The 284694-nt window shown below is 38.5% G+C and overlaps 1 protein-coding gene and 6 pseudogenes across 10 annotated transcripts; 3 read left to right on the top strand and 4 right to left on the bottom strand.

The window, feature by feature from the left end:
• Window positions 1-7655: 7655 nt before the first annotated feature.
• Window positions 7656-163269, bottom strand: JAK2 (Janus kinase 2). 10 transcript variants are annotated; one of them, XM_065530593.1, is made up of 25 exons: window positions 162985-163269; window positions 162588-162670; window positions 123758-124008; window positions 106815-106938; window positions 98300-98417; window positions 91515-91660; window positions 87542-87768; window positions 86230-86349; window positions 76406-76563; window positions 74673-74784; window positions 72279-72465; window positions 71430-71557; window positions 68915-69049; window positions 67762-67849; window positions 63917-64044; window positions 63040-63178; window positions 61187-61338; window positions 60884-61034; window positions 60013-60149; window positions 52052-52241; window positions 51327-51451; window positions 50986-51158; window positions 18965-19082; window positions 9268-9381; window positions 7656-9026 (listed from the first exon to the last, which is right to left on the bottom strand). In XM_065530593.1, the coding sequence occupies exons 10-25, from the start codon at window positions 74781-74783 to the stop codon at window positions 8919-8921; spliced, it is 2184 nt and encodes a 727-aa protein (XP_065386665.1). In that variant the 5' UTR covers window position 74784; window positions 76406-76563; window positions 86230-86349; window positions 87542-87768; window positions 91515-91660; window positions 98300-98417; window positions 106815-106938; window positions 123758-124008; window positions 162588-162670; window positions 162985-163269; the 3' UTR covers window positions 7656-8918. The 10 variants fall into 10 exon arrangements, with proteins under 10 accessions (XP_065386665.1, XP_005581849.1, XP_073873638.1 ...); XM_005581792.4 differs by having other exon boundaries at window positions 87447-87768; XM_074017537.1 differs by having other exon boundaries at window positions 162493-162670.
• Window positions 27094-29027, bottom strand: LOC135967577 (immunoglobulin heavy constant epsilon-like; annotated as a pseudogene).
• LOC141408662 (transcription factor E2-alpha pseudogene) lies at window positions 29052-31229 on the bottom strand (annotated as a pseudogene).
• On the top strand, window positions 56013-56932 carry LOC102144347 (all trans-polyprenyl-diphosphate synthase PDSS1 pseudogene; annotated as a pseudogene).
• Window positions 59051-59678, top strand: LOC135967578 (uncharacterized; annotated as a pseudogene).
• On the bottom strand, window positions 100355-101890 carry LOC141408663 (casein kinase I pseudogene; annotated as a pseudogene).
• A 41444-nt stretch (window positions 163270-204713) lies between the features above and the next one.
• Window positions 204714-206122, top strand: LOC107127592 (heterogeneous nuclear ribonucleoprotein A1-like; annotated as a pseudogene).
• The last annotated feature ends 78572 nt before the right edge of the window (window positions 206123-284694 follow it).

The following is a 284694-nucleotide window of genomic DNA, read 5'->3' on the forward strand; positions in this document are numbered from 1 at the left end:
ATTTCTTCTAGATTTTCTAGTTTATTTGCATAGAGGTGTTTATAGTATTCTCTGAAGGTAGTTTGTATTTCTGTGGGGTCGGTGGTGATATCCCCTCTATCATTTTTTATTGAGTCTATTTGATTCTTCTCTCTTTTCTTGTTTATTAATCTGACTATCCGTATATCTATTTTGTTGTTTTTTCAAAATACCAGCTCCTGGATTCATTGATTTTTTTTTTTAAAGGTTTTTTGTGTCTCTGTCTCCTTCAGTTCTGCTCTGATCTTAATTATTTCTCATCTTCTGCTAGCTTTTTAATTTGTTTGCTCTTGCTTCTCTAGTTCTTTCAATTGTGATGTTAGGGTGTCAATGTTAGCTCTTTCCTGCTTTCTCTTGTGGGCATTTAGTGCATAAATTTCCCTCTACACACTGCTTTAAATGTGTTCCAGAGATTCTGGTACATTGTTTCTTTGTTCTCATTGGTTTCAAAGAACATCTTTATTTCTGCCTTCATTTTGTTTTGTACCCAGTAGTCATTCAGGAGCAGGTTGCTCAGTTTCCATGTAGTTGTGTGGTTTTGAGTGAGTTTCTTAATCCTGAGTTCTAATTTGATTGCACTCTGGTCTGACAGACTGTTTTGATTTCTGTTCCTTTGCATTTGCTGAGGAGTGTTTTACTTCCAATTATGTGGTGCAGAGCTCTGTAGATGTCTATTAGGTCTGCTTGGTCCAGAGCTGAATTCAAGTCCTGGATATTAATTTTATGTCTCATTGATCTGTTTAATATTGACAGTGGGGTGTTAAAGTCTCCCACTGTTATTATGTGGGAGTGTAAGTCTCTTTATACATCTCTAAGAACTTGTTTTATGAATCTGGGTGCTCCTGTATTGGGTGCATATATATTTAGGATAGTTAGCTCTTCTTGTTGCATTGATTCTCTTTACCATTATATAGTGCCCTTGTTTGTCTCTTTTGATCTTTGTTGGTTTAAAGTCTGTTTTATCAGAGACTAGGATTGCAACCCCTGATTTTTCTTGCTTTCCATTTGCTTGGTAAATATTCCTCCATTCCTTTGAGCCTATATGTGTCTTTGCATGTGAGATGGGTCTCCTGAATACAGCACACTGATGGTTCTTCACTTATCCAATTTGCCAGTGTGTGTCTTTTAATTGAGGCATTTACCCCATTGACATTTAAGGTTAATATTGTTATGTGTGAATTTGATCCTGTCATTATGATGTTAGCTGATTATTTTGCCCATTAGTTGATGCAGTTTCTTCACAGTGTCGATGGTCTTTACAATTTGATATGTTTTTGCAGTGGCTGGTATCGGTTATTCCTTCCATGTTTAGTGCTTCCTTTAGTAGCTCTTGTAAGGCAGTCATGATGGTGACAAAATCTTTCAACATTTACTTGTTTGTAAAGGATTTTATTTCTCCTTCACTTACGAAGCTTTGACTGGATATGAAATTCTGGGTTGAAAATTCTTTTAAGAATGTTGAATATCGGCCCCCACTCTCTTCTGGCTTGTAGGGTTTCTGCAGAGAGATCTGCTCTTAGTCTGATGGGCTTCCCTTTGTGGGTAACCCGACCTTTCTCTCTGGCTGCCCTTAACATTTTTTTCCTTCATTTCAACCTTGGTGAATCTGACAATTATGTGTCTTGGGGTTGCTCTTCTCGAGGAGTATCTTTGTGATGTTTTCTGTATTTCCTGAATTTGAATGTTGGCCTGTCTTGCTAGGTTGGGGAAGTTCTCCTGGATAATATCCTGAAGAGTGTTTTCCAACTTGGTTCCATTCTCCCTGTCAACTTTCAGGTACACCAAACATAGATTTGGTCTTTTCACATAGTCTCATATTTCTTGGTGGCTTTGTTCATTTCTTTTCACTCTTTTTTCTCTAATCTTGTCTTCTCACTTTATTTCAGTAAGGTGATCTGCAATATCTGGTATCCTTTCTTCTGCCTGATTGGCAGTGTATGCTTCACGAAGTTCTTGTGCTGTTTTTTTCAGCTCCATTATGTCATTCATGTTCTTCTCTAAACTGGTTATTGTAATTAGCAATTTGTCTAACCTTTCTTCAATGTTCTTAGCTTCCTTGCTTTGGGTTAGAACATGCTCCTTTAGCTCAGAGGAGTTTGTTATTACCCACCTTCTGAAGCCTACTTCTGTCAATTCATCAACCTCATTCTCTGTCCAGTTTTGTTCCCTTGCTAGCGAGGAGTTTTGATCCTTTGGAGAAAAGAGGCATTCTGGCTTTTGGAATTTTCAGCCTTTTAGTGCTGGTTTCTCCCCATCTTCATGGATTTATCTACCTTTGGTTCATATTGGTGACTTTTGGGTGGGGTCTCTGAGTGGACATCCTTTTTGTTGATGTTGATACTGTTCCTTTCTGTTTGTTAGTATTCCTTCTAACAGTCAGGCCCCTGTGCTGCAGGTCTGCTGGATTTTGCTGGAGGTCCACTTCAGCGCTGTTTGCCTGGGTATCACCAGCAGAGGCTGCAGAATAGCAAAGACTGCTGCCTGTTCCTTCCTCTGGAAGCTTCATCCCAGAGGGGCACGCACTAGATGCCAGCCAGATCTTTCCTGTATGAGTGAAATTAGGTAACTTTTTAAAAAGATTACATGTAAACTTTTTTTTTTTTTTTTGGCTCAGTAACATTAAGTATTTATTTAAAGATCAAGTACTCTTAGCTTTTCTGACACTGTCATATCTGCCCTATCTTATTGAGGTTATTTCTGAGGTAGTGCTAGTTTGACCTGTGTCCATATGAGCACACTCTAAAGTAGTGTGTCTCAACTTTTTTTTTGCATTAGCCTCCCCCAACTTCCCCACCAGGAACATTTTAGACATCTTTCCCTAATTTCCTCTACCATGACACTCTAATACCACTGCGTATCTGTTTTTGTACTGTATTTCTGTGCTTTATATGATTTTTTTCATCCTCCAACATCAATTTTCACACTCTTGGAGGTATAACACGTCTGCTGAAAAAATCATGCCCTACAGAGAATATATGAAATTCCAACTCTCACTACCCCAGGTCCAAGATAACCTTTCTCTGGGATCTTTATGGATGATGAGATTATTTGAGGCCACACCAAATTAGGCTCCCTGAAAACTATGATTAGGGCTCATATTCCCAGAGCTGCAGTAGAACTGAAAGTTGTAATCTTCTAATTTTGTCTGAATGTTTAACAGGGAATTCTAAATTGATACACCATCAGGATTCACCCTCAAGTAAGATTATCCAGGATTCCTTTGCTACATCCATAATTAGTTTATCTACTCTTCTTTATTATTAATATGTTGAACAAGATTTAGGACTTTATAAATATACTTTGGAGATCATACTTTCACTACTATACCCATTAATATGAGTTATCTGATGCAACCTGAAGTTGTACATAGCTTGCACTGTCAGTATTGATGGGTGAATGCATATGTAGAAAAGTCTGAAGTGGTATGCAATATGGATAGTCTTTTTTTTTAAGAAAGAGAAAAATGTTTTACTAAGAATCTGATTGTTAAATAGCTAAGTTGTTGGAGCAACTATGAGAGAATGGCCTAGACAATTACTAGAACCAAGGTATTTTTGGCATTTGATTGTGTTGTCCATACTCTCACCTTCCACGTTTAGGACAGTAGTTTTAAAATAAGAGAAACTGAAGATGTTGGAAAAAAATTCCCATTAAATGTGAATGATCTTAGATGATAGAAACTGAAATTCTTTTTTCCTAGCACAATGTTCATCATTCTTTAGATTTCAGATTTCCAAACTATGTTTCAGAAAAGGATTGTCCTGTATAGTAAAGTCTCAATTTTTAGAATTTTCTTTCTCTGAAATAACTTTTAAAATGAATGATGCCTTATTAAGGAATAATGGTATGCTCAGTGTTCTAGGATTCAACTTCAACATTTTTCTAAGTCCTTCAATAAGAAGGTAAAACTCAGTTTCAAGTTTGTCAACAACCTTTACTCTTATTATCAAGAGTTTCTATTCAACAAACTGCAAAGCACTGTTATAAAAGTAATAAAGGTAAAAAAGTGGTACCATGAGATTCACACTGTCTTCAAAATTATTGATAGGAGTAAGGATTTATAACAGCTTTTAAAAAAACAATTCTGACAATTTATGGGAAATACTATTTTAATTTTTTTTTTTTTTGAGATGGAGTCTTGCTCTGCCGCCCAGGCTGGAGTGCAGTGACCGGATCTCAGCTCACTGTATTTTAATTTTTAAATGCCTCTTAACTGTAGTCAGTAAGTGCTAACAATCAGCACAATCCAATTATTGTCATTTAGCTGTGGGCTCCCTACAACCTGCACATGATGGCTTATATACCTTGGTTATGCAGATTAAAATTGTTAACTGGGCTGGGTGCAGTGGCTCACACCTGTAATCCCGGCACTTTGGGAGGTCGAGGCAGTTGGATCACCTGAGGCCAGGAGTTCAAGACCAGACTGACCAACATGGTGAAACCCCGTCTCTACTAAAAATACAAAAAATTAGCCAGGCATGGTGGCGGGCACCTGTAATCCCAGCTATTCAGGAGGCTGAGGCAGGAGAATTGCTTGAACCCAGGAGGCGGAGGTTGCAGTGAGCCGAGATCGCACCATTGCCTGGACAACACGAGTAAAACTCTGTCTCAAAAAAAAAAAAATTGTTAACTCGTGGTGTTAGAGAATTCAGTTATTTTTTCTTAAAAATCAAGATGAAGTCTTTGATTCTGTAAATAACTTTTTTCTCTAATCAAAAATGAGGGGTCTTAAATGTTACTAAGGACATAATAATAAATTTTGTTCTAATATACTTAAAATTTAGGATAGCCAATAAAAGCCCATTGTAATAACAACCTTCAACAAAATTATTAAGCAGAGGAAGAAAGTATGATATGTATACTTCAAGTAGTATTCCACTAAGTATTTTCATTATTGAGTGCCTTGTTAGGTTATCTTTCCATTTGCTTTAGTATCTTTGATTTCTTTAACTTCACTGTTTTTCATTTCAGTAAATAAATTCCAACTCACAATCTTATATTACATGCTCCTAGAAAATTCATACCCTGAGTTTCCATAATACATACCTCAAGTATTTGAAGGACCTTAAACTTTTTTATTATTAAATACCATATATTTAATTATCTGTGTATGAAAAGCACCTAAACATTTTCATCTATGTATACAATTGTGCTTGAAAAGATAAATAACTGATCAATAGATATTTCCATTTCACACTTTGGGTTTTTAGTGTTTGACAAGATCTTATCATCTGCAATGGATAATTTGCCTTCTTAGCTTTCTGTTGTCTCTATAATATGCCTGCTCTACCATTTTCCCATACCACCTTGATTTATTTGTTGTTATTTACCAATCATTCAGATCTAAAAGCTATGCTTCTGTCTGTTCACACTGCTCAAAGATGACTTTACCTCAATAAATAGCGTGTATATGCGTGCTTCTACTGCCATTATCTTCCTACTACTGGTATTAAAATTAAAACATTCACAGAAGCTTGTAATGCAAATAACTAGAACAGGGACTCTTAGAGCTCTTTTGAAGGTCTCATTTTAAAAATCTGTTACAGTTATATTAAAAATAAAATGTTAAGCAATTTGTTATATAAATAAAGGCCTTATAATAGATAATGACCATTAACAACTTTTAAAACCATATTAGTAAGACTGGTGTTTCAGTTGGAGGTAAGGCTTTTCCTTAAAAATGTGAAAGAGTATAAAAAAGAATGAAACGTATTGAGAGCCTGCAGCAATTAAGCAATGCCATCTGGCATAAACACAATTGGAATTAATTTTTTAACCTAAGAATAATTTTATTTATATTATAGTAAAATAAAAGGTAAGATTATAAAAGTAAATATTTTAATATTTAGGCATATAATGTGCATTTTACTAAGAATCTGATTAATGTAAAAAGTTAAAGGCTATATGACATACATACATGGATTTGACTAATGTAGTTTTTCCATTCTCTTGGTGTCATTTTGAAATCTAATATCACTGTCAGAATTATGAAACATTTAGCAGCTAGTTATCTTGATATTAAATCCAACCAGCTACAATTTGAGAGTAAACACACAGTATTTCTGATATTCATACTTTAATTGTTTTTTTCTTAAATCAAGCTTATCTCATAAAACCTAGTCTTTTGTTTGGATAATCCTGCTGACTTACTGTTATTATTTATTCTAATATACAGCAAACTGATTCTTAGTAAATTATTCCCCAAAATTAGAGAAACTTTCATTAGAAATATTAGAGAAACTTTCATTAGAAATATTAGAGAAACTTTCATGAGAAATAATTTGAATACAAGAATTAGGGTGGGATACAACAATGTTCATTAAAGACAGTACAGTGGTTGATAGCAGTTGTAGGAAGCATTTCTTAAAAACTGGAAGGTAAACTATCATAACATCCCTAAACCAATGTGTGTGGCCCGTTTCCTTGATTAGGTAAAAATGCAAAAGAAAATCACTTCTGAATATTTACTACATCACTATTTCAATTTAGGGGGAACATGGTAAAGAAATTAACATAGTCTCAATAAATTGAGCACATAATGCCACACCCACCATGGAGACTGGCTCTACAGATATAGAACTGTAGGTATTTTCTAACTATTTTCTAGCTGTTTAAATAAAATTCAAATACTAGAAGTTATAGTTGTAATAAAAATTACACTTGACTGTAAAGTAGCAGTCTTAGGTTAAAAGAATGCTCTTTCACAGCAAATTACAGTGTTACTGGCAGCATGTATAAATAGCATGAAAAAGTGACTATTTTCCAAGCAAGTACCCATGGAAAAAGAAAATCATTTATAGAAAGATTGTATAACTTAATATACTGTAAAGTTACAGAATTACATAATTCTAAGAATACCTTTACCCTTGTTTCTGAAGAATATTAATGTGAAAAAATATTTTGGCATTAACTGCTACGATAATTACTTACCTGTTTCTTGTACAAAACCAACTTAATAGCTACAGGGTTAGCTTATTTTTATGTGTAGTCAGAATCAAAATGGAAAACTTTACGAAACCTCAATGAAAAGAAGTCTCTTGGAAACTTGGAATTTTATAATAAGGTAGTCATCCCATTTTAAAAACAAGAATGTACATGTGGGATTCTTTATATAAAACTAAAAGATGAAGCATTTTTAAAAAACTTTAAGAAAAGTTAGTTCACATCTTGTTTTAAAAAACAGAATGTTAGAGATCCTTGAGAAGAACCTACTTTTAAGTATGTACTTAAGTTTTAGTATGAAAATCTGAAATCAAGCATATTATATGATAGGCTATTTTTCACTTGCAAGGTAGTAAAATGGAAAATCTCTTAACTGTGTTGCATATACAAATCCTTCAGGAGTCTTTACAAATTAAATAAAAATTAAATTTTCAAAAAAATCTAAAATCTTTTTTAAAACCTAATTCACTGTCATTTTAGATTATTTCTGCATCCAGAACTATTAAAATGCTTTAAGTATAATGAATGTAAAAAACATTTCTTCCTTTTCCTTCCCTTCAACCCAAAATGAGAAGTCTTCAGTACAAGTTTTAAAAAAGTAGAACATACCACTAAAAATAAAGTAAGAAACTATTTTCTTTTTAATCAAAATAGCAAGTATTTTAAGTTTTGTATAAATAACCCACACACACACGAAAAACCCACCATATTTTATTTTAGGTATGGTGTCTAAAGTGGAGTAGCAATATAACAAATGACAACAACGAACAACCCCTTATACTTAATTGGAAAGATGTATGCTCTCATTTTTCTTAAAGATACACATTATGAATTTTCTACTGGCATTCTTGAATAAAATTAACAAGCATACTTTTTCACTTACCTCATTTTCCCTCTAAAAAGGAAATAAATCTCTTCTATGACTGCAACGCAAAGTTCTGAAACCCCTCAAATATACAATCTTTAGGAAAAAATTCTTAACCTGCTACACTTCTTAATGTGCTATCCATTTTAAAAACAATATATTTTATGGCTTATGCTTAAATTTAATTCATGAGCATAGATCTCAGAGATTGAAGAATCTTATTGGCAGTCAGCAGCTCAAAGGATGACAATGTTCCTCACATTCTTAATCTCAACATTTTAAAAGAAAACTGTTCACAGTAGTCTTAGAAAAATTTGGAGATAGTTCCATTTAAAAAACACATTCACCACAAATAGATACAAGGGAAACCATAAGAAAATAGATTATATCTTTGTAAGCTTGTTTCATTTCAAAATGTATTCTTTAGGGTCAGGGAAATTTCCTATAGAAATAAAACTAGACATTTGTTCCCTTTACTTGAAAAATATTTACAGTACACAAGCTAAAAGTATACACCTGCTTATAATGCTGGCCAGTGATATAAGTGAACAAGGACACAAAGGTACTTATTCAATTATCTGAACATCTAATTTGTTTGTATAGTGAAGTAGTTATAGATAAACTATGGAAAAATTAGAAAACAGTATTAATGAACACCAGCCCTCATGTGTATAAAACATCACACAAGATGCCAAGGTATTATACATCCACTGTGGTAAAAACTATACATACATATTCTGTGCATCTTTAACATCACAAAATTTACATAATAATTTTTTCACATCTCAAAAAGCTGAGTTGAAAAAGTCTTTTTTTTTTCTTTTGCCAGACATGAGTGATGTTAACTGACAATGTTTAAGAAACTTCTTACAAAACTCCTTGCTAAGGAATTCTCATTAATGTCTTTTACTGGTGACCTCATGAAGAAAAACTTACTAAACTTTGAAAGTTTTGAGCAGATATTTTCACATCTTTGCTGGCTAGCATCATGATTTATATAATAATGATATATGTAATAATAGTCCACAGCAATGTGAAATAGAAAACTTTGTTCTATAAATATACTTTGTTCTCAGAATGAAGGACATTTCTTTCATCCAGCCATGTTATCCCTTATTTGATCCACTCGAAGAGCTAGATCTCTAAAGGAGGGGCGTAGATTTACATTATTGTTCCAGCATTCTGTCATGATCATATAAATCTGTAAAGGAGAAAATAAACCAAAATTACAAGGAACACTAAGGACCATCTTTTAATTGGTGGAAGACATTAATTTTCAATACAGGGTACATGTCATAACTATGCCTTGTTCCACAGTCATCTGATTATGCTGTTTATCTGGAAGCTCCGCAAATTAAATTTCAGAAAGTGAACTGAAGTCTTTGAGTAAAAAGTAAAATAAAATGCATGATTACCATGGATTTAAAAAAAAAAATGTTTACCTCATCTGGGCATCCATCTGGTCTTGGTAATCTTCCATTATTCTTCAAAAGTTCTATCAAATGGAACACGATCATCTGTCCTTGTTTATCATTGCCAATCATACGCATAAATTCCTAAAACAAACCCATTTTCAATATTTTTTGTACATTTAATTTGTAGCAAAATTATTTCTCAGTTTCCTCCAGTCAATGGGAAAAATTTAGTATATGTGTGCTTTTGTATGTTTTCAAACCTTTTCAAAAGAGGCTACTTTTAGGATCAAAAACATAAGGCTGTTAAATATGGAACTTCTATAATTTCCATTTCCATAGCTGTAATAAACACCACAAATCCACTGAGAAGGGCTCAAAACACATGAACTAAAAACATATTTCCTTTGAGTTTTTTGTTGTTAAAAAACTCACATTTTTATATTATATTTCAATTGAAATAAAAACGAATATAAAACAATATAAGAAAAAATGAATAAGTATAAATGCAACAGAAAACTTTCATATGTCAAAGTTTATAAAATTAAAATCTGAATTATAAGCTAGGAAAGGCTGGGCGCGGTGGCTCAAGCCTGTAATCCCAGCACTTTGGGAGGCCAAGACGGGCGGATCACGAGGTCAGGAGATCAAGACCATCCTGGCTAACACGGTGAAACCCCATCTCTACTAAAAAATACAAAAAACTAGGCGGGCGAGGTGGCGGGCGCCTGTAGTCCCAGCTACTTGGGAGGCTGAGACAGGAGAATGGCGTAAACCCGGGAGGCGGAGCTTGCAGTGAGCCCAGATCCGGCCACTGCACTCCAGCCTGGGTGACAGAGCAAGACTCCGTCTCAAAAAAAAAAAAAAAAAAAAAAAAAACTTAATCATTTACTTATTTTCAATATAGAGAGATCTTATAAATTGGTAAAAAAAAAAAAATATATATATATATATAAAGATAGGCAAATCACAGAACACATACTTCACATATATACATACTCGCCCGAAACACCCAACAAATACATAGTCAATCACATTAATAAAAGAAATGGAAATTAAAATATATATAACCTCTCCCCTATCAACTTGGCAAAAGTACATAAAAATATAATGACCAATACTGGCAAATGATGAAATGTACATCCCTATGCATTGCTGCTGAGATATAATCTGGCACAGCTTTTCTAGAAAGCATTTTGGAATTAAAACCTTTAAAATAGTTCATAACTTTTATTTTTATTCTAAGATACTTACCAGAGATAAATATAAATATGCATGAGGATATTCACTATGTTCACTAAAGTGTTACTTAAATGACTGAAGAATGGAAAATGATTGTTCAGACATATATAGCCTTATGATGGAATGCTACTCAGCAATTAGAAAACACATTTGCAGTACATTTTCCTAATATAGTAAATTATCCATGCTGTAATACTTCATGAAACAGCAGGAGAGCAAACTGCACAGTATGACCTTAATTTTATAAAATAATACATATTTATATATAAAAGTGAACTTTTATAAAAGTTATAAAAGTTTCATTTAATTTTTTGTATATACTTTTATACACAAAATAAAAAGAAGCCTGAAAGATAACATACTACAGTATTAAGGTGGTCTTCTCTGAGTAATTGCATTAGAGATGATTTTTATTTTTTCATACTTTTCCATATTAAAAAAATTCTATGATGACCCAGAGAAAAATTACTTTGGAAGGTTTATTTTAACTTATGCAATAATTCCTACAATGAATGAGCTAACTGGATTTAATAAAAATAATATTAAGAGACTATACTAAGTTTCCCAATACTCCCTTTTTAAAAAATTCAAGCTACTTTGTGAATAAGTTTGGGGTTATTTTGTTGGATATTGCCTTAAAAATAAGCAATAAGAGCTCTAAAATAAGTCCTAGGCTTACTGTTCTTTGGATAAATCCTTTCTTATGTTAAAAAACTTCAATGTGGCTGTCTAGGAAACCGCGGCATCGGCGGACAGGGGCTGGCGGCCAGAGCTGGGCAGGGGGCGGAGGTGGGGGCTTGGCTGTCTCCAGGGCTGCCACACAGAGCGCGGGCTTCGTGGCATGGACATACCTGTTTGTTTCTAATGTGGCTGTAGTTGGCATTCTATCCCATACCAAGATACCTTTTGTGATGAAGAAACCGAGGCACAGAGGGATTAAGTAGCCTGCTCAAGATCACACAGCTAACTAAAAGTGAATCAGAAAAATAAAGAACCAGCATCAAATTTGAAGTGGCCACAAATTCTATTAAAGCAGAATAAATAGTGTGAACCATAAAAGAGAACCAGTTTCCTCTTTACTCTGCAATTTAGAAGAAAAATTTTCATCCAAGGACAGATCAGAAGATGGCCGAATAGGAACAGCTCCAGCCTCCAGCTCCCAGCGTGAGCGACACAGAAGATGGGTGATTTCTGCATTTTCCACTGAGGTGTAGACCGACACCTAACACCTCACACGGCTGGGTACACCCCTGAGATGAAGATTCCAGAGCAAGAATCAGACAGCAGCACTCGCTGTTCAGCAATATTCTATCTTCTGCAGCCTCCGCTGCTGATACCCAGGCAAACAGGGTCTGGAGTGGACCTCAAGCAATCTCCAACAGATGTACAGCTGAGGGTCCTGACTGTTAGAAAGAAAACTAACAAACAGAAAGGACACCCACACCAAAACTCCATCAGTACGTCACCAGCATAAAAGACCAAAGGCAGATAAAACCACAAAGATGGGGAAAAAGCAGTGCAGAAAAGCTGGATATTCAAAAAATCAGCGCATCTCCCCCTCCAAAGGAACGCAGCTCATCGCCAGCAACTGATCAAAGCTGGACAGAGAATGACTTCAACGAGTTGACAGAAGGCTTCTGTGGATCAAATTTCGCAGAGCTAAAGGAAGAACTACGTAACCAGCGCAAAGAAACTAAAAATCTTGAAAAAAGAATGGAAGAATGGATAACTAGAATAATCAATGCAGAGAAGGCCATAAACGAACTGAGAGAGATAAAAACCATGACACGGGAAATACGTGACAAATACACAAGCTTCACTAACCGACTCGATCAACTGGAAGAAAGAGTATCAATGATTGAAGATCAAATGAAGGAAATGAAACGAGAAGAGAAGTCTAGAGGAAAAAAAGGAAAAAGAAATTAACAAAGCCTCCAAGAAGTATGGGATTATGTGAAAAGACCAAATCTATGTCTGATTGGTGTGCCTGAAAGTGAGGGGGAATATGGAACCAAGTTGGAAAACACTCTTCAGGATATCATCCAAGAGAACTTCTCCAACCTAGTAAGGCAGGCCAACATTCAAATTGAGGAAATACAAAGAACGCCACAAAGATATTCCTTGAGAAGAGCAACCCCAAGACACATAATTGTCAGATTCACCAAAGTTGAAATGAAGGAAAAAATGTTAAGGGCAGCCAGAGAGAAAGGTCAGGTTACCCACAAAGGGAAGCCCATAAGACTAACAGCAGATCTCTCGGCAGAAACTCTATAAGCCAGAAGAGTGGGGGCCGATATTCAACATTCTTAAAGAAAAGAATTTTAAACCCAGAATTTCATATCCAGCCAAACTAAGTTTCATAAGTGAAGGGGAAATAAAATCCTTTACAGACAAGCAAATGCTTAGAGATTTTGTCACCACCAGGCCTGCCCTACAAGAGACCCTGAAGGAAGCACTAAACATGGAAAGGAACAACCAGTACCAGCCATTGGAAAAACATGCCAAAATGTAAAGACTATTGATGCTAGGAAGAAACTGCATCAACTAATGAGCAAAATAACCAGCTAATATCACAATGACAGGATCAAGATCACACATAACAATATTAACCTTAAATGTAAATGAACCAAATGGTCCAATTGAAAGACACAGATGGGCAAATTGGATAAAGAGTCAAGACCCATCAGTTTGCTGTATTCAGGAGACTCACATGCAGAGACACACATAGGCTCAACATAAAGGGATGGAGGAAGATCTACCAAGCAAATGGAGAACAAAAAAAGCAGGGGTTGCAATCCTAGTCTCTGATAAAACAGACTTTAAACCATCAAAGATCAAAAGAGACAAAGAAGGCCATTACATAATGGTAAAGGGATCAATTCAACAAGAAGAGCTAACTCCTAAATATATATGTGCCCAATACAGGAGCACCCAGATTCATAAACCATGTCCTTAGAGACTTACAAAAAGACTTAGACTCCCATACAATAACAATGGGAGACTTGAACACCCCACTGTCAACATTAGACAGATCAATGAGACAGAAAGTTAACAAGGATATCCAGGAATTGAACTCAACTCTCCACCAAGTGGACCTAATGGACATCTACAGAACTCTCCACCCCAAATCAACAGAATATACATTCTTCTCAGCACCACATCACACTTATTCCAAAATTGACCACATAGTTGGAAGTGAAGCACTCCTCAGCAAATGTAAATGAACACAAATTATAACAAACTGTCTCTCAGACCACAGTGCAATCGAACTAGAACTCAGGAGTAAGAAACTCAATCAAAACCGCTCAACTACATGGAAACTGAACAACCTGCTCCTGAATGACTACCGGGTACATAACGAAATGAAGGCAAAAATAAAGATGTTCTTTGATACCAATGAGAAAAAGATACAACATGCCAGAATCTCTGGGACACATTTAAAACAGTGTGTAGAGGGAAATTTATAGCACTAAGTGCCCACAAGAGAAAGCAGGAAAGATCTAAAATTGACACCCTAACATCACAATTAAAAGAACTAGAGAAGCAAGAGCAAACACATTCAAAAGCTAGCAGAAGGCAAGAAATAACTAAGATCAGAGCAGAACTGAAGGAGATAGAGACACAAAAAAACCCTCCAAAAAATCAATGATTCCAGGAGTTGGTTTTTTGAAAAGGTCAACAAAATTGATAGACCGCTAGCAAGACTAATAAAGAAGAGAGAAGAATCAAATAGACGCAATAAAAAATGATAGAGGGGATATCACCACCGACCCCACAGAAATACAAACTACTATCAGAGAATACTATAAACTCCTCTACGCAAATAAACTAGAAAACCTAGAAGAAATGGATAATTTCCTGGACACTTACACTCTCCCAAGACTAAACCAGGAAGAAGTTGAATCCCTGAATAGAACAATAGCAGGCTCTGAAATTGAGGCAATAATTAATAGCCTACCAACCAAAAAAAGTCCAGGACCAGATGGATTCACAGCCGAATTTTACTGGAGGTACAAGGAGGAGCTGGTACCATTCCTTCTGAAACTATTCCAATCAATAGAAAAAGAGGGAATCCTCCCTAACTCATTTTATGAGGCCAACATCATCCTGATACCAAAGCCTGGCATAGACACAACAAAAAAAGAGAATTTTAGACCAATATCCCTGATGAACATCGATGCAAAAATCCTCAATAAAAATACTGGCAAACTGAATCCAGCAGCACATCAAACAGCTTATCCACCATGATCAAGTGGGCTTCATCCCTGGGATGCAAGGCTGGTTCACCATACGCAAATCAAAAAACGTAATCCAGCATATAAACAGAACCAAAGACAAAACCCACATGATTATCTCAATAGATGCAGAAAAAGCCTTTGACAAAATTCAACAGCCCTTCATGCTAAAAACGCTCAATAAATTTGATATTGATGGAACGTATCTCAAAATAATAAGAGCTATTTATGACAGACTCACAGCCAATATCATACTGAGTGGGCAAAAACTGGAAGCATTCCCTTTGAAAACTGGCACAAGACAGGGATGCCCTCTCTCACCACTCCTATTCAAAATAGTGTTGGAAGTTCTGGCTAGGGCAATCAGGCAAGAGAAAGAAATCAAGGGTATTCAGTTAGGAAAAGAAGTAGTCAAATTGTCCCTGTTTGCAGATGACATGATTGTATATTTAGAAAACCCCATTGTCTCAGCCCAAAATCTCTTTAAGCTGATGAGCAACTTCAGCAAAGTCTCAGGATACAAAATTAATGTGCAAACATCACAAGCATTCTTATACACCAGTAACAGACAAACAGAGAGGCAAATCATGAATGAACTTCCATTCACAATTGCTTCAAAGAGAATAAAATACCTAGGAATCCAACTTACAAGGGATGTCAAGGACCTCTTCAAGGAGAACTACAAACCACTGCTCAGTGAAATAAAAGAGGACACAAACAAATGGAAGAACATACCATGCTCATGGATAGGAAGAATCAACATCGTGAAAATGGCCATACTGCCTAAGGTAATTTATAGATTCAATGCCACTCCCATCAAGCTACCAATGACTTTCTTCACAGAATTGGAAAAAACTGCTTTAAAGTTCATATGGAATCAGAAAAGATCCCGCATTGCCAAGACAATCCTAAGTCAAAAGAACAAAGCTGGAGGCATCATGCTACCTGACTTCAAACTATACTACAAGGCTACAGTAACCAAAACAGCATGGTACTGGTACCAAAACGGAGATATAGTCCAATGGAACAGAAGAGAGCCCTCAGAAATAATACCACACATCTACAGCTATAAAACCTGACAAAAACAAGAAATGGGGAAAGGGTTCCCTATTTAATAAATGGTTCTGGGAAAATTGGCTAGCCATAAGCAGAAAGCTGAAACTGGATCCTTTCCTTACTCCTTATATGAAAATTAATTCAAGATGGATTAGAGACTTAAATGTTAGACCTAAAACCATAAAAACCCTAGAAGAAAACCTAGGTAATATCATTCAGGACATAGGCATGGGCAAGGACTTCATGTCTAAAACACCAAAGGCAATGGCAACAAAAGCCAAAATTGACAAATGAGATCTAATTAAACTAAAGAGCTTCTGCACAGCAAAAGAAACTACCATCAGAGTGAACAGGCAACCTACAGAATGGGAGAACATTTTTGCAATCTACTCATCTGACAAAGGGCTAATAACCAGAATCTACAAAGAACTCAAACAAATTTACAAGAAAAAAACAACCCCATCAAAAAGTGGGCAAAGGATATTAACAGACATTTCTCAAAAGAAGACATGTATACAGCCAACAGGTACATAAAAAAATGCTCATCATCACTGTCCATCAGAGAAATGCAAATCAAAACCACAATGAGATACCATCTCACACCAGTTAGAATGGCAATCATTAAAAAGTCAGGAAACAACAGGTGCTGGAGAGAATGTGGAGAAATAGGAACACTTTTACACTGTTGGTGGGATTGTAAACTGGTTTAACCATTGTGGAAAACAGTATGGCGATTCCTCAAGGATCTAGAACTAGAAATACCATATGACCCAGACATCCCTTTACTGGGTATATACCCAAAGGATTATAAATAATGCTTCTATAAAGACACATGCACACGTATGTTTATTGCGGCACTATTCACAATAGCAAAGACTTGGAATCAACCCAAATGTCCATCAGTGACAGACTGGATTAAGAAAATGTGGCACATATATACCTTGGAATACTATGCAGCCATAAAAAAGGATGAGTTCGTGTCCTTTGTAGGGACATGGATGCAGCTGGAAACCATCATTCTCAGCAAACTATCACAAGAACAGAAAACCAAACACCGCATGTTCTCACTCATAGGTGGGAATTGAACAATGAGATCACTTGGACTCTGGAAGGGGAACATCACACACTGGGGCCTATTATGGGGAGGGGGGAGGGGGGAGGGATGGCATTGGGAGTTATACCTGATGTATATGACGAGTTGATAGGTGCTGACGAGTTGATGGGTGCAGCACACCTACATGGCACAAGTATACATATGAAACAAACCTGCACATTGTGCACATGTACCCTAGAACTTAAAGTATAATAAAAAATAAATAAATAAAATAAATAAATAACGTGAATAGAATTAAAGTTTTAGGCTGAGCACGATGACTCACGCCTGTAATCCCAGCACTTTGGGAGGCCAAGGCTGGCGGATCAAGAGGTCAGGAGTTCAAGACCAGCCTGGCCAACATGGTGAAACTCCATCTGTACAAAAATACAAAAAAACAAAAATTAAAAAAAAAAAATTCAATGTATGTTCTTGTCGATTTTGTCAAAGATCAATTGGCTATAAATATGTGGCTTTATTTCCGGGTTCTCTATTATGTTCCATTGGTTTATGTGTTTGTTTTTTACATGAGTACCATGATGCTTTTGTTACTGTAGCCTTATAATATAATTTGAAGTCAAGTAATGTGATGCTTCCAGCTTTGTTCTTTTTGCTTAGAATCGCTTTTGCTATTAGGGCTCTTTTTGGTTCCATGTGACTTTTAGGATTGTTTTTCCTAATTCTGTGGAAAAATGATATTGGCATTTTGATAGGAACTGCATTGAATCTGCAGATTGCTTTGGGCAGTATGGGAAAGGACACCCTTTTCAATAAATGGTGCTGGTAAATTGGATTGCCATATGCCGAAGAATGAAACTGGACCCATATTTATCACCATATACAAAAATTAACTCAAGATCGATTATAGACTTAACTGTAAGATCTGAAACTATAAAAATACTAGAAAAAAAAACCTAGGGAAAACTTTTATGGAAATGGGTATAAACAAAGAATGGCAAAGACCTCAAAAGCGTAGGCAACAAAACCAAAAACAGACAAATGAGACTTTATCAAACTAAAAAATTTCAGCATAGCAAAATAAATAATCAACAGAATGAACAGAAAGCCTGCAGAATAGGAGAAAATATTTGCAAATTTTGTATCTGATAAGGAACTACCATTCAGAATTTATAAGGAACTCAAGGAATTCAACCAAAACCCCCTAGTAATCGTGTTAAAAACTGGACAAAGGAGATCAGTAGACATTTTTCAAAAGAAGACACCCAAAAGGACAAGAGGCATATGAAAAAATGCTAATCACCAGAGAAATGCAAATTAAAATTACAATGAGATATGCCTTATTCCAGTCAGAATGACAAAAAAAAAAAAGAGAAAAAAATTACCACAGTGAGATATGTCTTACTCCAGTCAGAATGGGAAGAAAAAAAAAAAGAGAGAGAGAGAGAAAATAACAGATGTTGGCAAGAGTGTGGAGAAAAGGGAACTCTTATACACTGTTGCTGGGAATGTACATTTATACAACCTCTATGGAAAACATAAAGATTCCTGAGAGACCCAAAAGTAGAACTACCATTTGATCCAGCATTTCCACTATGGGGTATCTACCTGAAGGAAAAGAAATGACTGTATCAAAAAGATACCTCCACCTGTATGTTTATTGCAGCATTATTCACAAAAGCAAAGACATGGAATCAACCTAAGTGTCCATCAATAGATGACTGGATAAAGAAGATGTGGTATACATACCCAATGGAATACTACTCCGCCATAAAAACAAATGAAATTATGTCTTTGGTAGCAACATGGATGGAGGTAATTATCTTAAGTGAAACAAATCAGCCATAGAAAGACAAATACCACATGTTCTCACTTATAAGTGGGAGCTATATAATGTATACACATGGACGTAGAATGTGGAATGACAGACAATGGAGACTTGGAAGGGTGAGCCATTGGTGGGGTAGATGCTGAGAAATTATTTAAGGGTACAATGTATGTTATTAAGGTGGTAGATACCTTAAAAGCTCTGAGTTCACCACTATGCAATGTATGCATGTAGCAAAATTGTAATTGTACCCCATAATTTATAAAAATCAAACGAACAAACAAAAAACTGAAAGTAAATAAAAAGCACACTGACCGCTGGTGGACTTTTACTCTTCTCAATGTATGTGAAAAGTTCATACAGAACCACTCCAAAGCTCCAAACATCTGAGGCCACAGAAAACTTGCTCTCTGTCAGTGATTCTGGAGCATACCTGTAATATATGAAGAACACGTAAAAGACAGTTAATTTGATATGTGGACTCTTGATTTTACCTGCAAATCATTGTATAAATAAATTTTTAAAAAGTGTAGAGAAAAGAGTTATCACAGCAGGCCTGAGGCTTCTATGATTAAAAGGACCTTTTTGCCTGGCACCTGTGAGCTTAGATTTCAGGAGGGATTCAACAATTCCCTGAATAAGAGTGACTCACTATGCCTAGATTATTTGTGCAAATAATACGGTTTATACTAACATCTACTTTTCTTCTGGGAGTCTGTAAGTTTAGTATGTGCCAGGCAGAGAGTGCCTAATTTTGCTTTGTGTTATTTTCCTATAATGAATCATAACCATGAATATGGATATATGCTGAGTCCTGTGAGTCTTCCTAGCAAATCGTCAACCTGGGGGTGGTCTTGGGAACCTCTGACATAGGAAGATAAGTAAAATCCAAAGAAATTTATTTTTGTCTCTATAGACAGCACCAAGGTTAACTACAGGGTACCTTCTAAGAAGTGAAAATAAGCTGCCCTTTGCAAGTTAAGCTTTAAATGAATCCATATAAGTATCCTGCAGAAAAAAAAAAAAAAAAAAAGGTTCCAAGGCAAGACTTAAAGCTGTAAAAGAAAAAACCTGTTAATCAGAAGAGGGGGTGACTATGAGAAGGAATACAGAAAGTGAAAAGTCACAGAAATGGTGCCATTGTTCACTCAAGCATTAACACTATCCAAGGGAAAGTTTTGGCCCAGTGGACTGGGAGTATCATGGTTCCATTGCTAAGTTTATCTTTATTATAGACACAGCTACAGAGATGTGTTTTGGACTGATGAGATTAAAAATGTGAATTACATAGGTTTAATCTCTCCTTCAAAATACCATTTAAGTTTCCTTATTTCCACAAATCCTTCCCTCCCTACTCCAGGTCTTATTGCCCTCAGGCCATAGGTTTCCTATAGTACTGGCTGTCCACACTACATAATTAAACACCCTAATGCTATATTCTTTTTATATTTAGTCTTTACAAATTTTACATATCTAGTTATGTTAGTATCAAATGTATGTTAATTTTATCCGACAAGGGGAAAGTAATGTTCTTGAAGACAGCACTATTCCCTCACTCCTTGTAAAATACGCTTTTCCTCTGGTTTTCATATAGCACTCATTGTAATTTCCCGCACATTTCCACAGCTGTTTTTTTCTGTCTGTTCTATCACATATGTAAGGGTAAATACAAATTTAAAAAGAAACAAAATTAATTCCCCCTGTTGAAAATAAGAAAAGAAAGACTCTTCCTTCTTTGTTCTTAGAGCATTCAGAAAACTTGCAAATTCTTTATCTTTTTGAAATGTATGAAAATCTTTTAAAAATCTCTTGCTTCAAAGCCTCTTGCCAGCTTTATGGCATGAATGACCCATGAATGTCTTTCTCAAGAACCTGTAACCATCTCTTGGGAATACAGTCATCAAGGAAGATAGCGCCCTTAATCCCAGTTTCTGTGGGAGCGTAGAAGCCTCACTTCAGCAGGGGCCTCCTTCCAAGCTGCAAAACTATCTCCTGTCATGAAGATATGAAAAGTGTTTTTCTACCTTTATATAAAACCAATTAGCAAAGTCACTCCAATTAGCAAGTGAATTTAGAATAAACTACGTATGCGACAAATAGTGCTGTCAAGTCTTACTTGAGGACTAGTTAATGTTTATCCTAAGAACTTCAATGAAAGGGATTGTTATATCAGGTTGGCTATATAAAAGGGTAAGATTTCCTTCTGTCTTTGCAATCTCTTAGGGGACTACTTGTGATACACATCACATCCTGCTCTAATGCTTACTCAATCATAAAATTGTTTTCCTTCTCTTCTATCTTTGTGGAAAGGTTTCCTGGGTTGGGAGATTTTGTTTTCCATTATACTTTTCCAACACTACTCTTTTCTGCCTCTTCTAATTTGAAGATTTCCCAAGGTCTCATCATCAGATTTATTCCTCTCTTGGTTAAAAGCTTTCCCTTAGATAGTATCATCCACCTATATACTAAAGTCTCCCAAATTTATAACCATATCTTTGAACTTTCTTTAGTGCTCCAGACTTTCAGAACATTTCCACATTAAAGATCTATAGGCAAACAGAATTCCAACCTCTTTCCAAAACTTGATTACTTTATGTTTCTTATGCAGTAAATAGCATCACAATCTATTTAACTGCTCAAGCTGAAAATCTTAATTATTTTTGACTCATCTTTCACTCCAGTGTCTAATGACCCACCAAGTCCCTTTAGAGTATAGCTTAGAAATATCTCAAATCAGTCTCCTAACCCATCGTTACAGTTTAGGTCACATCCTTATCTCATGACTAGTACAGAGGTCATCAAACAAGGTGAAGAATAATGTACGAAGATCATCCGATGGGTACTTCTGTAGTAAAAAGAGTATAAGGATCCTCTAGGAGTCCAAAATCCTGTTTCACCAATGTTTTAAAACATTTAAGTAGAGGCACTGTTTTCCCCTAGTTATTAGCATCAACCCCTAGGACATGCCATAACATATTGTTAGCTTAAAACAAAAGAGCATTTTTGAACAAGAAAAACAATATAGATAACAAAGTTTCTTTTAAATGAAATTGAGTTTTTAAAAAAATGATATGATGGGCCAAATCCTGTGAATAAAAATTATGTGAGTTCTTTCAGACTTCAGATTTAGTGTTTGCTATGTGTCTCCTCCAAAATTCAGGGTGTCAATGTGATGGTATTAACAGGTGGGGCCTTTAAGAGATGATTAGGCCATGAGGGCTTCTCCCTCATGAATAAGATGAAGGCCCTTTTGAGAGGCTTCATGCAGCATTTGGCCCCTCTTGCCCTTCCACTTTTGTCCATGTGAGGACGTGGCGTTCCTCCTCTCTGAAGGATGCAGCAGCAAGGCTCAATCTTGGAAAGCAGAGAGCAGCTCTCACCAGACGCCTGAACCTGCCAGCACCTTTTTCATGGACTCCTAACCTCTAGAAGTGTGAGAAATAAATTTCTGTTCTTTATAAATTATCCATTGTCAGGTATTCTGTTATAGCAGCATAAAAGCACTAAGACAGTGTTTATTATTCACTAAGTTAGCTAAAACCTATTTTATTAACTCATATTCCAAAATATTTACACAAAATTTAATGAACTTCATTGCATTGTATAAAATATTTATTCTACTTGCAAATATAAAAATAAAACTATATGCTAATTGCCTGATTTGATTTTAGCAGTATATATTTTTAGGAAAATTTTGATCATGATGAAAAATAAGTTATTTCTGATTTTCATATAAGTTGCTTCTAATTATTCCCCAAAGTCATACATCAGTATTCACTTCCTACCTTCCCCTAACACATTTACTGAAGGAATAACCATGTCTTTTACCATATACCCTACACTTCATAAGTTATAATCTTAGTCATATTTTACTCTGTATTATTTATTGCAAATTAAGTAATGAGAAATTATGTTTTCATAATATGAAATTAATTATGCCAGATATGTATCATCTTAAGCTTATCCTGACTGCCCTCATGATTTTTTCACATGTATAGGCAGAGATACAGGTCCCAGGCTTTCATTATGACAAATAATACAAAATTATACATGAAAGTACATAATTTTCTATGTAAAATTAGAAAGGAACCTTGGAAGGAAGGAGCTCTGGATATGCTTCACTGGCTTCATAATAAACATACCTCCATGCATTTGTTCTGTCATTTATTTCTCAGGTTTTAAATCACATATTACTAATATAGTCAGTGACTTGAAAAATGAAGTCCGAGTTTTCCTGCCAGAAATTAAGTGTCATTTGTTTGATGCCTGGCATTACCAAATGGGTTGTATGAAGGACATTCTTCACAAAATCTACTCAACCTTTGAGGTAGCTCAGAGGTTTGCTATGTTTAAATCATATATTTAAAACATAAAATGTTAATAATAATGTATTAATAATATTCTATTTTTCCAAACTTTTCTGAATGTATTAGTTTAAACAAGATACCTCCACGTGAAAGTGTAACATATAGTTGGAATTAATTTTAAAAACTTTTTGGTACACTTTTCATAAATTGAGAAAACAGATGAACCTGATGACTGGTTAGTAAACTCATTTTTGAAAGTCAAGTGGTTTTAATTCTCTGCTTTTAATAAAATTGAAAAATAATGGATCTTATTGAATGAAACTGCCAAATAACATAATTTTAATGGTATATTACTGTACTTTTTTCCTACATATCTCAGAAGGAGTCATAGAAATGAATGATACTGTTAAAACTCCTTCCATTCATGTCCACTTATTTACACAAACAAGTTTTCTCAGTGTTGACATCTGTAAAGTGCAAAATGAACGCAGATTTATGCTTAATCTTGTCCCATTATAGAAATAAATAATATTCACCCAAGGATATACAAACCAATTGGAGGGGAGGGATTGCTCTATTCACCAATAAAATTTTTAAAGCAATTATCCAAATGTGTTATTTACATTGCTTTGGAAAACTGTATCCTAGTAACTTCAATGATAACCCAGAAGAAAAATGTGAATAGTTACAAGTTTGTTGGTCACAGGAAAATTTTTAATTAATTTCAACTTATATACCTATTTTGGTTACAAAGAAAATAGGTGATCATAAGATTATCCAAATACAAAATGTAACACATTATGCAAAATTTGGAATGAGAAGGGAAATGGAAATACAATTTTAAAGAGAAAAAGGAATGATACAAAGTTTGTAAAAAAAAGAAAAAAGTCTGTTCATATATATTTTTAAGTGGGTGATAAGTGGGTATCAAATTGATGCACAATTTATTTTGAGATGGAGTCTTGCTCTATCGCCCAGGCTAGAGGTGCAGTGGCGAGGTCTCGGCTCACTGTGAGCACCATTTAGATTCAGTTGGACACATTTAAAAGATTGACATAGCTGCTATTTAAATGTCAATATTTAAAATACATTATAACTACTTAAACTTAAAAAAAATTAGCTATCAATTTAAAAATGTATGAGGATGTGGTTTTTCAAAATTCTTTTAGTGAGTATATATACTTAAAAGGTTTGAAAACCAATGACCTAGATCCTTGTAAAATCTGTCTAATTAGCTGTTTCTCTACTATTAGCCTCTCCTTAATACAATGTCCCCTCTTCGTCGGTAGTTCTCAAAGCTTTTGATCTCAGGCTTCCCTGTACACTCTTAAAAATTACTGGGGTTGCCAAAAAACTTTTGTTTCTGTGAGTTAGATCTACCAGTATTTACCATATTAAATATTAAAGCTAATAAAATATAAAAGTGTTTATTAATTTATCTAAAAACCATTACCTGTTAACATAAATAATGTATTTTATGAAAAATAACTATTTCCAAAATAAACTTTGATAAGAGTCACATTGTTTTATATTTTTGCAAGTTTCTTTAATGTTTGGTTAAATAGAAAACATATCTTGTTGCCTCTGGAAGACTATACTTATGAAAAAATGAGTGAAAAGAGCAAATAACATCCATTATTATGAAAATACTTTTTACTTCACAGACATCCTAAAAGGGAGTCCCAGAGGTCCCCACACTTTCAGAACTGCTGTTCTATAATAAAAGTAGAGCTATCTTTCTAAAATGTGAATCTCACCATGTTATTCCACTGGATAAAGCCTCTGATTTCCCACCTTACACACTGTCTACTAAAGAACGTCTGAACTCATTAACGTGGTCTACTGGGTTTGTGGTAGTCCATGTACACTGCTATAACAGAGTACCTGACAATGGATAATTTATAAACAAATTTATTTCTCACACTTCTGGAGGTTGGGAGTCCATGATAAAGGTGCTGGCAGGTTCAGGTGTGTGGTGAGGGCTGCTCTCTGCTTCCAAGGGGAGCCTTGTTGCCGCATCTTTCAGAGGAGAGGAACGCCGTGTCCTCACATGGACGAAAGTAGAGGTCAAGAGGGGCCAAATGCTGCATGAAGCCTCTTATAAGGGCCTTAATCCCATTCATGAGGGAGAGGCCAACTCAACCAATCATTGAAATGTCATCTTAGTTATCTTACATAAACCTTCAGCTGAATTACTTGTACTGTTATGTTTTCCCATTACCTTAATTATTGTACTTACACACTACATTGCAATGATTTGATTATACATTTGATTTTTCCTAATTATGAGCTCTTAAAGGGAAGGGGCTATGGGTAGTGGACCTGTCAGTTGAATTTGCCTATCACATCAAACTTTTCTTTTTAGTTCAGCCTTCCAACTAAGGGACAGTCCTTCTTTTCTGATGCGAATCCTATCTTCATATCCCTAGCTCCCTGTATAGTATTTGGAGCACAGTAGAGTCTTAATATGTATTAGCTTGTATTCGTTAAGTATACCCAAATCTCTGGTTCTTCATATACAAATATTTCTTGATTGTCAGCTAATTTTAACCTCTTTAATTTTTCATTCTGAAAACAATAAAAAGAATTAAATTCATGTATCACTGGAGATATGGCCAAAAGAGATGATTATTTTTAGATGAGTCTTACTTTTTAGTTTCACTCATACTCTAAAAATAATTAGATGAAGGCAGTTCTAATGATTATGAGGACATTCCTCCAGAAGTATTTTTAATATTATGAAAAAATCTCAAACCTACACAAATTAGAGAACAATTAATGCCAGATTAAAGCATTATCATGGTTAGGAAGGCTTACAAGCATGAACTCTGGGATCAGACTTTTTGGGTTTGAATCCCAGTCCAATGATTTATTAGTCATGCCACCTTGGGTAAGCTATTCAGTTCTCCATGCTTAAAATAGAGATAATAATCATACATGTTCTCCAAGGGTTGTTATGAGGATTAAATGAGATTATCCATAAAATACATTGAGCCCAATGTAAGCCTACAATACATGTTCAGTGTTTTTTTTGTTTTTTTTTTTTTTTAAATTATACTTTAAGTTCTGGGATACATGTGCAGAATGTGCACGTTTGTTAACATAGGTATACACATGCCATGGTGGTTTGCTGCACCCATCAACCACATTAGGTATTTCTCTTAATGCTATCCCTCCCCTAGACCCCCACCCCTGGACAGGCCCTGGTGTGTGATATTCCCCTCCCTGTGTCCATGTGTTCTCACTGTTCAACTCCCACTTATGAGAACAAGAGGTGTATGGTTTTCTGTTCCTGTGTTAGTTTGCTGAGAATGATGGTTTCCAGCGTCATCCATGTCCCTGCAAAGGACATGAACTCATCCTTTTTTATGGCTGTATAGTATTCCATGGTGTATATGTGCCACAATTTTCTTTATCCAGTCTATCATTGATAGGCATTTGGGTTGGTTCCAAGTCTTTGCTATTGTGAGTAGTGCCACAATAAACATACATATGCATGTATCTTTATAGTAGAATGATTTATAATCCTTTGGGTATATACCCAGTAATGGAATTGCTGGGTCAAATGGTATTTCTAACTCTTGATCCTTGAGGAATTGCCACACTATCTTCCACAATGGTTGAACTAATTTACACTCCCATCAACAATGTAAAAGCATTCCTATTTTTCCACATCCTCTCGAGCATCTGTTGTTTCCTGTTTAATGATCACCATTCTAACTGGCATGAGATGGTAACTCATTGTGGTTTTGATTTGCATTTCTCTGATGACCAGTGATGATGAGCTTTTTTTCATGTTTGTTGGCCACATAAATGTCTTCTTTTGAGAAGTGTCTGTTCATATCCTTCACCCATTTTTTGATGGGGTTGTTTTTTTCTTGTAAATTTGTTTGAGTTCTTTGTAGATTCTGGGTATTAGCCCTTTGTCAGATGGATAGATTGCAAAAATTTTCTCCCATTCTGTAGGTAGCCTGTTCACTCTGATCATAGTTTCTTTTACTATGTAGAAGCTCTTTAGTTTAATTAGATCCCATCTGTCTATTTTGGCTTTTGTTGCCATTGCCTTTGGTGTTTTAGTCATGAAGTATTTGTCCATGCCTATGTCCTGAATGGTATTGCTTAGGTTTTCTTCTAGGGTTTTTATGTTTGTTTGTTTGTTTGTTTCTGAGCAGGCACTGTTTATTGGGGGTGGCCTCCTGGGGTCGTTGCAACAGTGGACAGAAGGTCAGCTCTTCCTACCAACAATGGCCAGCTCTTCCTACCACACAGCTGGACAAAGCCCTAGTGGGGAGGAAGGCAGGAGGACATTTAATGGGATTTACAGACACCAGCTTCTTGACGGTCTGTGAGCCAGTCACCATCTCATGGACCACAGGGCAGATGAACTCATTTTTCTGTTCCCATTCGGCCCTGGTCACCTCCAGGCAGCTGAAGACTAAGAAGCCAGAGCCCTTGGTTTTGCAGGGCTGCGTCATGCTGTGCCAGGCGTCTGGGAGCTGCACCTTGTTGTGCAGCAACTGCACCAAGATGTCCTTGGCCTAGAAGTTCTGGATCAGGCAGGTGAGGGTGCGCTTGTCTGGGTTCCTCGGCTCTTCTAGCATTGCAAACCTGTAGACCTCTGGGGGAGCACAACGGTCGCTGATCTTGGTCATGGACTGCACAAGGGCCCTGGGCAGGTGGAGGTGGGTCACCCTGCACTGGTAGGTCTCCCCCTCGATCCAGTCTCTGGTGCCCACCAGCAGAGTGGACGTGATGATGAACGTGCCACTGCACTGCTTCTCTTGCCTTAGGAGGACCTGGGCCACGGACTTCCCACTGGCCCGGGACCAGGTCAGCTTCACGGTCCCCTTGCTAGGTGCCAGGTCCACCACCAGACAGGTGATTGTGGGCAACTTGCGGATGAACAGGTAGAAGGGGCTGGGCTAGCTCAGGTAGGCACTCACCCCTTGCGGGTTGGAATCTGCATGCTTCTTGGCACTGTCCTCAAAGGCATTACCTTGATAGGTGACCTGGCAGGTGTAGGTGTGGTCGGGCAGCCAAAGCTTCTGGGTGAGGGTGAGCTTGCTTTGTGTGGAGGCCAGCTCGCCCTCCAGCATGGGAGAGGCAATAGAGCAGTTCACATCCATGACCTGCCCATCCTCCAGCCAGGTGATGGCACCTGGGGTGTACCCGGAAATGAGGCACAGGAACTGGATGGTCGGGGGGAAGTGTCCACTGCCATCACAGGACTGTAAGATCTTCATGGTGGGCAGGGCGAAGTCCCTAGAGTAGACGCTGAAGGTACTGACCTGGTCTGCAGACCACAGAGTGTGTACCACGCTACAGGTGAACATTTGCTTGGTCCATGCACCTGAGGTGGTCAGATGGCTGGTGGTGGCGTAGTGGCCAGAGGGTGTGAGGGTGGTGGCTGGGAAGGTCACAGCACTCCTGTTGAGGTAGCCTGTGTCCCAGGTCACAGTCACCGGCTTCAGGAACTAGCCTGTGGCCAGGCAGCCCAGGGTCATGGAGGTGGCATCGGAGGCAATGTCTTTGCAGGAGGGGAACAAGGGGAAGACAGATGGGCCCTGTCTGGAGGCAGGACAGTGAAGGTCAGCTGAGACTGGCCTACCAGGGGAGTAGCCCTCTGAAGTCCTCTAGGCCAATCTGGTCCAGCCTGGCCCAGGTCAGTCCAGCTTTTTTTTTTTTTTTCTTGATAACTAATGTTCTTTTCATTTTCCTTAAATTATGCCTAGGCACAATTTGCTGCTGGCTTTTGAAGAATAAGCCAAGTTTTCACAGCATCTCCCTCAAGTGATATGTTATGATGTCTCCACATTTTATAGTTAAGGCATTTTTTTTCTTTTCTGACAAACTGTATGTTCTGTTATTTGCTTTCAGATTTTGTTTACTGAAAAAAAAAAAAGCTCCTGTCAGCCCAGACAACAGGGCTAAGACGCAGTTTCAGGATCCATGGGGCAGGTCACAGGGTGACATGGTGACTGAGATTTGGGGGCAAGGGGAGCAAGGCCAGTGGGAGGTGAGCCAGGGTCCCAGGGAGCTCCTGGACCCAGAGTCACCTTCCTTGCCCCCATCACTCCGAGCCTAATCAGGTCGATGTTGGCTCAATGCTGAGAACAGTTGTGTGAGGTGGGGATGTGGATGAAGCCCAGGGCCTCCAGTAGGCGTTCTGGGCCCAGCCCACCGGGCTGAGGGCCAGTGGCTTGTCCCACAGAGGCGTACCTTTCACATGTGCCCGGTGGGGTTGTGGGCTTTGCTCAGGCCCAGGTGCGCAGCTGAAAGCACCATCTGGGGGTCTCCAAACACGCCCGACACCTCACCATTTCAAACAGGCTGTTTTGGATTCACGTTCTGCTCTCGCACTTGCTGCTCCAAGTTCAGCATGACCGAGAGGGCCTCGTGCAGGATAAGCAGTTTGGTCTGGGGCTTCTCGCTGTTGAGTCCAGTTGCTACATGTGCCCCCAGCTCCTTAAGAGGCCTCTCAAGGGACCCGCAGCTGCTCCCTGGCGTTATTGGCCACCTGGCGCTCCTTCTCGTGCTCGGCCTTCTGCTCTCGGGGGAGAAGGTCATCTTTGTCCTCGTCCTCGTCTGGGCTGGTCCGGACCTGGGGGTCCTTCAGCTCCTTCTCCTCGAGTGGTCAGCCGCCGATGTATTCTCCTCATCCTCCTCCTCTGGCTTGATTTCGCCAGTGGCCTGCTTGCCCTAGCCCACTGTAGGAGTCGGGAGGCCAAGAGAGGTTGGGGAGGGCACCTGGCTAGCTGGAGAGGGCCACGTGGATGTGCATGAGGCTGGCGCTGCCCACAGGGCCGTCCTCAGGGTGTCAGCCTCTGACCAGGCTTGCGTGCTGCCCCCACTAGCAGCATAGGGCCGGCGAAGCCTAAGCCAGCGCCCTGTGGCCGGGCAGCAGCGTGGGCCCGTTGCCGGCCGTGCCCACGGTGTGGCTGCAGAGCACGTGGATGGCCTTGTTCAGGTGGTCTTCTGTCTTACTCTGCACGCCATGGAAATCCCCGTCGTAGCTGGGTGATAAGGCACCGAGGACTCCTGTTCCGGGCCAGTGCGACGTCCCTCCCAGACCCTGGGGGTAGCCCACAGCAGTGGAGGAGCTGGACGAGAAGCTATTGCTTGAGTGATCCGGGGAGTAGATTGAGGACATGCCTGCCTGAGGGCGTCCCCGGAGCTGCCAGCTGTGGTCCCTCGCGAGCCCAGGAATATGTTGGCCCCGCTGACAGGTGGCCTGTGGCTGGAGACGCTCCAGCTCCAGGGGGCCAAGGAGAAGGTGGATGCAGCTGGGAGACCGCCGTTCACCTCTGCTCTGTGCAGCTGGTAGCCCATGCGCTCGTGCTGGTGCAGGCCACCAAATGTGCTGCTGCCTCTGCCACTGCCCACAGGGCAGCTGCTGGGCGGGAGAGGCGGGGGGGATGAGCCCCCACCCAGCATGGGGCCAAAGCTCGCCTGACCCGGGCAACTCCAGATCTCGGCTGATGGGCTGAGGGGTGTATGCTGCCTGCCATCTGCCATGTAGAAGGGGGCGGGATAGGCCCTGCTGGGGGTCTTGGCGGACAGGTAGGCGGCGGCATCCCTACCGTAGTCCTCACCTGAGCTGGGCAGGTACGCCGAGGATGGAAGACAGGCAGGACCTTCTGGACCTTTGTGGACTGCGTGTCCAGGCCGCCGTCAGCCTCTCTCCGCCGGAGCTGCCGGCGTAGGAGGGGTAGTACTGGGAGGTCGCCTTCATGCCCGAAGGGAACAGGGGTCCGGGGCTGCTGAGGGCCAGCTCGCCCGGCAGGAAGCCAGCCTGAGTCAGGCCGCCCACGCCTGCGTCTCTCCCAAAGGAGGCTTAGCCGTCCGGCAAGAGAGTCACAGTCTCAGGAATGTGGATGAAGAGAGGCTGCTATGCGACTCAGCAAGGTGAGCGCCTTCGCTGAAGGTCCAGCTGGGGTCAAAGGAGGAGCTGTTCTGGTCGCCACTGCCCCAGGAGCCTGAGCTGGGCCGGTCCTCAAGACCTGAACCTCTGAATTGCGACCCGGCCAGGGAGGCGGGCCGGCCCTTCCCGTTGGCGACGGGCAGCGGGAACATCATGCTGAAGTCCAGGAGGTTACTGAGCTTCTTGTCCGTGTCCACGGACGCCATCCTCTGCGGCTGGTTCATTCTCTTGGGGCCAGGGCGGGCACCTCAGACCTGGAAACCCTGCTGGGCAGGGCGGCATGAAGCGTCTCCCCCTGCCCCCAGAAAAAGGGGCTTTGCAGCAGGGCCCCCAAGCGTCGCGCGTGGGCGGCGGCGGCGGCCCGGGCGTGGCCCAGGCCCTTCCCACCCCCGCGTGGCCAGTCCTCGGAGCAAAAAAAATAACACGGGTACTATAGTCAGCTGTTAAGGAGGTGGCAGTAAGAGTAATAGAAGGGGCTCAGGCGTTGGTTGGTATATGACCGTATTTGCAGTTTCGATAATAAGGTCTTTGAAAGCCTGTGAGGAAAGGCATACCTGTAAGTGCAAGGCTATCAATAATAACGGAAGAGGAAGTGAAGGGTAAAGTCTTGAATAGTCCTATTTTTTTAATATCTTGTTCATCATTGAGATTGTGGATGATGGAGCCTGAGCATATAAATAATATAGCTTTAAAAAAGGCATGGGTGCAGATGTGAAGGAATGCTAGGTGTGGCTGATTAATGCCAGTTGTGACTATCATAAGGCCCAGCTGACTTGAGGTGGAGAATGCTATGGCTTTTTAAATATCACTTTGTGTTAGAGCACAGATTGCTGTAAATAAGGTGGTAATAGCCCCTAGAGATAATGTAAAGGTTTGGGTTCAGAGGTTATTTTCTATTAAAGGGTAGAAGCGGATGAGTAGGAAAATTCCTGCTACAACTATAGTGCTGGAGTGGAGCAGGGCTGAGACTGGGGCTGGGCCTTTTATGGCGGATGGAAGTCAGGGATGGAGGCCGAATTTAGCTGACTTTCCTGCTTCTGCTAAAAGAAGGCGAATTAATGGAAGGGTAGATTAGAGGTAGGGTTTAGAATGAATGCTTGTTGAATCTCTCATGTGTGGGAGGAAAAGAGGAATCATACTATAGCTAAATAAAGCCAGTATCACCCATGCGATTGTGCAGGACTGCTTGGAGAGCTGCTGTATTAGCATCTGCTCGGCCGTATAATCAGCCAGTTAATAAGAAAGACATGATTCCTACACCTTCTCATCCAATAAGAGTTGAAAGAAGTTGTTGGCGGTAACCAGAATATTGTAATGAGGAAAATATCTAAAAAACTGATTAATGTTAGGGTCTGAGTTTATATATCATATTGAGAATTCTACAATAGATCAGGTAACAAATAGTGCTACTGGGATAAATATTATGGAGAAGTAGTCTAAAGCTTAGTGAGACTTTGGATTGTCATTCAATGTCAGTCTGAGATAATGACTTCTTCGTCTGTATATATAAACGTTGTTGGGATGAGGCTAATAGTGAAGGCGCATGTGATGGCTATTTTTACGTAATTTGGGTATGAATCTTTTTTGCAGGGGCTAAGGTAATAATAATTGGTGTGTTTAAGGGGATTAGGGCAATTATAGTAATGGAAAAATACATATTTGTTACTTTTATTTGGAATTGCACCAATGTTTTTGGTTCCTAAGACCAATGGATGACTCCAATCCTTTAAAAGTTAAGAAAGCCATCTTGTTAGGCATGGGAGCATGAGTTAGCAGTTCTTGCATACTTTCTCAGTAGATAAGAAGTTGCAGGCTTCTATTATTAGATCCACAATTTAATGGTTTGGTTAAACTATAGCTACAGCATGTAAAGCCCATAATAATTTTAGGATTTAGGATAATAGAAGAATAGGTGTAACATGTATAAATATTAATGTATTTTCTCATGTAAAGGAAGATTTAATACTGTTAATGTAATATGTAAGTGTCCCTTGTTGTGTCGTGATTGGTATACATAGGGAGTAGAGGGCTGTAATTAGCATATTAAGTCCTGTAAGCATAATAGTGATGTTTGATCAGGAGAATGAAGCCATGATCACAGACTTCCTCTGCTAGATTTAATGGTAGTGGTAAGGCAAGGTTAGTGAGATTTGCCAGAAGTCATCATGAGGCTATCAGTGGAAGTAGTATTTGAAGGCCTCGGGTAAGTAATATGATTCCACTGTGGACTGGCTCATAGTTGGAATTTGCTAGGCAGAATAACAGGGATGAAGTGACTCCATGGGTAATCATAAGGGTGACTGCACCTGTAAAACTTCAAGGGGTTTGGATGAGGAGAGCTATGATGACAAGTGGTATATGGCTTATGGAGGAGTAGGCAATAAGTGATTTTAGATCGGTTTGTTGTAGACAAATGGAGCTTGTCATAACTATCCCTCATAGGGACAGTATGAGGAAGGGGTAGGCTATATATTCTGTTAGGGGGCTGAGGATAAGGGTAAGCCGTGTTATACCGCAACCGCCTAGTTTTAGGAGTACTGCTGCAAGTACTATTGAGCCGGCAATAGGGGCTTCTACATGGGCTTTAGGAAGTCACAGGTGAAGTCTGTATAGAGTTACTTTGACTATAAAGGCCATAATACATGCTAGTCATATAAGATTATTGGATCAGGAGGTCAATAGTTCTTGGTCAGTAAATATCATTACTAGCATATTTAGTGAACCTGAAGTATTTAAAGTGGTAGACAAGTGTAACAAGTAGAGGAAGGGAACCTACCAGTGTGTAAAATAGGAAATATGAGCTTGCATTGAGGCGTTCTGGTTGGTTCCCTCAGCAGGTAATAATAATTAGGGTAGCAATTAGTGTGGCTTCGAAGAAAATATAAAATATAATTAGTTCTGTGACTGTGAATGCTATAATTTAAAAAAATCTGCAGGGAAATCAATATAGAAATACAGAGCTTTTTTCGTGGGGGTAATTCACTGAACAGATAATATTGGTTTGCTAGGATTCTAAGAGCTGTTAGAATTAGGAGGGGTAACATCAGCAGATCAGAAGAGAAAACTAGTGAGAAGTTGGATGAGTAATTGTTGAATTGGTTACAAACAATAGGGTGATGAGGCTGATGAGTAGGCTGTGGATGGTCATGTTAATTCAGATTTTATAATTTTTAGAGAATCATATTAGTGGTAACAGTATAATTGTTGGAATAATTTTTAGCATTAAGGTAAATACAGATTTTGTGCATAATCTAGGCCGTATGTGTTGGACACTGACACTAATAAGGCAAGGCCCACTGCGGTTTCACAGGCAGCAAATACTAGGAGGATAATGGGTATTATAGATGCTAGAGTAAAATGCATATTTAAAGTTATAAGGGTAATTATGATAAATATTGACAGTATTATGCCTTCTAGGCATATAGGGATGATATTAGGTGGGATTCATAGATTAATATTCCCAGTAGTGATATGGTATATGCTAATATTGATGTAAATAGAGGGCATTTGGCAAATATGGTTTATCATAATCTAATGAGTCGAAATCATTTGTTTTGACTTAAACTATTTACCAATTCAATCTAACCCTTTTTGAGTTCATTTGTAATTAAGCCTAGGATTAAAATGATAACTAGTATAAGGCCTGTGGTGATTATTAGTATTAGGTAATTTGTTTGAACAGCTCATGGCAGGGGTAGTAGTAGAACGATTTCTAAGTCGAAGAGGAGAAATATGATGGCTACCAGGAAGAATTTTATGGAAAAGGGGAGGCGGTTGGAGGTTATTGGGTCAAATCTGCCTTCATAGGGACTAGATTTATCTATATAAATATTAAGTTGTGGAAGTCAAAATGTAATTATTATTACTAGTAGGGTCAGTAAGGTGTTGGTTACTAAGGCTAGTGTCAGGTTAATCTGTTTCAGATATTATCGAAACTAGTTGATTGAAAGTCAGTGGTGCTGTTTATACTAAAAGAGTAGGATCCTCATCAGTAGATAGAGACGTATAAGAATAGTCACACTACATCATCAGGCAGTGGCTTCAAAGCCAAAGTGGTGGTTGGATGTAAAGTTTATTTATATATATATATTAAATAAAATACTGTAAGTTCTAGGGTACATGTGCACAATGTGCAGGTTTGTTACATAGATATACATGTGCCGTGTTGATTTGCTGCACCCATTAACTCATTTACATTATGTATTTCTCCTAATGCTATACCTCCCCCTGGCCCCATTCCACGACAGGCCCCTTTGTGTGATATTCCCTGCCATGTGTCCAAGTATTCTCATTGTTCAATTCCCACCTATGCGTGAGAACATGAAGTGTTTGGTTTTCTGTCCTTATGATAGTTTGCTGAGAATGATGGTTTCCAGCTTCATCAATGTCCCTGCAAAGGACATGAACTCACCCTTTTTATGGCTGCATAGTATTCCATGGTATTTTTGTTCCACATTTTCTTATCCAGTCTATCACTGATGGATATTTGGGTTGGTTCCAAGTTTCTGCTATTGTGAATAGTGCTGCAATAAACATACATGTCCATATGTCTTTATAGCAGCATGATTTATAATCCTTCGGGTGTATACACAATAATGGGATCGCTGGGTCAGATGGTATTTCTAGTTCTAGATCCTTGAGGAATCACCACACTGTCTTCCACAATGGTTGAACTAGTTTACACTCCCACCAACAGTGTAACGTGTTCCTATTTCTCCATATCCTCTCCAGCATCTGTTGTTTCCTGCCTTTTTAATGATCACCATTCTAACTGGTGTGAGATGGTATCTCACTGTGGTTTTGATTTCCATTTCTCTGATAACCAGTGGTGATGAGCATTTTTTTCATGTGTCTGTTGGCTGCATAAATGTCTTCTTCTGAGAAGTATCTGTTCATATCCTTTGCTCACTTTTTGATGGGGTTTTTCTCTTGTAAATTTGTTTAAGTTCTTTGTAGATTTTGGATATTAGCCCTTTGTCTGATGGGTAGATTGCAAACATTTTCTCCCATTCTGTAGGTTGCCTATTCACTCTGATGGTAGTTTCTTTTGCTGTGCAGATGCTCTTTAGTTTAATTAGATCCCATCTGTCTATTTTGGCTTTCGTTGCCATTGTTTTTGGTGTTTTAGTCATGAAATCCTTGCCTATACCTATGTCCTGAATGGTATTGCCTAGGTTTTCTTCTGGGGTTTTTATGGTTTTAGGTCTAACATTTAAGTCTTTAATCCATCTTGAATTAATTTTTGTATAAGGAGTAAGGAAGGGATCCAGTTTCAGCTTTCTACATATGGCTAGCCAGTTTTCCCAGCATCGTTTATTAAATAGGGAATCCTTTCCCCATTGCCTGTTTTCGTCAGGTTTGTCAAAGATCAGATGGTTGTAGATGTGTGGTGTTATTCCTGAGGCCTCTGTTCCGTTCCATTGGTCTATCTCTCTGCTTGGGTAGCAGTACCACGCTGTTTTGGTTACTGTAACCTTGTAGTATAGTTTGCCTCCAGCTCTGTTCTTTTGGCTTAGGATTGTCTTGGCAATGTGGGCTCTTTTTTGGTTCCATATGAACTTTAAAGTAGTGTTTTTCAAATTCTGTGAAGAAAGTCATTGGTAGTTTGATAGGGATGGCACTGAATCTATAAATTACATTGGGCAGTATGGCTATTTTGACGATATTGATTATTCCTATCCATGAGCATCGAATGTTCTTCCATTTGTTTGTGCCCTCTTTTATTTCATTGAGCAGTGGTTTTTAGTTCTCCTTGAAGAGGTCCTTCACATCCCTTGTAAGTTGGATTCGTAGGTATTTTATTCTCTTTGTAGCAATTGTTAATGGAAGTTCACTCGTGATTTGGCTCTCTGTTTGTCTGTTATTGGTGTATAGGAATGCCTGTGACTTTTGCACATTGATTTTGTATCCTGAGACTTTGCTGAAGTTGCTTATTAGCTTAAGGAGATTTTGGACTGAGGTGATGGAGTTTTCTAAATACACAGTCATGTCATCTGCAAACAGGGACAATTTTACTTCCTCTTTTCCTAATTGAATACCCTTTATTTCTTTCTCTTGCCTGCTTGCCCTGGACAGAACTTCCAACACTACATTGAATAGGAGTGGTGAGAGAGGACATCCCTGTCTTGTGCCAGTTTTCAAAGGGAATGCTTCCAGTTTTTGCCCATTCAGTATGATATTGGTTGTGAGTTTGTCATAAACAGTTCTCATTATTTTGAGATACGTTGCATCAGTACCTAGTTTATTGAGAGTTTTTAGCATGAAGGGCTGTAGAATTTTGTCAAAGGCCTTTTGTGCATCTGTTGAGATAATCATGTTGTTTTTGTCATTGGTTCTGTTTATGTGATGGATTACATTCATTGATTTGCGAATGATCAACCAGCCTTGTATCCTAGGGATGAAGCCAACTTGATCGTGGTTGATAAGCTTTCGGATATGCTGCTGGATTTGGTTTGCCAGTATTTTATTGAGGATTTTTGCATCGATGCTCATCAGGGATATTGGTCTAAAATTCTCTCTTTTTGTTGTGTGTCTGCCAGGCTTTGGTATCAGGATGATGCTGGCCTCATAAAATGAGTTAGGGAGGAATTTCTCTTTTTCCATTGATTGGAATAGTTTCAGAGGGAATGGTACCAGCTCCTCTTTGTACCTCTAGTAGAATTCGGCTGTGAATCCATCTGGTCCTGGACTTTTTTTGGGTGGCAGGCTATTAATTACTGCATCAATTTCAGAAGTTGTTACTGGTCTAGTCAGGGATTTGACTTCTTCCTGGTTTAGTCTTGGAAGGGTGTATGTGTCCAGGAATTTATCCATTTATTCTGGATTTTCTAGTTTATTTGCATAGAGGTGTTTATAGTATTCTCTGATGGTAGTTTGTATTTCTGTGGAATCAGTGGTGATATCCCCGTTACCATTTTTTATTTAGTCTATTTGATTCTTCTCTCTTTTCTTCTTTATTAGTCTTGCTAGCAGTGTATTATTTTGTTGATCTTTTCCAAAAACCAGCTCCTGGATTCACTGATTTTTTGAAGGGTTTTTGTGCCTCTATCTCCTTCAGTTCTGCTTTGATCTTAGTTATTTCTTGCCTTCTGCTAGGTTTTGAATGTGTTTGCTCTTGCTTCTCTAGTTCTTTTAATTGTGATGTTAGGATGTCAATTTTAGATCTTTCCTGCTTTCTCTTGTGGGCATTTAGTGCTATAAATTTCCCTCTACACACTGCTTTAAATGTGTCCCAGAGATTCTGGTGTGTTGTGTCTTTGCTCTCATTGATTTCAAAGAACATCTTTATATCTGCCTTCATTTCTTATTTACCCAGTAGTCATTCAGGAGCAGGTTGTTCAATTTCCATGAAGTTGTGCAGTTTTGAGTGAGTTTCTTAGTCCTGAGTTCTAATTTGATTGCACTGTGGTCTGAGGGACAGTTTGTTGTGATTTCTGTTCTTTTACATTTGGTGAGAAGTGCTTTACTTCCAATTATGTGGTCGATTTTGGAATAAGTGCAATGTGGTGCTGAGAAGAATGTATATTCTGTTGATTTGGGGTGGAGGGTTCTGTAGATGTCTATTAGGTTCACTTGGTGCAGAGCTGAGTTCAAGTCCTGGATATCCTTGTTAACCTTCTGTCTCATTGATCTGTCTAATATTGACAGAGAGGTGTTAAAGTCTCCCATTATTATTGTGTGGGAGTCTAAGTCTCTTTGTAGGTCTTTAAGGACTTGCTTTATGAATCTGGGTGCTCCTGTATTGGAAGCATATACATTTAGGATAGTTAGCTCTTCTTGCTCAACTGATCCTTTTACCATTATGTAATGGCCTTGTCTCTTTTGATCTTTGTTGGTTTAAAGTCTGTTTTATCAGAGACTAGGATTGCAACCTTTGCTTTTTTTGCTTTCCATATGTTTGGTAGATCTTCCTCCATCCCTTTATTTTGAGCCTGTGTGTGTCTCTGCACATGAGATGTGTCTCCTGAATACAGCACACTGGTGGGTCTTGACTCTTTATCCAATTTGCCTGTCTGTGTCTTTCAATTTGGGCAGTCAGTCCATTTACATTTAAGGTTAATATTGTTATGTGTGAAGTTGATCCTGTCTTTATGATGTTATCTGTTTATTTTGCCCATTAATTGATGCAGTTTCTTCCTAGCATCGATGGTCTTTACAATTTGGCATGTTTTTGCAGTGGCTGGTACTGGCTGGTCCTTTCCATGTTTAATGCTTCCTTCAGGAGCTCCTGTAAGGCAGGCCTGGTAGTGACAAAATATCTCAGCATTTGCTTGTCTGTAAAGGATTTTGTTTCTCCTTCACTTATGAAGTTTAGCTTGGCTGGATATGAGATTCTGATTATTGAAAATTCTATTTGATGGTTGGAAATTCTTTAAGAATGTTGAATATTGGCCCTCCCTCTCTTCTGACTTGTAGAGTTTCTGCTGAGAGATCCGCTGTTAGTCTGACGGGCTTTCCTTTGTGGGTAACCCGACCTTTCTCACTGGCTGCCCTTAACATTTTTTCCTTCATTTCAACCTTGGTGAATCTGACAATTATATGTCTTGGGGTTGCTCTTCTCGAGGAGTATCTTTGTGGTGGTCTCTGTATTTCCTGAATTTGAATATTGACCTGCCTTGCTAGGTTGGGGAAGTTCTCCTGGATAATATCCTGCAGTGTTTTCCAACTTGGTTCCATTCTCCCCATCACTTTCAGGTACACCAGTCAAATGTAGATTTGGTCTTTTCACATAGTCCCATATTTCTTGTAGGCTTTGTTCATTTCTTTATACTCTTTTTTCTCTAAACTTCTCCTCTCACTTTATTTCATTAATTTGATCTTCAATTACAGATACCCTTTCTTCCACTTGATCAAGTCAGCTATTGAAGTTTGTGCATGTGTCACGTAGTTCTCGTGCCATGGTTTTCAGCTCCATCAGGCCATTTAAGGTCTTCTCTACACTGTTTATTCTAGCTAGCCATTCGTCTAATCATTTTTCAAGGTTTTTAGCTTCCTTGCGATGGGTTTGAACATCCTCCTTTAGCTTGGAGAAGTTTGTTATTACCGACCTTCTGAAGCCTATTTTTGTCAGCTCGTCAAAGTCATTCCCTGTCCAGCTTTGTTCTGTTGCTGGCAAGGAGCTGCGATCATTTGGAGGACAAAAGGCCCTCTGGTTTTTAGAATTTTCAGCTTTTCTGCTCTGGTTTTTCCCCATCTTTGTGGTTTTATCTACTTTTGGTCGTTGGTGCTGGCAACCTACAGATGGGGTTTTGGTGTGGATGTCCTTTTTGTTGATGTTGATGCTATTCCTTTCTGTTAGTTTTCCTTCTAACAGTCAGGTCCCTCAGCTGCAGGTCTGTTGGAGTTTGCTGGAGGTCCACTCCAGATCCTGTTTGCCTGGGTAACAGCAGTGGAGGCTGCAGAACAGCAAATATTGCAGAACAGCCAATATTGCTGGCTGATCCTTCCTCTGAAAGCTTCATCCCAGAGAGGCACACACCTGTATGAGGTGTCAGTCGGCCCCTACCAGGAAGTGTCTCCCAGTTAGGCTATACAAGCATCAGGGACCCACTTTAGGAGGCAGTCTGTCCATTCTCAGAGATCAAACACCATGCTGGGAGAACCACTGCTCTCTTCAGAGCTGTCAGACAGGGACATTTAAGTCTGCAGAAGTTTCTGCTGCCTTTTTTTCAGCTATGCCCTGTCCCCAGAGGTGGGGTCTACAAAGGCAGCAGGCCTTGCAGAGCTGTGGTGGGCTCCACCCAGTTCGAACTTCCCTGGCCACTTTGTTTACCTACTCAAGCCTCAGCAATGGCAGATGCCCCTCCCCCTGCCAGGCTGCTGCCTCGAGGGTCAATCTCAGACTGCTGCACTAGCAGTGAGCAAGGCTCCATGGGCATAGGACCTGCGAAGCCAGGCATGGGATATAATCTCCTGGTGTGCCGTTTGCTAAGACCGTTGGAAAAGCACAGTATTTGGGCGAGAGTGTCCCGATTTTCCAGGTACAGTCTGTCATGGCTTCTCTTGGCTAGGAAAGGGAAATCCCCCAGCCCCTTGTGCTTCCCAGATGAGGTGATGTCCTGCCCTGCTTCAGCTCGCCCTCCGTGGGCTGCACCCACTGTCCAACCAGTCCCAATGAGATGAACCAGGTACCTCAGTTGGAAATGCAGAAATCACTGTCTTCTGTATCGATCATGCTGGGAGCTGTAGACCGGAGCTCTTCCTCGGCCATCTCATAAAGTGATATTTTAATTGGTGGAGGAAGCAGATAGTGAGAAATGTTGATCCAGTAATAACATGAAATCCATGAAAGCCTGTGGCTAAAAAGATTGTTGAGCCGTAGATCCCATCAGAGATAGTAAAAGCGGCCTCAAAGTATTCTGAGATTTGTAGGAGGGTGAAGTAAATACCTAAGGTAATTCTGATGGATAGTGCTAGAATTATTTGCTTTCGATTACCTTCTATCAGGCTGTGATGAGCCCAAGTAACTGAAACTCCTGATGCAAGTAATACAGATGTATTCAAGAGGGGTACTTCTAAGGGGTTGAGGGGAAAAATGCCTGTTGGGGGTCACTGTCCTCCTAATTCTGGCATTAGGGCTAGACCAGAGTGATAGAATGCCCAGAAGAAACCAGCAAAGAAGAAACTTCTGAGATAATAAATAGAATTATTCCATATTGGAGGCCTTTTTGGACAACTGTTATATGGTGGCCTTGAAATTTACTTTCTCGGATAATATTACATCATCACTGGTATACAGTTAGTGTGTTGATTAATAAGCCTAGGGTTAAAAGAGTAGTAGAATTAAAATGAAATCACATGGCCAGGCCAGATGTTGTTAGTAGAGCTGAGAGAGCTTCTGTTAGTGGTCAGGGGCTGGGTTTGACCATATGGCAAGCATGTGTTTGGTAGGTCATTATGTGTTGTCATATAGATAAAGGCTTACTAGTAGTGTGAAGACATAAGCCTAAATAAGGTCTACGGCGAATTCGAGAATAGTCAGTAGGATTAGAATAATGAAAGCAACTGAAGCTGTGAGAAAACTACTAGTTAATAGTACTAGTGTGGCTTCTGCAATTAAATGTGTTGCTAGATGACCAGCTGTAATGTTGGCTATTAATCGCACAGCTAATGCTATTGGTTGAATAAATAGGCTAATGGTTTCAATGATTACTAATATAGTGATAAGTGGCATAGGTGTGCCTTGTGGTAAAAAGTGAGCCAAGGAGGTTTTCATTTTAAAGCGGAAGCCTGTAATTACTGCGCCTGCTCACAAGGGGATTGCTAAACCTAGGTTTATTGATAATTGGATACTTGGTGTAAATGAATGGGGTAGAAGTCCAAGGAGGTTCGTTGAGGCAGTGAAGATAATTAGGGATATTATTATAAGGGATCAGGTTCGTCCTTTAATGTTATAGGTAATTATTAATCTGTTTTAGTGCAGGTTGGATTAATTATTGTTGAATAGAAAATAATCGGTTACTAATTTGATGACTGGAGGTTGGAAATAGTGGGAAATAGAATGATTAATACTACTGCGAGTAGGCCTAGAATTGTAGGGGTAGCAAAAGAGGTGAATAGATTTTGTTCATTTTAATTCTCAGGGAGCCTTGTGTTTTTGTTTTGATTATTTTTGGTGTAGGGATAATATAAGTGTAATTTAATTTTAACTGAATAATGGAGAATAAAGTTATGATTATTGACAGGATAATAATGGATCATGTGGAAGTATCTAGTTGAGGCATTCACTGCAGAAAGGTGTAGACCCCCTCAATCTTTAACTTAAAAGGTTAATATTGAATAGCTTTACAGTGATATTACAATGTGGATGTGGATCAGGTGTTGAAATATTTTAAGGGGATTAGTTCTACGACATTAATATAAAACTGGTTAGATTCACAAATTTCTGAGCACTGTCCATAGTAAAGACCTGGTCATGTAGTGGTTAAGGTAGTTTGATTTAAGCATCTGGGGATTGCATCTGTTTTGAGGCCTAATGAGGGGATACGAGTGTAGGATGTTTTCAGACAGGATTAACGTATGGATGGGTATTTCTGCTGGGAGAATTGTTCGGTTATCAACTTCGACTCCTCAAAGTTCTCCTGGCTTTAAGTCTGGTGTTGGGGTTATATAAGAACTGAAGCTTAGGCCAGGTGCCGTGGCTCATGCCTGTAATCCCAGCACTTTGGGAGGCCGAGGCAGTCGGATCACGAGGTCAGGAGATGGAGACCATCCTGGCTAACACGGTGAAATCCCGTCTCTACTAAAAATACAAAAAAATTAGCCAGGCGTGGTGGTGGGTGCCTGTAGTCCCAGCTACTCAGAGGGCTGAGGCAGGAGAATGGTGTGAACCCGGGAGGCAGAGCTTGCAGTGAACCGAAATCACGCCACTGCACTCCAGCCTGGGTGACAGAGCAAGACTCCATCTCAAAAAAAGAAATAAAAAGAATTGAAGCTTAATTCTTCACAGTCTATATATTCATAGCTTCAATATCATTGATGACCAATGGCTTTGACGGTAAGAGAAGGATTATTAACTTCATCTGTTTTATATAGAATACGTAGGGATGGAAGGGTTTAAAATTAAGACAATGGCAGGTAAAATAGTTCCGACAGTCTCGATTTCTTGGGCATCTGTGGTGCTAATATGAGTTAATTTTGTTGTATTAGAGAAATAATGTATAGAACCAGGGAACTAATTAGGAAAATAATTATAAGAACATGGTCATGGAAAGTGAGTGGTTCTTTTATGATAGGGGATGTAGCATCTTGAAGGCCTAATTGAACTGGATGAGCCATTAAGACATATAGGATTTAGCCTATAACTTAACTTTGACAAAGTTATGTGATGAGTTTACTAATATCTTATCGAGAAAGTCATAGAGGTTATTGATTGGCTTGAAACCAGTTTCTGAAGGTTCAATTCCTTCCTTTTTCATTTAAAGATTTAATGTAGGTTGGCTCTTCGAATGTGTGGTAAGATGGTGGACAGCCGTAAAGTCACTCTAAATTAGTAGATGGTTGTTCAGTTGTTATAGTTTTTCTTTTAGAAACAAAGGCTTCTCAGATTATAAAAATTGTTAGCATAACTGCTGTTAATGAGATAAATGAGCCTAAGAATGAGATAGTATTTCATGCAGTATACGCATCAGGATGATGGGAATAACGTTGAGGCATACTGGATAGGCCAAGGAAGTGCTGTGGGAAAAAGGTTAAATTAACACCTATGAATATAATGGTGAACTGAATTTTAGTGTAGGTCTGATTAAGCGTATAACCTGAGAATAGGGGGAACCAGTGGTTAAAGCCTCCTATGATGGCGAACACCGCTCCTGTTGATAGGATGTAGTGGAAATGAGCTACAACATAGTGTGTATCGTGTAAAATAATATCTAGTGATGAATTAGCTAGTACAATGCCAGTGAGACCTCCTACTGTGAAAAGGAAGATGAATCCTAGGGTTCAGAACATCGCAGGAGATCATTTGATGCTACTGCTGTGCAGTGTAGCTAATCAGCTAAAGACCTTGACACCAGTAGGGATAGCAATAATTATGGTAGCAGAGGTCAAGTATGCTCATGTGTCTACGTCTGATCCTACTGTAAATATATGGTGTGCTCATACGATAAACCCTAAGAAGCCAATAGATATTATGGCTCATACTATGCCCATATACCCAAATGGCTCCTTTTATCCAGAGCAATACATCACAATATGGGAGATCATCCCAAATACTGATAGAATAAGGAAACAAACTTCAGGGTGACTAAAGAATCAGAATAAATGTTGATACACGATAGGATCACCCCCACCAGCAGGGTCAAAAAGTAGTGTTGAGGTTACGGTCAGTTAATAGTATGGTAATGCCAGCGGCTAGGACTGGGAGAGAAAGGAGTAGAAGTACTGCTGTAATGAGGACTGGTCGGACGAAAAGGGGTGTTTGATATTGGGATATGGCTGGGGCTTTATGTTAATAATTGTAGTAATAAAGTTAATGGCTCCTAAAATAGAATACTTGCCAAGTGAAGTGAGAAGATGGTAAGATCCACAAAGGATCTTGCATGTGTTAGGTTTCCTGCTAAAGGGGGATAAACTGTTCAGCTGGTTCCAGTGCCGGCTTCTACTATTGAGGATGCAACAGGAGTAGGAAAGAGTGGGGGAAAAGTCAGAAGCTCATATTATTTATCCGTGGAAATGCCATATCGGGGGCACCAATTATCAGAGGGACTAGTCAGTTGCCCAAACCCCCAATTATAATTGGTATGACCATAAAGAAGATTATGATGAATGCATGGGCAGTAACAATAACATTATAGATCTGGCATCTCCTAGCAGAGTTCCTGGCTGACCTAATTCTGCTTGAATTAGAAGGCTTAAGGTGGTACCTACTATCCCTGCTCATGCACCAAATAGTGTTCTGGTATCTTTGTGGTTCGTTGAAAACAATCAACAATTGATGAACTTAAGTGGAAAAAAGGGTAAAATGGCTAAGTAAGCATTAGACTGTAAATCTAAAGACAGAGGTCAAGACCTCTTCTTAGCAGCCTTGAGATAATTTTTTATGTTGAATTGCAAATTCAAAGGAGCAGCTTCAATCCTGCCGGGGCTTCTCCCGCCTACCACCCTCCCCCCACTTGGAGGGAGAAGTAGATTGAAGCTAGCTGATTAGGGTATTTAGCTGTTAACTAAATTTTTGTAGGTTTGAATTCCACCAATCTAGCAAGGGCTTAGCTTAATTAAAGTGGTTGATTTGCGTTCAACTGATGCAGAATAGAGTTTTGCAATCCTTGAGTTTGTTACAGAAATTAAGTATAATTCACTTACTAAGGGCTTTGAAGGTCCCTGGTCTTATTTAACCTAAACTTCTAAGTTATAACTAGAATCAGTGGAGAGATGGGTAAGAGGAAGGTAGAAGAAATAAGTGGAGGGAGGCGTAATATGGGTTTTGTGTTTTTGAATTGACATTTTATTTTCGTATTACTGGATGTGGGGAATACTGTCACTGAGATGGAGTAAATTAGGCGTATATAAAAGTACAGGTTGAGTCGTGTTATGATAGCTATAATGGTTGGCGTATTAAGACTATTGTTTTTTGAAAATTCTTGAATGATGACTCATTTAGGCAGAAATCCTGTTAATGGAGGTAAACCTCCTAGGGATAGTAGAATTAGTGAAACTATAGGTGTTAATCATGTTAATTTGTTTCAAGTGTGAGACAGTGACAGGGTTGTAGTGCTTATACTTAGGCTAAGTGCTAGAAATGTGGTAATTGTTAAAATAAGGTAAATAAATCAGATTTATAATGGTAATGTTTGGATTATAAGTTAGTACTGGGGTCATTCAACCTATATGAGTACTTGAGGAGTAGGCCAAGATTTTGCAGAATTGTGTTTGATTAACTCCTCAACCACTTACTATAATGGATAGTATTGTAATAGATAGGAGACTGGCTGTGTTTATTGATGGGAAAATTTGAAATATAATCAAGATAGGGGCTAGTTTTTGTCATGTGAGGAGAAGTGTGCCAGACATTAGAGAAGTTCCTTGGGTTACTTCTGGGACTCAGAAGCGAAAGAGGGCTTTTCCTAGTTTTATTACTAGGGCTGTTATTATTAAGGATGAAAACTGATTAATAGTGTTTATTATTGTCCATTGCCCGGAGGACAGGTTATTGAAATGGATACCTATAATGAGAATTATAGATGCAGTTGCTTGTGTAAGAAAATATTTGGTGGCTGCTTCTGTAGAGGGGAGATTTATTTTTTTAGTCAAGATTGGGGTAAGAACTAGTATATTTATTCCTAGGCCTGTTCAGGTAAGAAATCATTAGCATTGTGATAAGGGTTCCTGTGAAAACAGTAAGGGAGATAATAAGTTGAGCTAATGGATTAATTAGTATGGGAAGGGTATAACCAACATTTTCAGGGGTATGGGCCCAATAGCTTATTTAGCTGAACTTACTTTAGGATATGGTTTAATACATAGTACGGAGAATTTTGGAGTCTCAGGGATGGGTTCAATTCCTATAGTTCTAGAAATAAGAGGATTTTAACCTCTATTGTTTACTCTATCAAAGTAATTCTTTTGTCAGACTTATTTCCTATGTTTGGGGTGGAATGCTGGAAATTAGGACAGGCATTGAGACATATCATATGCAGAATGCTAATGTAAGTGGTTGGAAATTTTTTCATAAAAGGTATACAAGTTGATTGTAGCGGAATTGGAGGTATGCTGTTCGGATTCATAAAAACTGGGCAATTAAAAGGAGGGTCTTGTAATGAAATTTATGGTATCTAGTTCTGGTGAATACATAGTGTGTAGTGCTCCTAGAAAAATAGTAGTAGGGCATTTATTACGATAATATTCATATATTCTGCTATAAAGAAGAGGGCAAATGAACTTGCAGCATATTCGACACTGAAGCCTGAAACTAGTTCTAATTCTCTCTCTGTCAAATCAAAAGGGGTTCGGTTAGTTTTTGCTTGTGTGGAAATAAATCATATTATGGCTAAGGGTCATGATGGTAGGAGCAGTCAGAATAATTCTTGTGTTGTGATGAGTGCATATAAGTTGAATGAGCCACTTATTAGTAGTACTGATAGCAGGATAATGGCTAGGATGACTTCATATGAAATTGTCTGGGCCACATTGTAATGTACCAATTAGTATGTAATTTGAATTGGATGCTCATCCTGATCATAGACTGGAATAGACGGCTAGGCTTGATGTGGCTAGAATAAATAGGAGGCCTATATTAAAATTAATTAGGGGATCGGGTATAGGTAGGGGAGTCCAGAAGAGGAGGGCGATAGAAAGGGCCAGGTTTAGGGCAATGATATAAAGCGTAATAGAAAACGTTGAGGGTCGTAAGGGTTCACTGAAAAGTTTTACTGGGTCAGCAAATGGTTGAAGCAGTCCATAGGGGCCTACAGTATTAGGTCCTTTGCATAACTGTATATAGCCTAAGATTTTTCACTCAGTGAGAGGAATGCTATAGCGATTAGAGTGGGAATAATAAATAGGAGAAGGTTAATTACAGGCATATTGTTAAGAAGAGGAGTTGAACCTCTGATTGTAAAGTTTAACGTTTTATGCTATTGCCAGGCTTTGCCATCTTAAGAAACCCTGTTCTTGGGTGGGGTATGTGGTGATTTCCTAGATTGAGATAGCATCATTTATGGGGGGAGGGTGCTTTATGAAGTTGGCCCTGTTTCTCTTGTCCTTTCATACTAGGAGAAATGTTAAATAGATAGAAACCGACCTGGATTACTCTGGTCTGAAATAGATCATGTAGGACTTCAATCGTTGAATAAACAAACCTTTAATAGTGGCTACACCATTAGGGTTTACGACCTCAATGTTGGATCAGGACATCCTATTATCGATATGATAGAATAGGATTGCACTGTTATCCCTAGGGTAACTTGTGCTGTTGATCAAATTATTAGGTCAATGTGTATTAACTCGCTTAGACTAGTGCGGTCTTAGTTTAGGTTGTTCAGAGGTTGAATATGCTATGAGGTCACCCCAACCAAAATTTTTAATGCAGAGATAGTAGGTTAAGGCCTGTAGGCTCTTTGAGTTTTTATTTGCATTAATTAATTAAAGCTCCATGGGGTCTTCTCGTCTTATTTGCTTGTAACTGCCTCTTCACCAATAGGTCAATTTCACTGATTAAAAGTAAGAGATAGCTGAACCCTCATGTGGCCATTTGGTAAGTCCCTATTTAGGGAACAAGTGATTATGCTACCTTTGCATGGTCAAGGTACCGTTAAACATATGTCACTGGGCAAGCAGTGCCTCTAATACTGATAATGCTAGAGGTGATGTTTTTGGTAAACAGGCAGGGTTAGATTTGCTGAGTTCCTTTTACTTATTGTAATCTTTCCTTAGAGCATGCCTGTGTGGGATTAACAGTATAAATAATAGGGTGCTTATTGTAAAATATTTGGCTGTTAACTGTCAGTGGGTTATTCCGGTCTGATGTAAGCTTATGCAGTGGAGAATATTTTCATGTTATTTATATTAACATTATTGCTTCTATTAAATAACGGATGTTGAGTTTGAACGCTTTCTTAATTGTTGGCTGCTTTTGGGCCAACTATGGAGATATTATTTTGTACTCTCTGTAGGAAGGTTGATTCCTAGGACCTAAAGAGCTGTCCCTCTTTAGATTAACAGTTAAACTTACAGGGAGATTAAGTAATTCTGTGGGTAAATTTAAAGTTGAACTAAGATTCTCTCTGGACAACCAGCTATCACCAGGCTGGGTAGGCTTAGCACTGCTACTCATGAATCTTCCCACTATTTTGCCACATAGGTGAGTATGCTCTTTCAGCCATTCTTGTGTAGCTCGTTTAGTTTCGGGGGACTTGGCTGTGGTTCTCTGTGTAAAGTTATTTCTACTTAATACTTTATGCAGAAGGTATAAGGGCTTGTCTTTGCTTTTTAATGCTTGGCTCAGTTCTTTCATCTTTCCCTTACGGTACTGTATCTATTGTGCCAAGATAAGAATTTCTATTGCCTATACTTTTGTCTAAGGTTAATGGTTTAGGATGGTTTGATAATATTTTTAGTGGGGCTAGGGTTGGCTCAAAGTGATCAGGTTGTGATGAAATCTTCCAGGTGTAAGCTGGATGCTTTAGGTTAAACAAGACTTTGGTTTGTCCAAGTGCACTTTCCAGTACACTTACCATATTATGACTTATCTCCTCTATTCATGCGTAGAGAATTTAAATATTTCTAGAATGATATTTGAGGAGGGTGACGGGTGGTGTGTGCGTGCTTCATGGCCTTATTCAACCAAGCACTCTACTCTTGGTTTACTGCTAAATCCTCCTTGAGCTCTTAGATTTCATAAAGGTTGTCATGAAATTTTCTGGGGTAGAAAATGTAGCCCATTTCTTGCCACCTCAGGAGCTACACCTTGACCTAACGTTTTTATGTATTTACTTGTGCTTACTTTATAACCTTGGGGGATTATTATCATTAATAACAATCAGAGTTGTAAAACAAGGTTATCCTATTACAGCACCTAATTAACTCAATTAAGCACCTAGCAATCGGCAGTATCTTCACCAGATTCCTCATCACTAACAGTATTATTCCTACTTCATCCCCCAAACAGATATACCACTCCACCTAAAGCTCACAGCCCTAGGTGTAACCACCCTAGGTCTTTTACTAGCAATGGAGCTTAATTTCATAACTAATAACCTTAAAGTACCCATTATAGACATTTAATTTCTCCAATATACTAGGTTTTTATTCAGCTACAATTCACCATTCAACCTTCAGAAGCCAAAATCTAGCTTTACTTCTAGACCCAGTTTGACTAGAAAAGTCTATACCAAAAACCATTTCACGAACCCAAACTTCAGCCTCTGTTACTGTATCTGCCCAAAAAGGCCTAACCTCTACTATTAATTATCTAATCTATTACCCTGAGTAATTTCAATTGCAACAAAAATACTCACAATGATCAACCAGCAACCACCACTAACCAACACCCATAACTATACAAGGCAGCCGCACCTACAAAATCCTCATGAATCAACCCCTCCCCCTCAAAAATTAATCAACTCCCTACACTATTAAAATCAACTGTGATCACCACCCCATCATATTCAACTATTCACCAAACCAACATCAACTCTATTAATAATCCTAATAATAAAGCCTCTCAAATATCAGTACTTGACCTTCATGTTTCAGGATACTCCTCAATAGCTATCACCAGAGAATAACCAAAAACAACCATTATACCACCCAAGTAAATCAAAAAGACTATTAACCCCATGAAAGCCCCACCAAAATTCAACACATACCACAACCCACAGCACCACTAATAATTAGCCCTAAGCCTCCATAAATAGGAGACGGTTTTGAAGAAAAACCTACAATCCCTATAAACAAGAAAATACTTAATAAAAATAAAGCACATGCCATTATTCCCATGTGGACTATAACCATGACTATAAGACCTAAAACAAAAAGGTTAAATGTAAGACTTAAAAGACCTAAATGTTCACTGTTACTGTAAATACAGAAATGGCAAACTATTAAATAACAACAATAAAGTTTGAAGTCTGTGCTGTAAAATTTCATTTATCATACTGAAATATACTCACCAGAATATGGGACTTTCACCAGGTTCTTTTACTTTATAGTATTCTTTGTCTTGTGGCAAGACTTTGGTTAACCCAAAATCTCCAATTTTAACTCTGTTCTCATTCTCCACCAATATATTTCTTGTTGCCAGATCCCTGTGGATATACCTTTTTGTACCAAGATACTCCATACCCTATGGATAAAACATGTTTCTTTCAGCTAGTTTTATAAACATAAACAATTTAAATGGTCTTAACCCTATATATTCCCTTTATTATCTATGAAAAAGTCTAGATGATTTCCTAACATTTACTTCAATATGGTTGCTTCATCTACAGCAAATAATCAGGATATTAGGTACCTTGCATATCTGAGATGTGTACTGCAGAAGTTTTTTGTGATCTATCCGTTCTTTATGTTTTTGAAGATAGTCTCGTAAACTTCCATATGGTAAATATTCCATAATTAATTTTAGATTACGCCGACCTTTTAACATAAAGGTGGAAACAATATTTTACTCTGCCATATTATACTGATTAAATATTAGAAAACTATCATACATAAATGACTTAAACATATATAAAATCTAAGATGACAAAACTTTATTATACATTAAAGGTGATATAGTTGTTAAGAACATAGTCTTTTTGAATCAAAAACTTGAATAAATAACAAAAATAAATTTTGAATAAAAGCTTTGAAACTACTTGCGTTTCAGTTTTCTATAACTCTAGGCAAACCAAAATAAACTGATGAGAAAACTTCCTTTCTCCTCATTTATATCAAACAAAAAACATAAAATTCAAAAATATTTTTATAGAAAATGTAAGCAAAAACCATTTCTCTAAAAATGATGCTCTCTTGGTAAACTTAAGCAAGAGGTGAAAAGAATGTTTAAACAACTAGCCAAATACTTCCTATAGTTATAGTTTATAATCACCAAACACAATCTCCAGTCATTATAGACTAATGCCTGTCCCTCTGGGCATTGGCATAAGTCCAGATCATTAGACACCGTACGTTTCTATTACACAGGATGCCAAAGACATATCTTGAATTTCAAATAGGTTTCAATGGGCAGCTTACCAGCACTGTAGCACACTCCCTTGTACTTTACAATGTTGTCATGCTGTAGGGATTTCAGGATTTCAATTTCCCTTTCAAAGTCTCTCAGGTGCTCTTCAGTACTATGCTGAAGCTTTTTTACAGCCACCACCTCCCCAGTGTTGTCCTGTAGAGGGTCATACCGGCACATCTCCACACTCCCAAAGTTACCCTAAATGACACATCACATTAGGATGGAAATACCAAGTTTTCAAGGCAAATTACAAATAAATTATATAGAAAATTCTAGTAGCTGGAATTAGCAGACATATCTTTAAGCTTAGATTAAGGAACTCTTAGAACAAGAAAAGGAAATACTATCTCAACAGGTGCATAGTAAACCTATAAATTTAATTTCTTCAAAAGGAATTACAGGCTGAAATATAAATTACTTCAAAAAAGCATTTAAATAAATGATAAGCATTAATTATCAAGATAAGCCAAGGGACATGCTGAGGAATTCCTAAACTCTTGTCACTAACTTCCAGGAAGAATTTTCCTTTTTTACAAAATACCTTTTGATATCACTGTCAGTGATCTGGATGGAATGTGTCTGTTATGGGCTAAATGTCTGTGACCCCCACCCAAAATGTATATAATAAGCCTTAACCCCATTATGACTGTATTTGGAGATAGCGCCTTGTTAGGAGGTGATAAAAGTTAAATTAGGTTATAAGGGTGGAACCCTCATGTGACAAGGCTAGTGCCCTTATAAGAGGAAGAGACATTACAGCAATCTCTCCCATGTGAGGACACAGCAAGAAGATGGCCATGTGCAAGCCAAGAAGAAACCTCACCAGAAACCAACCCCTGCCAGAACTTTGAACTCAGACTTTCCAGGCCCTAGAATTGAGAGAAATAAATGTCTGATGTTTAAGCTACCCACTCTATGGTATTTTGTTATAGCAGCCGAAACAAATTAAGAAGTAAGAAACTTTTAGCCTATGGGATGACTCTACTCTTTTTTTTTTTTTTTGAAGATGTCTTTAAAGAAATCCACTCTTTTACCTAAGACTCATTAACTACATAGAATTGGTAAGTTGCTATAACATTTAAATAAATTATAGGTTTTTGATATTAATCAAATTAGTGTATTTTGGATATTATTGCATTCTTACAGGATAAAACAATGTAGTTCTTGAGTTACAAGATTCTAAGTGACTATATTTTCACTTATATACTTGAAGTCAATTTTTAAAAAAACCTAGACCACGTAGGCTCAGAGTTAAATCTATAATTACAAAGTTTAGAAGGCCACACAACAAGGTGGATAGACCCAGGACTCTCAAGTCAGATTGGAACTAGAATATTGATCCACAACTTGCTCTCTCTGTGACCATAGACAATTCACATCTCCCTAAAATGAGGCTTTTCTTCCTTAAAGTAGAGAATTATAAAATGTCTATCTCATGAGGCTGTTGTGAGAAATTATTCCAAAACATATTTTAGAAAACAAAAGTAGGAAATGAGTTTTATCTTCTTTCCCTCTACTTAACAATGTGTTCATAAAATTTATTTTCCAGTGCCACTATATATTCCTTGAAATTAATGATTTTTAATTATTGTATATTGTCACATGAATGCACTAATTTTTAACATTGTAAACATAAATGTACACTAAGAAAATTTTTTAAATACAGTCATGTCATTGCAATAATATTCTTATAAATAAATATTTGTGTATATCTCTATTAAGGATAAATAGCTGTTCAAAAGATAACATTTCAAAGGGCCTTGATACACACTGCATTAGAAGCTCTCTGGCAGTGGTTACCATTTGATGTTCCAATAAGCAGTGGGAAAATGTGTATTTCATCACATCTCTGCCAACGATGGTCATTATACTTTTTATAAATCTTTATCACTTTGATAGGCAAAAATCAGTCTCACTTTTAACTTGGAATGCCTCTATTTTTCTTATGGAAGAAGGAGATGAAGAAAAATTCAGTGAAAAGAAAGATTTAAGATAGAAAACCAGAAGAGTTTGAGATAGGACCAGAAAAGAAATCAAATAAGGGAGAGTAAAAGAACTACCAGTGATATGGTTTGGCACTGTCCTCACCAATATCTCATTTTGAATTGTAAACCCCATAATCCCCACATGTCATTGGAGGGACCGGTGGCAGGCAACTGAATCATGGGGGTGGTTTCCTCCATGCTGTTCTGGTGATAGTGAGTGAGTTCTCATGAGATCTGATGGTTTTGTAAGTGTCTAGCATTTCCCCTGCTGGCACTCATTCTCTCTCCTGCTGCCCTGTGAAGAGGTGCCTTCTGCCATGATTGTAAGTCTCCTGAGGCCTCCCCAGCCATGGGTAACTGTGAGTCAATTAAACCTCTTTCCTTTATAAATTACCCAGTCTCGGGTACGTCTTTATTAGCAGCATGAGAACAGACTAATACAACCAGTAAGAGTTTTAAGTGCCTAACCAATGTTGGAAATCAGTTTTCAATGAAAACAATCAAGATTTATATTTGATTTTTTTCTTACAGTGTTTGAGGGATGGAAGCACAATTTTAAAAATGCTAAGTTGTATTGTTCCCGTACTAGGAAAAGTGAAGCAGATAATCAAGGGAAGGGGGGGGTAATATAATTGTAGATACCAGTGAAAGTAGTTTAAAAGATATGAACATTTAAAGGCCCTTGATACAAACTGCTCTATGAGAAGCTCTCCAGAAAGGGTCACCAATTTACGTTCCAATAAGAAGAAAGCGTGAAAGACACTAGCAATACCAAAGATATCAAAAATAAGGCATTTATGTTGAAAAAAGCCAAAGGCTATAAAGTTATAGTCAGACAGGGAGATTTCAGGATAGGAAATTTCCTAAGGTTATTACAGGGGATTATAGAATTCAAAATGAACTCATTTAATGTAATCATAAGTTTGGGGTAGAGAAGCCAAGGAATCTTTTTTTTTTTTAAGTATTGGAAGGGCATCCAAAATAACGGCAGGAAGTAAGGTGACCAGAAAACAATGAGTACTGAAAGTATTCAAGGAATGTGGGCCAAGATGTTAGCTAATGATGGGAAGAGAGGAAAATAAAAATCATATTCAGAGAAGATTAAGAGTGATGCTGATAATTTCAAAGTAGTCACACTAAGATCCTGATTTCTGAATCCCAGATCTGCACCATGGAGGAAAAAGGAATAAAGAGGATTTCAAAACAGCTGGGAGTGAAGTGAGAAGGTAAAGGATATAAAGAACATAAGAGGTTTCAGGCTCCAGGTCCCAGGAGGAGGATCACAGGCCAGAGGTGGAGCCGCCGTCTTGCCACGACTTTCAGACCATGGCCTGGCGCTGGTGGCGTGGCAGCGCGGGGCTGTTCCTGGGACCAGCGGCGCGGAGACCTGGGCCCGGCTCCCCGAGCCTGGCGGGGCCGCCGCTGCCGATGCCTAGTACAGGCTCATAGGCGGAAGGGACTTGACTTGTCCTATTTTAATCTTGTGACGCATTTAACACCGGCCTGTCCAAATGTATATAGTATATCACGGTTTCATCACACAACCCCGTACACTAAAACACACAGTGGTGAGAAATACTGATCCTTTCAAACTCGGTTGGGGAGACTTGAAAGGTCTGTACGAGGACATTAGAAAGGAACTGCTCACAGGGCCGGGCGCCGTGGCTCACGCCTGTAATTCCAGCACTTTGGGAGGCCAAGGCGGGAGGATCAGGAGGTCAGGAGATCGAGACCATCCTGGCTAACACGGTGAAACCCCATCCCTACTAAAAATACAAAAAATTAGCCGGGCGTGGTGGCCGGCGCCTGTAGTCCCAGCTACTCAGGAGGCTGAGGCAGGAGAATGACGTGAACCCAGGAGGCGGAGCTTGCAGTGAGCTGAGATCTGACCAGTGCACTCCAGCCTGGGCGACAGAGCGAGACTCCCTCTCAAAAAAAAAAAAAAAAAAAGGAACTGCCTGTATCAACAACAGAACTTAAGGAAATGTCTGAGTACTACTCTGATGTAAAAGGAAAAGCCTTTCGACCAATTATTATGGTGCTAATGGCCCAAGCATGTAATAGTCATCATAATAACTTCTGACATATGCTAGCTAGCCAGCGCGCCACAGCCTTAATTGCAGAAATGATCCACACTGCTAGTCTGGTTCACGATGACGTTATTGATGATGCAAGTTCTCGAATAGAAAAACACACAGTAAGATCTGAGGTGAAAAGAAGGCTGTTCTTGCTGGAGATTTAATTCTTTCTGTAGTATCTATAGCTCTGGCACAAATTGGAAATACAACTGTTATATCTATTTTAACCCAAGTTATTGAAGATTTGGTGTGTGGTGAATTTCTTCAGCTTGAGTCAAAAGAAAATGAGAATGAAAGATTTGCACACTACCTTGAAAAGACCTTCAAGACGACTGCAAGCCTGATAGCCAACAGTTGTAAAGCAGTCTCTGTTCTAGGATGCCCGGACCCAGTGGCGCATGAGATCTCCTATCAGTACCGAAGAAAATGTAGGAATAGCTTTTCAGCTAATAGATGATGTACTGGACTTCACCTCATGTTCTAACATGGGTAAACCAACATCAGCTGATCTGAATCTCGGGTTAGCCACTGGTCCTGTCGGGTTTGCCTGTCAGCAGTTCCCAGAAATGAATGCTATGATCATGAGATGGTTCAGTTTGCCGGGAGATACAGACAGAGCTCCACAGTATGTATTACAGAGTGATGGTGTGCAACAAACAACCTACCTCACCCAGCAGTACTGCCGTGAAGCAGTAAGAGAGATCAGTAAACTTTGACCATCCCCAGAAAGAGATACCCTCATTCACCTTTCAGAAATTGTCCTCACAAGAGATAAATGACAACTCTTTCTGTTCTTTCTGGCAGCTATCTCACCAGACTGTGCCTAAAAAATCTGGAGAATACACTTTGTTTGCTTCATCTGCAGATAACCAAAAATCATTTTAACAGATATCAAACTTATTGATGGGCAATTTATTTTTTTATTGCAAAAGTTTTTTCAGAAAACTTTTAAAATGTAATTAAACCATCTGAATCTGTCATTCTAGTCCTATAAATTCTAATTGAGGTATCTTGATGGTTATATGTGGTACTGTTTACACTGTTAACATCCACATGTAAGGCTATTACACAAATAAATAATCCATGTTAAAATTAAAAAAAATAGAATATAAGCATGAAGAGAAAGGAAGAAAGCAAAAACAATCCAGATTTCAAGTAGCAAAAGAAAAGATTTCACAATAGTTTCTTGGCTCCTTTTACAAACAGTATGAAAATATTTTTTTAAAAATAAAAAATATATACCATTATTTCTCTTGGCTTAAAAAATATGAAAATAATTTTAAATATACATCCCTCTTTGGAATATTTTCACCATACCACTAATTGAAAAGGATAACTTAAAGGGATACAGTAGCTAATTTTTATAAAATGAAAAGGTGACATGCAATCATTTTTGTAGGAATGGCTTCAATAAGGCAATACAAATAGCTAGACAAACCATGGAACACATCAATTATTTCAAACAAACAAAAGATGAAAGTAAAATTATGATGTTAAATGCAGATAGGAAATATCCACATTAAAATATCTATGACTGACTAATGATTACACCATTTTCCTTTCATTTCCTACAAACTAAATTACTAAGAAATATATTTCATTGTACATATATTTTGAAAATCCCTTCTTAGACTCTCTTCAATTTACTTATGTTTAAAAGAATTTTAAGCTCACAGAAAAATTTTAAAAAGCAAAAGAAAATTAACTCAAAATTACAATAATGGGGAATGTTGTAAATAAATTATGGTGTATTCACTTTTAAAATTATGTCTCAAAAGAATATTAATGGGAAAATCTTGATATATGAAAAATAGCAAGTATAGAATTGTATATATAGAATGGTTTCACTATTGAAAGAAATTGTGTAGTTGTTCAGAGACTACAACAAATGGAATGTATCTTCATCGTAATATCTTCCAATTTCTCTAAAAGCAGTATCTATATCACTTTCATAACTAGAAAAAAATACTTGAAAAGATAACTTTATAATTTAGTCTGCTGTTTCCCTTTTGTTAATCTAAATTAGTGATCTTTTGATGTATTCTTTGTTATGTCTACTTCTTAAATACCAGTATGTATTCCATTGTTTTGACAATATATGACAAAATTGTGTGCCTAGTAATCTGTTGGGATCTAAAGGAACTTTTTTTAAGTCAAGGAAAAAAAAGGCATGCAAACAAAAACCAAGATCTAATAAACAACAAAAGACTATGTGATTAAGTTGTATAGAAGAAACAATAAATGCTGTAAGTTCCCAGAAAAGAGGAAAATCAATGACATCTGGAGATATGTCAGGAAAATATGAATTTAGGAATAGCTGATAATAACAGACAACATTAATATGGTACTTACTAGTGAGAACCTTATCCTAGCAAGCTTATGTGAAAAAGAGAGAGCTTACCGCTATGGTTGGACCTACTAAGAACTGAGCATTCCCTGGTATCTTACTTACAATATGTAGGTTATACATGACTGTATGACCTTTTAATAGACAGAGCCTCTGCTAGTGAATAGGGCACAGTCAAAATCCTAGACCCTAAGCAATAAGATTAATTCTCCCTGAGATGACTAAAGGCAGAAAGGCAGGTAGAAAAGCTTATGTATTCCTTTCTCTATTTCACTGAATCACTTACAATGAACTCCTGCTACCAAGAAACAGTCTCTTGGTCAAGTCAATTTGAGTAATACTGCCTAATTCATCATCCTCTTGAAGATGTTCCATGCACATTACATGTTAAAGCCTCTGAAAAGTTCTTCAGTTGTAGGGAAAAGAGAGATCAGAGTGTTACTGTCTATGTAGAAAAGGAAGACATAAGAAACTCCATTTTGACCTGTACCCTGAACAATTGCTTTGCCCTGAGATGCTGTTAATCTGTAACTTTGCCCCAACCTTAAGCTCACAAAAACACATGTTGTATGGAATCAAGGTTTAAGGCTAGGGCTGTGCAGGATGTGCCTTGTTAACAAAATGTTTACAGGCAGCATGCTTGGTAAAAGTCATCGCTATTCTCCAGTCTCGATAAACCAGGGGCACAATGCACTGCGGAAAGCCGCAGGGACCTCTGCCCTGGAAAGCCGGGTATTGTCCAAGGTTTCTCCCCATGTGACAGTCTGAAATATGGCCTCATGGGATGGGAAAGACCTGACCATTCCCCAGCCTGACACCCCTGAAGGGTCTGTGCTGAGGAGGATTAGTAAAAGAGGAAGTCCTCTTGCAGTTAGACAGAGGAAGGCCACTGTCTCCTGCCTGCCCCTGGGAACTGAATGTATAAAACCCGATTGTACATTTGTTCAATTCTGAGATAGGAGAAAAACCACCCTGTGGCGGGAGGCAAGACGTGTTGGCAGCAATACTGCTTTATTATTCTTTACTCCACTGAGATGTCTGGGTGGAGAGAAGCATAAATCTGGCCTACGTGCACATCCAGGCATAGTACCTTCCCTTGAACTTACTTGTGACACAGATTCCTTTGCTCACATGTTTTCTTGCTGACCTTCTCCCCACTATCACCCTGCTCTCCTGCCACATTCCTCTTGCTGAGATAGTGAAAATAGTAATTAATAAATACTGAGGAAACTCAGAGACCGCTGCCGGTGTGGGTCTTCCATATGCTGAGTGGTGGTCCCCCCGGCCCACTTTTCTTTCTGTATAATTTGTCTCATTTCTTTTCTCAGTCTCTCATCCCACCTGATGAGAATTACTCACAGGTGTGGAGGGGCTGGCCCCCTTCATTCAGTAAAGATAGCTGTTTATTTAACACAGCATTTCTCCAACATCTGACAACCAAACCTTTTTTTTTCTACAAGCACTCTTTAAAATGTTGTAGAAAGTGAACTTTAGAAACACTCTAAGTTTTTCCTAAATGAAAGGATTATACTCTATTTGAAAAACTTCTGACAATTTACCTTGCCAAGTTGCTGTAGAAATTTCAAATGTCTCTCTTCAAACTGTGTAGGATCCCTGTCTTCAAAGGCACCAGAAAACCCTAGGGCACCTATCCTCATATTTGGTAACATGTCATTTTCTGTTAATAGTTCATAATCTGGAGAAATAAAGAATATTACCACCTTAAGTTAGCAAATAAAATTCTCTGGACTCAACTGATATACATTCAAGTTGGCCAAAATAATCATGAGTTACAAATACTAAATGATACAGGGAAACTCAAATAATTTAGATTATATTAATGGGAGCCTTTAATCATTACCCATAATCTGAAAGGCTTTCAAGAGAGACTTTGCAAAGGATAAATATTTGTTTTCCAAAATAAGTAGTTTTCATATTCATAAAGTAAGGTAATATACTGATATTTATTGTGAGAAAGGTGAGTAGTACTAGGGTAGAAAGCACCTATAGGTCAAACACATGCATTTCAGCTCAGTATTTTGAAAAACGAGAGAACAAACCAAAACAAATACAGCTCATGTTTAGAAAATCAATCATTTATAAAATATGAGAAACGTTAAAAAGAATTGATTTTTTTAAAGTCAATTTAAGCAGAAAAAAAAAAACACTATAATTTACAACTCATTAAATGGAAAACTAAAATTAGGTTACTGAAAGAGAAAAGGTCTTTTTTTAAAAAAGGAAATAATTCTCACTCAAGGAGATTAGAATATGTATAAAGCATGAAAAGCCATATGAACATAAGAAATTAAGAGGGCCTAAATGACATCAAGGAAATGTTTTAAAGGAATTAAAAATTAGTAATGATTCATTAAATACAATAAAGATAGAAAGCTGGAAAATCAATAAGATCACTCCATAAATACATACCTGGAGTAAACAAACTGTTAAGATCTCGTATGACGGCTCTGAAAGAAGGCCTGAAATCGGGTTCATAATCCATACAATTATTTATAAGGTTTGCTAATTCTGCCCACTTTGGTGCAGGAAGCTGGTGCCTATCTTCATAAAATTGCAGCTTCTATAATTAAAGAACCACAAAGAGAATAAATTGTGTAATGCCACACCAACCTTCTTTTAAAAATTAGATGGGCTAAAAAATACAAATCATGTGAAAGTAATATGAAAGTTCAGAGATAGAGTAATTCTAACTTAGTCTATATATAAACTTACTCTTTGAGAATCCAGGGCACTTAGAGGTTTATCTCCTCCACTGCAGATTTCCCACAAAGTGGTACCAAAACTCCATTTGTCTGTTGCCAAATTTAAATTTTTAGGATTTTCAATGCATTCAGGTGGTACCCATGGTATTCTCTCCTGAAGAACTTTTAAATGATAAGAACAGAGTAGGGTTAAATAATTCACAAGTAAACCAATCTTTTATATGTAAATAGCTTTAAAGTTCAAATCATTTGAATAATCAGGTCTATTTTCTGTATTTTGGAGGGGGTGGATGTGTAAGTGCACATGACTGCATAAGCTTAAGAGCCAGAAGGGACCTTCAAGGTCATCTAGTTCAATATCTCATCTTCAACGATGACAACATGGAGACACATGATTAAGTAATCTGCCCGAAGCCACACAATTTGTTAGCAGCAGAGACAGAATTAGAATCCTGTACAGTGAGTTCTGAATCAATTAATCTTTCCATTAAACCATAGTGTCTCAACTGGCATTTTTCATTAGTTTTACCTTCAAAAAAAAAAATTTTTTTTTTGAGACAGGGTGACACTCTGTCACCCAGGCTGGAGTGCAGTGGCACAATTGCAGCTCACTATGCTTTGACCTCTTGGGCTTAAGTGATAAAGCAATCAGTCTCCCAAAGGGTTGGAATTACAGGCATGAGCCACTGCGCCTGGCCAAATCTTTTTTTTTTTAATATAGTTTATCCTAAAATTGTCCCATGATACTTTTTGGTATTTCTTCATAAGGTAATGTTACATCATTCAGAGATGTTCTACTGATTTAATAGCCTTGGCAATTCTCACTTGCAGATGATAAAAAAAACCAAGGACCAACAAGCGTTTATAGCTGAGGCATGGCTAAATTGCACCAAAATATTCTAGGTATATGGAATTGATACAGGTGGGCTCTGCTCAAATCGTGGAATTTCTCAAGCAAAGTTTCTGTGGTCTTTGATTCCACCAGAAGGACTGTATTCAAGAAAGGAAGCAGCAATATAACCCTACTTTCTAGTATTCTGACATAGACAGACAAATTGATTGATTGAAAACTACGTTCACCATATGAATACATTTTTTTCCATCTTCACTTCTGATTCCAAAGGATAAAATTTCCCAGAATACCAGATGTAAGACCCTGTAAGAATTTTGTGCCATACTCTTGTACTACTGCCCAATTATCACTGTCTTCACTGTCAGATAAGTCATTATGTACTATTGGCTTAAATTGATCAATTTAGAATCTAAATTTGGAACATCCAATTAGACAAATTAGCTAAGATAACAAAATTCATTTATAATTATCTAGACCCCCCAAAAAACCCCTCTCAACTATCTGACTGAAATTTGTATTTTTAACCCACTGTGTTAAGTAGTAAAGATTAACAAACACAAATGAAAGTTTTTTAAGGTTTTAAAAAGTCAGAATTAGCTGGATAATTAAACTAATTTCTTCACAGAGGGTAGAAAAAAATCCTAAGATCTCAGGCTAGATAAATTTTTATTTAGTGATGAGAAGAAAAAAATATTTAGAAAATGTACTTGTGGCTCAAGGAATATTAGAAAACCTCATATTAAAAATAGATAAAATCCTATCCTTCATATATAGAGATTAAAACTGTTTTTAAAAAATCACCTCACAGTCCATAGTTATATGCTTATAAGAAAGAAAAATAGAGACTAAGATTTAACTAACAATTTAAATGGCTAAAAGTGATAGATACTTTTATTATTAATCAGGAACATATGAATTAAATGGAGTTCAAGGAAAATTAACAACATGGTCTTTACACCACTGCCCAAGTAAAGTTTAGTAACATTATATATAATCCCTCTAGAACTTACTGTCCTTTGGCAAAACTGTAATACTAATGCCAGGATCACTAAGTTTGATGAAAGGAGGATTTCCTGTCTTCCTGTCTTCTTCTCTGATAAGTAGAATATTTTTGGCGCACACATTCCCATGAATAAGGGTGTTTTCTTCCTATTAGAGTTAAACGCACATATATTCAAATATCAATCCACAAATATTTGAGCATTTAGTAGTTCAAGCCCCCAAAACAGATTTAAAGAAGAAAAATATATAAGATAGTATAATAAATATTAATTTGGAGGCATGCATTGAGAAAAAAGGAAATTTATGACTCCTAACTATGCTTCCTGTTTTACATTTTAAATAACACAATAATCTATGCTTGTGATGAAATGAATAAATTAAAACTACCCAATGCCACTTAATGTGAGTTCTAAGGCTGAGATGGTTTGTGTTTCTGGATGGGAGCTGACATTAAGAAACACTACTTCAGTTCTGCAGCAGAACATAGGTGGCACCCTGAGGGGTCTGATCACTGGCAGGCCCTCTGGTACTCTTCTCTGTCAACGCTGCTTTCTCATGGACCATAATGTACAATGGCCCAAAAATAGAGAAGCACATGTTGCTGCATAATTTTTGGTTGAATTTTCTAAATCCAAAAGACACAAAATACAGACTGTCTATTAGTAGTTCTAAGATATTGATGGGATGACAAAACTTTTTTTCAAAAGTGATTTTACATACATAAACATATGCCTAAAGTAATCTCTTTTATCACCTAACATAGACTGTTTTACATGAATTGGCATCCAATTACAGATTTATTTTTTGTTTCCAGGTAAAGATAATTTGTATATTGTTTTATAAAATAAAACAGTGTCTTTTTGATAAAATGGATATACTACTTACTAGAAAATGCATGGCCCATGCCAACTGTTTCGCAACTTCAAGTTTCCATAATATATTTATACAATTTTTATTCTTTTTCAGGTATGTATCTAGTGATCCAAATTTTACAAACTCCTGAACCAGAATATCTGCATTAAAATATAAGTAATAATAAGGCTTAAGTATAAATTTAATTAAATATATGTAATTTAAATCTTCATATACTTACATGTGACTATTATAGGTAAAGAAAGTAAATTAGGCAAAACTCAAAACTTCAAAGAAAACTTAGTGGATACACAGCATTATATTTTTGGTTTTTAGTTTACTTACAACAGCAAGAGTAGGAGTCTAAACAATTATATGTTATTTTTTATGTATATATAACATAAATGTATAATATATAATATACCAGCACACCTTTATATATTAGTACTGAATTATGGCTGTTTTTTTTTAAAAAATGAAAATTTCTCACTTAATTTATCATCCACATAACATTTTAGACATTCAAACCTTCCTGAAGTTCTTCTACACACAAAAATTACTAACAATGTCTATAGTATTATAGACATAAAGGAGAATTTGAGTTCTAGCTCCATTTAATCTTTTAATTTATTCTGCAAAAAATACAAAAATGTTTTGTGCTGCTTTATCTTTAAAACTTAAAAAAATATATATATAAAACATATTTTTCCAGAAAAACAAGTGTTGGCTTCCAAAAACAATCCTGGACTCCTTCGTGGTCCACAGGAGCCTCTCAGATACCTCCATATAACAGGTTCCAAACCACTGCTTTTGAAAATACTATCAATTTTCAAAGATATGAAAAAATGTTATACAAGTGTAGATGTGGATTTAATCTGCATTACTAGTGGAAAATAGGGAATTATATAAACAATTTTCTTGAATGTAAACTTTGTGAGGCACTAAAATACAGGCATACCTCGAAGATATTACCAGTTTGGTTTTAGACTACCATAATAAAGCAAGTCATTAATTTCTTGGTATCCCAATACATATAAAACTTGTATTTACACTATAATGGAGTCTATTTAGTGTGCAACAGCATTATATCTTTAAAAAAAAAAAAAAACAAAGAATATACTTTTAAAAAATACTTCATTGCCAAAAAAGGTGCTAATGATAATCTGAGCCTTCAGAAAGTTGTAATCTTTTTGCTTGCGGAGGATCTTGCCTTTTGATGTTAATGGCTGCTGACTGATCATGGTGGTGGCTGCTTAAAGTTCAGGTGGCTGCAGCAGTTTCTTAAAATAAGACAACAATGATATTCACTGCAGACTCTTCCTTTCATGAAAGACTTCTCTGTAGCATGCAATGCTGTTTCATAGCATTCTACCCACAGTAGAACTTTACAGGGTCAGTCCTCTCAAACCCTGCCACTGCTTTATCAACCAAGTTTATGTAATATTCTAAGCCTTTTGTTGTCATTTCACCATTTTCACAGCATCATCACTAGGAGTAGATTCCATCTTAAGAAACCACTTTCTTTGCTTATCCATAAGAAGCAACGCCTCATTCTTTCAGGGTTTAATCATGAGATTGTAGCAATTGAGTCACATCTTCAAGCTCCACTTCTTAGTTCTCTTACTGTTTCCACCACCTCTGCAGTGACCTCCTTCATTAAAGTACCATATCCCTCAAAGTCATCCAGGAGGGTTAGAATGAACTTTTCCAAATTCCTATTAATGTTACCATTTTGATTTCCTTCCATGAACCATGAATGCTATTCCTGGCATCTAGAATGGTGAATCCTTTCCATAAGTTTTTCTACTTACTTTACCCAGATCCACCAGAGGAATCACTATCTATGGCAGCTTAGCCTTACAAAATGTATTTCTTAGATAATAAGACTTGAAAGTTGAAATTCCTCCTTGATCCATGGGCTATAGAATGGATGTTATGTCACCAAGCATGAAAATAACATGAATATCCTTGTACATCTCCATCAGAGTGCTTGGGTGACCAGGTACATTGTCAATGAGCAGTAATACTTTGAAAGCAATCTTTTTTTCTGAGCAGATCTCAACAATGGGCTTAAAATAGTCAGTAAACCATGCTATAAACAGACGTGCTGTCATCCAGGCTTTATTGTTCCATTTATAGAGCACAGGCAGAGTAGACTTAGCATAATTTGTAGAGCCCTGGGATTTTTGGAATGGTAAATGAGCACTGGTTTGAATTTCAAGTCACCAGTGGCATTAGCCCTTAGCAAGAGGGTCAGCCTGTCCTTTGAAGCTTTGAAGGCAAGCACTGACTTCTCCTCACTAGCTGTGGAAGTCCTAGATGGCATATTCTTCCAACAGAAGGCTGTTTTGTTTACATTTGAAAATCTGTTTGTTAGTGTCACCATCTTCATCAATGGTCCTTGCTAGATCTTCTGGATAACTATCTGTAGCTTCCACATCAGCATTTTCTGCTTCATCTTGCACTTATGCTGTGGACATGGCTTCTTTTCTTAAACCTCATGAACCAACCTCTTGTAGCTTCCAGCTTTTCTTCTGCAGCTTCCTCACCTCTCTCAGCCTTCATAGAACTGAAGATCAGTAAGGTCTTGCTCTAGATTGGGCTTTGGCTTAAGGGAATGTTGTGGCTGGTTTGATCTTCTATCTAGAACTTTCTCTGTATCATCAATAAGGCTGTTCACTTTCTTGTAATTTATGTGCTCACAGTAGTAGCACTTTCAATTTCCTTCAAGGACTTTTCCTTTGGATTCATAACTTGCCTTTTTTAGTGCAAGAGGCCTAGCTTTCAGCCTGTCTTGGCTTTCAGCATGCCTTCCTCACTAAGCCATCTTCATCAGTGGTCTTTGCTACATCTTCTGGATAACTTGGGGCAGCTTCCACATCAACATTTGCTGCTTCATTTCTAGCTTTCGATTTAAAGTGAGAGATGGGTGAATATTCCTTTCACTTGAACATTTAAAGACCATTATGGGATTACTAAATGGCCTAATTTCAATATTGTTGTCTTGGGGAATAGGGAGGCCCCAGGAGAGGGAGAGAGACAGAGGAATGGCTCATTGATGTAGCAGTCAGAGCACTCACTGCATTTATCTATGAAGTTTGCCTTCTTATATTCTCTCTGTTTGAAACACCCCAGAATAATTACAATACTAGCATTAAAGATTACTGATCACAGATCACCATATGGTTTTTTTTAAAGTTTGAAATGTTGCCAGAATTACCAAAATGTGACACAGAGACATGAAATGAGCACATGCTGTTGGAAAACTGTTGCCGACAGAGTTGCTAGACACTGGGTTGCCAAAAACCTTCAATATGTAAAAAATACAATATCTAAGAAGCACAATAAAGCAAGGTGCAATAAAATGAGGCATGCCTGTATACTATTAAAGCTTGGGGTATGATTTATACTTTTAGTAGTTTCTATGAACAACCTAAATTTAACCAAAAAATATATCTAGTGTCATATCAACACAATATTTTCAGTCAGTTCCATTAAAAATTAAGTGTATCATTTATATGCTTTGTCTTCATAATTCCAGAGAAGTTTGTAATGAAAAGGCCAGTTATTCCAATGCTATGTTGAACCTGCCATAATCTCTTTTGCTGTCATGAACACAAAATGTTATAGACATTTGTTTCCTATAATACTCTATTGTTTGGGCATTGTAACCTTCTACTTTTAACTTTATTCATTGGTTTCCTTTTTCACAAGATATAACTGAACAGTCCTACAGTGTTTTCAGTTTCAAAAATATTTAATTCCTGTTAAATTATGGGTTACACTGACACCTAGCTGTGATCCTGAAACTGAATTTTCTATATAAACAAAAATAGATGATCTGAGAAAGGCATTAGAAAGCCTGTAGTTTTACTTACTCTCCTCTCCACAGACACATACTCCATAATTTAAAACCAAATGCTTGTGAGAAAGCTTGCTCATCATGCTTGCTGCTTCAAAGAAAGACTAAGGAAAAGAAAAACAAAAAGTACAAAGAATTGTTGTTTGACTGTTGTCCATAAGTACTCAGTTCAGAAAATTCTCTCTGCCATAATAAAGATGCACTTTCTCCTACTCTCAGCATGACTATAGATAAGGATACAATGTGCTTTGGTCCCTTTATATGGACCTGCAACGACCATCAACGTTCTGAGGAAACCCCTGTGTAAGTCTGGAATATGGAGATCAAAGTGAGAGACAGCAAGAGTGGTACAGGAATCATGAATGATGCCAGTCAAACAGGCTTGATGCTTAACACCTGAAATAGAGGACAGATGTACAACCAGAGGTAGACATCAGAGATAGATATAGGGAACTGAGTTAGATGGATGTAGCCTTTAAATAATACTTCCTAAAGAATTAAAAATGTGCAGATAAAATATCATGACATCTGTGTTAGGACACTAGCATAGTTTTAACATCACTCCAATTCCACTAGACATTGACTAGAACCACTGGGTATGACTGTTTAGTGAATCATGATCACCAATACTGTGGTGTTCTGGATTAGAACAACTCTTTGGCTTGAACTTTTCACATCATCTTCCACTAACACCCTTTAAGATATTGTAAGTATCATATCTTGCTGTGTTCGGAGCTCTGGCAACTGGCCACAGGGTCTGCCAGCTAGCATCTCTGGATGATGCCCAGAGGCATCCAGATTTCACTAAGTATGTTCCTTAGTACAGTGCCTTTGAAACTTTTTTTTTTTTAAATAAATGAAATTGTAGAAGAACCTCTGTGTAACCCATAAAGCTCTGGGGAGCCAAGTTTGAAAATCATGGCCACAGTATATGCAGAAATGTAATAACACTCCTAACATGCTAAACATAATTAGTTTGGAATTAATTTTTTGTAATCCTGTAATTTTCAAACCCTGTAATTCTATAGCCCCACAAGAATATATTGTCAGAGAAGTCCTTGATACATTTAAAACTTACAATTTTGAAAAGCTGCACACGAGTATGTTGTATGAATATGAGAGTACATCTTTAAACAGCATAAACTACATGAACTAAAGAACATACACACCTCTGAATAGTTTCTATGTGCTTTATCCAGAACTTTTAAAAGAACTTCTGTTTCATGAAGTTGACCATAGTCTCCTACTTCTCTTCGTATGCCTTTAAAAATCTTTGTGAAAGTGCCTTGGCCAAGGCTTTCATTCTTCAAGAGAAAAAGGTAAAAGTAAAGAATGAGTAAAGATGGAGAACAAAGTAGGAACAAGAAAATACATTCAATGAGGAAGAATTTTTTTTTTAATCCATAAGCAAGTATTTTCCTTAGAGTCTAAATCCAGATTTGAGACTCCAAATTAATTCTTTTATTCTGCTTCCTTAAATATTAATGAGAGACAGAAAACAAGGATTAATGAATTAAGTGTATTTTGGCTCTACTTGGTTTTGAAATCTCCTGAATGGGCTATAATTATCACTTTTTAAAAACAGAGTCAGTGTTTACCTACATTTGCTTACATGAGAATCATTTTGTTTGCCTTTCCTACTAGTACAATAGAGAATGTGGTCTGCAGAGGCAGAATATCTGACTTTTTCTTATTACCACTTTTATGACCTTGTACAGGCTATTTAATCTCTGTGCTGCAGCTGTCTTGGTTTCTTCATCTGAAAAATGAGAAAAGTAACTATTTTCCCATAGGATTGTTATAAACAGTAAGTGAATAAATACAAAAAGCCCTTAGTACAGTCCATGACACATAGTAAATGTGCATTAAGTATTAGCTATTACTACTAATACTAGTATTTCTTGCATATCTTTACAAAGTAATTGTTGAAAGCCTGCACTCTGAAGTAAGGCTGCTTGTGTTCAAATCCAAGGTCTACTATTTATTAGTTTTGTAATGTTAGTCAAGTTACCTGGCCACTCTGTTTCCTATTATTCACATGAGGACTTGTCTCCTTAAAGAGCTCAGATATCAGTTGTTCTTTCTCATTCTGCCTAACGCCCCTTAATCCCTCTTTCATATAACCCATTTCTTTCTCCCTAACCCCTACATTCTTAATAATTTCTTCAGATCTAGCTTGCAGTTCACATCTCTCTTCAGCTATAAGTAATTTCCTTTTCATCCTGTATATTCTGTTTTAATGTCAGTGACGATATTTATCATTTCTATGTTTTCCTGAAATCTTTTTTGTTTGTTAAAACAATGTCTTATTTCTCCATGGTTTCAATTCCTTTTCTATCTTTAAACATGTATATGTATTTTATAGTCTGTATCTGAAAATTCTGTGATAGGAAGTTCCTGGAGTTCTAATTTTGATGTTTGTTGGTCTACTGACTCTTACTTAATCCTGCATTATTTCCTTGTATGCTTCTAAATTTTCTATTAAAAGCTCATGTATGGAATGGTTTTATCTGTGGGAATCATGGGTTGCCTAGGTTAAGAGTATTTTTTTGTTTCTTCTAAGCACCACACAATATTAGGAGAGGACCACATTTAATTTAGAGTTTCTCAGTCTATGTAGGTAGTATAATGAAACCCAAATTCAAAAGCTTGTGATGACAAATTCTTAGGAGAGACTGTTTCCTCACTAGAAACCCAATTAAAAATGACAAAATTCCTTTTCTTCTCTGCTTGCCAGTGGGTGAATTTTTCACATTCTATATATTGTTTTACTGAGGATGTATTTACTTAAGGGTCCTAGTTTTATTCAGGGATAGTCTCACTTTTAACTCCTTGCCTTGTGCAGGTCTGAGACCTGGCCCTTTTAAATTGCTTTTAAGTCTTAACCCCCTTGATAAATGTGGCTGATCACCAGTCTCACCACCTGGCAGCCAAATTATCAGATCTTATGGATTACAGTTGACTCTTGAACAGCATGGGTTTGGACTGCACAGGTCCATTTATGTGTGGATATTTTTTCAATAAATCCAGTGGGCCCTCTGTACTGGCAAAGCAGGTTCTGCATCTGCAAGGAAACTCAGATGGAAAATATAGTATTTCTGCACTCCAGCCTGGGCGACAGAGCAAGTCCTCCTCTAAAAAATAAATAATTTTTAAAAATAATTACTAGTTACTTTTTAAAAGAAATACAGTGTTCATAGGATGTAAAACCCGTGTATATGGAGGGCCAACTTTTCATACCCACAGGTTCCACTTAAGTATCCTCACATTTTGGTATCCATGGGTAGTCCTGGAACCAATCCCTCATGGACACTGAGAGATGGCTGGATTTTTGTCTCAGTTTCTTCTTTATTTTTAACCCCTTGAATTTCCCTTATTTTCTTGATAACTTGAGAGTAACAATATAGGTCTTTGTATATTTTTAATTTTTAATTTTTGTGAAGAATCATTTTTAAATTTCCAAAAAGAAAATTAAGATTCCATTCTTAGGATAATTAAGATAATTAATTTTGCTAACATCTAACACAAGGTTGGTATATCTTTCAAAGGAAAAATACTTAAATCACAACTAAATTTGTATATGTTAAAACAAAATAATTCTAAATGACACATGAATGTAAATCAAGAAAACAGATGTTGTTTTAAAAGGACAAAAAAGACAGTAATCAGTATCTAATGACTTACAAATATCAAATCTTCATTTCTGATTTTGTGAAACACCATTTGGTTCATATGAGTAGGCCTCTGTAATGTTGGTGAGGTTGGTACATCAGAAACACCATTCGTTCTGAAGACTAGAAGGTTTGATTTATCTGAAAAAATAAAATACATATATATCACATCAAAATACACTGAAAATATGAATTGTGCCAAGGAGGAGTAAAATGAAATGTGTTCTATATATAAGAAATGCTTAATAACTCCTCATTGTTCTTTTTTATAATAGAAAATTATTTTAGGGGTTAACTCATTGAACTTTGATGTATTATTCTTAGTTACTTCATATATTCAAAATTATAATCACTTTCTTAACTAATGTAATTTGAATTTTGATGTATTCCTGCCAGTTATTTCATTAATTCAAAATTATAGTAACTTCCTTAACTCATACAATTTTTCAGAAATTTTAATAATTTTTAATAGTAAGCCTCATTATTTCAAGGAATTTCCAACTTTACTATCTTTATTTTTAAAATACAGCAATTAAAATCCTCAAAGTATATGAAAATTTTTACTTAAAACAACATGAGAATTTAGTAGTGAGATCTTACTAGTTCAATAAATGACATCATACCACAAAATTATTATGTTTAAAATCTCATTTTAGAATAATTGAACTTCAAGTCACTTCTAGACCACCAAAACCAAAGTAAACAATCTTATTTGATGATGCTTGTACAACAGAATAAGATAAAATTAACTTTTAGAGCTGCTTCTTTCATATATCCTTTGAAATCAATGTACTAAAGATACTTCACACCACATACACAATCCATGACCAGTAATTTAAAAATAACTAGAAAATTATCTTACCTTTTGGCTTTGGGGGACAGCACTTAGTAAACTGGAAAATTATATTGTCTGAGCGAACGGTTTCCATCTGGTAACAATTCAAAAGATCTTTAAGACTGCTGAAGTTCTTCTTTGTCCCACTGAGGTTGTACTCTTCATTCTCATTTTTTGTAATCAAACAGTGTTTATATTCAATGACATTTTCTCGCTGTATAAGTTTAATTATAAAGAAAGGGAGGGATACTCACAATGGACATCATAGTGATTATTCTGACAAAATGATATCACAAGAACAAGCAACGGAATAAACATTTGAACCAAGAATCCAATGTAGTGCCAGTATAGTAATAGAAGTACTTAGTTCCTCAAAAGGGCAATTTACAATTTCTCAGCCTATAAAAGTGGTTTAAAAGTTGATTTTATGAAAACGTATGGAAGAAGGCAATGATAATTAATAGCAATAGTAATACCATCCTTAATAGCTTCCCATCATTTGTAAGATAAAGCCTAAAACAAATGTAGCATATAGAGCCTTCCATGAGCTGGTTTCTGCCTCCATCTCCAATCTCAGCTCCTGCCACTGCCAACATACAACCTATGTTCCAGCCATATTAAATGACTTAAATCACTTCAAGCAAATGCCATGCTGCTTCATGCCTTGATAACTCTTCATGCTATCTCTCTACCTAAGAATGTATACCCACTTCTTCTGAGCAGTGAACCTTTCTTTATTCATTCATCAAAACTCAGTTCAAGTACCACTTTTTCTAAGAGGTCCTCTCTCATGCTCACCTCATTGCACAAGCAAAGGTGAACATTCAGACATTCTACTGCACCACCATTGTATTTGTATAATTATCTTTAATATGACATTTTTAATATTTTGCAGTTTTTAAATATTTGTCTTATGCACTATATTATGAACTTGTTCATCTATTTTTTTAAGGTGCATTTTATAAACATATTCATTCTACTCAGAAACATTTATATAAAATCTACCAATACCTCAAGGTCAATCAAGTTCTTCCTATGCCAAATGACCTTTCTTGTTTTTTTTTTTTTTTTTTCTGAGACAGTGTCTCACTCTGTTGCCAGGCTGGAATGCAGTGGGACAATTTTGGCTCACTGCAACCTCTGCCTCCCAGGTTCAAGCGATTCTCCTGCCTCAGCCTCCCAAGTAGCTGGGACTACAGGTGTGCACCACCATGCCCAGCTAATTTTTATAATTTTAGTAGAGACAGGGTTTCACCATTTCACCACGTTGGCCAGGATGGTCTCGATCTCTTGACCTCGTGATCCACCCGCCTTGGCCTCCCAAAGTGCTGGGATTACAGGCGTGAGCCAACACACCCAGCCAACCTTTCTTAATAATTGTAAACCTGTCTGTTACTGTCTATATTTGCCTATGCTAGATAATTACATGTTCGATTTAGAATTTTTTGTATACTTGAAAATTTTTGTTTGTCCAGTAGATAAGTTTCTTGAAGATAGGGCTGTAGCATAAACTCTCTAATATATAGCTCTCATATTAGGATTGGCACATACAGTGAACATAAAATATATATATATAGTTTTTGAATTGATACTTGAATATAATGTACTATTATCTGTTATAGTAAGAGGATACTTTGAAATTAGGATAGATTACCAGTTTTACACAAAGGTGAAGTGATGGTGTAACCTACTTTCTGTAATCTACCCTCTACATATGCCAAATATAAGTTGCATTTTATAAAAATTAAAATAATTGAATAACAAAATTCTTATTTTCTCTATTTTTAAAAATCAAGATAAATTTGGAAGCTTCTATAAATGTTCTTAGGATTTATACTATGAAATTGCCTCATAAGTGATAGTAAATAATCACAGATGAGATCCAAGATGATCTGTATTAACAGTGGGGTTTTACCTTTAAAACATGCATTGTAGACCACTATTCTTAATATTAGAAAATCACCAGTTAAAAGTGCTTCAATGTGTCTGTTTCTTTGTTATTGCCCTATTTTTCTCTAATTCTGTTTCCTGTAATTCTGTAACCACTGTTAATAAACAGAAAATTTGCTTCCAATTTATTTTGTTCTACATCATGTGCAGGGATTTCCAGTTTTGCAAAAAAAAAAGAAACATCAAGACACTTGATGAAATACCTTTTGACACACTGGTAACACCAAAACATCAGAAAATAAAATAAATGCAAAATAAAAAGATAGACATAAATTATTTTATATTTTTATATAAACCCTGGGAATTGTATCTTATTTATTTGTACAGAATCTCTGAGAAAATTAAGCATTATACTAGTTATATCCTATATATAGCTATAATTCTGAGTATTAAAAAGGAAATATGGTAAATAATATGCAGAGGAAATTAAATGAACTAAAGTGTTACTATTAATAAGTGTGACATACTAACCTCGACAGCAAAAGTCAGAAAATATTTATTAAAGTCCTTAGGACTGCATCGAAGTACATACAGTCCAGTCTGATTACCTGCTTTCTTCAGTTTACTAATGGCAAAATCCATCCTAAAGGTAAAGAAGAAGCAATTTGAATGATAATATAGCAAGCACCATAACATTATGACCAAGTGTCATCTAAAAAAATCAAAAGTCAAATCTAAAACTGTCAGAACTGTCTCCTCTACTTTATATGTTTAGCAATAATCCTTCAAAGGAAAAAATCAAAGTACCAAGCTATTTTGCATAAGTTCAAACCATTTCAAGGGACAATTATATAGCTTTAAAAAACAATAAAAATAAGACAAAATCACAAAGAACAATTTGTTCATTTGATTTTTCTGCCTGCTGATTACAAAGTTAGTATTTTTAAAATCATATTCTCTGAAAACTTCATTTAACCATAAAGATAATATGTCAGAAAATATTTATATCTCTTCTACAATAGCAGTTACTGACACAGAAATCTGAATGCATGATTTTATTATTTAGTATGATAACAAAGTCTAAGAGAAGAACCATGGCAACTGACAAAGACAACTGATTTTTAAAATTTTCTGTTTTCTGAAGCTGCACACCTTGAAAGAAAAGCAAAATCTAATCTATACAAAAGCAAGAATCATTCTGTTTCACTTATCACCATATTTCTAATATATAAACCAATGCTTGCACATAGTAGTTACTCAGTAAATATAAATAAAAGAATGTTTGAATGAATTTATGGATACATGAATAAAGGCAAGGAGTTTTAAAAATATTTAACATGTAAATTACAGACGAAGTTCAAGTAGTACAACTTTTTCATAGCAACCATATTCATTACTAAAAAAATATTAAGCATAGACTAAATCAAGTCTTTATATTACCCAAGATGTATTTTCTCAAATACTTAGGGGTAGGTTAAATGCAAAGAACATAGTATGCTCACGATCCCAGATTTTCCCTTTGCTCAAGTTATTCAAATCTGCTGTCAATATAAACCACATCCCACCTAAGAGATCATTAGGACTTAAGCTAAATAGATGTTATGCATGTTATACATGATAGCTGGCTTTACCCAGTATTAAAATAAGGATCTACAACCATGTGAGCCAATATGATAGTTACTAGCCACATGTTGCTATTTAAATGTAAAGAAATTAAAATTCAGTTCCTCGGTTGCACTAGCCACATCTCAAATGCTAAACAGCCACATGTAGCTAGTGGCTACTGTGTTACACAGCACAGATACAGAATATTTTCATCACTGCAGAAAGTTCTACATAGCACTAGTCTAGAAATGTGGACATCATATACATCTTGTGTTTGAACCTTTCAGTAGGAGATGGACTATCCAAAAATAAAGCATTTTCAAATTTTGCACTGTGGCTTCCTTACAGTATTTTAAAATTAATAACACATAAATTGGAGGTCTTTTTTACTAACATTCAGGAGCGAATCACACATAGGCATGATTAACAAATGTTAAATTTGTACAAGTTATAAATATTATAGATTGGGATACAGATGGTAAATTATATACTAAATAATTCTAATTATTATGTAATCTGATTGCAAATAGCCTTTTGTTTAAAAAAACTTGTCAAATTAATGTTTTTTCCTAAACATACATGTATCACTCTGTTAAATCTTCTTTGTAAATATATCATTTACTTTTCTAAAAATTTACTTTTAAGTCTGTATTACTCACGAAATTGGGCCATGACAGTTGCTTTGTATATTTTCAAGCACTGTTGGAGGTGCTACTTCTTTACAGAGGTAATGATGTGCATCTGCAGTTAATCTATAATATCCATCAATTAATGACACGAAAGACAAAGCTTCCCTTAATGAGCTAAGTTCAATTTCCTAAGCAGAGAAAAGAAAAAGAAACAGCACGTTTTAGAAAGTCAACTCCATGTTAAATATTGAAAAATTTTTTCATTCCACGTTTTTAGAGTAATTCACCTAAATACATTTTCTTCTAAATTGCTCACATGTCTTTTATGGCTCAGTACTCAATATGAATTACAAATTCTTATGTCTGATATTTAAGATCCTCCTAAATACAGATTATCATACCTTCCCAGTTATAGTTCATTCTATATCCATCGTTTTACTTTATTTTCCAATGTCCTTCTTAAACTAATATACCAGTTATCTCAGCTAGAAATCTATTTAATACAATATAAAAGTTGAGATTAGAAATCATGAGCATTTCTTTTCTTTCTTTTTTTTTTCATTATACTTTAAGTTCTAGGGTACATGTGCACAACGTGCAGGTTTGTTACATATGTACACGTGCCATGTTGGTGTGCTGCACCCATTAACTCGTCATTTACATTAGGTATATCTCCTAATGCTATCCCTCCCCTACCACACACAATAGGACCCAGTGTGTGATGATTCCCTTCCTGTGTCCAAGTGTTCAATTCCCACCGATGTTCAATTGCTCATTGTTCAATTCCCACCGATGAGTGAGAACATGCGGTATTTTTGAGGGTCTTGCTCCATCGCCCAGGCTGAAGTGCACTGGCACAATCTTGGCTTACTGCAACCTCCACCTCCCAGGCTCAAGCAATCCTCCCACCTAACCCTCATGAGTAGCTGGGATTACAGGCGTGTGCCACCATGCCCAGCTAATTTTTGTATTTCTAGTAAACACAGGTTCTCGCCATGTTGGCCAGGCTGGTCTCCCAACTCTTGACCTCAAGTGATCCACCCACCTCGGTCTCCCAAAGTGTTGGGATTACAGGCGTGAGCCACAGACTACATACCAATTATATACTACTAAAGTTAAAGTATTCATGCTACAAACTAAAATGTTAAGAAATGTAGCTATGCTATGATTTTTTTTGTCCCCCCGCCCCCCGCCTCCCCATCAGAGTCTTGCTCCGTCGCCCAGGCTGGCGTGCAATGGCGCGATCTCGGCTCACTGCAACTTCTGCCTCCAGGGTTCAAGCAATTCTCCTGTCTCAGCCCCCCAAGATGCTGGGATTACAGGCACAAGCCAAGACGCCCAGCTAATTTTTGTATTTTTAGCAGAGACAGGGTTCCAACATGTTGTCCAGGCTAGTCTCAAACTCCTGACCTCATGATCCACCCGCCTTGGCCTCCCAAAGTGCTGGGATTACAGGCGTGAGTCACCATGCCCGGCCTGATTGTATCTTAATACATATGTGAACATATAATCAGCCTAAAATGCAGCATGTTACTTAAATGCGAAAATATATGTACATATATAAAAATATTTATATTTTTACATGCAAAAAGTCAGTTATATAAAGAAAAAAGCCCCATTTGTAACAAAAAGGATGCAATATCAATAATTAACAAAAACTTCGAAACACTCTTATACAACTTTTTATTTAAATATACAGAAGATTAACCATGTTCTTGGTAGGAAAATCCAATATGAGAAAAATGTAAAATTCCTCTCTAAATTAATTTTCTAATTTGTCTCAATCACATTAAAAATACCAACAGATACCAGAAGCTGTACCTAGAAAAACAGGGCAAACATGAGATTCAGAAAATCAGATCCAATATAAGATAGATGAAAACACAGTTACCAGGATGAGAAAGGAATGACCAAAAATTACAGCTGTACTAAATAACAGCTGTACCTAGAGAGCTTCCAGTCCACACTATAAAGTAAGACACTGTGATCGAAGAGGTACTTCTCCAGAAAAGAAGTAAAAACACTATCATATGTGACAGGTTTGATGACGTGAAATTTTGTATTGAGAAGTCTACTACTTTACAGAGTTCTTGTAGAAAATGAAAATAAAGCTAGATACAAAGGAAAAATCATAAAGCAATAATTAACCCCTGGAAAAAGTTATATAAGAATGAAAATGTGATTACAGCATATTTCTTGGCCCAGCCATGAACAATATTTACATAATTTAAAAAAATACAGAATAGAGTCCTAAATCAAAAATTATAATAAAGAGAAAAGCGTATGACATGTTTGAACGATAAAAGGTATTTAGTGGCCAGGCGTGGTGCCTCACACCTATAATCCCAGCACTTTGGGAGGCCAAGGCGGGTGGATCATGAGGTCAGGAGATCGAGACCATCCTGGCTAACATGGTGAAACCCCGTCTCTACTAAAAATACAAAAAATTAGCCAGGCATGGTGGCGGGCACCTGTAGTCCCAGCTACTCGGGAGGCTGAGGCAGGAGAATGACGTGAACCCGGGAGGGGGAGCTTGCAGTGAGCCAAGATCACACCACAGCACTCCAGCCTGGATGACAGAGCGAGACTTCATCTCAAAAAAAAAAAAAAAAAAAAAAAAAAAAAAAACAGGTATTATAAAAGATATTCTAAACAAAATTAAAAGACTTGGAGGTTACAAACATGTACAACAAAGGAATATACCTAACATACATTGTGGGAATAAAACCTATAAAACAATTAAAAATAAAAAAAGAAAACTAGTCAAAGGATGTGAAAAGGCAGTCCACAGAAGAATAAATATTAAAGCTGACCTATAAACACAAGGTATTGCTCAATCTCAGGTTCTAATTAAGGAAATGAAATATAACAGGAGAGCATTATTTACCCATTGATTTGGCAGAAAAATTAAAAGATTGATAACATCCAATGTTGGCAAAGGGTACAAGAAAAGAGGCGTACAGATACATTGGAAACACCTTTTGAGAAGTATTTTAATAATCTATCAAAGTTGTAAATAGTCATACCCTTTGAACTAGCAGTTCACTAACTGGTATCCCTCTTATTGATATACAGGCACATTTTGTTTACTACACTTCCCTTTATTGCTCCTTGCAGATATGACTTTTTTTTTTTTTTTACAAATTGAAGGTTTCTGACAAACTTATGTGGAGCAAGTACAAGTCTATCAGTGCAATTTTTCCAATAGCATATGCTTACTTCCTGTCTATGTGTCACGTTTTGGTAATTTTCACAAAATTTAAACTTTGTTATTATTATACCTGTTATGGTTATTTGTGATCAATGACCTTTGATGTAACTATTGTACAGTTGTCCCTCAGAATACAAGGGGAATTAGTTACAGGACCCCTGCACATACCAAAATCTGAACATATTCAAGTCCTGAAATCAGCCCTGCAGAACTCATATATGCAAAATGTCAGCCCTACATATATGCAAGTTTCGCATCCTGTGAATACTATATTTTCCATCAATGTTTGGCTGAAAAAATTGCATATAAGTAGACCCACACAGTTCAAACCTGTGATGTCCAAAGGTCAACTGTAATTGTTTTGGGGCACCACACACTGGGCCTATATAAGATGATGAACTTAAGTGATAAATTTCTATATGTTCTGATTGCTCCATCGAATAGCTATTTCCCTTTCTTTTTCCCTCTCCTCAGGCCTCCCTATTCCCTCAGATACAACAATAATGAAATTAGGCCAATTAATAATCCTATAGTGACCTCTAAGTATTCAAGTGAAAGGAAGATTCACCCATTTCTCACTTTAAATCAAAAGCTAGAAATGATTAAGCTTAGTGAGGAAGGCATGCTGAAAGCCAAGACAGGCTGAAAGCTAGGCCTCTTGCACTAAAAAGGCAAGTTATGAATCCAAAGGAAAAGTCCTTGAAGGAAATTGAAAGTGCTACTACTGTGAGCACATAAATTACAAGAAAGTGAACAGCCTTATTGATGATACAGAGAAAGTTCTAGATAGAAGATCAAACCAGCCACAACATTCCCTTAAGCCAAAGCCCAATCTAGAGCAAGACCTTACTGATCTTCAGTTCTATGAAGGCTGAGAGAGGTGAGGAAGCTGCAGAAGAAAAGCTGGAAGCTACAAGAGGTTGGTTCATGAGGTTTAAGAAAAGAAGCCATGTCCACAGCATAAGTGCAAGATGAAGCAGAAAATGCTGATGTGGAAGCTACAGATAGTTATCCAGAAGATCTAGCAAGGACCATTGATGAAGATGGTGACACTAACAAACAGATTTTCAAATGTAAACAAAACAGCCTTCTGTTGGAAGAATATGCCATCTAGGACTTCCACAGCTAGTGAGGAGAAGTCAGTGCTTGCCTTCAAAGCTTCAAAGGACAGGCTGACCCTCTTGCTAAGGGCTAATGCCACTGGTGACTTGAAATTCAAACCAGTGCTCATTTACCATTCCAAAAATCCCAGGGCTCTACAAATTATGCTAAGTCTACTCTGCCTGTGCTCTATAAATGGAACAATAAAGCCTGGATGACAGCACGTCTGTTTATAGCATGGTTTACTGACTATTTTAAGCCCATTGTTGAGATCTGCTCAGAAAAAAAGATTGCTTTCAAAGTATTACTGCTCATTGACAATGCACCTGGTCACCCAAGCACTCTGATGGAGATGTACAAGGATATTCATATTATTTTCATGCCTGGTGACACAACATCCGTTCTGCAGCCCATGGATCAAGGAGTAATTTCAACTTTCAAGTCTTATTATCTAAGAAATACGTTTTGTAAGGCTAAGCTGCCATACATAGTGATTCCTCTGATGGAGCTGGGTAAATAGAAAAACTTATGGAAAAGATTCACCATTCTTGATGCCAGAAAGAATGCTAGTGATTCATGGAAGAAGGTCAAAGTGTTAACATTATCAGGAATGTGGAAGAAGTTGATTCCAACCCTCATGGATGACTTTGAGGGGTTCAAGACTTCAATGGAGGAAGTCACTAGGATGTGGTAGAAATAGCAAGAGAACTAGAATTAGAAGTAGAGCTGAAGATGTGACTGAATTGCTACAATCTTATGATAAAATTTGGACAGATAAGTTGCTTCTTATGCATGAGCATTAAAAGAATGGTTTCTTGAGATGGATCTAGTCCTGGTGAAGATGCCGTGAATGTTGTTGAAAATACAGCAAAGGATTTAGAATAAAGTTTAGTAGATAAAGCAGTGGCAGGGTTTGAGAGGACTGACTCATTTTGAAAGAAATTCTACAGTGGGTGAAATGTTACCAAACAATGTCACATGCAACAGAGACATCTTTAACGAAATGGAGGGTCTATTGATGCAGTAAATGTTGTCGTTATCTTAAGAAATTGCTTCAGCCAACCCAACCTTAAGCAACCACCACCCTGATCGTTCAGCGCCATCAACATCAAAGTAATACCCTCACAAGCAGAAAGATTATAACTCTCTGGAGGCTCAGATTATCATTAGGATTTTTTAGCAATCAAGTGTTTTAAATTAATTTTTAAGACATAATGCAGTTGCACACTTAGTAGACTTGATTATAGTGTAAACATAACTTTTATATGACTGAGAAACCAAAAAATTTATGCAACTCACTTCATTGCAATATTTGCTTTATGGCAATGGTCCAGAACTGAACTAGCAATATCTGACATATGCCTATATACATTTTGCAAACATCCTACAAAAGACTTAGAATCTATAGAGACTCTACAAATTGATCAGAAAGGGACAAGCCAATGAAAAATGTGCAAAAGACTGTCACAGGCACTTTGTAAGAAGGATATTCAGATGAACAATAAGTAAGTGAAAAAGTACTCAACATCATTACTCATCAGGGCAATGAAAATAAAAACTACAATGAGCTACCAGTACACATCCACCAGACACACAAGACATTTTTAGACTGACAAAATTAAGAGTTGATGGGGATATGAGACAACTGTAATTATCATGCATTATTGAAGGAAGAGTGAACTGACAGAAGTACAAAAAATTGTTTGGCAGTATACTAAAGCTATCACTATGACTCAATAATCCCATCTCTAGGTATATATAAACAAAAAAATGAGTGCATGAGTCCACCAAAAAATATGTAAAAGAATGTTCATAGTAAATTTATCCCTAAAAGCCCCAAACTGAAAGCAACCCAAATATCCATCAACAGAATAAATTTAAAATTTGAGATATAGTCAAACAATTCAGTACTACCCAGCAATAAAAAGGAGTGAACTGACACATGTAACAACATAAATGAATCTTCAAACATTATACTAAGTAAAAGAATCTAGAGTTTAAAAGAAAACATACAGTATCATTCCATTTATACAACCTTTGTTAATAGATAAAACTAAGTGATGGTAGATGATAGGTACCTTAAGTTAGGGGTGGAGGTGAATAAGTGGGAAGATGCATGTGGAAACCTTCTGGAAGTAAGAGAAGTATTCTGTTCTTTGAGGTGGGTATGGCTACAAAGATGTACAAATATGTAAAAATTCATTGAGCTATACACGTAAGATTAGTGTGCTTTACTGTGTTCATGTTATAGCTCAATAAAAAGTAAAAAGAAAAACAGGCAACAAAAGTTGAACTAGCTAAAACTACAAAACTACTGTGCATCAAAGGACACAAGCAACATAGTGAAAAGCAATCTATGGAATGGGAGAAAATATTTGCAAATCATATATTTGAAAAGGGATTAATATCCAGAATACACAAATAATTTCCATAATTCGGCCAAAAAACCTGATTTAAAAAATGAGCAAAGGACTTGAATATATATTTCTTCAAAGAAGATACACAAATGGCAATACATATATTAAAAGATGCTCAGTAACACTAATCATTAGGGAAATGTGAATCAAAATCGCAATGAGATACTACTTCACACCCATCAGACGGCTACTATCAGAAAACAGAAGATAACAAGTTTTGATGAGCATGGGGAGAATGTACTCCTGGTAGGAATGTAAAATGGTGCAGCTACTGTGGAAAACAGCATGATGGTTCCCTAAAAAATTACAAGTAGAATTACCATATGATCCAGCAATTCTACTTCTAAGTATGACATGGTTTGGTTCTGCATCCCCACCCATCTCTCATCTCGAATTGTAATCCCCATGCGGCAAGGGAGGGACATGGTGGGAGGTGATTGAATCATGGGGATGGTTTCCCCCATGCTGTTCTCATGATAGTGAGGGAGTTCTCATGAGATCTGCTGATTTAAAAGTGGCACTTTCCCCTGCGCACTCTCTCTCTTCTGCTGCCATGTAAGACATGCCTTCCTTCCCCTTCACCTTCTGCCATGATTTTAAGTTTCCTGGGCCAGCTATGCAGAACTGACTCAATTAAACCCTCTTTTTAAATAAATTATCCAGTCTCAGGTAGTATCTTTATAGCAGTATGAGAACGGACTAGTAGAAGGTATATATCCAAAGGAATTGAATGCAAAGTCTTGAAGAGATATTTGTACACCCATGTTCACAGCGGCATTACTCACAATTGTCAAAAAGTAAAAAAGCGACCTGAATATTCACTGATGGATGAATGAATAAACAAGTGTGGTATATACATGACACAGAATACATGTATATATTAAAAATGAAGGAAATTCTGATACATGCTGTAATACAAATGAACCTTGAATATATTATACTAAGTGAAATAAGCCTGTCACAAAAAGACAGTATTGTTTGATCCTGCTTTTATGAGGTATCTAGAGTCGTCAAATACATAGAATAAGAAAGTAGAGGGCCTGGGCACAGTGGCTCACGCCTGTAATTCCAGCACTTTGGGAGGCTGAGGTGGGCAGATCACGAGGTCAGGAGTTCAAGACCAGCCTGGCCAACATGGTGAAACCCCGTCTCTACTAAAGATAAAAAAAAATTAGCCAGGCATGGTGGCATGCACCTGTAATCCCAACTACCCGGGAGGCTGAGGCAGGAGAATTGCCTGAACCCAGGAGGTGCAGGATGCAGTGAGCCAAGATCGCAATGTTCCAGCCTGGATGACAGGGTGAGACTCCACCTCAAAAAAAATAAAGAAAGTAGAATGGTGGTTGCAAGGACTGGGAAGAGGGGGAAATGGTGAGTTTTTATTTAATGGGTATAGACTTCAATTTTGCAAGATAAAAGAGTTCTGGAAATTGGATGCACAACAATGTGAAAATACTTAACACTACTAAACTGTACACTTAAAAATAGTTAAGATGCTAAATTTTATATTATGTATATTTTACCAAAAATTATAAAAAGAAATAAATGCTAGAATGAAGAGGAAAACGATAGTAAAAACAAAATGTTACTAACACATAATACACTGGGAAAATGCAATAATAAGCAAAAATTATTTTCCTATATCCAAAAATAATTTGGTAGGAAAATACACAGAGAAAAAGTATTAATCTTAATAAACAACAGAAAAAGCAAGACATATCATGAATAAAATAAAAAGAAACATGATGTGTCAATATGAATAAAATGATCAAGAATTACTGAAAAACATAAAACAATACTTGGGTATAAGGAGAAATACAATATATCCCTAAAACAGAAAATTTAATATGAGACAGAAATGTCAGCTCTTCCCAATTTGTTGCACAATTCCAAAAAAATGTCAGTGTAATATTTTTAAGGAGCTTTACAGATACTCAGCAAAGAAGTTAGTGTCACACTTAAGAGCTTAGGTTTTCAAATCATGCATTTGAGTTTAAATAGCCCTACCACTTAACCAACACCGTGCCCTTGGAAAGTTACTTAACTTCTCTGTATTGCAGACTTAAAATTAAGCCAAGTCCAAATACAGTCCCATAGAGAAGTTCTTTAGGTTACTACAGTTTGTTCACATTAAGATCAATAAACTCTCCCAGAAACATTTATTATAGATCCACATTGAGGTTGAAAATTAATCATCCTTTCATGCATCCATAAAATATTTATCAAGCTTTTTCTAAACTAGGCCCTGAGTACACTGTGCAAGGTATAGGGGGTACAAACACACATAAAAATATGATCCTTACCTTCAAAAGGCTCACAGTCTACTACGCACTAGGTGTACTATCATATTTTTCTCTAAGAACAGAAAACTATGCTGAATTAAGTGAGTTGCAAATTAGTTATAATTTTGGTAATATAACCCTGGAACAGCCAGACAGGTAAGCCATATAAATACTTAAGATAAATGGATAAATAACATTAATAGGACTAGTTTAAGCCAGGAAGTGTCAAGAAGCATCTGAGTTAAAAAGAAGACAGAGCAGATAAATGAGAAACTTAAGAGCAAAGTATAAAATAATTCATTTCTTCCATTTATATTAAAATAAATTCGATTTCTGAAGCTATTTAAAAAAGAGAAAGGGTTAATCTTTTAGAATCAACTATGTCTTATAGCTTGGGTGGGGCTGACCTGGGACTGATTTACATTTTGTTATATAAGTTCCAGACATCATTGTTTTATTTTTCTCCTTTAATTAGGCAGTATAACTGGCACATATACATCCCTATTGATAAAATATTTTAGTCAGGGGTGAGCATTACATCAGAGAACTAGTATAATCTAGAGTAGAGATAGGGGAGAAAGTAACTGGTGCTTTGCTAATCATAAAAATGAGTAAAAAAAGTACGGTAATGTACAAGAAACTCTGTAGGAAGATGGTGTTGATAGTAATACAAAAAGCTAGATGTTATCAAAAAGTTTACTGAACTGATGTTTATGTTTAGAGTTATATTTAAAACTACAATCAAAATTCCTACCAGAAAATAATTTTGGTACTAAGATTCTAAAATACATATTTCTGAGAATTATAAAATGAAACCATTATTCAACCATAAAGCAAACTTACCAGATTTTTACCATCTTGCTTATGGATAGTTACAACTCGGCTTTCATCTGAACCCTCTTGGTTTGCTTGCTTAATACTGACATCAATAATATTAGGAAAATCGCAATATAACTGTAAATCCTATAATTTAAAAGCATGTAAAATTAAAAACGTAGAATTTATGGAGCCATTTTAAAACAAGACTTATGAAGAAGACAACATTCATTCCAAATTCTTTAAAATAAAAAAGGTATTGATAACAACAGATAAGCATTAAATATGATTTCCTCTATCAATCTAACCCTAAGACTATGCTGTATCTTGTTTGACTTAAAAATGAGAGCATTAAATGATGCCAGGAATCTAAAATGTGCTATGGCACTCTTCAATTCAATTAACATTAGTAGAAACCACTGCCAGAAGACTGGAAATGAGACTACCAAAGATGAAAAATTTAAAAATCATCCCTCTAAATCTCTAGTAACAATCTGTGAACAACATGGATACTAATAAATTTAAAACTTGCAATGCAAACCTAAAAAAAAATAATTAATTATTTAGCAGGCATATATTATCATAAAATCAATTAATATTAATCTTTTCTAGTTAATGAGTTTTTTTTTTTTTTTTTTTTTTTGAGACGGAGTCTCGCTCTGTCGCCCAGGCTGGAGTGCAGTGGCGCGATCTCGGCTCACTGCAAGCTCCGCCTCCTGGGTTTACGCCATTCTCCTGCCTCAGCCTCCTGAGTAGCTGGGACTACAGGCGCCCGCCACCGCACCCGGCTAATTTTTTGTATTTTTAGTAGAGACAGGGTTTCACCGTGGTCTCGATCTCCTGACCTTGTGATCCGCCCGCCTCGGCCTCCCAAAGTGCTGGGATTACAGGCGTGAGCCACCGCGCCCGGCTAGTTAACGAGTTTTATAATTATGCCTTCTGTTATCACTAATAGTGAAAGAAAGGCAAAACTCCTTTAAAATCACTATTAGAATTGGATACCTTTCTGAAACTGTAATATAATCATTGCTAATTATTTTGTCATAAAAAATTAAATGAAAAAACCATTTAAGAATAGCAGGCAAAGAATTATATGACCTTAATAGCTTCACACTATTAAAAACTTCCACTTCTATCAAATGGGAGAAGTGCAAGACCATGTTGCAAATGATTAAAATTACTTTGTTTTTATTTCCATTCTACTTAAAATAACAAAAGAACAAGAACATATCATTAAGGATTACCTGTTCTGTCAGTGTCTCACTTTCTTTATGTTTCCCTCTTGACCACTGAATTCCACCGTTTCCAGTTATTATAATGGTTGCAAAAATCTCCTCACCTGAAGGACCACTTCCAGGTTCTTTTACTTCAAATTTCTCTGTGTAGAAGGCAGACTGCAGGGTTTCCAGATTTATAAGATACTTAAGTTTCAAGTTTCTGGCAGTGGCTTTGCATTGGCTGAACTGCTGAATAAATCTGCGAAATCTGTACCTTATTCGCTTCCTTGTCAAAATATGATAGTCTTGGATCTTTGCTCTAATACATTCTGGTAAGAATGTCTTGTAGCTGCAGATAAAAAAGCACATACAGAAAAACAAAACAAAAATTAGAAGATAAATCTAAAAATTGAAAAAGAAGTTACCACCTTTTTCCATGGTTAAGTAGGCATTACAACACAGTGGCCAAGTGGAGTAAGTTGCCATAACCCCCATCCATACAGTATAAAACTTTAAGATTTTGTTTGATGATACAAATATATCCACACACTGAAGTTATCATCAATGTTTACAAAAGAAGATGTTAATCTTCTTGCCCTAATGAAATGAATCCTCAGTCTAGTTAGTAAGAGTCTCTAAAAATTCCTGTTCTTTATTTCACATACCAGAGTTAATGGTTGATAAGATAATATTTTGGCACATATTGAACTGTGCTACGAATATTTCCTATGATGCTGTGCTCCAAAATTTACCTGAATTTTGGAAATTGTTACATTCTGTTGGAAGCTATTTTCATTACGGAAACATACTTCTGTATATTATTTTGTTAGGCCAGCTTCAACTCCTAATAATTCCCTTGTGATCAAAACAATTCCATTTAGAAATGTTCTGACTTTTCTGTACATTCATCTCTGTGCAATATTCTAAAGAAGGTTATTTCTCTGCTTCTAAGGAACATTTTATTTCTAAAGTACCAATAAATAATTTTCCATGCCTTAATATATGCTAATCTTTCTTCCAATCATCCATCTCCTATCTAGTTACCCATTCTACAAGGCTCAGCTCAAGCATCATCAAATCCAGGAAACCTTTCTGGACCTCATTCTATGACATATTAGATGTGGAATCCACAGATACAAAGGACTTGCTAAATTAATGTCCTTCCCATCTAAAATGTAAAACCTCTTAATCCCACATTTCCCTCTAGCCACAGCCTATCTGGCCTCTTTTTGAAAGAATGTACATAGCCATTTCCATTTTCTTGCCTTCCATTTATCCCTCAACTCATTCCAATTTGGCTCTGTTCCATTATTTCAAGAGAAACTGCTCTTGCTAAAACCAAGAAAGATACCCATGTTGCTAAAACCACATTTCCACATGGCACAAGACACAAAAGAAAAATCTGGCAAATTAGACTGCTTCAAAATTAAAACTTTTGTGCTACAAATGATACCTTCAGGAAAGTAAAACAACAATATACAGAATGGGAGGAAATAGTGGCAAATCATAAATATGATTATATGTGGACACTTGTATTCAGAATATAAAAAGAATTTTTTAAACTCAACAATTAAAAGACAACTAACCCAATTAAAAAATGAGCAAGGAATTCAAATAGACGCTTCGCTAATGAAGGCATACAAATGGCCAAAAAGTGCATGAAAAGATGCCAAACATCAGTAGTCATCAGAGAAATGAACATCAAAACTAGAATGAGACAGCTCTTCCACCCACTAGGATGGATAAAATAAAGACAGACAGAAACAAGTGCTGAAAAAGTTGGAACTCTTCATGTACTGCTAGTGTGAATGTAATGTGGCACAGCTGCTTTTGAAAAGTTAAGCAGTTCCTCAAAAAGTTAGAGTTACCATATGTTCCAGGAATTCCACTCCTAAATGTATGCACAAGAAAAAATGAAAAAATACATCCACAAAATTACTCATATACAGCTGTTCATAGCCGCATTAGTCACAATAGCCAAAACATGGAAGCAGCCCACATTTTCATAAAGTGAAGAACAAATAAGCAAAATGTGGTATATCTATATAATGAAATATGATTCAGCAATAAAAAGAAATGAAGTACTGATACATTCTACAACATGAATGAACCTTGGAAACATCATACTAAGTGAAAGAAGTCAGACAAAAAAATGCCACACCACATTTTGCATGATTCTATTTATATGAAATGTTTGAGACAGGAAAATCCACACAAACATAAAGTGATTTCCAGAGGCTAGGGGAAAGTGGGATGAGGACTGAATGCTAATGGGCATGGGGTTTCTTTCAGAAAGAATGAAAATGTTCTAAAATTAGATTGTGGAAATCTTTATACAACCCTGTGAATATAATACAAAATATTAAATTGTACACTTTAAATGGGTGAGATTTATGATTTGTAAATTATCTCAATAAACTCTTAAAATATCACAGAATCTTATATAAGTGTTTAATATCTACACTATTTTTAAAGTAAAGCAGTAAAAAAGAATGATGCAGCATTTTACATGGCTAAGAGCATGAGTTAAAAGAATCAGATAAATACAGTTACTAAATAGTCATCAGGTTTAGAACACTAGACTAAATAATGTAGGGAGAAGAGTAATAGATGACATGATTCTCGACCTGGAAGAAACTACAATCTACATAGAAAGATTGTGCCAAGACTTTGGATGACATCATGGTTTCCAAAGCAGAAATATTCCACGATAGCATAAGTCTAGAGATGGCTTCATATTTATAACATTCATCTTCAATGGGTCAAAGCTTCTGTTCTTCAACTGTGTTCCCCTCAATTCCTTTGGTTTCTATGTAACGACATCTAAGATACTCTTCCTGCGACTATGTTCTACTATAACCTGGCATACAGCAAGTATTCAATAAATAGCTACCAAATGAATGAATGAATGTGTTTTTTTTTTCCTTTGGGCTTTGGAATCTTTTAGATTCCTGAGTTCCTAAAATTATACCCTATGGCTTACACCGTGGAGTTAAGGCCAAATAGACATCTGAAAGTAAAACAAGAATATTTAAAACCAAAGAGAGAAATACAGAAATTGATACTCTGCAAATTGGGTATGTAACTGTTTTGATGACAGGGCAAAGAAATGACTAAAGCCAGTTATTGGGAGAACAATTTCAAAAAAGGAAGCTTTAAGCACATTCATGACATACTCAAATTTTTAATCTGGTAAAGTATGTAATATATAAAATACATATTTAGCCTTCAAACTTAAAAGTCAAACCATTCTTATATATAACTTTTTAAAAAGTAGTTTTATAGCCTGTAGAGTTTCAGAAAACTGTTATTAGCCATGATTGTCAAGTTCAATATGCAGAAGAATAATTTGAAGAATGCAGAGTTTGGATCACTTGTATAAGAATACCCTAGAGCACCTGTAAAAATTCACATTTGTGGGCTTCAACTTGGATTTACTGAATCCAAATCTCTTGGATTAGGACCCAGAAATCTTTGATTTTAACAGACACCCCCATGTGATTCTAATGCAAATAAAATAATACACCACCATTTGGGAAATACTTATTCAGGTCATTTATATAGCCAGCTAGAGGATCTACTATCAAAAAGTATGCCTCCAGGTGTTTCTTCCATTCCTCTGAACTTACCTAGCCTTCTCAGAATAAATGAAATCAAATAATAGATATTTAATACCTATGATATTTCCTGTAATACAACTCTTTCAATAATTTCACCTTACAAAGTGTGTGTTACTCCCAAGATATAAAACTTACCCGTATGATTTTTTATTACAGGTTGACTATCCCTCTTGCAAATATCTGAAATCTGAAATGTTCCAAAACCCAGAACTTTTTGAATGTCAACATGATGTTCAAAGGAAATGCTCATTAGAGCATTTGGGATTAGGGTTGCTCAACTGTTAAGTTCAATGCCAATATTCCAAAATCTGGAAATATCCAAAATCTGAAACATTTCTGATTCCAAGCATTTTAGATAAGGGGTACTTAACCAGTATTACAAAATCAAAAGGCATGGGTAAACACAGAAAATATATAGGAATTATATAAAATCTCTACTCACACTTATGTGTAAGGATTTGCAAAAGAAAATTACCTGATAGAATTATAGATGGCCAGTGGGGTTTGATCATTTTCTTTGGCTATTCTCATCATATCTAACACTGCCATCCCAAGACATTCTTCCTGTGTTTCATGAGTCACAGGTACTTTTATCCATCCATGCACAAAATCATGCCGCCACTGAAACCAGAAATTTAGAAGGAAATATCTCATCATAAGTTTCATTAACATGTTTTAATCTATGATTGTATTTTAATCATAATTTTCAGAACATGTGCATTTACAAGCTACAAATTGGCCAGGCTCAGCAGCTCATGCCTATAATCCCAGAACTTTGGGAGGCCAAGGCATGAAGATCACTTGAGTCCAGGAGATTGAGACCAGCCTGGGCAACATAACAAGATCTCGTCTCTACAAAAAATTTAAAAATTAGTCAGGCATGGTGGCACAAACCTGCAGTCCCAGCTACTCAGGGGGCTGAGGTAGGAAGATCTCTTGAGCTATGATCACACCACTGCACCCCAGTCTGGGTGACAGACCAAGACCCAGTCTCTAAAATAATAAATAAATAAATTCCTCCTTTAATTTTCATTCATTTTGCAATACAATTTTAATAAAAGTTCATTTGCAAATGAAAACTGATTTACACTGGGTTCCCAATTACAAAGTACATACAACATTGGCCTATTTCATTGCATATATCTTCAATTTATATGTTCTACATAAAAATTACCTAAATTAAAATAGATATTACTGAATTAAATATATACTGAACTCCAATTATGTTGGAAGCATCATACTACAAATGGTGTTGGATACAAAGAAATAGCCATGTGCCCCATAACAATGTTTTGGTCAATGGCAGACCACATATATAATGATGGTTCCATAAGATTGTAATTCTGCATTTTTACTGTACCTTTTTTATGTTTGTATATGTTTAACTACACAAATACTTACCATTGTGTTACAATTCCCTACAATATTCAGTATAGCAACATGCTGTATAGGTTTGTAGCCTAGAGCAATAATAGGCTATACCATATAGACTAGGCATATACTAGGCTATACCATATAGGTTTGTGTAAGTACAATACATGATAATCACAGAATAATAAAACTGCCTAATGACTTATTTCTCAGAATATATCCCCATAAGTAAGTGACACATGACTGTATAAGATGTGGTCTCAGTCATCAAGGGGACCAAAATTTAGCTTAGAAGCTAAACGGAAGCAAATAATTAAAATGCCAGACATGATATAGGAAGCACCACACAAAAGCTCCTTCAGGAACTTGGAGACGGTTAAGATTATATTCAGTTGGAGTAATCAAGGAGGGTTTCATGGAAGATTTGAAACTTCACAGTGTGTTTAAAAATAAAGAAATGTATGATGGACACAAAACAGGGTAAAGAAATAGAAGGAACAAGACACACAAAAAAGCACAAGGTATGTTCAGATGCATAAACTAATTTGATTAGGGACTGAAGTTTATGTGAAGAAATAATGTGGATTAAAACCTAGAAAAGTAAGTTGGGGTCAGACTGCAGGTGCCCTTGAATGACCTAATCCTAGAAACTATGGAGATCTATTTTCATCATGTCTCTTCCATTGGTAGAGTAGTAGCAATGACAGAAGTGCTTGAAGAAAATAAAGTGTATGCAGAGAGGCTCTTTAAGAGGCTGGTGTATGGCTCAGATATGAAATAATAAGGATCTGATCCAGGAAACATAAGATACTAAAAGATTCTGAAAAAGGCTGATACTTTATTAACTATATATTGTATAAAGAATGAAGAAGAGAGAAACACAGAGGTTCTAAGATTTTGACCTGAAGGATTTAGGAATGCAGATAAATCAGACTGAACATGTAATGGGAGAAAGAAAAAGAAAGCAAAAGTACAAATATTCTAAACATAATACCAATTTTCTTTGTAGAAAAAAGGTAAGAGCCGTATCACCTAAAATAACAATGTGAATCAAGGTTTTAAACTGGACAAGAGAAATATAGGTCCTTCTATATTCTACATCTGTATTTCCCTTCTTTTGATGTTGATAACTTGTCTCACGAACTTAAAGCTTTACTGGAACCTTTTTAAACTAATTTTATTAAAAGAAACATATATTCAAAAGTATATTTGCTTTTTTATTAATAAAATATAGAAGATATTTTCATATAAGAAAATAAACTATTAAGAAGCACACCATCATATAATCAGTATTAACCAAAACAAAGGCCTAAATGTTGCTAATACAAAATTAATTCAGGGTAGGAGACAGATTTTTGCTCAGTTTTAAACACTTATTTCACCACACTTTTGAGAACAGGCAAGTAAGTTATACTGTTTAAGTAGAAGATGATCAATGACTTGGTAGATTCTTTTTAATAGCTTGCCTTGGTTCCATATAGAACTAGTAGAGAGTCTGGACATGGTGGCTCACGCCTGTAATCCCAGCACTTTGGGAAGCCAAGGTGGGCAGATGACAAGGTCAGGAGTTCGAGACCAGCCTGGCCAACATAGTGAAACCCCGTCTCTACTAAAAATACAAAAAATTAGCTGGGTGTAGTGGCAGGCACCTGTAATCCCAGCTACTAGGGAGGCTGAGTCAGGAGAATCACTTGAACCCAGGAGGCAGAGGTTGCAGTGAGCCAAGATCACGCTATTGCCCTCCAGCCCGGGCAACAGTGGGAGACTCTCTTGTTGCGGGAAGTCAGAGACCCCAAACGGAGGGACCAGCTGAAGCCGCGGCAGAAGAACATAAATTGTGAAGATTTCATAGACATTTATTAGTTCCCCAAATTAATACTTTTATAATTTCTTATGCCTGTCTTTACTCTAATCTCTGAACATAAATTGTGAAGATTTCATGGACACTTATCACTTCCCCAGTCAATACCCTTGTGATTTCCTATGCCTGTCTTTACTTTAATGTCTTAATCCTGTCATCTTCATAATCTGAGGAGGATATATGTCACCTCAGGACCCTGTGATGATTGCGTCAACTGCACAAATTGTTTGTAGAGCATGTGTGTTTGAACAATATGAAATCTGGGCATCTTGAAAAAAGAACAGGATAACAGCAATGCTCAGGGAACACCAGAGATAAGACTTCTGGCCGCAAGTGAGCAGGACGGAACAGAGCCATATTTCTCCTCTTTCAAAAGCAAATAGGAGAAATATCGCTGAATTCTTTTTCTCTGCAAGGAACATCCCTGAGAAAGAGAATGTGCCCTGAGGGTAGGTTTGTAGACGGCCCCCTTAAGGTGTGCCGTCTTTTATGGTCCAAGCTGAAGGGATGAAAAAAGCCTCGGTCTCCTGTAGCGCTCCCAGACTTATTAGGACGAGGAAAATTCCCGCCTAATAAATTTTGGTCAGACAGTTTGTCTGCTCTCAAACCCTGTTTCCTGATAAGATGTTCTCAATGACAAATGTGTGCACGAAACTTCATTAGCAATTTTAATTTCGCCCCATCCTGTGGTCCTGTGATCTCACCCTGCCTCCACTTTCTTTGTGATATTTTATTACCTTGTAAAGTATGTGATTTCTGTGACCCACACCCTATTTGTGCACTCCCTCCCCTTTTGAAAATCGCTAATAAAAATTTGCTGGTTTTACGGCTCTGGGAACATCACGGATCCTGCCAACATGTGATGTCTCCCCCGGACACCAAGCTTTAAATTTCTCTCTCTTATACTCTTTCCCTTTATTTCTCAAACCAGCCAAGACACCCAGGAAATAGAAAAGAACCCACGTAACCATCGGGAGCAGGTTCTCCTGATACTCTGTCTCAAAAAAAAGAAAGAAAAGAACTGGTAGATAACAAATTCTGCTCATGTGGATATTCTGTGGAACTCATGACCAAAAGACAATAAATATATGAAAAATTAGTGATAGCAATACTAAAAACATAATCAACTATTCACTAGAGAAAAGTTACAAATAGAAGAGTCTCAAATGCCGAAACATAATACTATTCCTTAAATATTATAGTATGTACCATCAAAATTTTCATTTAATTAAAACTACTGAAAATTTCAGGCCAGGTGTGGTGGCTCACACCTGTAATCCCAGCACTTTGGGAGGCTGAGGTAGGAGGATCATTTGAAGCCAGGAGTTTAAAACCAGCCTGGACAATAGAGCGAGACCCCATCTCTACAAAAACAAAACTAAAAAAATTAGCCAGGCATAGTGGCACACACCTGTACCTAGCTACTCGGGAAGCTGTGAGGCTAAAGCAAGACAATCACTTGAGCCCAGGAATTCAAGGCTGCAGTGAGCTATCATCCTGCCAGCCTGGGCATCAAAGACCTCCATCTCTACAAAAAAAATAAGAAAGAAAACCTTCTCATCTGAGTAGCAGACAAAATTTGAGCTTAAGAAATTTACATTGCAGTATTAATGTTAGGCTAAAGTAGCTGAATGAATAGTTTGGGAAAACTTGGCTTATAAATGGGACTTAACTAGCCTGCCCCCAAGATAAACTAGCTCTGCAGGACAGGTGAATAATATACCCGTAAAAGCAACAGAAAGTTGTAACCTCATCATATCCTATTTTCAAAAGGCTATTCTCAGAAGCCTCTCTCCATCCCCCTCTCTTTTTATAATGGCTATAAAGATAAAGGAGCTGTATAAAAAAGTAAGTTGGTGGTCAAATGATTTTCAACAAAGGTGTCAAGACCATTCAATGGAGAAAAGACAGTCTTTCAACAAATGGTGCTAGGAAAACTGGATATTCACAAGCAAAAGAAGTTGGACCCTTACCTTACACGATAGACAAAAATTAACTCAAAATGGACCCAAGGCCTAAATGTAAGAGCTAAAACGATAAAACTCTTGCAAGAAAACAGAAAGAAAGCTTCATAACATTGGATTTGGCAATGATTTCTTGGATACGACACCAAAAACATAAGAAACAAAAAAGAATAGATAAATTAGAATACAGCCAAATTTAAAACTTTTGTCCACCAAAAGACAAGTAACAGAATGAAAAGACAACCTAGAGAATGGGAAAAACTATGTACAAATCATATATCTTATAAGGAGTTAAGATCCAGAATAATAATTTCTACAATACAACAACAACAAACAAACAACCTGATTTAAAAATGGACCAAGGACTTGAATAGACATCTCTGCAAAGAAGATAAACAAATGGCCAACAAGAGACATCTCTGCAAAGAAGACAAACAGATGGCCAACAAGCATATGAAAAGATGCTCATGATCACTAGTTGTTAGAGAAGTAATGCATCAAAATCACAATGATACCACCTCATACCCATAGGGATGGCTATTATCAAACAAAGCAAAGCATTGTTGAGGATGTTAAGAAATTGGAACACTTGTGCACTGCTGGTAGGACTGAAAAATAGTACAGCCACTACAGAAGACAATGTAGCAGTTCCTCAAAAAAATTATAAATTTACCATATGATCCAGCAATTCCACTTCTGGGTATGTATCCAAAAGAACTGAAAACGGACTCAAGGAAATATTTGTTTACCCATGTTCACAGCAGCAACCCACGTATCCATCGACAGATGAATAAGTACACATATGCAATGAAATATTGTTCAGCCTTAAAAAGGAAAGAAATTCTGGCACATGCTACAACATGGATGAACCTAGCAGACATTATGCTAAGTGAAATAAGCCAGTCAAAAAAGGACAAATGCTATATAATTCCATTTGTATGAGGAACCTAGAAAAGGCAGATTTATAGTCAAAAGTAGAATAGTGACTGCGAAAGGCCATTGGGAGTGGGAAATAGAGAGTTATTATTTAATGGGTATGAAATTTCCATTTGGGAATATGAAAAATGTTCTGGAGATGGATGGTGGTGATGGTTGTACAACAATGTGTTTGTATTTAATACAACTGAACTGCACACTTAAAATGGTCATTTTTATTATATATTTCTTAACAAAATAAAAATAAAGTTTGTTGGTCTCATACCCCAATAGAGAAATATTTTTCCTTTTGTTGTTCATAAACTGAACTAGCCTTACTAGGCTTCTTCTCGGAAATGCGAGCCATGAGGATTTGTGGGCTTATGTCCTACAATATTAGCAAATCGGATTTAGAACTCCTGATACCTTGGGGATACCAAGTGCATATTTCTACGCAAGAGCACTAATATATTTTCTTCCTTTAGTTTCTATTCATACTAGTCTAGCAGCACATAAAAACAAGTTATTTAATGACAAAATATTTTAATTACTGTTTAAATCAAGGTACTAGAGAAGAAAGCATTATGAAATACTAACACAATACCAAAATTTGACATAACTGTATTAGTGAACAAATAACTTGAATATAGCTCTTAGACTAAGTATCAACATCCAGTCACCTTCCTATAAACAGCTACACAAACTATCATAGCTTATTTTTTATGTAGCCTACTTCCTCTACAGTTCATTGTCCATTGTGTAAGCCTGAAATTATCCAAAAATTTTTTTTAAACCCTAAAGAAATGTTACTAATATTTTAGCCACATATGCCTATATGAATCATTCTGTAAATAAACCTCAGTCTATACCTTGTGAAACCCTTAAAATGATCTAAAGTCCTAAAAAAAAAAAAAAGAAATTCAAAAGGATCAATCCAAAAAAAACTTTATAAAAGAGATTCTATTATCCATAAACCATGGGATTAAAAACTAGTGATAAAAAGACTCAATTTTGTTACTTCTCTGCACCTGCTGTGCAAGACAGAACTGCAATTTTCCCATATGTGAAGTTTTTCCTGATTAAGTGACTTACTAAACAGCAAAATATTTATCATTTAATACATGTACAAGTAAGATAGTATAATCATACCTGAGCAAAGAGGTAAGACATGACAAAGTCATCAAGAAGAGGAGCTTCAGCACCTCGAGATATTCCATGCCGATAGGCTCTGTTGCTGCCGCTGCAATACCAACGAGGAAAGTAAAATCTACAAGACAATAAAAACATTTGGTCAGCTTCCAAACAGTTAATATACAAACACACTATCTATATATAGTCACCTACAGCATACTGAAAGGTATTATCCCATACTTAGAAAACACAGCTAACAGTATCAAATATAAATTCGAGACAAAAGGATATGTGGATAACACTAATATAGGCAGAAAGTACAAGAAATGTAAGTGTAAAATCAATATACAACCTCCTTCAGTGCACAAAATGTAGAAGCAATAAGAAACAAAAAATGTAGAAATAAAACCTTAACAAAAAGTAAAAACATAATTTAATCCAGTAACACCATTAGAGAATCTGAAAATGCTAATTTGGCATAAAAACAAATAATTGCTTCTTTGGAGAAATAGAAGTTAAAAACTTGTCCTTCAAAGAAACAAAGAATACTCTATATTGAGTCTTTTAGTAACACCTTTATTGAGATATAATTCACATGCCATAAAGTCCACCCACTTAAAGTGTAAAATTCAATGTTTTTAGTTTATTCATAGCATTATACAAATATCACCACACTCTAATTTTAGAACATGTGGCCTGTCTACCTTCTTTCACTCAGCATAATGTTTTCAGGGTTCATCCACATTAGAGCATGTATCATTACTTGATTCCCTTTTATTGCCAAATTAATATTTCATTGTATGAATATACCACTTTTTCCGTATCCATCGCCGGACAGACATTTGGGACTGTTTCTATTATTTTGCTATTGTGAATAATGCTGGTATGAAGAGTCATGTACAAGTTTTTGTGGATATATGTTTTCATTTCTATTGCATATATATCTAGAAGTAGAATTGCTGGGTCATATGGTAACTCTGTGTTTATCCTTTTGAGGAATGGCCAAACTGTTTTCCAAAGTAGCAGCACCACTTTACATTCCCAACAGCAATATATGGCTTCCAAACTAGTCCAAATCCTCTAACACTTGTTATTTTTGTCTTTCTGATTTTTGCCATCCTTGTAGATCTATGATTATCCCGTTGTGGTTTTGATTGGCTTTTCTCTAATGACCAATGATGTTGGGCATCTTTTTTTGGGGGGGGGGTTCATTTTTCTTTTCTTTTCTTTTTAAAAAGCCCCTAAGTTGTATGGCTTCAAAAGAGCATCAGAGAAACGTAAATGCCATTTCTGTACACTTGGTAAAGCAAAAACCAGATTCACGGCCACCGCCCTGGGCACGGCCTCAAGCTGACCCGCTGGGGGACCGCCAGCCAGTCCTGAGCCGCCCCCAGGCCCCTGCACATACACCTACGGGGCTGAGCCGGGGGCTTTAAGGCATTTTGTCTGCGGCTGCTTGCCGGGTGGCAGAGCACAGAGACAGGAAGCCCCCTGCCCGCGCGCCCCCATGCAGCAGAGCCCAGGGGCCGAGCAGGGAGACGCCAGCCGGCCCACCCACCTCAGGTTCTGAGGGTCGGAGCACAGCCTCCGGGAACAGGTGCCTCGAGAAGCACCCTCCTAGCAGGGCCCACCTGCCCCTCGCCGGGACGAGGCTGGGAAAGGCTGCAGTGGCCGTGACTGCGGCGCTTGAGCTTTGGTGCAGCATTTTGGGTGCGGAGCTGGCTTCAGCCGCGGCCCCACCCCTCCCTTCCCGTTTAGTTCTGGGGGAGCCTGGGGCACAGCCTCACCCCTGGCAGCAATGCCTGTGTACCTCCCAGGTGGGCCTGGGCAAGATGGCCCCACAGCACCACTCCAGGCCAGGCCTGCCCTCCCCTCCAGAAAACGGCCTTTGGATCGAGGGAGAGAAGCTAGACTTTATGAAGCTAACAGGGGAGGATGGCGGGGCCGGGGCCGGGGCCAGAGCCAGGCCTCAGCCCTGAGGGCCTCCAGGATCGCACTACTCACTTCAGCAAAGAAATGGAGGGGCAGGGTTGGGGGTAGAAGGGGTCTTCCCCCCCAACTTTTTTCCTGGTTTTAAATAGTTAATGCTCTTGGAGGGGCGGACTAGACACAGGTATAGAAATTTTGGCCAGTTTTATGTTAAGGAAGTGACCCCTCGTCTACGGGATGGGGCCACCGGCCAAGACAGGCGCAGGCCCTTAAGTCTGCGTCCCGGCTTCCAGCCAGAGTCTGGCCCTGGGCTGCTGTGGGTGGGCCCCAAGGGCCTCACACAAGCTCACGCCCCAAGGGGCTGCACGGAGAAGATTCAAGGGGAAGAAACAGCAGCATTTGGTTTCATCGCCCACCTCCATCTCTGCAGGCGCCGTAATAAGCGCGGGACTGGCCGGCCATGGGGTCGTCCACATTCAGCTCCCCATTGGTGGAGGTCAGCACCTGGTTTTTGCTGTGTGGCTGATCTTTGTCCCAAAGCTGAGGCTGGGAGAGTTGGTTGGTGTGGACGGTGCCGATGGGGGTCGCCAAGGGCTTCCTGGGCCAGTGGTACTCAAAGTCGAACACAAAGCCGCTTCGGTCAAAGAGGTCGGTGGAGAGGTCCACAGGTAGTCACAGTCGGGTTTCTCGAAGTCCAGGCGCCGCACGTAGTGCAGGTATGTGGCCATCTCCTCTGGAAAGTTCTAGCAGAGCACTTCGATGGGCGTGGTGCGCTTGGTGTTCCCGATATTCTGTACCGCTCATGATCGTGTCGGCCTTGAGCCCCTGCCAGGGGAGGCTGCAGCACAGGAAGTACATGAACATGTGGCCCAGCACCTCCAGGTCACTGCAGTGGCTCTGCTCCTTGCCCAGCTGCATGTTGATGTTCATGTAGCGCGCCCTGCCTGTCAAGCTCTTGTGCTCACGGTACGGGATGTGCTTCTTGGTCTCAAGGCCAATGTACCCCTTGGCCAGCCCGAAGTTGATAATGTGGATGGCGAGCTGCCGCTTGGTCCCCGGGCGCCACACCACGAAGTTCTCGGACTTCACGTCCTGGTAAATGAGGCTCTTGGTGTGCACATACTCCATGCGTGCGATCAGCTGGATGGCAATCGGGAGCACTGTCTTCAGCGTGAAGGTTGAACAGGTCCTTCAGGCTGGGCCCCAGCAGCTCCAGCACCATAGTGTTGTACTTCCAGCACAGGCCGAAGTAGTAGGTAGTAGACCTGAGGGGCGCCCTCAGTGGCACTGAGCCGCCTGTAGAACCAGTACCCCAGGTGCAGCTGTGGGGCCCGGGACTTCATCAGCTCCAATTTGACAGCACGTATTTGTTTGTATAGAGATCCTTTCCTTGGCTCTGCCATGGCCGGGCCGCAGGCAGTGTCTGGGCGGCCGGCCAGGCTTCAGCAGCGCGGCGCGGATCCCCGCTCCAGCCCTTCTCCCACTTCCGCTTGGGCTCGGACGCCCACTGGGGCCCTGCTCCAGCTCCTGTGCCGCCTGGGCCAGCCTCCGTATGTTCCGGGCGGGAGGCGCCTGGCATGCCACACTCCCCTGAGCCCGCTCTGGGGCCCGCCTGTTGGGCATCTTTTTACATGCTTATTGGCCATTTGTATGTCTTATTTGGAAAAATGTCTATTCAAGTCCCTTGCCTACTTTTTAGATTAAGTTGTATTGTTGAGCTGTAAGAATTCTTTTATATTCTGGAGATAAGACAGTTAACAGAATGTATGATTCCCAAACATTTTCTTCCATTTTGTGGGTTGTCTTTTCACATTTTTGATAGTGTTCTTTGACGCACAAATGTTTTTAACTTTGATAAAGTCTAACTTAACTATTTTTCTTGTCACTTGAGCTTTTGGTGTCATATCTAAGAAACCACTGCCTAATCTAAGTACACAAAGACTTGTGTTTCTTCTTGGAGTTTTAATAAGTTTAGCTCTTATATATAGGCCTATGATCCACTTTAAGCTTTTTTTTTTTTTTTTTTTTTTTGTATATAGTGTGAAGTAGATGTCTTACTTCATTATTTTACATGTGGATATCCAGTTGTCCCAGCACTATTATTTAAAAAGACTATTCTTTGCCCATGAATTGTCTTGGCACCCTGATCAAAAATCAGTTACCATCAATGTGAGAAATTATATTGAGACTGTCAATTCCTTTCCATTAATCTGTATATTCATCCTTAAGTTAGTACTACATTGTCTTGATTACTGTAGTTTTGTAATAAATTTTGAAATTAGGAAGTAAAGTCTTCAAACTTTGTTCTTTTTCAAGACTGTTTTAGCTATGCTAAGTCCCTTTGCTTTTATATAAATTTATGATTAACTTGTCAATTTCTGCAATAAAGAAAGCTAGGATTTCAGTAGGAATTGCACTGAACATACAGATCAATTAAGGAGTATTGCCATATTAAAAATATGAAGTCCTCTATAAGATATCTTTCCATTTATTTAGGTGTTTCCTTAATTTCATTCAATAATGTTTTATATTTCTCAGTGTATACATTTTACACTTTTTGTTAAGTTTATTCCTAAAAATTTGTTATGCTATTGTTAATGAAATTTTTTAAATTTCATTTTTGGATTGTTCGTCTGTGTATAGAAATACAACTGATTTTTATATATTGATCTTCTATTCTGCAACTGACCTGAGCTCATTTATTAGTTCTAATAGTTTTTTATTAATTCCTTGGGATTTTTAATATGCAAGGTCATGTAATCTGTGACTACACAATCATCCTTTGGTATCTATGCAGTACTAGTTCCAGAACTTCCCACACATACCAAAATCTGCAAATACTCATGTTCCTGATATACTATTTGCATACAACCTGTGCACATACTTCAGTATACTTTAAAATCTCTAGACTACTTATAATATCTAATACAATGTAAATGTTATGTAAATAATTTATACTGTATTCTTTAAGGAATAATGACAAGAAAAAGTCTGTACATGTTCAGTACAAGCACAACTTTTTTTCCATATATTTTCAATCTGCAGTTGGTTTAATCCATGGATGTGAAACCCATGGATACAGCGGGATGACTACAGTTTTACTTCTTATTTTCCAATATAAATCCCTTTTATTTCTTTTTCTTATTTCCCTACCCTGAATCTACAGTATAGTGTTAAATCAAAGTGGTAAGAGTAGCTATCCTCATCTCATTCCTGATCATAGAGAGAAGGCATTCAGTCTTTCACCATTAAGTACGACATTACTTTTGGATTTTTTTATAGATGCCCTTGAACAAATTGAGGAAGTTCCTTGCCATTCCTGTTGTGTTGAGATTTTTTATAATGATGGGATGCTGGATTTTATCAAATACTTTTTCTGTGTCTATTGGGATGATCATGTGGTTCTGGTCATTTATTCTATTGATGTGGTATAGTACACTGATTGATTTTTGGAAGTTGCACTAACCTTGTATTTCCTGGGATAAATCCCACCTGGTCATGGTATTTAATATTTTTGTAAACACACTGAGCATTCCTAATCTGAAAATCTGAAACCTGAAATGCTCCAAAATCCAAAACCTTTAGAGCACTAACCTGATGTGCAAAAGAAATATTCATTAGAGCATTTCAGACTTTAGATTTTTAAATTAGGTATGTTCAACCAGTGTATACTCTGCAAATATTATGAAAATCTGAAAAAAAATCCAAAATCCAAAACATTTCTGGTCGCAAGCATTTCAGATAAGACATATTCAAGCTGTATTGCTGGATTCAATTTGCGAGTATTTTGTTGATTTTCTACCTACAACATTGGTCTGTAGTTTTCTTTTCTTCTAGACATCTTCGTCTGAATTTGTTATCAGGGTAATACTGAACTCACAGAAATAGTTGGGAAATCCTCCTTCCTTTGCTATTTTTTGTGAATAACTGGTAATAATTCTTTTAATGTGTGACAGAATTCACAAGTGAAGCCACTTGGGCCTGGGCTTTTATAAAAATTACTAATTTGATATCTTTACTTGTCATAGACCTATTCAAACTTTCTGTTCTTTCTTTTAGCAGTTCCCATAACTTGTGTCTTTCTAGGAATTTGTCCATTTCATCTTGATCCTCTAATTTGTTGGCATTAAAAACACTATCCATTAAACAATTACTTAACGTACATGAAGAAATATTCAACAAAAGAAGAACAAATCATTAATGGCGTTTTCAAAAAATTCTCAGCATCACTAGTTATGAGACCAACAAATAGTTGTAACTATGTGCATTATTCTCATAACTAGTGACACTATTTCTTCATGTACATTAAGTAATTGTTTAATGGATACTGTGTTTTTAATTTTATACTTATAAGAATACTAACCTTTTATCTGATTTGTTGAAACAATCTTTACAGTTTGCCTTTTCATTTTAAGAGGAAACCTTCAGACATCTGAAAATTTTTATAGTCGACAATTGCAATCATTCCCATAAGATTTCTTCTGTTGTTTTGCAGCTTAAATGGTATTTTCCCAAGGACCTGAATTCAGTTCCAATTCAGACTTTTATAGTTTGATTTTCTTTACATTTCTATTTACATATCAATCTGATCTTTAATCAATCTATAATTTATCTGATATACATTATAAAAAAGAAGCTAAAATTTTTCAAACAGCTAATCAACTATCCCATCCCCATTTATTGACTAATCTCTCCCTTTCACATTAACGTGAAAAGATTTCTTCATATATTATGTTTCTATATGTATGAAGGAGTACTTTCAAGATATACTGGCCCCAACATTCTCATTATTTAGGTTATGATTCTGAATTTAATTATGTGGCTTTAATAATAGATACCAGGCCGGGCGTGGTGGCTCAAGCCTGTAATCCCAGCACTTTGGGAGGCCGAGACGGGCGGATCACGAGGTCAGGAGATCGAGACCATCCTGGCTGACACGGTGAAACCCCGTCTCTACTAAAAAATACAAAAAACTAGCCGGGCGCGGTGGTGGGCGCCTGTAGTCCCAACTACTCGGGAGGCTGAGGCAGGAGAATGGCGTGAACCCGGGAGGCGGAGCTTGCAGTGAGCTGAGATCCGGCCATTGCACTCCAGCCTGGGCGGCAGAGCGAGACTCCGTCTCAAAAAAATAAAAAATAAAAAAAATAAAATAATAGATACCATTTTGTAGTTTCATATAATGTGAAAATATCTCCTGGGACAAAATATTTTACAATTCCCAGATAAGTCTTCTTTCTCATGGCTATCTTAATAATTCTAAATTAACATAGTAATGTGTCCAATTCCCTAAAATGCCTTTTTTAGGATTTTAATTGGCTTAGAGCTAAGCACATAGTGTAAGAGAAATTGATCTTTGTCATATTCCATCTGCCCATTCCAGTATTATGTCCTAATTCTTCATATTCTTCAAATAAGTTTCTAATTTTCCTATACCGTCTTGTGTTTTCTCTTATTAAAACCATTCCTGGTTAGTTAAGGGTTTTTGTAACTATATTGAATAGGATCTTCTTTATCTATTATATAAGTGGTTGCTTGCATATAATAATGCTATTGATTTTTGTACATCTATTATTTATTTGAACATTTATTGATTTTTTCACTGTCTTTTCAATAACTATTTCAAAAATAATTTTTTGAACTCAGTGCAAATTATACATTAGATATCAGTAAATGCAAACACATCCAATTGCATATTTGTATATAGAATAGAGGAAGGGAAAGAAGCAAAACAATACTAAAATTTACTGAGAGAGCACGAAGTGATAGGCACAATAATAAATACTATATATACATTATCTCTTTAATGAAGTACACATGAGGTGGTTAAGAGGCAAGCTTATGAAGCAAACTAGGCTTGGATTTGAACCTCACTCCCAATTCCTAGCTGTGTGACCATGAATAAATTTGAGTAATATTGTTTCTCAGTGCTCTAAATTCTTTATCTTTAATGTGGAAATCTTAATACCTCCTTAAGTTATGATGAATTTTATGTGTGTGTGTGTGTGTGTGTGTGTGTGTGTGTGTGTGTGTGTGTATATATATATAAATGCTTAGAAAAATCACAGGTATTTATGAGACACAAATCAAACATATCTTTGTTTCATCCTTTCGAGTAAAAAAATACTATTAGATTTCTCTAAATAGGCATTACACATTACCATAAATTATATAAATTAACTTACAATTTGAAGCTGCAAATACACACTGGGAAAAGTCTCTTTTCTTCACAACAACTTTTTAAAAAGTTCTTTATAAAGATAAGATGTGAAATTGAATTTTATTGCACAAACCAGCAATATCCCAAACATTTAGGATTTTGTTAATAAAGCCCATTCTGATTTTTTTTTTTACTTATTTAATTATAATCATAAGGAGTTAAGTGGCATCCCACCAAAACAGCTTTATTCTCAGACTATTCTACTTAAACAACATGTATGAACAGTTTCTCTGATGGAGAAACAGAATCTTAAATGAAATCTTAAAATGAGTGCTAACTAATTCGTTCAGGTCTCTGGTATTAACTACCTTGCAATTTAAAAATATTTGATAATTTCTCCCATTTTGCCTTTCAGCACTAAGTAAGTTACTTTACTGAAGAAAGTACCTTATTCTGTAGAGTACATTATGCCTGGTTGACTCATCTATATGGAAGACATGGTTGGGTGGATACCAGATCCTTTCTGTTTCACTCATTAAAGCAAACATATTATGATACACAGGTGTGATACCTAGAAAAGAAGCAGAGAAAGGAATTATTAAAGATACACAACAGAACATTTACATAGCACCTATAATTTGTAATGAGGCTAAAGTAACAACTCTTAAAATCAGAATGAAATGCAGTAGCAGTCGAAATCTTTTGATATTCCACTCCCTACAACTGAATTATTAATCACAATCTTTTTTTATACAAACATACTTCGTTTTAGTGCACTCTGCATTATTGTACTTTGCAGATATTGTGGGGTTTTTTTCTTTACAAAATAAGGATTTACAGCAACTGTGAATCTGGTAGGTCTGTCAGCACCATTTTTCCAACAGCGTGTGCTCACTTTGTGTCTCTATGACACATTTTGCTAATTCTTGCAATATTTCAAACTTTTTCATTATTATTATATCAGTTATGATGATCTGTGATCGGTGATCTTCGACATTACAATTGTAATCGTTTGGGGCCGCCATGAACCGTGCCCATATAAGATGACAAACATAAGCAATAAATGCTGTGTGTGTTCTGACTGCTCCAGCAATAGCCACTCCTGTCTCTCTCCCTCTCCTTAGGCCTCTCTATTCCCTGAGATACAACTGTATGGAAAATAGGCCAATTAATAATCCTACAATGGCCTCTAGGCATTCAAGTGAAAGGAGGAGTTTCATATATTGAAGAGTTTCATATCTCTCACTCTAAATCAAAAGCTACAAATGATTAAACTAAGTGAGGAAGGTATATCAAATGCCAAGATAGACTAAAAGCCAGGCCTCCTGCAACAGTCAATTAAGTTCTGAATGCAAAGAAAAGGTTTCTGAATGAAATTAAAAGTGCTACTGCAGTAAATACATAAATGATGAGAGCAAAACAGCCTTATTGATGATGTGACAAAAGTTTGAGTGGTCTAGATAGAAGATCAAACCAGCCACAATATTCCCTGAAGTCAAACCCTAAACCAGAGCAAGGCCCTAATTGTCTTCAAATCTGTGAAGGCTGAGAGGGGTGAGGAAACTGCAGAAGAAAAGTAGGAAGGTAGCAGAGGTTGGTTCATGAAGTTTAAGAAAAAAAAACCGAGGGGGCGCACCCAAGATGGCCGAATAGAAACAGCTCCAGCCTCCAGCTCCCAGCATGAGCGACACAGAAGATGGGTGATTTCTGCATTTTCAACTGAAGTACCAGGTTTATCTCACTGGGGCGGGTCGGACAGTTGGTGCTGATCCGCTGGTTGGAGTGCAGCCCAACCAGCAAGAGCTGAAGCAGGGCGAGGCATCGCCTCACCTGGGAAGCGCAAGAGGGAAGGAAATTCCTTTTCCTAGCCAAAGGAAATTGAGACACACAACACCTGGAAAATCGGGTAACGCTCACCTAATATTGCGCTTTACCAAGGGTCTTAGCAAACGGCATACTAGGAGATTATATCCCGCACCTGGCCCAGAGGGTCCCAAGCCCACGGAGCCTCCCTCATTGCTACCACAGCAGTCTGAGATCTAACTGCAAGGTGGCAGCGAAGCTGGGGGAGGGGCGCCCGCCATTGCTGAGGCTTAAGTAGGTAAACAAAGCCACTGGGAAGCTCGAATTCGGTGGAGCCCACCACAGCTCAAGGAGGCCTGCCTGCCTCTGTAGACTCCACCTCTGGGGACAGGGCATAGCTAAACAAAAAGCAGCAGAAACCTCGGCAGAGGTAAATGTCCCTGTCTGACAGCTTTGAAGAGAGCAGTGGTTCTCCCAGCACAGAGGTTGAGATCTGAGAATGGACAGACTGCCTGCTCAAGTGGGTCCCTGACCCCTGAGTAGCCTAACTGGGTGACATCCCCCACTAGGTGCAGACCGACACCTCACACATCACACGGCTGGGTACACCCCTGAGACGAAACTTCCAGAGCAATAATCAGACAGCAACACTCGTTGTTCAGCAATATTCTATCTTCTGCAGCCTCCGCTGCTGAAACCCAGGAACACAGGGTCGGGAGTGGACCTCAAGCAAACTCCAGCAGACCTGCAGCTGAGAGTCCTGACTGTTAGAAGGAAAACTAACAAACAGAAAGGACACCCATACCAAAACCCCATCAGTACATCACCATCATCAAAGACCAAAGGCAGAGAAAACCATAAAGATGGGGAAAAAGCAGTGCAGAAAAGCTGGAAATTCAAAAAATCAGAGCACATCTCCCCCTCCAAAGGAACGCAGCTCATTGCCAGCAATGGAACAAAGCTGCACGAAGAATGACTTTGACGAGTTGAGAGAAGAAGGCTTCAGTCGATCAAACTTCTCAGAGCTAAAGGAGGAACTACATAACCAGCGCAAAGAAACTAAAAACCTTGAAAAAGGATTTCACGAATGGCTAACTAAAATAACCAATGTAGAAAAGTCCTTAAAAGAGCTGACAGAGATGAAAATCATAACATGAGAACTATGTGACAAATGCACAAGCTTCAGTAACTGGCTCGATCAACTAGAAGAAAGAGTATCAGCGATTGAAGATCAAATGAATGAAATGAAGCAAGAAGTCAAGAGAAAAAAGAGTAAAAAGAAATGAACAAAGCCTCCAAGAAATATGGGATTATGTGAAAAGACCAAATCTACATCTGATTGGTGTGCCTGAAAGTGACAGGGAAAATGGAAACAAGTTGGAAAACACTCTGCAGGATATCGTCCATGAGAACGTCCCCAACCTAGTAAGGCAGGCTAACATTCAAATTCAGGAAATACAGAGAACGCCAAAAAGATACTCCTCAAGAAGAGCAACTCCAAGACACATAATTGTCAGATTCACCAAAGTTGAAATGAAGGAAAAAAATCTTAAGGGCAGCCAGAGAGAAAGGTCGAAGTACCCACAAAGGGAAGCTCATTAGACTAACAGCACATCTCTCGGCAGAAACTCTACAAGCCAGAAAAGAGTGGGGGCCGATATTCAACATTCTTAAAGAAAAGAATTTTCAACCCAGAATTTCATATCCAGCCAAACTAAGTTTCATAAGTGAAGGAGAAATAAGACAAGCAAACGCTTAGAGAGGCCTGCCCTACAAGAGGTCCTGAAGGAAGCAATAAACATGGAAAGGAACAACAGGTACCAGTCATTGGTACCTGCCAAAGTGTAAAGTCCATCGATGCTAGGAAGAAACTGCATCAACTAACAAGCAAAATAACCAGCTAATATCATAATGACAGGATCAAGTTCACACATAACAATATTAACCTTAAATGTAAATGGACTAAATGGTCCAGTTAAAAAACAGACTGGCAAAATGGATAAAGTCAAGACCCATCAGTTTGCTGTATTCAGGAGACCCATCTCACATGCAGAGGCACACATAGGCTCAAAATAAAAGGATGGAGGAAGATCTACCAAGCAAATGGAAAACAAAAAAAGCAAGGGTTGCAATAGTAGTGTCTAATAAAACAGACTTTAAACCATCAAAGATCAAAACAGACAACGAAGGCCATCATATAATGATAAAGGGATCAATTCATCAGGAAGAGCTAACTATCCTAAATATATATGCACCCAATACAGGAGCACCCAGATTCATAAAGCAAGTCCTTAGAGACTTACAAAGAGACTTAGACTCCCATACAATAATAATGGGAGACTTTAACACCCTACTGTCAACATTAGACGATCAACGAGACAGAAAGTTAACAAGGATATCCAGGAATTGAACTCAACTCTCCACCAAGCAGACCTAATAGACATCTACAGAACTCTCCACCCCAAATCAACAGAATATATATTCTTCTCAGTACCACATCACACTTATTCCAAAATTGACCACATAGTTGGAAGTGAAGCACTCCTCAGCAAATGTAAATAAACACAAATTATAACAAAATGTCTCTCAGACCATAGTGCAATCAAACTAGAACTCAGGACTAAGAAACTCAATCAAAACCGCTCAACTACATGGAAACTGAACAACCTGCTCCTGAATGACTACTGGGTACATAATGAAATGAAGGCAGAAATAAAGATGTTCTTTGAAACCAATGAGAACAAAGATACAACATACCAGAATCTCTGGGACACATTTAAAGCAGTGTGTAGAGGGAAATTTATAGCACTAAATGCCCACAAGAGAAAGCAGGAAAGATCTAAAATTGACACCCTAGCATCACAATTAAAAAAACTAGAGAAGAAAGAGCAAACACATTCAAAGGCTAGCAGAAGGCAACAAATAACTAAGATCAGAGCAGAATTGAAGGAGACAGAGACACAAAAAACCCTCCAAAAAAATCAATGAATCCAGCAGCTGGTTTTTTGAAAAGATCAGCAAAATTGATAGACCATTAGCATGACTAATAAAGAAGAAAAGAGAAGAATCAAATAGACACAATAAAAAATGATAAAAGGGGATATCACCAACAACCCCACAGAAATACAAACTACCATCAGAGAATACTATAAACACCTCTATGCAAATAAACTAGAAAACCCAGAAGAAATGGATAATTTCCTGGACACTTACACTCTCCCAAGACTGAACCAGGAAGAAGTTGAATCCCTGAATAGACCAATAGCAGACTCTGAAATTGAGGCAATAATTAATAGCCTACCAACCAAAAAAAAACTCTAGGACCAGACAGATACACAGCTGAATTCTACCAGAGGTACAAGGAGGAGTTGGTGCCATTCCTTCTGAAACTATTCCAATCAATAGAAAAAGAGGGAATCCTCCCTAACTAATTTTACGAGGCCAACATCATCCTGATACCAAAGCCTGGCAGAGATACAACAAAAAAAGAGAATTTTAGACCAATATCCCTGATGAACATCGATGCAAAAATCCTCAATAAAATACTGGCAAACCGAATCCAGCAGCACATCAAAAAGTTTATCCACCATGATCAAGTGGGCTTCATCCCTGGGATGCAAGGCTGGTTCAACATATGCAAATCAATAAACGTAATCCAACACATAAACAGAACCAAAGACAAGAACCACATGATTATCTCAATAGATGAAGAAAAGGCCTTTGACAAAATTCAACAGCCCTTCATGCTAAAAACTCTCAATAAATTCGGTATTGATGGAACGTATCTCAAAATAATAAGAGCTATTTATGACAGACCCACAGCCAATATCATACTGAATGGGCAAAAACTGGAAGCATTCCCTTTGAAAACTGGCACAAGACATGGATGCCCTCTCTCACCATTCCCATTCAACATAGTGTTGGAAGTTCTGGCTAGGGCAGTCAGGCAAGAGAAATAAAGGGTATTCAGTTAGGAAAAGAAGAAGTCGAATTGTCCCTGTTTGCAGATGACATGATTGTATATTTAGAAAACCCCATTGTCTCAGCCCAAAATCTCCTTAAGCTGATAAGAAACTTCAGCAAAGTCTCAGGATACAAAATCAGTGTACAAAAATCACAAGCATTCTTATATACCAGTAACAGATAAACAGAGAGCCAAATCATGAGTAAACTCCCATTCACAATAGCTTCAAATAGAATAAAATATCTAGGAATCCACCTTACAAGGGATGTAAAGGACCTCTTCAAGGAGAACTACAAACCACTGCTCAGTGAAATAAAAGAGGACACAAACAAATGGAAGAACATACCATGCTCATGGATAGGAAGAATCAATATTGTGAAAATGGCCATACTGCCCAAGGTAATTTATAGATTCAATACCATCCCCATTAAGCTACCAATGACTTTTTTCACAGAATTGGAAAAAACTGCTTTAAAGTTCATATGGAACCAAAAAGACCCCACATTGCCAAGACGATCCTAAGCCAAAAGAACAAAGCTGGAGGCATCACACTACCTGACTTCAAACTATACTAACAAGGCTACAGTAACCAAAACAGCAGGGTACTGGTACCAAAACAGAGACATAGACCAATGGAACAGAACAGAACCCTCAAAAATAATACCACACATCTACAGCCACCTGATCTTTGACAAACCTGACAAAAACAAGAAATAGGGGAAGGATTCCCTATTTAATAAATGGTGCAGGGAGAATTGGCTAGCCAGAAGTAGAAAGCTGAAATGGATCCTTTCCTTACTCCTTATACGAAAATTAAACAAGATGGATTAGAGACTTAAATGTTAGACCTAAAACCATAAAAACCCTAGAAGAAAACCTAGGTAATACCATTCAGGACATAGGCATGGGCAAGCACTTCATGTCTGAAACACCAAAAGCAACGGCAACAAAAACCAAAATTGACAAATGGGATCTAATTAAACTAAAGAGCTTCTGCACAGCAAAAGAAACTACCATCAGAGTGAACAGGCAACCTACAGAATGGGAGAACATTTTTGCAATCTACTTATCTGACAAAGGGCTAATATCCAGAATCTACAAAGAACTCAAACAAATTTACAAGAAAAAAACAAACAACCCCATCAAAAAGTGGGCAAAGGATATGAACAGACACTTCTCAAAAGAAGACATTCATACAGCCAACAGACACATGAAAAAATGCTCATCATCACTCGCCATCAGAGAAATACAAATCAAAACCACAATGAGATACCATCTCACACCAGTTAGAATGGCAATCATTAAAAAAATCTGGAAACAACAGGTGCTGGAGAGGATGTGGAGAAACAGGAACACTTTTACACTATTGGTGGGACTGTAAACTAGTTCAACCATTGTGGAAAGCAGTGTGGTAATTCCTCAAGGATCTAGAACTAGAAATACCATTTGACCTGGCCATCCCATTACTGGGTATATACCCAAAGGATTATAAGTCATGCTGCTACAAAGACACATGCACACGTATGCTTATTGCGACGCTATTCACAATAGCAAAGACTTGGAATCAACCGAAATGTCCATCCGTGACAGACTGTATTAAGAAAATGTGGCACATATACACCATGGAATACTATGCAGCCATAAAAAAGGATGAGTTCGTGTCCTTTGTAGGGACATGGATGCAGCTGGAAACCATCATTCTCAGCAAACTATTGCAGGGACAGAAAACCAAACACCACATGTTCTCACTCATAGGTGGGAACTGAACAATGAGATCACTTGGACACAGGAAGGGGAACATCACACACCGGGTCCTATTGTGGGGAGGGGGTAGGAGGGAGGGATAGAATTAGAAGATATACCTAATGTAAATGACGAGTTAATGGGTGCAGCACACCAACATGGCACATGTATACATAGGTAACAAACCTGCACGTTGTGCACATGTACCCTAGAACTTAAAGTATAATTTAAAAAAAAAAGAAAAAGAAACCATGTCCCTAACATAAAAGTGAGAGGTAAAGCAGCAAGTGTTGATGGAGAGGATGCAGCAAGTTATCCAAAGATCTAAGAACGATCACTGATAAACAATAGATTTTCAGTGCAGACAAAACAGCCTTCTGTTGGAAGAAGATGCCATCTAGGAGTAGTTTCATAGTTAGAGAGAAGTCAATGCTTGCCTTCAAAGTTTCAAAGAACTGAATGACTCTCTGCTGAGGAGCTAATGCAGCAAGTGACTTTTAGTTGAAGCCAATGCTTATTGACCATTCTGAAAATCTATGGGCGTTAAGAACTATGCTCAATTACCCTGCCTGTGCTCTATAAATGGAATGACAAAATCTAGAAGACAGCACATCTGTATACAGCATGGTTTACTGAATATTTTAAGCCACCGTTGAGACCTAAAGCTCAGAAAAAAAGATTCCTGTCAAAGTACTATTACTCCTTGACAATACACCTGGTCACCCAAGAGCTCTGATGAAGATGTACATTGAATTTCATGTTGTTTTCATGCCTGCTAACATAACATCCATTCTGCAGCCCATGAATCAAGGAGCAATTTGACTTTCAAATCTTAGTATTTGGGAAACACATTTTGTAAGGTTATGGCTGTCACAGTGTTTCCTCTCACGGATCTAAGCAAAGTAAATAAAAAAACTTATGGAACGAATTCACCATTCTAGACGTCATGAAAAACATTTGTAGTTCATGAGAAGAGGTCAAAATGTCAGCATTAACAGGAGTTTGAAAGAAGCTGATTCTGACTCTCGTGGATCTCTGACGGATTTAATCTTCAGTGGAGGAAGTCACTGCAGATGTGGTAGAAGTAGCAAGAGAACTAAAATTAGAAGTGGAGCTTGAAGACGTGACTGAATTGCTGTAATCTCGTGATAAAACTTGGACAGATAAGGAATTGCTTTTTATGGATGAGCAAATAAAGTGGTTTCTTGAGATGGAATCTATTCCTGGTGAAGATGCTGTGAATATTGTTGAAATGACAACAAAAGATTTATAATATTATATCAGCTTAGTCAAAGCAGTGGCAGGGTTTGAGTGAATCAATTTCCCATTTTCAAAGAAGTTCTATTGCAGGTAAAATGCTATCAAATAGCATTGCATACTACAGAGACATCTTTCATGAAAGGAAGAGTCCATTGATGCAGCAACCTTCATTGTCTCATTTTAAGAAATTGCCATAGCCACCCAACCTCTAGCAGTCACCATCCTGGTCAGTCAGTAGCCATCAACATCAAGGCAAGACTCTCCACCAACAAAAAGATTACGACTCACTGAAGGCTCGGATGATTGTGAGTGCTTTATGACAATAAAGTATTTTTCAATTAAGGTATGTACTTTTTTGGACATAATGTTATTGCATACTTAACAGACTACAGAATAATTTAAACATAACTTTTATTTGCACTGGGAAACCTAAAACTTCATGTGATTTGCTTTATTGCAATATTTGCTTTACTGCGATAGTCTGGAACCAAACCCACAATGTCTCTGAGGTATGTCAATATTTTAAAATATAACTGCTGAGACTCTTTCAAGCAGATATTTTTTTTTTAATTTCATCTGTTTTTTCAGTTGTCCTCTGCAGAAAGGTTGGTTCAAATTTTCAAGTTTCCCTGAACTGGAGGTATAATAAAAATCCATGCTTGTATGTGGTTGTGGGGAGGGAGTTGTTTTAATTAATAGGTATCAAATTACAAAAATATTTAGAAGTCATGAATACTCTTAAAAGAACAATGTGTCAAGTTTTACACAATACACTAATAATTATATCCTTTGCGCTATTTTAATTTACAATGAAAGATTTTTAATGTCAACTTAAAATGTGAGTGCATACATAATTTCTTAAAAGATATTTTTAGAAGGTACATTCACAAATGGTTGAAAGCCACTGAACTAAAAAACCAAGAGAATACCTATACCACACAAGTAAATAATACAAGCTATTTTCAAGCATATATAGAACATTCACACATATGCATACATGTACAGACACAAGCACAAACACAACAATCATGTGAGCTCAAGTCTTTAGAAGTTCCACAGAATAACCATACATACCAAGTTCTCTGACCATACTTCAATTAAATCAAAAATGAATATGTAAAAAAAAAAATTTTAATCCTATATATTCAAAACATAATGCTCACAGAACACAGAAGTATTTTATCCTAGCTACGTTTTCACTATTTTCCACTGTAGACAGAAATGACACAAATAACAAACTGACAACAAAGACTTAAATTCTGAATTTAAATTATTAACACGACCGTCTACTTACAGATGGGTAATATTTCAACAAGTTATTTATAATAACATTATTTAGTGGCAACTTTTAAACAGTATACTTGTATTCATTCTTTTATTTACAAATAACTTCCAAATAACTCAGAAGTCAAAGGAAAATACATTAAGAAGCATTTATAATGAATAATGATTACCAATATCATGTATTAAAAATCATGGAATACAACTAAAGTGAAACTCAAGAGGAAACATTGTAGCTTTTAGAAAATAAGAGCAAATGATCTAAGTATCTACTCAATATAGTAGAAGACAATAGAGTAATCCCAAAGAAAGGTTACAGATGGACATGATGAAAATCCAATAGGGAGAAGTGACAAAATAAAAGATGATTATTTGCAAAATAGATCTTTGTCAAGGATAATAAGAAAAAAACAGGCACAGATAAACACTAAGAACTTTAAAAAAACATAATTATAAGTTATGAAGACAAAGAGTGCTAGAACAACATTATGCCAATAAACTTGAAAATACAGACAGATGGACAATTTTTGTAAAAATATAACTTTAAAAAGATTAATAAATTTAAAACTTCAATAGAACTATAACCATTAAAGAAACAGATTCTGGTTGGGTGCAGTGGCTCACGCACTTTGAGAGGCCGGGGCAGGTAGATCACCTGAAGTCAGGGGTTTGCGACCAGCTTGGCCAACATGGCAAAACACTGTCTCTACCAAAAATACAAAAATTAGCTGGGTGTGGTGGCGGGTGCCTGTAGTGCAGCTAGTCAGGAGGCTGAGGTAGATGAATCACTTGAACCCTGAAGGCGGAGGTTGCAGTGAGCCATGATCATGCCACTGCACTCCAGCCTGGGAAACAGAGCAAGACTCAGTCTCAGCACCACATCACACTTATTCCAAAATTGATCACATAGTTGGAAGTAAAGCACTCCTCAGCAAATGTAAAAGAACAGAAATTATAACAAACTGTCTCTCAGACCACAGTGCATCAAACTAGAACTCAGGATTAAGAAACTCAATGAAAATCGCCCAACTACAAGGAAACTGAACAACCTGCTCCTGAATGACTACTGGGTACATAACGAAATGAAGGCAGAAATAAAGATGTTCTTTGAAACCAATGAGACAAACACACAACATACCAGAATCTCTGGGACACATTTAAAGCAGTGTATAGAGGGAAATGTGTAGCACTAAGTGCCCACAAGAGAAAGCAGGAAAGATCTAAAATTGAAACACTACATCACAATTAAAAGAACTAGAGAAGCAAGAGCAAACACATTCAAAAGCTAGCAGAAGGCAAGAAATAAGATCCGAGCAGAACTGAAGGAGACAGAGACACAAAAAACCCTTCAAAAAATTAATGAATCCAGGAGCTGGTTTTTTGAAAAGATCAACAAATATGATAGGCCGCTAGCAAGACTAATAAAAAAGAAAAGAGAGACGAGTCAAATAGACGCAATAAAAAATGATAAAGGGGATATCACCACCGATTCCACAGAAAAGCAAACTACCATCACAGAATACTATAAACACCTCTACGCAAATAAACTAGAAAATCTAGAGGAAATAGATAAATTCCTGAACACAAACACCCTCCCAAGACTAAACCAGGAAGAAGTCAAATCCCTGAATAGACCAGTAACAACTTCTGAAATTGATGCAGTAATTAAAAGCCTACCAATCAGAAAAAGTTCAGGACCAGAGGGATTCACAGCCCAATTCTACCAGAGGTACAAGGAGGAGATGGTACCATTCCTTTGGAAACTATTCCGATCAATAGAAAAAGAGGGATTCCTCCCTAACTCATTTTACGAGGCCAACATCATCCTGATACCAAAGCCTGGCAGAGATACAACAAAAAAAGAGAATTTTAGACCAATATCCCTGATGAACATCGATGCAAAAATCCCCAATAAAATACTGGCAAAACGAATCCAGCAGCACATCAAAAAGTTTATCCACCATGATCAAGTGGGCTTCATCCCTGGGATGCAAGGCTGGTTCAACATATGCAAATCAATAAACGTAATCCAACACATAAACAGAACCAAAGACAAGAACCACATGATTATCTCAATAGATGAAGAAAAGGCCTTTGACAAAATTCAACAGCCCTTCATGCTAAAAACGCTCAATCAATTAGGTATTGATGGGATGTATCTCAAAATAATAAGAGTTATTTATGACAAACCCACAGCTAATATCATACTGAATGGACAAAAACTGGAAGCATTCCCTTTGAAAACTGACACAAGAGAGGGATGCCCTCTCTCACCACTGCTATTCAACATAGTGTTGGAAGTTCTGGGCAGGGCAATCATGCAGGAGAAAGAAATAAGGGGTGTTCAATTAGGAAAAGACGAAGTCAAATTGTCCCTGTTTGTAGATAACATGATTGTATATTTAGAAAACCCCATCATCTCAGCCCAAAATCTCCTTAAGCTGGTAAGCAACTTCAGCAAAGTCTCAGGATACAAAATCAATGTGCAAAAATCACAAGCATTCTTATATACCAATAACAGACAGCCGAATCATGAGTGAACTCCCACTCACAATTGTTTTGAAGATAATAAATACCTAGGAATCCACCTTACAAGGGATGTGAAGGACCTCTTCAAGGAGAACTACAAACCACTGCTCAACGGAATAAAAGAAGACACAAAATAATGGAAGAACACTCCATGCTGATGGATAGAAAGAATCAATATCGTGAAAATAGCCATAATGCCCAAGGTAATTTATAGATTCAGTGCCATTCCCATCAAGCAACCAATGACTTATCTTCACAGTACTGGAAAAAACTACTTTAAAGTTCATATGGAACCAAAAAAGAGCTCGCATTGCCATGACAATCCTAAGCCAAAGAACAAAGCTGGAGGCATCACGCTACCTTACTTCAAATTATGCTAAAGCCTACAGTAACCACAACAGCATGGTACTGGTACCAAACAGAGATATAGACCAATGGAACAGAACAGAGCCCTCAGAATTAATACCACACATCTACAACCATCTGATCTTTGATAAATCTGACAAAAACAAGAAATGGGGAAAGGATTCCCTATTTAATAAATGGTGCAGGGAAAATTGGCTAGCCATAAGTAGAAAGCTGAAACTGGATCCCTTCCTTACACCTTATACAAAAATTAATTCAAGACAGATTACACACTTAAATGTTAGACTTAAAACCATAAAAACCCTAGAAGAAAACCTAGGTAATACCATTCAGGACATAGGCATGGGCAAGGACTTCATGTCTAAAACACCAAAAGCAACGGCAACAAAAGCCAAAATTGACAAATGGGATCTAATTAAAGAGCTTCTGCACAGCAAAAGAAACTACCCATCAGAGTGAACAGGCAACCTACAGAATGGGAGAACATTTTTGCAATCTACTTATCTGACAAAGGGCTAATATTCAGAATCTACAAAGAACTTAAACAAATTTACAAGAAAAAAACAAACGACCCCATCAAAAAGTGGGCAAAGGATATGAACAGACACTTCTCAAAAGAAGACATTTGTGCAGCCAACAGACACATGAAAAAATGATCATCATCTCTGGCCATCAGAGAAATGCAAATCAAAACCACAATGAGATACCATCTCACACCAGTTAGAATGGCAATCATTAAAAAGTCAGGAAACAACAGGTGCTGGAGAGAATGTGGAGAAATAGGAACACTTTTATACTGTTGGTGGGACTGTAAGCTAGTTCAACCATTGTGGAAGACAGTGTGGTGATTCCTCAAGGATCTAGAACTAGAAATACCATTTGACCCAGCCATTCCATTACTGGGTATATACCCAACGGATTATAAATCATGCTGCTATAAAGACACATGCACACATATGTTTATTGTGGCACTATTCACAATAGCAAAGATTTGGAACCAACCCAAATGTCCGTCAATGATAGACTGGATTAAGAAAATGTGGCACATATACACCATGGAATACTATGCAGCCACATAAAAGGATGAGTTCGTTTCCTTTGTAGGGACATGGATGCAGCTGGAAACCATCATTCTCAGCAAACTGTCGCAAGGACAAAAAACCAAACACCACATGTTCTCACTTATAGGTGGGAACTGAACAATGAGAACACTTGGACACAGGAAGGGGAACATCACACACTGGGGCCTGTCGTGGGGTGGGAGGAAGGGGGAGGGATAGCATTAGGAGATATACCTAATGTAAATGACAAGTTAATAGGTGCAGCACACCAACAGGGCTCATGTATACATAGGTAACAAACCTGCACGTTGAGCACATGTAGCCTATAACTTAAAGTATAATAATAATTTTTAAAAATACCCATTAAAAAAAGGGAACAGACTCTATCCACTTAAACAAAAGAAGAAAAGAAAGAAGGAGCAGGAAAGAGACAGAAGAAGGGAAGGAAGAAGCATAACAAAGAAGAAAGAAAAACCACCATCAGGCCCAGACAAGATTTATATTTGAGTTCAATCAAACATGAAAGACAATTCCATCTTAAGTATACTATCACAGAGAATAGACCAAGAAGGAACAGAGAAATTGACACATTTTGTAAATTTAGTTTGACGACGATACCAAGGGTAATCTCAACAATATAGATAGAAAAATCTTAAACTTTACTTCCATGATTATAGAAGTAAAAGAGTAACATCAGTGAAAATGGTGGAGTAGGTAGTTCCAAGGGCCTATCCTTCTCCACAGCAATAGGGGGGAAAAATGAGTAAAAACCGTCAGAATGAACTTCATATAAACTATAGAAAATAGGCAAAGATATGCAGCAATCAGATAAATGCTGAATCAAGAAAACAGCAACTAAAAATGGCAGGAAAGTTGTGCAGCATTTTTACTTTCCCTTAACCACCCACTACCCCCACATCCTGCCTAGCAACCCCTGCTTCACTCCCCCTAGTTAACCCTAGTTAAGCAAAGTCTTGAAGATGGCAATTGGTGTTCCCAGTGTGAAACTCTGGTCCCTGGCTCTGGAGTGAACAGAGCTGACCTTAATCTCAAAAAACCGTTTTTCTCTCTTTTGACCTGACTGGGGACTGACTGAAGAAATGATGCAAAGAGCACACCTATGTTCCACTTAATTCAGGACTTTCTCGGGGCAGAAAAGCAGCTACACAGAAGACATTCATTGAAAACATTGCAAATGAACAACCTGGGACAGAGGCCTAAAGTTGAGGCAAACAATAAACACACTGAAAACCAAAAAAGACACAAGAGAGGAGAGTTTCTTTGGGAAATGACGGCACTGAAAAGCATCACTATGTATTGGAGAGTAGAAAAGCCACATGCATGCCCAAGGAATGGCACTTAGAAGAAAAGACCCTAAGCTTTCACCTCAAGCTGTTCTTTAGAGTCAGCACAAGCAGGAAGGGAAGGCTAAGGCAGAGTTGTAAATGGACTAGGTAAGCACTGAATGAGTGCCCCAACATAGAGCCAATCTGCAAAGACTGAAAGAGTTGTTCTTTTCTATTATTTTCTTTTGGCTCTAGGAATTCAATAAAATCTGTCAAAAAAAAAAATCTTACAAGCTAAAAATCAGTCTTACAAGCTAAAAATCTTACAAACTAAAATCTCACAAGCTAAAATCTGACTAGCTAAAAAAAATCTTACAAGCTGAAAAATCTTACAAGCTAAAAAAATCTTACAAGCTAAAATCTTACTACAAGCTAAAGGATCAGAGATTTCAGAGACTACACACAACAAAAAATACAGACTTTACAATATAGTCAAGATCACTAACTAGAGGTCTCTCATATCCACTTCCCCCACTAAAAACTAAAACCATGAGTATATAATCACACTTTGAGTAGATTATCCAAGAGGAACACTGGTATTCAATAGAAAAGCAAGGAAGGAGACAGAACAAGACAGCCTGCTCTGCCGGGAGTGGCAAGAAGCTGGAAGAGACTCCACATACGGAAAGGGTGAGAGATGCCCAATGGTCCACATTGCTACTGTGAACCCCTGCAATTTTAGTCACAGGAAAGACCCTAGACCCTTGCAGGACAAAAAATTAACATAGAGGGCTGCCCAGAGACAGCACAAAAGCATTTCCTATTCCAGTGAGGAAGTTCACTCTGGGTCCCACACTCCCCCTGAGTCCTAAGCAGCTACAGCAAGGTGATATTTTGGAAGCCCAGCTCACAACAGAATGCGTACTCCCCTGGGGCCCAATGGCACCATAAAAAAGAATGTAATCATGTCATTCACAGCAACATGGATGGAACTGAAGGTCATTATGTCAAGTGAAATAACCCAGGAACTGAAAGACAAATATCACAAGTTCTCATTCATGTGTGGGAGCTTAAAAAGTTGATCACATGAAGGTAGAGTGGATTGGTAGCAGGGACTGGCAAGGTTATATAGGTGGGAAGGGGGAAATGAAGAGACGTTGGTTAATGGGCACAAAAATACAGACAGAAGGAACAAGTTCAAATGTTTGACAGAAGAGTAGGGTGACTATAGTTAACAACAATGTATTGTATTTTTCAAAATAGCTACAAAGAACTTGAAATGTACCTAGCTTCCTCCAACTTACAGTTAATGGCTATTCTGACCTATACTGATCTTAAATTAAACAGAATAAATTGATGTCATCATACATTCTTATAAATACTATATTAGACATTTAATTTACCTCTACAAATAAAATCATATTACAATTCTTCAAAACAAAGCTTATGCGTCAACTAGTCTTTCTATTAAAAGAACATTTAAAAATGAGATACCATGATAATAGGCTCTATAGTAACCTCAGTGGTCTAGTAAAATGTGTTAGCTCTACAGAAAAAGTTCTCTGGTTCATAGTTTTGGTCCACAGATAATACAATCAGGTCTCAAGAGTAAAAATGATTTCAAGATACACCAAAGATGTGAGAAATATATATATATATGAGGAAAGACTGGCAAAGGTCTTCAGAAGCTAACTAGAAGAAAATGATGGTTTGTCAACCATTTAATCAAGATTTTAAATCAAATACATATTTCAAAACATTAATTCTTTGCTTTCATGTTACTCTCAGGATCTAGCTTTAATATTAACTTATGTCATGAGATAGCCCATGACAGGATGTAATTATATATGTAATTATAAAGAATACTCAGCAAACATTTATGGCCATCAAGTTTGTTTTGACACCTAGCCCAAAGCAGATTCACCATAAGTTGTACTCCAGTAACACTTTCATTGTCTATGCATGTGAAAACACACATGCCAGACATACAAGCATTAAAAAATATATATATATTATGAATGTACCTAGTATTAGCATAGCATAATTAATACAATAATACATGGATTAAAAAGGAAAAGGCTGTTTTTTAATACTTACCACAAGCTTTAGAAGCAGCAATACAGATTTCTTCTGCAACATACTCCCCAGATGGAAAGGTCAGATAATCTGCCTCAGATTTCCCAAGCGAATGGTAAAGATACACCTGAAGGACTGGATCTATTTGCTTCATAGAATTGGCATTTCCAGAAATATCACCATTCTGATATATAGAAGATGTGGATGTTCCCTCCATTTCTGTCATAGTAAGGCAGGCCATTCCCATGCAGAGTCTTTTTCAGAATATTTGCCTGTAAGAGAAAACAATAAAGTTACAAATGGGCTGGGCGCAGTGTCTTACACCTGTAATCCTAGCACTTTGCGGGGCGGAGGTGGGCAGATAGCTTAAGCCCGTATGTTGGAGACAAGCCTCAGCAACATGGTGAAACCTCATCTCTACAAAAAAAATACAAAAAAAAAAAAAAAATTAGCTGGGCGTGGCAGCACGCACTTGTAGTCCTAGCTACTCTCCGAGCGGAGCAGAAGAATCACTTGAGCCTGGGAGGTTGAGGCTGCGGTGAGCCTCCACACTCCATCACACTCCAGTCTGGGTGACACAGCGAGACTCTGTCTCAAAAATGAATGAATGAATGAATGAATGAATGAATGAATGAATAAATAAATAAATAAAGTTACAAATGTAAATAATATTGATAAGGCATCCTTCATATACAAAGAAGGACTGCTCCTTGACAGCAATGGCTGTCAAATCCATTAGCTGGATAAATAGCGTGTACTACTACATACAAAGCACAATGCAAGAAATCACACATTTTAAACTTCCTGTGGACAAAGATTATAAAATTCCAGTTAACAACCTAATTGAGGAAGATGATATAAATTCCTAACATGAACAAACAAGCATTAAACTTAGTTACAGACAACAGAAGAAGAGATCTCAAATTGAGGGAAGAGGGGTCCAGAAGGCTGACTAGAAGTATCTGGTACTAGCCTCCTCCACAAAGAAGAACCGAAGTAGCGAGCAGATAATCACACTTCGAATAGGTCGTCTAAGAGAGAACCTCCTCCACAAAGAAGAACCGAAGTAGCGAGCAGATAATCACACTTCGAATAGGTCGTCTAAGAGAGAACACTGAAATTCAACAGAGAAGTGATAGAAAACACCTAAAGCAAGGAAGGAGAGAGAAGTGGGGCAGCCTGCTCGGCCAGGATCAGCCGGAAGCCTAGAGAGCCTGCACAGTGTGGGGAAAGAGTAAGTGAGAGACTCCCAGTGGCACACATTTTCACCACAAATTCCTGCAATCCCAGACACAAGAGAGTCCTTCAACTTTCATGGGCCCTGGGAGTAACATAGGAGCTGCCTGGAGACTGCACAATGACAATGCCTTAGAGAGGGATCTTACGCTGATCCAACATACCCCCGATTCCTAAGCAGCTACAGCACAGTGACATTTTTAAAGCCCAACCCCCACCAGAATGCATCCTACCCTGGAGTTCAATAGCCCCCACATATCCACACCCCTAGAGCCCCACTGACATCCTCCACCCACAGTTACCTCCACTGCTGGCTGCTGCCTATGGGACCAAAGCACAAGCCATTGGCAGTAACCCCACTGCTCCCAGCAGAAGGGCTGCCATACATTTGTATGTGCCCTGAGGACAAGCTCTACCACCTACAGCTGCCACCATTGCAGGCTGCTGCCGCTAGTGTCAAAATACATGCACCCTGAGTATAGCTTCATCACATCTGCAGACTCCACCTGCAGCTGCAATGCACACTCCCCAGCCAGCTCCCTACAACTGCTCCCACTGAGAGCAACCCCACCCCTCCCCAGCATCAGGGCACAGCACAGCCACTGCCGCCCCCACCTGTACATTCCACCAGGAAATTGGAAATCATCCTGCTCCTGCCCACCATAAACAGCACCTGCTCCCAATACTGGAGGACCTGAGGATACTCTCATCCTGCTCAGTTCAGCACCCCACTGCCAAGTACCCAAGCATGTTATCTGGGGGCCTTGGGATCGCACCAGTTTGTCCACATCCAGTGTCAACTGAGCATTCCACCTGGGGGTCTGAGGATGTGACCCACCCAACCTGCCACTACCACTACAGCTGGTTCCCACTCACACTTGCCACCTGCAGGTTTTGGGACTTGCCTACCCAGCCTATCGCTGTCACCGCCAACATAAGCACAGACAATTGGAGAGCCAGAGGTTGTCCTACCATTGCTACTGACATGGCCTATGCCATGCTCACTGCCCAGGGGCCTGTGGACCCACTCAGCTGCCCAGCCCATCACTGCCACTGCTGGTACCCAAACAAGTTACCTGGAGACCCAAAAATTGGACTGCCTGGACCCACTAATACCATTACTAATGTAAGCCACCCTGGGGCTAATGTACATGGCTGTCCAACTGCTGCCACCACTGAGGACTGAGGATCGGTCCAGCTGGTGTCACCATCCCCAGCAAAAGTTCACCACAGCCTTCACAACCACACACTATGCCACTGAGGAAATCACAGACACCACTGATGCTGTTTACAGAGGAAAAAAAATCTTACAGAGACTACATTACTGCATGCACTCAGATTCAAACCCAAAGTGCCCTGGCCAACCAACACCCCAAACAAATCTTCAGGAAAAAGTCCTACCCTATGAAAGCAAATACAAAAAAATGGAAGTGACTATTACACCAGATGTGTAAGGTCACAAGAAACATGGAAACAAGAGGAAATATGACATCTCCAAAGGATCACAATAATTTTCTACCAAAAGATTCCAATCCAAAAGAAATTCATGAGATGCCAGAAAAAGAATTTAAAAAATGATATTAAAGCAGCTCAGGGAGATACAAAAGCATACAGATAAACAATACGAAGAAACCAGAAAAAAAACTCAGGATATGAATGAGAAATTTACCAGAGAGAGATATCATTTAAAAAGAAAACAAGAAACCCTGAAACTGAAGAATTCATTTAATGAAATAAAAAATACATTCTAGAGCATCTATAATAGACTAAATTGAGCAGAAGAAAATTTCTGAACTTGAAGACAGGTCTCCTGAAATAACACAGACAAAACTAAAAAAAAAAGAATGAACAAAGCCTGCATGACGTATGGGATACCATAAAGCAACCTAATATTAGAATTTTCAGTATTCTGGAAGACAATGAAAATACAAAAGGAATAGAAAACCTGGTAAATGAAATAATAGCTGAAAACTACCCAAGTATAGCAAGAGATTTAGACATCCAGATACAGAAGGTCAGAGAGCCCCAAAAAGAAAATTCCAACAGGTTCTCCACAACACATTAGAGTCAAACTGTCAACAGTCTAAGACAAAGAGAGAATTCTAAAAACAGCAAGAAAAAAGTGTCTAGTCACTTCTAAGGCAAGCTCCATCAGACTAACAGCAGATTTCTCAGCAGAATCATTACAGGCCAGGAGAGAATGGAACAACAAACCTGACAAAAACAAGAAATGGGGAAAGGATTCCCTATTTAATAAATGGTACAGGGAAAATTGGCTAGCCATAAGCAGAAAGCTGAAACTGGGTCCTTTCCTTACTCCTTATACGAAAATTAATTCAAGAAGGATTAGAGACTTAAATGTTAGACCGAAAACCATAAAAACCCTAGAAGAAAAACTAGGCAATATCATTCAGGACATAGGCATGGACAAGGACTTCATGTCTAAAAACACCAAAAGCAACGGCAACAAAAGCCAAAATTGACAAATGGGATCTAATTAAACTAAAGAGCTTCTGCACAGCAAAAGAAACTACCATCAGAGTGAACAGGCAACCTACAGAATGGGAGAACATTTTTGCGATATACTCATCTAACAAAGGGCTAATATCCAGAACCTACAAAGAACTCAAACAAATTTACAAGAAAAAAAAAAAAAAAAAAAAACAACCCATCAAAAAGTGGGCAAAGGATATGAACAGACACTTCTCAAAAGAAGACATTTATGCAGCCAACAGACACATGAAAAAATGCTCATCATCACTGGCCATCAGAGAAATGCAAATCAAAACCACAATGAGATACCATCTCACACCAGTTAGAATGGCAATCATTAAAAAGTCAGGAAACAACAGGTGCTGGAGAGAATGTGGAGAAACAGGAACACTTTTACACTATTGGTGGGACTGTAAACTAGTTCAACCATTGTGGAAGACAGTGTGGTGATTCCTCAAGGATCTAGAACTAGAAATACCATTTGACCCAGCCATTCCATTACTGGGTATATACCCAAAGGATTATAAGTCATGCTGCTATAAAGACACATGCACACATATGTTTATTGTGGCACTATTCACAATAGCAAAGATTTGGAATCAACCCAAATGTCCATCAGTGACAGACTGGATTAAGAAAATGTGGCACATATACACCATGGAATAGTATGCAGTCATAAAACAGGATGAGTTCATGTCCTTTGTAGGGACATGGATGCAGCTGGAAACCATCATTCTCAGCAAACTATCGCAAGGACAAAAAACCAAACACCACATGTTCTCACTCCTAGGTGGGAATTGAACAATGAAATCACCTGGACACAGGAAGGGGAACATCACACACCAGGTCCTATTGTGGGGAGGGGGTAGCAGGGAGGGATAGAATTAGGAGATATACCTAATGTAAATGACGAGTTAATGGGTGCAGCACACCAACATGGCACATGTATACATATGTAACAAACCTGCATGTTGTGCACATGTACCCTAGAACTTAAAGTATAATAAAATAAAGAAATCAAAAAAAAAAAAAGTGCTGAAAGAAAAAAAACCTGCAAGTCAAGGATACTATACCCAGCAAAATTATCCTTCATTAAGCAAAGGAGAAAGTTTTTCTGAAGCAAGCAAAAGCTGAGGGAATTCACCACTACTAGATCAGACCTACAAGAAATGCTTGAGGGAGTTCTACATTTGGAAGTCAAAGAACAATGTCAGGGCCAGGCACAGTGGCTCCGGCCTATAATCCTAGCACTTTGGAAGGCTGAGCCAGGCAGACTGCTTGAGCCCAGGAGTTCAAGACTAGCCTGGACAACATGGTAAAACCACATCTCTACAAAAAAAATACAAAAGAATTAGCCAGGCATGGTGGCAGGCTTCTGTAGTCCCAGCTACCTGAGAGGCTGAGGCAGGAGGATCACGTGAGACCATGGAGGTCAAGGCTGCAATGAACCATGATCACACCACTGCACTCCAGCCTGGAGGACAGAACGAGAGCAAAACCCTGTCTCAAAAAAGAAACAAACAAACAAACAAAAAAGGACAATTACTACCATTATGAAAAACAGATGACGAAAGTATCAAACCCACTGGTAAAGCAAACACACACAGACAAGGATTCAAATGTTATCACTATAGAAAACCAACAAACCACAATGCTAAACAATATGAGAGAAAGAAAAGAACAAAGGACCTACAAAACAACCAGAAATCAATTAATAAAATGACACTAATAAGCCTTCACATATCAAGAATAAACTTGAATGTAAACAGATTAAACTTTCCACTTAAAAGATAGAGAATGGCTGACTGTATTAAAAAACATGACCCAACTATATGCTACTTATAAAACCTTGTCTCACCTTTAAAGATACACATAGACTGAAAGTAAAGGGAGAGAAAAAGATATTCCATGCAAAGGTATATCAGATACAACAGACTTTAAGTCACAAACAGTAAAGAGACAAAGAAGGTGATTCTATAATGATAAAGGGATTAATTCATCAAGAGGATATAACAATTCTAGAACTTCTAATATATCAAAACAACAAAACCTTGCAATTACTGTAACAGATATAAAACTACAAGAGTTTTGAAGTTCATCTGCGATTGGATATGCAACTTTAAAGAATTAATTTGTTCAAAAATACATAATTCCTTGAAATCTATTACATCATATCTTATAATAGTCAATATTAAATGCAGCAAAAGCAGTTATAAGAGGGAAGTTTATAGCAATAAATACCTACATCAAAAAGGAGGAAAGATGTCAAACAACATAACATTACACCTCAAGGAACTAGAAAAAGAAGAACAAAGCCGAAAGTTAACAGAAGGAAGGAAATAATGAAGTTCAGAGCAGAAATAAACGAAATAGAGACTGTAAAAATGATGGAAAAGATCAACAAATCTAAGAATTGGTTTTCTGAAAAGATAGAAAGTTAATTAAAATGAAGTTCTTAGCAGTAAGGAGTAAATTTGCTAGAATTTTATCAATTTGTGCTCACCATTGACTTTGGATTGTTTTGTGCTCACCATCGTTTTTGGTCTTCCTTCTGGACTCACTTTTTCCTGCTGAAATGTATCTTTTAGTAGAAATTTCAGTGAGGCTCTGTGGGTTTTTAAGTTGTAGTCTTTGAAAAAAAATTTGTTGCCCTCACTCTCAATATCCTCTTTATAATTTTCTTACCCCAGAACTTTAAAGATATTTCTGCATTGTTTTGTGGTATCTATTAACATAAATATTGAAGTCTGCTATCACTCCATGTCATGGCTTTACCTCAAGTAGTTTAAAACTTGTTTGCATTAGCAGCAATGTTCTGCAATATTTTTGGAAAGGTGTTGATGTTGATTTTTCTTGATCAAAAGTGACAATATACTTTTAATCTAAAGATTCATGTCTTTTTTTTATTCTAGGAAATTCTCAGCTACTATGAAGTCAAATGCTACTTCTTTGTTATTTCCTCTAAATTATTTTACCTGAACTGTTCACTGACCATGGAAGCCTCTCAAGCTCACTTCCATATCCCTCCATTTCTTTCTCATGGTGAAAAAGTTAGGATAATGGTTAGCTTGGCAGGGTTGGGATAGTGGGAGGGCATGGAGAATAACTGGCATGAGGCACAGGGAGACCTCTGGGGTGCCTTCTGCCAGTAATTCTGGTGATATTCTATTTCTTGATCTAAGTAGTGGTTAACAAAGGTGTGTTCACTTTATGAAAATTTGTTAAGCTGTGCATTTATGAGTAGCATACTTTCCTGTTTGTGTGTTACATTTCAATTAGGGGTTTACTTACATTTTTAAATTCTATCAGGAAAAAATTCATTTTTCAATTTTTAATTTTGTTGACTATCTTTCTTAGCACTGCGTTTCTTCATATATTTTGCAATTTGGTTTGCAGGCTTACTGCACCATTCCTCACCTTACCCTCAACACACACACATACACAGTCTGTGGTCACCCTACTCATCTAACAATTTGTGGCTGCCACAACTTAGCCTGCCTGGGCTATCTATATATATAGAACCAGGTCTTATAACAGCAGGTTAAAATTCCTGCCTCGAAGAGGTATCCGATACGATGCAGATCCAGTCAGTCACAAGGCAGGAGATACTTCGCTTTATCCTGGAGTTCCTAAATCATGTCATTTCATCTTCCTAAGCTTGCAACTTATCCAAAGCTATAGCAATAGGCAGCATTTGGCGGGAGGTTCCCCTTCCAATAGTCTATTTGGAGGGAAGCAATGGCTGGCAGTAAAAGTAACATCCTGGACCTGCCTCTAGTCGTCCATGTTGTACCACAAGAGTAAAACTGTCTCCAGTGCCTACTTCTGTACAGGAAAGCCAGCAAGCATGGCATAGGCTTTAACCACACTCATTATTTTGCACTTATAATCTATATGTATGTACAGCTTGATCTATTTTTATTCAGGATACTTTTTTCTCTTTTTATATTTTAATACGATGCAATCATGTGTTTAGAACAGAAAGGATGTTAACTGGAAATCACACTGCCTTAAACATACACACATACCCCAGAATTCCATAGGCACTCAGTAAATGTTTCCTGAATTTTAATGAATTTAGTCATTTAGAAAATGCACTGATGCTTTTCTACGAAAAAGAATCAAAAGAATTAAGTGACTCAAATTGGCTTTTTTCTTTTCCTGGAAGTACATGACAAGAAAGAAAACAACAGGATCACTTGAGCCCAGGAGGTCGAGGCTGCAGTAAGCAGTGATTGTGCTCATGCCACCGCACTGCACTCCAACCTGAGTAACAAAGTCAGAACTTGTCTCAAAAAAAAAAAAAAAAAGAATACAATGATCACAACTACAGCCAGCATTACTGCTTTGATTTGTGCTAAGGTGCCAGCAGTTTCACTCACTATTACTTCTATACCATTTGTGTATATGTCAACTCAATGAAAAAGACATTTAACATCTTGGCATTATGATGAAAATCATTTTAATTTCATTAAACCCTGAATAGGTTTTTAGGATACCCAGGTATCCTCTAGAGACCATGTTCTGAGAACTGCTACAATTCTTCATCTAGTCACAAACCTCATGCATATTTACACCAAGAAACACATTACAAGAATATTCATTGCACCTCAGCTTCCAATGGCAAAAACTGCAAACAACCCAAACTATCAGGAAAATAGGTAAATACTTTTGTGAATTTATACTATAGAATCTGTTCATTAAAATAAATGAACTATAGCTTTATGCAACATGGGTAAATCTTAAAAATACAATGTTGTAAAAGCAGTAAGTTACAGAAAACTGCAAGCTGTAAAATACCGTTTTTCTAAATTTCAAAAACAAGCAAAACTGAATAGTACATTGTTTAGGCATATACATGTGTTAAACCTACCCCCAGCAAAAAAAAAAAAAAAAAAATCAAGGAAATGTTAATCCCAAAATACTCCTGCAAGATAGACAGGAGGATAGCTAGGGAGAAACATGTATGTAGGTGCAAATTGCTGGCAATGTTCTAGTTCCTGGGGTGGGTGGTAGTTTCATGGATGTTTAACATATTGTCCTTTATAACTCTCATATAAGTTACATCTATTCTAGTTTTACAGGATTTTTCCCTCCTAAATACAATCAAATGCACAAATCTTAGGTGTACCAATCAATAGGTTTGGACACTGCATATACCTATGTAACCCAAAGCCCTAAGAAATTATCAGCATCCCAAAAAGTTCTTTCGTGCCCCTTCTCCATCAGTTCCTGCTCCGACCACTCAAGTGGCCACAGCTGTTCTGATGTTTTCCCACCATAGATTAGATTATGATTGTGCTCACTGTCTCATACCACTAGAATGAAAGTTTCCTGAAGGTAAGAACCTTAATGTATTATTTACTACTGCATTCAGTGCCCAGGATACTCTCTGACACATGCAAGTTGTTGAATAAATGAAGAGTATATAAAAGCTATAATTAAGTTTCATCAACATGTGTTGATAAGTAAATCTGTTGAATAAAGAGTAAATAAGAGGCTGGGTACAGTGGCTCACACCTGTAATCCCAGCACTCTGGGAAGCCAAGGTGAGAGGATCACTTGAGCCCAGGAGTTCAAGTCCAGCCTGGGCAACATAGTGAGAGCCTGTCTCTACCAAAAAAAAAAAAAAAAGAAAAAGAAAGAGTAAATACAAGTTATAATAAATTTCAGTCAATCTGTACACATACACTCAAAAACCAGTACCTCAAATATCACATTTTAAAAGTTCTTATTTTCAAACTTTACTCATATACTACATAATTCTAAGAGACACAGCTTTTCAGATCAATAAATATACATGAAGAAGTAATGCAGTAGATTAGAAAAATTACTAACCTGGGAGCCAACAGACCCAAAAATAAGTTTCACCCTTTCTTATTGCAAACTAGTTACATGACAAATGAATCTCATCTTCCTCACTTGTATAATAAAATTAATTAAATTTCCACTGTTCTTCCTAACTCTTAAAAATCTATGATTTATAGTAAATTATATGTTATCTAAGTACAAAATAAATTTTAAAAATTAAGTGCTACAAAACGACAAGAAGAAAATGATCATAATTACTAAAAACAAAGAAAGGTTTTAGAAGTTTCACACAATAATTAAAACATAGGCTGAACCTTAAAAGAAAAATAGAATTTTGACAAGTAATGAAAAACAGGGCATTATTGGCAGGGAGAAAAGCATGCAAAACATGGAAAGAGGAATGTACACAGCATGTTCCTGGAACAAAGTAGAGACAAGTTTGGCTGGATTGGAAGGTTCAGATAGGTCAGTGCTTCTCAACTTTTCCACAGAAATGTCCCAAAAGGCAATGGAGTGGTCTGAAGAAGAAGCCAAGAATATAAAATACATTTGAAGTATGTTTACCTTTAATATCCGTGTGATTCTGCATTCTATTGCAAGATATAACCATTTTGATTTACTTTTTTTTAGTATACCAAAATTTTATAGTCTAAGTAGATAAACTATGTTTTTCCTACAATTATTCTTATACTACTTTGGTAAAAGTAAATATGGTGAGGTAAAATGTAAAAGAATTTTGTATTGTACCCTAAAGACCACTCATATGTTTTTATTATAAAAGAAGAAGATACGAGTTATTAGAAAAAAGTGCTTTGGGTTGTTTTCTTACTGAGCAAGAAAGAAAATACAAACAGAAAAGAGGTCTTAACAAGCTTTCATACTTTGAGACAAAAAAGAATTTGGTCAACCTTTATTCTTCTCTTTCTTTCACCCCTATATCCAATCCATCAATATGTACTGATAGTTTTACTTCCAAACTATATTTCAAATCCATCCATTGGCTTTTTTCTCCACAACTACCATCATACACTAAACAGCTATTATTTATTTCCTGAACTATTGCAATGTCCTCCTAACTATTTTCTCTAAGTCTGCTTTGCCTCCCAGTAACCTAATCTCCACACAGGAGCCACCCACATATTTTACGAATGTTTAGACTAAAATTTCATTATCTGTTTGCTGCCTACCTCTCCAACCTCATCATACAACTCTTGCTATGTGCTCTTTCCACTACTAAATTATAGGCTTCAATACCTTATAATAACTCAACAAAGAACCTCATCTGCCTTGTTGAACAATATAGTCTTAGCAGGTAGAAAAGTCCTGAGATACAAATCTTACTAAATATTTAATTTATTAATGCTATGCTCATACAAATAACAAAATAATTATTTTATTACACATACAATATAACTTCAGGATCTCCAGACCAAGGCTGGGTTGCCTCCCTTAATGAGAAGTTCAGAAAAATCATGTGCATTCTCTTCTGCCCCAAACACCAAGGAAATGATAAATAATAACAATTTTAAGTAATTTTTAACATATAGATTTTTGATAATGAGAGAGTAGTTTATACTAATGTTCCTGATGATAACAATGATAAACTTTTTAAAAATATATATTTATAAAAACACCATTTGAAGGCATTGTCAAGGAAACAAAAGCAGATACAAATCAGGGGGGATATGACCCTTGAAAGAAGGGGAATATACTGAATGAAGCCCACACTTACTCTTCTTCCATCCTGAGACAACTACACACACATTCTGTTGTGTACAGGCAGGGGCCAGAGGAGGGGACAGAGCTCTTGTAAAAAGCTGCAGTCTTACTGGGTGAAAGTATCAGAGAATGCAGTTTGAAGCTGCTAGAAAAGCTAAAAATTGAGGGCAGAAATCTCAGGAAAATAGGAGTCAGTGGGGCCTGACTTCTGAATCCCCATCCATAGGACGAAAATCCAAGCCCAGGGAGAGGTAATAGCTAGAAATCTGAAAGAACTGGGAAGAGATTTCAACAGCTATCTGGTCCTGGAGAGTCAGGGTTTAGTGTTAGAGGGAACTGGTAAATATCTCAGGCTTTCCACTGAAACTCCAGAAAAGCCACACTGGAAGAATAACAGCCACTTACCAGAACTAATGGCAAAACTGAAATAGACCTGTCCCAACAAAGCCTAAAACCAAGCCTCCCCAGGATCAAGTTGATCTGCTAGTAATTTAACTGCCTGCTAGAACAAAACTCATTACTTCAGAGAAAGATTGAAATCCACACCATCTGGAGTTTCTACACTATCACCCACAATGTACAATAGTCAGTTGAAACGTATTAAACATGAAAAGAAAAATGGAAGAGTTAAAAGAAAAATATATATATAATAGAAATGGACCCACAGCAGACCCAAATGTTAGAATTTAAAGACTTTGTTTACTATGATACATATGTAATAGAATTTACAGTAAAAAATTAATATAATGCATGAAGGTAAAGAAGCCATATATAAACTCTACAATATCAAGAAATCTAAGCCAGGAGTCATGGCTCATGCCTTTAATCCCAACATTTTGGGAGGCCAAGGCAGGAGGATTGCTTGAGTCCAGGAGTTCAAGACTAGCCCTGGCAACATAGCAAGACCCCTTCTCTATGAAAAAAAAATTTTTTTTTAATTAGCTGGGCATGGTGCTGTGTGCCCATAGTCCCAGCTACTTGGGAGGCTGAGGTAGGAGGATTACTTGCACTCAGGAGTTTGAGGCTGCAGAAAGCCATGACCACACCACTGAACAACAACAAGAGCAAGAAAGTCTGATACATATAAGTGGAACAGAGGACATACTTGAAAAAATACTGGCTAAATGTTTTCCAAGTTTGTTTTAAAAAAATCAAACCACCAATCCAAAAAGTTCATCTGAATCCAATCTATATAAATCCATACTTACTCACATTATAGCCAAACTGCTAAAAACCAAAGACAAAAAGAAAATCTTAAAAGCAGTCACATACATACAGGAGAACCAAGACAAGAAACAGAACTGACATCTCTTCAGAACTAATGGAGGCCAGAAGACAAAGTACTCATAGGGAGTGGGGGAAAGCTGTCAACCTAGAATTCTATAATCCTGAAAAATAATTCTCATACTACTGGATCTGTTGTATTATAAAAAATAAGAATTTTCAAAATTCAAGGCAAAACAAATATGTTTTCAGATAAATGGATGCTAAGAGAATCACCAACAAACTCACATTACAAGAACTGGTAAAGAAAATCATTTGGATTAAAGGAAATATTACATGTAAACTCAGGTTTACAGAAAGGAATGAAGAGCTCAAAAATAGTAAATATGTGAGGAATTAAAATATTATTATTCTTCCATTTCTTAAATGTATTAAAAGACAATTGACAGTCAGGCATGGTGGCCCACATATGTAATCCCAGTATTTGGGAGGCTGATGCAGGTGGATCACCTGAGGTCAGGAGTTCGAGACCAGCCTGGCCAACATGGTGAAACCCGGTCTGTACTAAAAATACAAAACTTAGCCGGGCATGGTGGTACACGCCTGTAATCCCAGCTACTCAGGAGGCTGAGGCAGAATTGCCAACCCTGGAGGCAGAGGTTGCAACGGAGGTCATGCCACTGCACTCCAGCCTGGGTGACAGAGCGAGACTCCGTCTAAAAAAAAAAAAAAAGACAATTGACAATTGTTTAAAGCATGAATAATAACAGTGTATGGTAGGGCTTAAAATAAATATAAAAGTAAAACAGGTAACAACAATAGGTAAAAGGAGTAAAATTAACAGTTTATATAAACAAATTCATGACAGCTCTGACAAATAAGAAAAGGTGCTATCAGCAAATCAGAAATTTAAAGGGAAGATCAAAAGTAGATAGGATTAGAATGACAGAGTAGAGGAAACAGACTCTATTTAAAACATACATAGGCTAGGTGCTGTGGCTTACACCTCCAATCCCAGCAATTTGGAAGTCCAAGGCAAGAGGATCGCCTGAGCCTGGAGTTCAAGACTAGCCCCAGCAACATTACGAGATCCTGCCTCTACAAAAAAGAAATCTAAAAATTAGCCAGCATGTAGTGTGCACCTGTAGTACTAGCTACTTGGGAGGCTGAAGTGGGAGGATGGCTTAAGCCCACGAGTTTGTGCCTGCAGTGAGCTAGGATGGTGCCACTTCACTGCAGCCTGGGCAACAGGGCGACTATGACTGTAAAAAAATTCTTTTAACTGAAGAAAAAAAATGTACAGAAGAAGGCATCTATAAGCATAAAAACAGTTGTCTGCACACACATAAAAAGCATAAATATGCAATGATAATCAAAGATTATTATACAGTTAGGATGGAGATGGGGCAGGGGTGGTAGGCATAAAAGAGTAAGACCAAAAGGGACCAGAAAACAACTGACCCCAGAAGAAACAGATAATGCAGGGAAGAGAACTTGGTTTAAAATCTTTCTTGGTATTCTCAGAGAGATTTAAGAATATTTTAAAAACATAAAGCATCACTAGATTATGAAAAAGGAGCAGAGAATAAAAAAAGTTTACAAAATTTTTTTTAAAGTCCTGACTAGTAATGAAGAGAGCCTGGGCATTTCATAGTGTTCCTGTGCTGCTCTATCCTGGTTCTGTTTCCATTCTATATCAGATGTACCCACTATACACAATTTTGTGGATATTCTTTATGGCTTAATTCTTTATCATGAAGCAGTATTTTTCTTAATTTTGCCTCTTTTGCACTTCCTATAGAAAAAAATAAATGGATCGTTCTCTCTTTCCTTTCCCACAGGTGTTTAACACCTGCTGATGTCTGAGCCTTGGGCCACCCAATTTGCTCATTCATTCCAGTTATTTTAAGATTTGTGTTGTTCCAACTTATGTGCTACTGTTATAGAAAATGCTGCTCTAATCATGCTTGTTAAAGTTTGCAAGTGGCTATGCATAATACATTCTCTATACATTAAAGAAAAAAAGAGGCCGGGCACGGTGGCTCAAGCCTGTAATCCCAGCACTTTGGGAGGCCGAGACAGGCGGATCACGAGGTCAGGAGATCGAGACCATCCTGGCTAACACGGTGAAACCCCGTTTCTACTAAAAAATACAAAAAAAACTAGCCGGGCGAGGTGGCGGGCGCCTGTAGTCCCAGCTACTCGGGAGGCTGAGGCAGGAGAAGGGCATAAACCTGGGAGGCGGAGTTTGCAGTAAGCTGAGATCCGGCCACTGCACTCCAGCCTGGGTGACAGAGCAAGACTCCGTCTCAAAAAAAAAAAAAAAAGAAAACAGAAAAAAAGATAGATGACAATTCAGTGAAAGAGTTGAATAATACAACTCAAAGGACTAAATTAGTAATTTGGAAGACAGTCAAGACAAACTCCCAGTTCCTAGACTCAGAAAGAGACAAAGACAGAAAGAAAAAAATATGATGAGCATAAAAGTAAGAAATATGAGGATCAATCCAGGGAGTACAATTCTAAAGAGAAGCTCTAGATGCAGGAAGAATGAGAACACAGGGAAGAAAAATAATAGGAGAAATTTTATTGGTGTTAAAGATGCCTGGGTTCATACTAAAAAGATCTGCTGAGAGAAGGTAACATTTAATTTTTTAAAAATTACTGACACAAATCAAAGCTAAGGGTCCAAACACCAAAGATAGCAAAGAAACTCTAAAAGAGTTCAATTTATCTCTGTCTACTCAGAGCTTCACCCACACATATAAAACTCACTGATGAAAACACATGCATTCAGATTGGTCCCTCTTTAGATTCATACCCAAATGGGCCCTTAGTGCTGCTCAACTATCATTTTATATTTCTTTAGATCATTTACTCTCCCACTATCCGTGACAACTATCTCATACTTTCTCCTCCTTGATCACCAAAACTGCCAGCCCTTTTCTTAAGCTCCACTTCCTACATTTGACTGAGAAATACAAGCAATCAAAAGCAAATACCAAACAACTGAAGAATGCATAACCTTTTCAAATGAAGCTGGAATATTTTAGAAAGTAGACCACATGTTAGGCCATAGAATTATCAACCAATTCTTAATGAAATCATACAAAATATAATTTGTACTCAAAACATAAACAATGGAACAAGCAAACATTTTATATATTTGGGACCCATAATATTGACTCAATGTTGCATAGACCATAAAAAATTTATATAATTCTTAAAAGTATTGAACAAATAGGAACACTGAAGAATATTGCATAAAAATGTGAAACTCAGCTTCACCATTACCCATTCATTTTATTCTGTGTAAACAGTTTGATAAGAATTCTCATTATTAGGGCCAAGCATGGTGGCTCATGCCTGTAATCCCAGCACTTTGGGAGGCTGAGGCGAGCGGATCATTTGAAGTTAGGAATTCCAGGCCAGCCAGGCCAATGTGGTGAGACCCTGTTCTCTACTGAAAATATAAAAATTAGCCGGGCTTGGTGGCGCACGCCTGTAATCCCAGCTACTTGGGAGGCTGAGGTAGGAGAACTGCTTGAACCTGGGAGGCAGAAGTTGCAAGAGCCAATACCACACCACTGCAGTTCGGCCTGAGCTACAGAGTGAGACTCCACTTCAAAAAAAAAAAAAAGGCAATATAATAATAATAATAATTCTCATTATTAGGCTGGTGCAAAAGTAATTGTGGTTTTTGCCATTAAAGTATGAGCAAAAATGCAATTACTTTACTTCCAACCTAATAAAAAGTATATTAAGTTGCAAAATAGGACATATTTTGCATTCAATGATTACTTAATATTTTATAAATTTATGCTATTATTAATACCGCCAACAACAAAAAAAAACTCATGTATGCATTGAAAAATGTGAAGTTCTGCATCTGAGTTAATGGAAATTTGCCAATGGCACCTAAATTAAAAATCTCTCATGGAAAATATAACCACTAACAAAAGTATCACAGCATATACAGAAAAAAAAAAAACTAGAAACCCCGATATATTTGTAAATTAATCAATATACTTTCATAGAACCCATGGTACAAAGAATAACTTAAAAAATATTTTGAATCAATAATGAAAATGAGTAAAATGCAGTAAAAGTGTATACTAAGATATTCATAATCTTAAATTCATACACAAGAAGAGAAGAAAGGCTGAACAATGTTATTAAATAAATTTTCATTTCAAGAAGTTGTGAATGGAACAACAAATTAAGTCAAAAATCATAAAAATGAAAATACTTAAGAGCAGAAATCAGAGAAAAATAAAAAGAAAATAAAAGCAAAGTAAAAAGTTGGCTTTTTAAAAGCATTAAAATTGATAAAACACTAGCACTGATCAAGAAAAAAAGAAGATAAAACATAAATTAACAATATCGGGAATTAAAAAGTAGATATTACCAGAGCTTACAATATTGAAACATATAAAAGACAATAGGAATATTCTCCAATTTAAAAACAAATGAAGTTTCTTTTAAAACAATTTACTAAAACTAGCACAAGAAGAAATATAAAATTTCAAAAATTTTATATATAATTGATATGGTTTGGCTCTGTGTCCCCACCCAAATCTCACATTGAATTATGATCTTCAGTGTTAGAGGAGTGGCCCGGTGAGAGGTGACTGGGTCATGGGGTAGATTTCCCCTTTACTAGTCTCATGATAGTGAGTGAGTTCGCATGAGATCTGTTTATTTAAATTTTTGCAGCATGTCATCCTTTGCTGTCTCTTTCCTGTTGCTATATGAAGATGTACTTGCTTCCCCTTCACCTTCTACCATGATTGTAAATTTCCTGAGGCCTTCACAGCCACGCCTTTTATACAGCCTGTGGAACTGTGAGTCAATTAAACATCTTTTCTTTAAAAACTATCCAGTCTCAGATAGTTCTTTAGAGCAATATGAGAACAAACGAATACAGTAATTTAAAAATTGAATATACCATTTAAAACTTTTCCACAAAGAAAATTTAATGCCCAGTGACTTTGCTGGTAAATTTTTCCAAATGTCTGAGGAAGAAACATTGTGCTTATACAAACTCTCTCAGAAAATAGAAAATAAAAAACACTTCCCCACATTCTTAAGAGGAGAGTACAAACATGATACCAAAATATTTAAGGACATGAAAAAGGAAAAAAATTACACTGGAATCTCTCTCATAAACATATTTGGGGGAAAAATGCTAAACAAAATACTAGCAAATTAAATCCAATAATATTTTAAAAGAATAAGTCTTGACCAAATGAATTTACCCCCAGAAGTGCAAAGTTAACATTTAAAAATCCATCATTATACCAGATTTTAAAACATGTGCACAGCAAGGGAAACAACACAGTAAAGGGACAACCTATGAAACAGGAGAAAATATTTTCAAGCCATCCATATGATAAGGATATGATAAGGATAAATAGATAAGAAATGCAAACAACTCAAAAGCAAGAAAACAAGTAACTGATTAAAAAATGGACCTGAACAGATATTCCTCGAAGGAGAATACAGGCCGGGTGCAGTGGCTTAACCCTGTAATCCCAAAACTTTGGGAGGCCAAGGTGGGAGGATCACTTGAGCCCAGGAGTTCAAGACCAGCCTGGGCAACATAGTGAGACCCTGTATCTAAAAAAAAAAAAAAAATTAGCCAGGCATGCTGGCACATGCCTGTAGTCCCAACTACCCAGGAGGCTGAAGGAGGAGGATCACTTGAGCTTGGGAGGTCAAGGCTTCAGTGAGCTATGATCACACCACTACACTCCAGCCTGGGCAACAGAGCAAGACTCTGTCTCCAAAAAAAAAAAAAAAAAAAAGACAATATGTAAATGGACAACATGTTCATGAAAAAATGTTCAACATCACTGAAAGCAAATTAAAACCACAATGAGGTCTCACCTCATGCCTGTTAGAATGATAGTTATCAAAAAGATGTAAGGATAACAAGCATTGGTGAGTATGTGGAGGAAAAGAAACCCCTGTATACTCTTGGTGGGAAAATGTAAATTTTTACAGTCACTATGGAAAATGAATGGAGGTTCCTCAAAAAATTAAAAATGGAGGACTACCATATGATTTAGCAATCCCACTTCTGGGTATTGGAACTAAAAATAATGTCAAAGCAATATCTACACTCACATGCTCTTTGCAGCATTATTCATAATAGCCAAGATAAAGAACCTAAGTGTCCATCAACAGATGAACTGATAAATAAAATACAGTATATGTACACAATGGAATATAATTCAGCCTTAAAAAAAAGAAGAAAATCCTGTCTTTGGAACAACATGGATGAACCTGGAGGACATTATATTAAGTGAAATAAGCTAGGCACAGAAAGACAAAACTGTATGATCTAACTGATCCACAGAATCTAAAAAAGTAGAACTCATAGAAGCAGAGAGCAAGTAGAATAGCAGTCAGCAGAGGCTGAGGGTCCCATTAGGAAGAGCGGGAGATGTTGGTCAAAGGATATGAAATTTCTGCTAGATAGGAGGAGTAAACTGAAGAGATCTATTGTACATCATGGTCATTACTGCTAATAACAATATATCATTATCCTTGAAAATTGCTAAGAGTAGATTTTAAGTGTTCTCACCACAAAAAAATAAGTATGTGAGGTGATACATATGTTAGACTGATTTTGCCATTCTGCAATGTACACATATAACGAAATGTCATGTTGTACACCACATATACAATTTCTATGTAATTTAGAAAAAATTTTTTTTTTTTTTTTTTAAGACAGAGTCTCGCTCTGTCGCCCAGGTTGGAGTGCAGTGGCGTGATCTCGGTTCACTGCAAGCTCCGCCTCCTGGGTTCACGCCATTCTCCTGCCTCAGCCTCCTGAGTAGCTGGGACTACAGGCGCCCGCCACCATGTCCAGCTAATTTTTTGTATTTTTAGTAGAGGGGGTTTCACTGTGTTAGCCAGGATGGTCTCGATCTCCGGACCTCGTGATCCGCCCACCTTGGCCTCCCAAAGTGTTGGGATTACAGGCGTGAGCCACCGCACCCAACCACAAGAAAAAAATTTTTAATAGTCAATATATTTTACATTAGAACTATGAGAAAACACAACATATGATCATTTCAATAGATGCAGAAACTACCTCTAATAAAATTTAACCAATGTTCATGTTTTTAAAATCTCAACAAACTAGGAATTCAAGCAAACTTCCTCACTCTGATAAAGGGTAAGAGTAAAAAAACTTAATATACTTAATGGTAAAATATTGATCTTGTTCGTCTAGAGTTCAAAAACTTAACAAGCATGTCCAAAATCATGATTTCTATTCAACACCATAGTGGAAATTGTGGCTAGTGCAATAAGGCAAGAAAACTAAATCAAAGGTATAATGATTAGAAAGGATAAGTAAAATTGTCAGTATTCATAGATGACATGTCTGTCTATGTAGGAAATTTACAAGAATCTACCAATCAGTAAGTGAATTTAGCAAAGTCACAAGATACAAGACCAATATATAAAAATCAACTGTATTTCAGTATATCAGAAGCAAGCAATTTTTTAAATGAACATTTAAAAAGAGTATCATTTATAATAATAACAAAACATCGAATACCTAGGAATACATCTATTGAAATATCTGTAAAAACTCTGCAATAAAAACTATAAAACATTTCTTCAAAAAATAAATGCTAGCTAAATAAGAGAGGGATAGACCATGCTGATATAAGAATATAGAAAAACTCAGTACGGTTCAGATGTCAATTCTTTTCCAAATTAATCTATAGATTCAACCTACTTCCAATTAAAATCCTAGCAGTTTTTGTGGAAATTTACAAGTTGATCCTAAGTCTGAAAAACAAAGGATTTATAATAGCCAAAACAATCTTGAAGAGTAAACTAAGGATTTATATTATCAGACATCAAGATTTATATTAAAGATAGAACAAGTAGATTGGTATTAGCACAAAAATGAACAAATAGACAGATGGAACAGAATAGAGTTCAAAAAAATATACTCACATACAGTTAGCTAATTTGGAATAGATGTGCCATTGCATTTCAGTGAAGAAATATTGGTCACTTCAAAACATGTTGCTTAGTCAATTGGCTATTCATATGGGGCAAAAAAATAACCTTAACCTCTACTTCATACCATACACAAATATTAATTTAAGATGGAAAACAGACCAATGTGACCGCTCTTAAGCAGGATATAAAAACACTAACCATCAAAGATTTATTTATAAATTAGACTTCTTAAATATATATGCACACAATAATAGTTTCCAATTACATGAATCAAAAATGTAAAGAGGGAAATAAAACAACTATTACACTAAAAATTTTTTTTTTTTTTTTTTTTTTGAGACGGAGTCTCGCTCTGTCGCCCGGGCTGGAGTGCAGTGGCCGGATCTCAGCTCACTGCAAGCTCCGCCTCCCAGGTTTACGCCATTCTCCTGCCTCAGCCTCCCGAGTAGCTGGGACTACAGGCGCCCGCCACCTCGCCCGGCTAGTTTTTTGTATTTTTTAGTAGAGACGGGGTTTCACGGTGTTAGCCAGGATGGTCTCGATCTCCTGACCTCGTGATCCGCCCATCTCGGCCTCCCAAAGTGCTGGGATTACAGGCTTGAGCCACCGCGCCCGGCCTACACTAAAAATTTTAATACTCATTTCTCAGCAATTAACAAAAAATTTTTTTTAAATCAGTAAAAATAATGAAGACCTAAACATCAACCAACCAAACATAAATGACATTCGCAGAACACAGTGCCCAACAACTGCAGAATATACACCCTTTTCAAGTGTTCACAGAACATTCACTAAGTTATACCATAGGTTAGTCCATAAACCAAGTCTCAATAAATTTGAGAAGATTGAATTCATATGAATTATATTCTTGGCCATAGCAAAACTGAATTAGAAATAAATATTTTAAAAAATCTAGAAAATCTCCCAGTATTGCAAAATTAACATAGTTCTAAATAATCCCAGATTCAAAGAAGAAATTAAATGGGAAATCAGAAATTATTTTCACCTGAATGATAATGAAGAAACAATAAAATTTGGGGGAATACAGCTAAAATAGTGGTTAGAGAGAATGTACAGCTATAAATGCTTATGTTGGAAAAGAAGAAAGATATGAAATTAATTATGTAAGCTTTCTAGGTAGCTAGAAAACAAAACCAGAGAATGAAGAAATAATAAAGAACAAAAATTACTAATACATAAAACAATAAAGAAAAATCAAAAAAACCACAACTTTGTTTTTAGAAAAGATTAAGAAAATTGATAAACCTCTAAGATGATGAATTTACAAACAGAAAAGAACACATATTACCAATAACAGAAATAAAAGCAGGACATCAGTACAGATTTTATAAACAGTAAGTGGATATAAAAGGATAGGAGCAACTTCATGCCAATGACTTTAACAAGTTAGATTTGATGAACAAATTCCTTGAAAGACAGAAATTACCAAAACTGACATAGGAAGAAACAGAAACCTTGAATAGTATCATATCTCTTCAATAAATGGAATTCTTCATTAAAAACATACTCACAAAGAAAATTCTTGGCCAAAGTGACATCCCTGGGAAAGTCTGTCAACTATTTAAGGAAAAAACAGTACTGATTCTGTATAAACTCTTACAGAAAACAGGGGCAGAAATAATTTCCAAATCATTTTGTGTGGCCACAATTATCCTAATACCAAAACCTGGCAAAAGCATATCACACACACACACACACACACACACACACACACACACACACACACACAAATTACAGGCAAATGTTTCTCATGAACATAACAAAATAATAGAACATAGAACCAGCAGCATATAAAAAGGTCAGAACTCCATCACCAAGTGGGGTTTATTCCAGTAGTACTGGTTGCTTTGACATTTAAAAATGAATCAATGTAATTTACCTTATTAACAGAATAATGGAGCAAAACCATAAGATCGTCTCAATTGTTGCATGAAAAGCATTTGACAAAAGTCAACACCAATTCATGATAAAATTTCTGGAAATGAATTAGAAAAAGAAGGGAATTTCCTCAATAAAATAAAGATCATCTACAGACAACCTTCCATTACTTAATGATTACATATTGAATGCTTTCTCCATAAAATCAAGAACAAGGAAAGGACACTCACCACCACCATTTCTATTCAGCACTGGAGATTCCACCCAATGCAATTGGGTAAGAAAATTAAATAAAAGACATAGAGATTGAAAAGAAAGAAATAAAACTTTTTATTTGCAGACATGATTGTATGTATTGAAAATGCTGATGATTCTACCAAAAAATTACTGGAACTTATAAGTGAATTTACCAGTATCACAAGATGCATCACAAAATAAACAAAACCAATTGTATTTCTACATACTGTACTAAGCATGTCTTTTTATTCTGTATTTTTGATGCTTTGACATCTTGGGAATTTGCTGACCAATTCCTAGAAACAGGAAAGAACCTGACAGTGAGGGCATCTTTTCATATGCAAACCAACCAATACCTTATCAAGTTCTTACCTGATATTTATACATATCCCAACCACCTCCTTTATCCAGTTCTTACTTAATACCTATATAAATATATCAAACAAGATGGTCTCTCCAATACACAAAGAGCTCCACTAACTAATTTTTTTAAAGCCACTGGAGAAATTACAGACATATTAAAACCTTCCACTAAAAAAATGTTTTGAACATATATGGAAAATTTATAAAAATTGGCCATGATGAAACATAAGCTCAAAAATTTTAAAAAGAAAACTCCTAAAAGTTGGCATAACAGAGCCTAAAAATAATTTCAAAGTTGGTATAACTGTTACTAGAAAACCATCTCCACGATGACACTATATATGTCTTTATTTCATTTTTATGTTATGCTTCTCTTTATATTTGAATCAGTCCTTTAAACTACATAAACATTTTCAAGTGTTTGTAAATACCCTTTTAAAAATTACTGCTGTTAGCTGTTCTTTATGCTTTTCTTACTGGTCCCCTTACACATTTGAAATTGGACATTTCTGACTATTTCTTTGGTATATTTTATATCTAACTATGTCAGTTATTTCTATACCAGAAACTCTGTCAGATTGTGTACCTCCTTTCTAAACCCAATATCTAAGTGAAAAATGACAGAGGAAATAAAAGATGCATAAATTTGACTGCATATTATAAACACTATAATCAAAACTAAAAAAAAAAAAAAGAAAAATATATACTACAAAGGTTTAATATATTTATACAAGTAACTCTTACAAATTAATATGACAATGAACATAAATAGGTATTTCAAAAAAGAAATGAAAACATGGTCAACATAATGACGAATCAGAGAAGAGTATATAAAAATGAGATATTGTTTCCTCCTTAGCTGACTGGTAAACAAGAAGAATGCCAATACCCAGTGTTGGCAAAGATATGAGAAAAACAAGAATATCTAATAATTGTCCTTTCAAAAATACAAAAATTAGCCAGGTGTGGTGGCGGGTGCCTATAATCCCAGCTACTTGGGAGGCTGAGGCAGGAGAATCGCTTGAACCGGGGGAGGGGGCAAAGGTTGCAGTGAACCAAGATCGCACCACTTCACTCCAGCCTGGGTGGAAGAGCGAAACTCTTTCTTAAAAAACAATAAATGTTTTTAAAAAATGATGTATGTTGGCTTACATTATACCCTTAGTACTATATTCTCTGCATAGCACAATATGGACACTGAATATTTGTTGAATAATTGATAATTAATAATTTATTTAATGAAAGATTGATTAAAGACTGATCTGTTGAGTAAGTGGGTGAGTGATTCACTGGGAGAGAGTGTGACTGACTGATAGACCAACCAACCAAAATGCTGAGTGAGCAAGTGACCAATTAAGAGAGCAACCAACCAAATGAGTTGTGACCCTCTGAGAGAGTCACAGAATAAATAACTCTTCAAATGACTGAGTGACTAACAAAATAAATGAGCTGATGAGTAATCATGTTATGAGTCAGTGAGTGATCGATGACTGAGTGCTTGACGAATGAAAAAAAGGAATGAATGAATTTTTATCAATGAATTGGAAAGATCTCCACAATACACTGTTGAGTTAAAATGGCTCAATTTAGAATGAACAGGATGATGCTAGTGTTATAAAACCGTATCTCAATTTGTCACTATGCAGACATTCCGAATGATACTAAAACTTGTTAAGTGGCCAGGCGCAGTGGTTCACACCTGAAATCCCAACACTTTGGGAGGCCAAGGTGGGCAGATCACTTGAACTCAGGAGTTCAAGACCAACCTGGACAACATGGCGAAACCCCATCTCTACTAAAACTACAAAAATTAGCCAGGTGTGGTGGCTTGCGCCTGTGGTCCCAACTACTCAGGAGGCTGAGGGTTGAGCCCAGGAGGCAGAGATTGCAGTGAGCGAAGATTATGCCACTGCACGCCAGCCTGGGTGACAGAGTGGGACCCTGTCTCAAAAAAAGAAAAACTTGTTAAGCATGATGGTTAATACTGAGTGTCAACTTGATTGGATTGAAGAATACAAAGTACTGATCCTGGGAGTATCTGTGAGGGTGTTGCCAAAGGAGATTAACATTTGATTTAGCGGGCTGGGAAAGGCAGACCATTGAGTGGGCACAATCTAATCAGCTGCCAGCAAATATAAAGCAGGCAGAAAAAACATGAGAAGGAGAGACTGGCCTAGCCTCCCAGCCTACATCTTTCTCCCGTGCTGGACGCTTCCTGCCCTTGAACATCAGACTCCAAGTTCTTCGGTTTTGAGATGCAGCCTGGCTCTCCTTGCTCCTCAAGCTTGCCAACAGCCTATTGTGGGACCTTGTGATCATTTAAGCTTATACTTAATAAACTCATATATATATCCTATTAGTTCTGTCCTTCTAGAGAACCCTAATACATTAAGCAAGTTCTGTCAATCACAAGAAGCATTTGTAATCTTTTTTGCCCCTTTGATTAACGTCATTTTTAAATAACTTTTTATTCACTTGAATTTTTTATATGAAGAGACATTTGGCCAAAGCTTGTATAGTACTATTGCCTATTAAAATGGCATATAAAATGCATGCAAATAAGATATTTTAACACAATGTCATGATTCTTTCACTTAAGAAACAAGAAATCTAAGATGAATACTAATTCAACTTTTAGACTTTAGAAGAGAAAAGATTAAGAACAGCCATACATTTAAGGGCTACCGAAGTCAAATGTAATCATTTTACCTTAGGCCAGTGTCAGAAGTACATACATGACAGGCAAAAGCTTAAAAGACCTCCTGAGGAGCGGGGGTTGGCTCACGCCTGTAATCCCAGCACTTTGGGAGGCCGAGGCGGGCGGATCACGAGGTCAGGAGATCGAAACCATCCTGGCTAACACAGTGAAACCCCGTCTCTACTAAAAATACAAAAAAATTAGCCAGGCGTGATGGCGGGTGCCTTGTAGTCCCAGCTACTCGGGAGGCTGAGGCAGGAGAATGGCATGAACCCGGGAGGCAGAGCTTGCAGATCACGCCACTGCACTACAGCCTATATGACAGAGGGAGACTCCATCTCAAAAAAAAAAAAAAACCTCCTGAGAAAACTGATGCCAAGAATAGAAGAAAATATAAATTATTCTGCAAAATGTATCCCTTTTCTGGTTTTGGTTTTTGGGGTTTTTTGTTTTGTTTTTTGTGGGTTTTGGTCTTAGGAGTAGATTTTGAGCTACTTCTTAGAATCATGCTTAATGATGACTACATAGGAAAAGCCAGATTTATAATTCATAACACACATAAAGAAAAAGTGTGAACAAAGATGGGAGAGGTGCTTTAAATAGGCTTTAAAAGTTGGGAGTTTCTGGCCGGGCATGGTGGCTCATGCCTGTAATCCCAGCACTTTGGGAGGCCAAGGTGGGCAGATCGCGAGGTCAGGAGTTTGAGACCAGCCTGACCAACATGGTGAAACCCCGTCTCTACTAAAAATACAAAAATTAGTTGGGTGTGGTGGTGCACGCCTGTAATCCCAGTTACTCGGGAGGCTGAAGGAGGAGAATCACTTGAATCTGGAGGCGGAAGTTGCAGTGAGCTGAGATCATGCCACTGCAGTCCAGCCTGGGTGACAGAGCAAGACTCCGTCTCAAAAAAAAAAAGTTGGAGTTTTTTTTCCCTTAAGATCTCATTTCAAAATCATCATATTCCAAGCCTGTATTACCAAGACATTTTTTAAAGATTTTAAGCAGTGATGAGTTTGTCTATAAAAAATAAAATTGCACAGGAAATTTAATTAATTCTGCTGGTGAAATATTTAACACTACCCTCTATTGATATTCAAAAAAATCTAGAAGTTGTTTAAATCAGTATGAATTAAAGTTCATAATGATTTTTAAAATACTGCCATGCTAGAAGAACACTGAATATTTCAGATATTCTGAAATAATTAAAGATTATCATAATGCATTCAGATAAAAAATAAAATTAGGCATCTATGGATAAACCAGGAAAGAATAAGGAATACATAAATATGGAAATGAAACAATTCTGCAGACACTGAGGCATTATGTTTGGAAGGTTTTCCAGTTACTCATCAATCAGATAGACTTATACTATCATGCACTATTTTCTTCTCTGAGTCATTCCCCAAGTCCTAAAATCCACTCCTGATGAATCCTTCCATATCAAACCTTTATAAAACCAATATATTCAATTCTTGCCTATAAAATGAGGCTGAGGGATACAGCAAGGTTGATACAGTTTGGATGCTGTCCCCTTTAAATTTCATGTGTTGCACTGTAATCCCCAGTGTTGGAGGTGAGGCCTGGTGGGAGGTGACTGGATCATGGGGGTGGATTTCTCATGAATGGTTTAGCAACATCCCCCTTGGTGCTGTCCTGAAGATACTGAGTTCTTGCAAGATCTGGCTATTTAAATGTGTGTGGCATCTTCCCCCACATTCTCTTTTGCTCCAGCTCTTGAAATGTGATATTCCTGCTCCCTCTTAGCTTTCGCCAAGAGTAAAAGCTCCCGGAGGACTCCCCAGAAGCTGAGTAAATGTCAGCCCCATGCTTGTAGGCCTGCAGAACCATGAGCCAATTAAACTTCTTTTCTTTATAAATTACTCAGCCTCAGGTATTTCTTTACAGCAATGCAAGAACAGACTAACAGGCCATGTGCAGTGGCTCCAGAACCATAATCCCAGCACTTTGGGAGGATGATGCGGAAAGATCACTAGAGCTCAGGAGTTCAAGACCAGACTGAGCAACACGGTGAAACCCCATCTCTACAAAAAAAAATACAAAAATTAGCCAGGCATAGTGGCACTCGCCTGCAGTGCCAGCTACTCGGAAGGCTGAGGTTAGGAGGATCGCTGGACCCCAGGGAAGGCAAGGCTGCAGTGAGCCATGATTGGGCCACTGTCCTCCAGTCTGAGGACAGAGTGAAACCGTCTCAGAAAAAAATAATCAACAAACTAACAGAAGAGTAAAAGGACAGAACTCCCATCATGAAGACTGTTCCTAATACAGTGTTACTTTTACAGACCACCATAACCAGAGGCACTGTGAATCAAACTTACTACAATGAAGGTGTATGTCATTCTACTTCTAATAATTTTAAAATTTCATAATTGTAAATATAATCCAATTATTGCAGAATACTTACCTTTAAAAGTCTGTGGCAGGGAGGGGTAGGGGCAAAAGCAAGGATAATGTTTTTTTAACAAGACAAGGTCCTAAATGTAGGATTCCAGCAATATCATTACAACTGAAGATCTGATGCAATGAAAACTGTATTTCCCATCACCTCTGCCCCTCCTCAAAATAAACCAAAAAATATACAATACCTCATGTATTTAAAAAAATAAATTATGCATATAAATAAGTATAAATAAAATAATCAGAATAGTATTTCTATATATTTATTTATTTATCTATTTTATTTATTTATTTTTTTGAGACAGAGCTTCGCTCTTGTCGCCCAGGCTGGAGTGCAATGACACGATCTCAGCTCACCGCAACCTCCGCCTCCCAGGTACAAGCAATTCTCCTGTCTCAGCCTCCCAAGTAGCTCATATTACAGGCATGCGCCACCACACTTATTTTTTTTTTGTATTTAGTAGAAACAGGGTTTCACCATGTTAGTCAGGCTGGTCGTGAACTCCTGACCTCAGGTGATATGCATGCTTCTACTTAAAAAGCTTAAAAATATTATTCTAAATTTGACCTTCTAAAATAATAAGTTGTAAAATCCAGACTTACCTGTAATTCTGTCTTCTCTAAACTGGCCAATTAACTACAGATCTAATAATTCCATGTTGAATGAACTTATCCTTAATGGTTCCAATCTCAAATGACCTGACCTAGCCTATGGATTGCCATTATGAAATGACAAGCTTCCCTCAGTATGCAAATTTGATACAAATAAAACTATATTGTGAATTTTTAACAATTTAAGGCCAAAAATAGATTAATAAGAGCAGACTCATAAGTCAGCAAATGCCCAGTAAGTACAAAAAATAACTTAATACTTCAAAATAAAGTTTTAAAAAAGGTAACATTAAAATGGAAAACCAAGGTTAAATTCAAGTTTAAAATCAGAAATAAACAGAGAAATTAAATAGAAGTAATAACTAAATTGAAAAACTGGCAAAAAGAACTGCTTCTATTCCTAAACGCTTGATTTATTCATTTTATTTTCAAGTACTTGAATGCCTCCCATATGCTAATAAATATTATACAGGACTTGGAAACAAATAAATTAATGGAAATGTTCACTATCCAATAACTCACAATATAGTTTCACAGGAGCCATTGTTAGAATGAAACAAAGTCCAGAAATAGATCCAACTACATACACAATTTAAAACACCAGCATTTCATAGTAGCAGAGAAAAGGATTATCTGACAAATAGTATTGAAACTGGACAACCATCTAGGGGAAAAAAGTTGCATTCCATCTTATATCTTGCATCAGTATAAATTCCAGATGGATCAAGAAAACAAGGGAGAGTCTCAAAATACAATTTCAGGGTTGAGAAGCGACCTACCTAGATGCACAACAACAACAACAAAATCACACTATCTACAGAATCAAAAAGATAAAAAGACAACCTAGGGAAAACAACTCATTTCACAAACACAAAGCTATCTTCCTTAGTATAAGAGCTCCCACAAAGCAAAGTGAAAGGACCACAAATCCAATAGAAAGTGGGCCGAGATATGAGTGAAGAGTTCCCCAAAAAAGGAGAATAAAAAGCAAATTAAAATTATAATGAGATTCTATTTTTCATGTCTCAAGTTGGCAAAGATCAAGTCATCTGAAACCACAATGTTAGTAAAGGTGTAGAAAAGCATAAATTGGTATTTCTATGTCAATTTGGCAATATTTGTTGAACTTAGTAACATATACCACTTTTGAATCAGCAATTCCTCATCTACTTAATCTTTAGTTATGGTCACACACACACACGCCCTGACAAATGTACAAAGATATTTACTACTTTTTGAATTCTAAGACATTTAAATGTGTTCAAAAAATAGATAATTTTTTTAAAGAAAGAATAAAGAGACAAATACAGACAACTCTCAAAGAGTTTTGTTCCAAAGAGGAGTGAAAAATGGGGCGATAGCTTGAAGAGATGTGGAGTCAAGTAATGATTTAAATTGGGAATTGGCAGAGCACAGTTCACACATACCATATTTAGCCAGTTGCCTGTTTTGTAAATAAAGCTTTATGAGAACACAGCCATGAGCCATGTCTGTTCATTTATGTATTGTCTATAACTGCTTTTGCACTACAAAGGTGGAGTTGAGTATGTGCAAGAGAAACAATCTTGCCCACAAAGTCTAAAATATTTTCTTTATGATCCTTAATAGAAAAATCTTGCCAATCCCTGGTTTAAATCAGTAATTCTCACAATCTAGGCCCCAGATCAACATTATCAGATCACCTGGGAACTCACAGATGCAAATCTTCAAGTCTCACTCCAAAGCTAATGAAACAAACTCTGGGGTGGGGCCCAGCAATTTGTGTTTCAACAAGCCCTTTAGGTAATTCTAATAAGAACCACTGAGTTAGGAAACAGTTCTAGTACAGTTAATCCTCACTGTCTTCAACAGGTTCTTGGAAACTGTGATTTTAAGTCAAACAATGTGTAACAAAATCCATTTTTCCATAGGCTAATTGAGATAAGCAAGTTCCTATGGCATATTTATGGCCACAAAAACATCATCAAACTTCTAAATAAAGACCCCAAACACTTTGATTATTAAACACTAAAATAAATGTGAGCTATACACACATTTAGGAAAGACTAACAAAAACAAGTAAGATAATTATTTACCCAATTCAGTTCAGTCACAAGTGGCTACAGCCTATTCTAGCAGCTCAAGGCACAAGGTGGGAACCAACCCTGGACAGGACACCATCCACTGCAAGACACACTCATACATACATGATCACTCAGACTGAGAACATTTAGACACACCGATCCGCCAACATACACATCTTTAGGATGTGGGAGGGAATTGGGGCACCCAGAAAAACCCACACAGACATGGGGAGAATGTTCAAACTCCACACAAACAGTGGCCCCAGCCAGGAATCAATTTTTTTTTCTTATCAACATTACGAACAAACAACAGTTATTCAAGGACCTGCTGTATAGCCAGGAACAGATAAGGACGCTTTATGTTCACACATTTAAAGGGTCTTGAGGAAACTTCATGGGAGCCTAAGAGCCCTCAAGCAGACTGTCAGTGAGAACTTCAAGGAAAGTGACAGAAATGATAGTGAAAGCTGAATAAGAGGAGACCCTTGTTACATACTAGGGCAAAGTTTAACAAAACTATCACCTACATTAACATGTTAAATAAAATACATACCTGACCTAATGAATTAAGGACATTCTCCACAAGAACTTAAAGCAATTTGGCTTCTTCTAGCTGCCCTTATAATTGAGAGAACAGAGAGATGAACTAAAGAATGAGCTATTCACTTTTTGAGTAGAATTTCAAGGAGAGGTAATGGACTCAGAACAATCTTTTCGGCCAGCAGAGTGTCAAATAAAAAGGGCCTCAGAGCAAAGATCCAATCTAGAGTGTGACTATAAGATCCTTTCTCAAGGTCTAAATCAGTACCTCATAGATCCTTTCAGACGAAATATTATCTAAGGATCTTAAGGGTGTTGTTCCACAGCAGCCTCACACAGAGCTTAGGGGAGGAAAGAGTTCCTCTCAAGAGACTTGTGGGTATGGCGGTACAGATTATAAACTTATACACAGGAAGTCCACAAAGTTTTTAAAGGAGTTGTATTAGCTTGGAATGAAAGGGACACGTGCTATATTTTAAAAGAGGGCCTTTGGACCCTGAAGCACTACAGGCAGGAAGCAAGCTCAGGAAGTTACTCTTACAAATACAAAGCACTTTATATGGGTGGGATGTGGGGGTAGGGGAGATAAATAATTCAGAAGATAAACCCAAAAAAAGAAGAAGCCTATGTCCCATTTAGAACAACTTCAAGGAAGCAGGACTGAGACCTAATCAAGGAACTGGTAACATGTGCCCAGTGGGGTTGCAGAATTGCTATAGATTGTGCCTACCTTGTGCGCTTCTTGAGGAGGAATGTCTACTGCAAATAACCCGTGCCTTTTCAATCTTGTAAAGTATGTGGGGGACATATAAACTGTCTCTTCATGGGTCCTCAGTTCAAGAAGAACCATATCCAATTAACCATACCCAAGAAAATTATTCTGTACCTGGACCGGATTTATATGATGAGATGCTGGACTCTGAGTTACTGTCATGATGGGATGTGAATTAGGGACCTTTGAGGAGAAGCTTAGTGTATTTTGCATGTATTTCAGATACAGGAGGGATATGAAGTTTGGCAAAATGGCAAGCTGTGGCAATAGTATTAATAATTGTCCAGAGATGGCCATTACAATATTTCCCATCTCACATGTTTTTCTTCTACAGTGTGAACTTGCCACTCCCCCATCAAATCTGGACAGACTTCTGACACTTACAACCAGTAGAACATGGCAGAAGTTATACTGTGCAACTACCAAGGCTAAATCATAAAGATTTATGCTGAGACACACTGACACACTCACTTTCAATTCTCTACTCACCACTATGAAAGGTGACCACCCTGAAGCCACCATATTGTGAGGAAATCCAGGCCACATGTACATGCTCCAGTTAACAGCCCAGCTAACATCCCAGTCAAGAACGAGCATCAACTACCCATCAGGTGAGTGAAGACACCTCCAGATGATTCCAGTCCTTTGCCTTCAAGTCACCCCTGGCTGGCAATTCTTCCCAACTCATGTCCTAGTAGCCACTGTGGAGCAAAAACAAAGTCATCCCTGGGTGTGCCCTGTCTCAATTATTGATCCATGGTATCTGTGAGCCTAATAAAGTAGTTGTTTAAAATCACTAAGTTTTGGGGAGTTTCTGTTACACAGCAATAGCAATCACTGATGGAAATAATCCAGTAGAGGGAAGAACTGAGAAGGCAAGAAAAAGAGGAAAGAAATATAATGGTAAAGCCTTTGAAGGCAAAGGGGATGAGCTCTTCTACACAACTGAATGGAGAGGCTTTAGAAGGGATGCTAAAACATTCATTGTAGAGGGGAAAAGGGCAATGTACAGAGGACAGGTGGTTGCCTGGTGAACAGGAATCAGAGACTAGAAAAGGAGATGTGGGGGGGTGGTAGGAAAGAGTTTGCTGGTTTTTGTCATAAACATTGGTAAACCATTTCTTTTTTAAACTTTATACACATTTTACCATGTGATCCCATCTTTTTAAATTCTCTAAAAAAGATTTAGTCCATTCCCTCAATAGACAAGACTCACTGATGATGTGAGTTGCTTGAAATCATATACCATGTTGACAGCAGGGTCAGTCCTTTATCCCCTGATTTCCAAAACAGTGCACTTACTCACATCACATGGCCCTTTATATTATAAAAATATTACCTAATAGCATTATATTTCATAATCATAATTTATTAAACTAAAATCACTTAGTAAGAACTAATGAGTACTCTGTTTCCAGTAACATACCAACAAGATGAGCAGAAGAATGTTCTTGGGAAGATCAAAATAAACATGCAAGCAAAGTAAACGGCCCATGGACCATTCTAACCTAGTTAACCCCTTGTAGCTATACAGAAAGGCTTCAAAATAGATAATGCTTCTCTTTGTTCTTTCCAGTACCCCTAATTTCATCAATCATTCAACCCTCAGAGTTATAAGTTACCTACCAAGAATTTATCCTTCCTTTTAGAAATAAATATTTTATCACTTTATTCAAATTTTACCAGCACAGAAGCACCCAGAGATGGCTTGTCTAACCTCCTATCATTCAGATAAAACACAGAACCAATGCACATAGAAAGAATAGTACCTAGATAGTGTGATATGTAAGAGGATACAAACAAATGACAATCTGTTGAAAAATACCTCCCAGGTTTTATTATGCCTAAAATTCTCATCCTTAGTCCTAGTGATGGAGAGCTTTGGAAAAGTCTTCACTGATATCCAACTGTCAAATCCAAAGGTCTTTGGTTAAACCAAAGAGAACAAAATATTAACAGTGCTTATTTCCACATAGGGAAAGTATAAGCAATTTTCTTCTGTTTTTATAGATTTCATATTAGCAAAAACACTAGTACAAATTTTTAAGACCATTTATTGGATCTGATTCTTCTCATTTCTTGCCAATGACCAACAGGTTGATCATTCCACCTCCTAACCTATCCACTAATTTGCCTCTCTCATACTAACTGTTTTTTCTTTGTCTCCTTTACCCATTTCTCTCCTTTCACCCACCTGCTAATTATGCACAATCCCCAAGGCTCAATCTCAGGTCCACTACTCTTTTCTCTTAAGTACCACAGCACCAGCCTTAATTTCGCTAACAAATTCTAGTCATATATCCCACTGTAGGCTATCAATTTTCACTTGCCCATCCCACGGCCACCGCAAACTCAACATATCCACAATATAGGCTCAACTGTCTACATCCCCTCTACCAGCTACTAATACTGCCATAACTATTTTTGTTACTAACTGCCATTAATCAAATGGCAGTTTCTTTGTCATTAACTGAGTAACTTTGGACACATTTTAAGTCTCTCTGGTCTGAGTCCTAATATACAAAGTATATAGACTGACTTAGATGTTCTAAGCTGTCTTGGAGTTCCAACACTCTTTGATTTCCTCTGTCACTGAAGAGCAAACCTTCAAGGTAAGGTAATCTTTAATCACTCTTCTCCCGTCCATTCTCCCTTTTTATTCAATCCATAATAATGTCTTGTGACATCTCTGCAATCTGACTTATTTCTACTAAGTCCAAGTCCTCATTACTTCAGGGCTCGATTATTTTCCTACCTCTCTCTACCACTTCTCTTTCCAATTCATGTGAGATCTAGCACTGGTGCTGCTTTGATTTTCCTAAAATATTTATTTCAGCAAACTCTTTCTCAATTCAAAACTTTTAAAGCTTCTCCGTATCTACAGGTCAAAGTACATTCTTCTCATCCTAGCATTTAAAGACATCCATAATCAAATTCCAACTACATTTTTAACACAATTTCTTACTACTCTTTCACACAAACCTTCATTTCAGTCAAGTTGTTTATGTACTGCTCTCTGAACATATCATACATATATACATATTTTGCCTTTGCTTACCCCCTCTACCAGTTCCTTCCTATTATACAAAATCTCTGCTCAACTCGAAGTGGTCTCAAATATCTGTAACTTTTATTATTTAGCTTATCTGCCCAATTATACTGTAAGTCCTTAGGGAAAGGAACCTCTTTTGTATTTCTTTGTTTCTCTTTTGGATACAGCCAAGTACCTTTTACATTGCAAATATTAACAAATATTTGTTTGGTGACTACAGTTCCTTATCACACAATCAACATGTATTATTTCTTGAATGCTGCCCACGTGCTCTCCATTGTGTGTGTGTGTGTTTTTTTTTTTAATCTAAGGTACTGTTCCTCAAAGAATACACAATCAACTTGAAAAGATATGGCTAACACTAGGGAAATAACTATCATAAACAACTAAAGCATGGCATATAATTAAACCATGTGAAGATGTTCTAAGACTAAAGAGCTACAGAAATAGAGGAAAAAAAGAGGGATGGAGAACATAAGCAAAAATTAAAGGATAGAAGAAACATATAGCTTGTTACTAGAAAGTGTGGAAATCAGCTTATAAGCTGAAGGATTAGAGATCCTTAGACAAAAGACTAAATAAATAGGGCAGGGATTGATAATAGACTATCTTAAAAGACAGGAAAATTTAATAAGTAGAAAATGGTAAGCCACTGAAGATTCTGGGGCAAGGGAATACTATAATAAGGAGTATTAGAGTGGAATCTCTATTGAGGATAAACGAAAGAGACACTGAATTCTCATAAGTTCAAATGACTTTCAATATTCGAGGCTCAGGAAATGTGTCCTGGGATTCACACAGTAAAGGAGGGAAAGCAGAGATACGAGAAAGAAAGGAAATATGGACATTTTGAATGGGAATAAGACGTAAATGAAAAAAGTAGTTTAAAGATGATGCCTAATTTAAAGCCTACATGATTAGAAGAAAATTAAGAGGTAGAAAATGGTAACTTTCACTTTGGGCATTCTGAGTTTAAGGAGATGAACAGAAATAGAAGCAGAAGACCAGTACAGGAAAAATCAGGAAGTGACTAGTACAACAAGTTAGCAATAGGATTAGTTTTAAAATCAAAGAACCGGGCAGAAGTTATAAACATATTACACAGGAGATGAAATATATTAAGCCATGATCAGCTGATACTAGCTTTATATCAATAATTTTATCAGAAAAGCAAACTAAAAGCTAAGGCAGAGGTTTCCAAACCCATTCAGGGAGCCCTGAGTCTTAGCAAATTTTTCATGACACCTCTAGGCCAAAAGAAATAGGTTCGAACAACTTACTTAGTAGTTATGTCCTTACAATTTAGTGTCTCTTGAGCACTGTAGAACTTATCAAACCTTAGAATCAAATTGGACAATACCACACAGTCATTTCCTGTTCTACATTCATTTTCATGTACTAGTTGCTTTTTATCAGAGCAACCTCTGAAAATACATCTTTACAAAGACATGACACTGTGGAAACGGATGTAGGTAGCTAATGTTGAAACCATGAACTACCTCAAAACAAAAGTTCAAGCCTAAGGCGCTCTGGGCACCTTGGCACACAGTTTGGGAAACTGGTAGCTAAGAGGAGGGGTCTAAAAGGGAGTGGGGAAGGGTGAGAAATGTAATGGGGGAGGAGCAAAAGAAAGTTCTTAGCACAGTTAACCACAAGGGGGCAGCACAATAATTGCTAGGGGCAACACAATGGGGGTTTAAGCAGAGAGACAAAAGTCAAACCTTTCCATACAAAGGCTACAATACCCCCTCACCAGCTTAAGACCTTAAAGTCCTTTATCTCTTTATACTAGAAAGGAAGAAACAAGAAACACTAGTTACTGGCAGATCACCTTATGCAGTCATTCTGGCCTTCTCTGAATCTCCTTTGCCTCCCAGCCACGATAGTAGCCAAGACTTTTATGAGAGCCAAGCAATTTACCACTTGGCATGTGTCTTACCCAGTTCTCACAACAATCTGATAAGAAAGTGCAGCTAAAAGAGTAATACAACTCTTTTTTTCTTTCTTTCTTTTTCTTTTAGACAGAGTCTCACTCTGTTGCCCAGGCTGGAGTGCAGTGGTGCCATCTCGGCTCACTGCAACCACCAACTCTCAGGTTCAAGCAATTCTCCTGTCTCAGCCCCCCGAGCAGCTGGGATTACAGGTGTGCACCATCACGCCTGGCTAATTTTTGTATTTTTAGTAGAGATGGGCTTTCACCATGTTGGCCAGGCTGGTCTCGAGCTCCCGACCTCAAGTGATCCTCCTTCCTCAGCCTCCCAAAGTGCTGGGATTACAGGCGTGAGCCACCATGCCCGGCCGCAAATAATACAACTCTTAAGTGGCAAGAACACCAGGATTCAAATCCAGATCTCACTCCAAAGCCAATGCACTTTTCTATTCTGCCTCAAAAGCATCCCACCTTTCAGCAATAGCCAGGTGAAGCAAAGAAACAATGTCATATTCTTTTCCCGTATCTGAGACACCTGTCTCAAATCACCAAAGGCACACACACACAAAAAACCCTAATGAGTCCCTAAAACATGCTATAAATTGCAAATACAGGATATTCAGTCAGAGCAAAAACAAGCATGGTGTGCTCTTCCAGCCAGCAAGTACTGCAGTTTTCCTATTCAGGTAAATATATGTACTATTAAGGCAAGTGCCGGATACATCCAATCTGTACATACATTACACACCAACAGACAAATGCATGTACAAGCAAATAATTCTCACACTTAAAGTGGTAGGCGGTGAGGCGGATGGGGGAAGGGAGGCCAAAAATTGATTATTCATCTTCAAATGTTCTGGGTGTTATATCAAAATACAGGTTGAACATCCCTAATCTGAAAAGCTCCAAAATCTGAAACATTTTGAGCACCAACATGATGCCACAAGGGGAAAATTCCCTGCATAAGTACTTAATACAAACTTTGTTTCATGCACAGATGTAAAAATATTGCAAATGACTTAGTGGCTGTGTGAATAAGGTGTATATGAAACATGAATTTCGTATTTACAGTTGGGTCCCATCCTTGACATAGCTCATTTTGTATATGCAAACATTCCAAAATTTAAAAAAAAAAAAAATCCAAAACACTTCTGGTCCCAAGCATTCTGGAGAAGGGATACAAAATATTTATTTGCAGTAGCCCAACTCACTGTAAAAACTTATTATGAAACCAAGAGCAATCATCTCCCTTATTCCCACTTCTAGTTTCCTTCTCCATACTAAGCCGCTACTATCCTTTCATTCAGAGAAATGGAGTTTCTCCTGACAGATTAGTATTTACCGGAAAACAAACTGGGTAAATTCAACCGACACAACAAGCTTAGGCAGATAAAACCATCACGAAGCATTCAGTGTGGTAGCAGAAACCCCAGCAAGAATAGCTAACGTGTTCTCACAAAAGCTATCTCTTATTGGTTGGAAATATTCCTCTTTGAAGGATTAAGAACCTCTGGCTGTTTAAGAAGAAAGGGTAATGGACAACGTTTTACATTTCTCTGCAAAGTCACGTTATGTGTAAAGCCAACAAAAAAAAATGTTTCTTAAAGGATCCAAGACGAACAAAACACCCCAAAATTACTCTCGCATATCAACATTAAAAGTTTAGCACTGACATTTTCAGAGTAAGCAAAAATGAGCCCTGCCTGTCTTCACACGCTTCCAGCCTTCCTACGCACGCACTCCCAGCTCGCGACACCTTCTTCGCCTTTACTGCAGCGATAAAGGACAGCACACCCACCGTCGCGGGAGGAGGAGGAAGAGCCTCTTTTTCTGCAGAAGAGAAACAGCTCACATCTTGTTCCTGTTGCCTTCTTCTGAAACCTAAAAAAAACAAAAAAGCAGCAGTTACTACTACCACATAAGTCCAGGAGAAACAGATGCTTTCTCTAGGCTGTTTAAGTGTCTAGAAAATTTTAAAAAGGAATAAGGAGGTGGGGGGTGCGGGAATTAAAAGACACAAATGGAAGCAAATATCACTAGCAAGACTCGTTCTAGGTGTCGTCTTAAAGAGGAAGATTTTTCTGGCTCAGAAGTTTGCTGCCACTAGCAGGGGGGAGGCGGGATCAGAAGGTAAGAAGGGGGTGGAGAGACAACTGCTGCCCCCCACCCAGAAGCCAGGCAGAGATAACACCCACCGGTTACACAGACGGGGCGACCAGAGTGCGCCCTTGAGCCCGCAGGGGCGGCTCCTACCCGGCGGGCCAAGGTCTGCGAAGCCCCGAGGCGGGCACGGCTCTGAGCGACCTCCAGGCTGGGCCCTCGGGGGCCCTCCAGGGTGGGCTCAGCTCCCACTCACATCCCTCCGCGGCGAGGACCAGGCCTCTCCCTGAGCCGCGGCAGCCCTCAGCCCCGACGCGCGCCGCAAGCCCGGGCCGAGGGGCCCGAGCGGCCGAGAGGCCGAAGTGACGACGAGAACACCCGAGCGAGCCGAGAGCCGGCCCAGCCTGTCAGCGCCGAGGGAGGCCGTTAGAGGCGTCCGCTGCTGCCCCCTTCTGCTCCTCTTCCTCTCTCCTTCCTGCAGCCCCACACCACTCCCACTTCGGGCAGCCGGGAAGCCCGTCACAGTTGTCTCCACCCTCTCCTGGGCCAAACCGTCTTCTCAACGCCGCGGGCGACACTGACTTGGTCGCCCTATTAGCTTCGAACTCAGCCTCCAGGTTGGCCTGCAGTCTCCCCGACTGGCAGGAGACTGGGCCGGATAGACGCTGGGGGAGAGCCGGACGCGTGTTCGCAGTGCGCGTGCGCCCCTCGGTGCTGGCCGCGGAACCTGCGGGCGCGGGCCACGCAGGGCGGCGGCTTCTCGGGAAGATTCCTGGGACTGCCCCTGGGCGTGAGCGCGCAACGAAGTTAAGGCGGCGGCGCCGCCTCGCAAAACACTGGTGCCTGGCTGGAGCTAGGTGCCAGCGCTGGGCCCGGGCTTCACTAGATGGGCGGGTGTGTGTGTGTGGCCGCCGCCCGCCAGGGAAGCGGCCGGGAGTGAGTCAGCCTGACTGGCGCCCGCCCCTCCAGAACACAGCCCGCACCGGAGGAGGCCGGGCTGCCTCCGCACGGAGACTCCCCTCCCGCACACTTGTCCGCTTTCTGCTTTTCCTTCCACTTCCCGGGTACAGCAGACCTGTACTTCCCCAGTCCAGGCTGCTAGGCGGAGGGGAAGTGGCGCCGGGGGCCGGGGACAACAAGCTTACACGCGCTGTTTCGTGGCAATGCGACCTCCAGCGCCTGACTCCGATCAGGCACCTGGCTGGAAAGGGGTGAAGGTGGGATGAAGCGCCCAGCTGTCTGCGGGTTGGCGACAAGGCCTAGCGAATGTTTCTCCTAGAGGAGAAATAACTTTACCGGCGCAGCCTGGTGTAGCCCAGGAGAGGGTGGAGACAATGGCTGTGACGGGCTTCCCGGCTGCCAAAGGACCTTATTCATTTATTCAGATATTTACCGAGTGTCTACTAGGTGCCAGGCTGTAAGTCCCCAAAGATACTAAGTGAACACTACCCCACACACTCCTTGCCCTACTGGATTGTATTCTGATGGAAGCGACAAAATAACAAACAACGCTTTAAATGCATAATGTGCGGGGTGTGTGTAATTGCCACTAAGAAAATGCGTAATTTTCTGCTGCCATATACATAATAACAAAGAAAAGGAGTAGAAAGTGAAGCGGGGCTGTGCTGTTTCATGGTGGCCAGGAATGATTTCCTAGAATAAATGACATTTGAGCAGAGATCTAAAGGATGAGAATGAACCAGTCCCATGACTATCTGCGAAAACAATTTCAGGCAGAGGGACTCCTGAAAGCAAAGACCTTGAGAAGGGAATGTGTTTGGCAGGTTCAAGGATCAGGAAAGAGATCACTGGCTGGAGGACACTGAAGGAGGGGGCAGTGGTAAGAAGTGAGGCCAAAGAAGTAGCCTGGCAACAGATCGTGTAGGGCTTTTTTCAAGTATTAGCCCTCTTTCTGTCAACCTAAATGAAGTGACGCATTCATAGCTCCTGTTTCCCCATACACAAGTGATGCTGCTATTCAGGTCTGTCTTGTACTTACTGGTTTCTTTAAACCTCACCAAAGCAACTCCTGCATTTCTTCTTACATAAGACCCATTGCAAAAGGTCTTTAAGCAAATGATAGCAGCATAGGAAATGACTTGAATTCACCCTGACTCTTTTAAAGTAAATAATGAACTAGAGCTGTGTAAGAGGGAGGGATTTACAGGAAAATTGCATTCCTACGGCAACTGCTTCATAGGCAATATATGGGCAAAGTTAATTAGAATTTCTAATTATTAATTGTGACTCAGTGGCTTAGAATATCAAGGCTGCAATTACAAACAAAGACTACCAAAAGAGTTCTTTTTATTTTCCTGCAAACAAAAACTGTTACTGGGGTAAAAGCTAGAACACAGACCCACACAAGGAAGGAGAGCTGAAGATGACCTTAATGTCATGGTTAAATGAAAAGCATCAGAACTGTAGAAATGGAAATGTGATCTTTTGTGAGGGGAAAAAAATGCTTGTTTTAGAACTCTGAAACAGTATTATTTCCATTATAAGTGATGTTTCTATATTTTGCAGTGATATGCTTATGTAACTAGGCATGGTATCTGTTACTATCCACAGCCTGTTTGCAGGGAGAAGCCATTTAGAATTGGTGAATATTGAGGATATTTTTGTGGGGGAGCAGAGTATTTTCTTAATATTACAGATGTGGGTATGGAAGACAAGGTGGACAAGGGGTATATTATTCATAAGCCTATAGAATTGAGAAATCTTCTGTCTACCCACAGAGAAAGATGAAGCAACTTGCCTTCTGTCATTCAGAAAGTGAAAGCCTCCCTCATCACTAAGACATGATTTTAAGTCAATGCTACCCTGGAATGTTGAGCTTTTTTCACTCTGGGTATTAACAGAACTTTTGAGCTCTTTATGTGATTCCTGGTAGTGGCATCACTAGAAATTTGCTCCTCAAGGCAAACATTTCAGGAAATTTCCCCTATTCTTTGATAATGATGGAAAGAATTCCAAGGAATTTGACCAAGTCTTTCAGAACATTCACACAATATGAAGAAACAAGAAATATGAGCTGTAAGGTAACACATTTAGATTCAAAACTTTGTGGCAAGATCCAATGGGAAAAATTAACAGCTAGCTGTTGACTATGGGGCTGTGTGTAGTGTCTTGAGCTTTTGTCTTTCCAGTGTTGGCCAGCATGGCAGCGGTGATTCTTGACTGCTATGCCCAAACCCGCCCCCAACCACAACGAGACTGCCTCAGTAAGTGTGAGATGGCACATTGGCTTCTATATCTTTTTAACATTTTTAGGTGGTTTGACATAAAGCCACAGTTGAAAATCCATGGCCAAGAGTTTAAGAACTTACGCTTTAGAGTCCAGACCACCCAGGTTTCTTTCAATCACAGCTTTTGCCAGGAAAGTTTATTTAGATTTTCTAAGCCTCTGTTTCCTCATCAGTAAAATGAGGATAATAATCTCCCCTTTGGAGAGATTTTGAAGATTAGGTGAAAAAGTATTTTAAAACCAAAACAGTTTTCCCTTTGTAAGCCAGGAATTAATAACCTCTTTCAAGTGAGGATAATTATTTGGCAAAATATGTAAAATGTCAATTATAACTATGCCCTACTTTAAAAAAATAAAACCAGTAGACATATAGTTGCCTATTCACTAAAAACATTTTTTGTGTGTGTGAAAGGATACCACATTCACTCTTAAAAACAAAATTTCGGCCAGGCGCAGTGGCTCACGCCTGTAATCCCAGCACTTTGGGAGGCTGAGGTAGGCGGATCACAAGGTCAGGAGATCGAGACCGTCCTGGCTAACATGGTGAAACCCTGTCTCTACTAAAAATACAAAAAAATTAGCCAGGCATGGTGGCATGTGCCTGTAGTCCCAGATACTCAGGAGGCTGCAGCAGGAGATTCACTTGAACCTGGGAGGCGGAGGTTGCAGTGAGCTGAGATCACGCTACTGCACTCCAGCCTGGGCAACAGAGCAAGACTCCATCTCCAAAAAAATTAAAAAAAAAAAAAAAAACCCTAGCATAATTGTTAGTTTACAGAGACTCAGAGACTTAATTCCTGAGTCCTAATTTAGATTAAGGATTCTGTCCTCTTTGCTGAGAACGGTCCTCTTCACCCAGAGTAGCCAGCCTCTGGCACCTATGTTCTAGTTTGTGACCCTGCTTCCCACACCCCTTGACTGGACCAAGCTGAGCCATCAGAGTCTCGCTCCTGGGGAATTTGGAGTTGGGATTCAAAAACAGCAAATCAGACTTTTCTGTTCACTTGAAATGAGGTTACCCATGCTGTAAAGTTAATGCTGCCACTATGAGGTTACCATCTTCATTCTTGCACAGAAAGCTAATTTGCTGTAGGAGAAAAGAATGCCACAGAAGAAAAGAGAGAGAGTGTGTGCAAACTATGGGTCCCCATAGCTTTTCAGTTCCCTCTTCCTTATAAGGCCCAGCAAAACTTCCTGCATTTGCTATCTTGAAAATACTTCCTTATGACAAATTTCTCCTTTTGACTTAAGCTAGATCTAGTAGCGTCAGCATACTGGCAAATGAAATAACCAGCAGTAAGAGAGACATCATAGAAAGCTGATGAGAAGATAAAAACACTCTGTCAAATTACAACAGGGAAAATGTATGTTGTTTTTTTTTAAAAAAAAAAAAAAAAAAGTATGATTCACCCACAAAGTGTGGAAGTCTATTTTCAATCATAAAGCCAAGCAGAACTATACAAGTCTGAGTCACAATCTGAGATATTATATATAACCCATAGGTTAGCAGAAGATAAGCTCTCTTTGATTATGATGGATATTTACTACAGTGAAATTTTTCCCACCCACACCTCCTTCTCCCAACCAGCACACTTTTCACCCCTGTTCTGTTTTCTTTTCTCACTTGCTTCACTCTAATTTCCCTGTAACTTAACACTTTTGTCAATTTTCTGGGCTGTGGCTATAGGAATTGCTGTGTTCATTCCACTCTAGCTATGCTATTAACCAAAGGAAAATCTGATTTGATATTAAAGTATTATACTGATGTGGTGGAATATTGTGTATTTCCATTTCAACTACAAAATACACAACTGGACCAGAGAATCTGCAAGAAACAGTTTTCCATTTTAACTTCTACTCCTGCTTGGCCATATACCTCCAAATGTCCATAATTTGTCCTTAACTAGACATTTCTCTTCTCCTTCCCCCTTTTTTTCCCCTTAATGCCTTATCTTTCTGAGGTTTGAGGCTGTACCTCTTTATCTCTATATCATGAGAGTTGGTCAGAGGGAAAGCAGGTGTTTTCCTCCTAGAAAAGGCAGCTGGTATTAAGGGAGCATCCTTATTAGGGTGGTCTTACTTTATCCACATAGTTTTAGGTTTCCCATCCACATCTAATAGTGTCTCCCACTGAACACTGATATAACTGTCCTTTTGGAGGGGAAAAACAGTTCTTTGCTTTCTCCTTTTGTGTAATGGTGCTTTGTTTGTCTACTGTCACCTCCACCTGTTATAGATCAAGCATAAAATGATGTCACAGTGCTAAGGCAAGCTCTTTTGGCTGAGCAGTCTAATGCTACAAGAATTTTAGTATCATGTGCTTTCCACTCAGATGCTAATTTAGCTCTTTTACTACTCATAGGAAATATTCTGGGAATCAACAGCACTACAAGTAATAAAATTTTAGTAATGATGACTTTGGAGGTTTCTGAAAACAAGTGCTTATTACCAGAATAGATATGTTTCAATGCTCATGAAAACTTACTGTTGTACATATTAACATCTATTATACTTATTAAAGGGCTTTTAAGTATATTTGCTGAGCAAACTACTTTTTTTCATTTTTAATTTCACAAGTAAACATAAATACATAGTAATTGTGGAAAATCCAAACAATATAGAAAATAAAATGTACAAAGTAGAAATTTCTCTTGACCATCTTTCCCAGCCCTCTTCAATTTCCAGAGGCTACCATTAATAACTGTCCGAGATTTACTCTTTCAAACTTTTTCCAATGCATTTTCTTATATATTTCCTATATAGTTTTGAGCTTAGTAAATAAATAAAATGGATTATTCTACACGTTTTTCTGTTACCATTTTTTTCACTAAGAATATTTTCGAGATACTTCATGTCAATATATATTGCTTTCTCGTTCATTTTAACTCTTATACTGTGTCAGTAAAATAGGTGCTAATAATTTATTAAATTATTTATGAACATTTAGGTTTCTAATTTTTCCCAATTACACAGTGTTAAATTTGAACAGCATCGAACCTGCATTTCATGGGCAAAAATGTATTTCCTGGGATAGACACTTAGACTCTCTGTACCAAAGGAAATACAAATTTAAAATTTGTTGACTACTATCAAATCAACTTCCAAAAGTTCCATAGTAGTATATCAATGCTCATTTCTCTATAATCTCACTAACTCAATATTATGAATCTTTAAGTTTAAGTAATTTGAGTTCCAAAAGATATTCATCCCAATTGTTTGACTAGTATTTATTAAACATCTATTATGTAATGGTACTCTGTAAATGCTAGATACTCATTGGTGTGTTACACAACCACTCTTTTACCCATCCTTGCCTCCATTATTTGCCTTCATTACATTTTAAAGTAGACATAATAATATTGACTATAAAATTCATCAACCATACTGATCAAGTAATTATCTAATTACCTCCAAATATACTTTTGAATTGTACAGATTTCCTGAACCATTTTTCTTACAGGAGGAAATGATTCCTTTGGGAAAATGCTGGTAAAATACAAAGACCAGAGATTGTTACTAGCTGGGAGATTTTAATCTGTTATTCAATTTTTCTAAACTTCTGTTTCCTAGTCTCTACAATGAGAATAATAGGGGCACTTGCATTTAGGATTGATTTGAGGTTATAATGAGATAACATGTAGAAAACACTCAACAAACTCCTGATAACAATAATAGGTAACATCGGAGTTCATACAACGTATCAGGCATCTTCAAGAGTTTTATACGTATCAAATCATTTGAGCCTCACCACAAGGCTATGAGGTGGTTACTTGCATTGTCCTCATCTCAAAAGAAAGTGAGGAACAAAAGGCTAAATGTCTTTCAAGTGTCTCTCAGAAATCCTGCTGGGCTAAGACTGAACCCAAAAGGGCCTGGCTGCACAACTAACTCCTCTAACAATCACACTCTACTATCTCCTAAACAGACAAGCAAGCAATAAATATTATTTCCTTTACTCTTCTTGCTTTTAGCTGAGGCTATCCAAGTATACACCCCAACCCACAGAATTTTAAACATGGTGATGGAAGATGATTCATTAAATTCATAAACTTCATATTAACATATAGGCAATCAGATAACAATATTTATGCATAATATATAGCAAAGGCTTCTATCCATGGATAGATTTCTTATTTGTTGGAATGTCTCCCAGATGCTATACTGTAGAGCAGTTGGTCTCAAAATGTGGTCCATGGACAGGCAGCATCAGCATTACATGTTAGAAATGTACATTTTTGAGCCCCAACCCAGACTTCCTATATCAGAAACTCTGGAAGTAGGGTCCAGCCGTTTGTGTTTTAACAGGCCTTCCAGACAATTCTGAGGCATACTAAAGTTCAAGAACCACTGTTGTAGAGAATCCTTGAAATGGGTAAAGTAAAAGAAAATAAATAAGCCAAAGAACTTAGGTTGTCTTTCATAACAGGTGATATGGTGGGGAGGGGGTGGGGAATAAAATATAAGTGAGGCACAGATGCAGCACCTTGACTTGAAGAATGAACAAAAAGAAGAGATCTTTTTTTCAAGTTGCTGTAGTATGTAGATGGGACTAAGAAGTGGATAGCAATAGAAAATTGAAACATTTTGCTTTAAGTTATAAAGTGGACCTACTTTCATGCCCTTTATATAAAACCTTAAATTTTTACTTCAAGTATTCTTGACTATAACGCTTGTGTTTTTAATGCAGTTACTGTATATGCCAGACCACATGGGACCCAGTTTTATCAGGTCTACATTAAGTTGCAATGCAACAAATTTAAGTCAACTAGCATTGAGTACACTTATTACAAATCAATCAAATTCTAAAATCACAAATGTTGCTGCTGAAAGACCTTACAAATCATAGAGATAATTGATTAGATACAATCATCAGACATAAATACATGTACAACAAGTTATGGAGTGTGCAAAGATGAGGCAGCCCAAGAAATATACCTATTTGTTATCTGGTAGGGTAGGCGGAAGAAGAGTGTATTTTATAAGAGTCCAAAGAAACCCTTGTAGACCATGAGGGTAGAACTATATTTGTTTTATTCCCTATTGTATACCCAGTGTCAATCCAAGTTTGACACATAGTATGTGCTAATTAAGTGCCATTGTATAAATGAATTAATGAATAAGAACAATGACAGGACAAAATGAGGATCAGTGGCCAAATCATCTGTATTAATAATCTCTCTAAGCTATCAGGAAACAGGTTACCACTTAACTCCCTGGGCAGAGGTCTGGCTATAGAAAAAATTCACCTTAAGGGAGGAATTTGAGGTGCAGAACTTAGCCTGGATAAAATGACTGGGTATTAGGAGGTATGATGAGTGATAACTGAGTTCAACATAAGATGGTATTGCTCAAGATTGCCTTCTAGCCTAGCCATCCACTACCTTCCAGCAGCCAGAAGGGGAATGGGGAGAGAGGGCTATAATTAAGAGCATACCAAATAAAATACAGATATATCTAGAACCTTTATAAGAAAATAAGAGCTCAAGACAGGGCTCTTCGTGTCTCAGTTATAGAATGCAAAGAGGAAGGCACTCGACTGGGACACCTTGGTCTGAAATTGTAGAAGGACACAGTTGGTGTTTCAGGGAAGCCGACATGCATAATTACAAGAGATATGGCAGTAATCACAGCTGCAGCCAGGAATCAGAACAGTGACTCTCCCTGGCCCCTCTCCCACATCCCACATCCCCATGGCTCACTTCATCACCTCCTTAGGTGAGATGCAATTGTAATTGAAATTTCAATGCCTCTCCATCCTCAACACTCCCTACACCAAACACTTAATTTGTTTATTTCCATTGCACTTATTACCACTTCACATACAATATATTTCATTTATTCATTTGTCTGATTCTTTCAAGGAGAGGGTGAGTTCCAGCTCTATTTTATTCATTCCCATATACCTAACACTTAGGGCAGTGCCTAGTACAATAAATATTGAAATGACTGAAATTTTTATTATTTGGTTTTATACCCTATTAGATAAGTTTTATTATCTCTATTTTACAGAAAATAAAGTACAGAAATTGCCTGAATTTCATTTCAAACCCAAACTGACATAACCTCTAATATTAAAGTTGCTATTTGAATCTAGATCTGTCTCCCCACAAAGTATGTTCGCTTAAAGTAGATGTCATTTGAGTTTTAAAAATGAATAGTGCCAGGCACAGTGGCTCACACCTGTAATCCTAGCACTTTGGGAGGCCAAGGTGGGTGGATCACTTGAGGCCGGGAGTTTGAGACCAGCCTGGCCAACATGGTGAAACCCCGTCTCTACTAAAATACAAAAAACTAGCCAGGTGTGGTGCATGCTTGTAGTCCCAGCTACCTGGGAGGCTGAGGCACAAGAATTGCTTGAACCCAGGAGGCGGAGATTGCAGTGAGCAGAGATCATGTGTCACTGCACTCCAGCCTGGGTGACAGAGTAAGACTCTGCCTCAAAAAAATACAAATAAATAAGTATAAACAGAATAATATTGGGGCTACTTTTGTAATTTACATCATTTCTAAAAACTTGCATTCTGTTCTGTAGCTATAATCTCCACATTTATTTTATTCTTAGTCCTGTAAGATAAGACATTCAACATTCATAAGTCATTTTGCTATAGTTTCTCTGTTCATCTTTCAGTTCATCCTTTAATAGTTTATTCAAGAAGGGTTCAGGAGAACTAATCTCTAATTGGTGCATGCATGTTTGGAAATGTTTTTCTGTTTCCTTTCTACTTAAGTTTAGCTACATGTAAATTTCTTGATTATGCTTCTTCTCCTTGAGAACTTTGAAGGTACAGTAGTCCCCACCTTATCCGCAGGGGATATATTCCAAGAACCACAGTGGATACCTGAAACCTTGAATAGTACTGAATCCCATATATACTATGTTTTTTCCTATACATATGTACTTATGATAAAGTTTAATTTATAAATTAGGCACAGTAAGAGATTAGTAATAACTAAAAATAAAAGAGAACAATTATAAAAATATGCCAGCATCACTCCTCTTGAGCTTTAGGGCCATTACTAAATAAAACAAAGGTTACTTGAACACACACACTGTGATATTACAACACTCTGATAACCAAAACAGCTATTAAGGGACTAACAGGCAGGTAGCATGTACAGCATGGATATGCTGGACAAAGGGATAATTCACTTCCTGCACAGGTCAAGGTGGGACAGTGGGGGGGACTGAGTAGAGATTTCATCATGCTACTCAGAACAGCACACAATGTAAAATTTAATAACTGTTTATTTCTGGAATTTTTAATTTAATATTTTCAGACCAAGGTAACTGAAATCATAGAAAGTGAAACTGCAGGTAAGGGGGGACTACTGTATTTCCCTAATCTCTTCTATTATCAATAATAGTATTAAGCCCTCCTCAACCTATCATTCACCTTCATAGCTATCAACATTTTGCCAATCTTGTTTATTATGCTTCCACAAAAATTTTTGCAGACCCCTGATATCGTGATTTTTTTCCTATAAATGCTTTAGTATGTATGTCTAACTACATGCATTTAAAACTAATAAGCACTTATTAAAAACATAATTACCATAAATTATCACAGCCCCCAAAATTAACAATAATTTCTTTTTATCTATAGGGACCAAGACTATAGGGACAAAGAGTAGCAACAAGACCAATGCGGGGCCTGTTGAAATAGCTAGTTGGAAAATACTTTGGATTGGACCTGGGTGATGTCCTTGGATGCAGTGAGAAGTAACAGGATTTAGAGTATATTCCAAAGATGGTCAGCAGTATTTGCTAATGGATTGGATCTAGGGTGTGAGGGAACTAAAATAGTCAAAGATGACTCAACTCTGAGGTTTTGACCCAAGCTACTGTAAAGATAAAGTTGTCTTTAACTGAGATAAAGAAGACTGGATAAGAAGCAAGTTTAAGAGCTTAGTTTGGACAAAATAAGTATAAGAAGCTTATTAGGTATGCAAGAGGAGAAATCAGATAAGCAGTCAAATATATGAGACTGGAGTTCAAGAGAGATGACTGAGTTAGAGATATAAAACTGGCAGTCATCAGCATAAAAATAGATACTTAAAACCATGGAATGGGGTGAAGTCACCAAGAGACTGAGTGTAGATATAGATAGAAAGAGAAGAGATCCAATGACAAAAACCTGCGATAGTCCAATGTTCAGAGTTTGGAGGCGTTAGAAGGAATCAGCAAATGAGATTGATGAGGAGCCAGTATGCTAGGGAAAAAAATCAATAATATTGTCATCTGAAGGCCAAGTTTTTTATTTTATTTTATTTTATTTTTAGCCAACACGCAGAAGGCGAAATATTTTAAAGAGGAGGGGAATTGACTGCATCAAATATTGCTGTGTCAAATAAGATAAGAATCGTCTATTGTGTTGAACCGTTGACAAAAGCAATTATAAACTAGTGGGTCAAGATATTGAGTAAATACAGAGTGTAGATAACTATTAGGGAGAAGTTTTTATTAAAGGAGAAGAGAGAAATGTGGAAAGTGCTGGAAAAGGAAGTGGAGCCAAGAGAAAAATTGTTCAATGAATTAAACAATTCTGAGAAATAACATGTAAGTTATATAATGATCCACTGGAAAAGTAACAATTAATGATGAGGCAAGGAGAAGAGGAATTGCTGGAGCAATTCCTGAGTAGGAAAAGGTGATCTAGGCCTTAGATGGGAGCACAGAGTATTCATCCAGGATGTGTAAGTGTGGGTGCTATGAGAAGCAGATGTCAGGATGGAATTACATGTGCAAGAGATTTTGGGAGAAACACCTGTGAAGAATAAATAGAAAAGAGAGCAGGTGTAGGTTGGGGAGATCCTTCACACTATGATGTATGTCTGAGACTTGTAAATGAAGAAAGGGAATAAAGAGGACTGGGTAGCACTTCCAAATGTTAAACATACAGTTGTCATGTGAACCAACAATTCCACCCCTCAGTATACACCCAAAGAAATGAAAACAAATATCCACACAAAAACCGGTACACAAATGTTCACTGCAGTATTATTCATAATAGCCCCAAAGTAGAAACAATCCAAATGTCCATCAACTGACAAATGCATAAATAAAATGTGATATAGCCATACAATGGAATATTATTCATCAATAAAAGGCACAAAGTACAGATATATTCTGCAACATGGATGAACCTTGAAAACATCACGCTAACTGAAAGAAGCCACTCACAAAAGACCACCTATTGTATGATACCTTTATATGAATTATCCAGAAGGAACAGATTTATAAAGACAGAAAGTAGATTAGTGGATGTCTGGGGCCATAAGGGTTTAGAGCATGGAAAGAGGGGAATTGGTTAGTGACAGCTAAAGAGTATGGGTTTCTTTTTTGGGTGATAAAAATATTCTGAGATTGATTGTGGTGATGGTTGCATAACTCTGATTATAGTAAAAACTAGTATTGTACACTGTAAATAGGTGAATTGTGTGATATGTGAATTAAATCTCAATAAGGCTTAAAGAATGAAAATGGAGAAGAAAGGCTGGATAGGAAGAGACTTAGACCATAGTGCCACTGTGGGAAAGTCTTTATCAAATCAATAAGAAACAGCAGAACAGAGGTTGCCTGTTAGGAGAATCACATGTGAGGCAAAAATTACCCAGCTCTAGTATTCTGACTGGGAGGGGCTTGAGAGTAATGTGGGAAGAGGAAGAAAGAGCTTTGAGTATAAACCCTGAAAAGAGCTTTGAGTGTAAAACCACAGGTTCATCAGCGGGAGGCTGTCAGCCAGCTACACACCTCATAGCACATTCTCTGAAGCAGAGCACCTCCGTGGCTGCCAAAGAGTAAGAGAAGATAGGTCACAAGGTACAAGACTGACATCTCATTCTTCCACTTGTTGATAGATTCTCTTTTTCTATATATAGGAAGCAAGTTCATCAACTGACAGTAAATTTTGGGGGGCTTGAGGACAATAGGTAGAGTCGTTGGAGTGTAAAGGTAAAAGTGAAAACCTGAAGTCATTAGAAGAGCAGGAGGTGAAAGGACCAAGAATATGTACTCTGATTACCAAGCAGCATTCAGAGCCCACCAGATGCCTCAGCAGCACGGTTGAGACACAGCAGCACGGTTGTGGGGTTTTCTCCACCCACATTCACCTGCACAAGTCAAAGCTCAGAATCTAAGATAAAGCAGGGTTGGAATTTTCCCTGGTGAGTAAGAAGAAGTGAAAAAAGGGTAAGGAAATTAAGAATGTATGCAAATAACTGATAAAATAATTGATCAAGAAATTTAAACTGGGTAAACCAGAAAGGTGATATGAGGTGGGTGAGGGCAACCAGAAGAGAATGAATGGTTTGTTCCAGAAGGGGGTGGTTAGAAGGATTCTTGGAGTTAGGGTACTTAAGAGAGTGACCTAGAAATAGTGGAGATAAAACTGCAGAAGACAGGGAGGTTGTAGAAAAGTTTCTCTTGCCAGCTTGCCCACCATATTTCTATCATTCCAAACACGTTGTTGCCTCTCAAATCGAGGTGTGCCTCCTACTTTGGAGAACTATACTCTGCTGGCTTAATCTAGACTCTGCAGCCGTGAGGATTCTTCTCTCCCATAGTCCCTCCTTGTATTTTGTGGTTCATAATTATAGTTATCTCCTAGATTTATCAAAAATGGCATTTACTTTTTTTTTTTTTCCAGACAGAGTCTTGCTCTGTCACCCAGGCTGGAATGCAGTGGCACAATCTTGACTCACAGAAACCGCTGCTTCCCAGGTTCAAGTGATTCTCATGCCTCAGCCTCCCAAGTAGCTGTGATTACCGGTGTGCACCACTACACTCAGCTAATTTTTTGCCTTTTTTAGCAGAAACAGGGTTTTACCATGTTGGCCAGGCTGGTCTCAAATCCCTAGCCTCAAGTGATCTGCCTGCCTTGGCCTCCCAAGGTGCTGGTATTACAGGCATGAGCCACCAGTGGAGCCAGAATTTGCATTTTTTGTTTCTCATTTTCCTTGTTGTGTTTGAATGATTATCAAGGACAAGGGTGGACTTTGGTCTTTCTTCCACCACCTTTTTTAAATGGAAGGTAGTATTTCAATATGTATTCTCTTTACACTGTAATATTCCTTTAAGATTTAAGAAAGCAGCTTCTTGTATGGATGTTATTGTCTGGAATGTTTAGTCTTGTCTGAAGGATGTTGATGGGAGAGAGGCCAGGAAAAAAGAAGCCTAATTCATCCCCATTTTCTTGTGAGCTTTGACAATGAATGTACTAAAAGGAGTGGAGTTGGTCAATCTAAGTGGATTGGAAGGAAAATCACTTTTAGTTATTAGTATGTGTGAAAAGAATGACGATAAAAAACCTCAAGAGAATAATGGAGGTGTGAGAAACAGTAAAACAAAGTTTTTGATTGTTTGCCCAATCTCACACAGGTTAGTCAAATATATCCTTCCAGACTGGCAGTGATGGCTCATGGAAGGGGTCTAAAAGCGACAATCTAGTTGGAAGGGCAGTGCCAGTCCCACAAGGAAATTTATACTGAAGCAACATTGTTTAGCAAGCACTCTGTTTTTACTTGAACGAAGTATTTATTGGGGTACCTTTTACTTGAACAAAATATTTATTGGGATGCCTGATACAGTTTACTGGGAGGCTAAAGCCGCCACCACCACCTCTAAGCTACCATGTAGCAATGCACTAGGATCAGGCTAATCTAAAATTTGAGGTCTACGACATATGATTGAGTAAAAGCAGCAGGTTGCAGAGCAACACACATGGTATCATCTCACTTAAAAAAAAGAGAAATGAAAGAAGAAAAAATGAAAGGAAAAAATGTGTACGTATATATGAAGAAAATCTAGAAGTATATTTCTATTAAAAGATGTTAACAGTGGTTATTTCTGAGGGATTACATTATAGGTAACTTAGTTTCTACATTGTGCATTTTGTGTAATTTTCTGAATTTTTCCATAATTAGCATAAAATTCAATTTAAGGATAAAAAAGTTATTTCTTCTGTCAATTTTGAATAGATCTTCCCATTGTTATTTTCATTTCCTAGAACTATGACTGACTTATAATAAGTCAACAATGAAAGTTTTTTAATGAATTATGAATGACTACATTAACCTTTTGACCACAAGCCATATCATGTAAACGAAGATTTCATATTTAAACTTAACGTAAGCCTAATTGAATTCTCAGGATAGATTTCTTATATTCTCCATACATTGAATCACAGGGTTGCAGCCCATTCTCTGAGGGACAAGAGGTTGTGTAGAAATAGTTCAGGGTTTCCAGAAACAAGGACATATTCTCCCATCAAACAGATACATATATACATATATACACATACATATGGAAAAATATGTGCCTGTTTTGTAAGTAAAATGGGATGGATCTGATAATTAAATTTGTTTTAATAAAAAGAGGTCCGATATTGCCAAAAATTTAAAAACACTGCTCTAGTACATGGAACTAGTCAATGCTTCAATCTTTTTAAATTCTTTCTGACACATGGTTCTATCTGATACATTGCAGGATTATCTGGGACTACACAATCTCCTTAATTGTCTTATTAAATTACCTAAATAAAATATGATCTCTTGGGCTGGGCATGGTGGATCATGCCTATAATCCCAGTATTTGGGGAGGCCAAGGCAGGTGGATCATTTGAGGTCAGGAATTTGAGACCAGCCTGACTAACATGGTGAAACCCTGTCTCTATTAAAAATACGAAAAATTATCCAGGCATGGTGGTATTCGCCTGTAATCCAGTTACTCGGGAAGCTGAGGGAAGAGAATAGCTTGAACCCAGGAGACAGAGGTTGCAGTGAAAACAAGATTGCATCACTGCAATCCAGCCTGGGCGACAGAGAAAGACTCTATCTCAAAAAAATAAAAATAAAATAAAATAAGATCTCTTACCAGAAATCTAAGTGCAGGCTAATCCAATATAATTAACTATTTTTAACTGTGGGTCTCTATATGAACTCCTATATTCCATTTTTTAAAAATTATTAATTTTTTTAAAAGGTTCATTCAGATGCCATTTTTCAGTGGCAAAACTCATTGCTAATCAAAGTGTGGTCACTTAGCCAGCAGCATCGGCATCACCTGGGAACTTGTTAGAAATGCAGACTCTCAGTGACATCCCTCTTGAATCAGAATCTGCATTGAAACAAGATCCCAAAGTAATCATATGAACATTTATGTTTGAGAAGCACTGACATAATTCACTCGTGGCCAGGGGCATATTTGTATTAGGTGTGAACTATTACATGGAGCGAAAGGATGCTCACCAATGGTTCTCAAACGTGTCCCCATATTGTGATTGTCTGGGGGGTGTTAAAAATTACTGATTTAGTTGAAAAAAATGCTCCGCCACAAAAAAAAAAAAAGAAGGAAAAAAGCCTGATGTCTGAGCCTCAACCCCCATAGATTCTGATTCTTAATTGGACTGGGGCACAGCCTGGGTATCAGGATATTTTTAAATTCCCAAGTGGGTCTAATGTGCAGCTGAGTTTGAGAACCACTGCTCTACATTAAAGGTTCCTAGTCTGTGGTTGTGTATGAGAATCACTTGAGGAACTTTTTAAAAATCTCAGCACTTTAGCCTTACCCCTAGGGACTGTGATTCAATTGACCTGGGGAGGAGGCAAAGCGTTGTTTTATAAAAAGTTTCCGAGTTGATTCCAGTGTACAGATATATTGAAAGACACAAATCTACGTGATGCTGACAAACCTACCATCAAATGAAGGAGAAATTCATAAGATTGGACTGGAATTGATAAACTATCCTCATCAGCCCTTGCCCTGTAAGGTATAGGCATCCAGCAGGCATAAAAAGACACTTATGAACACTCATGTTTAATCTCGGGGGCCCTGCATAAACAGAAATGTCTGCTGTATAGAGGTCTGTAACGGTGGCATATATTTAGTGTGGAGACTGGTTCATTCACCAGTTTTTGAAAGACTTGAGATTCACACGGAGTCCACCTGGTTTGTTTAAAAAGAGCCACACAGCTCAGAAAATTATTCACCAGAACTTACTCTGATGAAGCCTCCACCCTTTTCCTTAACAATTCTCAGCACCTTGCCTGCCTCACTACAGGAGTCCCCGGCACCCCTCACTGTGAAGGTCCAGGTCTACAAGGCAAAAATCAGGGGTTCTTGGAAGAGCATTCAGAGTAAATAAAGGTATATAAAGGCAGGAAGAAGAAACTAAAACCTTCTGTAGAATGATTGACTGAATAAAAAGAAATAGAGCAAAAACATTCTCACCTCCATTTATCTTGCAAGTATTAAGGATAAATTGTACTAAATGAAACTTGAAGCCACCAATGCCTATACCAGCAAATTAAACTACTTTTAGGGTATGACTCTTAATATTGACATGACTCTTCAAATTAGGCCTAGATGAAGTTATTTAGAATTACTCACATGTTTAAAATACTTGATATTAAAACTTAACACTGGGTGGCTGTGTGTTTGTATGTGTGTGTCAATTTTATGTTTATTAAAAAGGGCCATAATTAACCGAGCACTAGTGGCGCACACCTGTAATCTCAGGAGACTGAGACAGAAGAATCACTTGAACCCAAGGGGGTGGAGGTTGCAGTGGGCAGAGATCACGCTGTTGCACACTGCCCTCCAGCCTGGGCGACAGAGCAAGACTCCATCTCAAAAAAAAAAAAAAGAAGGACCATAAGTTACCGGCTGAGAAACGTCACTCGAGAATCTGTCCTCACCATTTCAACATAGTGGTAAGTCACTTATAAAAACATTGAGCATCTGAAGATAGCTCTAAATAAAAAATTTGACATTTGTTTGTGTAATCAATAAAAATTGGCCTGAAAATGGTGGCATTCAATTTTTTTCACTTTACGATGTCTAATGCTTCCTATAAGCCTCAACCTAAAACAACTTGCAGAACCCCAAAAGGTGGACTATCACAACTATTTGTGTGCCACATTTCCCTCTGAAAAAGATTATGTGGTAATTATTTCACAGTTAAAATAATTTGGAAACAACTGAATGGTAAGGACTTTTTATCTTATAGTTGTAGTTATCAAAATGCCTAGAACAAAAAAATGCTCCCTCAATAGATACTTATGAATTGACTTGAGACATAGACCAAATGGTGTGTCCAGGTCTTCCATAGGGAAAGAGAGAGTTCTTTCATGCCACTCTTCTAGAATTCCTGTCATAGATAACAATAAAGGTAGTCCCTCTATTATATTAATGATGATAATGTATAAATAAATTATAGTATCCAATGATATAAACTTAAAATAATTCTTATAGTATTTTATCCTTTGTTTTCCAGGACACAAAATAGATGACTAAATTTGCTACTTACCTTGATTAGATATCAACCAAATATCAAGAAATTTGAATTTGCTTAGAATAACAGTAATATTTAAAATTGGCCTAATGAAAAATAAAGGTATCGGTGAACATCTGTTTAACATAAAAAAGACATTTTTAGACATATTTGTATACTATGTAATATTTCTACAGAGAAATTCATGATACCAAAGACACTTATGCATTTGAATGAAAAAACTGAATATGTTGCCTGCCTAGATAAAAGATTGTCATTAACACTAATTTTAATATCAAAGTTCAAGCTTCAATACACTTCTTAGAGAGAGGAACTCTCTACACTGGGTATTTTAGTCAAAAGCCCAGGCAGTATCTCTAGTTTTTCTTTCTCTTTTAGCCTCCATTCATAACAATAACAAGCTTGTGTTCTTTTCTTGATCTTTGATCTAATTAGACAACTGTGGGAGATTACTTTATTTGGAAAAAAAAAATTAATGAGGTTTTTCAAACTTGCTTTCTTTAAAACTCAGGAAGGGTTTTCCTACTTCATTCTTTGCTGCAGTTTAAACCTCAAACCTTGCCACTCACAGTGTGATCTACAGACCAGCAGTATCAGAATGCCTTGGGAGCTTATTAGCAATATAGTGTTTTAGGCTCTACCCGAGATGCTCTGAATTGGGTTCTACTTTACAACAAGATCCTGAGATAATCGTTATGCACATGGCAGTTTGAGAAGCATTTCTTTAAAACATTAAAAGGAAGTTAAAATATGTATCACTTCTCACAGACTTTTGCCAGTGACAAAACTATTTCAGAAAAATTCTAAGTTTAAGATTACTCATGAGGCTGAAATAAAAATCAGTACAATCTTTTTGACAATTTGATCATAATATCAGGAATTTTAAAATGATCATATTCTCAGACCTAGTAACTATATTTCTGGGAATGCATCCTAAAGAATCTGGTGAAATGGTAAAAGCTATATATAGAAAGATTTTCATTGTAGCCTTATCTAAAAAAGCAAAAAATTGGGGGCGGAGCAAGATGGCCAAATAGGAACAGCTCCAGTCTCCAACTCCCAGCGTGAGCAACACAGAAGACAGCCTCTGCTGCTGATACCCAGGAAAACAGGGTCTGGAGTGGACCTCAGGCAATCTCCAACAGACCTACAGCTGAGGGTCCTGACTGTTAGAAGGAAAACTAACAAACAGGAAGGACACCCACACCAAAACCCCATCAGTACGTCACCATCATCAAAGACCAGAGGCAGATAAAACCACAAAGATGGGGAAAAAGCAGGGCAGAAAAGTTGGAAATTCAAAAAATAAGAGTGCATCACCCCCTGCAAAGGAATGCAGCTCATCGCCAGCAACGGATCAAAGCTGGACGGAGAATGACTTTGACGAGATGAGAGAAGAAGGCTTCAGTCCATCAAACTTCGCAGAGCTAAAGGAGGAATTACGTACCCAGCGCAAAGAAACTAAAAATCTTGAAAAAAAAAAAGTGGAAGAATTGATAACTAGAATAATTAATGCAGAGAAGGCCATGAACGAATGGACAGAGATGAAAACCATGACACAAGAAATACATGACAAATGCACAAGCTTCAGTAACCGACTTGATCAACTGGAAGAAAGAGTATCAGCGATTGAGGATCAAATGAATGAAATGAAGCGAGAAGAGAAACCTAAAGAAAAAAGAAGAAAAAGAAATGAACAAAGCCTGCAAGAAGTATGGGATTATGTAAAAAGGCCAAATCTACGTCTGATTGGGGTGCCTGAAAGTGAGGGGGAAAATGGAACCAAGTTGGAAAACACTCTTCAGGATATATTCCAGGAGAACCTCCCCAACCTAGTAGGGCAGGCCAACATTCAAATTCAGGAAATATGGAGAACGCCACAAAGATACTCCTCGAGAAGAGCAACTCCAAGACACATAATTGCCAGATTCACCAAAGTTGAAATGAAGGAAAAAATCTTAAGGGCAGCCAGAGAGAAAGGTCGGGTTACCCACAAAGGGAAGCCCATTGGACTAACAGCAGATCTCTCGGCAGAAACTCTACAAGCCAGAAGAGAATGGGGGCCAATATTCAACATTCTTAAAGAAAAGAATTTTCAAACCAGAATTTCATATCCAGCCAAACTAAGTCTCATAAGTGAAGGAGAAATAAAATCCTTTACAGATAAGCAAATGCTTAGAGATTTTGTCACCACCAGGCCTGCCTTACAAGAGACCCTGAAGGAAGCACTAAACATGGAAAGGAACAAACGGTACCAGCCATTGCAAAAATAGGCCAAAATGTAAAGACCATCAAGGCTAGGAAGAAACTGCATCAACTAACGAGCAAAATAATCAGTTAATACCATAATGGCAGGATCAAGTTCACACATAACAATATTAACCTTAAATGTAAATGGACTAAATGCTCCAATTAAAAGACACAGACTGGAAAACTGGATAAAGAGTCAAGACCCATCAGTTTGCTGCATTCAGGAGACCCATCTCACATGCAGAGACATACATAGACTCAAAATAAAAGGATGGAAGAAGATCTACCAAGCAAATGGAGAACAAAAGAAAGCAGGGGTTGCAATCCTAGTCTCTGATAAAACAGACTTTAAACCATCAAAGATCAAAAGAGACAAAGAAGGCCATTACATAATGGTAAAGGGATCAATTCATCAGGAAGGGCTAACTATCCTAAATATATATGCACCAATACAGGAGCACCCAGATTCATAAAGCAAGTCCTTAAAGACTTACAAAGAGACTTAGACTCCCATACAATAATAATAGGAGACTTGAACACCCCACTGTCAACATTAGACAGATCAACGGGACAGAAAGTTAACAAGGATATCCAGGAATTGAACTCATCTCTGCAGCAAGCAGACCTAATAGACATCTATAGAACTCTCCACCCCAAATCAACAGAATATACATTCTACTCAGCACCACATCACACTTATTCCAAAATTGACCACATAATTGGAAGTAAAGCACTCCTCAGCAAATGTACAAGAACAGAAATTATAACAAACTGTCTCTCAGACCACAGCACAATCAAACTAGAACTCAGGACTAAGAAACTCAATCAAAACCACTCAACTACATGGAAACTGAATAACCTGCTCCTGAATGCCTACTGGGTACATAACGAAATGAAGGCAGAAATAAAGATGTTCTTTGAAACCAATGAGAACAAAGATACAACATACCAGAATCTCTGGGACGCATTTAAAGCAGTGAAATTTATAGCAGGGAAATTTATAGCACTAAATGCACACAAGAGAAAGCTGGAAAGATCTAAAATTGACACTCTAACATCACAATTAAAAGAACTAGAGAAGCAAGAACAAACACATTCAAAAGCTAGCAGAAGGCAAGAAATAACTAAGATCAGAGCAGAATGGAAGGAGATAGAGACACAGAAAACCCTCCAAAAAATCAATGAATCCAGGAGTTGGTTTTTTGAAAAGATCACCAAAATTGATAGACCGCTAGCAAGACTAATAAAGAAGAAAAGAGAGAAGAATCAAGAGATGCAATAAAAAATGATAAAGCGGATATCACCACCGACCCCACAGAAATACAAACTACCATCAGAGAATACTATAAACACCTCTATGCAAATAAACTAGAAAATCTAGAAGAAATGGATAATTTCCTGGACACTTACACTCTCCCAGGACTAAACCAGGAAGAAGCTGAATTCCTAAATAGACCAACAGCAGGCTCTGAAATTGAGGCAATAATTAGTAGCTTACCAATGAAAAAAAGTCCAGGACCAGATGGATTCACAGCTGAATTCTACCAGAGGTACAAGGAGGAGCTGGTACCATTCCTTCTGAAACTATTCCAATCAATAAAAAAAGAGGGAATCCTCCCTAACTCATTTTATGAGGCCAACATCATCCTGATACCAAAGCCTGGCAGAGACATAACAAAAAAAGAGAATTTTAGACCAATATCCCTGATGAACATTGATGCAAAAATCCTCAATAAAATACTGGAAAACCAGATCCAGCAGCACATCAAAAAGCTTATCCACCATGATCAAGTGGGCTTCATCCCTGGGATGCAAGGCTGGTTCAACATACGCAAGTCAATAAACGTAATCCAGCATATAAACAGAACCAAAGACAAAAACCACATGATTATCTCAATAGATGCAGAAAAGGCCTTTTACAAAATTCAACAGCCCTTCATGCTAAAAACACTCAATAAATTCGGTATTGATGGAACATATCTCAAAATAATAAGAGCTATTTATGACACACCCACAGCCAATATCATACTGAATGGGCAAAAACTGGAAAAATTCCCTTTGAAAACTGGCACAAGACAGGGATGCCCTCTCTCACAACTCCTGTTCAACATAGTGTTGGAAGTTCTGGCTAGGGCAATCAGGCAAGAGAAAGAAATAAAGGGTATTTAGTTAGGAAAAGAAGAAGTCAGATTGTCCCTCTTTGCAGATGACATGATTGTATATTTAGAAAACCCCATTGTCTCAGCCCAAAATCTCCTTAAGGTGATAAGAAACTTCAGCAAAGTCTCAGGATACAAAATTAATGTGCAAAAATCACAAGCATTCTTATACACCAGTAACAGACAAACAGAGAGCCAAATCATGAATGAACTTCCATTCACAATTGCTTCAAAGAGAATGAAATACCTAGGAATCCAACTCACTAGGGATGTAAAGGACCTCTTCAAGGAGAACTACAAACCACTGCTCAGTGAAATAAAAGAGGACACAAACAAATGGAAGAACATACCATGCTCATGGATAGGAAGAATCGATATCGTGAAAATGGCCATACTGCCCAAGGTTATTTATATATTCAATGCCATCCCCATCAAGCTACCAATGAATTTCTTCACAGAATTGGAAGAAACTGCTTTAAAGTTCATATGGAACCAAAAAAGAGCCCGCATTGCCAAGACAATCCTAAGTCAAAGGAACAAAGCTGGAGGCATCACGCTACCTGACTTCAAACTATACTACAAGGCTACAGTAACCAAAACAGCATGGTACTGGTACCAAAACAGAGATATAAACCAATGGAACAGAACAGAGTCCTCAGAAATAATACCACACATCTACAGTCATCTGATCTTTGACAAACCTCAGAAAAACAAGAAATGGGGAAAGGATTCCCTATTTAATAAATGGTGCTGGGAAAATTGGCTAGCCATAAGTAGAAAGCTGAAACTGGATCCTTTCCTTACTCCTTATACGAACATTAATTCAAGATGGATTAGAGACTTAAATGTTAGACCTAAAACCATAAAAACCCTAGAAGAAAACCTAGGTAATACCATTCAGGACATAGGCATGGGCAAGCACTTCATGTCTAAAACACCAAAAGCAACGGCAACAAAAGCCAAAATTGACAAATGGGATCTCATTAAACTAAAGAGCTTCTGCACAGCAAAAGAAACTACCATCAGAGTGAACAGGCAACCTACAGAATGGGAGAACATTTTTGCAATCTACTTATCTGACAAAGGGCTAATATCCAGAACCTACAAAGAGCTCAAACAAATTTACAAGAAAAAAACAAGCAACCCCATCAAAAAGTGGGCAAAGGATATGAACAGACACCTCTCAAAAGTAGACATTCATACAGCCAACAGACACATGAAAAAATGCTCATCATCACTGGTTATCAGAGAAATGCAAATCAAAACCACAATGATATACCATCTCACACCAGTTAGAATGGCAATCATTAAAAAGTCAGGAAACAACAGGTGCTGGAGAGGATGTGGAGAAATAGGAACACTTTTACACTGTTGGTGGGATTGTAAACTAGTTCAACCATTATGGAAAAGAGTATGGCGATTCCTCAAGGATCTAGAACTAGAAGTACCATATGACCCAGCCATCCCATTACTGGGTATATACCCAAAGGATTATAAATCATGCTGCTATAAAGACACATGCACATGTATGTTTATTGCAGCACTATTCACAATAGCAAAGACTTGGAATCAACCCAAATGTCCATCAGTGACACACTGGATTGAGAAAATGTGGCACATATACACCATGGAATACTATGCAGCCATAAAAAAGGATGAGTTTGTGTCCTTTGTAGGGATATGGATGCAGCTGGAAACCATCATTCTCAGCAAACTATCGCAAGAACAGAAAACTAAACACTGCATGTTCTCACTCATAGGTGGAAACTGAACAATGAGATCACTTGGACTTGGGAAGGGGAACATCACACACTGGGGCCTATCATGGGGAGAGGGGAGGGAGGAGGGATTGCGTTGGGAGTTACACCTGATGTAAATGACAAGTTGATGGGTGCTGACGAGTTGATGGGTGCAGCACACCAACATGGCACAGGTATACATATGTAACAAACCTGCACGTTATCCACATGTACCCTAGAACTTAAAGTATAATAAAAAAATAATAATAATAAAAAATAAAAATTTAAAAAATTTTTTGAAAAAAGCAAAAAATTAGAAACAAACTGAATGTTCAACATTAGAAAAATGATAAATAAATTATGGTATCTCTACTAGTTAGAATGTTATTCAACAACAAAAATTATTTCCACTACAATGCATAACATGGGCTGAAAATAGCAAAGTAGAGAACTCCAGGGTTCTGTCTATCTGCAAAAGCAGCTAATGAACTAGCTAAAACTGTTTTGTCTGACTCACAGTGTTCTCAGGGCTGGAGCAGCACCCCAGGAGGCTTTTGTTGATACAATTTAAAGACACATGTATTGGACACAGCAACCTGGGACAAGGGACAATACTTTGAACAAGAAATAGAGAAACCTGGAAAGAAACACATTGGGAAAGAGATATGTGGAAGAATATAAATTTTAAAATACAGAGAAATCAGAAGGCCATGACCATATCCAGGGCAAGAAACATGCTTTAAGAAGGCCTGGGAAGACCCTAAGCATCTGCATGCAATTGGTCTGCAGACTCTGCACAGCAAAAGTTAAGGCTAAGACAGAGTTGGCAATGGCCTGACATGGCACACAGAACCAATCTACAAAGACTAGTAGAGGATTTTGGCCCTCCTTTTTGACTTTCTTGGCTCCAGGTACTTAAGGCAACTCTGTTAAAACACCACTAACAGATAGCTAACTGAACGTAGACTTCAGAGGCCACACATTAAAAAAAAACAACAAAAAAAAAACACTGTAGAAAAATAGTTCAGAAAAGTCACTAAACAAGCAAACAACAACCTTGTAACAAAGAACAAGAAACCATGGAGAGGGGGCAGAATCATATTTTCAGAGTTGCTACATTGTAATATTTAAATGTCCAGCTTACATGAGGCATGTAAGAAACAAATAAGTATGGCCCACCCAAGAAAAAAAAATTAACAGACAGAAAATGTCCATCAGGAAACTCAGGCATTGGACTTACTAGAAAAAGACTTTAAAACAACAGTCATAATGTGTTCAAACAACTAAGGAAAACCAAAAGAATAATTTCTCACCAGAGACTATCAAGAAAAATATAGAAACTACAAAAAGGAACTAAATAAAAATAAGTATTCCAGAGCTGAAAACTAGAATAACTGAAGTAAAAAATTCACTGAAGGGGCCAACAGCATATTTGAGCTGGTAGAAGAATTATTAGTGAATTTAAATATAAATCAACTGAAATTATCCATTCTGAGGAGCAGAAAGAGAAGAGAATGAAGAAAAATGAACAGAGACTAAGAGACTTCTTAGACATCATCAAGCATAACAACATGCATATAATGTGAGTCCCAGAGGGAGAAGAGAAGAGGGGTCAGAAACAATGTTTGAAAAAAATGATGGCCAAAAACATCCCAAATTGATTCAAGAAATGAATCTACACATCCAAAAAACTCAGTGACTCAAAGAAAGATAAAGTAAAAGACATCCACATGAAGACATATTATAGTCAAATTGTCAAAGGCCAAAAGCAGAGAATCTTGAAAGTAGCAAGAAAGAAGCAACTCATCACATACAAGGGATCCAAAATAAGATTATAATCTAAAATCCATCCACAAACAATGAAACCATAACATGGTAGGATGACATATGGAAAGTGCTGAGAGAAAAACTGTCAACTAAAAATTCGATATGTGGCAAACTGATTCTTAACAAAAATGAAGAAAAACTTTCCATTTCTGGAACATGAAGTTGTCACTTCATCCTAACAATAAGTTAAAAGCTGGGCAAAATTAATAATTCTACTTAGATGTATAAGAGAAGTGAGATTATAAGGTAAATCACTGCCCTAAAAATTAAAGACAGAAAGAGAAAGAGACAGAAGGAGAGAGAGAGAGGGAGAGAAAGGCAAATACAGAGAATAATGACTTCCTGGAGTGGAAACACATGAGCAGAAACCTCCACCAGGATCAGTGCTAAGGTAGGAAAATCTAAACTGTAACTGACAAATTGCTGGAGGCTCAGTGTGAACAAGGCTGAGATATAAAAACTTCAAAGGGACTCAGTCATTATGTTGGGAGGAGTACACTTTTGTGAGTTTTAACTCTAGGAGCTCAACCAGGTTCCATAGTGAAAATTTGTGAGAAATCATTGAATGCTGCTGGCAGAGGAGAGGAAAAGTAATCTTTTAGAAATATGCCAGAACATCCTGTTCTAAACAAGGCCTGACCTTGAGAGAAAATAGTCTACCATAACCTAAATTACTGAGGTTTTATCAGAGTGTAACCCACCTAAGAGAAAGGAAATACCCAATTCAAGCCACCTCTAGTCTTCTATGTAGGAGAAAGAAAATACCAGACTCTAGCTACCTGTAGCGATTCTGTGTGACCTAACAAAGGAGATAGGAGGAAAATTGAAAAATGTTTATGAAGTTCGTAGTCCAGAGGAAAAAACTCACTAAAAGATTGAGAACTAATTATAGGACTATAGAATGCTTCCCCTGCCCCAACAGCTTGTCACTTCAAAAACAGAGGTCTATTTTTGGAGATTCTTTTACTCAGTATATCATGTTTAGCTTTTAATTAAAAATCACAAGACATATTAAAAAGAAAAAAAAAACCAACCAAACAAACAAAAAATGTAATTTGAAGAGACAGAGCAAGCATCAAAACCAAACTCAGATATGGCAGGAATGTTGAAATTATCAGACTAGGAATGCAAAACAACTATGATTAATATGCCAAGGGGTCTAATGGATAAAGTACACAATATGCCAGAACAAGTAGGCAATGTAAACAGAGAGATGGAAATTCTAAGAAATAATAAAAAAAATAAATGCTAGTGATCAAAAATTCTGTAACAGAAATGAAGAATGCTCATTACTAGACTGGACATGGCTGAAAAAACGCTTGCTTGAGGATATGCCAAAAGAAATTTTCAAAATGGAAAAAGCAAAGAGAAAAAAGCCTGAAAAAAACAGAACAGAATATCCACAATCTGTGGGACAACTACAAAAAGTGAAACATATATGTAATGAAAATATCAAATAGAGAAGAGAGAAATGAACAGAAGAAATATTTGAAGCAACAACGACTGATAATTTCCCCAAGTTAATATCTAATATTAAACTACAGATCCAAAAAACTCAGAGACACCAAGCAAAATGAACTTTAAAAAAGGTATACCTAGACATATCATATTCTAACTGCAGAAAATAAAGGATAAAGAAAAAAAAAACTTTAAAGGAAAAAAAAACCCTTCCAAGATGCCAGAGGAAAAAATATCTTATTTATAGAGGAAGAAAAATGGGAATTGCATCTGACTTGTTGTCGGAAACCAAGCAAGCTGGAAAAGAAAAAAGTAAAATCTTTGGTGTTGAGAGGAAAAAACAAAAAACAAACAAACAAAAAACAAACACCAACTTAGAATTCTGTACCCTACAAAATTATCCTTCAAAAGTGAAGGAGAAATAAAGACTTTCTCAGACACAAAAACTAAGGGGATTTGTTGCCAGTAGACCTGCCTTGAAGAAATTTTAAAAGAAGTTCTTCAGAATAAAGGAAAATTATATAGGTCAGAAATTCAGATCTACACAAAGAAAGGAAGAGCATCAGAAAAGGAATAAGTCAAGGTAAAATTTAAAAATTTATTTTTCAGGCTGGGTGTGGTGGCTCACTCCTGTAATCCCAGCTTGACCTTTGAGGTCAAAATAGCAACAAAGTATTTAATTATGCATGTTTATATACATATAGATATATTCTATGTATACTTATGTAAAAGTGAAATGAATGACTGTATAGATGCAAGGTATTGGAGGGAGAAATTAGAATTATTCTGTTGTTATACAGTACTGGTACTATCCATGAAGCAGTATAACATTATTTGAGATTTGGATTAGCTATAAATGTATATTGCAAATGCTAAGGGAACCACTGGAAAAAAAGCATTTAAAAAAGTATAATAGTATGCTAAGAAAGGAGAGAAAATGAAATGATGTAAAATGTTCAATTAATACCATAAAAGGTAGAGAAAGAATGGCAGACAAAAATAGGAACAAAACAAATGCAAAAAATGGGTAACAGTAGCAAATACAATAGAAATTGATCCAACTATATTAATAATCACTAATCAATGGTCTAAATACACCAACTAAAAGCCAACTAAATTACCAGCGTGGATTAAAAGATCCTAGGCTGTGCACAGTAGCTCATGCCTATAATCCTAATGCTTAGGAAGGCCAGGATGGGAGGATTGCTTTAGACCAGAAGTTCAAGACCAGCCTAGGTAACATAGCGAGCTCCCATCTCTACACAAAATTTAGAAATTAGCTGTGTGTGGTGGCACTTGCCTGTAGTCCTAGCAACTTGGGAGACTGAGGCAGGAGGTCGCTTGAGCCCAGGAGTTGGAGGCTGCAGTGAGGTATGATCACACCACTACACTCCAGTCTAGAAAACAGAGTGAGACCTTGTCCCCCATCAAAAGAAAGGAAAAAGGGAAGGGAAGGGAAGGGGAGGGGAGGGGAGGGGAGGGGAGGGAAAAGGAAAGGAAAGGAAGGGAAAGGAAGGGAAAGGAGAGAGAAAGAGCCCAAATATATGTTGTCTACAAAATTAAAAAAGCACTTTAAATACAAAGATTCAGTAGGAATTGCAAATTAAAACAGTAAGATACTACTACCTACCTATAAGAATGACCAAACTCCAAAACACTCACAGCACCAAATGCTGGGAAGGATGTAGAGTAACAGGAACTCATTGATTGGTGGTAGGAATGCAAAATGGTCACTACTAGTATTAAAAACAAAGCCTTTTTTTGGGGGGGGTGGCGGGGGGATGCAGTCTCTCGTTCTGTTGCCCAGACTGGAGTGCAGTGGCAGAATCTTGGCTCACTGCAACCTATGCCTCCCAGGTTCAAGGCATTCTCGTGCCTCAGCCACCAGAGTAGAAAACAAAGCCCATTTTTAATGGAGAAATAAAATATATTCATAATATAAAATAAAAATTGAGAGAGTTTGTCACTAGTCGAACTGCCCTACAATAAATGTTAAAGGGACTCCTCCAGGATGAAAGGGAGGGACACTAAGAACAAGGGTAAAGGTAGCTACATAAGTAAACATAAAGGACAATAGTATCGCCTATATGGTTTATAACTCTTTTCTATATGATTTAAATGACAAATGAATAAAACAATTATTAAAATGCTATGTTAATGTGCATTCAGTGCATAACGATATAATTGTGACAGTAACAACAGAAAAGGGAAAAGGATGGGGCTGGAAAGGAGTACAGTATTTACATCCTATTGAAAATAGGGTATTGGTATTAATTTAAACTTTATTGATATAAAGTTAAGATATTAATTGTAATCTCCAGATAACCACTAAGGAAAAAACTTTAAAATATACAGAAAAAGAAATGAGAAGGAAATCAAAACAAGAAAGTTTGATCTAAGAGCAAGTTATCAGAATAGAAGATCTCTGGCTCCAGTCTACCTCACAGAAATCCAACTAGCAACTATCCCCGGACAAGAATTCCTTTGTGAATACCTCAAAACTTGAAAGTGAGACTGAGACACCCTCTGGGGCAGGAGAATGGAAAAAAGCTGCATTCAAATGGTAAGAGGAATGGCTTCAATTTGACTGCAAAGTATTCTTCCCCCAAGCCTGCACAGCACCACACAGAGAGGATTCTCCTAAGTCCACAGTTTCCACTGGGGGAAAAGAGAGTTGGGGGCAAACATTCAGCTTCCTCACCAGTCTGGAGCCCTTTGAAGACAGATCACTCTTGTCTTGCCCCATGGGGAACATGGGGCAGGGGTGGTGGTGGTATAAACAGGGATAGGCCACCTGGGTTGGGGCTCGTAGTGGCTGACACGCACATTTTGGTGGTGGCTCTGCATTCTGGCCAACAGAAGCACTTCAGAGATATCGGCCAACAGAATTGCTCCTAACACAAAGAAATAATAAATGCTTGAGGTGATGGATACCCCAATTACACTGATCAAAACATTATATGCCCATATCAAAACATCACTTGTACCCTGTAAATATGCACAGCTATTTTGTAACCATAATAATTAAAAATTAAAACATTTTTTAAAAGAATTGCTCTTGAAGTACAGTCAAAACGTCTGCCAGGCTTAGGTATCTAGCAGGCTTCCCCACTTAGTACCAGCGCTGTGCTTTAATGTTCCCTGGGCAAGGAGGAAAGTGCAGGTTCATGAATATCTGCAGATGGGAGCATCTGCCTCCCCACCCCACCCACCCCACCAACCACAGAGTCTTAAAGGTGACCCCACAAAGCCTTACTGCTCTGCTTAAGATTTCCTCAGACTGGAAATCAAGCCCACATCCACACGTATTTCTGGGGCATGGTTTCTGGTTCTGCCCCTCAGGAGTGGATGAGCAGCAACTCCAGAAACTTTGCCCAACCTCAGAGCCCAGAACAAGATTCTGCCCAACCTCAGATTTCAAACAGCAGTACTTCCCTGTAAAGAAAGTCAGTATGCAACCCTGCCTGATCAGAGGTCACTGGAGAGCCCATTCAACAGCTCTAGCTAATCATGGAATCCAGCCAGTGATGTCACTGGACAACAGAGAATAGCCAGCAGTTCCACTCAACCTCAGAGCACAGGTAATGGCCCAGCCCAACTATAATATGACAGCACAGTCTGCCTGTCTGGGGTTGTTATCAGCTGCCTCATTCAGAATCCAGAGTTAGATTAATATTGAAAGCTTATCACTTCCAAGGGATATCTTCAATGGCCGGAAGAAATAGTTGCTTCCTCAAAAGGTACAGACATCAGTACAAGGACAAAAGGATAATGAAGAATCATGAAGATATGACACCACAAAAAGAAACTAATAAAGCTTCAATAATGGACCATGAAACAAATGGAGATCAATGAATTATGGACAAGAAATTCAAAATAATCCACTTAAATAAGTTCAAGGAACTACAAGAACATACATACAGAAAATTAAATGAAATTTAGATCTGGCCCGGCACACTGGCTTATACCTGTAATCCCAGCACTTTGGGGGCCAAGGTGGGCAGATCACTTGAGGTCAGGAATTTGAAACCAGCCTGGCCAAAATGGTAAAACCCTGTCTCTACAAAAATACAAAAATTAGCCAGGCATGATGGTAGGCACCTATAGTCCCAGCTACTCAGGAGGCTGAGGCAGGAGGATTGATTGAACCTGGGAGGCAGAGGTTGCAGTGAGCCAAGATCATGCCACTGCACTCCAGCCTGGGCAACAGAGAGAGACTCTGTCAAAAAAGAAAAGAAAATTTAGCTCTTCTACAGGGGGCTACCAAAAACAAAAAGTAGAAAAAAAAATGAGTAAAATGAAAAGCTTTAGAAAGAAATAGAAACAACTTTTTAAAAACAAACAGAAGTCCTAGAGATAAAGACTATAATAACTGAACTAAAAATGTTAATAGAATGCTTCAACAGCATACTTGCTCAAACAGAAGAAAATATTAATAAGCTCGAAGACAAGATATTTGAAATTGCACAGTCAGAGCAGGAAAAAAAAAATAGAAAAGACAAAGAAGGACTACAGGAATTACAGGACACCATCCAGAGATCTAATCTTCACATAATAGGAGTTCAAGATAATGAATATAGAGAAAAAACCCAGAAATCATATTTAAGAAAATAACAGCTGAAAATTTCTCAAATCTAGGGAGAGATAACATGCAGGTACAGGAATCTCAGAGGTTTCCACGCAAATTCAGCCCAAAGATGAATTCACCAAGATATATCCTAAAGAAACTATCAAAACTGAAAGACAAAAGAATGAATTCTGAAAGCAGCAAAAGATAAGAAACATCACATTCAAGTGAATCCCAATATGGCTATCAGCAGATTTCTCAGCAGAAACCCTGCAAGCAACGAGAGAGTGGGACTGTATATTCAAAGTGCTAAAGGGGGAAAAAAACTGCTAACAAAGAATACTTTACTATAACCAGCTAAGCTGTTCTTCAGGAATAAGGGATAAACGAAAACTTTCCCAGACAAACAAATGCTAAAGGAGTCCACCACCACTAGGTTTGCCTTACAAGAACTGCTACAGAAATTCGCTAAGCTGAAATAAAAAGCTGCTAGTTAATAATATTAAACATATGAAAGATAAAAAACTCAAGGGTATAAATAAAATATAGTCATACTCAGAATACTCTAATATTGTAAGTGTGGTGTATAGAGCAATTTTATTTCTATATGAGGGTTTCTATATTAAAAGCAACTATAGCTACAATGTTAGGGGACACAAATTGTTAGGGGATGTAAAATTTGACATCAGTATCACAAGAGATGAAAGGAAGGGAGTGAAATTATAGTTTTTATATGCAATTTAAGTTATCAGCTTAAAGTAGCCTATTATAAGTATAAAATATTTTACAGAAGGCTCATGATAACCACAAAGAAAAATCTATAGTAGTTGCACAAAATGTAAAAAGAAAAGATTCAAAGCACACCACCACAGAAAACCATCAACCACAAATGAAACAGCAAGAGAAGGAAGAAACAAAGGATCTACGAAACAGTCAGGGGGAAAACAAAAACAAAAACAAAAAAAACCACTTTTAATGGCAAGTCCTTACCTATCAATCATTACCTAACATGTAAGTGGATTAAATTTCCCAGTCAAAAGACAGAGTGGCAGAATGATGTCAGCAAGAAGACTGACTAGAAGCCCTTAGCACTCACCCCCAACAAAGACAGCCAGAACAATGAACCAACAACTACATTTTGATGAAAATAATTAAAAGAGTGCGCTGGAGTATATCAAAGGAGTAGCAGGAACCCTGTAGAGTGCAGAAATCCAGCACAGTCACATGGAGAATAAAAATAAATGTATCATCTCTGCCATACTTTCCTACAGTTGAGATCAACTTTGAATCAGGAAGAACTCCTCCCTGCAGAGAAAAGGTAAGCAAGAGGATCCCAGAAACCCTCTTGACCCCTTGGAAACCTACAGTCCTCACTACTAGTAACTCCTAACATATTCACAGGCACTAAGCCTAGATAAGAAAGCTGCCTAAAGTCCATACAGCTATGTTTCCCCAAGAGAAGCAGCTGACACTGTGCCCCACCTTCCATAGGCTGCATCACTGCTGTGCTATGCCATCTTGGAACTAGAATCACTGCCGGAGTGTGTCCTCCTCTGGGGGCAAGTAGCCATAGCATCCTTCTGATACTGAGGCTTTGTCACTACTAAACCACTCCTGCCTAATGACCTGCCATCCTTAAGTGAAGAAATTGCTATGCTTTGCCCTGTGGGACCAAGCTGCCATAGACCTGTTCCAGCTACCCCTCCCAGTCACTGCTGCACACTATCCTCCTGTGCCTGAGTTGAGGAAGTGACTTGCCTCCCAAGAAAATAGTGCCTTGGCTGCCAAAGCAGTCATATTTCATGGTGCTAGAGCTAAAGTGGCACCCTGCTTTTCAAGGCCAGTGCCTTGGCCACCCAGAACAGCCACACACCTTGGGCATAACCTGAAGCAGTGCATTGCCTCCCAGTGTCTTGCACAAGCCAAGCAGCCATGCCTCCTAGAACAGAGCTGATGTAGTACATTCTTTCCAAGGGACGTAGGGCTGAGACACTCCAATCTCAGCTGAATAACTATAGTACCTTACATCCCTAGAACTGACTTGTCCCCTAAAGACTGATTTGTTGATCAGTCTTCAAGGAGTGGAGTCATTGTTGTGCTTATCTCTGAACCCTGAAGTCCAAGCAACAGCTGTGCTTAGCCATACTGGTGTCCTTGTTGCAACTACACTTGACCTCACGGAGTCTGGGATACTGCTGTGTTTCACCATCCTGGTGTCCAGAGTTACCACTATCGGTATCTCATCCCTCAGGGACTAGTTGGCATTATGCCCTGTTGGCTCTGGTGACTGAATTGTAGCTGTACCTTGCTCTCCAGGCAAAGGCAACCCTTCTTGCCAGCAGCCAGGACAGCGCTGTGCCCAGCCTCCCAGGGTCAGGGTCACAGCTAAAACTCGGGGTTCTGGGCCAAGGCTACTCGGGGTGGGAGGGGGTGCTTTAGAGTCACAAACTACAGTTCTGTGGGAAATCTCCATCCAACTCTACCTGAGAGAATGAACCTGTACCCCAAGACCCAGGTGCCACAATATGTTAGTGAGTCCCTGATGCCAGGACCCTAGCTTCATAGCCACTCTCAACACCAGAATCCTGGAACCCAGAGCTACTACAGCTGCTTGTGATCCATGTCAGACCTGACACCAAGGGAATACACTTGGCTGAGTCTCCCCATTTTGGGGAAAATGTAAAATGGAGGACCACAGAAGCTTTATCAATGAGTACCCTTACAACTTATGTTACCATTGCTGATGCCACAAACTGTTATAGCCTAGGTCACCAAAATACATACAATCTCGGCTGATGTTTATCATAGCTGAAGAATCTACACAGAGCCTATAATATTGAATTGACTCAGAATCAGAGCCAGCACGACCTTCCTTCATATCACACTAAGACCCATCTTCAGGTGAAAATATTTCTCTACAAAACCTACTCTAAAGTGCTTGGAAGAAGTAACTATTCCACCAGATGCAATGACATCAATGCAGGGACACAAGAAACATGAAAACTAAGGAAGCATGACACCAGCAAAGGAGCACAATAATTCTTCACTAAATGATCCCAAAGGAAAGGATATTTATAAATCACCCAAAAAGAAATAAGATATAATAATTTTAAGGAAAGCAAGTGACATAAAAGACAAAATAAACAAATCAACAAAATAAGGAAAATAATTTATGATCTGAATGAGAAAAATCATTCAGAGAAAATGGTTTATTATAAAGATCAAAACAGAAATCTTGGAGCTAAATAATTCAATGAATGAAATTAAAAATACAACAAAGAGCCTCAATAGCAGAGTAGATCAAGAAGAACAAATCTCAGAACTTGAAGATAAGTCATTTGAAATTAGTCAGAAGTAAAAAGAATGAAAAAGACTAAAGACAACCTATGAGATTTAAGAGACACCATTAAGAGAATAAACTTGAATTGGCTGGGTGCAGTGGCTCAAGCCCATAATCCCACCACTTTGAGAGGCTGAGGCAGATGGATCACGAGGTCAGGAGTTCAAGACCAGCCTGGCCAACATGGTGAAACTGCGTCTCTACTAATAATACAAAAATTAGCTGGGCATGGTGGTGCACGCCTGTAGTCCCAGCTACTTGGGAGACTGATGCAGGAGAATCACTTGAACTCGGGAGGCAGAGGTTGCAGTGAGCCGAGATAGCACCACTGCACTCCAGCCTGGGTGACAGAGCAAGGCTCCATCAAAAAAGAAAGAAAGAAAGAAAAGAGAATAAACTTGAATTATGTGAATTTTAGAAAGAGAAGAGACAAAAGACATGGACAGAAAGCCTATTTAATGATATGCTGAAAACATTTGAAGTTTTGAAAGGCATATAAACAACCATATCCATGAAGCTCAAAAGTCCCCAAATTCAACCTAAAGAAATCTTCTTTAACTAATATTGTAATTAACTGTCAAAAGTCAAAGACAAAGAGAATTTGAAAAGCAGCAAGAGAAAAGCATCAAGTCAAATATAAGGGAATCTTCATTAGGCTCTCAGCAGATTTCTTAGCAAAAGCTCTGTTGGTCAGGAGAGAATAGAATGGTATATTCAAAGTGGTAAAAGAGAAAGAAAACTACCATCCAAGAATACCTTACCCAGTAAATCTACCCTTCAGAAATGAAGGAGAAATAAAGTATTTCCCAGACAAGCAAAGTTGAGGGAATTCATCACCACTAGACCTGCCTTACAAGAAATGCTTAAGAAAGTTCCTCAAAATGAAACAAAGGGATGCTAGTTACTAATATGAAAATGAATGAAAGTATGAAATTCATTTGTAAAGGTAAATACATATTTAAAACCAGGATACTCCAATACTGTTATGGTGGTCTGTTAATCATATATACCTTTAGTATAAAGGGTAAAAGTCAAAGCAGTCAGAAATAATGATAGCTCAAATAAGTTGATAGGACATGCATAATATTAAAAGATGTAAATTGCAACATGAAAAATATAAATCCTGAGGGAGAAGGGAAAAATTCTAGGGTTTTGTATGTGACTGAGGTTAAGCTGGTATCCATATAAAATAGTCTATTGTAACTATAAAATGCCTTGTGGTAACCACAAAGCAAAAAACTATAGCAGATACATTAATGATAAGGAGAAATGAATCAGAAGGCACTACAGAAAATCACCAAATAACAACTATAAACAAGAATAAAAGAAACGAACAAAGAATCTACCTAACAACCAGAAAACAATTAATAAAATGGCAAGTCAATTCTTACCTATCAATTACTATCTTGAATATAAATGCATTAAATTCTACAATCTAAAGACATAATGCACCTGAATGAGTTTAAAAAAAAAAAAAAGCATATCCAACTATATGCAGCCTACAAGGGACCCACTTTAACCTTAAGGACACAAATAGGCTGAAAGTGAAGAAGTCGAAGAAGATATCCCATGTAAATGGTAAGCAAAAAACAGTAGGGGTGGCTATATGATATCAGAGAAAATAGACTGTAAGTCAAAAACTGTCACAAGAGACTTTGAAGGTACTTATTTAATGATAAAAATCATCAAAAGGGTTTAACAATTATAAATATATATGCACTAAACATTGAAGCACCTAAACATATAAATAAAATATTATTGGATATAAAGGGAGAAATAGGTAGCAATACAGTAACAGCAGGAGACTTTATAATATCCCACTTTGACTAATACACAGATCAACAGACAGAAAATAAATAAGGAAATACTAGAATTGAACTGCACGTTGGACAAAATGAACCTAACAGATATATACAGAACCTTCCATCCAATAGCAGCAGAATATACATTCTTCTCCAGTGCACATGGAACATTCTCCAGGATAGATCATACGGTAGAACACATAAAAAAACTTAACATATTTAAAAAAGTCAAAAGCATATCAAGTATTGTTTCTAACTACAATGGTATGGAAACTATAAATCAATAATAGGAGCAATTTTGAAAAATTCACAAATATATGGATATTAAACAAATGTTCCTGAACAACCAATGATTCGAAGGAGAAATCACAAGGGAAATTCAAAAATATCTTGAGACAAATGACAACTAAAACACAATACCAAAACCTACAGGTGCAGCAAAAGCAGTTTTAAAAGGGAAATTTATAGCAATAAGTGACTACATTAAAAAGAAAAAAGCAAATAAATAGCCTAACATTATACCTCCAGGAACTAGAAAAAAAAAGGCCAAAGTTAACAGAAGGAAAGAAATCATAAAGAACAAAACAGAAATAAATCTGATGGATAGAAAAAGCATAGAAAAGTCAATAAAACTAAGAGTTGGGTTTTTTTTTTTTTTTTGAGTTAGGGGTCTCACTGTGTTGACTAGGCTGGTTGTCAAACTCCCAGCCTCAAGCATTCCCCCTACCTCAGACACCCAAGTAGCTGGGATTACAGGTGTGAGCCACAGCACTTGGACAGAGTTGGGTTTTTGAACAAATAAAATAGACAAAACCTTTAGCTAGACTAAGAAAAAAAGAGAAGAGACTCAAATACATAAATCTGAGATGAAAGTGGAGACATTACAACAGATGCCTCAAAATGAAAAGAATAATAAAGGACTATTATGAATAATTATATGCTGACAAATTTGGTAACCTAAAGAAAATGCATACATGCCTAAAAAAAGAAAAACAAAAAACAAACAAAACAAAACAAAACAAAACAAAACCCCTACCAAGCACAAGGTTTAATAAGGAAGAAACAGAAATCCTAAACAGACCAATAACAAAAATATTCTAGTTAAAAACCTCCTAACAAAGAAAATCACAGGACCAGATGGCTTTACAACTGAATTTTACCGAATGTTCACAAAACTAATATCCATGTCATTTTTAATTGACAACTAATAACTGTACATATTTATAGAGTATTGCGTTTCCATATATGTATACAATGAGTAGTGATCAAATCAGGATAATTAGCATTTCCATCACCTCAAACATCCATCATTTCTTTGTGTCGAGAAAATTAAAAATCTGCTGTTCTAGCTCTTTGGAAATAAACAATAAGTTGTTGTTTGTTATAGTCACCCTATAACAAACAAATGGGAGGCATATGTTCTACTGTTCTATAGTCTAAGTGCTATAGAATAGTATTCTAAATATGTTCTAAATAAGTGCTATAGAACAGTAGAACATATTCCTCCCACTAGCTGTACTTTGTATCCATTGACCAAGCTCTGGTTCTTCCCCTTTTTCCTCTACCCTTCCCAGTATCTAGTAACCACTAGATGCTCTGATATCAACATTTTTAATCTTCCATATATGAGTGAGAACATGTAATATTTATCTTTCTGTGCCTGGCTTATTTCATTTAACATAATATCCTCCAAGCTAATCCATATTGCTGCAAATGACAGAATTTCATTCTATTTTATTGCATATACACCATATTTTCTTTATCCATTCATCGTTTATGGAAAATTAAGTTGATTCCACATCTTAGCTGTTGTGAATAATGCTGCAATAAACATGAGAGTGCAGTAAAAAACAGGGGTGGGGGGGAAATATACTGATTTCCTTTCTTCTGGCTATATACCCAGTAGTGAGATTGCTGGATGGTATGGTAGTTCTATTTTCAGTTTTATGAGAAACTACCAGTCTGTAAGCACTCCCCTTCCTCCACATCCTCACCAACATGTGTTACTTTTGTCTTTTTGGTAATAGCCATTCTAACTGGGGGAAAATGATATTTCACTGTAGTTTTGATTTGCATTTCCCTGATGATTAGTAATATTAAGCTTTTTAAAAATATATTCAGCCATTTATATGTCTCACTGCAGCCCAGACCTCTCTGGCTCAAGCAACCCTCCTGCCTTGGCCTCCTAAAGTGCTGGGATTACAGGCATGAGCCATAGCACCTGACCAGAATTTTGGGACACATGTCTGCCAGCACAAGCTTGATAACCTTTCAATACATAAGACTTTTCTGATGAGATTGGTGGTGCTATTAATGAATGTTGTTTTAATTTTGTATAATGAAATGTGTCAATACTTGAAAGATTTGCATAACTGGATAAGCCAATATTCTGCACCAAAAGACAGTGCTAAGAAAGTAAATGGGTAAGCCACAGGCTGGGAAAAAGGTGCAAATATATATATTTGAGAAAGGACTATTATCCAAAATAAAAATACGACTCAATAATAAAAAGACATCAGGGTGCAGTGGCTCACACCAGTAATCTCAGGACCTGGGAGTCTAGGGCGGGATGATAGTGTGAGCCCAGCAGTTTGAGCTGCAGTGAGCTATGATGGTGCCACTGCACACTAACCTGGGTGGCAAAATAATATCCCAACTCAAAAATAGAGGAAAGAAAAAAAGACAACACAGTTTAAAATGGGCAAAAGATTTAAACCAATATTTCATAAAGATATGAGAATGCTATGAACACACAAATAAATGCTCAAAATCATTAGTCAAAGATATATTACTATAAATATATCAGAATGTCTAAAATAAAAAGATTGGCAACACCAATGTCAGTGAGGTGATGGAACACTGAAACTCTTACACACTGTACTATACTAAGCCATGTTGAAAAATGTGAGAGTAGTGGTTGCCTTTTGAGGGATGGATAGGTGGAGACTTTCTGGGAAGGAATGAGAGTGAACTTTCTGGGAAAATATAAATATTCTGTATCTTGACAGGAGTTTGGATTATATAAGTTTATGCATTTGTCAAAATTCACTGAATGGTATACTTAAGATTGTGCCTCGAGGCTGGGCATGGTGGCTCATGCCAGTAATCTAAGCTACTTGGGAGGCTAAGGTGGGAGGATAACTTGAGGCCAGGAGTTTGAGACCAGCCTGGGCAAAACTGTGAGACCCTGTCTCTACAAAAAATTTTTTAAGAATTAGCCAGGCCTAGTGGCCTGCACCTATAGACACAGCTACTTGGGAGGCTGAGGTGGGAAGATTACTTCAGCCTGGGAAGTTGAGGCTTCATTGAGCCATGATAGCACCACTGCACTCTAGCCTGGGTGACAGAGATCTGTCTCCAAAAATAAATAAATAAATAAATAAATAAATAGATAAATAAATAAACAAATAAATGAAATAGAGATTGTGCATCTACTATATGTAAAATCTTACCAAGAAAAACTCATATACATGACATTAAACTCTAAAAAATGATATGCATGCTGAAGTATTGAATGAAGTATGTTGATGTCTACAACTTGCCTTGAAATGCTTCAAAAAAAAAAGATGGATTAATGGATGGACAGAGGGATCAAAAAACAGGTGGCTGAATAAATGTATAATAAAGCAAATTAATTGCTGATTTTAGAATCTAGATGGTGGTGGCTGGGTGTGGTGGCTCACGCCTGTAATCCCAGCACTTTGAGAGGCCAAGGTGGGCAGATCACATGACGCCAGGAGTTCAAGATTAGCCTGGCCAACATGGTGAAACTCCATCTCTACTAAAAATACAAAAATTAGCTGGATGTGGTGGTGCACTGTGCACATAATCTCAGTTAGGCGGGAGGCTGAAGCATGAGAATCGGTTGAACCCAAGAGACAGAGGTTTACAGTGAGCTGAGATCCCCCCATTGCTCTCCAGCCTGGGCAGCAGAGGGAAACTCTGTCTCAAAAAAAAAAAACCAATAAGACAGTGGATATATGCAAATGTGTTGTTTCTGATTATTTCAATTATTCAGTATATTTAATAATATTTATAATAAAATGTTGGGAAAACTATTCACCAAAAAACTAAACTAAAGAAACCTACCTGCCCGTGGACGCCACAAAGGAAGCATCCTCAAAGTCTCTCTTCTCCCTGCCTTTATGTCTAAGTTAGAGTCTCCTAAAGAGCTCAAACAACTGAGGAAGATCTTCATTGGAGGGTTGAGCTTTGAAACAACCAGTGAGAGCCTGAGGAGCCATTTTGAGCAATGGGGAACGCTCACCGACTGGGTGGTAATGAGAGATCCAAACACCAAGCGCTACAGGGCCTGTGGGTTTGTCATGTATGCCACTCTGGAGGTGGATGCAGCCATGAATGCAAGGCCACACAACGTAGATGGAAGAGTTGTAGAACCTCAGGCCTGTAATCTCAGCACTTTGGGAGGCCGAGGCAGGCGGACCGCGAGGTCAGGAGATGGAGACCATCCTGGCTAACACGGTGAAACCCCGTCTCTATGAAAAATACAAAAAATTAGCTGGGCGTGGTGGCAGGCGCCTGTACTTGCAGCTACTCGGGAGGCTGAGGCAGGAGAATGGTGTGAACCCGGGAGGCGGAGTTTGCAGTGAGCTAAGATTGCACCACTGCACTCCAGCCTGGGGAACAGAGTGAGATTCCATCTCAAAAAAAAAAAGAGTTGTAGAGCCAAAGAGAGTTGCCTCAAGAGAAGATTCTCAAAGACCAGGTGCCCACTTAACTGTGAAAAATATATTTGTTGGTGGCATTAAAGAAGATACTAAAGAACATCACCTAAGAGATCATTTTGAACAGTATGGAAAAAATTGAAGTGATTGAAATCATGACTGACAGAGGCATTGGCAAAGAAGGGGGCTTTGCCTTTGTAACCTTTGACAACCATGACTCTGTGGATAAGATTGTCATTCAGAAATAGCATACTGTGAATGGCCACAACTGTGAAGCTAGGAAAACCCTGTCAAAGCAAGAGTGATTCTGGAAACTTTGGTGGTGGTCTTGGAGGTGGTTTCAGCGGGCATGACAACTTTGGTCATGGAGGAAACGTCCACGGTCGTGGTGACTTTGGTGGCAGTCATGGTGGTGGTGAATACGGTGGCAGTGGGGATGACTACAGTGGATTTAGTAATGATGGAAGCAATTTTGGAGGTGGTGGAAGCTACAGTGATTTTGACAATTACAACAATTAGTCTCCAAATTTTGGACCCCTGAAGGGAGGAAACTTTGGAGGCAGAAGCTCTGTCCCCTATGGTGGTGGAGGCCAGTACTTTGCCAAACCACAAAACCAAGGTAGCTATGGTGGTTCCAGTTGCAGCAGTAGCTATGGCAGTGGCAGAAGATTTTAATTAGGAAACAAAGCTTAGCAGAAGAGGAGAGCCACAGAAGTGACAGGAAAGCTACAGGTTACAACAGATTTGTGAACTCAGCCAAGCACAGCTGGCCAAGCAGCCCAGCTGCTACAAAGCAGACATGTTTTAGACAAACACTCATGTATATGGGCAAAAAACTCGAGGACTGCATTTGTGACTAATTGTGTAACAGGTTATTTTAGTTTCTGTTCTGTGGAAAGTGTAAACCATTCCAACAAAGGGTTTTAATGTAGATTTTTTTTTCACCCATGCTGTTGATTGCTAAATATAATAGCCTGATTGGGATGCTGAATAAATGTCTTTTTTTTTTTTTTTTTTTTTTTAATGTGCTGTGTAAAGTTGGTCTGCTCTGAAACCATCTTGGTAAATTTCTCCAACAGTGTGAAGTTAGAGTTCCTTCAGGGTCATGCCAGGTTCTGTTTGGAATTTATATACAACCTGCTTGGGTGGAGAAACCATTGTCTTTAGAAACCCTGGTGTGGTTGAACTGATAGTTACTGTTGTGACCTGAAGTTCACCATTAAAAGGGATTACCAAAGCAAAATCATGGAATTGTTGGTTATTAAAATGATTGTTGGCACATCCTATGCAATACATCTAAATTGAATAATGGTACCAGATAAAATTACAGATGGGAATGAAGCTTGTGTGTCATCCATTATCATGTGTAATCAATAAATGATGTAATACCTGAAAAGAAACATACAATTGACTTCAGGTGTTGACAATTTGGAAGATTTTTCAAGTTACTTATAGTGACAGATACTAATGTTATGAAGAAAAATGCACTTTTTATTTTAAAACTCTACCATTTCTATGAAGAAGAAACAAACAGGATTTTTTAAAATCTTATCGGTAGAGTATAGCTTTCCAACTAAACAATGAAATCATCTTAAATGGTAAATTTTATATTAAAGATATGAAGAAATGAACATGATTGTCCCGTAGTTAAATCATTTTACTGCAGATAAATTGCCTGAAGCACATTTTCTTTGAGTGTTCGTCGGGATTTATATTTTTAAACAGGTTGAAGTTTAGATGCCCTCAAGAGTGTCACGGTCTAATTATATCATAGGTACGAAGTAGTTGTGTGACTGTATTTAGAAAGCATAACCTTTCTGTTAGTGATATCTCTAAAATGTCTGACACTTTATAGAATACTATGAAATCAAATACCAACTCTGCTGAGATGGTATTGAAACATTTTGCTGTTAGTCCATGGTGAATACTGGCCTTTAGAAAAGCATAAATACTACTTTATGCATCTACCAAAGAATTAATTGGATCTGTTGCAGTCTTTTTGATTGTAAAAAAATGATTGCTACAACTTGTTTAATTATCCTAATTATTTTTTTTCTTAACTAGAAAAAAAATAATTGGATATAGGAACCTTGTGGATATAGGAACCTTGCCTTGCTTGATTGCATACAGAGTGTCAGGTAGTGATACTACTGAAAACTTGTGCTTCCATTCCTTAATTAGAGATAATTGCTGGTTAATCAGAATGAGCAATTTTCTTTCTCTTTGGTGAAAGGATCTAGATACTGTACTTCAAACTGATTGTTCTGTTCCAAGCAGAAGTCCTCTAAGCTGGGACATGAAATGCCAAACTCTTATGCTTCAAATGTCTCCATTTATCCATTTAGGCAAAGTTAGATAAATTTTCTGAAATGGAAATTACCTCAGCATCTTTCTCTGATATTGTCTAATTCCCACATCTCCTGTATCTATCCAAATTTAACCTGCATCTTAAAAACAAACATTTTGGAGAGAGGCCACTACTAATTTAAAAATTAAACAAACAAAATTCCCCAACCAACTTTACTGGAACCCATTACTTGCTTTATCTTCTGAGCTATCAGCACTTCTTTCCTGGAGTTTAAAACTGTTGTTCCAATGTAAACAAATATATCTAGCTTGAACTTAGACTTTAGTTATCCCTTACTTTTGCTTTCTACACTAAAACAAAGAAATACAAAATTTTGCTGAGAAGTGTTCTCGTTTTGAAAAATTTAAAGCAGTAATATTAAGCTAAAAGCTTTTGCCTTACATCAGAGAAGAAGAAGAGGAGGAGGAGGAGAAGGAGGAAGAAGGAGACAAGCATATTTTTGTAGGGACCCATAGCATAATAAAGTTTAAAACCACAAGGAACTTCTTTTCTTGAGTCACCTCTTCTTACCAAATAGTGGTTCCTATCAAGTGATTTCCTTTCAGAGTACATTTTACTCCCTACTTACAAACTCCTATAAACAAATGTGTGTGTGTAACCCAAAGCCAGAAATCCACCTACAGGCCAGAAGCAGTGGCTCATGCCTGTAATCCCAGCACTTTGAGAGGCCAAGGCAGGTGGATCACTTGGAGTCAGGAATTCAAGACCAACCTGGCCAACATGGTGAAACCCCATCTCTACTAAAAACACACACACAAAAAAATAAAAAAATAGTTGGGTGTGGTGGCACACACCTGTAGTCCCAGCGACTGGGAAGGCTGAGGCACAAGAATCTCTTCAACCCCAGAGGCAGAAGTTGCAGTGAGTCAAGATCGCACCACTGCACTCCAGCCTGGGTGACCAAGCGAGACTCTGTCCCCAAGAAAAAACAACAACAAAAAAATCCACTTACAACTGGACCAGTTTCTACTTGGCTAAACACCCAGAATACTCAAAACCAGTAACTGTCCTGAAAATATGTTGATATTGCGTATTCTTTAAAAGAAGTATATGGTAACAACTATTTTATTAAGTTTTCATTAGTCTAATTGAAAAATAGGATATTTTTCATACATGAAGATAATGCTACCTATTCTGCAAGTCAGTAGGTATTTCTTTTGAATTATTTAAATTAATCTGTTTGTACATTGTCCCTGTGGAAGACTAGATCATTACTCTCAATTCTTTACCCCTTCCTTCTGTCAGGTGAACTTCTAATGGGGGTTATTTCCCTCTCTCATTGATGTTGGGCATGATTACATATGTGACTTGCTTTGGTCAATTAAATGATAGCACTCATGAGCATAGACCTTAAGTAGTTTGACTTGGCCTCTTTTTTTTTTTTTCTTTGTCTACACAGGGTCTCACTCTGTCACCCAGGCTGGAGTGCAGTGGCACAATCTCGGCTTACTGCAGTCTCTGCCTCCTGGGTTCAAGCAATTCTCCTGACTTGGCCTCTTGCCTTTCATAATCCACCAGGAGAAGAATGTGCCTGAGATAGCTAATGGGATTTGGGAACATGTGAAGCAGGCCTGATCCCAGCTTGAGGCTTTGATATAAGCCCAGCTATCCTGCAAAAGAAGCAGAGCATCCCAGATCATCCACAGGCCCACGAACAAGGAAAATAAAGGCTTGTTTTTAAGAGCCACTGAGCTTTGGAGCTGTTTATTACTCAGCATTGTAACAATAGCTGACTAATATATCCCATATTTCATGTTTAGTGATATACATATGTGTGAAAATTGATTGATAGAATCATATCCTTATATTAACACTCAGTCCTGCAATATCCAATGACGAGGAGGTTTGAAGACTCAAATAATCAAGCACAACCCAATGACCAGTGTTTCTTGCTAATATCAATGGGGACCCCAGACAAATTATACACACTAAATAATATTCCATAATGAAGTTGGAGGAGAAGAAAATAAGAGTACAAGAATCAACAAAAATGTAAGAAAATATAAAACCGTAAGAGCCTTGTAAAAATAGCCGGAGTGGGCAAGAATGTGTGAGTTTAACCAAGCCATCTGCCTTCTGCTTCACTGCCAAACAATTCAGTTATACAGTCCAGCTCTTGATTAAATATAAAAACACTTCTCCCACCCTATTAATGTCATAAGAATAATTTTGGTACATTTCTTGGTATACATTTTTTGTATATACTGCAAGAATTTTTCATGTGGCTAAAAACTACTGTCTTAACATTTTTCTGATTCACTACCATTGGCTTACTCCACTAGGGCAATACACATAACATATAGTGTTTTTTTCATAATCATTATTTGAAATGGCTGTATAATCTTCCATTGAGTGGATACAGCATAATCTAGTTAACCATTTCCTGTTGTTAGATTTTAGGCTGTGACTAATTTTTCACTATTATGAATAATTTCCCTGTAAGAAGTACAAACCTTAGGCATATATTTTTTTAATCTCTGGATTATTTCCTTAGTACAAATATCCAGGAGATTCTACTAGGTGAAAGGATGTGAATATTTTAAAATCTCCTGATAGCCAGGTGCAGTGGCTTACACCTGTCATTCCAGCTACTAGGGAGACTGAAGCAAAAGGATCGCTTAAGCTCAGGAGTTCAAGAACAGCTTGGGCAACATAGCAAGACCCTGCCTCTAAAAATTACTAATAAATGAAACTAAAAGATCTCAATGCATACAATTAAATCGATTTCTAAAAGACATTTCTAATTCTACTGGTAATGTATAATAGTACTAACAAATATTAAATATTATTATAAATGTTGCTATGCTTAGTAGCCAAATGAATGGAATGGGTATCTTGTTATCATTTTACTTTTTACTTTTTAAAATTAAAAGTGAGGTAGAACATTTTTCCATGTCTGTTAACTAGATGATCTCCTCGTCTCAATATCTATTTACTTTATTATACCACGAAGGACTTGAAGAGCTTTCAAGTAGTGTTGATCAATAAGAAAACATACACTTTTTGATTCTTTTTTATGTAGGTGTTTTATGTGGGTCATTCCATGGATTCGTATGTGAACCTACTCCCACAAAATGAATCTACTGGGAACATTCTTTAAAAAAACAAACAAAAGCAACAGAGGAATAGCAAAATCTTTCTTAAAAAGAAATTGCTGGCACATTTTACCAGCATTTACCTTGATCCAAAAGCATTGAATTTAGAGAGATATCTAATCAATTTAGCAAATCAGCCAAAAACAACAACACATGACAGATGAAATTCCACTGGAACAAATACCACACAGACTGGGCAATTCCAGAGGGCAGATATAAGACAAATGAGGGGAAGTTGAAGGGAGATAAGATAGTTGGCTGATAGAAAGGAATTTCTAACAATTAATTCAAACCCCAAATAGACATGGGCTGTCCTGTGAAGGAGCAACGAAGATGCAAAGATGGTCAGGAGGAGTTTGGAGGATTCATGCAGGAGGGTGTGGGAGGCCTTGCGGTGAGTAGAGTGGATAGGACCTCTAAAGTCTCTTCCAACCCTGTTTTCCCAAGAGTGGCCCTTGGACCTGAACTTCCTGGTCCAGGGAATAGGAGACTGCTTTGTACAGGAGAGAAAAAGAGGAAGAACCTGTCCCTCTCTTCTTGAGGGTGGGGCTGACCATAGTCAGAATTTTGAAATAGAGTTTATCTTTGGCATCTTCTCACTTCCCTTTCTGTACTTTTGCTTACCAGCTGCCCAGTATTCCGATGGGGGTGTTAGCCTCCAAGCAGTGCCACTCCTGCATTACTTCTTTCTCTTTAACCACTTCAAAACTCCCATTGTTTTAACACGGCTAACCTCAGCTAGCTATTGAGAGGAAAGAAATCTGTTTGAACCATTTCACTCTAAAGCATGACCGACTGACAGGATCATGATCTTCCCAAACAGATATGAATTTTCAAAACAAGATGTTTCTAAAGCCAATGGCATCTTTAACAACATGTGGTAAATTAAAGTCCACTTAATAGCCCTTCTGAAGTTCAAGTTCCAGCTACATTAATTACTGTCCCTCAATATTGAGGAAATTGCTTGGCCATCCTGTGTTTCAATATTATCAGAAAATGAGGAAGAAATACAACTAAACCATATAATTTATATAAGCTGCCTGGCATAATGCTTGACACATGGGTCTTACTGTTAGTTATTACTGTCCTCTCTGCAGTTCTCTATGCGAGGTGTAATCACGTATTTCTTACTCTCATAACGCATATTCCTTGGGCTGGGAGGTGAGTCTCCAAGTCAGAGTCTGGGCAGCTGACATCCTTGTTGTGTAAAAAGAGGATTTCCTCAAGTTCAGCAGCCTCTATTATCCTTTTCTATCACATTATTTCCTGCCATTACATTTTTTCCCTTCTCTTTACTTTCTGTTTTATTTATTTGTTTTACTTTTTTGTTTAATTGATTATTGAATTGGGAAGTTAAATTTTGATTTGAAAGTTTGGTTAATTTATTTTCCATGTCTCTTCTTTTCTGACATGAAACTGAAAGCTATAGGTTTCCCTCCAAATAACATGTTGACTATACCCCACAGATTTTGTAGAGTAATGCTTCTGTGCCCATTCATCTTTATGTGATTTATAACTTCCATTTGATTTTGTCCTTAGCCCAAGAGTTATTTTATTATTAATTTGTGATTCATAAAGTCTTATTATCTCTATATTCTTATAATAAATAAATATAGCACTTTAGATATTAGAGGGCCAGCAAGCATTTGGGGGCTACAGAACCTCTTCTCTTCATCTTTATAAATGATCACTCTCAAAAATTTCCATTAAGTACAGGTACACTTTAAATGAAAATATGCTTCATTAAACATATTTTTAAAATAATACAGTTTTGTACTTTCAGTAAACCACAGCAATAGGTATCCATTTAAATGATATTCTTCAACAACAAACCAACTTTGTTCTGTTAACATGGTGAAAAACGATAAAACCTATAATTAAAATAGGAGTATGCAAAGCCAGAAAAATTAAAATTGTGTTGTGTGTGTGTCTGTGTGTGCATGTGTGTGTGTAAGAGAGACAGAGAATGGGTGAGAGAGATTTATCTTCAACAATAAGCTAAAATTTGGCAATGTCTTATTAGTGGTTTCAGCCAAGGAAATTTAATTATGTAACTGTTGTTATTTTTATAGCCACATTTGAGAGTTCTCTACTGATTTTAAGATTGCCTTATCTTAATGAGAAAGAAGAACTGACACCCTCCCAAGCTGGGCTAGTTGTTTACTTATTTGAAGATTTATCTTTTCCCTACAAGTACTGGAATCCAAGTTATCAGCATATTAATGTGACAGTTAAGAGGCCATACTCCACTGTATATTTGGATTATATAGGGTGACCAGATGCTCTGCTTTGCGCAGGACTGGGGGTTTCTCAAGATATGGAACTTTCCATGCTAACATGGGAACGGTCCCAGACAAACAGAGACTGTTGTTCACTCTACTTATTTCCCAACAAGTCAGAGCATTGTCCACGGCCCATCTTAACAAGCTGGTACACCAAGCTAACTATCATTGACTTTGTATGATTCAAGGACTACCAGGAAGACCATTCTGGCCCCCAAATTACCCACAGACTCTAACAACACTATCCTCTTTTCCAACCGGAAACTTCTACCATTAGAGTCATTCCTTCAGTTTTCTTTTTATCTAAAATTACACATCAAAGACCTGGGCATTATCTCCAAAAGGCATTTGTTACAAAGCCCAAATCTGGAAAATAAGACAGTTTCGGACTCTGACACTTACTACATGCCAGGTACATTGGACTACTAAGACAAATAAGACATTTTTCTACTCATAGGATCTTCTGGTACTGGTGGGAGAGAGACGTGTGGTAAGTGCTGTACAGAAGCAGATATAAAGTGTTCTAGCAATGGGAAGGGGGATCCCTGAGTGATGGTAGCAGAGGAGAAGTCAGGGGTTTCAGGAGAGATGTGGTTAATACAGAACTTAGGCCCACAGGACCTCATGCTCCAAAAATAGGCTGAGGGAGAAAGCCATGTCCAAAAAGCAAAATTTCCCTACTTTATCAAACTCTACTTTAAAAGTGAGTTTTGAACTCAGAAATATCTTCTTTGACCATTAAAAAACCCTAATGTAAATGTTGGAAGAAAAATGTGTGTGTGTTTAAATATATATTACATATTAACTAAATATATATATTTAAAGAATTAAAATTAAACTTAATAGTGTAAATCACTTATGAAATTCAAAGGGAACTGCAAACTCAATCAAAAACCATTGTTTCTGGGGAGAGTAGTAATTCAAAGACCCAAATACAAGAAAAACTTGTAGCTTTTGTGGGTAATGGGCTTGGCTTTGTTGTTGCTGTTGCTGTAGTTCTTGTTACTTGTATTTCTTTCTGTTTCATTTCCCAGAAATTAAAACTCTTTCTCTTTCATTATTTCCACTTTCCAAATTACATTACACACTAACTGAATCAGCTTTCATTCTCTGCTCACAATAAAAGCTTCCAACCCACATTTCCCTTCTCCTGATTTTTACATGTCAGAAACCTAACTGTACAATTGGTGCCAGCTTCCTAGTTTCCTCCTACTCTTTTTAACAGCACAACTTGGCACTTTCTTCAGGAAGCACTATAACTGTTCAAGGAGATAATGGAAATTGATATATTTTACATTACCTACCTCCAAGTTATGAGTGGGAAAACCAAGGCATACCAAAGTTCAGAAGTGAAATGAATTCTTAGGTAGCAAAAAGAATCATGCGAGGGAATTGTGGATCCTTCTGTGAATCTCTTGGCCAGACACTCTCTTGATGTTTATTTAGAAGAGGTAACCCTAGGGACAAGAACAGGGGCTGAATTGTGGAGAGGAATCACACATAGGGTAGAGGTTGTAGGTGATGTCTAAAGTCCCTTCCAAGTCTAAGATTCTGTACAATTGCTTTCTTGGGGCTTCTTCGAACCTTGACTTAATGGGCCTTTCCTTATACCAGGTATATTCTGAGCTGGGTGCCTTCCTCTAGCTGCTTTTCTATAAGGAAACAACTGACTGACCCAACTCCTAAATCTGGACTTCCTGCTACTGCTGCTCTCCCAAGCCAGAAATCAAACAAAAATTAACAAACATTAAAAGATAAAAACAAAAACAAAAATTAACAAACAACGAATGAGCATATTTTGTGTACTAGCTGCTAAACTAGGTCTGGGCAGTTTTAATAGCTGGCAACATGACAAGAACAATGAAACTATTAAAACACCATGAATTTTTTTTTTTAATAAGGATAATTAAAGATGTCAGTAGGAAGTATTGTACAGTGATAGGGGGGTGAGTAGATTGGGATTCTGTGACCGTCAGCAAATTATTCAAGATCACTAATCCTTTACCACATCCGTAAAAGGGAACAATAATGGTGCATTCCTCATAGGACTGTCATGAGGTTCAAACGAGGTGACTATGTAAAATGCTTATTGAGTCTGAAAGCACAGAGTACATATTCAGACTTGATTCATCCATTGGCTTCTCCACATGCTCTCTGTCCTTCTCCAGGCTCCCTTGCCCTGGGAGGCTAGCCTATATGACTTCTGCCTGGGTATGCTTGCCTGAGAGGCCCAGTAGGAGCATGGGGGAAGGAAAGAGGGGGAACGTGAGGTATGTATTCTCCAGCTCCCTCCCTGGAGGGTTGCCATGGGACTGTCAAGGTTCCTTGACAGATGGACACAAGGCCTGCAAAGTGGCCCTTTCCACACAGCCTTCAAGCCTAGATGAGGTGATAGTACCTTGCTGTGGGTCATTGTGCTCTCCCTGGCGGTTCCTTACATACTCCCTGAACCACTGTAAATAGTCCTTCTATTAAACTCTTCTGAGATTACCCAATTGGAGTGCACCGTTTGATAGAGTAGCCAGTAACAGCCCTAGCAGAGCAGTAGCAGTTGCAGTTATTTTGAGTATGAGATTAAGCATTAAATGAATTGTAAGATATGCAAAATACATAATTAAGTAGGAATAAATTCTCCCACCTGCAGAAGGCAGCTGAAATACTTCAGCTACAGACCATCCCACATGTCTTAGACCTTTTTATAACATCCCTGAGGAATAGCTCTCTCTTTGAAGAATATTCTCTTATTAGGGTTGCCACATTTAGAAAACAATGACAAAAACAAACAGGAAGCCCAGTTAAATTTGAATTTCAGATAAACAAGAAATAGTTGGTTTTTTTCTTTTTTCTTTTTTTGAGACGGGGTCTCACTCTTATTGCCCAGGCTGGAGTGCAAAGGTGTGATCTCAGCTCACCGCAGCCTCCACCTCCCATGTTCAAGCAATTCTCCTGCCTCAGCCTCCCAGGTAGCTGGGACGACAGGCACACGCCACCACACCCGGCTGATTTTTTGTATTTTTAGTAGAGATGGGGTTTCACTGTGTTAGCCAGGATGGTATCAATCTCCTGACCTCTTGATCCGCCCACCTCAGCCTCCTAAAGTGCTGGGATTGCAGGCGTGAGCCACTGTGCCCAGCAATAAATTGCTTTTTAAATGCATGTCACAAATATCAATGCTGTTTATCTGAAGTGTGTTCATTGTTTATCTGAAATTCAAGTTTAACTAAGTATCCTGTGATTTATTTGGCAACCCTACCTGTCATAGGAAGATTTGGACCCTTTCATTAGTTATTTCTTAAATACATACTTAAGAACACACTTGCCTTTACACTGGATGGGAAAGTCAGGCTTCATGATTGACCAGTATTTCCCCATGGAAAAATATGTTCCATATCAACCTGAGTTCATAAGTGATGAGTATGGAGAAGCCAACCTCTGGGTCACATTCTATTCAAGACACATTGGCCAGGAGTGGTGGCTCATGCCTATAATGCCAGCACTTTGGAAGGGCAAGACAGGAGGACTACTTGAGGGCAGGAATTCAAGAGCAGCCTGGGCAACATAACAAGACTCCATGTCTAAAAAAAATGTTTTTTAATTAGTTGGGTGTGGTGCCACATGCCTGTAGTTCTAGCTACTAGGAAGGCTGAAGCAGGAGGATTGCTTAAGCCCAAAAATTCAAGGCTGCAGTGAGCCATGACAGAGTCACTGCACTCCAGCCTGGGCAACAGAGCCAGACACTGTCTCTATTAAAAAAAAAAAAACAAAAAAAAAAACAAAAAAAACAAGAGTCAGGCGTGGTGGCTAACACCTATAATCCCAGCACTTTGGGAGACCAAGGCAGGCAGATCGTTTGAGCCCCGGAGAACCAGACCATCATGGGCAACATTGTGAAATCCCAACTCTACAAAAAGTACTAAAATTATCTGGGTGTTGTGGTATGTGCGTGTAGTCCCAGGTACTTGGGAAGCTGAGGTGGGAGGATGGCTTGAGCCTGGGAGGCAGATGTTGCAGTGAGTCAAGATCGTGCCACTGAAGTCAAGCCTGGGCGATGGAAAAGAAACCCTGTCTCAAAAAGAGGAAAAAGACACATAAGTGGTGTCTGCCCTTCCCTTCAGCCCGTCCAATTACAACTCTCCTACACATGTCCCCTGACCAAGGAGACTATGTTAGACCACAGTTGATTGGAACAGGTAGAAGGACTACTGCCTGACAGTGACCCACGTCGTCTGGTATAGAAAGTAGAACTGGACCAACCAGATTTCCGGTATCTCTAAGGAATTTTGGCTAAAAGAATGAGTCAGTTAGTTTTGGCAGCTGCAGGAGTTGGATGAGCCTTGTGCAAACTGAATTTAAAACAGCAGAAGTTGAAGCAGAGGAAAGAAAATAATCAAAGAGAGAAGAAATACCTCTGCATGACAGGAAAAGCAAACATGGGACAGTACCTAGGATCCATTAATGATGGAAAACCAAAGAAAACTCCATTCACTCATGAGAGAGGTATTCAGAGCCTCCCAGAAGACAGAACCAATGTCTGGCTCCTGTCTCCCCAAAGCTCAGTTGTTTTGCTTTTTCTCACATGGTTAGGGATATAACCTCCCTTGTATCCTTAAAATACCCTCCTCCTTACTTGCAGTAATTAGTCTCCTTGTGAACAAAAATCCGAACAACTATCCTGTACCTGCACCATGGGCTGCTGGATGCCAACCAGGTGAGGCAATTGAAGAAATTCACATGCAGCCTCAGCCCTGTGGAAGTTCTGGATAGCTAGGTATTAGGAAAGAGGGAAAGTGGCCTGGGAAAAAGAGAGTAATTCATTTACTTGGGACTCTAACTTCTAGGGGATCTCTAATTGGAATCCCTCAGTAAGAGAGACACAACACTGCTCTTCTTGTCTCTCCCCTATTCCCATTTCTCCCAATCCCTTGCATGGGTGCTAGTGCTGCAGTTGGTGCTATGCCCTACCCAGAGCAGAAACTACTGCAGCAACATAACCTAGTTCTTCAGAGAGTCTACCATCAATGTGTCACCATGGAAGTGTTTTATTAGTGTGGCAATATATGCCCATGTGATGAGAACCTTCATGCGTTGCTGCTGGAAGTGTAAAATGGTGCAACAACCATGGAAAACAATTTGATGGTTCCTCAAAAAGTTAAACATAAAATTACCATCTGATTCCACAATTCCAGTCCCGGGTACATGCCCATGAGAACTGAAAGCAGAGAAGCAAACAGATAGTTGTACACCAACGTTCAATGCAGCATTATTCACAATAGCTAAAAGGTAAAAACAATCCAAATGTCCATCAACAGATGACAGATGAAAGGATAAATAAACAAAATGTGTTATATCCATACAATGCAGTGGTAAAAAGGAATGAAATTCTGAGGTATGCCACAATGTGGATTAACATTGACAACATTACGCTAAGTGAAAGAAGCCAGACACAAATGTTCACATATTTTATTATTCCATTTATATGGAACATCCAGAATAGGTAAACATGTAAAGACAGAAAGCAGACTAATTAATGGTTGTCATAGAGTGGGATTAGGGGGGAATGGATAGCAACTAGTTAATGAGTGTGGAATTTCTTTTTGGAATGATGGAAAGAATTCTGGAAATAGTCCTGATAGTTACACAACATTGTGAATGTAACTAATGCCAATGAATGGTACATTTAAAAATGGTTACAATGGTTAACTTTTATGTTATATTTTTTTCACCACAATTAAGATATACTTTTGTTATGTGTATTTTACCACTATTAAAAATAATAATAATAAACAAAAACACAATTCTCAGGATGTCTGAGCTCAGGGCTTCTGTAAGCCAAAACTTCCAGCCAGTTCTAAGGCAATGGAAAATGCTGCACATTAGAATTATCTGAGGAGCTTCAAAAAATCCCAACATGAGGACCACATCTTGAACCTACTCAGTCAGAATCTCTGGAGGTGGGCACCAATTTTTTTTTTTTTTTTTTTTTTTTTTTTTTTGAGACAGAGTCTCACTCTGTCACACAGACTGGAGTGCAATGGCACAGTCTTGGCTCACTGCAACCTCTGCCTCCCAGATTCAAGCAATTCTCCTGCCTCAGTCTCCCAAGTAGCTGGGACTACAGGCACATGCCACCACACCCAGTTAATTTTTGTATTTTTAGTAGAGACAGGGTTTCACCATGTTGGCCAGGCTGGTCTTGAACTCCCGACTTCATGATCCACCCACCTCGGCCTCCCAAAGTGCAAGGATTACAGGTGTGAAGCAGCACACCTAGACAGGCATCAATATTTTTAATGTTCCCCACTTTATCTCATATGCAGTCAAGTTTGAGAACACTGTTCCAAGCCTGTTTGCTTCTCAAACTTTAGCATGCCTACAAATAACTTGGGCATCTTGTTAAACCGCAGATTCTAATTGGTAGCTCTGTGGTGGTGTCCAGGCAGTTCTAACAAGCTCCCAGGTGACACTAATGTTGCTGATCTTTGGACTATGCTTTGAATAGTAAAGCCCTAAGCCACCGGCCAGCTATCTATTCTCTTAAAACAGAAAATTCCATCAGCACTTAAGAAGTGATTCTAAGACTTAACAACTTTTTATATTGGGAAGGTCTTCATAGCCAACTACATTTTTATTATCCACATTTCTTCAGCCTCATAAAACATTCCTCACGGCCTTCTCCCAAAGGCCCAGATATTATCATTGGCTAGATGAATTACTGAATATAATCTTACCATCACTTCTGCTTTTGTCTGATTTCACATATTTCTATAGGTCCAAGTATAGATCCAGAAATATCCATTTTGTAAGCTAAAGTTATTTCCATATCTTGGTTGCAGTACATAAAATATAACTATGAACTTTTCAGTGAGACTTCGTGCCAGATAATTCAGGAATAAATCAGCCAAGATCTTGACAACTTTGCCACTGATGTCAAAACCATTCTTTCCTCCAATAACAAACAGTAATAAAATTGAGAAGTATAAGTTGAAAGTAGATGAGGATAGAGAGCTATGCTCCTCTCATATCTATACACACACACATGCACAATCAAGCACCTTCTGAACTACAGAGCCATCAGTCCAAATACCATTTACAATTATTCCTTGACCTCTGGAAGATTCAGATTGTGCAAATATTTGATGACTCATGAGTTACCCTTTCCTGGGAAATTTATGGAGTAGCTCTGTGTAGACTATCAGATCTTGCACAGGCTTCATCATGTATCTGTGGAATAGTAAGGACTAGTCCTGTGTGGATGTGACCTCTCAGTGTCCAGGGCAAGTCACAGGTGCACTCTGACCTAGATTTGGCATAAGGGAAGTAGAGTAATGGCCTTTTGGGTTCTGACAAGTGTGTCCTCTTCAAGTTTTTCCTAGCACTTCCCTTAATATCTAGTGAACAAACACAGAAAGAGAGTCCTTTCAAGCTGAACTTCCAGAGAGACTCTTTAGATAATCACTTTTCCAATGGCAAGTGCCCTTTGCCACCTTCCCCTAGGAGAAAATTATCATCCATTTCAAGGAGGCATAAAAGATACCCCTCTTCGAAGGAATAGTGGCTCTTCAAGACACCTGGGTTGAGGGATGGAGTGGCGGGAGGGAATCTTCAAAGTAAGTCTGGACTCAGACTTAGAAATAAGAACTTCATTTTTCCAGAGATCAATCTTTCTCATCTAAATGTCTGCAACCGTGGCCTGACTTGAAGTCCCCTATAGTTGTACTACACAGTAGCCCTGGGTGAATATTGTTGCTGTGATTGAGAATAAAATCTAACTTTAAGCTTCGCAGAAGCCAATGTAAACAGGGAAGTTTGATTATAATTGTGTGTAGTTTGTTTTTTGTTTGTTTTGCTTTGTTTGAGACAGATTCTCCTGCCTCAGCCTCCCAAGTAGCTGGGATTACAGACACATGCCACCATGCCCGGCTAGTCATCCAAGCTAGAGTGCAGTGGTGTGATCATAGCTCACTGCAACCTCGAATTCCTAGGCTCAAGCAATCTTCCCACTTCAGCCTCCCAAGCAGCTAGGACTACAAGCATGCACCACTGTGCACTTTTTTATTTTGTAAAAATACAAAAAGTAATTTTAGTAGTGACAGGGTTTCACCATTTTGGCCAAGCTGGTCTTGAACTCCTGACCTCCAGAGATCTACCCGCCTCAGCCTCCCAAAGTGCTGGGATTACAGGCACGAGCCACAGCACATAGACAATTGTGTGTAGTCAACTGCAAGAAAGAACTATGAAAGTGTCTGAAAGGAGGCAGAGGTTTTCTTAGACAGAAGATATGCAGATGCAGAGGGCCAGCTAAGGGACTTGAGCATCCTTGGATTTTGGTATCCTCACAGGGTTTCCCCATGTATACTGAAGGATTAGTATACTGAATTCTAAGAGAAATTCTAAGAGAAAGTCACCCCATCCAGGCACAGTAAGTGATTTACTGGAACATGAAAACAACAAAAGTTGTTTTTGCAAGTAAAAAACTTGAAATTAAATTGTTTTATCTTGAGATAGAACATTGATAAAAACACAAAACATAATATTAAAATTTAGGCCAGGCACAATGGCTCATGCCTGTAATCCCAGTGTTTTGGGAAGCCAAGATAGAAGGATCGCTTGAGGCCAGGAGTTCTAGACCAGCCTGCACAACACAGCAAGATTCCATCTCCAACAACAACAGCAACAAAAATAGCCAGACACAGTGGTGCATGCTTGTAGTCCTAGCTGCTTGGGAGGCTGAAGTGGGAAGATTGCTTGAACCTAGAAATTCGAGGTTGCCGTGAGCTATGATCACACCACTGCACTCTAGCTTGGATGACAGAGCAAGACTCTTATCTCTAAAAATAAATACATAAATAAAAATTTAATTTAACTCAGTGAGGGAGACTGTTCAGAGTTGAGTTGAGTTGGTCCAAGTTAACAGTCATCCAGTGGTTTAACTTGATCCAAAGATAGAGGATAAAATTAACAGAGGGGGGTATAGATGTATAGTCAGTATGTCCTTTGAATTATATCTCCTAAATTCACTTCTCTTGAAGGGGTTTTTAATAGAAACTGTAAAGGTTCAGATTATTCATGCCAGCAAGGGTCTGGAGTGCTAACAGTATATACCAGTGGTCAGTAGACTATATCCTGTAGGCCAAATCTGGCCTACCATCTGTTTTTGTGTGGCCCATGAGGTAAGAATATTTTCTTTCACTTTTTTTTAAATGTTGTCCAGGCTGTCCTTGAACTCCAGGCCTCAAGCAATTCTCCCATCTCAGCCTCCCAAGTTGCTGGAATTACGGGCACACACCACCATACCTGGCTTCTTTTGTATTTGTTTAAGTGGCTGAAAAAAAATCAAAAGAAGACTATTTTGTGACATGTGAAAATGACATGAAATTCAAACTTCAGTGTCTATAAATAAAACTGTATTGGAACACAGTCACACCTATTCATTTATATGTTGTCTCTAAATGCTTTCCTACTACAACAGCAGAGTAAATAAAGTAGTTGCAACAGAAATTGTATGACTGGCAAAGTTTAAACCATTTGCTATGTGACCCATTACAGAAAACGTTTGTCAATATCTGGAATATACTGCTAATTAGCAACAGATCTCTGAACGCTTGAAATCAGAAATGTAAATGACAGAATTCCCTAATGGAACTCCTTCTTAGATTCCTAAGCCAAAAATAATTTAGTGGGATTTCTTCAGAAAGTCTCATTTAATTTTTTACCACTTCATGAGAGGCTTCACTCCTATTTTTATAGATGAGAAAAGTGACCTCAAATATTAAGTGGTGGTGCAAATATACTTCCCGGTAAAGAACAAAGCAGAACTGCAGAATCTCCACTCTTAATATTATTGAAACAAACAAACAACAAAAAAAAAAGTAAAAATTTACCAAATATGTAACCGAACATAAGAAAGAAGATCAATCTTATGCCATAAACTCCAAAACTTGGTTGCTAACAAGGAAAAACCAGAAGCATGACACTGAAGAAAACAAAGTCGAAAATAATTCTCATTAATTATCCTCAATTTGTAAATGAGGGGAGAGATGAGTTAGCAGCCTGAGAAAAGTTGAAGTCAGGATTTGCAGAGACCAGAAGGGTTTCCCATGGCTTCCCTTGGTTTCCTGGGAAGAGTTTCCAGGGCATTGTGTTGAGTTGAAGGAATGAATTAAGAGCTCTTGGAAGTGGGATATACCAACCACTGGCTGAAAGGCATGAGCTCCTTGATCTCACTCTTCTGAGGTTCAACAAAACTCTGCAGACACAGAAACTAAATAAAGACTTCACTCAGCCCAGCCTAGCTCTCCTCCTCCCCTACACCCATATCTGTACTGTTGATTTGCAGAAAAGGGGATTGATAACAGTACTTTGCTCTTAAAAGGAGTAGAATGGGGATAGACAATCTAGTCTCAGTGAAGGTGAAACAACGACATTTTGAATTCCTGGCATGAAGGAAAATGCAGGAGATAATGAGAGTTAATGCAGAGGGAGAAAATAAAGAAGTTCAGGCAGTTAGGAAAGATAATAGAAAAATGAAGACAGTCCTACATGAAAATGATCGGTACTGTTGGAAAAGTTGACAGAATATAAATAAATACTGAGAAATTTAATAAAAGAAATTTTCCCTGAAGTGATGAAAGAACAGATTAAAAGTACTCATGGTATATTTGTTAAATGAAAATTTGACATAAAAAACACTTCATTCATATTTTAATTAAGTTATTAAGCCTCCAGTGTAAATAAATACTATTTCAGGCATACGGACAAAAAAGCAAGACACTTAAAAGGAGGAATAATCAAGTTAGACTTTAAAAACTCCTTAGCAACATTTAATGCTACAACATAAGAGAGCACTACTTACAATGTTCTGGAAAAAAAAAAAAAAAAAAAAAAACTGTATCTCAGAAATACTACAGACTGCAAAATTGTTATTTAAAGGCAACAGGCAGACACCAAACCTTGAAATTTTAGAGAACTCAGGTCTTACAGCACCGACGAAAACCCTTCTTGGAAACACTATCCAACTATGTAATCCAGCCAAACAAAGTTGAACCAAAATAAACTCAGGAATGGAAAAGTCATGGTAAAAGGGTAATGGTTATCACTGAAGTATTTTAAATATTGAATTAAGGCGTAACAACTAAGAGAATTATAACTGCAACCCAGGATGCAAATGTTATACTTCCTGACAAAGTTAAAATACATGAGCACTGACAGAAGCCGAGTACAAGAGTGGCGGAGAAAAATGTAAGAGTTCATATTGCTTCCTTATTTCCAACAGGGAGTCAATTTGTCCTGTCTAAAGGTAAGCACGTTTTATTTTAAAAGTTACCAACTCTTAATAATTTTCATAATTTCTTTTCTTAACTTTATTCTAGAAAATATCCTTTATGAAAAAATATTATTTAAAGTTCATCAGTCCCTTCAGTTTCTATTTCTTTTGTTAAATTTAAATATAGGTTGAGTATCCCTTACCCAAAATGTTTGGGACCAGAAGTGTTTCAGATTTCAGATTTTCCCCAGTTTTATAACATTTACATTACACTGGTTGAGCATCCCTAATCTGGATATCTGACATCCTAAATGTCCCAGTGAGCATTTATTTTAAGCAGTATTTTGGCTCTCAAAAAGTTTCAGATACTGGAGCATTTCATCTTCCAGATTATAAATAACAGTATTTATTATTTATTACATATTATTTATATGACATTTATAACATATTATTTATAACATATTGTTATAAATAGGATTATAACATAATCCTATAACATAATCCTATTTATAATTAAACTCTAAAGTATGATTTTTATTTATTTTTATCCATCCATTTTTTTTTTATTTGTATGCACAAAGGGATACCTAGAAGTATGTTAACCAAATATCACACTTCTTATTTTGAGATATGGAACCTTGGGTGGTTTGTTGCTTTTTTTTTTTTTTAATGTTTCTTGAGTCTTTGTGTATTATTTTAGTCACTTGTAAAATTTATACAGTAAAATTCATTCTTTTTATTATACAGTTCTTTGAGTTTAGACAAATGCATAGCCATATAACTACCACCAAAATCAAGACAAGAATAGTTTCATCACCCCACAGCCTTCCCTCATGTTACTTCTTTGTACTCAACCCTCTACCCACTACCAACCCCTGAAACCACTCATCCATTTCTCTATCATTTTGCCTTTTCCATTTACCTTTGAAATTTTCCAGAATTTCATATAAATAGAATAATACAGTATGTAGCTTTTCGAGTCTGGCTTCTTGTTCTTAGCATAATCCATTTGAGATTTGTTTGTGCCAAACGATGATTACAGATCATAGTTTGTTCACTTTTATTGTGGACTAGTGTTGCCTTATTTGGAGGTTCCACAGTTTGTTAATCCATTCACTACTTCAAGGACATTTAAGTTGTTCTCATTTTTGTGATTACAAATTAAGACACTATAAACATTTGTGTACAGGTTTTCATGTGAATATGTTTTTATTTCTCTTGAAAAAATACCCAGAAATGAGACTGCTGGTTCACGTGGTAAGGGTATGGTTAATTTTATAAGAAACTGCCAAATTGTCTTCCAAAGGGGCTGTACTATTTTGCACTCCCATTAGCAATGTGTAAGATTTCCACTTGCTCTGCATCCTCATCATCGCTTAATATTCTCAGTTATTATTTTTATTTAGTTATACTAACAAGTGTGTAGTAATATCTTGTGGTTTTAATTTGCATTTCCCTAAGCTTGAATTTTTAGCAGGTGTCATTTTTTAGAAAAAAAAATTATTGAAAATATTATTTAAAGAAAGAATAGAACATTAAAAAAAAGCTTTAGAGTTTTTATCAAAAAGTCGTATCAGATATCTTCACAGTTCTTGCTTTGGAAGTGTGGTATACAGTCAAGCAAGGGCCACGTATCTTCTTTTCTCCAAGAGACCATATACTAGTTCCAGCTCCGCCACTCTGTAGCTGTGAGCCATATTCCCCAGAACCTCATTCCTCATCCAAAAAATGAGGGTTGAACTACATCAATTTTTCTCAGCTTTGGCTGAATCTTGAATTCACCTGGGCAGATTTAAAAATCCTGATGGCCAGGCCACACCTCAAGCCAGAAATTAAATTAAATCAAACTCTCCAGAGATCGGACCCAAGCATCACAATGTTAAAGCTTTCCAGGTCATCTCATGGGCAACCAAAGTTGAGAAGCCCTCAACTAATCTTTAATTGCTTCAAACCTCAAAACTTTTTTTTTCTCTCCTGAGACAAGGTCTCACTCTGTCACCAAGGCTGGAATGCAGTGGCACAACCAATGCTCCCTGCAGCCTCAAACTCCCAGCCTTAAGTGATCCTCCTGCCTCAGCCTCCCATGAGGTACATAGCCACTGTGCCTGACCAAACCCCAAAATTACATTAGTCTACTTTCAGCTTTCTCTGGCCTATTTAAGTCAGGACCACTCTAATGGAGTCAGATGTTTCTTTATTGGGGGTGGGAAATCCCTTATGCATTGTAGGACGTTGGGCAGCATCATTCGCCTCTACCCACCAGATGCTAATGGCACCACCCCTGCCTCCCAGTTACCAGCTGTAACAACCAAAAATGTCTCCAGACATTGCCAAATGTTCTCTGGGATGGAAAAATCTCCCTTGATGGAGAACCACTGCTTTACTGCATGCCACAGTAAACCAAACAGAATTCAGTGGAATGTAAAAGCTTTTATGATAGCAACATTTTCTTTTGTGTTTTATCCTATCTGCTAGTGCCTCCACCCCATCTTTCTATTAAACAAACTGAAACTCTCTGTCTAGGCTTTAATTTTTCAGTTGAGTTGTCAACAACCAGCAGAGGGCACTTCTAAAAATGGATTGATGCTTCTAAGTTCCGAGCCCCAGCAGATGGTAGTAAGATAAAGGCACCAGCCCACAGCTCGGCCCCACGACCCCTGAGTGTGGGATGAGGGGCCTGCAGGAGGAAAACAAGACTGAGGGCTGACGAAGGGATTTGAGGAGAGAAAAGATAGTAGAGCAGGGGAGTTGTCAGCCCAAGTAGTCAAAGATGTGGCTCAGTGAACCAGAAATTGGTTCTAGGAACTAAAAAGGATTCCAGTTAGGTGGAGAGCTGAGGTCACATCTAGTTTCCTACAGGGACCTAGACTTCTTTCTCCTTTTGCCTGACCTAACCCAACTGCCTCTAAAAGGGAGTGTGTGACAAAGCTGTAAACAACCCCACTCCACTTGTGACCCTGTGAGGGAGCCCAAAATATCACATTGTAACTGCCACACTGCATCACATTACAACTGCTACAATGTATTATGCTCAGGGTCTGCCATCTGGTTTTCTGGAGGGTCTGAAAGTTCCAGCAGTCTTCTCTCCACGTTCCTGTCATGCTGGTTTTGTTATTATTCTCAGTAAAATGTCACCATTCACTCCGTTTTCTTGAGAGCTGTGAGGTCTTCTAAAAATAGGTCTTTCTAACATCATCTTTCATTACACACCTCTTCTTATTTACCACCAGGCTTCATTTTCCCTCTGTTTTCTTTCTTCCAGCAACAAGATACTCCAAAGTCCTTTCAGAGGCGGCTTGGCCTGGTGGTTCAAACAGTTCTTTTTTGACACCTCTTCAGTCTTCTGGCAAAATCAGAGCAGTGCCTGGCTTACAAGAAGAATGGCCACCTACGACAGTGTAATTTTTTTTCCAAAAATATATTCATCACATATTTCCCCATTTTAAAATGATATATAGATAGTAGATAAATTTTGCAAAGGACAGAACAGTAGAAAAAATTAGATAATCCCAGCCAGGGCCATTCTAGATGAGCCAATGGCCAGCGGAATCTGTGTCCACTGTGTGAGCAAGCCCAGCCAAGATCACCTAAGCTCAACCTGAATCAGAGAAGCTACATAGACTCTTGAATTAAACAAATGTTTGTTTTGCATGCTACTGAGATTTGTGTCATTCTGTTTTGAAACATGATTGTGTCAATAGATAATTGATACCAAAAAGTGTGGTACCACTGTAACACAACCTAAAACTTGTGACATTTAATTTTGAGACGAGGCAGTAGATGGAGGCTAAAAAAATGGTGAGGGAATTTTTAGAAGTGGCCTGAGAAATGGTGACAGCATTGTGTAGTCGCGAAATATTTAGCAATAGGATAGCCTGGGGTAACTCAGAAGACAGAAAGCACAAGTAGCCACCAGCCAAAACTCAAAGGGACAGAGATTGTTCAAAACGTATGAAGTCCTCAAGTACCTCACCTTTCTCTGGACAAGAAGCAGACAGAGAAAGTTGTTCAAAGAGCATACCTTGTAATGCCCTCTTCCGAAGAGGTCAAGTAGGGCAATGGAAAGTATGGGGGGCTATCAGAGGGCAGAACCAACAGCTGTGATGAATAGGCTGGCAAGCCTTTCCCAAGTAGCAGAGCTGGGCCCTAATTTAAAAACATTTCACTCCCTTAGAGTAGAGAGACCCAGCAATATTTGCTCCATAGGATTTCAGAACTACTGTGAACCTATGATATGTGCCTCTCATTCTTCCTTGGGAACTGGACTTCCCAACTGGAATTCCCAATGCAATGAAGTTCTCATTTATCTTGTCCCTGTTTTATCATTGCATATTGGGTGTCGAAACCACACAACTTATCTTTCTAGTTTACAAGTCTCTGTGTCAAGAGAAGTAATATCTTGGCTTGATGTAGCTCACAAGAACCTGAATTTCAAACCTGCTTCCATGATTGGATGACACTTTTGAGGGGTCTGGGATGGGCTTTAGTATATTCTACATATGGGAAATATGTGAATAATTTTATCAAAAGGGAAGACTGTGATCAATTGTTTAAAAAATGAGCTTAATTATTCATCCCTCCTGTGATGATTAATTTTATGTATCAACTTAACTGGGCTAAGTGATACCCAGGTAGCAGGTAAAATATTTTTCCTGGGTGTGTCCATGAGGATGTTTCCAAGAGAGATTAGCATTTGGATCGGTAGACTGAGTAAATATCACCCTCACCAGTGTGAGTGGGCATTCAATCCATCGAGGGCCTGAATAGAGCAAAAAGGCAGAGGAAAGGTGAATTTGCTCACACTTGAACTGAGACATCCATCTTCTCCTGCCCTCAGACATTAGCATACCTAGTTCCTAGGCCTTTGGGTTTGGGCTGGAATTACCCCACTGACTTTCCCGGCCTCCAGCTTGCAGATGGCAGATTATGGGACTTCTCAACCTACATAATCATATGGGCCAATTGCTCAGAATAAATCTCTTCCTATATATCTATCTATATCAAGATTTAGATCTACATATCTACATATATCCTATTGATTCTGTTTCTCTAAAGAATCCTAATATGTCTCTCTTATTCACATCTTTGCCTTGCACCTTTGAACTTTGTAATGCTCTCACACAATGACTGGAAGATCAGTCACGTAACTTGGCCTATGTCATATTAGCAAATGTGACATAAGTAAAGACTAAAATATGCTTGCATGTTCAGACTTGCTCCTTCTCTTGCACCTTAGCTACCCTAAGCCACCCCAGTAATCCCAATCACTCCAACTGAGACATCATAGATCATAAACAGCCAGCCAACCCCTGGAAGTGTAAACATACCTTGCTAAGATCAGCAGAGCCACCTGGTTGCCTCGCAGTTCATCACAGACACATAAGCAAGCCCAGGTGAACTCAGTCTAGGTCAGCTGAATCCCATAGACTCATGAGCTAAATAAAAATCTATTGTTAGCCAGGCGCGGTGGTTCACGCCTGTAATCCCACCACTTCGGGAGGCTGAGGCGGGTGGATCACTTGAGGTGAGGAGTTGGAGACCAGCCTTGCCAACATGGTGAAACCCTGTCCCTACTAAAAATACAAAAAATTAGCCGGGTGTGATGGCAGGCACCTGTAATCCCGGCTACTTGGAAGGCTGAAGCAGGAGAATCGCTTGAACCTGGGAGGCGGAGGTTGGAGTGAACTGAGATCGTGCCATTGCACTCCAGTCTGGGCAACAAGAGTGAAACTCCGTCTCTAAATAAATAATAAATAATACACATCTATTGTTGTATTAAGCCATTTGAAGTGTTGGGATAGCATCCAGGTATTGGTTTTCAATGCTGTTCTCCAATAAAAGGGAAGTATGGCTGCTTTAAAGTGACTGATTCTTGGACTGTAATAAGAAATATACAAGTTGAACCTGAAGCATCTTCTCATGCCAGAAAGGAAGTGCTCAAAACAAAAAGAAAAGAGGTCTACAATGACAGAGGCTATGTCAAAGGGTCGTAGGAAACAGCAGAAAGAGCTTCAGATGGACAAAACTAGAATAAATTAAGCAACAAATATATGCAGGAGTATTGGATTATAACCCAAAGTGCCCAAAGTAGAAAATAAATATCCATAAATTCACAATGATAAAGCACTGAATAAATAAATGAATGAGAAGGGACAGATATCCCTCACGAAAGTCCAGATAAATTACATGGAAATTCTGCTCTCAAGAAGGTGGATCGTAATTCTCCACTCCTTAAATATGGGCTGTGCAGAGTGACTTCCTTCCAAAGACTACAATATGGGCTGGGCATGGTGGCTCATGCCTGTACCCAGCACTTTGGGAGGCAAGAGGATCACCTGAGGCCAGGAGATTGAGACCGGCCTGAGCAACATAGTGAGACCCCATCTCTACAAAAGAGAAAGCTTTTTAAAGTTAGGCGTGGTGGTGCACACCTATAGGCCCAGCTACTTGAGAGGCTGAGGTGGGAGGATCCCTTGAGCCCAGGAGTTCCAGGCTGAGGTGAGCTATGAACAAACTGCTGTACTCCAGCCTGGGTAAGACAGCAAGACTCTGTATCTAAGAAACAACAACAAACAAACAGAAAATCACAGAGAGTACAGTATGAAAAGGAGAGAAAAAAGACTAACTTTATAGTGAAGACATTTGACACATTACCTCAGTCAGGTGGCCAAGATTCATATGAACAGTGATAAGTTGTGTTAATAGTACACATCCTTGATACGATGTGATGAGAATGGCACTTCGCCGCTATCCCAAAAACCCACTCTCCCAAAAAACCCAATTGTAACCAGTGTACCATAGTAATGTAAGATGCTTATAAGAAAAACTAGGTGTAGGCTATATCGGCTCTCTGTACTATCATTGTAATTTTTCTGTATATCTAAAATGGTTCTAAAAATAAAATTATTCAAAAAATATTTAAATGTTTTAAATCTATACAGTTAGACATCCTAAAATATCCTTCTAAATAACTTTTGGGTTAAAAGGGAAAATGCAAAGAGAAATTACAAATAATTTAGAAATAAATAACATAAATAATATAAGAGCATTATACCTTAGAAGTTCTGCAATATGGATAAGGAAGAATGCAGAGGAACATTAAAACTTATAGCCTTGAATGTTTTAGAAAATAATAAATTTTGAAATAAACTAAACACAGAATTTTTAAAAATACTTATCTATAAAGTAATATAAAAATAAAAATGGAGGCCAGGCACAGTGGCTCAAGCCTGTAATTCTAGCACTTTGGGAAGCTGAGGCAGGCGGATTGCCTGAGCTTAGGAATTTGAGGCCAGCCTGGGCAACACGGTGAAACCCTGTCTCTACTAAAATACCAAAAATTAACTAGGCGTGGTGGCAGGTGCCTGTAGTCCCAGTTACTCTGGAGGCTGAGGCAGAAGAATTGCTTGAACCCAGGAGGCAGAGGTTGCAGTGAGCCGAGATGGCGCCACTACACTCCAGCCTTGGTGACAGTGCGAGACTCCGTCTCCAAAAATAAAATAAAAATGGTTAAACTATGTGAAATTGAAAAGTCATATAAAAATAGATGGAAGGAAAAGGAAAACCAAATTAAGAAAACAAAATACCTACAAAATCACTGAAGTCTTGATTAACAAATCCAAACCAAAAATGATGGCTAACTATGATCAAGCAAAAAAGAAAGAGAATAAGAGAGAAATCTCGAGAAATCTCCTCTCTTATTCCTAATATAGTATTATTTTCCCAAATAATACTACGTTCAAATGTTTTCCCAAATAATCCTATATTAGGAACAAGAGAGGAGATTTAACTGCAATTACAGAAGATGTTTTTTAAATTGTAAGAGAGTTTTCTATATTACTTCTACACATAAATTGGAAAACTTAAGAAATTTATTAGTACTGATTTGGATGCAAATAACAGGTACTCAATTCAAATTAGATGAAGCAAAAAAAAAAAAAAAAAAATGACATACTGACTCAAAAACCTGAGAAGCCCAGAGGGCTGTGCTCACTCCATACCTGGCTGGGTCCAGGGGATCAATGTCTTAAGAATTCTCTCACTCTTTCCCACTACATCTCTCAGTTCAGCTCAGACAGGTCTTCTACACGTATCCAGGAAACACAGCCATCTACAGCCACAAGCTCACATCTTACTAGCTTAAGAACCAAAATAGAAAAATAAAACATTTCCCCTCTGATGTCTATATATCAATCCAAGAAAAGACTCTGATTGTCCCTCCTCAGATCTTGTCTTCTCTATCCCTATAATTAAGTAGGCAGCAGATCACCTCAGGTGGCAGCCATTATGGGATCATTGTGAATGTAGGGGCAGTTTCCTAAAGGACATGATGTTGTTACACAGGCAAAAATGACTGATGTCTACGACAACAAAAATGTGATTTATCAAAACTGATTAAAGAAGAGTTCGAAAATCTGAATATGCCACTAATTACAAATTAAATTGAAAATGCTATATATCTACCGCCCCTAAAAGGTACCAGTTTCAAACTGTTCTATCAAACTAACAAAGGGCAGATCATTCCTGAGTTATTTAAATTGTTCCAGTTCACAGAAAAAGAGAAAGAGCGTGCTATTTAACAAAACTAGCGTTGCTCTCTTTCCAGAGCTAGATTAAACAATAATGGGGCATTCGGGAGAGGAAATTGTAGACAAATCTCACCTATGAATATAGACATAAAAATCCTTAATAAGATATTAGGAAATTGAATTCAATAAAGTATTAAAAGAATAATACAACATAACCAAGTAAAATACATCCTAACATATTATTAGTGTATTTTACCATAATTCACCACATTAACCGATTAATGAAGAAAAACCATATCATCACTTCAACAGTTTCCAGCATATTTTTATAAAACTCAACAGCCATACATATATATATATATATATATATATATATATATATATATATATATATATATAAAATTTTTTTTTTTTTTTTTGAGACAGAGTCTAACTTTGTCACCCAGGCTGGAGTGCAGTGATGTGATCTTGGTTCACTGCAACCTCCACCTCCCAGGTTCAAGCAATTCTCCTGCCTCCTGAGTAGCTGGGATTACAGGTGCCTGCCACCACGCCTGGATAATTTTTGTATTTTAGTAGAGACAGGGTTTCACCATGTTGGCCAGGCTGGTCTCGAACTCCTGACCTCAGGTGATCCACCTGCCTAGGCCTCCCAAAGTGCTGGGATTACAGGCTTTAGCCACCGCACCCAGCCCCATACATAATTTTTTTTTAGTGTCCTCAGTAAACTCTAAAGAAAATGACACTTTCTTAATTTGGTAAAAAGAATCAGAAAACTAAAACAACCATCCGTTTAATGGTGAATCATTGGAAGCATTTCTGTTAGAGAAAGAAAAGAAATATGTGTATTCTCTCACCACTATCTTTCAACATTGTACACGGTCAATGTAAGACAAGAAAAGTAAAGATAAATATCCCAGAAGAAAAATCTGTAAACGTTATTATTTGCAAAAATCTAATTTTTAAAAATCTTACAAAAATTAACTAAAAACCCGTTTGCACAGATAATTTAATGACATGATAAGATGCAAGACAGACAATGCAGAAATCAATAGTTTCCCTATATGAGCAATAACCAATAAGAATATAAAGTGACATCAGGCCAGGCGTGGTGGCTCACACCTGTAACCCAACATTTTGGAAGGCCGAGGCGGGCAGATCACTTGAGGTCAGGAGTTCAAGACAGACCAGCCTGACCAACACGGTGAAACCCCATCTCTACTAAAAACACGCAAAACAATTTAGCTGGGCGTGGTGGCTCGTGCCTGCAATCCCAGCTACTCAGGAGGCTGAGGCACAAGTATCGTTTGCACCTGGGAGTCAGAGGTTTCAGTGAGCCAAGATTGCATCACTGCACTCCAGCCTGGGAAACAGAGTGAGACTGTCTCAAAATAAAATAAAATGACATCAATTATCAGGACTCATGAATGCCCACAATAACAAATAATACAGAAATATGTGTTTTATGAAAATTAATATTTGAAATGGAGGCATAAAAACCTCTATTTACCTCACCATCACCACCAATGTATCATTCCCACCTGCATACTTGGTCAGTAGAAACTCATTGTAAATTAGCTTCTCAGATTTTTACTCTCTTTGATGGGGAGTGATACCTGACAATAATCAATTGTACCATTATTCTTTGTATCAGAATTATTTGTGTATCTTATTTTCCCTATGAGATAAGAAACTTCCTCTTTGTATTCCATCCCTACAACAACTTGGGTGCAGTAGGTACACAGTGATTATCAATTTGAATATTGCATGAAGGTAAGGGACAGAGAGAAAGAAGAGTTAAAGCAGAGGGAAGAGTCGGGTCAGAAAGGCTAAAGGAGATAAGTCATATGAGTCTTTCTTACTCATTTCCTTCCATGGATAAATTCTCATTATCTGAACACCTTACATTTAAAAGTGGTAAGAATTTTAGAGTAGAGTATTCAGCATTTGAGGAATTTATCAGGAAAAGACTAGGAAATATCCCCCATATCATGCAGCTAAAGTGTGGAGGCCATTCCTGATTTTTTGTAGGACTTGAATTTAATTTTTTCTTTCCCATTCCCCATAAATTCTCCCAAATACCTCTTTCTTTTTCCTTGGCCTCGTTTCTATTTGGCTTTTCTTTTCTTCTGTTTTCCTCCCCTTCTTCCTTCCTTCTCTCCTAAAACTAGGAGATCCTCCTCCTTTCTCTTCCATTAAACCTAGGCACGAAGCCAGAGGGGATTGAAGAGGCTGTGATTTTGTGTCTAACGTGACCCTCTGCTCTGTGGTGTGGGAATGAAAAAGTCAGAACTGATCAGATGTTTACTGAGTGCATCCCATGTGTGGAAAGAATGAACATTTGAGAATTAAACAGAGCTGAGTTGAAATCAAGACCCCTGCTTATAAACTGTGCCTCAGGGTTCTCATCAGGAAAATGAGGACAATAACAGCAGCTCCCAGAGAGTTACTGTGTGGGTGAAATAAGATTCTGTTGGTACAATGCCTAGGTACTCAGCAAATAGCACTCATCAGGGAACTATGTTTGAAAAACAAGGAAGGAGGTAGACAGACTCACTCCAGCTTTTTCTCCCATTCAGAAATCAAAGAGAGGACGAGAGAGGAAAGATGAAGGAAGGGGAAGTGGGTGTGGTCTAAGCAACACTATCATTTAAGACTTAATTCCCAATTTAGCCAGCAGGTTAAAACTGGGCCAGGTGCAGTGACTCACGTCTGTAATCCCAGTACTTTGGGAGGCCAAGGCAGGCAGATGACTTGAGGTCAAGAGTTCGAGACCAACCTGGCCAACATGGTGAAACCCCCATCTCTACCAAAAATACAAAAATTAGCTGGGCATGGTGGTGCGTGCCTGTAATCCCAGATACTCAGGAGGCTGAGGCAGGAGAATCGCTTGAACCCAGGAGGTGGAGGTTGCAGTGAGCCGAGATTACACCATAGTGAGCCCTGCGTGGGCAACAGAGCAAGACTTCATCTCAAAAAAAAAAAAAAGAGAAAAAAAACCGATGTCGGTATAATAGTTTTTATTTTATATGTCTAATTTTGTAATTCATTCCAGAGATGTTGTCTAAGCAGTAACTTATTGTATTTGTAGTAAAAATTTCAAAAATATTCAGGGCAAACACTTTTAGACCAAAATCCAATGAAAGTGACACACCCACATTACTCACTGACTTCTCAAGAGAAACAAAAATCTAGCAATGTCATTCCTCCTCTTGCTCATTCCAATTATCAATATGCTTTCAAATTCTCAGAGAGTAACAGAAGTTTTCCTCTTTCACAAGGTAAGTAAACACAGCAAACTCAAAAACTCATAGTGTTACTCGGGTTGACGGGGAGGGGGAAAGTATATCTAATTGGTGCATTTTCCAGATGCACCAATGCAACAGATTTTATATCTGTTCTGCATACAAATATAAAAGCCTATTGTAGGCAATTTAGTCCTGATGATAAAGAATTGTAACTCACTTGGAAATCATCTTCAAAGCAGGTAGACACATTTTTCCAAAATATCAGTCCACTATATAATTATTGCCTCATTTATAACCAGTGCTGTGATTAAAAAAAATAAAATAAAAGTTCAAAAGGGGCAAGTTTCACCACAGTCCTCTAAGAAAATGCTTCACTTCTCTCTGTTGTTTTTCAGCCTTGGCCATACCTGATTTCAGTGTTAGTGAATCTACTGCATTTTTAAGTAATAAAATAACACATTCGAATTACCACTGAAGAGTTTTTTAATCAGGCTTCCTGTTAGTATGAGTCACAGAAGAGAAGAATTTGATGCTTTGCAAGAAGAAACCACAGTTTTACACTAAAATGCCTTCTAAGCCTTTATGCCACAAGAGAATGGAATCAACAACAAATTTTACTCTAAATTTTTCTTTAAGCACCTACTATGTATACTGTTCCAGGTTATGTGGGTACTACTAAAAAAAAGTGCAGGATACAATGCCTGAGCTTGAGGGGAGTTTGACCTGAAATTTTCTTTGTAAAGAAGTCGGCATTCTTTTTATGAGTTCCCTAATGTTGAGACTTTTTCTAAAAAACAATCTAAAACAGCTCAGCCTTCATTCATTCACCTTTATTAAAAAAGATAATGACATTAATATTAATAACCGAATTTCACCAGCTCTAAACTTCCATTGATTGGACTTCCTTCTGGACCACAGGAAGTCCAATCTTTTTTTTTTTTTTTTTTTTTTTTTGAGACTGAGTCTGGCTCTGTCACCCAGGCTGGAGTGCAGTGGCGCGATCTCGGCTCACTGCAACCTCTGCCTCTCCAGGTTTAAGCAATTCTCTGCCTCAGCCTATGGAGTAGCTGGGATTACAGACGCGTGCCACCATGCCCAGCTAATTTTTTTGTATTTTTAGTAGAGACAGGGTTTCACCATCTTGGCCAGGCTGGTCTTGAACTCCTGACCTCGTGATTCACCTGCCTCGGCCTCCCAAAGTGCTGGGATTACAGGCATGAGCCACCGCGCCCGGCCAGGGAGTCCAATCTTTCAGAATGTCTCCTTCAAAGTGATCTACTGAAGGCTGCAAAGGTGCTTACAAATGTCCCCCAAAAAGGTCATGAACATGAGCTGATGAACTCACCTGGGAGGAACAACAAAGCAGATAATCCCTAAGTGCAGAGGCCATGGAAGTGAATGTGGTGGGCTTCCAATGCCTTTCTCTGAATAGTGCCATAATGAACCCCTAATGCATTAATGATCTCTACAAAGATCCATCCTTGGTAGAAAGGCAGAGATGTTCTATTCTGTTGTATTGGCCTAAGTAAAAAATATATAGAAGAAAAGAAGGGCAGAGATGAGATCTTGGGAAGGAGAGATAAAATGCTGTCTTCACAAAAGCAGCCGTTCCCAAAAACTTGTACCCAAATGCATCAGAATCCCTGGGGAGCTTTTTAAACTACAATCCTGGAGCCCCTTATGTAAATAGTTACATTTTAGGTAGATATTCTAATTTGGTGGGTCTGGGATAGGATTTTCCCAATCTGTACACTTTTAATGTTAATTTTAAAAATAGATACACTATATACAGAAAAATGTAAAAATCATATGTATACAGCAAGAAGAGTTTTCACAAAGTCACCGTACCTATGAAACTGAGCAGATCAAGAAACAGAACATACTAGCACTTCCAAATCCCTTTCATGTTCTTTTTCCAGATTCTGCCTCTTCCCCCAAGGTTAACCAGCATCTTGACTTCTAGAAGCATAGATTGGTTTTGCCTTTTTTTCATCTTCATTTAAATGGAATTATACAATCTATACTTTTTTGTACCTGGTTTTCTTTGTTCAACATCATGTTTGTGAAATTCATCTGGTCACTATATTTGTGGTTTATTCATTGTCATTGCTGTGCTGTTGATGAACATTTGGTTTGTTTCCAATTAGAGGCTGTTACAAATAGTGCTGCATTGAACATTCATATACATATCTTTTGGTGCAAGCATGTATGCATTTCTATTAGGTACATACATAGGAATAAAATTGCTAGGTCAACAAATAGGCTTACGTTTAGCTCTGGTAGCTACTGCTATATAGGTTTTCTTTTTTTTTATTATTATACTTTAAGTTCTAGGGTACATGTGCATAACGTGCAGGTTTGTTACATATGTATACTTGTGCCATGTTGGTGTGCTGCACCTATCAACTCGTCAGCACCCATCAACTCGTCATTTACATCAGGTATAACTCTCAATGCATTCCCTCCCCCCTCCCCCCTCCCCGTGATAGGCCCTGGTGTGTGATGTTCCCCTTCCCGAGTCCAAGTGATCTCATTGTTCAGTTCCCACCTATGAGTGAGAATATGCGGTATTTGGTTTTCTGTTCTTGCGATAGTTTGCTGAGAATGATGGTTTCCAGCTGCATCCATGTCCCTACAAAGGACACAAACTCATCCTTTTTTATGGCTGCATAGTATTCCATGGTGTGTATGTGCCACATTTTCTTAATCCAGTCTGTCACTGATGGACATTTGGGTTGATTCCAAGTCTTTGCTATTGTGAATAGTGCCGCAATAAACATACGTGTGCATGTGTCTTTATAGCAGCATGATTTCAACCATGGTTATATGTTGTATGATATATATGTGTGTGTGTGTGTGTATATATATGTGTGTGTGTGTATATATATATATATATTTTTTTTTTTTCTTTTTTTTGAGACGGAGTTTCACTCTTGTTGCCCAGGACGGAGTACAATGGCGTGGTCTCTGCTCACTGCAACCTCCACCTCCCAGGTACAAGCGGTTCTCCTGCCTCAGCCTCCTGAGTAGCTGGGATTACAGGCGCCTGCCACCACGCCTGGCTAATTTTTTTGTATTTTTAGTAGAGATGGGGTTTCACCATGTTAACCAGGCTGGTCTCGAACTCCTGAACTCAGGTGATCCACCCACCTCGGCCTCCCAAAGTGCTGGGATTACAGGCGTGAGCCACTGCACCCGGCCCATGAAATCTATTTTAAAACTGCTTCTCAGTTGCTTCTGATGCCAGGTTTGCATCACTGAACTAAAGCATGAACAATTTGAAGGCAGCCACCATGGTGCCTTCTTTCTGTTGCTCACAATGTATTAGACGGTATCTTACACATGGTAAGAGATAACAAATATTGGTTAGACTGAGTTCAGATTAAATTTTCCACACTTATTAAGTAAGGAACAACCACTCTCACTTAACTTTATTTTCTGATCATTTTTTCTTGGAATTTTAAAAAATAGTATTCCAAATAGGAAGGTAAAAAGGAGGCATTAACCCCACCAAAGTCTGTTCTTACTTCATAGAGATCATTCCCACCCCCCAATAGGGTAAAATTCTCTCAGGTCTATGCAGAAAAAGTCCTATTAGTACTCATTCTGGTTTAACTACAGACATATTGCAATGCAATTTAACAAGCACTTAGTTAGCCTACTGGGTTTGAATACTATTTTAATAATTTTAATTGGTTCCAAAAGAAAACTGAAAGTTCACTCAGCAGGGCACCTTAGCACACATTTCAAAGCACTTGCTCACTCATTTCCAGAAAAAGAGCATTCCGATTTTTCCCTCCATCCAGGAGACACAACTTTCAGAACTATGTTCAGGTTGCTCTAAATTCACAAGTACCACAGTTGACAATACAGTGGTTAATACAGGCAGAGGATTTCCCTAAAGAATGATTCCAAACAGAAAGAATGAAAATGAGGACAAAGTTTTCTTTTCATGGGGAAAAGACTATTTATTATTAAAATTCTCAAACAATATTTCAAAAAAATATGCAGAGTAGAATTCTAATATGATTTTTAAGAATCTATTTATCTACCTACCTATATACACATATGCTTACACCCATAAATAAGACAGAAAAAAAAAACCTGAATGACTGAATGGGGACACAGAGACTCTCATATATATCAGTAGGATTGGAAATTAAGTCTTTACGGAAGGTAATTTGACAAAGACTTTCAAATTTTAAATGCATATACTTTTTGATCCAGAAATTTCATTTCTAGGATCATTCTTACAGATATGTTAGCAGAGGAGCCCAACCACAAACGTACAAAGATGTTTATTTCAGCATTAATGATAAAATAAAACATTTAAAACATCTAAATGCTCAATAATGTAATGGTTAAAATAAATCATGGTACATTCATACAGTGGAAAACTAAGCAGTCTTCAGTAGGAACGTAGTGGGTAGTTTTCTACAGATATGGATGTGGAAAGCTGTCTATGGTATACTGTTAAATGAAAAAAGCAAGTCACAGAGCCATATTTAGAATATGGTCTCACCTGTGTAATCAAAGAAACTTCCTATAGATGACTCTGTGTGTGCAAAAACGTAAGAAGTCAGTCTGGAACAACAGTGTGGATCATGGTTACCTCTTGAGAGAACAGTGGAATAAAGGGCTAGGACTACCATAACAAAATACACACACTGGGTGGCTTAAACAACAGAAATTTATTTTCTCAGGCTGGAGGCTAGATGCCCAAAATGAAGGTGTCAGTTGACTTGGTTTCTTCTGAGGCCTCTCTGCTGGCCACTTTGCTCTGTCCTCATATGGCCTTCCCTGTGTGAGTGCACAGGCCACATTTTCCATTGTGGATCCGCATTTTCTCTTCTTCTTTTTTTTTTTTTTTTTTTTTTTTTTTTTTTTTTGAGATGGAATCTCACTCTGTGGTCCAGGCTGCAGTGCAGTGACATGATCCTGGCTCTCTGCAACCTCCGCCTCCTGGGTTAAACCAATTGTCCTGCCTCAGCCTCCCAAGTAGCTTGGACTACAGGTGTCCACCACCACACCTGGCTAATTTTTGTATTTTTAGTAGAGACGGAGCTTCACCATGTTGGCCATGCTGGTGGCAAACTCCTGACCTCAGGTGATTCACCCACCTTAGCCTCCCAAAGTGCTGGGATTATAGGCTTGAGCCACCATGCCCGGCCCACATTTTCTCTTCTTACAAGGTCATCAGATTGGGTCCACCCTAAAGCCCTCATTTAAACTTCATCTCCTTGTTAAAGCCCCTATCTCCAAATAATCACATTCTGAGGAACTGGAGCTTAGGATTTCAACAGATGAATTTTAGGGAGGCACAATTTAGACCATAATAGGGGGTGACTTCTACATTTTGTTCTATATTGTCTCAATTTTTTATAATGAGAAATATTTCTTGTGTAATTTTTAAAACAATAAAAAAGATAGGAAAAAACTGACTAGAAAGCAAATTGTTAACACCAAAATGTTAATATGAGTTGTCTCTAAGAATTATACATAATCCTTATATTTTTCCCTTTGTTTTTCAGTGTTTCTCTCTAATGCTTTTCAGTGAACATGTATTACTTTTTAATGAGGAAATAGAATAAATATTATTTTTTAATGAAATAAACAAACCCAACAGCTTCCCCTTCAAAAGTCTAGAAGTTAAACATACTCAAGGAACCTTTGGAACTGGCCAATGATCTCTGATAATCTAGAATGACACTTACTTACAGTCAAGCTATTAAAATATGTGATCATTTAGAAATGGCTTGTGGTTCTTAGAGTATGAAAACCAACATATTTCTCTCCATTTTCCAGGTCACAATAGTAATCTAGTGTTCAGTTAGGTCTTCAAGCAATTATTCAAATTAAAAGTTTTTTCAAATGAGTATTACATTATGTCTCTGCTGTTAATTATGTGGATGGCACACTTTTTCTTAATTTACTCCATGTCATTAAGTAATGAGTCTTCACCCAACACCCAACAGTATCCTAAATATCAATAGAGTATTTCTTCCAAGAAATGTACAGTAGAGTCATTAAATAATCCCCTGATATTACAAAATTACCTACAAAAATGTGTAAAGAATAAGAAAATAAATAACTTAGGACTCCAATACTTACCCATTTGGTCTCAGGGTTTAGAATTCAGAAACACCCCTGAGATTCACTGATTCCTCAGTTCGGCAACTTTTCCTGGGGCCCACTTGAGCAAACTACAGTTAGGTGGTAAGTTTTTCAGTCTAGTTCCCAGGAGAGTTCTAGTCTGGGTGTTGAGAAACACAAGATGCTTTGAACACCTATTAATAAGAAAACTGCTGCATGTTCCCCATGTGGCTATTTGAAGGATGAAGCAACAATGTCTTTCGAAGTGGCATCTTCTTTTTTTCTCCTTTTTTCCTTGGAAACAGTCTCTAGTTCTGGTAAGAGTAGATTTCCCAGAGATGGAAAGCAACCTAAAGTAACAAATACTGGAAATTTTGAAATTTTTCTTTTTGTGGTCAGTAATCCCAAAAATTTTCTTCCCATCGGGGAGCCACTCATAACTCCTAATTATTCATTTATCCACTGGAATGTAGCAGATTTGGAAATTACGTGTTTTTACCATGCCAAGGCTTGTCAATGACAGTAGTTTGTATTTACCAGTGCCTTTAGAAATGGGCAAGGTTTATTTTTCTTTCACATTTTTATTAGGTTGGTGCAAAAGGAATTGCGGTTTTAAAGTAATGGCAAAAACCGCAATTCCTTTTGCACCAACCTAAATAGTAGTAATAAGCCAAAACAAACACTTTAGAGAATTACTATGAATGAAACATTAGAGGAGTGAATGGTTTCCAGCATTACATCACCAAATGTGATGTTCCACAAACTCTTTGGCAATAGCAATAGGGTCTTTACAAATATTTCCTTCCCGTAAATTTTAAACTAAAAGTTGGCTTAAATTGGAAATTTTCTAACAGTCTGTCTCTGTACCCAACTCTATGCAAGCTGTGAGGGTTAAGCATATTTGTCTACTAACTGGAAAAAAAGCAGGAAAGAAAGAAAAAATGGCTAACTGCCAAGTGATTGAGAGCTACTATTCATGTTTGGATTCAATTATCTTTCATCTCTCAAGTGCAAAATCTATGCCCTTTTGTTCCCAGAGAATAAGAAGCAGACCCTTTTCCAGGATTTTTGGTAGGATTAGGGAGGCACCTGGATTAGCTGAGTGGTTCCACGAAGGCAAATGAGGAACAATCGTTTAAATGAGATGATAATTAAACGGTGATAATAACACTTACTTCATAGGCTTCATGTGAGAACAAAATGAGATAGTACACATCCTCAAAACATGGCCCAGCACAGAGTAACCCCTCAATAGATGTTAGCTACTATTTGTAATCAGTGTTTCTTTGTGTGATTTCTACCTTTGGTATCATGCCATGAAAGTTCTTTCTCTCCCTAAGATTATATATTCACTCAAATTTTCTTTTATGATCTTACATTTTTACATTTCAATCTTTTACCTACTTAGAATTTATTTGGGTATATGGAAAAACAAAGGGACCTAACTTTGTTTTTTTCCAAATGATTTTGGGGCATAATACTTTAAACAACAAGACACAATGCCCAGCAAGGATAAGAACAGGGCAGCAGGGGGGGCCAGTTCAATTTTATCTTTTTAAAATTAATTTCTGGCCAGGTACCATAGCTCATGCCTGTAATCCCAACACTTTGGGAGGCTGAGGCAGGTGAATCATCTGAGGTCAGGAGTTTGAGACCAGCCTGGCCAACATGGTGAAACCCTGTCTCCACTGAAAAAAATACAAAAAATTAGCCAGGCGTGGTGGCATGTGTCTAATCCCAAATATTTGGGAGGCTGAGGCAAGAGAATTGCTTGAAACTGGGAGGCGGAGGTTGCAGTGAGCTGAGACCCTACCACTAACCTCTAGCCTGGGTGGCAGAGTGAGACTCCATCTCAATAAATAAAAAATAAATAATAAATAATTTATATAAGGGATGCTTTTTCTCAAAAGGCTATGAAATTATTGGATTTTCTTGGTTCACTTTGGTTTCCGTCATCAAAAATAATAGAAACTGATTTTATCTTCTCAAAATATTAAAGAGGAATATTCCAAAAGGAATATTCTATGAAAATAAAATAAGAAAAATAATGACAGGCTGGTTGTATCGACTAACTCCTATCTATTGCTGGCAGGAAGGAGCTGTAAGCAATCACCTCTAGATATTTAAGGATGAAGCAACATAATGAAGAGGGGGAGAAACCTATCACAAACAAATTTTTGTATTTTATTTGGTTATGCCTACTTTATTTTTTAAATGAATATAGTTTAACAAAACTACATAATAGATAATAGATTAAAAATTAAATTTTTTGGATTACTGGCAAAATGGCCAAATAGGAACAGCTCCAGTCTACAGCTCCCAGTGAGATCAACACAGAAGGCAGGTGATTTCGGCTGAAATCCAACTGAGGTAACCAGTTCATCTCACTGGGACCGGTTAGACAGGGGGTGCAGCCCACGGAGGGCAAGCCAAAGCAGGGAGGGGCGTCGCCTCACCCAGGAAGCACAAAGGGTTGGGGGAAATCCCTCTCCTAGCCAAGCGAAGCCATGAGGGACTGTGTCGTGAGGAATGGTGCACTCTGGCCCAGATACTATGCTTTTCCCACAGTCTTCACAATCTGCACACCAGGAGATTCCCTTCGGTGCCTATGCCACCAGGGCCCTGGGTTTCAAGCACAAAACTGGGTGGCTATTTGGGCAGACACCAAGCTAGCTGCAGGAGGTTTTTTCATACCCCAGTGGTGCCTGGAAAGCCAGTAAGACAAAATTGTTCACTCCCCTGGAAAGAGGGCTGAAGCCAGGGAGCCAAGTGGTCTAACCTTGGAAAAAAGGTTAGATGAATTGCTAACTAGAATAACCAGTTTAGAGAAGTACATAAATGACCTGATGGAGCTGAAAAAACACAGCGTGAGAACTTCGTGAAGCATATACAAGTACCAATAGTCAAATCAATCAAGTAGAAGAAAGGATATCAGAGATTGAAGATCAACTTAATGAAATAGAGAAAGAAGATAAGATTAGAGAAAAAAGAATGAAAAGGAATGAACAAAGCCTCCAAGAAATATGGGACTGTGAAAAGACCAAATCTACATTTGATTGGTGTACCTGAAAGTGATGGGGAGAATGCAACCAAGTTAGAAAACACTCTTCAGGGTATTATCCAGGAGATCTTCCCTAACACAGTAAGGCAGGCCAACATTCAAATTCAGGAAATACAGAGAACACCATAAAGATACTCCTCGAGAAGAGCAACCCCAAAACACATAATCGTCAGATTCACCAAGGTTGAAATGAAGGAAAAAATGATAAGTGCAGCCAGAGAGAAAAGTCAGGTTACCCACAAAGGGAAGCCCACCAGACTAACAGCGAATCTCTCTGCAGAAACCCTACAAGCCAAAAGAGAGCAGAGGCCAATATTCAACATTCTTAAAGGAAAGAATTTTCAACCCAGAATTTCATATCCAGCCAAACTAAGCTTCATAAGTGAAGGAGAAATAAAATCCTTTACAGACAAGCAAATGCTGAGAGACTTTGTCACCACCAGGCCTGCCTTACAAGAGCTCCTGAAGGAAGCTCTAAACATGGAAAGAAACAACAGAGACGAGCCACTGCAAAAACATGCCAAATTGTAAAGACCATTGACACTATGAAGAAACTGCATCAACTAATGGGCAAAAAAACAAGTTGGCATAATAATGACAGGATCAAATTCACACATAACAATATTAACCTTAAATGTAAATGGGCTAAAAGCCCCAATTAAAAGACACGGACTGGCAAATTGGATAAAGAGTCGAGACCCATTGGTGTGCTGTATTCAGGAGACCCATCTCATGTGCAAAGACACACATGGGCTCAAAATAAAGGGATAGAGGATTATTTACCAAGTAAATAGAAAGAAAAAGTAGGAGTTGCAATCATAGTCTCTGATAAAACAGACTTTAAACCAACAAAGATCAAAAGAGACAAAGAAGGCCATTACATAATGGTAAAGAGATCAATTCAACAAGAAGAGCTAACTATCCTAAATACACATGCACCCAATACAGGAGCACCCAGATTCATAAAGCAAGTTCTCAGAGACCTACAAAGAGACTTAGACTCCCACACAATAATAGTGGGAGACTTTAACACCCCACTGACAATATTAGACAGATCAAAAAGACAGAAAATTAACAAGGATGTTCAGGACTTGAACTCAGCTCTGGACCAAGTGGACCTAATAGACATCTACAGAACTCTCCACCCCAAATCATCAGAATATACATTCTTCTGAGCACCACATCGCACTTATTCTAAAATTGACCACATAATTGGAAGTAAAACACTCCTCAGCAAATGCAAAAGAATGGAAATCGTAACAAACAGTCTCTCAGACCACAGTGCAATCAAATTAGAACTCAAAATTAAGAAACGCACTCAAAACTGCACAACTACATGGAAACTGAACAATCTGTTCTTGAATGAATACTGGATAAATAATGAAATTAAGGCAGAAATAAATAAGTTCTCTGAAACCAATGACAACAAAGATACAATGTACTAGAATCTCTGGGACACATTTAAAGCAGTGTGTAGAGGGAAATTTATAGCACTAAATGCCCACAGGAGAAAGCAGGAAAGATCTAAAATCAACACCCTAACATCACAATTAAAAGAACTAGAGAAGCAAGAACAAACACATTCAAAAGCTAGCAGAAGGCAAGAAATAACTAAGATCAAAGCAGAACTGAAGGAGATAGAGACACAAAAAAAAACTCTTCAAAAAAATCAATGAATCCAGGATCTGGTTTTTTGAAAAGACCAACAAAATTGATAGACTGCTAGCAAGACTAATTAAGAAGAACAGAGAGAAGAATCAAATAGACGCAATAAAAAATGATAAAGGGGATATCACCACCGATCCCACAGAAATACAAACTACCAACAGAGAATACTATAAACACCTCTATGCAAATAAACTAGAAAATCTAGAAGAAATGGATAAATTCCTGGACACATACACCCTCCCAAGTCTAAACCAGGAAGAAGTTGAATCCCTGAATAGACCAATAAGAAGTTCTGAAATTGAGGCAGTAAGTAATAGCCTACCAACCAAAAAAGTCCAGGACCAGACGGATTCACAGTCAAATTCTACCAGAGGTACACAGAGGAGCTGGTACCATTCCTTCTGAAACTATTCCAAACAACAGAAAAAGAGGGAATCCTCCCTAACTCATTTTATGAGGCCAGCATTATCCTGATACCAAAACCCGGCAGAGACACAATAAAAAAAGAGAATTTTAGGCCAATATCCCTGATGAACATTGATGCAGAAATCCACAATAAAATACTGACAAACCGAATCCAGCAGCACATCAGAATGCATATCCACCACGATCAAGTCAGCTTCATCCATGGGATGCAAGGCTAGTTCAACATATGCAAATCAATAAACTTAATCCATCACATAAACAGAACCAATGACTAAAAACACGTGATTATCTCAATAGATGCAGAAAAGGCCTTTGATAAAATTCAACATCTCTTCAAGCCAAAAACGCTCAATAAACTAGGTATTGATGGAATGTACCTCAAAATAATAAAAGCTATTTATGACAAACCCACAGACGATATCATACTGAATGGGCAAAAACTGGAAGCATTCCCTTTGAAAACTGGCACAAGATGAGGATGCCCTCTCTCACCATTCCTATTCAACATAGTATTGGAAGTTCTGGCCAGGACAATCAGACAGGAGAAAGAAATAGAAAGAAATAAAGTATATTCAAACAGGAAGAGAGGAAGTCAAATTGTCTCTGTTTGCAGATGACATGACTGTATATATAGAAAACCCCATCGTCTCAGCCCAAAATCTCCGTAAGCTGACCAGCAACTTCAGCAAAGTCTCAGGATACAAAATCAGTGTGCAAAATTCATAAGCATTCCTATACACTAATAACAGACAAACAGAGAGCCAAATCATTAGTTAACTCCCATTCACAATTGTTACAAAGAGAATAAAATACCTAGGTATCCAACTTACAAGGGATGTGAAGGACCTCTTCAAGGAGAACTATAAACCACTGCTCAAGGAAATAAGAGAAGACACAAACAAATGGAAAAACATTCGATGCTCATGGATAGGAAGAATCAATATTATGAAAACGGTCATACTCCCCAAAGTAATTTATAGATTCAATGTTATCCCCATCAAGCTATCTTTGACTTTCTTCAGAATTGGAAAAAACTACTTTAAATTTCATGTGGAACCAAAAAAGAGTCCACATAGCCAAGACAATCCTATGCAAAATGAACAAAGCTGGAGACATCACGCTACCTGACTTCTAACTGTACTACAAGGCTACAGTAACAAAAACAGCATGGTACTGGTACCAAAACAGATATATAGACCAATGGAACAGAACATAGGCCTCAGAAATAACACCACACATTTACAACCATCTGATCTTTGATAAACCTGACAAAAACAAACAATGGGGAAAGGATTCTCTATTTAATAAATGGTGTTGGGAAAACTGGCTAGCCATATACAGAAAACTGAAACTGGACCCCTTCCTTACACCCTATACAAAAATTAACTCAAGATGGATTAAAGACTTAAACGTAAGACCTAAAACCATAACAACCCTAGAAGAAAACCTAGGCAATACCATTCAGGACATAGGCATGGGCAAAGACTTCATGACTAAAACACCAAAAGCAATGGCAACAAAAGCCAAAATTGACAAATGGGATCTAATTAAACTAAAGAGCTTCTGCACAGGAAATGAAACTATCATCAGAGTGGACAGGCAACCTACAGAATGGGACAAAATTTTTGCAATCTATCCATCTGACAAAGGGCTAATATCCAGAATCTTCAAAGAACTTAAACAAATTTACAAGAAAAAAACAAACAACCCCATCAAAAAGTGGGCAAAGGATATGAACAGACACTTCTCAAAAAAAGACATTTATGCAGTCAACAAACAAACAAAAAAGCTCATCAAAACTAATCATTAGAGAAATGCAAATCAAAACCACAATGAAATACCATCTCACACCAGTTAGAATGGCGACCATAAAAAAAAGTCAGGAAATAACAGATGCTGGAGTGGATGTAGAGAAACAGGAATGCTTTTACACTATTGGTGGGAGTGTAAATTAGTCCAACCATTGTGGAAGACAGTGTGGCAATTCCTCACGGATCTAGAACCAGAAATACCATTTGACCCAGCAATCCCATTACTGGGTATATACCCAAAGGATTATAAATCATTCTACTATAAAGATACATGCACACATATGTTTATTGTGGCATTGTTCACAATAGCAAAGACTTAGAACCAACCCAAATGCCCATCAATGATAGACTGAATTAAGAAAATGTGGCATATATACACCATGGAATACTATGCAGCCATAAAAAAGGATGAGTTTGTGTCCTTTGCAGGGACATGGGTGAAGCTGGAAACCATCATTCTCAGCAAACTAACACAAGAACAGAAAACCAAACACTGCATGTTCTCACTCATAAGTGGGAGTTGAATAATGAGAGAACACATGGACACAGGAAGGGGAACATCACACACCCGGGTTTGTTAGGGGTTGGGGGACTAGGGGAGGGATAGTATTAGGAAAAATACCTAATGCAGATGACGGGTTGATGGGTGCAGCAAATCAGGCATGTGTATACCTGTGTAACAAACCTGCACGTTCTGCACATGTACCCCAGAACTTAAAGTATAATTTAAAAAAAAAAAAAAAGACAAAGGAATGAGCACAGGGACATTATACCCTTTGACTTTTGTAAAAGAGCACCAGTGACCAAGGCAAAGAAGAAAAAACGAATCTGTGTTTAGAGCAAGAAGTTTCTGGTAGACTGAAGGGACTACAGGAGCCCCACATACACTAAGGAACTGTATGTACCTATTTTGGTGGAGTTTGAGGAGGAGAGAAGGGGATCAGGAAGGAACACCATGTTAAAGTAGTAAGTTAAGTAATACTGACTTTGACAGCACGAAATGTTAAGTCAGGAAATGTTCCTCCAAAAGATATAAGCAACCAGCACACTTCATCAGTCAGGATTGAGGCCCTCCTTTTTGTACAGTATCCTGCTAAGAATTTAATGACAGACTTCTATATCCTGAACACTGACAAACTTAATAAGCTTAGAATTGCCATTCTGTGTCAGATGTTCTCTATGAGGCAAAGGCAGAAGCTTAAGAAAGTATGTACCAGCCTTCAAAAAGAGTAACAACTTGAAAAAGTGAAAACTTACAAGGAAAATGATGATAAATCTGATGAAACATATGCAATTCTTGGCAGACTAGGCAGGCATTCAATAAGCATTATTGTATGATTTAGATTTTAGGATATCAAAGTCCCAAAATATTCAATTATATGTGTGTTCTGAGTCAAGTAAAATCATTCACACAATAGTATCATGAATGTTTCTTTGAGGGTTGCTAATTTTTTAAAAATATGTTAGGTAATTTTCTATTGTGTCCTCAATATTTTGAATACTATGTTATGAAATTGTAGGTACTATTAAAAATCTTCTGGATAATAAAACAAATTTGAGTAATTAAATTGAATTATAGAGAAAAAAATTAAAATTTTTAAATGATGCAAAAGAAAAATGAGTAGGAGTATAAATAGGAGGCAGAAATGAAGCTAATCTAAAAACACTTACCACAGGGCTCTGTGCAGTTTCTATGAATAGGCCACAAATTTATTTTTTCAACGGTCAACACAGAGTCAAATATAATCTCAGTTACCAAAGCAAAGTATCAAATATCTAGAAGAAAAAAGCAAGGCAATTTCTCAGAAGCTACTGTTGGAAAATAATACGCAGAGGTGGATATTGCTGGTTGTCTTTCCAGAATCCATTCTCCCCTTCATCCTTACTAACAGAACCTTAGTTTTGTTCAGGTATCTACCCTTTCTTCCTGCAGCATCTTCAACTGAAGGAAGCTGATCCCAGAGGCAGACTGATTAGCATAAGCCAACCAGTGATTGGTTCAGGAATTAGTATATGATTTAATGGCAGCCAATAAGACACAAGGAGATGGCTGCTGAAGACTTTTAGGAAAGTTCTTTCTTGGCTTTAAGAGAGACTAATGAGAAACAAGGGTCTTTTACCTGAAATATATGAAAAGAAGCTGTAGTTGCTGCTGGCATTCATCTTAAAACCACAAGGGAAACCAGTCTGACAATAAAACATATGAGAAGGGAAGAGACAAGACAATTGAGGAGGAATGGAATGAAAGCCCTGATCACACTGTACGTGAAGTCTACCCTGCTGCTAGACATCTCCCCATATGAATCTCATTGTTTACCAGTTTGATTCTGGTGTCTGATGTTTATAATCCAAAACATACTGATGCATATCCCCACAAGTGTATGAAAACATGCCCTCATTTTCCCAAACTAATCATCTAAGTCAACATTGTATAATGATATACCCTCTCCCATTCAACCACCCATAGCAGAAATATCTCCGGAGCGTATATCATGTGCCAGCCTACTGTGCTAAGTTCTGAGAGTATAGTGAATAATGGTGATGTAATAAGTGCTGTGAAAGAGTACTTCATACCATAGGAAGGAGATCTAAGCTTTCCTAGGAAGATCCATTTAAATTGAAATATGAATAATGAGGAAGGATTTGAAACATGAAGAATGAGGAAGACAGAGAAAATTGAAGGGGAAGAATATTCCAAGCAGAGGAAACGCATGTGTGTCAGACATAGCAGGATTCAAATTAGTCCAACAGAGCTGGGGCTGAGATAATGAAGTAGAAAATGGATTTAAATGAAGCTGATAGTCAAGAGATAGGCAAGTGTCTCCGAAGCCACATGAAGGCTTTGGAGATTTATCCTAATGGCAGTGGGATAGCCTAGAAAAATTTCAAGCGGGAATGAGATAACATATTTGCATTTTAAACAGATTATTCTGACAAGGAATAGAAAGGGGCCATAGCTGATGATGTAAGCCACATTAGGAAGTTCATACAGTAGTCAGTGTGACAGATGATGATGGCATGGACTAGATTGGTAGCTATGATGGAAGAAGTGCACTGACTTAAAAAAAGCGTAGGAAATGCAATCTACGATATTTGGTGATAATTTGCATCTGAAGAATGAGGGAAAGAGCAACAAAGAACAAGCATCAGGTTTGTGACTTGTACAACTAGGTAAAATCTGGTGCTGTTTAATGAAACAAATAGTAGTAGCGTAAGAGTAGACTTAAAGGGAGTAGGACGTGATAATGAGTTCAGTTTGGGGTCTGTTAATTTTTCCCAACATTTGATTGTTTAAAAAAATTCAAGTAAACAGAAAAGTTCAAAGAACTGTACAGTTTATGTTCATCTGCCCAACATCTAGACCCTATAATTAATGTTTTATTGTATTTGCTCCCGTCTCATATCAATCATTCTTATTTATTCACGGATTTCAGAGTAAGTTGCAAAAATGAGTACATTTCACCCCTAAACACTTCAGCATGCATATCCTCAACTAGAGTCTAATATTTGTTTATAGCTCCTTTTTTGAAGTAAAATTTACATACAATAAAATGTATATAACTTAAGTATACAATTTGATGAGTTTGGCAAATGCATACACTTGTGTAACCCAAATTCCTCTTGTAATACAGAATATGACCATTACCTTAGAAAACTCCTTTATGCCAGTCTTTTCCCAATAAACTCACTCCTCAACACTCAAGAGGCAACCACTGTTGTGAGGATTTTTCACTATAGATTGGTTTAGACTGTTCTAAAATTTCATAAAAAATGCAATCACAGTATTTACCCTCTTGCATCTTGATTTCTCCACTCAGCCTAAGGTTCTTGAGAGTCATTCCTCTGGGTGCATGGATCAGTTGCTCTTTCCTTTTATTGCTAAGTAGCATTCCATTGTATGAATATTACTATTTATTTTCTGTTTGCCCTATTTGTCGTACCTCTTTTCCTCCATTCTTGCCCTCTTTTTTGTTAATTGAATAGTTTTTAAGATTTCCAATTCATCTATTGACATTTTACCTATACATCTTTGCATCTTTTCCTAGTGATTGCTCAGGAATATACATCCTGAAATTCTCTTAACTATTTAAACATCACACTACTTTACTTTATATAAAATGTATGACTCTCGTAGGTTGATATGTTTACTCACCTCCCCCTTATCCTTAATAATATCATTGTCATATGTATTAAATCTTCATCTTGGATGACAGTTGTTTTTTCTTTCAACACCCTAAAAATATCATTGGCCACCAGTTTCTGACGAGATGTTCACAGTCATTTGAATCATTTTTTGCTTATATGTGATGTGTTATTTTCCTCCAGATGCTTTCAATATTTTTTCTTTATTTTTCATTTTCAGAAGTTTGACTATGATGTATCTAGACATGCTTTTCTTTGTATTTCCCCTGATTAAGGTTCTTCTTGAATCTGTAAATATATGTCTTTTAGCAAATTGGGAAACACTTTGGCCACTTATTTCTTTAAATAAATTTTATGCCCCATTTTCTCTTTACTGTCCTGGAACTCCAATTACACATATGTTAGACCTTTTGATATTGCTGCACTGGTTCCTGTGACTGTGTTCATTTTATTTTATTTTATTTTATTTTATTTATTTATTTTTTAAGAGACAGGGTCTTGCTCTGTCACCAGGCTAGAGTTCAGTGATACAATCATAGCTCACTGCCACCTTGATCTCCTGGGTTCAGACAATCCACCCGTCTCAGCCTCTGAAAGTGCTGAGACTACGCATGAACCACCATATCCAGTCATGTTTTGCCATACCTATTCTGCTGTTATGATCTCCAGTAAATTTTTCTTTAAGATATTATATGTTTTAGTTCTTAAATCTCCATCTTGTTCTATTTTATAATCTCTACTTTTCTGCTGAGATTTTCTGTTTGTTCTTTTGTGATGAGCATATATATTTATTTACCTCCATGAATTGTTATAATACTTATAAAATCTTTATTTGCTGAAACCTTTATCTTTACAATCTTTTTCTGTTAAATCCAACATCTGAGTCATCTTGAGGTTGGTCTGCATTGATTCTCTATTTTCTTGAGTATGAAATCACATTTTTCCATTTATTTGTATGCCTAGAAATTTTGAATTCTTTGCAAACATTGTGAATAATACATTGTATTGTCCCTTGATTCTATTTTTCTAAAGAGTGTTGATTTAAAGTTGGAGGACTTCAACTACTGAATTTTTGGATTTACTATAAAGCAACATAAACAGATCCCATCTGCTGGTTTCCCTTGCGTGCAACTGAGATCTGTATACCTGCTCCCCACACACCAAAGCATGATGATGCCTTCACTGCTTTGATTTAACTTAGATCACCCATGAAAGGATGTCATATGGGTGATCTAAATTAAATCAAAGCCTTCCCAAAGATACAAATTAACTAAATATACCTTAATATTAACATTTAGTAATAATGTACAAAGTAGAGAACACAGCTAAAACAATAAGAAAGTTCTTAATCTTACGAGAAAATTGTGGGCCTACTATAGATTGATGTTCAATTTGGTTTACCTTAATGCAATATTTCCCAAAGTGTATTACTTGGTAATGATGTTTCATGAAAAGGAGAGAGGGAAGGAAGAGAGGGAGGGAGGGAAGGAGGAAGGGAGATAACTCATGACCAAGTTAAGTCTGGAGATTGCTGAGTTCAACAAACTTTATGAAATTATTGTTGCAGGACTTCCTGGAAACTTTACTATGTTAATGTGCACTGTAAGTCCCCAAGATGGCAGAGAGTAGACTTTTGTATTTGAAACTGTTTTTCTTCGTTTTCTTTAAAAGACAAGGTCTAACTCTGTGGCCCAGGCTGGAGTGCAGGATGTGGTTATGGCTCACTGCAGCCTCCACTGCCTCAGCCTCCCGAGTAGCTGAGACTATAGGCACAAGGCTCCACACTTGGCTAATTTTTTTTTTTTTTTTTTTTTTTTTTTTAGCAACAGGGGTCACCTTATGTTGACCAGGCTGGTCTCAGACTCCTGGACTCAGCTGATCCTCCCACCTTGGCTTCCCAAAGTGCTAGGATTACAGGAATGAGCCACTGTGCCTGGCTGATTTTAAAAATAGTATTCAGTGGAACAACATACTTTCAGAAATGCTAGCTCAGGCCAATAGAAGAATACTGCAGAAATAGATTTATTATTTTCCTCTGACTCAAGAGGGAAAAGCTAATCTTCAAGCTTATTTGACCAAACCTTATATTTTAAATAATATGAAGCATTAAGTTTTTATCAAAAGTACATAGGATTTGGAACCAGGAGATGAGCTCTCTTCTAACTAGCTGTGTGACTTTGGGCAAAGATCACTTTAATCTTTTCTAATCCAATGTCTTTCCTACAGCTGCAGAAGCAGAAATCCCCTGGCTAGAGTTCTTTGTGGTAGATGAATTGAAGTGCACTTGAATAACATATAATTAAAGAGAATACAAATGTTGATTGGAAATCCCCAGACTGTCCAGTGAGAAAATCCCTTGAATTTTCCTGGTTCTTGTTTTTTGAGTGCTGACCACATTTTGGTGTTGGGCTTGGTTCAAGTGTCGCCAAAGGCAGGGTCAGGTTAAAGGTGCACACTTGCTGAGGCAAATCAGGAAAGTCAATGAAGGGCGCACTCTGTAGGCCTGTGCTATGGCTGTGCTCACTCAGATAGCCCCTTCTCAACCAGGCTTATGGGGGTAATTGTGGGAAAAAAAAAAGAAGCAGGGAGGGATCTTTAAAGAACCCCAAAAGTTATAAAAATCCAGAATAATCTAGATTATTAATCTCAGGGGGGGAATCTGAAAAAAAGTTAGAATCAGAGAGTACTTGCCCTAAAATATCTCTCATCACATTTTTTTCCATTTTATCTTGTTACAGTAAATTCCACTAACTAGAGATTCATTTAATCTAAACTAATCTGGAAAATTGGAAATATCTCTAGGAAGATTAAATAACTGTTAAACATCCATCTGAAGTGTAAATTTGCTCAATCAGGCCACCTTCCTCTTAATCCTCGAATTTATTTGTAGTCAGAGAATAGGAGTTGTGATTGGCAGAGGGGGGAAGGTAAGAGGAGCCTGGAGTCGGGGTGGAGGCTTGCTCCAGTGGGAGATGAGGCATGGTAGGGAACAGGAGCAGAGAAGAGCACACAGAAGTGCAAAAATCCAAGTGTAAAACAGAAATATTTAACCAATTATCTAATTCCCAATGGCTTTGTTTTTCCTTTTCTTCTTCATCCCTCCCTCCCCTTATGGTCTTCTGCTCACGACCACCAGGAAAGCTGGGATTAGATTAGGCTACATCATGGGTGAACTTGGTTTTGTTTTTTGAGACAGAGTCTCTCTGTGTTGCACAGGCTGGAGTGCTGTGGCACGATCTCGGCTCACTACAACTTCTGCCACCCAAGTTCAAGTGATTCTCCCACCTCAGTCTCCTGAGTAGTAGCTGGGATTACAGGCATGCGTTACCACGCCCGGCTAATTTTTTCATTTTTAGTAGAGACAGGGTTTCACCATGTTGACCAGGCTGGTCTTGAACTCCCAACCTCAGGTGATCCTACCACCTCGGCCTCCCAAAGTGCTGGGATTACAGGCATGAGCCACCGTAACTGGCTTGAACTTGGTTTTTGTAAGCTAGCCTGACAAGCTAAAAACCACCTATCATTGTGATGGTCAAATGTATTCTAAATTCAAAATCACCTCCTTACATGAGAAATTTTAGGATATAACCTGTTCATGAGTTGGGAGTCTCCTATAATATCCAGTGAATAAATATTTACTGAGTGCTTACTAGGTACTGAAGATACAATGGAGAATATGAAACATCTCCATCCTCAAAGCTTAAAGAATGTATTTGCATTTCTAAGGTCACTCAGAAGTGCAGTAAAATAAGTTGAAGGGAAACAAGATTGAAGCCAGGAGCCCATCTGTCAGGCAGCTACAGAAATACAAGGAAAGACTTGGTCCTTAATGAGCAAGACTCTAGCCTTTTGCATTTTTCAGCAGAACTGGTATTTGAGCAAGCAGGATAATGAACACTCTTTGCTTCCAGATTTATAATGGATAATTGGCTTGGTTTTAAAATCTCCACCAACTCCTGTCAGTCTTTGGTTGAGGACTGCTCCCTCTATAGCAGGCGTAGCCAGGGAAAGCCCCTAGGGAGAACATACAGGGGTTGGCAGTCAGAAATTCTGTCCTGCACTGAAGTGCTAAGGGCAAGATGAGATGATTAGAGCACTGACCATATCTGTTGCCCCTGACTGGGGCAGGCAATGACTTCCGGGATCTCTCTACAGGTTATAAGAAGACAATGGAACCAGGGGCACTGTCTCAGGGCCATCCACTAGACACCTCCACCAGGCATTTCTAACCCTCTACCTGAGTATTTCACATTGTTCTGATGACTTACATTTTGAGAAACACAGCTCTACTCCCTTGCATAGCATCTAGCAAACAAACATTGGTGAAAGAGTGAACACACAGTTTAATTGTGAAGCAAACATTTGTTTACATTTTATATCCCATCTGTCTCTCTTCATTTCAGTTTTAATTTTTTCTTCTGTTAGCACTTACCCTTCTATGCTTTAAGGGGTCTTGCTCCTTTCAGTGTGTTATCATTTAGCCATCCTTCCTCTAGGCCCTAAACTCCCCCAACTTATCATTGACACTTTGATTCAACTTCACAAATATTTCCTGAGCTCCTACCGTATGTAAAACCCCTCTAGTGCTGTGGGGGCCACAAAGATGACTAGAGGGAATACATCCTTCCTTCAAAGATGACTAGGGGAAACATAGATCATTTTGACCTTTTCTGGCTCCACCAAAATTTTCTCTAATCCTCTTAATTCCCTGGCTCTCTCTAGCTCTGCCTCCTCCAGTTACCAACTGCCTCTGAAACGTAAACTTACTAGCAATGGTAGATTGTTACATTAATGGCTCCAGATGAATCCTGCACCAAATGAATCATGCCATTCCCTAGAATAGTTGCTTCCCACATTGAAACTGAGCTTGGCCATGTGACTTGTTTTGGCCAGGGAGGCATTAGCAAACATGAAACAAGTGAAGGCTTGAAAAGCACTTGTGCATTGCAGCCTTTTCTTGGAATACTGCCACTGCCATGAAGGGAAGGCTGGTCTAGACTCCTTAAGAATGAAAGATCATGGAAAGAAAGGTCCTGCTGCTCCAGCCATCCCTGCTCCACCCAGCATCCAGTGGACCTGGCTGCTGAATGTAGTGGCACGAGACAGTCCAGGTAAGACTAACAAAAGAACAGTTCCTGGACCAATCTGAGGGTTGGGCTGCTATTTCTCACAGCCCAATAATGAGACACAGATGAACTGGGGAAGAAGAGAGCTTTTACTTCTGTAACCAATTACAGAGAGAAGGCCTGGAAATTATTTCCAGACCAACTCAAAATTACAAAGTTTTCCAGAGCTTATATACCTTCTAAGCTATATGTCTACATGTAAGTATGCATTCATCTAAAGACATAAGTGATTAACTTCTTTTAATCTACAACTATGATCTGAGTCCTGAAGACCTTCCTCTGGAGCCTCAGTAAATCTACCTAATCTAAATGGGTCCAGTTACTGGGGTGATTACCCTTATCTTGTCTCGTGCTAAATCACGGAGGTTAGAGGAGTTCCTTAAGACCCCCAGTAAACCTGTTTGTGGAGATTTGGGGAGTTTCTTCAGACCCACAATAAAACTTGTTTAATCCCAAATGGGTCCTGTTAAGAATTCTTTTGTTATTTTGTCATGCCTTAAGGCCCAGAAAAGGCGTAGGCAAAACTCCTGATGGACTTTTGTTACATCCTAGCCTTTGTATAAGGCCAGTGGCTTTTACTATTTAACTTAACCACTCAGTCAGCACTGAAAGAGTTGTTAGTGAGACCTGGCCTGCCACAGAACCACCCAGCCAGGATGACAGAATCATAAGAAATCATTGTTGTTGAAACCAAAGTTTGGTAATTTTGTCATGCAGCAATTGACAACTGAAACATATGCCTTATCTTCAAGGCCCTCCTTCTGACATCTACTGTCCAAGTAGGAAGAGCATGCGCTCCTGAATCCACTGCCAATGATAAGTCTGGCATCAAAGCCTTCTTGATTATGTGGCTTTGGGCAATATGCTTCAATTCTCTGTGTTAGAGCAGTATTTCTCAACATGTGGTCCATCTGCATCAGAATTAGCTGGATGTTTGTTTAAAGAATACAGACTTAAGCAGTTATTTTTATAATACCCCCAAACTGGAAATGATATGGACATTTATCAGCTGGTGAGAGGATTTGATATATTCATACAATGGAATACAACTCAGCATTAAAAAAAGGACTGTTTTTTTGTTGTTGTTGTTTTTTCTTGAGACTGAGTCTCGCTCCATTAACCAGGCTGGAGTGCAGTGGCCCCATCTCAGCTCACTGCAGCCTCCGCCTCCCGGGTTCAAGCGATTCTCCTGCCTCAGCCTCCCAAGTAGCTGGGACCACAGATGTGCACTACCATGCCCGGCTAAGGACTGAACTATTGATACATGTAACAGCATGACTGACTTAGTAGTCTGAGCAAAAAGAGTCAGACACAAAAGAGGACATATTGTATGGTTTTATTTATTTAAAGTCCTAGAAGAGGCAATACTGACTTGTGATTATCAGACAAAACAAATTGCTAGAATCAGAACATCACCTCTGAGCAGGAGACAGGAGAGTCTAACTAGAAAGAGGCAGGAAGGAACTTGTTAGCATGATGGAAATGTTTTGTATCTTGACTGGGATATAGTTACGTGAGCATTTGCAAAACTTGTCAAACTGTATGCCTAAAATCTGTGCATTTTTATATGAAAATTATACCCCCATTTAAAAAACAGATTGCAGAAAACATACAGATTTGGGCTTGCCCTGTGTGCGCTGGATACTTAAATTGGCTATCTCTTTCTTTTATTTCTTTTCTTTTCTCTTCCTTCCTTCCTTCCTTTCTCTTTCTTTCTTTCTTCTTTCTTTCTTTTCTTTCTTTCTTTCTTTCTTTCTTTCTTTCTTTCTTTCTTTCTTTCTTTCTTTCTTTCTTTCTTTCTTTTTCTTTCTTCCTTCCCTCCCTTCCTTCCTTCCTTCCTTCCTTCCTTCCTTCCTTCCTTCCTTCCTTCCTTCCTTCCTTCCTTCCTTCCTTCCTTCTCTTTCTTTTTCTTTTCTCTCTCTCTCTCTCTCTCTCTCTCCTTTTTTGAGATAGGGTCTTGTTGTCACCCAGATTGGAGTGCAGTGGTGCAATCATGGCTCACTGCAGCCTCAATCTCAAGCAATCCTCCTGCCTCAGTCTCCTTAGGAGCTGGGACCACAGGCACAGGACACCATGCCTAGCTAATTTTTTTGTACTTTTTGTAGAGATGATGGTCTCGCCCTGTTGTCCAGGCTGGTCTCAAACTCCCAGGCTTGAGTAATCCTCCCTCCTCAGCCTCCCATAGTGCTGGTTTTATAAGCGTGAGCCATTGCACCTGGCCTAAATTGGCTATTTCATATGCCAGGTGGAGAGGTTGGAAAGCTGGGAATACATTTCCCAGTTCCCCTTGCAGCTAGGTTTGTGGGTGTGAACTGGTTCTGCCAGTTAGGGGTGCTCATGTGAGACTTGGGGAAGTGGAAAGAAGGCAACACTACTTTGTCATCTTTTCACAGACGTTCAGGACAATAAATGAGCTCTGGCAAATGGGAACCACTCTCTGCGGGAGGGTAGGGGTGACAATGACAACAGTGACAGCCTAATAGACAATAGTGACAGAATGACAAATATTTCCTATTATGTTTTCCCACAGCTCTCTGTACTTTTTCCTTAGAATCACTTTCACAATTACACTTGAATAATGTGTAATTTGCCAGGTGCCGTGGCTCATGCCTGTAATCCCAACACTTTGGGAGGCCGAGGCGGGTGGATCATTTGAGGTCAGGAGTTCAAGATCAGCCTGACCAACAGGGTGAAAGCCCGTCTCTACTAAAAATACAAAAATTAGCCAAGTGTGGTGGCAGGTGCCTGTAATCCCAGCTACTTGGGAGGCTAAGGCAGGAGAATCGCTTGAACCTGGGAGGCGGAGGTTGCAGTGACCTGAGGTCACACCACTGCACTCTAGCCTGGGGGACAAAAGTGAAACTCTATCTCAAAAACTAAAAAAATAATAATGTGTAATTATTTCGTACTTCTCTTTCACATGGCATAAGCTCAACGAGGGTAAGATTTATGTGTCTTGTTCATCATTGTATCTCGGGTGCCTGGCTTAGCACCTGGCATGTAGTAGGTACTCAGTTAACATTTAAGACTTAATGAGTGAACTAACACCTGTTCCTCCCCTCATTGCTCAGCATTGTGGCTCCTTGGGAAAGTATCAACAAGTGCAACCATAGGTCCTTGTAGAGGTCCAGTCAAGTCAGAACCAACCAACCTGTTTAACCTGCAGCTTGATGATGCTCTAGGTCCTGGCAATTGAGATGGGCCAGTGGCAGGGCCCAGGGGTCCTGGAGCTGCCAGGCTGAGAGATCTGGCTCAGGTGCAGTTTTTGTCTTAGCTTCAGAATACGACCAGAAAAGTCCTGTTGGTTCTCAGAGTCCTTGTCTGCCTTTGTGGGCGCCCTGTCAGATACTTGCCACCCTCACTTCAGGCGACTGCTCCTGCAAGGATCATGTGAGACATTAGATACAGCAGAAACATTTGCTTCTGCCGTCCCTCTGTCTGAGTGGTCCTTCCACCTCTGATATCCAATGGCCTCAATGTTTGCATCCCCTCAAAATTCCGATGTTGACACCTGATCCCCAAGGTGCTGGTATTAGGAGGTGGGGCCTTTGGGAGATAATTATGTCATGGGGCAGAGTCATCAGAAAAAGATTAGTGAATATCCTTATTAAAAGAAAAAACTGGGAGGTGCCCAGAGAACCCCTGACCCCTTCTACCATGTGAGGAGGACACCGCAAGAAGGCTCCATCTACAAAACCAGGAAGTGAGTCCTCACCAGACACCAAATCTGCCAGTGCCTTGATCTTGGACCTTCCATCCTGCAGAACCGTGAAAGAGAAATTTCCATTGCTTATAAGCCACTCAATTTATGGTATTGCATATGGTTACAGATATATAAAAGACTAAGACAGATACCAAGGGGTTTAGAAAGAAATCAATCAGTTTCTGGTGGCAAGCATAAGTACCCACTTAGTAAGAACAGATTCAAAAAGTTCAAATAAATGGTGCTTTTTGTGTGGCTGTGCATTTCAAAGGTTTTTTATTTACAAGGACATAGAAGCAGATCTGACCACCACCCACAGATTTTTGGCCCAAAGCAAAGCCAGCTCTCATCTAAGCTTAGAGCATCCCAGAAAATTCCCTTAGCCCTTTTAAAGCTGCTTGGCCATTACAGTCTCCTATGAAAACACCCACCAGTGTCTCCCTGCAGATTCTACAAACCCCTGCTCTGGAACCAGAGGAAGTAAGTGAGGTTCTAGGTTCCTGCAAGGGCCTCTGAGCCATGATCCCCATTTACTAAGCACACCTCAGCCTCTGGCTAGTCTCCGGGCAGGTGCAAAGAATGAGATCTGGTACTGTCTTCAAGGGACCAGTCATTTGTCAGGATGCTTATTGTTCTGAAGAGCCAGGCTCAGCACCTATAGTACCTATTCCAAAGAGTTCATGTGAAGATTAAAAGGGGCAAGGCACTTAGCACTGCCAAGCCTGGCAGATAGTAGCTGCTCCAAAATGTTAGCCATTATCATTACTGAGGCTAAGAATTCTGAAAGCTCTCCCATAAAAATTACTTCTGAAATAAACTTCATTTCAGAAGTTTTTTTCCTAATCTCCCAGAATTCACAAGAATAAGAAGCAAAATATTCCTCCAAGAGAAAGTGTAAAGGTAAAGGCTCTTTTTCTTGTTGTTCTCTTATGTTTCATTCTTTTTGGTTTTCCTGACAAATATTCACCAAGCACCTACCATGTGCAAGAATGGTGCCCAACACAGGGATATTACACAGTCTTGGCCCTGTAGCTCTTGCAACCCAGGAGGAGGCACCTACTGAATAAATTACACAAATTTTCATTCTCAGTAACTTAATGACCAAAGAAGGAAAATCCAGAAACACTAGGAAAACACAAAACAGGGTAGGGGCTGACCTAGTTTGGGATTTCAGAAGAGCTTCTTTTAGCAAGTCATAACTGAGCTGAGCTTTAAAAGATGTATAGGAATTAACCAAGCCAAGGGTTGGATGTCAGAGGTGGAAGGACCACTCAGACAGAAGGATAGCAGAAGCAAAGGCTATGAAGGAGCAAGACAGGTTTTCTGTTCACCAATGGGGTGGGTGTGTTTGTGTGTGTGTGTGTGTGGATGTGTGTGCATAGGTGTGTTGTGTGTGATTATACTTGCTTTTTACTTTTCTCTATAGACAAGAGCCATGGAAATTATTAAGCCTAAACACGGAGTTGTAGAAGGAGCTGGAAAGGAAATCCTGAGACCCGGGCATTAATTACAGCTAAGTCATTGTCTTGCTTCTGTGTGTATGGGTGAGATCTCAAAGTCTTTAACTTTTTGAGACTTCCATTTATCTGCAAAATGAAAGTCTTAGGATAAAATGATCCTTAGGATGATTCTAGGGACCTTTTACACTTGCAGGAGATTAAAACTGACACATATTGGATCCTTCTCCTCTGGGTATGTTATGTTTCTGGTGTATGGCCCCCTCCCCCAGGCACACCAAACACAATTGATTAGGGGGTGAAAATCTGACTCAAGCTGGGTCAATCAGCTTTCTTTCCTTGGACATGTAAATTAGGCTGGTCGCTTGAATGAAGAAGATAAAAACCAGGAGGTTATAGAGACACCACTTTTTTCCCACTGGGTACACTAAGAAGCAGAAAAATGAGGATTTCAGAGAGAGAGAATGAAGCATCTAGACTGAAAGAAGCTGCCTGATAGCTTCCAAGTTCTCTCCAAAGACCCAACTGTATGCCTTCCCTTGTATTCCACAAGATACCCCTGTATCCTTAAGATAAATTCTCCCTTTTCTTTAAGCTAGCTGGAATATATAGTGGACTGTAGTAGCTATAGTGTTGGTCTAGTAACTTGTTTCCCCCTTCTTTGGTTTTCACCTATTTTCATGAGGTCCTATCTAGCAGGACAAGTTGTCATGGATAGCTCCCAGAGGGTGAGTACATGATCCAGACTGGCCAATCAGGCACCCTATCCCCCTGGCCACAATGATTGGTTTGTGTATGGGCACATGACTGAAGCAAGGCCAATCAATGTCTTCCCCAGGATTAATCTAGGGAGTTGGGAAGAGAAGTTCTCATTCTGCTGGGGTAGCTAAACTGAGATGATGTTTTCAGAATGTTCAGGCACCATTTTAAAGCCCTCTTTGTGAAGAGACCCTACCTGCAGAATGAAACCAAGCAGAAACAATCCAATCTAAGAGAAGGACAGGTAAAAAGAGAGCAGAGAGAAGAAAAAAGAGAGGGAGGAAGGGTGGGAGAGAGAAAGAAGAAGGAAAGAAGGGAGGAGGGAGGAGAGACACTTCTGAACACATAATTTGAGCCTTAGATTCTACTCTACCTAAAACTAGGTCCATTCCCAGATTTTTCTGGTTGTATTAGGCTGGTACAAAAATAATCGTGGTTTTTACACGAATTGAATTACAATTCATTACAATGAATTTCTTTCTTTCTGTCTTTTTTTTTTTTTTTTTGAGATGGAGTCTTACTCTTTTGCCCACACTGGAGTGCAGTGGTGCGATCTCGGCTCACTGCAACCTCCACCTCCAGGGTTCAAGCAATTCTCTTACCTCAGCCTCCTGAGTAGCTGGGATTACAGGTGCCCACCACCACACCCGACTAATTTTTGTAGTTTTAGTAGAAATGGAGTTTCACCATGTTGGCCAGGCTGTTCTCAAACTCCTGACTTCAAGTGATCCACCCGCCTCACCTTCCCAAAGTGCTGGGATTATAGGTGTGAGCTACTGCGCCCAGCCGAACTTCTTTTTTTAATGCTTTGTATAAACCAGCTGGAATTGAGTTTCCATCATTTGCAACCTAAACTGATTTAAGTTAATTTCTATGACTTGCCACTGAAGACTTCACCAATACAATACATACAAATACAGTTTTATGAAATCTTGGAGTTCAGACGGCTTTCTCTGTAGAATTAACAAGACCACTGTTTTGGCAGGGCTTCCAATGTACCCACATAACACCTGGATCTGCTTGCGGCAAATCCTTCAGCCTTTGATCTCCATTATGGGTTGAACTATATATCCCCTAAAAAAAAGATATGTTGAAGTCCTAACCCCAGAACCTCAGAATGTAACATGATTTGGAAATAGGGTTGTTGAAGATTTAATTAGATAAGATGAGGTCGTACTGGAGTAGGTGGACTTCTAATTCAATATGATTGGTATCTTCAACAGAAGAGAGACATGAAGACAGAGACCCAAAGAGAACACCATACGAAAATGGAGGATTGCATCTACTATTCAAAGAACATCTATAAGCATCTATAAGCCAAGGAATGTCTGGGATTACCAGAAGCTAAGAGAGAGGCAAGGAAAAGATTCTCCCTCAGAACTCTCAGAAGGAACCAACTGCCAGCAAGTTGATTTTGGACTTCTGGCTTCCAGAACTGTGAGATGATAAATTTCTGTTGTTTTAAGCCACCCAGTTTATAGTACACTGTTATAGCATGTAGGAAACTGTCACAGTCCCCAAACCATGAAGCACTATTTAAGTGATGGTTTCAGGTGTGGAAGGTGCTGCACTTCCTGCCTCCCATCAGGGATGTAATTTTACTCAGATCAGAACAGCTGTCCTTAGACCACCTTTCTACTCTGCTACTCCCGTTTCGCAATTTGTTTTCCTTTTGCTCTAAGGAAACTGGAGGCCTAGGTGGAAATTCTGATAGCATAGCCCATGGTCAACCCCAGTGGAATCGAGTTCAGAGCCCAGTTTCCAAGGGACTCAGACATCCAAGGAAGATGGCATTTATGACTGGCTGCGAAGCAGAAGAAAGGAGACAATCAGAACCACATGCTTTGGCTGAGCTGGCTGCAAGGCAGGCACCCAACAGCTGGCATCCAAGGCCCCATTCCCAGCCCGTGTCTGGGTAGTGTTTGTGGCAGCCGTGTTGTCCTCTTTTTCCCAAAAGCCAGTACCCTCCTCCAACACAACCTCTGCTATGGTCGACCCAGGGAACAGGAAAGGGAGGGGAAGGAAAGGCTGGACAAGAAGTAAAAACAAGCACAAACCTGGCAACTCCATCCCTAGGAGAGACACACAGGAGAGGAGACCCAGCTTGGATGACTGTCCTCAGCTAGCTAAGAAAAGATGAAGATGACCTGGCATGACACCAGTGATGGATAAAAGGCACCCACACTGAGAGCTACACAGTTCGGCTGGAAATAGAGTCTCAGCAAGCTGCAAGAGAGATCCAGAGGTTGAACCGGTCATTGTTACTCAAGTGTTTTGCCTCTAGAGTTTTCCTTCTGAGACACCATAGTCTCCTCCCTCATTCACAAACTCCTCACTCTGCCTGTTGGGAAGACCTGCCAACCTGCACAGGACAGGCCCTTCAGCTTATCATGGGGGCAGCTGCTGAGTGCATTTCCAAGCTTCTCCAAAGGGTGGGTGGAGAGGAGACTGTGGGAGCCACTTTCCTACCAACAATGAATAATCTAAAGGGCACCAAGGAGCAAGTTACAGCTTTAGAAAAACAAAACAGATCAAAACAATCTCCTCCGTGCAGATATTGGATACTTGATACTCCTTAGTTTCCCAGCAACAGCTCCATTAAGTTGGCATTTATTGATTTAATGTTCAAGTGAGGTCAGTACCAAGTATTAAATCAAACTGTGCCTGTCTTTAGGCCAGACAGGTTTTGGCAACTGAGCTCCTACAGGCAGCAAGTGGATCCAGGTCAGGCTTCTCCATCTGAGGCGAGCCTCACCCAGGCAGTCTCTCCTGCCCACTCCCACCCCTTGCCACGTCACACCACACCCCACCCATGCCTCAGGGCCCTGGCTAGTCCCCACTTTCCTCTTCCCTCACCTCAGAGCCCAGGCTGAGCCCTATTTTTTAAAATCTGGGTGCTGGGGTATAGGGAAGATTAAGGAGCTCTGGGATAGGATCACACCACACCATGTTCTTCACCAGTCTGAGAAAGGTTGGTACCTCCAAGGCCACCAAAAATGATTCTTTCATGGAGATGGCCATGGAGGGGAGGAATAAAATTCTGGGTCTGAGATTTTTGGGGGGTGGGGGTTGGGAGGAGCATTGATTTCAGTTTTGGATATACCACTTAAGGGTGTGTCAGATCTTGAAGCAGAATTATCCTTAAGGACATGCCACTCCCACACCATACTGTATGCCAGCTTTGCTACAGGACGTGGGGGTAAAGAGACAAATACAACACAGTCCCTTCCAGAACCTTATAACCCAGTGGGGAAGAACCAAGAACAGGCAGACACAGTGGGATAAGTCCTCTGATGCCCTGAGGGAGATATGCCAAGGGTACCATGGGGATCAGCAAAGACACCACCTGGTCCAAGCTGTCCTCAACATATTTTTAAATTCTCTGTAGCTCACAACATAGAATGGCTATATAAGATTTCATCTTATAAATGTCCTTTGGTTTGACAAATTTCCTAATATCAAATGGTTAGATTTGTCCTGTGACCATCTTTGTACTCAAACCTTTGTCCAAACATCTGATTATTTCCTTAGGATAAACTTCTAGCAAGGAAATTATACCCATCAAAGGCTATGAAGATTTTTAGAACTTCTGATACAAATTCCCTATTCCCCTTTACAGTGAAGACTTTAACAGGGAAGTGGCCTGGTAAGATTTGTTTTACTGAGATAGATCTGGAGAGCAGAGAGGAAAATGAATTGGAGGGAGCAAGACTAGAGTCAGAGAAACCAATTAGGAGACTGTAGATGCCAAAATTAATGAAATGGTTAAGTGTCCATGGATGTGGAGAAAAGGGATAATGATGAGAACTACTAAGGAGTTAGAACTAATATGACTAGAGGCTGACAAAAAGGGTGTGGGAGCCAGGCATGGTAGCTCACATCTGTAAACCCAGCATTTTGGGAGGCTGAAGTGGGAAGACTGCTTGGGGCCAGGAGTTTGAGACCAACCTAAACAATACAGTGAGACCCCATTTCTTTAAAAATTTAAAAATTAGACCTGGTGGCTCACACCTATAGTCCTAGTTACTCAGGGGGCTGAGGCGGGAGAATTGCTTGAGGCCTGGAGGTTGAGGTTGCAAGAAGCCATGATTGCATCACTGCACTCCAGCCTGGGCAACCAAGCAAGACCCTATCTCTGAAAAAAAGGGTGTGTGTGTGGTGGGGGCAGGGCAGTGGAGGAAGGGGTTGTAGAATTTGGGAAATAAGAGAGGGTAGAGCAGAAGAGGACTCCAAGATCTTACCTTGCATCTTCTATATAAATAAATAAAATAAATAGTCCAAGATTTCTGGATTGAGCTGTCATCCACCAAGAAAACAAATGTAGGCTGAGGATCAGCTCTGGAAGCAAGATGAAATGAGCTCTGCTTTGGACATTTAGGCTTCGCATTCCTGTGGGGTCTTCAACAGGGAGAAAGCTGGGCTGTAATTCTGAAACAGTTAAAGAGCTCTGGTGAGAGAGATGCATTTGGGTCATCAGAATAAGGAAGATAGTTTGTACCAGATAGGTGATTTATACAAATTGGAAAGAATCACATTTACCTAAAAATGGTGGCTCTCTAAATTTTTAACTACCTCAGCCCAGCTGAATATCAAAACATGTCTCTTCAGTGGGGGTGGACACCACATATACCCTAGAGAAAGCATATCAGAATTGAGGAGGGGGCAGGATGGAGTTTATAGCTGCTGGGATCAGAGGGAGAGAATAAATGACCCTGATACTCTTACTCTGGAAGGCATGCTTCCCCCTCCCTCCCCTCCCTCAAGAATCATGGCTTTAAAGACACAGAGATGAGAAAGAGTGGATAGCCAACCTGCCCACTGCTTAGTAGGCAATAAATGAATTTGCAAGTGTTAACTTGGGAGTTCAGCTCCACCGTTTGGGCTGCAAAGACTGACCCTTCTTCCAGGAGCATCCTGGACCAAAGGCTCCAACACCGCAGCCCACATTAGCAAGAAATCCAGACTATCCACAGCATCTTTGTGTGCATACATCCCTGCCAGCACCTCCCCCATCACAGAAGCATTTGCTCAGCACAACCACCACTGGTTACCATGCTGGGAAGAGCCAGTCTACTGGGAAGTGGGCATGCCCAGGTCGCACGGGATTCTTTAAGGGAGAGCATGGCTCAGCCCTCACCTCCCCACCCACACTGCCTCCTTAGGAAGGACTTTCATTTGCTGAGTTGTTTGTCTTTCTTCCATGGTATTATTGTCTCAGATGTTTGGTAATTCTTGTTTGGTGCTCTTCTGAGTAAGTCTTGGGCTTAGACAGTTTCTTGACACAGGAGCAGCCTGGCTTATGGTTTCAAGTCTGATTTACTTTGGGTTTCCTGTCTGTATCCTTCTCTTAGGAATGCTTTGCTATTTCTGGTCCAGCAAGACAGTTCCCTGTTGTGTTTTCATGTTTGCAGTTCATTAATTAATTTATAAAATATATTCGCTATCATTTCTATCAATTTAATGCAGAAGAGAAAAAGGTCATCATGTTCCCAGTCTTTCATCTTGAAACCAGGCTGGGGCAGAGCTTTAAAGGAGAGTAAGCAGGGAACTGGAGAGCCAGAGGGAGGGAGTAATAGAAATGCAATCAAAAGGCCCCCAAGGGGACACGCAGTATATTCCTAGCCAGCTGCACTGTCCCGTCCGCAGCTTGCCTCCACACTCCTGTGCCCCATTCCTGCTCCTCTGGACATCTCCTTCCAGTGCCCATCCCTTGAAGGTTTAGAGTTCCATCTTATTCCAGGTACATCTCATTTTCAGTTTTCTAAAAGGTTTTGCTTATGTGGATAAGGGGAAATAGGAAAGAAAAGGTGAGTTTATTTTATCTCCCATCACCACTTCTTTCTTTCTTGTAGACTCTATAAGAAAAAACTCAGTGGCCCAGAACTATCGGGGTCCTTAGATTTACTAATGATTAAAAAGACACATCCATGGCTACTACCAGGCCAGTCACTGGAGATTTCACTTAGTGTCAGAGAAGAAGGGATGACATCAAGGTGGGGATGGATCAGGCCCTTTCTGGGAAGGAATCAGCAGGGGGAAAGTGGAGCAAGAAGGTGAGTTCCAAGCACAGTTGGAACCACCAGGTATTCTCAGGTCAATGGCGTAAAGGGAGTCTCATGCAAAGGAACAACATCATCCTCAAAGTAACCAACTGGAAAAGTGAAATCCACTTTTATTTATTTTATTTTATTTTATTTTATTATTGTTTTTAAACAGAGTCTTGCTCTGTCACCCAGGCTGGAGTGCCGTGGCACAATCTCATCTCACTGCAACCTCCGCCTCCCGGGCTGAAGCAATTCTCTTGTCTCAGCCTCCCAAGTAGCTGGGATTACAGGCACCTGCCACCACACCTGGCAGATTTTTGTATTTTTAGTAGAGATGGGGTTTCACCACGTTGGCCAGGCTGGTCTTGAACTCTTGACCTCAAGTGATCCACCTGCCTCAGCCTCCAAAAGTCCTGGGATTACAGGCGTGAGTCACTGCACCCTGCCAAAATCCTCATTTTAACAAAGGAAACCTTTTTAATAAAAATTTAGGAAACCCTCTGTTGACTTTAGGATATAACTTATTCTTCTAGATGTCCTCAAAATGGCAAATCTATCATTTCAGGACAGATTTGATGATAAAATCTAAAGTCATTTGGAGTGAAGCCTAGACAATAAGCCAGTCATTTTCCTTTTAGGTCAAAATATAGGTGTGTTCCTTTGAGGAGGTGTAGACGAAAAAAAAAAAAATCTAAGTGTGGCCAGTTGAGTGACTGTTTTTCTCCTATGCCTTGTAAGATTGCCCAGAAGGGAAGTGGCCAGGCCAGTAACCATCATGTCCACCAGTCAACAGTCTTGATGGTGTTAGGATCAGTGTAGCAAGTGACAGTCCCTACTAGGGTTAGTGCCACTGAAAGAAAAGGTCCTCATCGTTTAAAGACCTTAACTTTTGGCTGGGCACAGTGGTTCACACCTGTAATCCCAGCACTTTGGGAGGCTGAGTCAGGAGGATTGCTTGAGCCCAGGAGTACAAGGCCAGCCTGAACACAATAATTTTTTAAAAATTAGCCACGGTTGCAGTGAACCGAGATCGTGCCACTGCACTCCAGCTTGGGTGACAGAGTGAGACTCTGTCTCCAAAAAAAAAAAAAAAAAAAAAATAGCCAAGTGTAGTGGCTCATGCCTGGGGTCCCAGCTACTCAGGAGGCTGAGGTGGGAGGATCACTTGAGCCCAGGAGGTCAAGGCTGCAGTCGGCTGAGATCACACCACTACACTCCAGCCTGGATGACAGAGTGAGACATTTTCTGAAAAAAATAAAAATAAAGATCTTAATTTTTCTGGGTACGTGGTAGCCTTATGCTTGGGTCTGGAGTCTTCTCCCTAACGACCCTGTCCCTGAGCTCCTCATCAGAGACACTTTGCCCATCTATCTCAAACTCTGTGTTCAGGTACAAGTGTGATTCTTCCAGATATCCCACTGTGGCTCAGTACCTGCCTCTAAATAATTCCAACAACAGAGAATAGATAAAGCAAAAAGTGAAAGTACGCTTCCCAATCTCACAGGCCTATGCTACTTCTATTAATGACGCAGTGTGTATCCTTCCAGATGATCACTCTTCGGAGACTCTTAAGAACATCCTTTTACCTAAATCTGCATCCTCTGCAGAGCCTAAAATAGGGTATGATTACCTCAGAAGGCTTTAGTCTGTTCAGGCTGCTATAAAAAAGACCATAGACTGGCTGGTTTCTAAACAACAGAAACCTATTTTTCATAGTTCTAGAGGATGGGAAGTTCAAGATCAAGGTGCCAGCAGATTTAGTATCTAGTGAGGACCCATTTCCTGGTTTGCAGGCAGTGCTTTCTTGCTGTGTCCTCAAGGTGGAAAAGAAAGTGGGGAAGTGTCTCTTATAAGGACACTAATCTGATTCATGAAGATTCTGCTTCTCAGACTTAATCACCTCTCAAAAGCCCCACCTCTTAATTCCATCACCTTGGGGGTTAGGATTTCACCATATGAATCTGAGGAGGATACGAATATTCAGACCATAGCAATGGCCAAAATGGACCAATTCCAGAACCTGGAGATCTTTTGGTGCTATAATCTATACCAATCTTGGGTCCTAACAGAACTTGGCTGGGTCATGGGACAAGCAAGGCTGTGCTGCTGGGCTGGCCCAAGTGGCAGGGTCAGCAGTGCTTCCTGGTTTCAGTAGCCAATGGTCTGGGAACAGGATCTGGTCTGAACTCCTCCTTATCCTGGTGGTGTGACTTGGGCCAAGTCCCTCTACTACAACTTCCTCACTTGGCAAAGACAGAGTTGGAATAAAGGGGATCTAACTGAGAAGCTGCCCAGAGTACCAAACTATAATGCAGTGGAATAGAGAAAATTGTGTTGACTGGAATTCTGAGGGAGTGTCTGGAATGTTGTTTAAAGCAGTATTTTGGTAAGCTGCCACGTGTTCGGGGCTAGAGGAACATTTCTTCAGTACAAATTCATTGCTTTGGCCTGCCCAGCATACATTTTTTTGTCTTTTGGCACTAGAAGCCATATTTCCTTGGGGACCGCCTCTCCTATTCTTAGCTCATGCAGTACAGAAGGTCCAAGTGTGCTGGTCTCTTGGAGCTGGCATGCAGCCAGATGTGGCCAATCTGACCAACCACTACTGGTTATAGTGACTGATTTAGAGTTGGGCAAATAACTAAGTCAATCCCATGATATTCAACCCTTGGGGGACATTTTCGGGAACTGTCAGAAAGATTCATTTTATTGGGGCTGCTGAGAGGATAGGATACAAGCCAAGAACTTCTGATGACTTCTTGCTACCATCAGTGGGGTGACCCTACTAGAGGACAGATCAAAAGTGATGAGTCTTGGTAACATCATTCAAACCCCTGGACTCAGTTTATGCCTGAAGTGAGGTACATCCCTGGACTTTTCCTTTAAATGAGTCAATACATTTGCTTAAGCCTGTTTGAGTTGTTTTTAGTCACTTACACTCAAGAAAAAAAATTCCTAATATGATTTCTTAGGGATAATAAAAGATAATTCATCCATGGTTAGCTGCTGGGTTTCGGTCTTTCTGAGGAAAACATGAAAAACTGGGTGCTGCCTCCACACCTTCCTTTTCTACCCTTCTTTCACAGGTGTTCATCCTCTCATCTTTAAACAAATATTGAGCAAACATTTAAATAATACCCATTTGAAAGGGCACTAAGGTATGACCTACTAAAGACACTCATATGTCATGGTTCAGAGCTATTGAAACCCAAAGTTTTGTGCTCTTGCTGCAATTTCTCCACTAATTGTGTGATCTTAAGTAAGTCTGGTAGTTTCTTTAAACCTAAACTGAGAAGTGTCTGTGAGGATGAAATGGGACAATGTTCACGGAAGTGTTCTGAAATCCGTAAGGCAGTGGCAATTGTCAGTCAAGAAAAATAGGAGCTCTTGCCACATTGGAAGTCAGCTGCTTTGTGGAGGAAACATCCTGAGGGAAGGGGGCAGCACTTTATATCAAAGCAGGGAGGCTCAGCTTGGATGTTTTAGTATTAGGAGATCAGTGATGCTAAATGGAACTTCAGCCCTCTGAGTGATGAGTGAGCTGTCCTCCAGTCTTACCCCTTCTTCTCTCTTCTAACCCTCCCCTCCATGCAGGCAAACAGTCAAGGTTTGTGGCAAGAAGTTCAAACTTTCCAGAACCTTTCAGAATAATTACATAACCAAGATAGGTAACCAACCAGAGATGACTACCAGGGGGCAAGCAATTTTACAATATAACACTTATTACAGCCTTTTCAAGAAAGCACAAATGTTGAGCATCTAAAATTTTCACAGACTTGTTTCAGAAGAGAAGAGAAGAAGAGAAGAAGAAGAGAATCTGTTAATTGAGAAAATACAGGCCAGGCATGGTAGCTCATTCCTGTAATCCTAGCACCTTGGGAAGCAGAAGAGAGGGGGCTGCTTGAGGTGAGGCATTCAAGACCAGCCTGGGAAGCATAGTGAGACCCCATTTCTACAAAAAATTAAAAAATTAGCCAAGTGTGGTGGCACATGCCTATAGTCCTAGCTACTCGGGAGGCTGAGGCAGGAGGATCGCTGGAGCCCAGGAATTCAAGTATGCAGTGAGCAGCGATCATGCCACTGCACTCCAGCCTGGGCAACAGAGTGCAACCCTGTCTCAGACAAACAAAAAGTACACAATGAAATAAGTATGAATTCAATAATGCTTTAAAATGCATTTGTATATTATTCATAAAAATGGTTCTTAAAATTTGGGAAGATAGTCTCACAAGATGTACAAAGCATATTATGTGTTAAGCGTTCAGTCTTCTTGGGGCACGCAGATCCCTGGCAAACAGATCAGACAAGTAGGACAGTTCCCGAGGGACTGGAGCAGCTAACCCACTCCTGTTCTCCCTACAGGACCCCTTACTTTGCCAAGGCTGTTTTCTTAGCATTGTTAACAAAGGTACTCAGAACACACTACTTCCAACTGAGGTTGTTTTCCACTTCCTTTCTTACTCTTCTTCTCAGGTGGGTGTCCAGGTGATTCAAGGTCTCTCTCACCTTCCATGCTCCCAAAGACAAAACTCAGGACTACAAATAGACTCACTCAGATTGTCAAGAGCTGCAAAAGTTTATCCTGGGCACACAGGTTCAACAGATTTTAAAAGCACTGACATTAACTCTATATCTTGAAGAAGACACTCAGAGAGTATTAGCCAAGCTCTTTTCTGGAGAGCCCATTAACAGAGAAGCAGGTCAAGCAGGGGCTTAAGTACAAGAGTATATTTTCAAAAGCCTATTTAAAAAGCTCAAGCTCTCTCCCTATTCCGAGCAACCAGGTCCATTGCTTCAAGGACCATGTCTTTGCATCTCAGTGATAGCAGGTGGTGTCCTGGTCTGAATCCTCTAAAAATCTAGGTGTTTCAGGGTTCAGGCTTGGCCTAACCACAGGACTTCAAGAAACCTTTCATATCTCCTTGGTTCCTCCTCGCCAAGGATTTCTCCCTGACCTCTTCCAACTTCTTGCTGAGAACCTAAAGTGAGCTTTCCTGCTATATTGAGCCTCTGAGCTAAGAGGAAAAGAACAACAGTCTGTGTAACTCTCAAGAAAACGGGGACTTTGTAATAATCATATAAACACCACAGAATCCAACCCTATCCACATACCTCGCCCCTCTAATTTCTAGAAGCCCAGACAATAAGGGAAGATGGCACAGAGACAGTTGGGCTGATGGCCACTGATCCGAAACTCATGTGTGGGGGTGTTCAATGCTGTAGGGCTGGGGCCAGGGTTAGACATGAGTCTAGATTTTCCACCTAGATTCCTGACAACTACTTGGCTTTTCACAAATACCCCAATCAAGAATGCAAGAGTTGGCCAGGTGCAGTGGCTTACACCTGTAATTTCAGCACTTTGGGAGGCTAAGGCAGGAGGATCACTTGAGCTAAGGAGTTTGAGACCAGCCTGGGCAACAGAGCAAGACCTCATCTCTACAAAAGATTTTTTAAAACTAGCCAGGTGTGGTGGTACACACCTGTGGTCCCAGCTACTAGTCAGGAAGCTGAAGTGAGAGCATCACTTAAGCCTGGGAGAGGTTGAGGCTGCAGTGAGCTATGGTCATGCCACTGTACTCCAGCCTGACAGAGCAAGACTGTCTCAAAAAAAAAAAAAAAAGAATGCAAGAGCTTATACTTTCCGTACTCACCAATAAATCCTATCAAACCAGGAACACCCAAAGTGTGATCTGCAGATTAAGAGCACTACATAATGCGAATAGTCTCTTTCTCTCTCTCTTTCTTCCAGGGTAGGGAGAGTTCCATGGTTACGTGAGTTTGAACAGTACTAGGTAAAACAAAGCTTCAGTTGCAAGGCTTCTTGTAGTGTGTGCTCTGTTAATGTACACTGTGATGGAGACTGTTGCATTTTCAAAACCTCTATTAAGCCCTTTTCAGGGAAAGCACCCCACGATGCTAGTGTATCGTGGAACCTCCTCTGGGATGCACTACACTGGACCTAATGAGACCCTAATTTGGAGGCGGAGCACAGTGCTCTCACCCAGAATCCTGGAGCCAGCCCTGGAAAATGGGTAATGTGCAGGGGCCTAAGCCACTTGTCCAGCATTGCAGCAGGTCTCCTGAGGCATCTTTTGTGGCCTCTTCTGAGGCCTCTGCCACAGGTAAGTTGCATATGTAGTTTTTGGTTGTTGTTGATTTTTGAGGGTACAGAGGAGTAAGACAAAGAGGATTCCTAATCTTTTTTTTTGAGAAGGAGGTTCACTGTTGCCCAGGCTGGAGTGCAATGGCGTGATCTCAGCTCACTGTAACCTCTTCACCTCCCAGGTTCAAGTGGTTCTCCTGCTTCAGTCTCCTGAGTAGCTGGGACTACAGGCATCCACCACCACGCCTGGCTGATTTTTGTCTTTTTAGTAGAGACAGGGTTTCACCATGTTGGCCAGGCTGGTCTTGAACTCCTGACCTCAAGTGATCCACTTGCCTTGGCCTCCCAAAGTGCTGGGATTACAGGCATGAGCCACCACGCCCGGCCAGGATTCCTTATCTTTATTGCTTTGAGGCTGATGGAAAATTACTGGAGTTCTACCTGGGATTCTTAATATAAACTAACATGTATACATATACAAATATATATGTGTGTACATATAACTGTAAAAAATAGTGTGGGCCAGGCGCAGTGGCTCATGCCTGTAATCTCAGCACTTTGGGAGGCCCAGGCAAGTGGATCACCTGAGGTCAGGAGTTCAAGACCAGCCTGGCCAATATGGTGAAACCCTGACTCTACTAAAAATACAAAAAAATTAGACAGGCATAGTGGCAGGCACCTGTAATCCCAGCTACTCAGGAGGCTGAGGCAGAGAATTGCTGGAACCCAGGAGGCAGAGGTTGCAGTTAGCCGAGATTGCACCACTGCACTCCAGCCTGGGTGACAGAGTGAGACTCTGCCTCCAAAAAAACAAAAAAAAAGTGCAAATTATTTGAAAATGAGAAGCACCTCTCACACTCCCGTCCACTGGAGGAGTCACACGTTTAATATGTCTTCATTGCTCTTCCACAGGTAGCTCTTGACATTGTTGCCATCAATTCATGTTCTTGGCAATGGGCAAAAAATCCTGGTCTTCCTCCCCAGATCCTGAATCTGTTTTCCAGAGGTTAGAAAAAGCAGAACCATGGCCGGGTGTGGTGGCTCACACCTGTAATCCCAGCACTTTGGGAGGCTGAAAGGCAGGCAGATCACCTGAGGTTAGGAGTTCGAGACCAGCTTAGCCAACATGGTGAAACCCCATCTCTACTAAAAATACAAAAATTAGCCAGGTGTCGTGGTGGGAGCCTATAATCCCAGCTACTTGGGAGGCTGAGGCAGGAGAATCACTTGAACCCGGGAGGCAGAGGTTGCAGTGAGCCAGGATCACGCCACTGCACGCCAGCCTGGGCAGCATGTCTACACGGTGAACTCACCGAGATGCCTGTAGGCCCTCTCTTTAACTCTTGTAACATATGTCATGGGATAGTTTGACCTCAACCCATATGCAGGTGCCATAGCTTGTCTCTGGTGAAACTCTGTCTTAGGGGGAAAAAAAAAAAAAAAAAAAAAAGGATAAAAGAAAAGGCAGGACCATGATAGAGAGCAAGAGCATCAACTGACATTTTTCTTTACGCAGTGCCCCGACCCCTCCTCTTGGCCCACAACACCCATGATGCTCCCACACCTGGAATTGGTCATTGCCACTTCTTCCTCTGGGTTACCATCCAGAGTACTGCTCCCCCTTCTAGCCCAAGAATGCTACTGGCTAATATAACAAATATTTGCCAAGCATCCATTATAACTTTGGCCTTCTGAGTCCAATGATCTTGCCTTTGTTTGGCATCATTTGTTAAGGCGAATTCATCCTTGTTCACTCAATTCTATACCATAATGCTGGAAGACCTGGATGGTGAAAGATGGTGGTGGGCAGGCAGTATTGTGGAGCATCTTTCTGAGAATATTCAAGGAATTAGGCAATGTAGTCTACAGCAGACAACTGCTCCTTCTGCCTATCCAGTATCAACTGTCTCTTCTGTAAAAGCATTCAGACTTCCCTTTGAGAATCAACACTTCCTTTCCTCTTGGTCCATACAATTTAGGTGAGGCTGACATCATTACCACCCCAGGGATGAGAACAGGACTCAGATCTATCTGGTCAATTGGGGTGCTCTGTGTTCAACAGAGGGAGACACAATTCTGATAGCTTTTTTAAAAGTTTTTTTTTTTTAAGTATTGAATAGAATCACTACCCAATAAACCCCAGGGTGGGTAAGATATTTCCCATTTTCAGATGAGAGTACTAAGGGTGAGAAGGATGGAGGCCCAGCTCAATGCTACTGACACAGCTAGGATTCAGTATTGAGTAGAGAATCTCTATCCAGTACTTAAGGGCTGCCAAAAAAACCATCATATGAAAAATAATACCTGCTGGAGAAGGAAGACAACACAACAGAAAGCAGAAATAGGAGAGAGTTGAATTATTGAACTCCTGGCCTGAAGTGATCCTCCTGCGTTGGCCTGAGAGTTGAATTCTGATGACATTGTTTGAACCCCTGGATCCAGCTTTACCTGAAGCTAAATGTGCTACTGAACTTAGTTTAAAAGCCTATAAATTCTGCTGTTTGAGTCCATTTCTTATTTGCAACTATATTCTATTCAATTCAAAGCCTCAGGACTCACCCAAGTTAAACTGACCTCCACATTCCTGTTGTATCTCTGAACTCATGAAACCTAATCTTTCGCTCTACCATCAGTCAAGGAGGCAACTCACAGTTTTTCAATGCCTAGTATTGCCAGGGCCTGTACAGTACGCAGGCTTAGTCTTCGTAGTCTTTTGCAGTAGGTTTTATTCATATCCTAATGAAGAAACTGAGGTTCAAAAACCTGAATGATTTGCTCAAAGGTGTGCCTTAGGCAGAAGACCCAAGACCAGAGCTTTAGGGTTGTTTGACTTTTTTCTATTACGTAATGTTTCGTGCAGCCCCAGGTTGGCTACAGGAAATGTAAGCTGACACATAAAATTCCAGAATTGGCAACTACAGATTACGATTCTTTTCCTTTCTTGGTGGGAGAGGAAAGGATGGAGTTCCTTACGACTCAGTTTGGTTTGGTGTACACAGTGGCTTCAGGACCTGCCAGGTCAGCTAGGCTTTCTCCTCTGTGCCAACTAGATGGATCCTGGCACTCCGCACTGGAACACGGTGAACTCACTAAGATGCCTGTAGGCCCTCTCTTTAACTCTTGTAACGTATGTCATAGGACAGTTTGACCTCAACCCACATGTAGGTGCTATAGCTTGTCTCTGGTCTTCTAGCCGAGTACTAGATGTTAAAGATAAACACTGTGACTCATTCTGACATTAACCTGTTATGCAGAAATCTGCTTTGAATCTTTACCAAGGATCAAACAACTAAAAAGAATCCTAATCACAAACACGTTTAATAAATCTTCTCAATCCCAGAGTGGGCACAAGGTAATTCCCATTTTCAGATAAGCAAACTAAGGGTCAGGACAGAGGGCCAGCACAATGCTACTAACACAGTTGGGATTCAAACATAGGTGTAATTCCTAAGCCTGTGTTATTTCCACAATGCACTACTGAAATTCAAGAAGCCAGCCAGCTTTCTTTTACGTATTTAAAAAAGATACCAAAAACTTCTCTCACGAATAACGTAATTGATTTTTAATAGAGACTTAAAAAATTTAAGATCACGGACACACCAAATCTTAAAAGATGGCCCCTACCACCATAGGTGAAGAGAGTGGAAAATTAAGCAATGACGGGGTGCAGTGAGTACTAAGGTAAGGACGGGGAGAGGCATCTATGAGAACTTGTAGCAGCGGGTGTATTGTGGGGATAGAGGGTTTCCTCAGGAACAGCTGAGGCTTTAAGACTGAGGAGGTGGCTCCAAGAGAGGCGCAGGCTTAGAGGGTTTTACTTTCTAGGTGTCTTATGAGAGCGTTATCGAACCACACATATTAAAACGTAGCTCAGCTGGGTGTGGTAGCTCATGCCGGTAATTCTAACACTTTGGGCAGCTGAGGTGGGCAGATTATTTGAGCCCAGGAATTTGAGAACACAGCAAAACCCTACCTCTATTTTTTAAAAACTTAAGAAAGGAAAGAAAGAAAATAAGACGTAGCCCTATCCCAAATCTCTGAAAGACTATTTACAATTTTGCCTTTTAAACGGCTTGGTGATCAGCAACTAATTTAACGTGCTTAGCTCTGATTCCTTGGCAACCACTGCATGCACTTCTTGTGACATGCTCATTTTGGCAGAACATATACTAAAACTATAAATTCTTGTGAAAAAAGAAATTCTCATCTATATTATTCTCAATATTTTAACAACTATGCTGAAAAAAATGAAGATAGTGTTTCATTTTGTAGATATTTTTCTTGCTCTTTTCTTTGCATAATTTATAGCCAGCATTATTTTTCCTGGTTTCTTGCAAGCATTTCATAGGTCTTTCAAAGCTTATAGATCTTAGGCACGATGCCTTTCATTGTCTAATGGGTAAATAGCAGGGTGGTCAAAACAGAGCTTAGGGCCAAGAGGGGAGCATGTGGGAGGGCCCAGGAACCAAGTGCTTGCACACAGCACCTACAACAGCCTAAGGTTGGGTTGCCACAACTGAAGCCAGGTACCATTTCAAACACTAACATACTTCCTTGAAGATTACAAAGAACCTCAGGATGGTTCAACATCCCCAGATGTAGCAGGAAGCAGCAGCTGGCCTTACCTTTGGGGCATCATTTTTTCCCAAGATGGAGACCAGTTGCCCAGATGGCTCCCAGGGAGTCCGGCAGCAGCCCCAGCACTCTATCGCAGCGATGGTAACAGGGTATTCGAGGACAGACATGGCAGCACATATCTTTTAGCCAGGCTTGTTCATTATCTGTTGTCTTTAAGTTGGCCTCTGATTTCTCTATCCTTTGAAATATGTAATGTACCAAATTGTGGCAGAAATAAATTAACAAATTAAGCAATCTGAGGATTTTTGGACACAGGCTCTTCAAAGGGCTGGGAATGAGGAGGAAACAGAATAAAGAATGTCCTGAGCCCTCAGAGGCACTTGAATATCTGAAATATCTAGGATGTTTTAAAACAGGTGCTGACCCCAGGCCTGTGCTCAGCCCAGGCCTGTGACAACCGGACAGCTTTCACTTGCTGGAGTAAAGTAGTGATGTGGGTCAGGCTTCATTAGATGCCAAACACTGATAAAGTGTTCCACTCAAATGGCCTCTTAGATGTGGCCAAGAAAAGTACAAAAAGGCCCAGCTTGCCTATTGACAATCCCATTAACTTTCAGTCATTTCTAAAGAACAGGCCAGCACCATCTGAACATGGAAATCCAAGTGCAAGCTACTTCTTGTCCACTCTGGAGCCGGGTAAGGGACAATGGAGATCCTGGGTGGGCACAGGCCCTGCAGTGCTGCATTCCCACTCATTGCAGATTAAAATTGCCACCTGTACACCCCAGGTCTACAGCACTACCAACTGGGAAGGTCAACGGAACCCCACATTCTAATCCTCATACCCTGGAACAAAGGCCCAGTAAATCCACTTATCACTCTGATTCCCCCTCCCCCAGCTGACCTCCACCCTCACCTCAGGCACTGCCGAAACTTTGGAAATTCTGTTTCCCTGGTGCTCCAGTTTCCCCATTTACCTTTGACTTCATCAACTGCTTCCAGCCTCTTGTACGCCATCCTGCCTACTTCCTTTGCCTCCCTCTAGCACCTTCAACTCTTCTACTCAGTGGCCTTAAAACTAAGTGCCAGCATTGGTCTCACCTAGCAGCCTCCCAACACAAAGATCTAACAGGAAATGGCCACCTCATGGTCTTCTGCTGTTTGGTGTGAGGACAGGCACCACGGTACAACTTGAAGTTTTGTTTTTGTAATTTGGGTCTGTGATTAGCTATCCTTTACCATTTTTTGGAAATGATTTTTTAAAATAAAGAAAACCCAGAAGGGAGAGCATCAGGATAAATAGCTAATGCACCCTGGGCTTAATACCTAGGTGATGGGTTGATAGGTGCAGCAAACCACCATGGTACATGTTTACCTATGTAACAAACCTGCATGTCCTGCACAGGTATCCCGGAACTTAAAATTAAATTGGAAAAAAAACACACAAAAACTCCAGCCTGGACAACAAAGTGAGACACCATCTCTAAAAAAATATTTTTAATTAGCTGGGTACAGTGGCTCATGCCTACAGTCCCAGCTACTTGGGAGGCTGAGGCAGGAGGATCACTTGAGCACAGGAGTTTGAGGTTACAGTGAGCTAGGACTGCACCACTGCACTCTAGCCTGGGTGAGATCCCGACTCAAAAAAGAAATTATTTTAAAAAAGAACAAAACCCCTGAGGCTTAGCTGCCCAGTGAGGCCAATGTGGAATTCAGCAGGTCCTCCTGTTGCTCTTTCCCAATCAATATGTCATGTTGCAATACGCTGGCTTCCTCCCGCCCCTTACCAACTGTTTTGACCATTATGGTAAAATCATCATGATGGAGGCTGGCTGGAGTTTGCATGAAATGTAGTTAAAGGGTGTTGAAAGACAGAAGCAGGGCCTTGTAGATGACAAGGCAAAGAATGATTCTGCCATGACCCCCAACAAGTTCACCGGTTTATCTACCTAAAAAACTCACAGTCCCATTGAACAACTGCTGCCGTTAACTCAGAATGGTCTATCTCTATCAGCAGAAAGGAACAAACAGACCAAGATAGAAAACCAAGCCCCAAAATGCTGGAATCTCTCTCTTCAAGCTACCCCAGCAAGTAAGTGGACCGACCAGGAGCTAAACTAGAAAAAAGGCAGAGACTAAAAGATTTGTCAGTGACTAAAGATTTGATCTAAGATGTCCCAGCAAACAGCAAACGATGACTTCTGCCTGAAGGAATGGTACATTGCTTTTCTTGGGAATTTGAGAAGGGGCTGGGAGTGAGCTGTTTAAATAAATATTAAATTGGTCCTCTTTTTGGCAATACCATCACCTCTCCTGCCAGATGTTCCAACTCCAGAAGCAGCTTTGCCAGATGCAGGGCTGGAACCACACCAGATGTTTCCAGGTTTGAAGCGGACAGTAGCACACATCCCCTCTACTGCTTATAGTAATTTGCCTGGCCTCTATGTGCCACCCTACATTGACCAACAGCACCATTTCCAGAGCTTGTACAAGGAACAGCAGGTATGTGGTATTCCAAAAGCAATGTGGCCCCTTAGTTCAGGATTTGAGCTCTATATGGGCAGATGTGAGTTCAAACGTCAGCAGCACTAGGTAGGACTGCAGTATGTGTGGCAGGCAAAATTCTGGGATGGTAATCCACTATTCCCAGCCCCTGGTTTTTTAAACACAAATCTAGTATTGCTGTTGTCAGTTGACCTTAAGATAGGGAGATAATCCAGGTAGGACTATTGTGCTATGAGTCATTTTTAAGCAATGTTTTCTCTAGCTGGTATCACAAAAGGAAGGTGAATTCAAAGTACCAGGATTCCATGCACCCTTGCCAGCTTGAAGGTAGGGGAGACCAAGTGAACAGAAATACGGGTAGTGGCTGTCTATATGCTAAGAGGTGCCCACAGCTCACAGCCAGCAAGAAAAATCGGAAGAGAACAGGTGACTTCAGTCCTACAACCCTGAATTCTGCCAACAACCTGAATGGAAGCACATTCTTTCCCAGAGCCTTCAGATGAGAGCTGAGCCCAGCCCAGTTGACAGACACCCTGATATCAGCCTTATGAGACTCTAAGCAGAGAATCCACCTGCCTGGATATCTGACCTTTAGAACTGTGAAATGATAAAGAGGTATTGTTTTAAGCTACTAAGTTTGTGAGCACTTGTTATATACCAAGAGCACATAACCAATACAGTATGTAAAGCTCTCAGTACAATGTCATAGTCCAGAATGTCCTGGCCTTCCTCAAGGTTAACTCTCTACCTCCACACATCCTCCCACACCCCTAGACATCAAAGCACAGTCTTTCTCTAGCCCCTTTTCACTTAAAAAGAAAAAGGTACTGTGAGGGAGTGATGAGGCAAAGTTCGCCCCCGGGGGAGGACACCATTTGGAATTCTAGTAGAAAGAAGTACATATTTCCCCTTCTACAAACTTCAAGCCCATGCACATATCAAATGTGGACTCTATTAGTTGGCAGGGGAAATCTGCCATGGATCCTGGGTATTGCTGCATATTCTTGTTGCGCAGGCTTTTACCTGAGTTCTTTCTCAAAACTGTGTTTGCAGGAGGCAGTCTTAAGGGATGAAGTAATGTCTGCATGTGAAACAACAGACTTGCCATGAAAGAGGTGGAGTCCCCAAACATACAAGTTCTTTGGCTATGGTGCAAACTTGTAACATGCATAGCATCTAC

The sequence above is a fragment of the Macaca fascicularis genome, chromosome 15 (assembly GCF_037993035.2).
Source record: "Macaca fascicularis isolate 582-1 chromosome 15, T2T-MFA8v1.1".
Classification (NCBI taxonomy): domain Eukaryota; kingdom Metazoa; phylum Chordata; class Mammalia; order Primates; family Cercopithecidae; genus Macaca; species Macaca fascicularis.

Bases quoted from the DNA above. Each gene is read 5' to 3' on its own strand.
- JAK2 (XM_005581792.4), bottom strand. From the start codon at position 123,983: ATGGGAATGGCCTGCCTTACTATGACAGAAATGGAGGGAACATCCACA. The intron at 106,939-123,757 runs GTAAGTATTAAA...CTTCTTTTCTAG, and splicing joins TGCTGCTTCTAAAGCTTGTG to GTATCACACCTGTGTATCAT. The intron at 51,452-52,051 runs GTAAGCTGCCCA...TTATGTTAAAAG, and splicing joins GGGAGTGTGCTACAGTGCTG to GTCGGCGTAATCTAAAATTA.